The sequence below is a fragment of the Delphinus delphis genome, chromosome 2 (assembly GCF_949987515.2).
Source record: "Delphinus delphis chromosome 2, mDelDel1.2, whole genome shotgun sequence".
Lineage (NCBI taxonomy): Eukaryota > Metazoa > Chordata > Mammalia > Artiodactyla > Delphinidae > Delphinus > Delphinus delphis.
Window position 1 is genome coordinate 99,655,467 of NC_082684.1, and position 288,358 is coordinate 99,943,824.

The 288,358-nt window shown below is 40.8% G+C and overlaps 1 protein-coding gene, 1 non-coding gene and 1 pseudogene across 5 annotated transcripts; 1 reads left to right on the forward strand and 2 right to left on the reverse strand.

Annotated features, from left to right (window-relative positions):
• Positions 1–98,333: 98,333 nt before the first annotated feature.
• TJP1 (tight junction protein 1) lies at positions 98,334–214,829 on the forward strand. Of its 4 annotated transcripts, none has more exons than XM_060005291.1 (28): positions 98,334–98,788; positions 123,965–124,021; positions 149,360–149,484; positions 150,169–150,271; positions 160,137–160,413; positions 164,722–164,825; positions 165,407–165,575; positions 165,880–166,027; positions 177,396–177,535; positions 178,456–178,561; positions 181,710–181,860; positions 184,156–184,264; positions 185,236–185,455; positions 185,737–185,921; positions 186,019–186,114; positions 189,406–189,488; positions 190,086–190,296; positions 190,597–190,697; positions 193,927–194,277; positions 194,603–194,842; positions 195,686–196,549; positions 196,698–196,795; positions 198,056–198,283; positions 203,993–204,168; positions 207,203–207,683; positions 209,178–209,395; positions 210,530–210,673; positions 213,280–214,829. In XM_060005291.1, the coding sequence occupies exons 1-28, from the start codon at positions 98,762–98,764 to the stop codon at positions 213,372–213,374; spliced, it is 5,307 nt and encodes a 1,768-aa protein (XP_059861274.1). In that variant the 5' UTR covers positions 98,334–98,761; the 3' UTR covers positions 213,375–214,829. The 4 variants fall into 4 exon arrangements, with proteins under 4 accessions (XP_059861274.1, XP_059861275.1, XP_059861276.1 ...); XM_060005292.1 differs by having other exon boundaries at positions 210,530–210,634; XM_060005293.1 differs by having other exon boundaries at positions 210,530–210,613.
• Positions 148,192–148,762, reverse strand: LOC132420654 (large ribosomal subunit protein uL23 pseudogene; annotated as a pseudogene).
• Positions 189,013–189,085, reverse strand: TRNAK-CUU (transfer RNA lysine (anticodon CUU)). The gene has a single exon. It is a non-coding gene; the product is annotated as a tRNA-Lys (tRNA).
• Positions 214,830–288,358: the final 73,529 nt, after the last annotated feature.

The window sequence follows — 288,358 nt, forward strand, 5'->3', positions numbered from 1 at the left end:
AATAACTCATTCCTTATACAGTAAATAATTCTTTACTATTTGATGGGTCCCTATGGTCATTTGTGAGATTTTAATTATTTGTAGGAATAAGGGCAAAGATTATGCAAAAAGCTCTTTTTAAAAAACTCAGCTTTTGCTTATAAACTCTCAACTTGCTCTCTATACTTTAAAAGTATACAAAAGTGTTTATTTCTTTCACTTGCTTTTTATCCTTGTTTTTCTGGTGTTCAATAAGATCATGTATTCTGAGCCTAGAGTTTGTTCCCTCGTGGGGAGTGTTGGGGTCACGGCATAGTGAGCCAAGCCTGCTGCCCTGGCTTAGGGCTCCCTCCCAGGCTTGTGGCCCCCAAGGGGCTGAAGATGGCAAGGGGTTAGATGGAGCACCCAGGAAAACAGAGCAGAGGGGAAGACGAAGATGCCGGCTGAGAACACACTTTTATTATCTTGCACTCTATGCTGGTCAGGATCTGCCTGTAAATAATAAAAACCACTGAACTTTACCCTTTCGATGGGTGAATTTTATGATATGTGAGATATACCTCAATCAAGCTGTAAAAGAGGAAGATCTGCCGGTCAGAGAGATAAAGGAGAATGCATCAGAAACTGCTGACTCACCTGCTCGTGAATTCCAGAAGCCCAGACTCAGCGTGACAGTTATTTCCAAGTACAATACGTACAAGCAGGAAGAGGGGTGTGTGTGTGTGTGTGTGTGTGTGTGTGTGTGTGTGTGTGTGTGTGTGTGTGTGTGTGTGTGTGTGTGTGTGTGTGTGTGTGTGTATAGGAATGACTTCCTGGGCTGTTGGTGAATGCCATGGTTTACAGGTTGTAATTATTATGTCCACAGCAGCAAGTGGGTATCTCTGTTTTTAAATGTTGTATTTTTTAATAGAAAAGGAGGTAGCACAGAAGAGGGACGAGCAGTACTGTTTGATGAGAGCCTTCGGTGAGGCACACGTTGTGTCCCCGTGTTGCGTCTCTGGAGGTGCTGAGTGACTGGCTTTAATGACCAGGACAGGAGAGGACACAGCCTGGTTTCAGGGACTGGACGGCCTCCCTCTCTCCATCCCCACGTGCCAGCGGCAGGTCTGCTCTGTTCTCAAAGATCCAGTGCTCTTGGAGAAGGGTGCTTAGCTGGGGAGGCTGAGAAGATTCCCCTTCACAGTTCATGGCACTTCTCGCTGTTTCTGCTGTGCTGCTTCTCTTCCCAGCACAGGAGGAAGCTGAAGGGAGACACCTGCAGCCCGGGATGTCCAGGGCCTGAGGGTCCGACCACAACCCTGGGCGAGAGTGCACAATCCGCTCAGCCCACAGGACGTGTGGCTGAACCCACGGCCCACGCTTTAGACCAGTGGATAGAAAGCTTCGCTGGCCTGGACTCTAGTTGTTGGTGTAGCAGAATTGGCTGTTGGATTATTTTCTATGGTTGGAGCAGGTTAAACGAGAGGATGCTGCAGGGAGCTGCTGGCACAGGTGGATTCTAGCCAGCAATGCTCCCAGGGGGTGAGCTTTGCTGTTTCCAACCAGCCGTCTAGTGCTGGGAGACTCCTGGCCCTGCCTTCCAGTGAACGCTGAGAACACAACATTCAAGTGTAGCAAGTGTCAGGGCAGAGGCGGAGACCCTGGCAGCATTCCTCAGATAATTGCAGGCCCAGCCAACGGGTCAGGCCTCTGCAGTTCAGGGGAGCAGCCGGGTTGAATCTCATGGTCTCAGTTGCACATTTCCGGGGAAGGGCGCCTGACTGCCCATCCCGCCTCCAGATCAGCCCCTGTCCCTGTGGCAAGGCAGTGTGGTCACACTACACAAGCACGGTGGTGCTAGGGCTGGGGGGCTGGTGTCCAGAGACGGCATGGACGTCCCCCACATCCGTGTCGCAGGCACGTGTAATGTACGTAACAGGGAGCACACTGTCTATACTCTTTGTGTTCCACTTTTTTTAATATTCGATATTCTTTGAAGACATTTTAATGACTTTTTGCTATTCCTTATATGTGCGTATTACAGTTTATTGATTCCTCGATTGTTAAACATTTAGATTGCTTGCATTTTTTTCCCAAATTAAAAAATTACTTCTTTGAATATAAGTCTCTAAATTTATATTTCCTTAAGATAGATTTCTAAAAGAATATTTGAATCAATGGATTAGAAGTGTTATTTTACCTCTTGGGATGTCTTGTCAGATGGCTTTCTAGAAAGGTGGAGTAACAGATGAGCATAGAGCTGGCTTGTTGCATACAGATATACTAGAATATATATATTATATATTTATATATATATATATATATATATATATAAAACTCACAGATATACTAGAATAAACAAATAAGGCATATTCAGCTGTAAGGATAAGAGTACTGAGGTGGGGGCTTCCCTGGTGGCGCAGTGGTTGACAGTCTGCCTGCCGATGCAGGGGGCACGGGTTCGTGCCCCGGTCCGGGAAGATCCCACATGCTGCGGAGCAGCTGGGCCTGTGGGCCATGGCCGCTGAGCCTGCGCGTCCGGAGCCTGTGCTCCGCAACGGGAGAGGCCACAACAGTGAGAGGCCTGCGTACCACAAACAAAAAACAAACAAAAAAAGAGTGCTGAGGTGGTAACGGGGCATTGCAAAGATATTCAGCATATGGGAGAACTTGTTTTTTTTTAATACATTTATTGCGATATAATACATGTCACACAAGTCACCCATTTAAAATGTATGATTCAGCAGCTTGTAGTATATTTGTAAAGTTGTGCATCCATCATCACAATCAACTTTAGAATATTTTCATTCCCCCCCCCAGTCCCCACTCCCTTTAGCCATCACTCCCCTATTCCCCCATTCCAAACCCTCCGCCCCAGCCCTGGACATTTCATACACTATGTGGCCCTTTGTGTCTGGCTTTTTTCACTTAGCGTGATGTTTTCAATGGTTTTCCACGTTGTAGTATGTGTTAGTACTTTATTCCTTTCTATTGCTGATAGGAGATCTTTGGTCAGCTCAGGAGAAGGACCTGTAAGTCTGTGTGGTCAGAGGGAGTGTGTAGGGGCCCCATTTGGGAGGAATGGTCATGAATTTATGGCACTAAGTTTCTTTGTTAACGTGACTTTCTCCGACATCTGTATGTTTTTATGGCTGTAGCAGTAGTCCTTTTCATGGATGTACCATAGTTTACTTACCCTATCCACTGTTTGTGGATATTTGAGTATTTCCTAGTTTTCACTCTTTTGAACACTGCTTCATATATATCTTTGAATATTTATGTGATTGTCTTCTATGGGTAAATTTCTAGAAGTAGATTTGGTGGTTGAAAGGATATGGCCAATTTACATTTTGACCATTTATGCTTTTTTATTTCAAATATATAAGGTTGGAAGTTTATAAGTAAAAGTTTAGAATTTTTATATAGTCAAGTATTTCAGTATTTCCTTCCACTGCTTTATGTTTAATTGAAATTGTAGTGATATCTTTTTATTACTGTTAATTATCATTTTTCTAATGTTAACCTGCTTATTATTCCATTATCCTTTTCTTTGACTGTTCTATTACCATTTCCTTTCCACTACTTTTCCTGTGGCTTTTAATAAGCATTTAATGTCTTTTAAAATGCCACCTTCAGTGTTACTCTTCAAAATATTTATTCTTCTCAAGATACAAGAAACCTACAACCCTCAATTAGACATTTTCCCACACGGCTAACCCTGTATTTTCACACTAATTAATTCTTTTTACTTTAATTTTAGAAGACTCTAAACTGGTAACTGAAGATTTTCTTAGAAACTTAAAAGCATGGCCCTTTACAAATACACTGTGTATGTATAGCCTCAGGGTTAATCTCTTAGTTTACAAACCAAAATTACTAAATATCAACTTAATAGACTGTAACTTTTGCTGACTTCTGCATTAATTTCCCATATTTCTGAATGGCTTCTTTTTTTAGTTTCTCTACTACTCTCTTCATTTTTCTGAATTTCCCTCTTTCCCCTCTTTGGAATGAGGGAAAAGTTGCATTCTTTTTATGCTCGCTAGAAAATCTTCCTTTCTTAATGAGGTTTTTTTTTTTTTTTTTAATTTATTTTTTGGCTGTGTTGGGCCTTCATTGCTGTGTGCAGGCTTTCTCTAGTTATGGCGAGCGGGGGCTGCTCTTGGTTGTGGTGCGTGGGCTTCTCATTGCAGTGGCTTCTGTTGTTGCGGAGCACGGGCTCTAGGCGTGTGGGCTTCAGTAGTTGTGGCTCGCGGTCTCTAGAGCACAGGCTCAGTAGTTGTGGCGCATGGGCTTAGTTGCTCTGCGGCCTGTGGGATCTTCCCAGAACAGGGCTTGAACCTGTGTCCCCTGCATTGGCAGGCAGATTTTCAACCACTGCGCCACCAGGAAAGTCCGAAAATCTTCCTTTTTATTTCACGCGTTACTTTATCATGAGTAGTCATGGTGAAAATAGCCTATCTCCATCTCTGAATGATAATTCTGGAATTTTCCAGTTGTGAAGCCAATAGGTAATAGCTGAATAAAGAGATGACTAAGACTATTACATAGAGGTTTAGTATAAAGAAGCTAGTAGAACACAAATACAAAACTTTCTAAGTACCAAAAGAAATACTAGAAAAGGAAAAACAGAGCAAAGAAAACAGACCTCACAATATATATTGAGTATTATTACGGAAATCTGTCATAATGATAAATGTATATAGACCTAAGTTGCTATTAAAAGTTAAAGAGTCTCCGATTGGTAAAGTAAAATCTAACTCTTTGCTGTGTACAGAGACACACTTAAAGCGATTGAGAAATGTTAGAAATATAGGATTGGGAAAGATGTTCCAGGAAAATATATGTAAAAAGAAAGTCTTGATATCAGACAAAGTAGAATTTAGGCCAAAAAAGATCACATGAGACAGAGATACTGTATAATGCAAAAAGCTATGATTTCCAATGAAAAAAATGACAGTTTTTAATATCTATTCTTTTAATAGCACAGAAACAATGTTCCTAAAGCAGGAGCTCTTGCTGCAAGGAGGAATAGCACATGCTGATAAGTGGGGGCGTTTAACGTGCTCTCTGATTACACAGATCAAGTGCAAAAGCGTGTGAGGGTGTAGATGCCTAAGTAGGTGATCAGCTAGGAGACCTGTAGACACATGCTGAACTATGTACCCCAGGGATGGGGACTGTACCTTGATTTCACGTGCACGTGGATCATTGATACCAGTTGACCTTATATTAGTTGATTTTAAAAAACTTCATATAATTTTGAAAAAAAGAAATAACTCAACATATTCTGAATAAAATTAGAAATTAATAGAAAAAGAAGACTAGTTTCACAGTGTGAATGTACTTGACACTACTGAATTATACCTTAAAAATGGTATAGTAAATTTCATGTTATGTGTATTTTACCACAATTTTTTTTAAAGCCTGTCTTCAAAGAAGATACTAACATGATTGTCAAGAGGGAAATGCAAAAAGTGGTCACAAGACTCTCCAAATTCCTCTGCTTTAAAGTTCAAGAACAGGTGAGGAGTAGCATATTACTTGAGTGCCAATTTATTCCAAATAGAAAATGGAAGTAATTATCACTCCCAGTGAAGCTATAGAACTTAGACCTAGAATAAACCTTGGAGTCGATGCCCTACTTAAACAGAGGATGATATTGAAGCCCAGAGAGGTTAGTTGTAGACTAACAAGTCTTACAGCTGGTTTAGTGATGGAGCCATGGTTTGACTTTGTTTTGTGTCAGGAGTATACATCAGAAGCATCACATCTTTGGAGTAAAACTAATAGGACCAGAAGAAGAGGGATAACCACACACAAAGAAAAAGATAAAGCAAGTAAAAATAAAAGCAAAACTTCCTTTACGTGGAAATTTTTAGATTGGAGTAAGAATGTCCATTTGCTCCAAGGTGCAGTCTTAAATAACAGACATTTATTTATTGAAAAAAGAAGACTCTTCAATCTGGAACATTTAAAACTTTATTAAATAATTCTTGGATCAAAAGGGAAACATGAACAGAATTCTGAGAAAATAGCAATATTAAAAGCATGCTGTATCAGAGTCAATGTGGATGAAACAATGTTTAGGAAGATTCATAGCATAAATAGCCACATAAACAAAAATCAAAACAAAAAATGAACAAAATGAACTCAGCAAAACTCTGGTATAATAAACAACAAAGTAAAAAAAAAAACCAGAAAGAAGGCATTAGTAAATATAAAAACTGAAATTAACTGATTAGTAAACAGAAAAACAGAAGAATGACTAAATCAAGAATCTGGTTCTCAAGGTGAAGCTCAAGAAAAGATAAAAACTGGGACTTCCCTTGTGGTCCAGTGGTTAAGAATCCGCCTTCCAATGCAGGTGATGCAGGTTCGATTCCTGGTCGGGGAACTCAGATTCCCACATGCCGTGGGGCAACTAAGCCCGAGTGCCACAGCTGCTGAGCCAGTTTGCTCTAGAGCCTGAGTGCCACAACTAGAGAGCCCACGCACTGCAACTACTGAGCCCACATGCTGCAACTAAGACCCGACACAGCCAAATAAATAAATAAATACTTAACAAAAATGATAAAAACTACTAGCCCCCCTAACCTAAAAAAAGTGGGGGTAGAAAACAATGTGTATCCAAATAAGATATGACAAGGTAGAAATAACCATCAAAACAGAAGAAATTTAAAACAGGAGATTACTTTGCACAGTTCCATTCAAATATATTTGAAAACCTAGATGAAATGGACAATGTTTCATGAAGATATAATTTACTAGAACTTATCCCAGTAGAAACAGAGAATCTAAAGAGCCCAGCAATACATGAAGTAGGAAAAACTGTAGAAGAACTTAAGTACCATGCCCAGATGGTCTCACAGGGGAATTCTTTCAAAGCTTCAAAGCCCAGATAATCTCAATACTACTTAAACTGTTCCAGAGCACAGAAAAAGAAGGAAAATTTCCAAATTCTTTTTTTTTTTAATAACGATAGCATTTTATTGTGCCCTGAAAAGCGCTTTATGCAGACTCATGTAACAACCCACTGAGGTCTATACTACTAGCCCCATTTTACAAAGAAGGAAACAGGTGCTCAGAGAGGATAAATTACCTGCCCAAGGACACACAGCTAGCTGATAATTGGCCAGGTCAGGGCTAGAGTTGTTCAGCCTCCCAGAGCCATTACCCTCTATGTTTCTCATCAACAAGAAAATCACTTTCCCCCAGGGTTTTTCCCACCCCTAGCTGAAACAAAGCCTTTCTCAGCCACAGCCTCTCACTCAAGGGGAGGGGCTCCCGAGTAGCAGGGGGCACTCACATCCAGGCCTGTCTCTCCCCAGCCCCCAGGATTTTGTCCACGCAGCCTCCTGGGGACTACGAGCAGCTGCTGACCACCGGCTTCGTCGCACATGCTGGCCACCGACCTGCTGGTGCAGATCCTCACGGGCCAGGCAGGCCCGGCCCGGCCCCCGAGCGCCGCTGGGCCCATGGCATGGGCCGCGCAGGAGTCTTGAACCTGGAGAGAGGGTGGGAGCTGGAGCTTGACAGTTCCAAACTCCAGGAGAGGAAGTAGTGGAGGGGCTCACTCGTTCTCCTAGTGCAGCTTCGCCTCGCCTTCCAAGGGGCCAGGTGAGCTAGCCCGTCTGCACTGGGTCCGCCTGGCCGCGGGGCCCTGTGGGTGGACACACCGGTTTTATGTTAAATAAAAGAAAGAAAGAGGTCACAGGCTCAGCGTCCTCTCAGATCACCGCTCCCCTCTCCTTTCCAAATTCTTTTAATGAAGTGAATATAACATTAATACTAAAGTCTGATGGAGACTTTAAAAATGTTAAGTAAAATGCTAACAAATATAATCTGATGGTACATAAAAAAGATAGCTCATGATCAAGTACAGTTTATTCCAGGAATTCAAATGTGATTTATTAATCCATTCATGTAGTTTATCAGATTAGATTAGTAGATTTAAGGAAAAAAATTAATTACGTGATCATCTTCATAGATGCCAAAAAAGCATTTAACAACATTCAACACTCATCCCTTTAAAAATGCTCAGTTTTAAAATAGGACTCAGTGCGTAGTAGCCTGGCATGATTAAACGTTCTCACGTGCATGCATACACACACACCCCAAAGTCAGCACCTTACTTAGTGGGGAAAAACTAGAGGCCTTCCTTTTAAAGTCAGGAATGTGAGAAGCCTACAACTTGGAAAGAAAGAGTTAAAAATCTTCTGTTTTGGCAGATCTTAAATAAAACCCCTGTGATGTGAAATCTCAATTGGAAATATCAGTGTGAACTGATTTTTTTTTTTTTTTTTTTTTTGTGGTATGCGGGCCTCTCACTGTTGTGGCCTCTCCCGTTGCGGAGCACAGGCTCCAGACGCGCAGGCTCAGCGGCCATGGCTCACGGGCCCAGCCGCTCCGCGGCATGTGGGATCTTCCCGGACCGGGGCACGAACCCGTGTCCCCTGCATCGGCAGGCGGACTTTCAACCACTGCGCCACCAGGGAAGCCCGGAACTGATTTTTTAAAATTAAAATTATTTCTCCTACCTCTCTTTACACAACAGTCCTAGAAGCGGTGATAACTGTAGCAGTGAACACATCCATCACCCAGACTGTAGCATCTAGCCAGGGCTCCTTGGAGGAGTGGCCAGTTCTGATTTGGGCAGGAAATATTCAGGATGAGCCTGGAACATTTTATTGTGCCAGAAAGCCAAGAAGTTACTAAAGACTAATGGGGTCATGTCAAGAGACATAGGCCCCAACATGAAGGAGCTCTCATCAGACAAAGATGGGGCTGTTTGGGACTCACACACATAAAAATGCAATTAATTAAAACAAAGAATATGTAAAATCCTGTGAGTTTATAAGAATACTTTAAAAAAGAGAGAAAGTCAAACAACTCATTGGGCCCTATTGGATTATTTCAGAATTAGGGTCGTAGTCTTACTCTGAAAGTTAGTAAGTAAAAGGAAAGAATTGTGCCCTTGTCCTGCCTTTTGTGTTATGAACTGTAATACAGGTAAATAACTGTAACTCACAAGGGAAAGTTGTTCTTTGTAGAAGAATTCCAGCTCTGAGCTGTGGAAAGGATGGTAGACTTAGAAAATCGTCACTGTACGACCCTTGGTGAGGTAACAGATGGAGGTAGTGAAAGCACTGGGTGAAAGGTTGAGGGGGCTTCACGGTGCAGAGTCCAGGCCATCACCAGCTCAGTCCACTGCTGGATCCTAGGATAGGTGCCTGCAACACTGCAGGCCTTCCGATCAGATGCAGGAGGAAGCACAGTGCGCTGCCCGAGAATCATACATGCCAAACACTGTACCCTGAGTTTAATCGTGCTGCTGGAGCTAAATTCTATTTGCAGAAGACATGGAGAGAAAGGAATAAATTAAACAAATGACACGGTGAGGAAACAAGCAGAGAAGTCCAGGTCAGCTGGAACAAATGCAATGAATTAATGGTATTAAATGAACAAAGAGGGTGGGGGGCGGGGGTGACTCCTGGGTTACAGAGGCCCTAAGAGACCTAAGAGACCTGCAGCTACAGGGAACAAATACGGGGACCCTGCTTGGATCCTGCTTAAAACCTGTTTGGGTAAAAAGACATTTTTCAGACAATCAGGATATTTTTATTGTGGACTAAGTATTATATGCTAGCAAGAAGTTATGTTTAATTTTGTTATATGTGATAGTGACATTGTGGTATGTTTTTCAAATTCCACATTTTTAGAGGCATATCGAAAAGCTGAGAGGTCCTTTAAAGTACTTCAGCAAAGAATGAAAAGAAAAAGAAAAATGAGATAGTGAAGCAAATATGTCAAAATCTTTTTTTTTTTAATTTATTTCTGGCTGCATTGGGTCTTCGTTGCTGTGCGTGGGCTTTCCCTAGTTGTGGCGAGCGGGAACTACTCTTCATTGTGGTGTGCGGGCTTCTCACTGCGGTGGCTTTGCTTGTTGCAGAGCACGGGCTCTAGGCGCACGGGCTTCAGCAGTTGTGCCAAGTGGGCTCAGTAGTTGTGGCTTGCGGGCTCTAGAGCACAGGCTCAGTAGTTGTGGCACACGGGCTTAGTTGCTCTGTGGCATGTGGGATCTTCCCAGACCAGGGCTTGAACCCATGTCCCCTGCATTGGCAGGTGGATTCTTAACCGCTGCAGCACCAGGGAAGTCCCTGTCAAAATCTTGATGTTGCTGAGTTTGAGGGATGCATTTAATCATACATTTCTTTCTACTTTTGAGTATATTTTAAATATTTCATAATAAAAAGTGTTGAAGCAGTTGAGAGGCATGCTCTATCAAAATGAGAGTAAAGTAAGCTCTCCTGGAAGATATGGACCATGGAAAAGAGGAGGTCCACCACAGGAGAGGCAAGTGTGCCCCGGGGCCTGCCGGGGGCCAAGGGTGAGGGTGGGAGCTGGGTCCCCCCCCCCCAGCCCTGTCCCTGCTTGAACAGCTTGCTGGACGTCTGGCTGCTCAGCTCCAGAGAAGCTCCCCAGAGGCAGAGCTGTTTAGGTTTTTTCCTGCCTCTGCATCCCTAGTACCTAACAGTGCCTGGCCCTGCTTGTTTTCAGGGAAGTTGCTGAGGGAGCTGATAAGAGTGTGCGTGGCTGGTTAATGATCCACGGGGTCTCTGCTGGGCATGGAAGAAAGAGAAATCGTGGAGAAAGGCGGGGTTGGGGCCCTCAGCCTCTTCCTGAGGCGGAAGCGCGGGTGAGGACAGTGAGCTGGAATGAGAGGAATTTGGTCTGAAGAAGCAGCATCGTCTTTACAGGCAGCGCTGCTCTGCGTGAGGTTAAGGTCTGTGAGCTGAGGTAGCCCCCCAGGTATTGAGGGCCACAAAGCTGGACGCCAGGTTGTTGAGTTAATCATTCACATGGATGTTGAAATTATTCAGGGCGAGCCACCCCCAAGATTTTATCATGAAAAATCTCAAAAATACACTGAAGATGAAAGCATGTTACAGTGAATACTCATACGTCCGATACCTGGTTTCTACCATGATCATTTTACTTGTTTTGTTACATATCCATCCCTCCATCCATCCATCCATCCATCCATTCACCCATCCATCCATCCATTTTACTTTTTTGACTTATTTCAGATAAATTGCAGACACCATTGTGCTTCTCTCAGGCAGGAGTTTTGAGGATTAAATGTGAAAGTACTGTTTAACTGTGAGATGCTGTAGAAATACAGGATGTTTTAAACCTGGCTAAGAAGTTGCCTGACTTCAGGTTGCAAATGACGACTCAGTTCTTGAGTCAGCTCCGGGAGCTGTGCCAGACCCAGGTGGAGACAGGCCACCCCGCTTTCCTTGCTCAGCAGGGCCAGCTGCTGACTCCACGTGTGGGCCTGGGCGGCCCCTCCCATCCTGCACCCTCGGATGCTCTCAGGATCCAGGCAGCCCGCAGGCAGGGAGAGAAGGGGAGCGGGGAGTTTGGAAGGCCAGGGTGCTGGGCTCCAGGAGGGACTTGGGTGATGCTGGTGATCCAAACGTTGACACATCTTTCTTCTTCCAGGTTGTCCTTTTTCCATCCTGTAGCATTTTTTTTTTCTTTCCTGAATCGTAGTTATTTCTTATCTGAGGTGGAGTTAAGTCTAGCCTAGTTCTGGTACCTGTCTCTTACCATGGGTAGCGAGAAAACGACAAGTCAAGGAGAAGTTCCCGGAGGAGCAGAGTTACAGCTTATTAAACGCTGAACTGGGAGCTCTTTTGTTCTCGTGAGCCACTTACAGCTTCAGCTTCATTTTTACCTGGGTGGAGAAAATGAAGAGTAACGGGAAGACGGTGTGGACTGGTCTCTGATGCAGGTTTATGTTGTCGTCTGGGCTCTGTAGCCGTGTTCTGTGAGCTGGGGCGAGTTCCTTGCCTGGCAGGGCCTCAGTCTCTGGTCTGTAGAGGAAGATGGTGGTACCTGCTCTGCCCTCCCTGGCTTGTGGAAACACACATAAAGGGCTACGGAAGTAGAGGGTGGCAGGTTGCCTAGACCCGTTTGGGCCTGGACTTACCGCTTTAGACTTAACTGCTCGTGTCCTTCTGTCCGGGGTTCCATCTCCCTTGCAAGGTCCCCACAGCATGGGGAGGGAACAGAGGATCAGCCTGGCAGGGCCCAGATGTGTGGTGACTAGGGTCACTTAGCCTGGTCCCTGGGCTCCAGGCAGAGCTTCCCAGAGAATCGGGAAGAGCTGAGATGGCTGGGGACAAGTGGGAAACCTTGTCCTTGGTGGGAGCAGGTGGTCCTGGCATCCCCCTAACTGACTGCTCATCGACCCCCAGAGCTCTGTCCACTGGGTCACACTCTGTCCCCCATCCTGCTCGTTTACCTCAGCTCTTTACCTAACGGGGTATGTTTGTTTGTTAGTTGCCTCTTCCCCCTTGGAATGAAAGTTCCGGGAGAAGGAGAGCTCTTTCTGTCCCCCGACAGACAGCCCTGGCAGAGGAGACCCTCAGGAACGTGACCGAGGGACGTGGGAGGCCTCCACACCCTGCTCTGACGGCTGTGCTCTGGGGTTGCCAGCTCCTCTGCCTCTCTGATGTGAACCAGGCCCTTCGTGCCTCTTTCCTGGTTGGTGGTTTGCTTAGTTATGGAATTCTAGCTTGAAAAGTGTTTTCCTCTGAACCTGAAAATCATTGTTCTACTCTGGTCTGGCTTGAGTGGTGGTGTTGAGACCTCTGATTCTGTTCCATTTCCTAAGCCTTGATGTGACATGCTATTTTCCGTGAAAGCTTTTAGCATCTTCTCTTTATTCTTGCTGCATTTCATTGTGATGTGCCTCAAACGGTGTATTTTCATCTTGGCCGGCCTCTTAGAAAGCCCTTTGGCATTTTCTAATTTTGAGAAAGGTCTTCTTTTTTTTCTTGATAAACACCTTTCTTCTCTATTAATTTGACGTTGGAAAATATTGATTCCTCTCTTTTGTCTGCAGCGTTTGATCTTTTTATACAACCATGCTAAAAATTATTTATTTGTACTATTTTAAATGTTCAAGACTCTTTTCTCATTTCTTTTGGTTTCTGGCTTTAATGTTGGAAAGTTTTACTGAAACTTGTCTAATCCTTAGTTATAAGTGTATATGAAGGAGTGAGTCACTAACAAGCAGATTGAAGCCGTTGAGCAGCCCGGGCGGGGGCGGGGGGACCTGGGGATCCAAGTCCTCACATCTTGGCCTTCATGGACTCCCTGGTCTTCAGCCTGTCCCCCTGCCCTGCGGTTGGTCCGGGTGCCCGGACCCCGGAGCCTTTCCTGGGTCTCAAGGCAAACTGGAGGCCCAGGGCTGATGACTCTGCTTTTTCTTGTTCTTCCACAATGTGTGGCTGTCTCCCACTCATTTGGATCTGTTTTCCTTGTGGCTTTATCTCTTCTTGCGGCGGGGTGGGGGGTTTGGGGGGGCGGGGGGGCGGGGAGCAGTGATTCAGGAGAGAGAAGAGATAACATACATGGACTATCTACCTTTTAAATTAGAAGTCGGCATAGCTATTTTTTAATAGCTGTAATGATATAATTATGGATATACCACTTTAATCTCTTTAATCTACTCACATACAAATGAAAATTCAAAGTGCTTATTTCAGCCAGCTCTTCAGTTGATATTATTGTCCACCTCAGCACAGCCATCCCCTGGGAGCCTGCTAAACCCAGGCTCTGCTGAGTGACAGGCCCCGCAAGGCAGCGTCTGTTCATCACAGCTGAGTGACAGCTCTGTGTCCTGATAAGCATGGGACGTTCTTAAAGGAGACAGAAAACAGCAGTAACAACAATGATACCTTTATAGAGCTGAGTCCTAAATGTCTTTTTGTTAATTATCTAAAGAGTGTTGAAAAATACTTCCAAGGTTATCAGAAGAAATTAACATTAATTTGGCTAAATTTATTTGCTGTACAGAAGAAATTAACACAACATTGTAAATCAACTACACTTCAATAAAAAATTTTTAAAAATCTGGCTAAATTTAAGCCATAAATATATCCATGAAAGATTGGTGTGTGTTGCCATGAAAAATTGGTGGTGGTGGGGGGATCTGTGTGATGTGTATGTCTTTGTGTGCTGTGTGTGTGTGTGTGTAGTAGCTGTTGGAAAGGTGGACTAAGGGCTTAAAAGGAACATGTGCATGACATCATCACTCACTGTTTGTTGTTGGTTTCAAAATGCTTTATACCAGCGGTCCCCAACCTTTTTGGCACCAGGGACCAGTTTGATGGAAGACAATTTTTCCACAGATGGGGGGGATGATGATTCAGGCAGTAATGCAAGTGATGGGGAGCGGCAGATGAAGCTTTGCTTGCTGGCCTGCCCGCTGTTTACCTCCTGCTGTGTGGCCCGGTTCCTAACAGGCCACGGACTGGTACCGGTCCGTGGCCTGGGGGTTGGAGACCCCTGCTTTATACCAGTTGCTTAATAGATGCTGTAGACTGATACACTAAAATTAAGTAGTGAGGTCGTTTCAAAACTAACTTATGATGGCCGTATATTAACATTTTTTAGGTACATCTGCCCTTTTAATTGTGATCCTTAAAAAGGAATCTCATCTTTGAATTGACAACAGCCATTGTAAAGCAGACCCCTCAGGTCTGCAGGAGCTTACGTGTAAAAAACTTGGGCAGCACTTTGAAGACCGGAGAAAAATGAGTTTGTGTAACAGCATTTATGTATGGTTTAAAATTCACAGGACTCTGTAGTTTCCATTTGGGCTGCCTATCACTTGAAGTAAATGTTTTTTTAATAATACCACTCTTTTCTTTTTTAATTAAGGATGACGTTCGTTGGCCTCCAGTGGATTAAATTTAAGAGATCCCATTAACCAGTCAGGAAATCCAGTTCTAGCTTCTCAAGTCGCTCTGTTACATTGAATCCTGTGTGTTAAGACAGTCCAGAGCATTCCATAGTGCTCTTGAGATCTTACAAATATGCTAGAAGTGTACTGAATAATTAAATTGGTGTTTAAACACATTATGAAGAGCTACTGAATAGCTGCTATTCCCTAGTAATCTTTTTATAACATGGATTTTTTTTTTTTTTCGGTATAGTTGTTTTACAATGTTGTGTTAGTTTCTACTGCACAGCGAAGTGGAGTTCCCTGTGCTATACATCAGGTTCTTATCAGTTATCTATTTTATACATATTAGTGTATATATGTCAGTCCCAACCTCCCAATTCATCCCACCACCGCACCCCCACTTTTCTCCCTTGGTGTTCATGTTTGTTCTCTACATCTGTGTCTCTGTTTCTGCCTTGCAAACTCGTTCATCTGTACCATTTTTCTAGATTCCACATATATGCATTAATATACGATATTTGAATAACATGGATTTTAAAGCATCAGTTTTTAAAGGAAGACAGCTTCTCCAACTAAATGTTTCAAAAAACATGAGCAAGGCAATTGTTCAATAAAATGACAGGTTGCTTATCAGATTTCATTTCCGTAGTTGCAACTTGAATGTTTTTGTTACTGTATAGTATCTCAGATTGAAATATATCAAAACAAAGTAAGTAATCAAAATTTTTGCATTGACAAATTAATTTTAAAAGGTTTTTTAAAGATAATCTTCAATATTTAAAATTCTGTAACTGGAATACAAATAATAATAAGCAGTAAGAAACTGCTTTGATAGACTTCTTCATATATTTATTCAGTTTATCAATCCTGTTCTAAGTTTTATGAAATCTTATTAGATAAGGTTAAGGAAGGTTTGGCAGTGGTTAAGGTTTAAGTTTTAATATAAAATCCTTTTTTTTTTTTTCTTTTTTTCTTTTTTTTTTGCGGTACGCGGACCTCTCACTGCTGTGGCCTCTCCCGCTGCGGAGCACAGGCTCCGGACGCGCAGGCTCAGCGGCCATGGCCCACGGGCCCAGCCGCTCCGCGGCACGTGGGATCCTCCCGGACCGGGGCACGAACCCGTGTCCCCCGCATCGGCAGGCGGACTCTCAACCACTGCACCACCAGGGAAGCCCTAAAATCCTTTTTATCAAGTAAAGCTAAACGCAGAGCACAGTAAATGAGATTGCATGGTTTGCAAATCATCTTTGGTACAGTCTGGTAACAGGGCCAAGGATTTTCCAGTTGAAAGGGAGAGCAGCTGGTCATGTGGGGTGGGGTGAATCCCTGCAGAAGAGGAATTGGAGGGACCTCCCTGGTGGTCCAGTGGCTGACTCCATGCTCGCAATGCAGGGGGCCCGAGTTTGATCCTGGTCAGGGAACTAGATCCTGCATGCTGCAACTAAGACCAGATGCAGCCTAATTAATTAATTAATTAATTAATTAATAAAAGGAAGAGGAATTGGAGAATTGCTAGGTTTTTGGTTAATTCCTATGGTAGTTGGCCAGCAAATTGCAAAAAATGTTGAGCAGAAAATCATAAAAAAATGTTCCATATGCTCCTTAAACATTTTATATTAATTAAGTACCTATAAATGCACATTTATTTACCAGTTTTTGGATGTAGCTCCCAGGCCTTTTGTTTGAATATAGATTTGCTTAGTTCTGCCTCTTTGTTTTTCCGTGAAGCACAGCCATAGTGCAGGTGGGTTTTCTTTAAAGTGGAAAGACCTTGATAGGCTTCATGACTTTTAATAATTTCCCTTCCTCCTTTTTACAGTTAATCTCTTCCACGCTAAATTTGACAGCATTTTTTCTTTTTTTTAGTAATTTGCCTTCATCAGGTGCTTCCAAAGCATTCATTGAACAATTCTTTTTGCACCCGTTCATCAGTTACAGTAATAAGTACAAATGGAACAGTGAAGTCGGCTAAGGTTGTATTCATAGAGCTCGGCTGCTAAGAGTGGAAGTGTGTGTGCCTGCGTGTGTCTGTGTGTGTGTGTGCAGGCATGCTTGGTGTGCATGTGTGTTGCAGGCGGCGGGGGAGGGCGCTGTGGGCCACGGTCCTGGGCGGGTGTGATTCCTCACCGAGGAGGTGAGGGCGGTGGTGGATCTGCTGAGCTGCTGCGTGGAGTCTGGGTAGGAGGGCCCTGCTGTCTAGTGTGGATGTGAGCGTTTGGGAGCCGCACTCGCTCCCCGAGGTCTCCTTTCTTGGCCCCTCTCAGCTCCACGTGGCAGCTGGCTCCTTCCAGGAGCAGCCTTCCCTGGCCTCCCAACCAGGCAGGCTCTTCCTCCGGGGCCTGCCCTGCGTGGCTGAGCCTGAATCCACAAGCAGAGAGCCACTGGCACCGTTGTGCGTTCTGACACTGTCAGGGTGTCTGCCCGTCAGTGCCTGTCTGTTTAACACAGACTCGCTGGCCTTCGCCTTTTAGCTTTCTCCAGGCTTCCCGAGGCTGCGCTTTCTGGACCCTCGGTCCTGGGAGGTGGGTCAGACAGAGCAAACAGAGTCGTTTGGGCAGTTCTCTATAAAGCAGCCTCTTCCAGGCTACGGGCACAGGAGCCTCTGAGGACAGGGGAGGCTCTTAAATGTAGGGATGGCCAGAATGCTAAATCAGGGCCTCGGAGGGGCCTGCAGCCTTGGGTACCTGAAAGGCCTCCTTCTTCTGGCTGGGGATGGTCTGATTTGCCCAGAACGGGAGCAGACTGGGTGGCACATGGGCCAGATGGTGGGCTCTGTCACTCGCATTTGCCCTGTTCTGAGGAAGCTTGGCTCAGAGCAGAAGATCACAAACTTTTCTGGGGGCACAGACCATGAGGAAACTATGGACTCTTTGCAGGAAAAAAATACACATAGACCTGCAGCCTTTTCACGCAGTTTCAGGCCCTTCCAGGACTCCAGGGTAAGGGAAGGCACCCCTTCCCAAAGCCGTTCTCTGTCCCTTTCTCATCCCTCCGCGGCCCACCCCGCTTTGCCCTGCTCCCTCTCCCTCCTCCTCTTCTGCTGGAACCTTGTGTCCGGACACGGCTGCCTGACCCTTGCTTACTCCTTTAGCACTCAGGGCTAAAGTGTTTTTTTGGCTCTAGATCTACATTTTCCCTGGCATGTGCCAAAAAACTGCCTGATAAACAAGCTGTTCGGTGGTAAAGAGGAGGCGTCAGCAGAGGTGACAGTGAAGCCCAGCGGTTCTCAGAGGGCCAGCCCTGAACCAGCAGCAGCAGCACCGGGAGCTGGTTAGCAATGCAGGATCTCGGATGTGCCCATACCTGCTGTATCGGAAACCCACCCCTCCAGGTGACGTTGACTCCGGCTGAAGTTTGAGAACCGCTCATAGAGTGAACGCGGGCTCCACTCCCCCAGTTTTAATGAGTGTTTCCCAGGCCATGTGAAGCTCTCTGTAAACTTGGCTTCAAACTCCTTTGCAGCCAGACTGTGTGGCCCCTGAGGGCCTCCTTGAGAGAAAGTGGGGGCCTGGGTCAGCGGGTGCAGTGGCAGGAGGTGCGCTTCAGTGCTGGCCCTGAGCGCGGCGTTGTGACAGCGGGAGACCCGCTGGCGAGGTCTCCATGGTGGGCGGTGGGGTGGGGGGGAGTGAGGGTGAGGGAAACAGTGTGCTTACTCCTGCCTCTTCTGCTGCGTCTTCTCTTACAGCCCTTGACTTACAGGTTTTCAAACAGCAGAGCCAGTTCAGAGGTAGTGGAATCAGAAAAAGTCACAGAAGAATCATTTCTTTAAGAACAGTCAGGAAGGAAATCTGTGGGACCAGTTTCCTTGACTGTCCCGGAGATCAAAGTTTGTGGTGCTTTAACCCCACCACCTCCTGCCAGACCCACAGGCGGATTTTCTCTGTTGTCTTTCTAGATGTACTGGTTTTTTCTGCTAGTCCTCACCCCGCTCTTTCTCTCCCTACCACCTATTTCTTAGACCAGTGGCTTTCAGACTCCTGCGAGCAAGAAACATGTGGGGGTGACTGTACCATTTGGACTCCCCACCCCACTGCAGGGATTCTGACTTATGAGTCTAGGTGGGGGCCCAGGAATCTGCATTTTAAACAAGCACACCTGGACCTTTTGGCTCCATGGTCCTTGGACCACTTTGCTGGCTCCTGTAATGGAACACATATTAGGCCAGTATGGGGTTATTTTACAGTTGGAATTCTTCCATGTCTTACTTATGTAACAAAAGCAGGTAGCTTTGAAATTGGTTTCTAAATCCATAGAAATTTTTGTTTTACTTAGAAATTGAAAAGCTAGAGGTGAGAAATTACATTGTTCTGGACCCAACTTTGAGCACCTGCTGTGTGTCAGTGACTATTTTAACTTTGGAGGTTGGGATACAGAGAAGGGGACACTGAAAAGGGCCTTAAGGGTATGCTTAACAAAGGTTTACTAAAGACGTGAATTTGTTTCATCATACATGGTATGTGTATAAAAACAAGGGTGAACCTATACTCATTCAAGGGGTAATCCACACTGGAGAGTCAAATCCCTAATTTGTGAAAACCTCAAGTAATACAAAAAGTTTTTACATTTGAAAAAAAAGTAACTCTTTGGACTGCTGTCTTTAGCTTACTTTACTTATGTATGCTAAATTCGTTGCCATCTCCCTGAGGTTTCCTGATGCCATGAGAATACGGAAAGAGAAACCACTCTGGAAAAGACTTTGAAGATTGTTTTCTCATCTGCTTTTTATTTTTATATGCAAACAGAGTCTTCTGCAGTTCATCTTATCTCTGTCTTTAGCCAGAAATGCTTTGGACCATAAAAATGGGCCAAAACCTCCAGCTAAGTGAAAATATTAAGTATTTGATTCTTTGAAGTGGAATTGTTATTATTTTTGTTCTTAGTGTAAGGACACCCCCTCTGTTCCTCTCCTCCTCACACTTTCCGAATCACTGAGCTAGAATCTTTAGGATCTTTACTGTCATCATTAAATTCTCCTCTCACTCTCACCCACTAGCTGATTGCAGGTCCAGAAATGCAGTCTTTACAAAGACTCTCATGAATTTACTCTGTTCTCTCCACACATACTGCTCCTTCTCCATCACTGTGCACATGAGTGTTAACTCTAGTTCTTCACCTTTTTTGAGATTGTGACCCCTTAAGTATCTGATGAAAGCATAGACCCTCTTCCTGAGAAAGCGCGTATACTCACGCGTGTACACACATACAAACACACTCACACACACACAATTTTTCAGTCATCTCGAGAGATTCGCAGACCCTGGTTGAGAAAACCTCGTCAGGGCCATTTTCCTGTCTCTGATAGCTCCTGCAACACATAAATCCTCCATATTTTCACCAAGGCTATCTTTCCAAAGTAGATGTAATAATGTCCCTCCCCTGCTTAAAAACTTGACTGTCTTTGTAGAATAAATTCTAGTCTCTTCCTCATGGTCTGTAGGGAACTCCATCACCTAATTCTGTCCCATTTTTTTGGCTTCCCCGCTTTCACGAACTTTCTCCTGCCTGACATACTGTGAGTTTGCATAGCTTTTTGCCAACTCATTGAAGTTCCTGTACCTAGAATGCTTATCTACTTACCCTCCCCTTCTCCGTCTGTTTAAAGCATCTACTTTTTCAAAGCTCTGATGACATGATTGTCACTCACAAGATCGTCTTTTTTTTTTTTTTAATGAGTTCTTTTTAAAAATTAATTAATTAATTAATTTGGCTGTGTTGGGTCTTCGTTGCTGTGTGTGCGCTTTCTCTAGTTGCAGCGAGCGGGGGCTACTCTTCATTGGGGTGCGTGGGCTTCTCATTGCGGTGGCTTCTCTTATTGCAGAGCACGGGCTCTAGGTGCGCAGGCTTCAGTAGTTCTGGCATACAGCGTCAGTAGTTGTGGCTCATGGGCTCTAGAGCTCAGGCTCAGTAGTTGTGGTGCACAGGCCTAATTGCTACGCGGCATGTGGGATCTTCCCGGACCAGGGCTTGAACCCATGTCCCCTGCATTGGCAGGCGGATTCTTAACTACTGCAGGAGACACCTCCGCAGGGGAAGGAATTAGAGAGAGAGTGTCCCCTCATCTTCACTCTGTCTGCCTCCGTGCTCCTTGAGATCCTCATGGCCTGGCTTACTTGCCCCATGTGCTCTGAGAGCAGCAGAGCCACCTGGGGCTGCAGGTGGCAGCCAGCGACCAGTCCTGGGCACCCCTGCTCTCAGGTGTCCCTTCCACCGATCCGGGCTCAGGGCATGTCTTGCTCTCCTTTCATGCAACCTGTTACACATCACTGAGGATGTGGTGTCTGTGTCTCCTGCTTATGTTTGCAGGAGAGGAGCTGATGAGTCTCATGTCTTCAGAGCCGTTGGGATGGGGGTTGATGTTGGTCATTATACATATCAGGACTTCTAAAAACAGACTCATAAGTCCATTTGTGTCACTAGCATTACTAGCAGGGTTGTTAGAGCTGTATACTACGATGTATGTCTTTTCGACTTTAATAAAATATTATAGAACATCTACATGCAGGTAGTAAGCATGAGCTCCATTGCTTGATTTAATTAAAATGCTTTCTTTCATACGAACAGTGGTTAAAATATAAAAGTAAACAAAATATCAGAAAATATTTTTAAAGTGGAAAGGTTAAGGGAGTGGTAAAAGTGTTCAAAAACAGGGCTGCATGTAGGGTTTCCAAGCGATAGGCCGGGCGCTTTGGCACACATTCAGGTAACTGTAGCAATGAACCTGGGTGGAGTGAACATAGTAAGGTCAGTCTTTCCACTGCAGTATTTAGCAATGTAAGCAGGCTTTGATGTTAAAGAGAAAGTGAGTGGACAGAAAATAAGTCCCATTATCTATATCGTGTCAGGTTTCTATGACATTATAACATTTCTTACTATGAAAGGCTCTGTCCCCACTGCCTGCTATTGTTTTGCGAGGAAAGTGGGTATTAGATATCAATTTAGATTTGGGGAGGTGAGTAAAAGTTCAGATTGTGTTTCCAGATAAGGCGTTTTCTCCATTGGTTTCTAGTAGTACAAACAAACAAATATCACGTTGCTCTTAGAGCATTTTCCGATTTCAGTGCAGATATCTCAGCCCTTTGTGGAGCATGAATCTGGATCCTTCTAGAAACTCTGCTTTGACAGACATAAACGATGAAGACTTAAAGAACTCTTAAAGAGCTTACTTAATTTCCCACCTCTGCCTGCTACACCGTAACCCATGGATGGGTTCCCTGTGAAGCCCAGGCCTCCCCGGGCCCTGACAGCCGTGGCTAGCCCTGGAAGGGTTCAGCCACTGCACCCCTTGGGGTTCTAATCTGCAGACTCGAGCTTGGCGCCAGTGCACAGAGACATTATGCTTGGTGGGAAGGGGCGCCCAGCTCCCCTCAGAATGTTATGTGTGCGTGGTGTGCAAGTGGGAGTTGCCCGGGCCCAGTGTCCTGGGAGCAGCAGCAGCCCGTGTACGGCGGAGGCCAGTCTTACACCCAGAGCTGCTGAGATTCTCGGCACCAGGAAGGATGATTTTGGTTTTGACTCCTAACCAGTTTGTCCCTAAATTGGTTTGAAGAGCATCAGAATCTCTTCTCTCTGAAATATCACCTTTTTTTTTTAATAAGTTTTTGTTTATTTATTTATTTTTGGCTGTGTTGGGTCTTTGTTGCTGTGCACGGGCTTTCTCTAGTTGCAGCAAATGGGGGCTGCTCTTCATTGCGGTGCGAGGGCTTCTCATTGTGGTGGCTTCTCTTGTTGCGGAGCATGGGCTCTACAGCGGAGGCTCAGTAGTTGTGGTGCACGGGCTTAGTTGCTCCGCGGCATGTGGGATCTTCCTGGACCAGGGCTCGAACCTGTGTCCCCTGCATTGGCAAGTGGATTCTTAACCACTGCGCCACCAGGGAAGCTCTGAAATATCTCTTTTAAATTATCTAGTCTTTTCTTTTAAAAAGTTAACACCTATATAAAGCAGTCACTTGTTTTTATTTGTGAATGAATAAATGAGTTTCCCACTACCAGATAGCCAAATCCAGGTCTTTGAGGTTTAAAGGGGAGGAGGATGGCAGGGGAAGGGAGACTTTGGAGGAGAAGGAGAGTGGCCTGGAGGGGCCCAGCTCAGCGGGCTTGGCTCAGATGGATGCTGAGGTTCCCCAAAGGCAGAGGAAGGAAGGCCTGGAGAACAGAGGATCCCAAGGACAAGCTGCTTTTTGTTTGTTTGTTTTGTTTTTTTGTGGTTTTTTTTTTTGTTTTATTGCAGTACACGGGCCTGTCACTGTTGTGGCCTCTCCCGTTGCAGAGCACAGACTCCGGACGCACAGGCTCAGTGGCCATGGCTCACAGGCCCAGCTGCTCCGCGGCATGTGGGATCCTCCCGGATCGGGGCACGAACCCGCGTCCCCTGCATCGGCAGGCGGACTCTCAACCACTGCGCCACCAGGGAAGCCCCAAGCTGCTTTTTTTACTTTACCTTTGGCCAACTGCAGCCACAAGGGGACTACTGGACATTTGTTTTGAAGAATGTGGAATTAAATGAAAAGTCTCAAGAAGGCTCCTTTTCTGCATCCTTGTTCAGAAGCGAGGCCTGCATTCCCTGCCCCACCCACCCCAGGCATGCTCCCTGCCGTGAGTGCTCACTGGCCATCAGCAGTGTTGCCACAGCTGTGGTCCTCCACCCTTGGGTGGGCCTTCATACACATGCCACAGAACCCTCCAGTGATTAGGCTGATGAGGTTTACTCTTTTTTCCTTTAAAAAATTAATTTAGCAAAGTAACTATTCTGTACCAGGCCTAACTGGGTCTCCTGCCATTCCATTCAGGAATTAACCACCCAGAACTAGCACAGACCCCACAAGTTACAGGGCCTGGTAGCCAAAAAGATTTCCAATACTTCAGATGCCACCTGCACTTCTGACCAAGTGGCTATAAGTGAGGGGGTTCCCATGATCCCTTCAGGCTAGATAACTTACCAGAACAATGCTTAAAACTCAGGAAAGCACTGTAGTTATGATTGCAGTCTTATTAAAAAGAGGACCAGCCCAATGAAGAGATGCATAGGCTGACGTCTGGGAAGGAATGCAGAACTTCTGCGCCGTTCCTCATGGAGTCAGCGAGCATCACACTCCCGGCACATCTGTGTGTTCACCAACCAGGAAGCTCTGCTGAGTTTTATGGTCCAGATATTTTACTGGGGTTTCATTACAGAAGCGCAATTGACTGAATCATGGGCCACGTGATTGAAATCAGCCTTCAGCCCTCTCCTCCTTCCGTGGAGGTCAGGCAGCAGAAAGTCCCGCCAGCCCTCTCATCACAGAGTTGGTCTTCCTGGTGCCCAGCCCTCAGCCGGAAGCCATCCCCATCCAGGGAGTTACCACGTGAGCGTAACAGAGACACTCCTGTCATTCAGGAGATGCTAAGGGTTGTGCACGCTCCATGCCAGAAACCCGGGACGAAGACCAGACAGGTTCTTTATTACACTACGGTAATATAGTCATATGGTTTAATACGTTACAGAGCACTACAGGATTAAATATCTTCAACTTTCAGAAACATTCAAAGATTAAATACCTTTAACTTTTCTGTGGAACTTACCTCCACGTTTTAGGTAACGTGCTTGTTGCCACGTCTCTTGTGTGACTACGTTAGACATTCTCTGCTGCCATTCTCTTGTGGAAGATGAGGGGGAAGCCCCCTCCCTGTGCTCCCCTCCCTCTTCTAACTTCCCTCTCAGAATTCTGACACTATATAGTGTGACTATATAAATATTACTCACTGCTGACCAAGTAGAGTATTATGACCATTTTCTCCTTTCTTGTGCAAATTTTTGTTTTCCTTGGACTTAAAAATTCCCTCATCTTTTTATTTGCTTTATTTCCTATGCAGCTATTATTATGTCTTTTTAAACTGGTAAGCAAATTACGGAGTCCTCCTTAATGTTATTTTTCATGTGGTCACAAACTGCACATCTGTGGGTTTTCCCTGGGGACCCTGCTTGGAGCCCGTCCTCTGGCTCCAGTCACATGTATTATCCCTAGGCCTTTGCACGGCTGTTTTCCTTGGGCGTCATTTCACTGTCATTCCAGGGGTTTCCCTCACCTCTCCTGTTCCTGGCTCCAGTGAGGCTACCACCATTGGCGTTCTGGGGACAGAATGGGGACATCTCAGTTTATGATGCTTTCAGCTACAGGTAGGAGCCAACTGCAAGTGACTAAACAGGAAGGACATTTACTATATCAGATAAGTCAGGAGCTAGGCTGGTGCAGGGTCAGCTTAGTGATATCTTCAAACATAGATTCTTTCAAACGTTCAACTCTTTGGGCTTCTGTGTGAGGATTTGGGCTCATGGACCAGCTCCGAGGTGCCTGCCATGTTTCAAGTGTCATATGTAGACAATATCCAGAAGCGAAAAATGAACCATTTTCTCTGCTGAGCCTCTTTTTAAAGGCCAGAAAATCCTTTTCTCAAAACCTCTTCGCCAACTTTAGTTCACATCTCAGGCCATAGCACAGGGAATGGAATCGCCATAACTGGTTTCTAGGAAGGATTCGCCTTCCTGGGGCCGATGCCCCCCTTCCTGCAAAACGGACGACCACTTAATAGAGGAATAAAGTCAGGGTTTGTTAGCAAGAACAGAGGAGGATGGTTGTTGAGTAGGCCGTCAGCTGCTGTCGTGTCAAAGGATTTGGTAAACTGAATGTTCGAGAACGTCCCTGTCACCCACCCACTGGATGGTTGCTGGGGGTACCATTCCAGGGCAGAGGTCACTTCCCCCTCATTCTGCAGCCTTCCAGTTTCCAGTCTTGTCCCTAAATGGAGTTTTCATCTTCAACCCTTTGGGTGTTCCTGTTCCTCCCTCTTTTGTGGAAATTTTTAGGAAATTCTCTTTATCCCCAGTATTCTGATGTGCTGTGAAGTAGGTCTTTTTTTTATTCATTGTGATGGGCACTTGAAACTTCCAAGTAGAAACTTGAAACCAGAAAATATCTTCCAGACTTTGGGAAGTTGTTTAGTGGTGTTTTCTTCCTCTCTTGTTGGGACTGTTGGACTATCTTTTAATTTCTCTCTCTTTTTATCTCTATTTCCCACCTCCCTTATCGTTTTATTTTTTCTGCTTTCTGAGATAATTTCACAACTTTATCTTCCAAATTTCCATTGATTCCTTTTCCCCTTCTCCCATATTTTTAGTTTTCAAGAGCACTTTTGTTCTCAGTTCTATTTTTAAAGAGCAGTAAGTGACAGAGGAATGGAAGATAGAGCGGGTGAATATTCCAGGAAACTTCGTTGTGCAAGCGAGGGAATCAGAGGTTGTTCATACTCCATGGATTTCAGCATCCCTGAAGAGGTAGGCAGGCTGCTTAGTAGAAGAAAAGGAGTTTAAAGGACGTTTGTTTTTTCTCAGATTAATGTTCTTAGGTTTCTTAGACCCCTGCATTGGTTATTACTTGTAAATGACATTAACTCTACATTCCTGACTACGAAAGTAATACATGTTTATTGTAGAAATTTTGGAGAATACAAGAAATCACAAAGAAAAACATAAAAATCGTGTGAATCCCACCACTCAGAGATAACCATTATTAATATTTGAGTGTTCTCTGTGTTATCTCTAATAGTACATGAATATATATATTCCTTCTAAAAACAAAATTAGAATCTGACTGTAGGTCGTTTCTATATTCTTTTTCCAGTTAACAATGCATCACATATTTTGAATATTCTTCGCTTTAAATATTTTTTCAAGATCATTTTTTTCTTTCAAATTAAAAAAAAATTAATAGACTTTATTTTTTAGAGCAGCTTTACGTTCACAGCAAAACTGAGCAGAAAGTGCAGAGTTTTCCCATATGCTCCCTGTCCCCACGTGTGTTCACGCCCCCACTATCAACAGCCACACCAGGGTACTACATTTCTTAAAATCGGTGAACTGACATTGATAACTCATTATCACCCCAGATCCATAGTTTACATTAGTATTTACTTTGGGGTTTTTTAAAAAATTATTTATTTATTTATTTTTGGCGGCATTGGGTCTTCGTTGCTGTGTGCAGATTTTCTCTAGTTGCAGCGAGTGGGGGCTACTCTTCGCGGCGGTGCACGGGCTTCTCATTGTGGTGGCTTCTCTTGTTGCGGAGCCCGGGCTCTAGGCACGCGGGCTTCAGTAGCTGTGGCGCGCGGGCTCTAGAGTGTAGGCTCAGTAGTTGTGGTGCACAGGCTTAGTTGCTCCATGGCATGTGGGATCTTCCGGGACCAGGGCTCAAACCTGTGTGCCCTGCATTGGCAGGCGGATTCTTAACCACTGCGCCACCAGGGAAGTTCCAGGATTCACTCTTTGTGTTGTTCATTCTGTAGGTTTGGGCAAGGTGTAATGACATGTACCCACCATTACAGTATCATACAGAATAGTTCCCCACTCTAAAAATGTCCTGTGCTCCACTCCACCTTTTAATCTCTCTCCCCAACCCCCTAACCCCTGGTAACCACTGATCTTTTTGCTATCTCTGAAATTTTGCCTTTTCTAGAATGTCATATAGTTGGAATCATATACTATGTAGCCTTTTTTGGACTGGCTTCTTTCACTTAGTAATATGCATTTAAGCTTCCTTCATGTCTTTCTGTGGCTTGATAGTGCATTTCTTTTTCTTTTTCTTTCTTTTTTTTTTTTTTTTGCTGAATAATATTCCATTGTCTGGATGTACCAAAGCTTATCCGTTCACCTGCTGAAGGACGTCTTGGTTGCTTCCAAGTTTTGGCAATTATGAATAAAGCTGCTGTAAACATCCATGTGCAGGTTTTTGTGTGGACCTAAGTTTTCGGCTCATTTGGGTAAATTCTAATGAGTGTGATTGCTGGATTGTATGGTAAGAATATGTTTAGTTTTGTAAGAAACTACCAAACTGTCCTCCAATCAAGATCCGTTTCAATAGCAATGTGATACTTCATTGTAAGTTTACACCATAGTTTACTTGACTAATTCCAAATTTTTGAACATTTATATTCTTTCCAACTGTAACCCTGGGATGAACATTCTTCTTTTTAAATCTTTGCACACATTGCTAATTATTTGCTGAATATAAATCTCTCAAATTGGATTCCTGGTCCAAGAGATCTGATCATTTAGAACTGTGTAAGCACTGTGACATGGTCTTTCCCAAAGGTTGTACCCCGGACTTAGGCTCTGCCAATGGGGAACGAGACTTGACTGCCTCCCACACTCTCGGTAACATCATATATTACGGTACTGGTTTCCCAGGGCTGCAGTAGCACAATTTTGGGGGCTTTAAACAACAGAAATTTATTCTCTCACAGTTCTGGAGACTAGAAGTCAGAATAAGGTGTCAGCAGGCCTGTGCTCCTTCTGAAGGCTCTGGGGAAGGATTCTCCCTTGCTGCTTCTTACTTCTGATGCTCTGACAGTCCTGGTTAGTCATTGGCTTACAGCTGCATCACTCTAGTCTAGCCTCCATTGTCACATGGCCTCTCCCATGCTTTTGTATCTCTGTGTGTCCTCTCCTCTTCCTAGAAGGACCCCAGCCATTGAGTTTAGGGCCCACCTAATCTACTATGATCTCATCTTAAGTCATTACATATGCAAAGACCCTGTTCCAAATAAGGTCACTCTCTGAGGTTCCTGGTGGACATGAATTTGGGGAATACTATCCATACCACTACGATTATCTTTAAATTTCTTTTCTAATCAGAGCAGGGGGGAAAGCATCCTTTTTTTTTTTTTTTTTCTAATTTGTATTTATATAGTGCAATTCGTATTACTAGTGATGTTGAAATCTTTTGGTATGGTTATTTGCATGTATTTCTTGTTTTGTAAATTGTTTGTAGCCCTTACCTAGTTTTCAATTCAATGGTTTACCTTAACTCATCGAAAAATCTGGAATTTATTTTTATTTATGAAAAGAGGTAGAGATGTACCTTTGTCTTCCTCTTACATCTTGCATCTTCCCCTCTAATTATATCCTGGATCTGATCACTTCTCACCCCTCCTCTACTGCCTGCGAGGTCCACGCCATCCTTTTGTTTCTCCACCCAGTTTGATCTCAACCAGCAGCCAGAACAGTCCTTTTCAAATGTAAATCAGACCCTGTTGCTCTTCTGCTCAAAGCCCTTCAATGGATCTGCTCACATTTGGAACAAAAGCCTGAGGCCCGCTTGTGGTCCTGGGGTCTGAACCTCCTCCCCCTCCTCTCCTGCCCCTCTGCCCCAGCCCTCCCTCCTGTTTGCAGATACAGGCCTTCAGGCAACTCTGCTGAAATCTGCTCTGCGTATTTTAGGCCTCAGACCCAGCTCGGAGAGGTCAAAGAATTGATAACAAATGGAGCTGCTCCCGAGCAGGCCTGTTCCCCAGCTCTGCAGCTCATTTTGTTTGAGCGTGGTATTTTGCCTTCAGGTTGCCTACTGCAAATACATGTCTTCATTTGGAGTTTTAAAAGTTAAATTCCCATAAAGGAATTTCCCATTGCTATGATCTGCTTAGACTGCTGCTTTTCACAAAAGTTCTACTCCGATTCCTGAGAAAGAAAGGACAAATATCTCCAAGACTGCAAAGGGAAATTTTCTGATTTTTTAGTATTTTGAAACTTGGTAAGATTAAACATGTCAGAGTGAACACTTAATAATTTCTCAATGAGTAAGGCTTTAATCTTTATCTACTGTTTTACCAAATGCTAAGGAGATCCTTCTAGGTAAATATTACACAATATTATAAGTACATTTGATCCTGGAAGGAAACTAAATATTAAATTTGTGGTATGCGTGTTGTGCCTTTGTAAAGTATTCATCTCGAGCTTCATATAGAGCTTGGGGAAGATGACACATAGATGAGTTGGAAAGTTTTGCTTCGTTCAGGCTCACCCTCCTCTGAGTGTATGAAGATGGGAGATGGGTGTGAGAGCGGTGGAGGGGACCGGGCAGGTGTGTTTGTGAGAAGCCTGGCCTTGTTCACTGAGGCTTGGCTTGCCTGTAAATCACTCAGGTCAAGACCTGGCCTGTGAGATAGAAAACGTACTTTTCTTAAATAGGGTTGGCAGTTGTGTTGTTTTTTTCCTTGGAAGTGAATGGCATGTAACTGTTGTTAACTTGCTGAACTGTTGGTTTCCACATTCTCTAGCTCTTATCAGTTTCTTTTGGATCAAACTAATTCCTTTAGGGCAGGGCAAATGGTACTTTAGAGCAATTTATTGAGTAGAGAAGTTCTGTCTTAACAGAACTGCTTCATGGTCAAAAAGGAGCATTAATGAAGAAGATTCCCATATTCCTGGTCATTTTTAAAAGGTGTTTATATATGGGACTAGGAATCTACCCCCGTAAACCTACATGAGTATTGTGACTGGATAAAAGTTTCTTTTTCTTTACTTTATTTTTAAATTTATTTTTTATTAAAAACTTTTTTTTAAATTGAGGTAACATTGATTTTTAACATTCTGGAAAGGTTTTTTTTTTAATATATATATATTTTTTTAAATTAATTAATTAATTAATTTATTTTTGGCAGTGTTGGGTCTTCATTTCTGTGCGAGGGCTTTCTCCAGTTGGGACGAGCAGGGGCCGCTCTTCATCGCAGTGCACGGGCCTCTCACTGTCGCGGCCTCTCGTTGCGGAGCACAGGCTCCAGACACGCAGGCTCAGTAGTTTTGGCTCACGGGCCCAGTTGCTCCGCGGCATGTGGAATCCTCCTAGACCAGGGCTCGAACCCGTGTCCCCCGCATCGGCAGGCAGACTCTCAACCACTGCGCCACCAGGGAAGCCCTGGAAAGGTTCTTTTTAAAATTAAGCCTGACCCTTGATTGTAACTGTTTTGTTTGTTTGTTTGTTTGTTTTTAGCTGTTTTTAACTGTAATTAACTGAGTTTGTTTTACCCTCACTTTACTAATGATTTCTTCTACTGTTTGTACTGTTAGAACAAAATACAAACTAATGACACTGAAGTATTAACTTAATTTCTCAAGCAGTTGAACCTGTAACTTTCAAATAACCAGCAAGGGAAAAAATATAATGTTGCATTTCTTTCAGTGAAAAGGTTTTTAAAATTGCATCTCTTTATGGCCTGTTTTTGTTTGTTTCCCATTTTACGATTTTCTCACAAAATAAAATTTCAAAGCTCTCCATGGTTTAATTAAAGAACCAAATGTGACATTTTAAAATTTTCATTTACTATCTGGATTTTTTTTTCCTATTTATCTTCCAACCCTTGGAAATAGAGTTGTTTTGGGGGTGGGTGGCATGAACTAGAGGGTTAATACAGAAATTCATGGTTTATTTTTCCATATTATTTAAAATGTTTGTAGTCCTTTTGTGTTACTAAGAAAAATCAGATTAAGTACAGAAGTATAGGCTGGTACTTAATATGTGAACAGTACAAAAAGATCTGACTATTTACAATAGCCAAGAAGACATGGCAGCAACCTAAATGTCCATCAACAGATGAATGGATAAAGAAGATGTGGTAGATATATACAATGGAATATTACTCAGCCATAAAAAAGAATGAAGTAATGCCATTTGCAGCAACATGGATGGGCCTAGAGATTATCCTACTAAGTGAAGTAAGTCAGGCAGAGAAAGACAATATCATTAGATATCACTTATATGTGGAATCTAAAAAAATGATACAAATGAACTTAGTTATAAAACAGAAACAGACTCACAGACATAGCAAGGAAATTTATGGTTACCAAAGGGGAGGAAAAGGAGAAGGAGAGGGATAAATTAGGACTATGGGATTAACAGATACAAACTATATTATATATAAAATAGATAAACAACAAGGCCCTACTGTATAGCACAGGAAACTATATTCAATATCCTGTAACAAACCATAATGGAAAAGAATATGAATGTATATATGTATAACTGGAAAAAAAATCTGAATTATGATTGACCATGAAGCAAACATATCACCAATTGAGAAATGTTATTAAAAGTGACACTAGGACTTCCCTGGTGGCACAGTGGTTGAGTCCACCTGCTGATCCAGGGGACATGGGTTCGTGCCCCAGTCCGGGAAGATCCCACACGCCGCGGAGTGGCTGGGCCCGCGAGCCATGGTTGCTGAGCCTGCGCGTCCGGAGCCTGTGCTCCGCAACGGGAGAGGCCACAACAGTGAGAGGCCCGCGTACCGCAAAAAAAAAAAAAAAAAAAAAAAAAAAAAAGTGACACTAGTTCATGGCTGAGGATCAGAGTGCGCAAGGGGCTTCTGTGGTTGTTGGAAGCTATGGGAAGAGGAAGCCCAAGTGGTGTGGATCAGGGACCTCCTCCTCAGACAGCTGTAGTTCTGCAGTTTTGCTCTGGAGGTCTGAAATGCAGAGTTATGCTGCCGGCTAGCATTGGCTGAACCCAGCTATGATTATGAAAGCAGGAGTGGTCAAACCAAACAGCAGCTATGTGCCGGTCAGGGATCGTTCAGAGGGACCTGTGTCTGTGTTGTGATCTCCAGGACGGGTGACCGGCACTGTTGCGCTGTGACACATAAAGGGGAGATGGCCTGTCCTCAGTGGTAGATGCTCAGCGTCCTGTCCCTCTCTACAGCCTTTCCCCAGGTGTGCCAGTTCTCATCCCTTCTCCTCTGTGAAGGCCGCTCACTGCTCTGCTGACACCTCTTCTCGGAAGCCCTCCTAGACATCCTCGCCTTCCCAGCCTGACTTTGGTATCTTATGCGCATTCCTGTGACAGATGTTGACCCTTGTGCTACTGAGGAAGGTTTCTTTCTTTCACTAGATTGTGAACTTCTGGAGGGTGGATTCCACATCTTCTCCGTTTGTATCTCTGGACCAGCAGACTCAGCACCAGGCACAGAGCAGACATTCAGTAGGTTTCGTTGATTTGAACCCAAATCTAACTTGAGGGCCCACTGTGCCCGGCATCAGGCTGTGTGCTGACCTGTGCTCATTACTCATCTAATCCTCAGAGTCAGAAATTACATCACAGGTACAGGCTGTGCAGCTTGGAAGCAGAGCCTGCATCCTGACTCTGCTAGCATTACACCTACTAAAGAGTGGGGATGGTAAGATGATAATGCACTTGAAAACTCGCAGGGTTCAGGTCATGTCAACGTCTAACAGCGCAAAGAGCAATTTTATTTAAGCAGAAAAGATTTATTTGGGAATAGCAGAGGAATTGCCATTCGGGACAAGCAAACTGGTGGCCCCTAGGCTAGTCCAGTGAACAGAGGAGAACGTTCTTTGTGGAGGAAAGGAGGAGGCTGACAGAAGATGTTTGGAATAAAAGTCACTGGAGGAAAACGAAAGCACAGAATGGTGGCGGCTTCCCCGTGGCTGCAGGCAAGGACCCTGCAGCTTGTGGTGTCGTCGGGAGACCCTCCTCCTTCTTGCTGGGCCCTGCGGGCTGGGCCGGCACCCTCCTTCCCAGCTTCCCGCCTCCAGTTCTGAGTCAGGTTTCCTTCACACATGTTCACAGTCAAGATAGTACATCCTTGACTTTATCGTCGCAAAGCGATTTGGCCAAAATCTGACGGATTTTGCACAATAACCTCTAAGGTCCGACTGTAGCACCTGCCTGAGTCAGTATCTCTTTTGTCTTCTGGACGGGGCAGTTGTGTATATAGTTACAGTTTCTCCAAATTACCTGTGGTTACTCACAGCCTGGAATATAGACATTTAAAATAGATTATATTAGTAGAAAGGGAGTTTGTTTAATACAGTCCCTTTATTCCTCCTCTATGCATTAAACATAGCTAATCACAGTATGAATATGGATCAAAGTGAACATGTTTCTAATATATTTTGTGATGAGTGTACTGTGCAGACTCACTTTGTTGTTCTAGATCATGGGTCAGCAAACCTTTGTAATGACCAGACAGCAAATATTTTAGGCTTTGTGGACCAAATATGGTGTCTGTTGGATATTCTTTTTTTGTTTGTGTGTTAACCCTTTAAAATAATAAAAACCATTCTTAGCTCTGTTTGGCTCTCAGGTTGTAGTTTGCTGACCCCTGTTCTAGATTAAATGAGCACTTTAATTAAGCTATCATCTCTTAAAGGTTATGGGAAAAAAAGCCAGAAAAATGGATCATAGAAAAGTTAACAAATAATGAAAATTATTCAGAGTTTTAAAAATCGGGATTATTTAACATAGAGTCGGTTAGAGATTTGATTACTGTTTTTTATGTAGCAGCTTTATTGAGATATTCACATAAAATACAATTCATCCATTTAAAGTATACATTTCAGTGGTTTTTAATATATTAACAGTTATGCAGCTGTCACCACAATCTAATTTTAAAACTTTTTCATCACCACAAAGAAATCCTGGGCTTAGTCACTGCCCGTTCCCTCCCTCATCCCCTCCACCAGCCCTAGAGAACCACTAATCTATTTTCTGTCTCTACTGTAGATTTGCCAGTTCTGGGCATTTCATATTAATGGAATAATATATTCTTCTTTCACTTAGTGTGATGTTTTCAAGGTTCGTTCATATTGTAGCATGTATCAGTACTTCATTCCTTTTTGTTGCCTAATAATATTTTATCATATGGATGTGCCACATTTTATTTATTCATATATCAATTGATCGACATTTGGGCTGTTTCTATTTTTGTGGCTATTTTGAGTAATGTTGTTGTGAACATTTGTGTACGGATGTATGTTTTGTGGCTGTGTAGGCATATGTTTTCATTTCTCTTGGATATAAACCTAGGAGGAGAATTGCTAAGTCATCTGACAGTTCTGTGCCTTGCTGAATGGCGGCTGTACTGTTTCCATTTTTACCAGCCATGTCTGAGGGCTCAGGTCCTCCACGCCCTCACCAGCGCTCCTTACTGTTCATCTTTTGATTATAGCCAGTCTGGTGGCTGAGAATTAGAATTCCCTTGTGGTTTTGACTTGTATCTCCCCAATGGTTAATCTTGTTGAGCATCTTTTTGTGAGATTTTGGGCCATTTGTATGTCTTCTTTGGATAAATGTTTATTCACATCTTTTGCCAATTTTTCAGTTGGCTTATTTATTTTTTTATTATGGAGTTATAGGCATTTTTTATATACTTTGGATAGAAGTCGCTTATCAGATATATTATTTGCAAATATTTCTCTCCCACTGCATCGGTTGTCTTTTCACTTGATTGATGCTGTCCTTTGAAACACAAAACTTTAAAAATCCTTTTGAGGTCTAATTTATTTGCTTTTTCTTTTGTTGATTGTTCTTTTGGTGTCATATCTGAGAAACCATTGCTAAATCTGAGGTCACAAAGATTCACTCCTCTGTTTTCTACCAAGAGTTTTCTAGTTTTAGCTCTTACATTTAAAGTTGGTGACTCACTTTGAGTTAATTTGTAGATGGTGTGAGGTAGGAGTCCAGATTCATACTTTTGCATGTTATTATCCAGCTGTTCTGCATCAGTTGTTGAAATTGTTGAATTGTTCTGGCACCTTTGTTGAAAATCCATTGACAATAAATACATTTTTGTTTGTACAGCTTGTTTTTGGACTCTAGCTTCTATTCCATTCATCTGTGTGTCCCTCTTTAGGCCAGAGCCACTCTGTGCAGTAAGTTTTGAAATTGGGAAATGTCAATCCTCCCACTTTTTTTTTCTTTTTCAAGATTGTTTTAGCTATTCTGGGTCCACTGTATGTTCATATGGGTTTTAGGATGAGCTTGTCAATTTCTTTTTTTTAAAAAGGCAGTTGGGACTTTTTTTTTTTTTGGCCATGCCACACAGCATGTGGGAACTTAGTTCCCTGACCAAGGATGGAACCCATACACTCAGCAGTGGAAGTGCAGAGTCTTAACCACTGGACTGCCAGGGAAGTCGACAGCTGGGAGTTGGATGGAGCTGCGCTAAGTCTGTAGAGCGATTGGTACGATGCTGCCAACTCCACAGTATTAAGGCCTCCAGTTCTTGAACATTGGATGTCTTTCCTTTTAGTTCAGTCTTTTAAAATTTCTTTCAAGGATGTTTTGTAATTTTTAGTATACAAATCTTGTGCTTGTTTTGTTAAATTTATTCCTAAGTATCGTATTCCTTTTGGGTTTTTTTTGTTTTTGTTTTTTTTGCGGTACGTGGGCCTCTCACTGTTGTGGCCTCTCCCGTTGTGGAGCACAGGCTCCGGATGCGCAGGCTCAGCGGCCATGGCTCACGGGCCCAGCCACTCCGTGGCATGTGGGATCTTCCCGGACTGGGGCATGAACCCGTGTCCCCTGCATCGGCAGGCGGACTCTCAACCACTGTGCCACCAGGGAAACCCCTCCTTTTGATGCTATTGTAAATGGAATTATTTTCTTACTGACTACTATTTAAAAAAAAAAAAATTCATTCATTTATTTATTTTTGGCTGTGTCGGGTCTTAGCTGCGGCACGTGGGATCTTTTGTGTGGCTCACAGGCTCTCGAGTTGTGGGGCGTGGGCTCCAGAGCATGTGGGCTCTATAGTCGCAGCATGCGGGATCTCTAGTTGTGGCATGCAGGCTTAGTTGCCCCATGGCATGTGGGATCTTAGTTCCCTGACCAGGGATCAAACCCGTGTCCCTTGCACTGGAAGGCGGATTCCTAACCATTGGACCACCAGGGAAGTCCCTTGACTACTTACTGTTTTTAAGAATATAAAACGCTAACAGATTTTTGTCCATGTTAGAGAGATACAGAATATTTTTTCCCAGTTTATAGAGGACCAAATACAAGGAAATGGTGTTAAAAACTAAAACAGGAGATGTTTAATTGGAAACAAGGAAGTCTTGTGTGAGAATTAAGAGCAAAGGAGGCTTTGGAGTTCTGAGGCTCCACAGTTCGGACAGGAGTCAGCACTGGAGCCTAGAAGAGTCGGCTGTGTCCCAGTCTCTTTCCTATCCACTTGAATCAGGCGCTTGTCTCCACTGCTCCCCTGAAACCGCTCTCCTGGGAAGTCACCAGTGGCTTATTGGCAGACCTTCGTGCTGCCAAGGTCACAGTCGTGTTGGTCAGCCAGCCTCCACCTCCTGGACTGTCCTCGGCACAAATGAAACCCTCTCTGCCTGGGAGCATGTCCCCAGGACCACACGCCTCTGGTTCTCCTTTTGCCCCACATCTCAGTGTTGGCCCCGGGCCTGGTTCCTGGGCTTCCCCTTCGCTCTGGACTCGTTCCCCTGCTGGCCTTAGCCGGCCTCATGGCTTACCTAGTACATCCAAATGCTAATAGGGACCTCTTTCCTGGACTCCAGAATCACACAGGCCCTCGCTTCAAACTGAGTCCAAAACCAAGATCTGACTTCTCCCCTACCTGCTATCTCAGTTAGTGGTGACCTCGTCCTTGCTCTTGCTCAGGCCAGAGACGCTGGGCTCATCCTTGCCCCCTTTCTCTCGTGCTCGGCTGTGTTCAGTCCATCAGCAGGGCTCTCCTGGCCACACCTCAGAGTTGATGCCCCTGTGACTGCCTCTCCCCGCCTGCATTTGCCACCCGCGCCTGAGCTGGCACTACCTTTCACCTGGGTTGGTGCAGTGGCTCATTGGCAACTTCCGGTTCTCATGCTGCCCTCCTGCAGTCAGTTTTCCTAGCACACTCTTCAGAGGACCTCAGGATCCTGTGAAAAGGGAAGCTGTGGATGTCACTCCTCCGCACAGAGCTCCGCCAGGGCTCCCGTCTCACGCTGGGTAAAGCCCGTGGCTGTCCCTTCTTGTCTGCCCACCTTCCCTTGCCCTGGTGTCTGCTGCGGCTGCCCCGGCCGTCTGGACATGCACCACTGTGCCAGGCCCTTGCAGCCGCTCGGCCTGTCTGCATAGCTGCATGACCGGGATGCTCAGTGCTTCAGTCTTGCTTTAGTGTCACCTGTGCCAGAACCCCCGTTACAGTCACACTTCCCGTCCCCTCTCACTTTCCCCCGCCTTATTTTTTTTCCTCAAAGCCCCCAGCACCGTTTAGTATACTGTATGTTTTACATATTTTTTTATTGGAATATAGTTGATTTACAGTGTTGTGTTAGCTTCTGCTGTACAGCAAAGTGATTCAGTTATACATAGACATATATCCACTCTTTTTTAGTTTCTTTTCCCGTATAGGTCATTAAAGAATGTTGACTAGAGTTCCCTGTGCTTACATATTTATTTTGTCAGTTGTGTTTTCCCTACTGGGATATAAACTGCAGGAGAGCTGGGCTTTGTGCCTGTTCCCTGCTGTATCCTCAGTACCTGTGACAGCATCTGGCACAGAACAAATATTTAAGGCATATTTGGTGAAGAAATGAATTCGCTGGTCCAGTTCCCTGCTATTAGATGATTATTTGGTGGGTTTCTTTGAGGATGGGATCCTCTTGGCTGTATGATTTTCATCCAGGACTGTACCTTGATCAGGAGGAAAAGAGAAACCCCACCTTTTCAACGAATTTATTATGATAATTGAACTGCTTATGTGCCTTCCAGTGGCTTTAAACCTCCCCGGCAGACCTGTGCTGCTGCAGACGTGGCAGTGGCCATCGTACCCGGAGGCTTAGCCGGTTTCCGGAACCACATGTCTGGCCGGACAGGCCTGGGCTCCCCATCGGACAAGGCCTCCTATACCCTGCGAGAATTCGTGGTGGGAATAATTCTTCCAGTTTAAGAATTATTATATTAGCATTATGTAACAAACGTGCTGTATTTCTTTTATTGGATAGATTTTATTTGAAACATTCTGAAATATATTCATTAAATAGAACTATTGATTGAAACGAAAGAACTTTTGCTTTCAGAACATACCTGAAGAGATTCTGTATAGCTGTGTCCTGTGTTCAGATTCCTTTATGTACAGACTTTTATGCACTTGGAGTCTCTTCTAACCACCACCTGTCAGTTGTGTGGACACAGCACATCCTTCAATATTTGTCCCTCAGGTGACGTCATTGTTGTCCACCTGGCCCCAGACACATCGTTAATGAGACCATCCGTGGAAAACTTGCTTCTCAAGACATGGTCACATAGGAATCCTCCCCCCGACCTCCCCCTTTTTTTTTTTTTTTACAAAAATCTACTTATTGCATAAATGTGGCTTCATAGAATCTGATTAAAACAGAGAGGAAATGGGCAGGGACGGTGCAGAGGATGACTTTATGACTGTTTTCACAGAGAACAAGTATAATAAACCAGTTATTTCAGAAGCTTTTGTTTTTATAGTTGGCTTTATGAAATGGGAAGAATAGAAAATCAAATTTGTGTTCAGAGAATCCTCTTTTTTCCAGTTGTTCACATTTTAAATTTTAACTGTAATGAAAAGATTATAGTCCAAAAGGATCTGAGTCAAGAGTTTCTGATTCCAAACTCTGGTCACAGGATCTCAGATTTAGAGTTCTAGACCACAGAGGTATGGTCTAAGACCCTCGGGGTTTTCTCAGGGTGGCGCCTGGCACTCTGTCCAGTTCACCTCATACCTGTTGGCATTGGGTCCTCACCATCAACCTGCAAGGCTTACTCTCACCCTTAATAGGAGGACGGAAGCCAGGGAGGGTTTCAAGTTGAGGAGTGAACGCCAGGCTTCGGACTCTAGATGTGCATCCGGCCACAGAAAGCATTCTTTCCCAGGATGCTGCCCCAGCACGATGTTGGTCCTGCACCGAGGCAGGCAGTGTAGAGGGGAGGGGGTGAACTTGGGCTGGGAGCCGCGCCCTTGCAGCCCCCAGGCAGGGCTCACGTGCATGGAGGCCTGGATTGCAGGCTTGAGAGGGAGGGCTGCAGTGGAACAGGCAGACGTTTCCCCTGGCAGTGTCTCTCCTCGTTCATGGCCTTTGCACTCTTCTGTGGTATCAGTTTTCTAGGGATTCTGCTTTTTTGACAGTAGATGAGGGAATAGTAGAGGAGGATTCTCTTTCCTCCTTTAGCAGTTGTGTAGAGATTTACTATCACATCAAGTTCTCTGTGAAGGGCTGTGGGGGGGGGTGTCTAATAATTTTTTAATGCATTTTGTATTGAACATAACTGTATATACTATTCCTTTCACAGCAGAACATTGGTTTGTCTGTTCTAGAATTTTGTTAGAGATCAATGTCATATTTACCAGTTTGCAATTTCCGTATTTTTACTCTTTGCTCTTTTCTGAAAACTGGGAAAATATTCCTCTGGTTTCCATTTCTTGACAGCTGTCCATTTTTTCCATTAGGAAACCACACCAACAGTGGCTCTGTTGGTGTAACATATGTAATTGCTTTTCATTGCAGTGGGAGTGATTCACCTGGGCTTTGAGCTTGTTTAGAATGCCCATACCTATTTCTAGCTTTTCTAGTCTTTTTAAAATTTTTATTGAAGTATAGTTCATTTATTGTGTTTCAGATGTACAGTAAAGTAATTCATTTTTACATATATATATCTATTCTTTTTCAGATTATTTTTCATTATAGATTATTACAAGGTATTGAATATAGTTCCCTGTGCTATACAGTAGGTCCTTGTTGTTTATCTGTTTTATACATAGTAGTGTGTATCTGTTAATCCCAAACTCCTAATTTATCTCCCCCACCCCGCTATCCCCTTTGGTAACCAAAATTTGGTTTTCTAAGTCTGTAAGTCTGTTTCTGTTTTGTAACTAAGTTCATTTGTATCACTTTTTTAGATTCCACGAAAGAGTGATATATATTTGTCTTTCTCTGTCTGACTTACTTCTCTTAGTATGATAATCTCTAGGCCCATCCATATTGCTGCAAATGGCAATATTTCATTCTTTTTTATAGCTGAGTAATATTCCATTGTATATATGTACCACATCTTCTTTATCCATTCATCTGTTGATGGACATTTATGTTGTTTCCATATCTTGGGTATTGTGAATAGTGCTGTGGTGAACACTGGGGTACATGTATCTTTTCAAATTAGAGTTTAGTCTTTTCTGAATATATGCCCAGGAGTGGGATTACAGGATCATATGGTAGTTCTTCATTTATTTTTTTTAAGGAACTCCATACTGTTCTCCATAATGGTTGTACCAATTTCCATTCCCATCAACAGTGTACAAGAGTTCCCTTTTCTCCACACCCTCTCCAGCATTATTTTCCATTATAGGTTATTACAAGTCTACAGATTGTAGACTTTTTGATGATGGCCTTTCTGACCAGTGTGAGGTGGTACCTCACTGTAGTTTTGATTTGCATTTCTCTCATGAATAGCCAAGTTGAACATCTTTTCATGTGCCTGTTGGCCATCTGTATGTCTTCTTTGGAGAAATGTCTATTGAGGTCTTCTGCCCATTTTTTGATTGGATTGTTGGGGGGTTTTTTTGATATTGAGCTGTATAAGATGTTGGTATATTTTGGAAATTAAGCCCTTGTTGGTTGCCTCATTTGCAAATATTTTCTCCCAGTTCGTAGGTTGTCTTTTCATTTTGTTCATAGTTTCTTTTGTAAGTTTAATTAGATTCCACTTGTTTATTTTTACTTTTCTTGCCATTACTCTAGGAGACGGATCAAAAAAAAAATATTGTTGTGATTTATGTCAAAGAGTGTTCTGCCTGTGTTTTCCTCTAGGAGTTTTATAGTATCCGGTCTTACATTTAGGACTTTAATCCATTTTGAGTTTATTTTTGTATATGGTGTTAGAGAATCTTCTAATTTCATTCTTTTACATGTAGCTATCCAGTTTTCCCAGCACCACTTATTGAAGGGACCGTCTTTTCTCCATTGTATATTCTTGCCTCCTTTGTCTTAGATTAATTGACTGTAGGTGCATGGGTTTATTTCTGGGCTTTCTGTCCTGTTCCATTGATCTATATGTCTGTTTTCGTGCCAGTACCAAACTGTTTTGATGACTGTAGCTTTGTAGTATATTCTGAAGTCAGGGAGCCTGGTTTCTGCAGCTCCATTCTTCTTTCTTAAGACTGTTTTGGCTATTTGGGGGTTTTTGTGTTTCCATGCAAATTAAAAAAAATTTTGTCCTAGTTCTGTGAGAAATGCCATTAGTAATTTGACAGGGATTGCATTGAATCTGTAGATTGCCTTGGGTAGCATAAAGATCTAACTGATGGCGTTGCAAAATAGTGGAGTGGCTGTATTTCTATTCCCTTATGATGGCCTGTATCCCCTTAACTCTCGTTTTGTTTCAACTGGCTTATCATAGTGATTTTATTTTAAATGATATAAGAAAAATCTCATTTCCTTGGCAGTGGGATCCTATCTTACCCAGTTTTGTTGGGCTTTTACACTGGAGTGGTGGACTCAGGGTGGGTGGGGGAGCAGGGCCACTGTCTGGCCACCGTGGAACTTTTGTTCTCCTGAGTGGGGCATGCAGGTGAGGGTCAGAACTGTATCTGAAGAGAGGTGTGGGAGAGGCCAAAAGAGTTAATGAAACTGGTAGGAAAGAGAATTTTTGAGCAGAAGAAAGGAGATATCTAATGGAAGAAATTAAAATTAAAAATTTTTTGGTATGTGGAAAAAGTATTAATTTTGCTGACCTTTTCCCCGTGAAATCTTTAGTAAAATGACTATGACTTGATCATGCCTTTTGGCATTGGGTCTCCCTGGAGGGTGAGATGAATGACTTAGTGTGACCTCAGAGTGGGAGAAGGCTGCGGAGGGGCTGGGGCCTGGCTAGCCTTCACAGGAAGTCTCCCGTGGCTGCAGGAGAGGCTGGGGAGGAGTAAGTGATAGGTCACAATGTCCAGAGGGACTGCTGTCCTTACAAAGGACATTTGTAGTTACTTGTTTTTAAAAATGGTGTTCAGTTTGTGGAGGTTTTACTTTTAAAAAGCTAATTTTCCTTTTCAGTTTACAAATCTTATTTTCTATTAATGAATCTAATTATTTTGCATAAAATTAGACTAATTGTTGATTAATTTTAGTTAATTGGATTTTCCTCCAACATTTTAAACTACATTTATGGGTTTAGTATATTCTATTTTTAAGCCTTTAAAATGTGTGAGAGGCAAATTTACAATCGCAATAGAAAAAAAAAGTCTCAAACAAACAAAATATAGTAAACTATTAGTACAATAATCAAGTTATCTCAAACATAACAGTATTATTTATAAACAATACACTTCTGGTACATCTTTCAGCTTACAGATGACAAGACCATTCTGACAGGTCTTCTAAAATATTAAACACTTTAAATGACAGTCACTCAGAGATTATCTTGCACTTAACACTGAAACCATATACATGGATCTGTTCTACGAGTCTGATTTACTTTGAGGCCTCTCGTCTCATTTCCTTCCCGGGATTGGTTACCCAGCCAGGGGAGTGGATTTGCCACCTCTTGGTCCCGCGGAGCAGGAGTCCTTGGGTTCCGTGGAGCACATTTTCTGGGCATTTGTCAGCTCGAGCGTTTGGTGAGATCCAGTCTGTCTGCTGCCTCCCTGGGTTCCTCCTTCTCCTATTTTCTTGCCAGGCTTTCAGCCCCATGTTTAGTCCTTTTAATAGCATCCCACTGCATTCGGCATTCTTCTTGTGCTTCTGTTGGGGTGTCACTGTAGTGACAGGAGTGAAAATGAGTGGAGATGCCCTTGTAGTTCTGGGCACACTGGGCCAGAGCCATTCCTTACGGAATGTAGTTTTAGGATGTACGCTAGTGGAGGCAGAAACAAAAAAGAACTTTTATGAGAATGTTTGTGTGTTATTCACCCATTTCAGGAGACTAATGAATTGTATTTAAGGTTTAAATGATTTGTTGTTTTAAATATAAGTACTATTTAATAATACATTTAATTCATAATGAGGTATTTTTTTAATGACTTTATTTTGGTGAAAAATTTGGGACTTAAGGATGCTCTGGGATTAATTATAATATTACCCTTCAAAATGAATGGTAATACAGATCTTCCTCGACTTAAGGCGGGGCTTACATCCTGATAAACTCATCTTAAGTTGAAAATATTCTAAGTTGAAAATGCATTTAATACACACTAACCTACCAGACATCGTAGCTCAGCCCAGCCTGCCTTGAACGTGTTCAGAACACTCACATTAGCCTGTAGTTGGGCAAAATCATCCAACTCAGAGCCCATTTATTTTATACTAAAGTGTTGAATAGCTTATGTTTTGAATAGTTTGTTTAATACTGTACTGAAAGTGAAAAACAGAATGGTTCTGTGAGTCCAGGATGGTTCTAAGTATATCAGCTGTTTACCCCCATGATCGCATGGCTGACTGGGGGCTGCTGCCCAGTTTCGCAGGAGAGGATCACACTGCACACCCCTGGCCTGGGAAAAGACCAAAATTCAAATTCCAAGTACAGTTCAGCTGAATGCGTGTTGCTTTTGCCCCGTCGTAAAGGTGAAAAATCGTTAAGTTGAACCCTGGTAAGTCAGGGTACTACATTAATGTACTTTTGGCCTTATGCTTTGTTTTTTTAACAAATTAAAGGCATTAAACAGGTGATGGGTGTGTGTATTATATATAATGTTTATATAAAATATATGTAAATGTATATATAGTACATTATATATGTACACATATATAATGAGTATATATAGTGTTTGAATAAATATTTTAATGAAATAGTTTAGTATTTTATACCTAAATCTAGGTTTAAAAAAATAAAGTTATGTTCCTCATTGAATATGCAATTAGTACCTAGGCTTTTTCTTTAACATTATAAAACTTAAATATTATTGCACATTGTTCCTAAGCATCGTTTTTAAAGGCTGCACAGTTAATTGTTCTTTAATGCTTTTTTAGATTGTCTCTAGTTCTTTTCCATGTGATGAGCATCTTTGTGCACAGAGAGTATTTATTATCTGTGATTGTTTCCTTAGGCTTGATTCCCAGAAGTGGAATTACTGGATCATGGATACGAATATATTTAAGATTCCAATTACATGTGTTGCCAAATTACCTTCCCAAAAGTTTATACTAGTTTACCATGGTACTAGCAAATCTAATACAAATGTTATAACTCTATTTATTGCAGAGCTATTAGTCTTGATAATCATTTCTAACTGCAAATATTTTTTGCAGTTTGGTGTTTCTTTTCCAGAAGTTTTAGATATCCAATATATTTTTCTACCTTAAAGCTTTTTCTTATTAAACTCTTTAATTCATGTGGAATTTATTTCAGTATATGGAATTGGATGAGGGGCCTTTTTTTCTTTTTGAATTGCTACCAAGTTGGCTCAATCTTTCCCCCATTTTATTTGATTGATTTGTGATATCTTTTTTTTTTTTTTTTTTGCGGTACGCGGGCCTCTCACTGTTGTGGCCTCTCCCGTTGCGGAGCACAGGCTCCGGACGAGCAGGCTCAGCGGCCATGGCTCACGGGCCCAGCCGCTCCGCGGCATGTGGGATCCTCCCGGACCGGGGCATGAACCCGCGTCCCCTGCATCGGCAGGCGGACTCTCAACCACTGCGCCACCAGGGAAGCCATGTGATATATTTTTAATATGAGTAGGTTTTATTTCTTCGTTGTCTCTAGTTCTGCTTATCTGTGTTTCTGCCAGTGCCACCCTGTTTAAATAATTTAGTATCTGATAGGGCTAACCCCCTTCAGGATTCTTCTGCAAATTTTCTTTGTGATTCTTTCCTGTTTGTTTTTTCAGAGGAACTTTGGAATACTTATGTTGAATTTACAAATTATTTTGAGAAAACTGGCCACTTAAAAATGTTTAGTCTTCTTAATCAAGCACATGGCATGGACTGTGCATTTAACTCAAATCATATTTTTTGTATTTCCCACCAAAATTTCCAATTTTCTTTAAATAGGTCCTTTCATTTCTCATTATGTTTATTATTATTTATTTTAGATTGTGTTTCAATCTCATTTCATCATATTTTCAGACCGATACTTGGTATTTTAATTTTGTGTATCTTGTATTCACTCACTTTTAAATTAAATCTAATAGTTTCCCATTTGATTCCTAGAAACACATGCAAAAATTATCTTCTTTCTTAATATTTAAGTTTTTGTTTCTTTCTCATGTCTTACTATTGAACTGATTTCCTGAAAAAAAATTTTAAAATAGGAACTTTTTAAAAAGCCAAATAGTAAAATTTTATTATTTTTATTGTATAGTTGATTTACAATATTATTAGTTTCAGGTGTATAGCATAGTGATTCAATATTTTTATAGCTTATATTTCATTTAAAATTATTTAAAAACGTTGGCTACATTCCCTGTGCTATATAGTAGATCCTTATAGCTTATTTATTTTATACATAGTAGTTTGTACCTCTTAATCTCCTACCCCTATCTTGCGCCTCCTCCCTTCCCTCTCCGTACTGGTAGCCACTTGTTTGTTCTCTGTATCTGTAAGTTTGTTTCTGTTTTTATTTTTATTTGTTTGTTTTTTTAGATTCCACATATAAGTGATATGATAGTGTGTGTCTTTCTCTGTCTCGCTTATTTCACTTAGTATGGTAATCTCTAGGTCCATCCATGTTGTTGCAAGCGGCGAAATTTTATTATTTTTATGGTTGAGTAATATTATATATATAGTCCACATCTTCCTTATCCATTCATCTGTTGATGGACACTTAGGTTGCTTTCATGTCTTGGCACTTGTAAATAATGCTGCTATGAACATTGGGGTGCATGTATCTTTTTGAATTATAGTTTTGTCCTGATATATGCCCAAGAGTGGGATTGCAGGATCATATGGTAGCTCTATTTTTAGTTTTTTGAGGAACCTCCACACTGTTCTTCACAGTAGCTGCACCTATTTACAGTCCCACCAACAGTGTACAAGAGTTCCCTTTTCTCTGCATCCTTGCCAACATTTGTGTCTTGTGGAGACACTCCATAAGAACTTTATTAAACAGTATGTTTTGACATAAACTGGTTTTCCTACACTGCTGATGTTTAAATTTATTTGCACACTATATTTTAAAATCAGCCTCTCGTCCAGCTTGGTTCTCTTGGCTCAGGGAACAGTTTTGTAGCCTGGATTACAGTTGATGAGGGGTTTTCAGATCTGAACTTGTGCTTGTTGTCCTGAGAAGCTCTGATGCTTCTGCTCTTTTCCCTGCTCTTCATGAGCCCCCTTCTGCGCCCTCTTTGAATCTCTGAGCTGTGGTTTACATTTCTCAGCCTGAACTCATTTCTAAGTACTACAGATGGGGCCACCTGGACCAGCCACTAGTCCAAGGCTAAATAAATAAAATAAAATACGTAAAACATATTTTTCATAATCTGAATTTATTCTACTTAAAGAATTGCTCTCTATTAAAATAGTGACTTTCCTATTTGTATAAAATAGGAAATATTTCCCCAAATATTCTTAGATGGCAAAATAAAAGGTTGACAATTCTAGGTCAGCTTTCTGTTTTCCTCCCCTCACTTTTTTTTTTTTAATTTTATTTATTTTTGGCTGCTTTGGGTCTTTGTTGCTGTGTGCGGGCTTTCTCTAATTGTGGCGAGCAGGGACTCCTCTTCGTTGCGGTGCATGGGCTTCTCATTGCGGTGGCTTCTCTTGTTGGGGAGCACGGTCTCTAGGTGCACGGGCTCAGTAGTTGTGACTCGCGGGCTCTAGAGTGCAGGCTCAGTAGTTGTGGCGCACGGGCTTAGTTGCTCCGTGGCACGTGGGATGTTCCTGGACCAGGGCTTAAACCTGTGTCTCCTGCATTGGCAGCTGGATTCTTTTTTTTTTTTAAGTGAGTGAGGTTTTTCTTTTTTTTTTCAATTTATTTATTTATTCATTTTTGGCTGTGCTAGGTCTTCGTTTCTGTGCGAGGGCCTTCTCCAGTTGCGGCGAGTCAGGACCAGTCCTCATCGCGACGCGCGGGCCTCTCACTGTCGCAGCCTCTCTTGTTGTGGAGCACAGGCTCCAGACGCACGCACAGGCTCAGCTGTTGTGGCTCACAGGCCCAGTTGCTCCGCATGTGGGATCCTCCCAGACCAGGGCTCAAACCCGTGTCCCCTGCATTGGCAGGCAGACTCTCAAGCACTGCGCCACCAGGGAAGCCCCGGCAGGTGGATTCTTAACCACTGCCCACCAGGGAAGTCCCCTGCTCACTTCTTTTTTTAATTTACTGGCCCAAAGCAGGAAAGAAATCTGATTGTTTATCAGTTTTTGTTGTTATTGTTCTAAAGCTGAAAAACACAAGGGCAGTCCTCTGCTGCCTGTGCTCAGTAAATGCCTGGGGGCGTTTACTGATCAAGGAGAAGGAAGATGAAACAAAGCCTCAAGGCCTGAAGCCCATCCCCACGGCCTTCAGAAGTGCTGCTTGGGTTTCCCTTTCCCCTCAGGAATGCTGTCTAAGGGAGCCCCTTACAGCCAGATCTTAAAGAGAACTGGGAGGTTGGGGGAGCACAACTTGAGAGGTAGGACATCTAAACCCAAGCCTGCAGGCCGCTCCTGCAGGGAGCGGGGCCCCAGGGAAGGGGCCAGTCCCCTCTGAGCCTGGATTCACATCATAAAAGAATGTAAGACACTGGTGAATATGGGGGTTCCCTACAGAACTGGGGATGTGGGGAGGGCAGGGTCCAGATCTTCCTCAGAGTCTGAGAAGAGGACAGTCTGAGGAGTCAGGGAGAGCAGTCCCGCGGGGCAGCCTGGCAGCCTGGGGGAGACGCCACCCCCGTGTACAGGGACGGTCTTGTTCCCCACCCCATCCTATTCCGTTCAGTTGGAGCACTTCTGTATAAAGGCTGCAGCCGCCCACGATGTCCACACTGGGCAGCGCATGAGACGGTAAGCTGAGTTCTCCCTGCCCCTCCTGTCCTTGCTTGCCTATCCTTCCTGCCCGTCTGGCCTTTACCCAGCCCCAGCAGTGAGAGCACGGAGTCCTAACCACTGGACTGCCAGGGAATTCCCTGAAGTCTTTCTTGATCACCTGAACCAGGAGGAGGGCTAGTTACTTAGAAGCCTTGGATCCCTTTAGTTAGCCTACTCCTGTTGTGTTTGTTGCAGGCTACCTTGAATCCTACCTCTTTGTGTAAATGTCTTATCTCTGCTCAACTGTAAGCTCCCTGAGGGCACTTCTATAGCCCCTACTGCTGTGACAGTGATGCCTGTGTAGTGTGGGCATTCAGTAAAGTTTGTGGAATAGAAGAATGAATGAGAAAAACCCACGATGTCACTGTGAGACAGTTGGTTCTACCTTCTTGGACAACCCGGATTAGAGTTTCTGTGTTTGAAAAGGGACTAGGAAAACAGGTACTGTAGAGAAGAATGAAATAAGGTGCTTATTAAAATTGTAGGTGTCTGGGCTCTACCTTCCAAGATTTGTCAGGCCTAGCTGCAGGGCTGAGCCGTGTGAGTACGGCAGCCCCGCTCCCCTCCGTGGTCCATGCAGCATCTGTGGAGAACCACTGAACAGGGTGATCTCTGTGGTTTCTCCAGCTCTGTTTTAAAAGAACACTTAGACATGATGGACATCTCTTTGTAAAGTTACTTTCTTTCAGAAGATGTTTAGTTTCCTTTCCCTATTGTGAGTTCAGTGCAGCCACAAGTACAGATAAGGAGCAGGTGCCTCATCATTTAGTAGAAAAAGGTGTGTCTTCAGATTCTCTACAAGGACGGCATGGTCAGTAGGATGGCCTTGTTTTAGCAGGGATACCCTGTATAGCTTTCGGCCTAAAGACTTTTTCTGAAGAATTTTTACCTTTCAGGAGTTTCCATATTTATCATTTGTTCACTTTATTAATACATTATAGTAGTGGCCCATGGTTGTGATAATTTCACCACCAAGCACATGAGGCTGTCAAGCTCCGTGTATAGCTTGTCTATTCCTTCATTTCATTGAGTTGTAAATATTTTATGAGTAGAATATATCCACAGATTATAAAAGATTTATTAAAAGTTAGCATTCATTAAAATGCTGTTCTTTTATCACTAGAATTTTTTTCTCTGAAAAAAAAAAGAAAAATCCCTATCCTTATAATTAAAGCCAGAAATGAAACCCTTTCTCAAAATACCTCTTTTTCTCCTTTATCATTTGGTCATTTTATTAAATGGCATTGATAGAATAAATGATGTCAGGATTAAAAGGGAAATAAAAACATCATTTCACCACTAAAAAGTTGTGGGCAGGGGTTGGGGGGTGGCGCAGTAAGGAGATGGTTGCTACATTGAGTGTGTGAGATGATTGTATCATTTTACGCCTCAGTCACATACACAAGTCATCTTGAATTGAGGAGTAAATATAGGTTATTTAGCAAGTATAAACAATTCAGAGTGAGAGAGAACACAGAACATTCTGCATTCTCTGCATTCTCTGGGCATTGTGCACAGAAGCCCCGAGCCTTGCCCTAAAGGCCTCCCTCGCAGGCTTTCCAAGGCTGCAGGAAGTGGACCCAGTGTTAACTCTAAGCCCCAAGGCAAGCCTACAACTTGAAAGAAATGTTTTCTTTTATTAGATTCCAAGTTAAATTTCTTTGACTGTAGTCACAGGAAGCGAATAGATTGCCAGTGGGCTGCAAACTGTATACAGCCAAACAGGGGTCTCTGCATTTTAGCACAGAAAGATTTACTAGACTTTCTTTTCCAGCAGAAGTAATAGTCCTGGAACTCAAATTGAGGCATATTTTTTTTTCATTAATTATATTAGTTCTTTCAAACAACCATTTTAAAATAATTTTAAGTGCTTTAGCCATGTTTGTAGTCCTCCCATGTAGAAGTCCGGGGAGTGGCAGAATCGGAAGGGGCAGTAGGAAGGCCACAGACAAAAGTGAGACGGCATTCCACAGTGATGAAGTCACCACCAAGACCAAGTGAGCAAGCAGCCCATTAGTCAGATCTTGGGTCTGTTTCGCTTTTTCTAGTGACTCTCAAAATCACCCTCCACCACATTGATCTAAAGGTGGTGGTGGTGTTGCTTTTGTTGTTTTAACGATTATTGATCACACTGGATTGGACCCATGACTGTGAATTTGGGGAAGGCTGTTAGGGAGGGACTTTGTTACTCATGCAGGGACGGTTGCTCTTCATTTGTAATCCGACCACCTAAGTCTCTTAGGGATTTTGTACTTAAACCTAGTTACAGATTTAACTGTGGTCCCTGTTCCCTCTTCTCTGCGTGATATCATGTGCCTCCTGGTCATTTTGTGGCCCATTTTCTGCAGTCTGTTGAATGAGTTGTTTGTCTAACGATTTAGAATGAAAGTCACAAAGTCATTTTAGAAAGGTCTCTCAGATCTCCAAGTGTTATCAGGAAGTCTTTTATCGTTGATACTGGTGATGGGGGCATGAGAGTCATTTTCATATTTAAGGTCTGCTCCGTGGTATAGCTTTGAGCTCGCTGACCCCTCTTTTCCCCTTCCCCAAACTGAGACACAGACAAGTAAAACATATGGTAAGAATTCTGCCTGATGCTTGGTGATGGGGAAACTGTGCTAATGAGGGGCTCGCTAGGTCTCCCTGGTCAGTGCACTGGGGCAGTTTAAGGCCGGATTGGGATGAGGCAAGGACATCAGACTTTATTGTCCGGAAACACTTTTTAAAATTTCATTGACTTGAGTATCTGGGAATTACTACTAAATATCCACAAAGCTTCCTGAGTAGGGGTGAAAAGTATCCCAATTGTGGGTCAAATTTGAATCTACTGTCACAACAGGAGATGAACATTAATTGGATAAAGTCTTTGTAGATGCAATCCTGTGTCTCTCAGTTAATGTTACCCCAGATTAGGGGAGAAGGAAACCAGGCAGAAAGAGTCAGTTACTTGCCCTCTGCTAAACAGTGATACTGGAAGGATTTGCACTCAGGTAATGAAGCTATAAGCTTTACCTCCTTACCCGCTTCACTGGACTACCTGCCTGCAAAGGATGCAACAGACCACAAGGGCATTAATGTTTTATTATTACTATTATTATTATTGCTTTGTTTTTAGAGACAAAACAAATAACAAAGAAACAAAAATCCCTCCAAGTACCTAACACAGAGATAAATGGTTGAATCAATTGTCGCAATAAATTGCACCAAGAAAGAAATTAGTGAGGATATGGTGAAGACGAAAGCAATAAATGAAGTAAAAGCTTGTGTAACTTTGAAATTAACTCTATATTAATGAGAAGCAATTGTTTTCTTAAAATAATACTCAACATATTTCAAAGTAGCTAGCAAGATGAAGATATATATATATATATATATATTTTTTTTTTTTTTTAATTTATTTATTTATTTTTGGCTGTGTTGGCTCTCCGTTTCTGTGCGAGGGCTTTCTCCAGTTGCGGAGAGCGTGGGCCGCTCTTCATCGCAGTGCGCGGGCCTCTCACTGTCACGGCCTCTCCCATTGCGGAGCACAGGCTCCAGACGCGCAGGCTCAGTAGTTGTGGCTCACGGGCTTAGTTGCTCCGTGGCATGTGGGATCTTCCCAGACCAGGGCTCGAACCCGTGTCCCCTGCATTGGCAGGCGGATTCTCAACCACTGCGCCACCAGGGAAGCCCTGAAGATATTTTTTAATACATGAGTTAACACTGTCACTTGGTCCAAACCACGTGTGGAAGAGTGCGCGTCTGACATCAGGGTCCTGTTACTAACATACCAGAGGTCAGAGGACTGGAGTTGATGCTGATGACAAGATGGCGTTTCCTAGAAACTGAGACTTAGCTTTAAACCACTAAAACTGACCCGATGAAATCATAAATGTAGCATTAGAAATACACACCTAAGGAAATATTCAAGGGAGGAAAAAAGGCAGTGGGGAATCTGGCCTGATGCATGGGCCCTGGGGAGGCAGTGAGTCGTGGAGACGCCTGGGGGGAGGGGCAGGCGGAGAGCAGGAGGGGACAGCAAACCGACCTCGAGGTTTAGCCTCCCGCCTTTCTGAGAGTTGCTGCCCCACTAACGCTGTCTTTGCTGTTCTCTTTATCCTGCTTTAACCCCTTGTGTAGGAATGTGGGGGGGGGGGGCTGGGGGAGGGGACATTAATTAACTTGCAGGTCACCTTTTCTCCTGAGCACGTGTCCCAGGCCAGCCCTGCCTCCCACACCAGCTTCCCTGCTGGTCCAGGCAGAATGGGAATGTTGTACAAGCAAATGTGGAAACGGGCACATACAAAAGGGAAATTGTTTTTCATTTCAGCTGCTTACATGCGTGATTAGAAACTATACAAAGCTGTGGGGCTCTAGAATTGTGGGGACACCTTTCAAAGGATGCTTCTAGAGACTTCCTTTTATTGCTCATTTGTATTCTAAGGACAGATGGCGGCTGTAGACTGAACTATGGCCTGTTTCCTAAAATGAGAGTATGTCAGAATGATCCGACATAAAATGAAGTACTTTTTGGAGCATATATCGACTCCTTGAAGGAATTCATGGTTCTGGGGAAGTCCAGAGGCTGCCCATGGAGACCAAGTCAGTGCACATTGCACTTGATTAACCAGCTCTTAAAAAACTATACTTTACTTTTAGAGAAAACAGGCAAATTTTAATTTAAAAAGTCAAAGTATTTGTTTTTAAAAGAAATAATCTTCCATTTTTATGTCCTAGAGTCAAATGTTAAGTCAGATCTTCTAAAATCTTTTACATCTATTATTGCTTTACAAGAAATTATAAAAACAGTGAGCCTCAATTAATGTAACGTCCTGAATTAGTTAAGGTTAGGTGTAGAGGGTGCCACACTAAAGCAGGAAAGGAAACTGATGTGCTGTACAGAAAATTGACAGAAGTGAGGAAAAACCAAATTAACCTTAACTTTGAATGAACTGAAACTCTTCCATTTTGTGGGCATGCTCGCTCCTTAGGCCTCACTGTGTTCTCATGAATGTGTGGGGTGAGTGCTTCAGGGGTGGTAGTGACCCCTCAGGAGCAGGTGTGGGAGGACTTCCGACTTCTGAGCAGAGTGTGCTGGTCCCTCAGGTTTGTATCCACAGGGCTGCTGGGGGTCATGGTGCCCCCAAATTCTCTGGAGGCCGTGGGTATGTCTAGTTGTGTGTGTGCTGGTGGACAGTGTCGTGTATTAATTAGCCAGAAGTCCACAGCCATCTCCCGGCACGAGGACCAGTGCTGCCCAGGAGGCTTTCTGGCACTCTCCGTGTGGCCGTGCTGGTGAACATGACTGTGGGTCACTTGAAATCTGGCTTTAGTGTGTAGGAGGAACATAATTTCTAGTTTTATGTACTTTGAATGACTTTAAATAGCCACATGTGGCTGGAGGTCACCACGTTAGACAGCAAAGGTGTCAAGTTTTGGCTGAAGTAACAACTACATTTGGTCACTGAAGATGTGGCCTGTAGGGAAGAAGGTGACACTTTCCTCCTGCGGGGAGACCCAAACCCACAACCTGTGCTTGGGGGTTATTCATAGACTTGAACACTGCATCTCCAGGAGAAGTTAGTCCTCAGATAACTTGCACAAATGATTTGTTTTAGGAATTTATATAGAATTTATTTATATAGGTGGAAAATTTATATAGGTGGAAAAGAGGACTCGAAGCTGACGATAATAAAGTCAGCTGTAGTTTTCAACTGCAACAAGGTACTTGAGTAGAATAAAATCAAACCAATGAAAACGAGGTGGAAATCACTCTTTAAAAAGCCTCTCGGGGGCTTCCCTGGTGGCGCAGTGGTTGAGAGTCCACCTGCCGATGCGGGGGACACGGGTTCGTGCCCCGGTCTGGGAGGATCCCACATGCCACGGAGCGGCTGGGCCCGTGAGCCACGGCCGCTGAGCCTGTGCGTCCGGAGCCTGTGCTCCGCAGCGGGAGAGGCCACAACAGTGAGAGGCCCGCGTACCGCAAAAAAAAAAGCCTCTCGGGTATTGATTGAGAAGTTCATACTAGAGGCTTGCCTCACGCTTGGTCTGCAGATGGTCATGGTACCCCTGTGGCTGCACACTTACTGGGACAGAGTGGAAGGTTGCCTTCAAGTCTGCAGTGGCTGCCAGACTTAGATTTGGGGAGGGGCCTCCATTTAAAGTAGGAGTTCCTTATGTAATGGATTTCATCCTTCAGCCAAGTCAGGTGTTTGCTGCTACAGCCTCAGTAACATGTAGATAGCAGTAAATGCTACTTTCTACTGAGGAAGAGAGTGAAAATCTAACACCCTTTAAAAGTCGTTTTTGTTTTTCTTGTTTTGTGTGTGTGTGTTTTTTGCGGTACGCAGGCCTCTCACTGCTGTGACCTATCCCGTTGCGGAGCACAGGCTCTGGACGCGCAGGCTCAGCGCCCATGGCTCACGGGCCCAGCTGCTCTGCGGCATGTGGGATCTTCCCAGACCAGGGCACGAACCCGTGTCCCCTGCATCGGCAGGCGGACTCTCAACCCCTGCGCCACCAGGGAAGCCCTAAAAGTCGTTTTCATGGGTGTTATTTGCTTCTTGTAATCATGAACTCGATCTTTATCCAAATGGTCCTATTTTGTACATATGCATGTCAAAATCAATTAGGTGTCACTATTTACATGATATCTGTGTGTGTGTATATATGCATAGGCATCATTAGAAGCAGCACGTATATTAGTAGTTGTAATATTGATACAGCAACGCATTAAGTTGTATTTAAAAGCTACTCCTTGTTAAATAAGGAGCTGAATTAGACTTTTCATCTCAAAAGCTTATGACCGTGTTTGCAAACAAATAAGAATTTTTAATTCTAAATTTGTTTAAAAGGATGATTTTGCTAGTTTTTACTTGTTTTAGGAAATTTCATTAACGTGGATTTTGAGGGACTAGCCACCCCTGGCTCATTGTAAAGCCGTTTTATCAGCTCAGAAAGAGCATAGACAACGATTTGCTGAGGTTTCTCCTCTTTCATAATAGGGTGCATTCCTGCTTTACCCGGGGCATTGTCTCTGGCTGCATCACTGCAGGCTGGTTTCAGGGCTGCCAACGCCAGTCCCGATTGTGCCCCGTGACTGAGATGTGTGGGTGAGGTTGCCCTCCCTACCCTGCACCCCGCCACCCACTGCTCTGCAACCAACTTCTAACAAGCTGAGCGCCTGATTGGTTCTGACAGTGCACAGTGGGGACTTCGCAGGGCTCTGCAGCCCCGTCGGTGACACGTGCCCCACCGTCCCCCTGAGGGCCGTTCTCACCCTGTCACCTTCCTTCTCAGAGAGAGAGGAACCAGGACACGGGCCCCGCCGCGTGGCCTCAGAACAGGCCCTTCTTGTTTTACTCATGTGGCCGCACCCTGTCATTGTTGCTGCTGTGATGGTGGTGACGGCTGTAAACCGGGACCCGAGGAGAGCGTGGCATGTCATCTCTGTGCACTAAAGTGTGTGACCAGGAAACCCCCCAAGGGTGGGTGGTGCATTTGCGGGGAGAGGAGGAGGTAGAAGAGGGGGAGGTGGGCGACAGAAAACTGCTTTCTTTTCTGTTCCTTGTTTTGTTTTAATGTGGACTTCGAGCCTCTGGGGTGGGAGCTTGTCTAATGCTGTGCTCTGTGCAGTATCGAATGCACTTTTGTCCTCAGCAAAATGTGGACTAATGAACAGCAGTTGCATTTACACCGTAAGATTTCTAGGTTTATCTGGAGCAGCATACCTGTGTGGTCCGTCCCCTAGGAAATCACCAGGCCACAAAGCCCAGGGCCTCACTGGGCAGGTGGAGCTGCCTTCACACCCCCGCTGAGCCGTGCTTGACAGCTACTCAATGAGAACATGAAAACATGACACTGAAAAATAGTATCAAGCGTAGCCAAAAATTGCCTCGATCATACGTGAATAGACCTCTATCTTTTCTTTACGTTTCTGATTTGATTCAGAAAGGGACCAGCTCATCCCGAGGAGCAGTTTGCTCTTACACGGGAGGGGTGGCAGCCCCTGGGCCCTGGGAGCGGGTCCGCCTGGTCACTTCTCTTCCCCCAGGTGTTTCCCGCATCTGGATTAGGTTTTAACGGCAAGGGATGTCACCTTTGAATTTGGGAACAACTAATATCCAGAATGAATTTTTTAAACCTGAAAGATCCGGAAAATGTCTCAGAAGTGTTTAGTATATTTGGCAAAACACGGTGAGTTGGTCTGTTTAAAAAGAAATTCTTTTGCCAAACAGACATCAAAAGAAACGCTCAGAACTGCTTGAAGTTCCTGAGCTCAGAGCTTTGCCCGTCACCACCTGAGGCCCCTGGTGTGTGTGCCTTTCACATGAACACCTGCTCTTGCACAGCTTTCTTCCAAATCCCACTCGTCCCGTGAGGCCCGTTTCAGTGCCGCTCTGAGACGCAGAAATGACTTGGCCGAAGTGACTGGTGGACACATCTGGTTGTTAAGGATGAGGTACCCCTGGAACTTGACCTCCTATCGCAAAGTACCAGCTTTCTCCAGGATCTGAAACATGTTTTGGTTATACTATCCTTGAATTGTGTTTTGTTTGCTTTTTTATTTTCTGTTCTAGTCTGTGCTTTCATCTTTGTTTTATATTTTAAACTTGAACGTGAGTTCAAGGCACTTCATAATCATCTTTGAAGTACAATAAGATTTAAGTCTAAAACAAGAGATATAAATCTGGAGAAAGTACAGAATAAAGATTTTGCCACACAATTTGACAGTACGAGCACATTTATGCTCACAGTATAAATACCTCTGCAACCCTAGACCATTCTAGAGTTTGTAAGAGAAATAACCGGCAGGGCTGAATTTGTTTCCGATTGAAAGTCAAGTATTGTCCTGAGTCCTTCAGCTGCCAGCCTCCTGCCTGTGCCCCTGTGGTCACCATCCTTCTCTCCCTACCCCACAGTACGTCCTGTCAGCTCCTGGCCGTCTTTCCCCTGCTGGCGCTGCTGTGTGTTCACACCTGCGCCCCTTCAAAAGACCCCAAAATAGAGAAGCATTTCTAAGGCCTTCCATTCAAAGAAGCAGCATAAGAGCGCAGTCATCGTTTATTAACCTTTTTGGTTTACATTTCTCACGTCTTACAGCATGAAATCTACTTCAGTACTTTCCACACTGTGGTTAGCTAATGTTTTATTATCTGTTGTTGAATAGGAAACCACCCCAGAACTCGGTGGCTTGTCTCTTGTTCTCTGTCTCGGTTCTCACCAGGGTCTGTCCTGGGCTGGCGCTCTGATGGGGTGGGGACTGGGCTCCTGTGATGTGGGCTGGGCGTCCAGGGCGGCCTCTTGGGTGCCTGCTGGGGGCTGAGGGCCTCCCTCTCCGGGCTGTGCCCCCTCGTGAGCAGCGCGCTTCGCCCCACAGCAGGCCTCCCCAGAGATGGAAGCTGTGAGATGTCTTAGGAATCCAGTCTCAGAAGGCACACAGCTCCGCCTCGCTGCCTTCAGGGACAGGGGGCCACATGGAGGTGAATACAGGGGGTTCTCCCTGTGGCCATGGTGGGGGTTGGGACTGGGTGTCATCCTTGGAGATTGGCTACAATAGCCAGAAAACCAACAATAGACATTTCCACATTTTACAGTGCTTCCTACGACATTAAAGTCTTCTCATTTTATTGTCACTCTCACAAGATTTGAAGTATCTCTCTTTGACTCCATTTCCTGCTTTGCGTACTTTTTTAGAACTGTCTGGGAAGTAACCCCAAAGTTGGTTAAAGTGAGCCTTGAGTTGCAGCCAGAGACGTCAGTTACCAGCTCTGAGTGAGTGGTCAGTGTCTTGTTTGGAGGAGCCTCTTTGCTTTGCTTTGTCAAGTGAAAACACTGCGAGGTATTCAGAGGTACCTCGTGGACATGCCCCCTCCCTGCCGCTGAGCCTGCCTTCGAGGTGGCCGGAGAAGGCCTGGCTGGGGGGAGGACCGGCCCTGCTGCCCCTGAGGTCCCTTATGACCTGGGGCAGGTGGTCACACACTCATGGCCCTGGTTTCCTCTCTTTGTCTGAATACATCAGTCAGTAAACTTGTTCATTGTGTTAATTTCCTCATCCTTCCTTATCCTTCTCTTTTTGCCCTCAATTTAAAGTTGTTCTTGCCGGTCCGCAAGCGGGTGTACACAGCTTCTGGTGGGTGGCAGGCTCTTGGGAGCACAGGCTGTTGCTGAGGCTGGAGGGTTCGCCTTCCTCATGTCCCTGCGAGGGACAGTCCCGGGTGGGAGTTGATAAGGGCACACGTTATGTAAAATCTGGAGGGCAAGCCTTTCCCTTTTAGGTCAACATTCCGCCGCCAGCTAGGAGGGCTAATCAACAGCAGCATTTTCTGTTCTCATTCCAGAGAGTTTCCCGGGGGCACGATAAATCTAGCTGCCTGTTTACAGGAGCTTGGTTATTTAACAAGCTCGTCTCCAAAGCTTGAGGGTCTTTGGTTTCATCCCATCTAACCCAACCTGCTTGCTCCATTTGTAAGATCATTACTGTCTACTCATGTTGCTCTGTTATTGTAAGGTAATTTTGCATACTCAATATAAAAGTCGTTTTTACACACAAGACTCAGGTTAAATTCATTAGAGAACTATTCTAAAATTTTCTCTCTCTTTTTAACCTTTCACCTGTGTTTCAGTCCTGTCTCTAATCTGCCCACTGGTATTTCTCATTAGCTAACTTTCCTCATTGACACGTTCACTCATTCATTTGTTCATTCATTCAACAAATGTTATTTTGCACACCTACTATGGGCTATATAATATTAGGTATACTAATATTGGAGCCTGGTGAGATGTATGCCCAGGGCATCCTGGGACCATCGGGGAGGGTACCGAGCCGTGTCTGAGGGACGTGGGGCTGAACCTGAGCGCAGTTCCTCACCTGGAGACAGCACTGCTGCTTCTGCAACCTTGACCTTAGAACGGACCTTGGATCAGGGGAGTATATTTGTCGGGTAAATTCTTCGTGGTCCAGGGATTGCTGAGATACATGTTTTCTAAATTTGGATAAACATTGCCACATTCCCCAGAAACATTACATTTAATATATACTCCCCTCAGGGGTGTCTCAGTGCGTTATTCCAGGCTCTCCCCACCATTTTGCAGTGTGATGGGTAAAATAAACAGTATCTCATTATTTATTTGATCTTACCTCTTTAAGTATGTGTGAAGTTTAGCATCTTCTTACGATTTTTGTTTTGTTTTTGAGATGTGTGTTTCTCTTCCTGTGAATTTTCTGATGTCTTCCCCATTATTCCGTTGGTTTATTTATCTATTGTTTGTATGATCACTTTCTTTTTTTTTAAATTTTATTTATTTTGTTTATTTTTTTTGGCTGCGTCGGGTCTTAGTTGCGGCATGTGGGAACTTTGTTGAGGCACGTGGGATCTTTCGTTGAGGTGCGAGAACTCAGTAGTTGTGGCCTGCAGGCTTAGTTGCCGCACGGCATGTGGGATCTTAGTTCCCCGACCAGGGATGGAACCTGCGTCCCCTGCATTGGAAGGTGGGTCCTTTACCACTGGACCACCAGGGAAGACCCCATATGAGCACTTTCTAGATTAAGGAAATTACCCTTTGTATCTGTGTTGCAAATGTTTTCCCTATTTGTTTGATTCTGAGGTTATGTCCTGCATGGAAAGAGACCATCCTTCCCATCTTGAGATGATGCACATATTCACTGTTCTCCCTGGCTTTCTCTTATGGCTTCATGTTTGCATCAGAAACTTTGATTCATCTGAAATTAATTTTGATATAAAGCATGAGAGGAATCTGGCTTTACTTTTTCCAGATAGCTACCTGGTTACATTTAAACACATTGATTAAGTGATTTCTTTTCTTGAAATGCTGTGTTATGGTAATATAATATACCTTTGTAGTAAATTAAATTCTCTTATATATTTTAATCTTTTTAGTGATCCAGTCATCTGTCTTGTTTATTTCTTCTTTTTTATTTCTTCTAAACTGTATTGATATTGAAGCTTCATAATATGTTTTATTATCAGCTAGGGCTAGCTTCTACTCATTCCTTTTTTTTTTTTTCTTCAGATTTTCTTTCCATGGTGAAAACTTTTCTTTTTGCAAAGGTTGTTAGCAGTAGCAAAATCTTTCGCTTAGGTCCTCAGAACCAGTCTATAAAGGAAGTTTGAAAAAAACTTAAATTTGGGCTATTTTCCTTAGGGGGTTCATTTTCTCAACAAATATTGGGAAGCTAGTGTCTGCCAATGCCAGACACAGTTTCATTCTCTTGATTTGTTTTTCCTGCCTTCTCTCCCTCGGCATTTATTGCGTGTTGCTCTGTGTGGACACTGAACTTGGCCGGGGACGGAGAGGAGGACCAGCCTCGGATTCACGGAGAGCACCTCGAGCTTGGCCTCGTCCTTGGGCCTGGGCCACACACAGGGCCTGGTCTCAGAGCTCATTTAGAGTCCGGATCACCAGAAAAGGCAAAAAAGGGAACGAAGCCTCCTCAGCAACTGTTCCTGCATCTTATCCTAAGCCTTTGTACAACCACAGGCAGGACTAGCAACCTTATAACTGACCAGTGATTTTTAATGCCTGGAAAATTACAGAGAAGGAATTAGGAGCTGTTGCTCTAATCCTCAGCTAATTCTACTTAGAAATGTTTTCAAAATATAATTTTTACTCACTGAGACAGTTTACAAGGGAATACACACACCCTGTCTTTCTCCTGGAAAGAGTGGAGAGCTGCATTCGGAGCCCCCGTGTCGTGGAAGGGAAGGAAATGCTTTTCTCCTTCCCTGAGCAAGTGGGCTGAGTCGGGTGTGAGGCAGCAAGGTGGGTCCCCTTTCTACAGGGATGCCTGCTTGGACTCTCCAACAAACAGGGTTACAGTTTTGCCGTCACCTCTTGTGATGGCCATCACGTAGGTCATTCATCTTTTTTAGTTGATTTCTTGTTTATCCATTGCCCGTGGCTTTTACAGTTAAAGACCAAGTTCTAATATTGGCCACGTACAGACGGTGTATCTGATCCGGGCGTTGGTCAGCTTGGATGGGGTGGAGTTTCTTGTGTCCAGGGCAGCTCTGGTGCTGGCCAGAAATTGCTCTTTGCACTTCTTACAGTCTATATAGTACATGATTGATCTTATTTGTTCTGAATAAATGTCTTGAGTCCAGTTCGCTTGGTCTTGCAGGAAGACCTAGGGAGCACAGAAGCAACGAGAAGCACAGGCAGCTCTGGGCCCCTACACGGACAGGACAGGACCTGAGTGACCATGCGTCTGGGCTCAGTTTGAGCATTCCTCCCCTCCCCCTCCCCTTCCCCCTCGAGAGGCTGGGGGCTCCTGATGCCAGCTCCCTGCGGTCTCTGGGCCCCTGGCCCTCCGCCCCCCAGGCCAGCTGGGGTGAGGGTGGCTGCTGAAGGAGGCCCACGGGAGGCCTCACCTCCTTTCTCAGCCTCCTGACAGCTCACTCCCAACCAGAAGACGTCTTTATTTTTATTAAACATGCCTTTCCCCTTCAGTTAATTTGTTGTTGTGAAGAGCACGTTATATTTTTCAATGGATCCAAAGCATTAGAATGCTTTCCAAGCATTCCAGACTACTATTTTCTGATGTGACATTTGACTTCTATAAAAGCAGCCTTTTTTTTTCTTGTCCTGCAGAAAACATACACTAAGGACAGCTTTTGTAATACTATAGTAAATAAGATCCCACACAAATTCCACATGGCCTGCTCTGTGGGGAGTTCACATAATAAGATGAAGAATGCTGCCTGTTTGTTTTCTGACCAGGGTGGAGATTTCATCCCACCGGACATTTGTCAAAGCTGTGTTCCAATACAGAGTGATGTATTTAAAAGTACTGATTGAAAATGGACACTTTTTCTTCATAAACAAACAGAACCATTATCGCAGCTAGCCTTTATGTCTCAGTAAGGGTGAAGGCAAGCTCTAAATATAGTTAATGATTTAAGCTAATGCTACATTTGTGAGGGAAAATGTGTTGAAATTTAGGTGGATGTTACCAGAAGGAACAGGAATGTGGGGGGCAGGACTAGGTGACATGGGGATAAAGTCATGCCTGACAGAAACGTAGATTTCAAAGAGAAGATTTAACAGAGAATTAATATGCTGCTAGTTTTGAAAAGGAGAAGGTGTCAGATCACCAAAAGAAAAAGAAAAAATGCTTAAAGCTGTGTTTACATTGAAATTTATGTCAGCTCTCTGTGTTTCCTTTCTTCCAAGGGCCTGTGATGGAAGTATGCTTTTGCAGTTGTTATCTGCAAATTTTTTTCTGTCTCATTACTGGTCAAGGGCAGAAGACTTCTCTCAGTAGAGACATTGTGTCCCCTAGTTCCTAGGCAGAACCTGGAGATGAGAATTCATCCTGGACGAGACTGGATCCCTGTTTCTCTTCAACACTCCACTTCTGCCTTTTTAGCTTTCTGTTTGTCTCTCTAATTCACTCCCTCACTTCTTTTCTACATTCTCCAACAGCTATTAAGGCTCTGGAGGGCCAGATCCATTCCCCGCTTGGCATTGGTGATGATGTCTGGCTCAGACCTCACGAGAGATCTTGCCAGGTGTGTGAACATCTTCACCAGCCCTCTTTGCTGACAAGGCCCTGTGTATCTGGATCAGTCTTCCTCTGGGTGTGTGCCAGTGGCTTCCAGATGTTTCACCACTTTATGCACCTTCATTCATTCATGTATTTGCCAAATATCTATTAAGATAATTTTTACAAATAAAAAAATGCACTTCTGAAGATGATCATATTATGAAAATCCCCCAAGTTCTTATGTATATCACAGATTTCTTTCCACATAAAAATCACTCTGAAGTTGAAGGAAGTTGCAGCCCCATTCTTTGTGGAAAACTGTATTTTGAGTTTGCACCAGACCTGGCAGAGTAAAATTTTCAACAAGACGGAGTGGAATGAACTACAGAGCTTACGTTAACATTTGTAAGAATCGTCTGCTTCATTCCACGTGCACTGAGGATGCTCTTTGTTAACATCTTACCGTTTGCTGCTGTCAGTAACTGCTAAAAGAGGAATTCTTATCCTGTCAGAGGGATTGGTGTTGACTTGTGCAGCTAAAACCAAGAACAGCCATCTAATCTTGCCCTTGAATAGTTTCCTGGTCTTGTTACATATTGCTTATCCTGTTAAAATTCACTTGTAGATTCCCATTCCAACTATGAAGATCTTGGCTCACATGAGCTTTCATGGTTTCCTGAATCTTCAAATTACAGAGTTGGAAGAGCCCTCTTATGTCGCTCCTGGAGAAGGAGATAAAAAGGTTATTTTAAGCCTTCTAAATTTAGCGTAATGTTTGCTTTCTAGCATATAACTTTTGTTTTGATTTTAGAAAAGAGATTTACAAACAAAATACAGGTGTTTGTAAAGCAAAAAGTTAAAAGGATTAATAAATAGTCTACAAATGTTTACCACTCAGTACCCAGTAAGACAGAGACAGAGGGGCCAGGTGTAAAGGGTCTGTTGGAGAGAAAGTGCCCACAGAGGCAACTGATGAGAAAGGTGGGGATGGTGATAAGGCAGCAGGACTCAGAGACACAGTCCCACAGAAAAGAGCTGGAGACCCTCAGGGTCAGATGCCAGGTTCCTTCCTCCACAGCCTTTATTCCCCTCATTCGGATGAGAGCCCTGTGGACTTGAACCTGGCCCAGAGGCCTGCAGGCGAATGGAGCCAAAAAGAGCTTGCAGATAACTGTCCTGACAGTAGGAGTCTTGTACAGTTCTCAACAGTAACCACCGCTTGTGCTCTGGGACCTCATTAAGCTCCCAGGTTACTGAACTGAATGAGGTGCACGGTCCCTCCCCTTAAGGAACTTACGCTCTAAAAGAAGGACATGCATGAGCAGACTTCAGAAGAGAACAGACCGTTCTGTCGAAACTAGGATACACCCTTTCATCTTGAGAGAGAGAACTCTTTTGAGAGATATCAATTGAAGACAGATGAAAGTAAAGTAAATACCCTATCACTGGCCAGCACCAGCATTTCCGGACAGCCTTGGAAATTTGAAATCTGTAGTCCCCAGGGAACTGGAAGGTGGGAACTTTCCACAGCTTTCCGTCATAAAACTTCAGCAGGAAAAAACCCCACAGTTGACAAGCCATTTTGAAAGACTTCATGTATTCTTATTCTTGACACGGGAGGCCAGGAGCCAGCAGTGCAAACGATTTAGAGTGGTGAGTTCAGCAGAGGCTTTGTCATCCTCCCGGGAGCAGGGTGGGTGGGTGCGTGAGGCGCACCCAAGTCCAGAGGTCAGCCTCACCCTGCGGTCCTTCACCCGCACAGGGCGGCAGCCGCTTTCTCGCTATCCTGGGACTCTGCCGTAGCTTCTTGCTCTCGCGTCATCGCCACCTTAGTCTAGGCCCAGGTTGTGAACTGAAAGGCCTACAGGGCTGGGCTGGCTGCATCCCTGGTTGCTCCTGCTGGGCAGGCCTGAGGAGGGAGTGCTGGGTTCCAGCACCCCAGGGAGATCTTGCACCCCCTCCTCCCCAGCAGGCATTTGAGTTCAAGATGTTTTAAAGATGCTGTTCTAGCCAAACAAGGCTTATCTGCCGGCCGTATCAGAAAACTGGTTGTGGGCTGAGGACTGTGCTTCGGGCCCTCGTCAGGAGCTGTTACAGGATCTTCTGAAGCCTTCCTCCCGGCCCTGCTGCCCGGGACCCGCCATCCCTGTCGCCAGCCGCTGATTCCTGAAGCATATGTCTAGTGGAGTGCTCCCTGCTGCCGGGGCTTCAGCCGGAGCACAGAGCCTCGTCTGCTATCACTCCCTGTCCTGTTGGCCCTGGTTTAAGACCCCACTGCTCCGGTGACTGTGTGTGCTTCCCGCAGCACTTCAGCCTAAAGGTTTCATAAGTGAGCTTTCTTCTGCTGGAGTGACCCTCACCAGTGAATCTTAGCTGAAATCACCAGACAGTTACTTAATCAGCCCCTTCCCTGCGATCTCATGCCACTTTGTATATTTCTGTGCTTATTCCTGAATTATGATGTTTATATTCCGACATTGTGATGTTTGCCTTCCTCACCAGACTTTGAAATTCTAAAATGTGGGAACCAACTTCTCTTTTTTTCTGTAACTTCCTTTATTCCAAATACAGAGCAGTTTTACCTCAATCTCTCTGAGCCTAAAATTTCTTATCTATGAAATGAAGATACTGGAAGTGTTGGGCTAGAATTTGGTGGTTCTTAACTGCAGGTGCACATCATAGTCACCTGGAGTCCAACCCGTGGTGCTAGACAACACGATGGACATCCCATGCAGAGTCATGAAGTTGGGGCCCTGTTTCACTCCAAACACTGAAATTGACTCAAAGTGGATTATAGACCTGAATATAAGAACTAAACTATAAAACTCATAAGAAGAGAACCCAGGAGTAAACCTTCACGACATTGGAATAAGCAATGGTTCTTTGGTCACTTGTGACCAAAGGAAAAATAGATACCTTAGACCTCATCGATATTATAAACTTCTGTGCTTCAAAGGACACCATTAGTAAAGTGAAAAGACAACTCAAAAAATGGGATAAAATACTTGCAAATCATACATCTCATAAGGGTCTAGTATCCAGAATATATAAAGAACTCTTACAAGTCACCTATTAAAAGGCAACTCAATTTTTTAAATGGCAAAGGACTTGAATAGACAGTTCTCCAAAGAAAATATTCAAATGGCCAATAAGCATGTGAAAAGATGCTCAGCATCATTGGTTGTCAGGGAAACACAAATCAAAATCACATTGAGATACCACTTCATACCCACTAGATTGGCTATAATTAAGATGAACAGTAACAAGTGTTAACTAGAAAGTGGAGAAATTGGAGCCCTCATGGATGCTGGTGTGAATGGAAAATGGTGCCACTGCGGAGGAAAAAAGTTTGCATTTCCTAAAAATGTTAAACATATAATTAGCATATATGCAATTCCATTCCTAGGGGTATATACATAAAAGAACTGAAAACATTTGTCCACACAAAAACTCATATATAAACATTCGTAGCAGCATTATTTCATAATAACCGCAATGTCCATCAGCTGATAAATGGATAAACAAGTTGTGGTATATCCATATGATAGAATCTTGTTCAGCCATAAAAATAAAAGAAGTACTGACACATGCTACAACATCGGTGAACCTTGAAAACATTGTGCCAAGTGAAAGAAGGCAGTCACAAAGGGCCACATATTATATCATTCCATTTATATGAAATGTTCAGAGTAAGCAAGTTCATAGAGACAGAAAATAGGTTAATAGTTGCCAGGGACTAGGAGGTTGGGGAGGGGAGCACATTGGGGAGTGACTGCTACTTGGAATGAGGTTCTTAATGGGGTCCTGAAAATGTTCTGGATTTAGATACTGGTGATAGTTGTACAGCTTTGTGAATTTGTACACTTTCAAAACGTGACTGAATTTGTACATTTTAAGAAGTTGACTTTTTGGTATTTGAATTATATCTCAAGAAAGCTGTTATTATTTTTTTTTAATCCCTTTGAGAGCTTTCCTAAAGTATACACGTACCATCTTCTGTCCTGTTGTCTTGGTTCAGATTCAGTAGGACTGGAACACGTCTAGGGCTCCATCTGCAATACTCATGATGATGTTATAAACCAGGAGTTCTGACTAGCAATGCACAGACTTGGGTTACCTTAGAGCAAGCATGAAGTGTTTTCTAGGTATGTAAGTATAACTGTGCAAATCTGAGGGTGCCCTGGATGACTTGAGGAGGGAGTGGAAAGCAGAGCTGTCCTGTGATTCTATTCTGCTGTCTGGAACCAGGCAGCAGGAGGGAGGGAGGGAGGCAGAATGGTACACAGGACTCCCAGGAAGAGTGAGGGCAAGGAGCCCGCCCTCCTGAGGCCAGAGCGTGGGATGTAGTCCCCAGGGCAAGGATGTGGTGTGGACAGCAGGTCTAAGATCGTCATCCCCTTGACAGTGATGTGGAGGCAGCGCTCTGTGGGGAGCAGAGCAGGGGAGACAGGGCCTGCCTGCGGGACATGTGTGCCTGTGGCTTCACTTGGTTGGTGGACAGTGTATCTTTGAAGATGTCCTGCAATCAATTTTTCTCCGTAAGATATTTTCTTGGCAAGTTATAAGATCATTATAGCACAGGGAACTATACTCAGTATTTTGTGAAAACCTATAAGGGAAAAGAATCTTTAAAAGAATAAATATATATATGTATATTACATATGTGTGTGTATGTATATATACATACACACACACATAACTGAATCACTTTGGATTTTTAAAAAATTAATTTATGTATTTATTTATTTTTGGCTGCTTTGGGTCTTCGTTGCTGCGTGCGGGCTTTCTCTAGTTGCAGCGAGCAGGGGCTGCTCTTGGTTGCAGTGCACGGGCTTCTCATTGCGGTGGCTTCTCTTGTTGCGGAGCACGGGCTCTAGGCGCACAGGCTTCAGTAGTTGCAGTACATGGGCTCAGTAGTTGTGGCACGTGGGCTCTAGAGTGCAGGCTCAGTAGTTGTGGCGCACAGGCTCAGTTGCTCCACAGCACGTGAGATCTTCCCAGACCAGGGCTCACATCTGTGTCCCCTGCATTGGCAGGTGGATTCTTAACCACTGTGCCACCAGGGAAGTCCCACATAACTAAATCACTTTGCTATACGGTGGAAACTAACAAAACGTAAATCAACTATACTTCATTTAAAAAGTCATAAAATCATTGAGCATAAATGTAAAAATAAAAACCAACCAAAAAATTCATTTAATTTCCAACATAGGGAGAAATGTATGGCACAAAACAGTTTGCTCTCTAAATTAGATGGTCCTATAAACAAGATAGACCCATGAACAAGACCATCCAATAGCAATTTGACATCCTTTCAGATGTGACGTTAGAGCTGATCTTACTGGTTGGGCTTTAAGAAAATGACACCGTTTCTCATTCTTATCTTAAAAATCAAACAGTCCACCTCACAGCCACTCAGGCTGTACCTCACTTGTTTTTCCTTCCAGATTTTAGGGATACTGTGATGTTTTAGGGATCCTAAAACTTAAGCATGAAAATTGAAAAATCTTGTTGGCTCTGAAACTGTTTTAATTTTTATTGGCCACCATGGTTTGTCATTGCAGAAACAATGCCAGAGCGTCTCGGCCTTGAGTGTATTTCCTGTCCTTTAAAGCTGTTTTTCACACTCTCAGAATCTTTCAAACAGCTCTTATGGAAACTAAGTGGACTTATTATAATCTGTGTATATTTGTTTCCACCTGAAATGTTAAAATTTGAATGTTAATACAGAAACACTGGGCAAAAAAACAAAGGCGTAAACACTATTCACTTGAAGATTTTATAAAAATAAAGCCATCGTTGTTAACAGAACACTTTCTAGTAATAATAATCTTGGAAACAAAGCAACATTTGTTAAGAGCCACTGACTGGAAATACAGGCTCGTTTGAGAGTACCTAGTGTCTCCCAGCTCCTGAAGGCAGGATGCATGTTGGCTGGGGAACGGCTGGAGCAGGAACTTGAACGCCATCAGCATTCAGTTCCCCATAGTTGGTGTCTTTCCTCCCACACGAATCTTTTCTTCTTCTTGTTTGTCTGCAGAAAGGCCTCCTCTGCTTTTCTTGTCCTTGTGGCAGAAAAACATGACCAAGGCCCAAGGTGGATCCATGTGATATAAGAGGCAGACCAGCAGGTGTTGACTATACTGACCTTTTAAAAAATGTAAATAGAAACCACCTTTTTTTATAATCCAACAGTATCCATTCAGGAAGTCTCTTTTGTTGTAAAAGTTTGTGAATTTTATAAACTTAAGTCTATCCATCCTTTATAATTTCTTGAATCCATGCTGTGCTTAGAGTGACCCATCCCAATTAAAGATTATTGAAATATTCTTCTTATATTATTATATATTTTTTAAAATTATTATTATTTTTTGTGTGGTACGCGGGCCTCTCACTGTTTTGGCCTCTCCTGTTGCGGAGCACAGGCTCCGGACTTGCAGGCTCAGCGGCCATGGCTCACGGGCCTAGCCGCTCCGTGGCATGTGGGGTCTTCCCAGACCGGGGCACGAACCCGTGTACCCTGCATCAGCAGGTGGACTCTCAACCACTGCGCCACCAGGGAAGACCTATTTTTTATTTTTAAGTCTTTATTCTAACTGAAATTTATTTCATGACGTGGTACAAGGTAAAAATAAAACTTTATAATGCCAGAACATTTTCATCATCCCCAAAAGAACCTCATACTAATTAGCAGTCACCCCCCAGTTCCCCTCCTACAAGTCTCTGGCAACCACCAATCTACTTTCTGTCTCTGTGGATTTGCCTATTCTGAACATTTCATATAAATAGAATATTGCAATATATGGCCTTTTGTGTCTGGCTTCTTTCACTTAACATGATGTTTTCACGGTTTACTCATATTGTAGCAATAGTTCATTCCTTTTTATGGCTGAACAATATTCTGTTGCATGAATAGACCACATTTTGTTCATTCATCAGTTGATGGACATTTGGGCTGTTTCTACTCTTTGGCTGTTGTGACATAATGCTGCTATGAATGTTTGTTTACAAATTTTTATAGGGATATATGTTTTCAATTCTCTTGGGTGTGGAATTGCTGGTAACTCTGTATTTAACATTTTGAGGAACTGCCAGACTGTTCTCTAAAGCAGCTGAACCATTTTACATCTTCACTAGTGATATATGGAAGTTCAATTCCTCTGCATCCTCTTGTACTTGTTTTTGTCCGTCTTTTTGATTATAGCCATCCTAGTGGTTGTGAAGGGTTGTCTCATTATGGTTTTCATTTGCATTTCCCTAATGACTACTAATGTTGAACATCTTCTTATGGGCTTATTGGCCATTTGTATATCTTCTTGGGAGAAACGTCTATTCACATCCTTTGCCCATTTTAAAATTGGGTTGTCTTTTTATTTGGATTGTAGGATTTCTTCATGCTCTTTTTTTATATGTTTATTAATATTTTTCTTCCATTTTCTCTTTTTTTCTCATGTACTTTTTACTCTGAGTGAACTTATTACATATTGAGGATATTAATCCTTTTTCTGACTTATTTATTGCAAATATTTGCTCCAGCTTGTCTTTTTTTTTCAGTCTAAAAAGTTTGGCTTTGTAAGAGTTATCCATCTTTTTCCTCTTGGCTTATCCCACTGCATTTAAAAGTCCTTCCCTTTTCATCTCTTAACCCCCCCACCCCCACCCCATTGCCTCCAGATCTGGTCCATTTTCCCTTCGTTCTGGCTTGTTGTTTAATTTTTAGCATTTAAGTCTTCAGTTCATTTGTAGTTTATTGTCATATACAGTATGATACAAGGATATGAATCCTTCCCTACCCCCACTCCACCCAGCTGCTAGCCCAGTGTCCTTATAAAGCTTATTGATTTGATATTTTCTTTCCTGTTGCTGGTTTTACCATAGATTAATTCTCTTACATAACAAGATTTATTTCTCTGTTATCTGTTCTGCTTCATTTAGCTTCATCCTTATGTTTTGTTAGTTATACCTTTATATTATGTCTAATATCTAGCAGATCTTGTTATCATCATATCTGTTAGTTTACCTTATAGATCTTTCCTTTATCACTAGATTTTTGCACCCTTTGCATTTTGGAGTCATTTAAATTCCTTTGAAAAATATATTTGGGACTTTTTTTGCATTGTGTCAAACAAACTTGAGACTAACTTGCATCTTACAGTGTTTAGTCCTCCACTCAGCAGCTGGGTGTGTCCCACTTCTTGACTTGAAGAAATAAACAAGTATAAATAATAATTAATAAAATAATAATGAACTTTTTTGTTTCTTTGTTTTCATATAGGTCCATGCAAAGTTGGTTGAAGTTATTCCTTGATACTCTGTTTCATATTTTCACACTTTTGTGAGCTAGAGTCCTAAGGTATTCCTGAGACCTGTTTTATCCTGAATTTGAAAGATAGTGATTTTCATGTTTTGCTTTGATTGGCAGGTGTGTGGATTGTATTCCCTGGTAAAGGGAGTGTATTAGTTTCCTGTGGCTGCTGTAACAAATCACCACACAGTTTTGGAGGCTAGAAGTCCAAAATCTGGCAGGGCTGTACTCCCTCCAGGAGACCAGGAGAGAATCTGACCCTTGTCTCTTCCAGTTTGGGTGGCTGCCCAGCATCCCTGGGTGTTCCTGGGCTAGCGACCCCTGCTCTCCAGTCTCTGCCTTGTCTTCACATCCCTTCTCCCCTGTTTCTGTCAGATCTCCCTCTGCCTCCCTCTTGTAAGGACACTTATTGGATTTATGGCCCAATAATAATCTAGATGGTCTCCTGTCTCAGAATCCTTAATTTACATCTGTAAAGACCCTTTTTCTAAATAAGGTCACATTTTACAGATTCTGGGGACTAGGGTATGGACCTATCTGGTTGGGGCCACCATCTACCCTACTACAGGAGCCATTCTGCAGTTGCCAGTACATAGACTGTCTCTGTTGTTTATAGTTTTTTGGTACTTCTCTATCTTTTTTGTATTTCTATATTTTCTATATAAAATATTACTTTTTTTTTTTTTTTTTTTTGCGGTACGCGGGCCCCTCACTGCTGTAGCCTCTCCCGTTGCGGAGCACAGGCTCCGGACGTGCAGGCTCAGCAGCCATGGCTCACGGGCCCAGCCGCTCCGCGGCATGTGGGATCCTCCCGGACCGGATCACGAACCCGTGTCCCCTGCATTGGCAGGCGGACTCTCAACCACTGTGCCACCAGGGAAGCCCAGGAAATATTTTTATTTCAAAAAGTTAGTGTACTGAAGGCATCCTAAAACCTTAAACAGGATCCTGGACATGGAAGCCTACCAAACAGACAAATAAATATGCAAATCTGCCCCATGCTCTGGGGCTGGCACTGGATGCCGGACACTGGAGGGAGAGTGTCCTAGTCCAGAAGAGTCTCTGAGGTCATATAAAAAAAGAATACCGTATAGCAGTAGGTCAGTATTAAATACAGGTCACTGAACTTTCATAACTTGTCTCATAGGCTGAAAAAGTTGTGTACATCTGACTTGTGGAGATAGTCCCACCCACCGCCCCAGCTATCCCAGCCCATCAGTGCACAGACATGTGTGAGTGATGGGAACCCATGCCCACAAGGAGCAGGGAGGGCAGGGAAGAGAGGAGACGTTTCTCAAGGGTTATCCCCAATCCTGAACCCCCAGTAGGAGCCTGCTGTTGCCCAGGCTGCTGCGTCCCCTCCCCATCTTTGGTCTTTTAAACCAAAGACAGCGTCTGGGGGGTGGGGACCTGGGTAGTTCTAGAGAGTAATCATCACTGGCCCCCCCACCCCCCTAAATCATCATCTGAGCAGCCGCCAGAGAGTAGGATCGTCGGTCACACAGTGACCTACTTAGAATGGCTAATTAAATAGGGGACTACAGTCAAGATACCGAATATTTCCAGCACCACCAGAATCTCTCATGTTGCCTTTTTATAATCACACGCAACTTTCTCTCTTCCCCTGGCACGTCCCTAACCCCTGACAACAACTAATTATTCTCTGTCTCTAAAATTTTATCATTTCAAAATGTTATATAAATGGAATCAAGCATTCAGTACAGACTGAACCTTTTGGGATTGGCTTATTTCACTGACATGATTTCCTGGCGATTCATCCAAGTTGTTGCATATGTAAATTGTTTTTTCCTTTTTATTACGAAATAATATTCCGTGGTATAGCTAGACCACAACTTGTTTAACTCACCCGCTGAAGAACATCTGGACTGATTCTAGTTTGGGGCTATTATAAGTAAAGCTGCTATGAACATTCATGTACAAGCTTTTGTGTGAGAATAAATTTTCATTTTGCTGAGATAAATGCCCAAGAGTGCAATTTCTCGGTATACTAGTTGCATGTTTACTTTTATAAGAAACTGCCAAACTGTTTTTTAGAGAGGCTTGACCATACCGCGTTCCCACCAGCGATGTATGAGTGACTTTCGAGTGGCTTGACCATACCGCGTTCCCACCAGCGGTGTATGAGTGACTTTCGAGTGGCTTGACCATACCGCGTTCCCACCAGCGGTGTATGAGTGACTTTCGAGTGGCTTGACCATACCGCGTTCCCACCAGCGGTGTATGAGTGACTTTCGAGTGGCTTGACCATACCGCGTTCCCACCAGCGGTGTATGAGTGACCCAGCTTTTCCACGTCCTCTCTGGCATTCGGTGTTGTCTCCAAATAGGTTTGTAACTGATAGATGGGCAGTGATACCTCATTGCATAATTTCCCTGAGGGATAAGGACATTGAACATCTTTTCATGCTAATAACCATCTGAATATCCCCTTCAATGAAATGTCTTTTCCTTATATATTTTAGTCTTTCTGTCAGATACGTGGTTTGCAAATATTTTCTTCCAGTCTGTGGCTTGTCTTTTCATCCCCTTAACGGGGTCTTTGGCAGAGGAAAAGTTTTTAAGTTTGACGGTGTGCAATTCTTCAGTATTTCCTTTTGTGGATTGTCCTTTTGGTGCTGTGTCTAGGAAATCTTTGCCTACTCCTAGATCCTGAAGATTTTCTCTTTTTTTTCCCTAAAGATTTTACAGTTTTACATTTAAGTATCTGATTGATTTTGAATTAGTTTTTGTGTAAGATGTGAGATTCAGGTCTGGGTTCATTTTTTGCTCATGAATGTCTGATTGCTGCAGCACTGTTTGTTCAAAAGGCTATCCTTCCATTGAATTGCCTTTTGCACCTTTGTTAAAAATGAGTCAGACATATTTGTGTGGATTGCACTGATCTTTGTCCATATCACACAGTCTTGATTACTATAGATGTATAATAAGTCTTGAAATCTCACAGACTTGATTCCTCCCATTTTATTTATTTATTGTTTCAAAATGAATTTAGCTATTCTCATTTCTTTGCCTTTCCATATATACTATTTTTTTAACCACTCTTTAAAAAAATTTTATTTTATATTGGAGCATAGTTGATTAACAATGTTGTGTTACTTTCAGGTGTACAGCAAAGTGATTCAGTTATACATATACCTGTATCTATTCTTTTTCAAATTCTTTTCCCATTTAGGAATGTAACCACTTATGGGTTTGTTGAGGACTGGCTTACAGTGGAACAACTCTTTCTAAAATGCACAGTGAAACAATGGAAGATGTCTAATTTCTTGCACACTAGGATTCTCACATCACAAACGGTTTTAAGAAATAGGCAAATGATTATACACAAACCCTAACATGCTGTACAAGGAAAAAGCACTTTGGAGTCAGAGACATCTGAATTCATATCCATATATACTTTGGAATAATCTTGCCTATATCTATAAATATCTTGCAGGGATTTTGATGGGTGTTAATTCTTACTTAAATGTTTGGTAGAAATCCCTAGTGAATCCTTCTGGCCCTGGAAATTTATCTTTTGGAAGCTTTAAAGTTAGATATTCAGTTTTTTAAAAAAGTGATAAGACTATTCAGATTGACTATTTCCTCTTGGTTGAGTTTTGGTAGTTTGTGGGTTTTGAGGTATTGGTCCATTTCCTCTGAGTTTTCAAATTTCTGAGTATAAAGTTGTTCATAGCATTCCCTTGTAATCTTATCGCTGACTGTGGGATCTGTAGTGATGTCCCATATTTCATTCCTGATAATGTTTTTTTTGTGTTTTCTCTCTTTTTGTTTTTGTCAGTCTCACTAGAGGTTTATCAATTTTATATTGATCCCCCTCCCCCAAGAACCAGCCTTTTGTTTTTTGCTTTTCTCTTTTTAATTTTACTAGTTTTTGCTCTTTATTACTTCCTTTTGTTCACTTTGGGCTGATTTTGCTCTCTTCTTCCCACCCCCCACCCCACCCCTAGTTTCTTGAGGTAGGAAGTTAGGTTATTAATTTGAGACCTTTCTGCATTTTTTTTTTTTTTGCGGCACAGGCTCTGGATGCGCAGGCTCAGCGGCCATGGCTCATAGGCCCAGCCGCTCTGCGGCATGTGGGATCTTCCCGGACCGGGGCACAAACCTGTGTCCCCTGCATAGGCAGGCAGACTCTCAACCACTGCGCCAGCAGGGAAGCCCTGCATTTTTCATTTAAGTATTTAGTGCTATAAGTTTTCCTCTTGGTTACTGCTATTGCTGCACCCCATATATTTGATACAATGTGTTTTCATTTTCATTTAGTTCTATGTATTTTTAAAATTTCTTTGTGACTTCCTCTTTGACAGATTGATTATTTATAAGTGTTGTTTTATTTCCACATGATTAGATATTTTCTTGTCTATTATCATTTTCTAGTCTGATTTCATTATGGCAGATAGCACATTTGCATGATTGCAATTATTTTAAATTTTGGGGGGCATGGATTATGGCCCAACATATGGTCCGTCAGTGAATGTTCCTAGAATGCTTGAAAATAATTTGTATTCTGCTGAGTTTGGGTTAGTGTTCTACATATGTCAGTAAGATCCTGTGAGATTGTGTGGATCTTCTCTGTTCTTACTGATTTTCTGTCTAGTAGTTCTCAGTTGCTGAGGGGAGCCTGCAGTTCCTAACTACAAATGTGGACTTATCCATTTCTCTTTTCAGCTTTATCAGTTTCTGCTTCAGGCGTTTTGAGGCTCTGTTGTTTGGTGTACAGATTGTTTGTTGGAATGTTTGGAATAGATTCCAGGGTCTGTTTAAAGTTTTAGGGGAGAGGGCAAGGAAGGAGACACTTCCTGACCTATGTTGTCTCTTTGTCCTTATGTGTTTATAACTTACTGTCATTTTAGTGAGATTTAGTAAAGAGATAAATTCATATGTAAATCTTGTGTTTAATTGTAAGACCTTATTAAAACATTACAAACTGGTTTAACTTACCTTTTTATGAGGATTTGGGGTATCCCTTTGCTCAGTTCTCTGCTCTTAGCCTGGTGACAGCATTTGACATGGTTCACAGTTGATCAGCCCCTCCTCCTTCAAACATCATCTTCACTTGGCTTCTAAGACACTGTCCTCTGTCTTGTTGGTTTCTCATTCTTAGTAACCTGGGCTGCTTCTCCCTGACCTCTGGCCCTGGCATGCTTGGTCTTGGGTCCTGGGTCTCTTTTCTGCATGTACACCCACTCCTCTATGAGCTCACCCACCTGTGGCTTCAGGGGCCATCTCACATTGATGATCACTGCATCCAGCTGGACATCAAGTCCAGTCACGTTTCCCGCTGCCTACCCAACATTTCTCCTTGGATGTCCACACAAGTCTCATGTTCAACACGTCCAAAACTAGCGCCTGATGTCAGCCTCCAAAACCTGCTTTTTTCCACACAGTTTATGATCTTATTTTATGGTAGTTGCACACTTTCAGTAGCTCAGATCAAAAATCTTAGACTCCTCTCTTCCGGTGTACCCTGCATCTCCTCTCTCAGCACACCCTATGGGCTCTACCATCAGACCCCACATGGGATTCACGGACAGCACCGCCACTGATGTGGGTCCAGGCCCCTGTGGGTGCCCCTGGCTGGCTTCCCTGCCTCCCCTGTTGCTCTCTCCCTTCGTTCTCTGCACAGCAGCAGAGCATTTCTGTCAAACAGTGGCTCTGTTGTCACCCCATCAGATTCCTGAGCAGGCCTGCATCCAACACAGGGAAAGCCTGCTGGCCAGCATGCCCCACCCTTCACTTCCCTGTCGGCTCCGTCTCCTCTCCTCTGCTCCAGCCACTGGCCTCCTGCTGCTTCTGACACACTGACTCCCCTCCCGTCCTTCTGCAGAGACCTTGCAGTGCCACCCCTTCCACCTGGAGGGTCTTCCACAGCGTGTGCAGGGCTCACTCCCCGTGCTCAGGTGTCGCCTTCTTCATGAGACCTTCCTGAATCCACAGATCCAGCTGTCCCCTGCCTTCCTCATGGATTCCCCAGTCTTCTTCACTTGCATTTACTATGTCTAACATTTTGCATATTTTTCTTATTTATCTGTTTCTGTTTCTCCACTGCAGTAGAAGCTATGTGGGGGAAGGACTTCTTGTCTGCTGTCCATGGCTGAGTCCTCAGCATGTAGAGCATAACAGATGGTTGATCACTGAACTGGGTCTAGAAAATAACTCGTGTCATCCTTAGAATGGTTGCTTGACTCTTCTGACTTTACACTGATACAAAAATGAAAAATAAGAACATCAGTAAATAGCAAGTAGCATGTCAAAATTAAGAACAAAGCAAAGAATAATTCTTAAAGAAATGAGCAGATGTTTATTGAGTGCCGGTGGACTCTCTCATACATGAGCTCATTTAATCCTTCCTCATGGCATCAGCTTATAAAAAGCAGTGACTATTACCACCTTTATTGAGAAGAACAGTGTGGCTTAGAGAAGTTGGGCAATTTGTCCACACATACACAGCATGTGTCTGGCAAAGCCAGGACCGTTATGCAACTTTGCTCGCTGGAAACCACACATTAATTTAGCATTTCAGAAGTGAAATTTTCTTCTCACACATGGCAGAGAAATGTGTGACTTAAGAAAACTGATTATTCTTTTTGCTGTGGGCAGCAGGTGTTAAGGGAACAGCAGAGTGGTTCTTCCTAACTTCCTTGTCAGAGATTTGCACTTGTGATCATGCATTCAGTCTCCCTTCTATACTTATGTTGGGAAGCTACAACTTGCTAAAATTTTCATCCCTCTCTCAATAAAATAACCTAAAGTTGGGCTTCCCAGTTAAAAGTTTACCAGAAGATCAGAAAACCTTGCTTTATACCCTCCACCTCTAGAAATGTCCTTATTTATGGGAACTCTAAATGGGTCTCTGGGCTTTGGAAGCCCCAGATGAACCCAACTTTATTATGTACAGTGCATTCTGGACATTATAAGACAGAGACCACAAACTCAAATTTGATTCTCAGTCATAGCTAAGTTGAGGTCAAGAAGAATATAGATTGTATTTTTGATGATAAATAATTATTTTCCCAAGAGCTTACAGTCATTTAAAATTAGTAAAGAAAATTTGACCTTTTTAAAAAATCTGAAGAATTTACTAATCCTGCTACTTCTGGCTGGAAAGTTGAAAGACAAGTCAGGACTTTACAGCTTATACATGACAAAACATCACTAAGTCAGACTAATTGAGCACAGAGAAAGTTGGAATTAGTCAAGAAAGTAAAATTATAACATATAAAGAAATGCAGCCTTTTTCTATTTTGCTGATACTGTAACTCCAATTTAATGGTAACTAAGTGTTGCAAAGTATAGGTCCTGAAGGGTGGACCTCCTTTTGATGAGCAGTTAAGGATCAATTTTAATCAGCAGGTTGTTTGTACACAGATATAAATTATTTTCAGTGAGTTAAATAGTTTTGCTGAAATATTTTCCCTCTGCCCTTCTGCTTGGTAAGCTTTTTGTCATGGACTCGCCAGACTCAACTTCAGCCCAGACTGGGGCTCAGCCCCTGACCATCACGGTGGAAACACAGCCTTCCAGGCTGGTGGGGTCGGTGCCAGGCTTGCTTCCCCTTCTTGTCAATCATAGGCAGTCACATCTACCCTTGGTGGGTTCTTCTTGCTGCTCACGGGAAATGCCAGTGTCCTGTTTTTGGAAGAGCAGCCCTCAAACCGGTGGTACCCTTTGAAGGGTACTTCAGGGACTTTGAAATGCAGGAACTCTTATTCTTGGGTCCATGGTTTTCTGTTTCACATGTTTACCCTCCCCCTCAAGCCATCTCCTAGGGACTCCTTCCCCGAAGCCTCCACCCAAGCAAACCTCCCTTCTCTTCTCTGCTTCCCTTGCCCCGACCTGCTCTTAGCCCTCGCTCTCTAGTTCTTATCTCTTATAGTGTCTCCTTCTCTAGACTGTAGATTCTTTCTTGTATCCCAAACATGTAGAGTAGTGAATGGCACCTAATAAGGAAACATTAGTGGATGATGGAGAAGGCTGCTTTGTATTCACGATGGGGCTACTGCGTGCGACTTTCCTCTGTGCATTGAGTAGAAATGTCTGGAGGAGTCTGCACACTGCGCCTTCCAAGTTTATAGTTTGCCCCTCTGATCTCTGCCTCTTCCTTTCTGGGACCAGTTTTAACTTCTGGACTAAGAATGAAGTGGGGATGTGGCTGAGAAGGAGGAAGAGAAGGAGACATGCCCATTTATCTGCTCTCTGAAACCTCTCCCCCGGTCCTCTACGATGAGCACAGGAAAGGTCTGACTGGAGCCAGTGAGCGGGGCCGTCCTGGTCTAGGGCCCTCTAGAAGGCTCTTCTACAGTATCGGTGGGGGGACTAACTGACTTCCTTAGCGAGGAGTGTCCTAATTCTAGCACTGAAGATCCTGTGTCCCACGAAACGACTCCCTGGGACACGAAACACCCCAGCTTCTGGTGATGGGTACTGAAGGTTGGGGAAAACTACAAAGCCCATAAGGTGGCGCCCCAAATATGGGCTGGAAACAATGCCATTTTAGTGTCTCTTGGGTCCTGCGTGGATTATTTGCCTTCTGCGGTTGTTGTCACTCTTTTTACCCTGACCTCTGATGGCATCCATGATTTGCAGGTCACAGTAAAGCATCACCCATTGTTTCCTCAGCGAGCAAGGAGACTTAAGTGTGTAATTAAGGCCATTGCAACCACGAGCGTTAAAGAATCCGGCTTTGACTCAGACTGTTGTCTGACTGTTGTGCTTTGTGTCAAGATAGGGATGGTTAAAATGTTAACATTGTGAACATTCTGATCATGTTTTCTAAGGAGTCAGATAATTAAGATGAATACGATTACAATAGCAGAGACAGTTTGGCCCAGACCTCACTGAAAAAGAAGGCTGAATGACTGTGATGTTTTAACGACAGATGGAGGGATGCATCAGGATCAGGAGGACTGGATCAGGGAGCGGGATGATCAAACAGAGGTAACGTGCAATACACAGAGCAGAATTGGAATAGGGCATCAGGAGGGGCAGGGTGAGAACACAGGGACACCGGATCTCATGAACTTGGGCTGAGATAGGCAAGTATATACATATATATATTTCTGAATCAATCAAAAGTTTTTTCATCTCCCCCAAAGACACCAATACTCAAATGAAAATAACTGGCATGGAATAATCTTGGGCATACCATAGGAATGCATCACGGCTTTATTCCCCTGTTACTCTGTGGAACTGAGTAAAGTTATATTTCCTGATTCAGAGGTTGCAATAAAGTGCCATGTGGGCCAAAAAAAAGAGAGGAAATCTTGATTCCAGATGTGTTGGGCCCTTATGGCGTAGAGCTGATTCTGTCAGGGCTCATCCACCATCCTGCGTCTACAGTATGTCAAGTGATGCATCAGATCAGGGCAGCAAAAATGTTCTGCCCAGCTATTAGGTGTTTTGATTGGAAAATTGAAGTTTCAGATCATCTTCATTTCTATGAAGGCTTTAATGAGATCTCAGTAAACAGACTGTACAAGATTGTTGATATCTTGTCCTACTTTGCTTATCCATCGGCCTATTCAGCAGGCAGTGCAAATGTAAATTTTGCAAATCCCAGTTAGTCTATAAACTTATTACCAAAGAAACTGAAATGATCTTACCTAGTAAATGCCTGCACGCCTCATACACAGCACTCTGAGGAAGCTGAAGAGCGACCAAACACTTGTATTATGAGAGTATCGCAGGTAAATCTTTTTAAGAGTGTTGTGTATGAGGTAAAAAAGATTTACCTGCGATACTTTCATAATACAAGTGTTTGGTCGCTCTTCAGCTTCCTCAAAATGTTTAGAAGCACCTAATGAGATGTTTGAATTTATAGAAATGGAAGGAGATAGCCTCCTTAGCACATGTGCCTACAAAATGGCTATCGTAGTTCTCAGCCATCAAATGATGTTAAAATATTGCCCTGTCATAAAATCATATTTTCAAAGTGCAGGACAGAAAGAATGTCCTTCTCTAATTTGGAAATACATTGAAGATGAGAATGGAGAAAAGGGGTACAGTAAAACAGACATTTGTATGCTCTTTCTTTAGAACTGCTTAATGGTCTTTGATGATGTATAAGAAGCCTAGAAAAGGATGGAGCGACTGTACCTGAGTTGTTTGCTGTTATGTTTAGTTGAGGTAAAAACTCGTATGGTGAGAAAATGACTCGTTTTTTGAAATGATTGCTTAAAATTTTTTTATAAGTCATCAGAAAAGGGCAACTTTCTCAACTAAACTAAAACTTCGATCTCACAAGTTCAAATTACATCTTTGCTTTAAAACTATTTTCTCTGAGAGAGAGGTGTAACTTGTCCATTCAGATGGTTTAAAAATGATAGACAAGCTTAAATGTAAAACGTAAAACTATAGAATTTCTAGAAAACAACATAAAAGAAAATCTTCAGGACTTAGAACAGGGCTGAGGACACCAAAAGTGTGATCCATAAGGCTGAAAAGACAAGCTATTTACTGGGAAAAAATATTTGCAAACCATGCATCCAACAAACTGCTTGTATTTAGACTGTATGAGGAACTCTCAAAACAACAGTAAAAAAACAATTTGATGAGAAAATGGGTGAATTTCCTGGAGGTCCAGTGGTTAGGACTCCCTGCTTTCACTTCCGAGGGCCCGGTTCAACTCCTGGTCAGGAACTAAGATCCCACAAGCTGCATGGTGCGACCAAAAAAGGAAAAGGCACGTGAGGGACTTCCCTGGTGGCCCAGTGGTTAAGAATCTTCCTTCCAATGCAAGGGATGCAGCTTCGATTCCTGGTCAGGGAACTAAGATCCCACATGCTGCTGGGCAACTAAGCCTGCGCGCTCTAGAGCCTGCGCGCCCCAACTACTGAGCCTGTGCGCTCTGGAGCCCGTGTGCCGCAATGAAAGATCCTGTATGCCACAATGAAGGATCCCACATGCCGCAAGGAAGATCCTGCAGCTAAGACCGAATGCAGCCAAATAAGTAAATAAAAATAAAAATTTAAATTTAAAAAAGCACATGAAAAGCCGTTCAGCATCATTAGCCATTAGGGAAACGCAAATTAAAACCACATGAGATATCATCACATACCTATCAGAATGGCTAAAATGAAACATAGTGATAACATCAAGGATGAAGAGACACTGGAGCCCTCATTCATTGCTGGGAGGAATGTAACATGGTACAGCTTCTCTGGAAAATAGTTGGGCAGTTCCTTTCAAAACTAAAAGTGGATTCACCATAGAGACTCAGCATTTGAATTCTTGGGCATTTATCCCAGAGAAATGAAGAGTTATTTTCATGCAGGGATTGGTACACAGATACTCATAGCAGTTTTATCCATGACAGCCAAGAATTGGAAATTCCTCAGATGTCCTTCAGTGGGTGATGGTTGAACAGACTGTGATCCATCCATACAGTGGGACACTGCTCAGCACTAAGGAGGGAGGAGCCCTTGGTACATGCAACAGCTTGTAGAAACCTCAGGGAAATCGTGCCGAGTGAAAAAAGCCAATTCCAAAAGGTTACATACTATGTTATTCCGTTTATCTAATATTCATGAAGTAATGTAATTATAGAGATGGAGAACAGATTAGTAGTTGCCAGGTTAGGGGATGGGGGGACCGGACGGGTGTGGCTATAAAGGGCTGACAGGAGGGAGCCCTGTGGGGAAGACAGAGTGTGTGAGTGGGGGCTGCTGTGTGTGGTTATACAAGTGGTGTAGGCGTGCAGGCACGCGTGCACGAGCGTACGTACAGCTCGTGAAATCTAAATACAGTCTTTGGATTGTCCCAGTGTGCATTTTTGGTATCAGAGTGATACTGAGTTGTATTCATTGCTGACCTCAGGGAAGGCTGGGTGAAGGGAACACGGGGCTTCCCTGTACATTTCTTTGCAGCTTCTTTTGAATCTGTAATTATTTCAAAATGAAGAGTTTTATAAAACAGTGGATCTTTTAGACGTAGCTTATTTGATGAAGTTATAGGTGCAGACGACCTGATTAACAAACCAGCCTGTAGATACAAAGTGGATGGATGGTTTTGGAAGGGTTGAAATGAATTCCCACAAGTCTAAAAACCTGCTCTTGCTAGTAAATAAAATTGTAACTACTCCGCGCTGAAATGTTTTTGTTGAGAGGATGTTTAGCTTGATATCATCGCACTGGACTGACACCAGGCATCATTGTCCTGTGGGCCTGACAAAGGCAGAGCGGCAAGTCAGAGTGAATTTTTCATGTGACTGTGTTCATTGTTGCCACCACAGGAAGAGAAGAGGGGTATCTCAGCAGCTGCAGGCAGTTCAGACAGGTATTATGGGGAAAGGAAACAGAAAGAGTAAAAATACCCTACTGTATCATGGAGCAGAAAGGAACAGGATATTTCTGTGTGTGGTGGTGGTGGTTAAATATAAGTAATATCTGTTTAGCCTTGTATTTATATTTTCCTTTTAAGAAGTCTTACATTCGTATATCTTAAAAGTACACAGTATAAAGCCTACAAAATTTAAATATCTAATAAATAATTTAAAAAGAGTTACAGTGCTGTATCAGAGGACAGAAACATTAAAAAATATTGTTATATTTTCTCACACATTATTTAATTAGTCCTATTAATTACTACTGATTAACACTATTAACTAGTTCTAGTGTTGTTTTATTTAAATAATAACATTTATGTAATAGAAAGGGAAATAATGCAGAATAATACAATTTCCATCAGCACCTAATTTTTTATGTTAAAGCAGTAACATGTGTATAGTTACTTATTATATATTATATTATTATGTCTTTTGTCTGTATTGCTGTGTCCTGGGTTGACTCTCTAAAAGTTGGTCGTCCCAAGAATAACTTCTCTTAACAATAGTGGAAGAAGCATAAGTAAGTCCAGCCAGGACTGTAGTTCCCTTGAGGGGGGATAGTAGAGTGTACCAAACTACTCAAGAATCCTCCTGATACCGCAGCATGAGGGGCTGACCCAGGGGTGTGTGTTTTTCCCTCAGTAAGAGAGCATTGTGATTTTAGTACCACATTTTAAACGTCTTCTTTTTTAAAAAAATATTATTTGTTTGTACAGCAATCAACACAACATTGTAAATCAACCGTACTTCAATTGTAAATGTATTCTTTTTTTAAAATATTTATTTATTTGTATATTTATTTATTTATTTATTGACTGAGTTGGGTCTTGGGTGCGGCATGCAGATCTTTCTTTGCGATGCATGGGCTTCTCTCTAGTTGTGGCTCGTGGGCTGTAGAGCATGCAGGCTCAGTAGTTGCAGTGCATGGACTTTCTAGTTGTGGCGTGTGGGCTTATTTACCCCTCGGCATCTTAGTTCCCTGACCAGGGATCGAACCTGCGTCCCCTGCGTTGGAAGGTGGATTCTTAACCAGTGGACCACCAGGGAAGTCCCATTAAATGTATTCTTGAGTAATCTGAATATGGCATCATACCTAACAAAAGCAGAAGTGAGAGTAAAGGAGTATGAAAAAGAAAAATTGGGAAAAACATTAGAAGACATTGTTTCTGGCATATACTAAGAGATGTATAAATGTTTGTAAAAAATAAAGAGATGTATAAATATTTGTTGAATAGATGTGAGTTAATGAATGAATGAGTGAATGAGTGAAAAGCATGCAAAGTGTTGCTAAATTTTCCAATCCGGTTTATTGTGTAGACCAGAGGTCCCCAACCTTTTTGGCACCAGGGACCAGTTTCGTGGAAGGTAATTTTTCCATGGAAGGGGTGTGGGGGGATGGTTCAGGGGTAATGCGACTGATGGGGAGCGGCAGATGAAGCTTCCCTTGCTTGCCTGCCGCCTACCTCCTGCTGTGCAGCCGGGTTCCTAACAGGCCAAGGACCCATACCTGTCTGCAGCTCAGGGGTTGGGGACCCCTGGTGTAGACTATCTCTGAAAAGGAATTAGGAGAATACAGATTAGAAATCTTTTTAAAATCACAGTTCTCAGTTGACTTAAATTGATTATGTGTATAGGAATATGGTCTTTTGTGCTATTTTAGGTGCCAGTTCCGTTGCTGCCTTCAGGATATCAGAGAAGTGAATTTGGCTTTGTCAGAATGTTTCCAAACAATCCAGTCAGGAAGCCACACCCTTTCAAAACATACACACTCTCCCACACAGATTTAAGTTAAGCTGGATTTTTACATGTTTTTTAATTTGCCCAGCTTTTATAAAACTTTTCATTTTCATAAAGGTACTCTCATGGAAATATTAATCACATTTAAAATTAAACTTGTTTAAAGTTAGCTTTTCATAGAAACAAATTATATGGTTTTATAATATGTATCTTTCCAAAACTTGTAAGACCTACGAATAACCACATCCCACAGTGGACTCATAGCTTCAGGGATGAAAAAGATCTTCAGCTTTTGACTCTTCAGATCACTGAAAGTTATGGCTGGAAAGGGTCTGAGAATTAACCCAGCCCATCCCCACCCACACATCAATCCCTCCGGGTTACCCCACCCCTAACGGCCCTCCCCCACTATTGTGTAGATGAGGAAACTTTAGTCCCAGAAGACCTTTCCCAGATATTTCCATCGTGTTCTTTCTGATGCCTTCACCATGTGTGTCCACACTTTGTTAACCAAAGAGAACATTTATTTTGGTTTTCAGTAGAAAGATAATGAATCTAACGGCTTTTCCTAGCTCTGTGTGTGGTCCTTTCAAAAAGAGAAGGTAGAACTGCCAGGAGCAGGAGCTCAGAAGCGCTCCCTCAAGTGAGGGATCAGCCTGCTGCCCTTAGTTTCTGTTGTACCTTCAGCTCAGCCTCAAGTTTTCATTTGTCCCCTTTAAGTTTAGTTCCACAAATAATGAAGCTGCCACCAATTTATTTACTTATTTATTTTTTAGTTTTTAAAGTCCATTCTTCCCCAATACCATCTTTTTGTATCATTAAACCTTGTTGAATAATGTTAATTCCAAGCCCATAGTCCAAAAAGGCTTTTGCAACATTTACTAAATAATAGTTTGCTAATTCAGAATAGTATAAAATATGGTCATTTACTTATAAGATTCCTGTGCTTTAAAAAATGTACTTACGAAAAATTATACTGCACCTTGAAAAATATAAATGAAGAGACTGGATAAATTAGCATGTAAATGTGGGTGGCATTTGTGTGAAAAGTAATTCTAATGTACTGAAAGTAGCCATATTCATCAAAAGTTAAAGTATCAAAAAAAAAAAAAAAAGTTAAAGTATCAAATTAACTTTCAAATATTTCCAAATAAATAGCTAGTATTATGGAGAAATATTTAACTATGTTGAATTTTTCTTTTACAAGTACAGTATTTTGCTAATGATATTAAGATGAGCTACAGAATCCTTACAAAGATTATTTTAAAGCTATGTGATTCAGCTAAATTGATCAGTCAATTTAAAATCCTTTAATATTTTGTTTTAGTGAAAAAATACCTTAGCTAAAACATCACTATGCACCTCAGTGACTTTGGTTTAGTTTGTCTGTGGCACCCTAAACACTCTCTAATTAATCCTTATGTCTGAATCCAGCATCTGCTGGCGAACATCTGTCGTAAAGAGGAAACATGATTTGTTTAGGGTCCTTAGGGTCATGTTTGTCCTTAGGGTCCACAGGGTGAAATATGCCCTGTTGGAAAGTGTCCCAGATGTGTTCCTGGGTGCTGGGTAGCCCCAGCGCGGCCCTTAGGGGAGAGCGGGTCAGCCAGACTCTGACAGGAGAGTGTATGCTCTCTCTATGTACTGGCTACTTGGGTTGCAGAATTGTGTCAGAGGAGACAGGCGGGGCCGTCTGCCAGCAATCCCAAAGGCTATTGTGTAGTGTCTGATCATAGGTGACCAGGGGGCAGAGCCAGACCTTTTTAGTCCTTAGAAGAAAAAAGAAAGTTCTACGTTTATCGGTCACACCTGCCTTTATCAGTGGAGAGACTACTTGGTTTTATAGCCCTTATTATACATACAAAGGGAGGCAGTCTACCTAAGCCTTCTTGCCTTTAGAGCAGTTTCTATATATATCATTTTCTAGCGATGTGGAATTCCCATTCAGATACACTTACAGAGCACATGCCACGTACCCCACAGTACTAAGAAGCTAATCTTTTTCATGTGTTTGTGTAGTACTCCTATAGGTTTAGCCTTACATATCAGTTTGTCCTTGCAGTGTAACAAACCACCCCAATACTAAGCATCTTTAAAAATAATCATGGTTCTAGGGCTTCCCTGCTGGCACAGTGGTTGAGAGTCCGCCTGCCGATGCAGGGGACACAGGTTCGTGCCCCGGTCCGGGAGGATCCCACATGCCACGGAGCGGCTGGGCCCGTGAGCTGTGGCCGCTGAGCCTGCGCGTCCGGAGCCTGTGCTCCGCAACGGGAGAGGCCACAACAGTGAGAGGGTCCGCGTACCGCAAAAAAAAAAAAAAAAAAAAAATCATCATGGTTCTATGGGCTGGCAGTTTGGGCTCGGGTCAGCTAAGTGGTTCTTTTGCTAGACTTGCCTGGGCTCACTTAGGTTGGTGCCGTCAGTTTGTGGCTTGGCTGGGACTGGATGGTCTAGAATTCCCTTGCTCATGTCTCTGGAGGTTGGCAGACTTTCAGCCAGAGCATCTTGTTTCCTTTCCATGTGACCTCTCCAGCAGGCTAACCTGGGCTTCTTCCCCTGGAGGTTGCAGGGTCCTCAGCAGCAAGAGACAGCAAGCCCTGATGCCCAAGTGCTTTTCAGGCTTCTGCTTGTGTCATGTTTGCCCTTTAAAACAAGCCATGCTGCTACCCAGATTCAGGAGGTTGAAAAGAAAGACTCTACTTCTTGTTGAGAAGAGCTGCTCTGTCACATTGCAATGGGGCATCCAAACAGGGATGGCAAGAATTTCTGACAATTATTTGTCATCTCCCTACCTTTGCTGATGGGAATATTTCTGTTTTTATTGATTTCCATGATAACAAATTTCAAATGTACACCAACATTCAAACATACCCTAAAGTAAAAAGAATGATACATTAAACCTCTTATATGCCCATCACCTGGATTCAACAATTTTCAATATTTTGCTGCTTTTTTTTTTGCCTGTATTTTTAAATTTTTCTCTTTGCTGAAGTATTTTAAAGCAAGTCCCAAACATGGTGCTGTTTCAGCTCTGCATGTTTCAATATGCATCTCCTCAAAAAGGATACCTTACTTATGTGGCCACATGCCATGATCATATCTTGGTATCATCTAGCACTTAGTCCATAATTAAATTTCCCCAATTGTCTCAAAAATGTCTTTTTACAATAGGTAGATTTGAAAAGGATTCCATCCACATAAGGTCCATAGCAGTCCCAACTTGCTTTTCTTTTCTTTTTTCCTATTAATTTGTTTTGAAAACTGGCTGAGTTTTCCTATATACTATAGGAATAGTATAGTATAGTTCTATATAGTGTATAGAACCTCCCACATTCTGCGTTTGTCTGTCTGCTTCCTCGTGGAGTCATTTAAGGTGCATCTCCAGCTCTTGTATTTCTGTTTGTGGAAGTCTCCCTATAGGTGAATTTCATTCAGGTGCCACTCTTGGGGCAGGTGTCCTTTGTAGAGAGGGTTGTGTGCTTCCAGTCGCATCACACAGAGGCATCAGTGTTGGCTTGTCTTGCTTTCAATAATGCTATAACAGTGATGGGTGGGTTGATCCTTTGATGATCAGTACCCGAATCTGTTATTTCAGTGTTACAAGACGATGATTTCCTAATTCCGTCATTCCTTCCAGATTTATTAGGTGGAGTTTCTTTCATAAGGAACTTTCCCTCACCAGTTAGAGTCATTTGGTTATCTGCAATAATATCCAGACAGAATATATATTCTTTCCTTTTAATTGACAGCTTAGAGCATAAGGAGTTGGTACCTGAGTTATAGCTAGAGCTACTCAATACGTAGTTGTTTGGGGGCCTCTCTTGCTTATTTACTCTCTTTTTTGATATTACAGCTAGACCTCAGAGATATGGCAGGTTCTAATCCAGACCACTGCAATAAAGCAAGTATCACACTAGAGCAAGTCAAATGAATTTTTTTGATTTCCCAATGCATATAAAAATTATGTTTGCACTATACTGTAGTCTGTTAATGTGCAATAATAACATTATGTCTGAAAAAAGAATGTGCATACCTTAATTAAAAAATGCTTGATTGATAAAAAATGCTAACCATCTGACAATGGAGGGTTGCCACAGACCTTCAATGCAGGGTTGCCACAGACCTTCAATTTATAAAAAAATGTAATACCTGCAAAGTATAATAACACGAGGTATGCTTGTATTATGAATTCATGGGTTTTCAATATTCAGTGTGTTTCAATCGCATTTTTTTTTTTTTTTGAGGCTCAAATTGTTTCATCTTTGGCCAGTGGAAGCTACTTGGTCGCTTCTCTCACCTTTTGATCCATTATTCTTTGAGAATTTCCTTGCTTTCTGGCACAGTATATCCCAGGATTATCTTGTATGTTTCTTGCTCCAGACCTGTAATCAGCCATTCCTGGCTGGAGATTACAGTATGGGCACTGGTTGGGCTCAATGCTATTGAGTTTTTATTATTTCTAGTCCTTTCGATGGCAAGAGCTGGGAAACATATATATATGTGTGTGTATATATATATATATATATATATATATATATATATATATATAGTCAGCCCTCTGTATCTGTGGACTCTGCATCTATGGATTCAACAAACTGCAGATTGAAAATATTTGGAAAAAAAATTCCAGAAATTTCCAAAAAGCAAAATTTGAATTTGCTGCACACTGGCAACTATTTACATAGCAGTTACATTGTATTAGGTATTATAAGTAATCTAGAGATGGTTTCAAGTGTATGGGAAGATGTGCATAGGTTATATGCAAATACTACATAAGGGACTTGAGCATCCTCGAATTTTGGTATCTCCAAGGGTCCTGGAACATATAGATACATATATATGTTTCTTTTTCTCTTAAGTATATTTTTAAAGTTGTTATACTGATTTTTTAACTTAAATTAGAATTGCAAAATTTTTATTTAACTTCTTCAATTTTATGCTTTTTTCTCTTTTCAGTGGAAAATTTTGGTTCCTAACTGTGTTAACATACACTAATATATATTGATATATTAACTAATATATAACTAGTGTGAAAACATATATTATAATTTAGCATTACTAGCATATACTAATGCTAATAATATTAACATTATTACTTTGAAACTGTTGTATATTTACATTTAACTTTGAAACTGTTATACACATAATGTGATAATGCTAATATTGTAAATTATTGTATGTTAATAATACTAATAAATATTAAATATACTAATATTTATTAAATATTATTTATTATATTTATTAAATATTATTTATATTAAATATTAAATATATATTATTATATTATAAATATTAAATATATATTAAATATTATTTATTAAATAATATTACTAATATTTATTAAATATTAAATATTAAATATACTAATGTATACTAATGTATTAATACATATATAAAACATACATAATACATATATAAAACATATATAAAACATACATATATAAAATATACTAATGTATTAATACATATATAAAACTTCTTATAATTACTATATATTAGTTAATACACTAATGAGTATGTCAGTTTTATATTAATGTGCACACACACGTAGATAAAAGTTTCAAAATAATAATATTGATATTATTACTAACAGACTACTGGATGAAATTTAAGATTTCTCTGCAGTGCCCTTTTCCTTAGAAGATATTCCACTGAGAATACAGTCAAAGCACTTTGGACAAGTCATTGGGAACAGTTCTTTTCTTTGTATGGTTAGGGCACGAAAGTAGTGTTTATTTTCTCACCCCGGTATTTACAGATGCCTTTTTTCTTCTTGATTTCATTTTTTTAAAAATATGCAAAACATTTTTGTTTCCAAAGTCAAAACTATAATATCGAGTCTGTCTAGAAAAGTCTCAGATTATTGATGTCTCTCCCTCCTCTAAAGGCAATTCCTTTTATTTGTTTATTTTGCAAATATATGTATATATTTTACTCCCTTTTAAAATTATGTTAAATATAAAAATATATTTACCTCTTTTTCAGTGGAGTTCCACTAACTTTTCTACATTTTATGTTTATTATTTGTTTTAAAAGACTACTATTATAAAGGTTTTACACATGCATAAACTGTAAACAAAATCCAAACATTGTACTTTGGGAGACCAGACTGTTTAGCTTCTGTTAAGGAATATATCTGGTTGTTTTTTTTTAATCCAATGAGTTTGGTACTCCCTGCCATCTGGGAAAGACAGATGCCAAACTAAAGTGGGATAGAAAGATTTCTTCTGATCTCCATTTATTGTTTGAGGCTGAGAAAATATCTCACAGAAGTTCTTTTACAATGATGAGTCTGAGAAAATAAGTTCCTTGAGTATAATAAGAACCATGAAACTCCAGGTGTGCCCTGAGTGTTGTCCTTTGTGATTTTTTTTTTTTTTTTTTTTTTTGCGGTACGCAGGCCTCTCACTGTTGTGGCCTCTCCCGTTGCGGAGCACAGGCTCCGGACGCACAGGCCCAGCCGCTCCGTGGCATGTGGGATCTTCCCGGACCAGGGCACGAACCCGTGTCCCTTGCATTGGCAAGCAGACTCTCAACCACTGCGCCACCAGGGAAGCCCCTCTGTGACTTTTTAATTTACCCTCTGCCTCATTCATAGTCATGTTCACAGACTTGAACTTAAATTCTAGAGGCTCAAAATGGACATGGCCAAAATAGTTTTCATAAGATTTGGAAAGGAGGAGGCTTGGCAAAATTGGAAGAATATCAGAGAAATTAAAGAGAGAAAACGGGCAGAACTTGATGTACTTCTGTTAATAATGTTGTCACATTGTTAATTTTTTTGGTTTTTAACAAATCTACCATAGTTATATAAAATGTTGACATTAGGGGAACCTGGGTGAAAAGTATAAAGGAAGTCTTTGTACTATCTTTTCAACTCTTCTGTAAAGCTAAAATTATTCCAAAAGAAATTTTATTTCGTATACACATACACACTCACACACACAGGCAGCAGACTAAAAAGTCTTAGAATGCACTAAATACAAAGGGATCCTTAGAGAACTTCAACAAAGCAGTAAGATAAATAACCTAACAGAAAAAAGGGGGTAAATGAATAAATGTCAAGTAATATACTGTTTTTGTCTGCCAGACAGGCAAAAATGTATAAGATTAATATCAAGCGTTCATATGGGTGGGGGAAACAGGATAGGTTGATCTAATATTCTTGGTTGGCAAGTCAACAGTATCAGTTTAGCATTTTTATTTTAAATAAGCATATACTTCAATCAAAAAAAGCCATTTGGGGCTTTCCTGGTGGCGCAGTGGTTGAGAGTCCGCTTGCCGATGCAGGGGACACGGGTTCGGCCCCGGTCCGGGAAGATCCCAGATGCCGCGGAGCGGCTGGGCCCGTGAGCCATGGCCGCTGAGCCTGCGCGTCCGGAGCCTGTGCTCCGCAATGGGAGAGGCCACAACAGTGAGAGGCCCGCGTACTGAAAAAAAAAAAAGGCCATTTGGATATCACTCTCTAGTTAGATTTAAATACCAGTATTCCTGGGTAGTGGAAATGGGGGATGTAGGCCAGTTGGACTTTTAAAAAATACCTATTGCTTGAGTCTTTTACAGAAGGAATGTACCCCTGTATTAGTTGTGAAATTAAGGGGGAAAAGAAAGAATGCCAAGAGCCCAGGGCAGGCATTGACAACAGAGAGACCCAGAGGTGAGAGAACTCTCGGGAAGCTCATCATGAACCGGTAGAACACTGTCTAGAGGGGCTGGACTCGAAGCTGCCTGTGCCACTTGTGGGATCCAGTGCAGAATGAAAATGTGGAACCCTTTGCTCAAAAAGCAGAAAAAAGTGTCATTAACAGTACATATAATTTTTCCATTTATTTTTATATCAGGCTAGTTTTTTTTTTTTTTTTTTTGCGGTACGCGGGCCTCTCACTGCTGTGGCCTCTACCATTGCGGAGCACAGGCTCCGGACGCGCAGGCTCAGCGGCCATGGCTCACGGGCCCAGCCGCTCCACGGCATGTGTGATCCTCCTGGACTGGGGCACGAACCCACGTCCCCTGCATCCGCAGGCGGACTCTCAACCACTGCGCCACCAGGAAAGCCCTCAGGCTAGTTTCAAATGCAAAGATCAGAACATTTAACTCGTATGAGGAATTAGTTGAATTATACAATTGATATTTCATGGCTTTTCCCTGGAGTTGTCCCTCAAGCCAGCCAGAAGAGACAAGCACAAGCAAACTCAGAAAGGTTGGGAGGAGAGAGGACCCCACTCCCAAGCAGAGACCCACAGGCAGGGGGAGCACCCCTGGGCCTGGGATAATCACAACCAGAAGACCCTCCAAGGCCCTGGGGGTCCCACTTGCCTGCTGGGCCTAGCAGAACCCCCTTCTCACAAGCTGCCTGACCAAGATGCCCTAGCTGGGCACAGGGTCTGGAGGGATTGAGCTCCTGGCCTGCTGCTGCAGCCCACAGCAGACGGCAACCACCAGGGATCCTTAAACCTCCAGGCCGCGAAGGCTTGGTACCCGAGTGGGAGCTGAGAGAGAGGCTCCCCCTACCAAGGTGGGAAACAGCACTGCCTGTCTGGACTCTTGCCTCACCCAGGATGCTGTGGTACCCAGCCCTCGCCCATCCCTGTCAGGGAGGGAGGAACAGGCCAGTCTTCAGGAGTCCTGGGAGCAGGCAGCCTGGAGCCCCGCCCCAGAGGCCACAGGAGCCAGGACCAGTGTGAGCTGAGACCACAGGACCCCAGCGTGCGCTCTGTCCACCTTCACTTACAAAATACAAATCCAAAGCGAAAATCATTCAGATTCAGAGCATTAAACCCCAAGTGCAGGGGCTTCTGAGCGCCGGGTTGTACAGCTGCACTGCTGGCACACCTTTGAAGGTAGCCTGGGTGGAGTCAGGGGCTTTTGTTTTTGTTTTTTCCCTCCGTTTTTAAGATGGGAGAAACTAGGAGAAGCTTGAATTCTGAGAGGTAGAATCCTTTAGCTGAGAGAGGACAAAGATGATGGCCAGAGAACTTGGCTGATAGGGCCAGGCCCCCAGATGGGATTCCCTGCCCAGGGGGGAGGGAAAGAGAAGAAAAGCCAATGTTAGGATAGGTGTGTCATATTTGGCAGGAAGGGAAGGGAGTTTCCATTCCTCAATTTCTGTTTTCTCTATGGATTATCTGCTTGGGCTGGGGAGGAGGTCTTTGAGGGGTCATTAGGAGAGTGTAGAAGTGGGAAACAGGAGCTGTGAAGGAGGGGCAGACTGCTCCCTCCAGTCCAGCTGGAGTCATGGATTCCACGGAATTATGAACTTTCTAGTCAGCCTGGTTGTGTGACATTCACGACCCTAAAAAGAGAAAGCTCTACCTTGCCATGGTCAGAGGAAGGATGGCGCCACTCTTCCTTAGGAGGAACTCTTCTTAGGAAGGACTGTTCTTTATTTTGAACTGAATAAAAAATGACTTGTTTTTAGTGTTTCTACGTTCTTTAAAAAAACGAAATGATGTTGGTGATAAGTAGCATTCTTTTGGTATTTTTTTTTATTCTGGCAAAAATCTATATAAAATGTACCATTTTAAACATCTTTAAGTGTGTACAGTTCATAATGTTTGTTTTTAAATGTTCTTTACTTTGCAAAATAAAATAAGATTAAAAGTTGGTCATTCTGTATTGTACCCCTAAAGTGGGTTTTTTTGTTTCTTTTGTTTTTGTGAAATTTTACTGGTCTTTGAAATCTAGAAACTTTATGAGCCTTAAAAAACTTTTTCCTATTTAACAGTGTTATATGACTCTTATCGGCAGAGGAAAATTTGGAAGCAGTTTATAGAATGTTTAGAAATATGGCATAAGAGTGAGATTAGGATTACTTATTTTATTTTGTTTTTACAGTGCTCTGATAAAGTTCTCCTAATTCCAGTATTTTGTATATATGTCTCTTTTGTGACATTATCAAGACTGTCTCACTTTCTGCCACAGTGCCATACTTCCCCTTTATAGTTCATGTGTAAATTCACAGCTCATACTAAAAATAGCTATGTTTTTCTAAGGATTTTTTTGGTAACAGAAAGATAAATATACATATGTAAAATGTGGGTGTGGTTATAGTTGTTCATTTGGTCAAAGCTGTTTTAATAAATGGTTCTAAGATTTATAAAGATTTCGCATACATGCTGTTTTTTCATTCTGAGCCACAGACACCAAAAGTCCCACAGGAAGTTGTCTTTGAAAGTGTTGTGGTTTTTTAGTTTCCTGTTCAGTTTGCATTAGATGATCAGAAATAGTCTGTGCTATCGAAAGAGATTCTTGGTTAAACTTTATTGTAATTCTAAATGAGAATCTCAAATTTGCTTGTATTTCTTCCCATATAATTGATCTAGAGGAGCTATAATCACATCCATATGTAGGCATTAAAGTTGTGGTATAATGTGAACCTTTTTTTGATGTTGAAAGGATAAACTCTTCATTGTTAAAGGGGCAACTATCTGAGATTATGCTTTATGCTTTCCACTTCTTATCAAACCATCTCCCCGGAAATAAACTGTAGGAATGGATATGTGCTTTTAATTCTTGACAACTAACTTTTACCTTTATTTTTACAAATGACAAAAACTTTCTCTTGATTCTTTAGAGAAAAGGAGATACATTAAAAAAATTGTACAGCTTAATTAATTTTTTAACATCTTTATAGGAGTATAATTGCTTTACAATGGTGTGTTAGTTTCTGCTTTATAACAGAGTGAGTCAGCTATACATACACATGTATCCCCATTATCTCCTTCCTCTTGCATCTCCCTGCCATCCTCCCTATCCCACCCCTCTAGGTGGTCACAAAGCACCGAACTGATCTCTCTGTACTTTGTGGCTGCTTCCCACTAGCTAGATATTCCACATTTGGTAGTGTATATATGTCCATGCCACTCTCTCACTTCGTCCCAGCTTACCCTTCCCCCTTCCCGTGTTCCCAAGGCCATTCTCTACATCTGCGTCTTTATTCCTGTCCTACCCCTAGGTTCTTCAGAACCGTTTTTTTTTTTTTTTTTTTAAGATTCCATATATATGTGTTAGCATCTGGTATTTGTTTTTCTCTTTCTGACTTACTTCACTCTGTATGACAGACTCTAGGTCCATCCACCTCACTACAAATAACTCAATTTTGTTTCTTTTTATGGCTGAGTAATATTCCATTGTATATATGTGCCACATCTTATTTATCCCTTCATCTGTCGATGGACACTTAGGTTGCTTCCATGTCCTGGCTATTGTAAATAGAGCTGCAATGAACATTGCGGTACATGACTCTTTGAATTATGGTTTTCTCAGGGTATATGCCCAGTAGTGGGATTGCTGGGTCGTATGGTAGTTTTATTTTTAGTTTTTTAAAGAACCTCCGTACTGTTCTCCATAGTGGCTGTATTAATTTACATTCCCACCAACAGTGCAAGAGGGTTCCTTTTTCTCCACACTCTCTCCAGCATTTATTGTTTGCAGATTTTTTGATGATGGCCATTCTGACTGGTGTGAGGTGGTACCTCATTGTAGTTTGGATTTGCATTTCTCTGATGATTAGTGATGTTGAGCATCCTTTCATGTGTTTGTTGGCAGTCTGTATATCTTCTTTGGAGAAATGTCTATTTAGGTCTGCTGCCCATTTTTGGATTGGGTTGTTTGTTTTTTTGTTATTGAGCTGCATGAGCTGCTTGTAAATTTTGGAGATTGATCCTTTGTCAGTTGCTTCATTTGCAGATATTTTCTCCCATTCGTACAGCTTAATTTAGATATTATAACTACCATTGAAAAAAATTTAAAGTATACTATTATTCTTTGAAATATTTTTATCAATGTAATTTTTAAAGCATAGTATTCTCAAGGTTAAATTTCTTGCTTGATTTCATTATTTTTAAAACCATGCCAAAAGGAAAATAAACTAAAATTGCCATCAGATGTATTAGATCTTTGACAGATCATTATGTAATCTAGCATGTAACTTACATACGGTAGGCTTGATGAAGAGTGACAAATGAGGAAAGAGGAAAGGTCTCAGTGCATTTGTAGATAACATTTCTAGGTTTAGGTCTGTTAAAGGTACGATGTCTAGTTCTAGGCAGGTCATGCTGATTGCACATCTTATTAAATGGGAAGACTAATAAAGATAATGTGGAAGGTCTTCCACAGCCACCTTTTCAAATAAAAAAATATCACCACAATTTAAAAAAAATAGCATTTGTTCATAAGGAAATTTTAATTACAGTTCCTAAAAGAATAAATAATACTTTGTCCAAAAACAAAAGTTACATCCAACATGACTTTAAAACAAAAGAGACTGTAACCATTTCTGTGCATGGGGAAAAAAAAGGAAGGAATAAGGGTTTGATTTGCATAATGTTTTTTTCTAGTTCCATAGCTTCAGGTTGCAAAATGTATGGTATTTTACTTTGAAATTTTAATTGATATTTATGTATGATATACAGATATTTCTTGGTTACGGTAAATTAGGTCTTTTCATACAGTTTGAATTCTAGAGAAAATCATCGTTTAAAACCTGATGTTTCTGCTTTTTTCTGTTTCTCGTGTACCTTTTATGGCACTATACTAGGTACTTTTAAGGAGCTTACCATTTAATGTTACTAAGAATTCCTGACATTTGTGAAGAGCTTTACATTTTACAGAGTGTAGAATAATGAAGGCGGGAAAGGTTTCTGAAATACTTGGTGTCTAGCTAGGGCGTTTGCACTGCGGGCTGATCAGCCGGACAGCAGCCTTTTCTGCTGGGCGCCTCCCCTTCTCTCGCCACTAAGAATTTCAACATTTTTTATGCCAAAAATATGCTTTTGGGATCCCTGTCTGTACTGGCTGGAGAAGGGGGTGTTAGGTCTATATCGAGGCCTCGTGTGCGTGAGCCCCCTGGTGCCCGTGACCAGTGTCCGCGGGGCAGTCGATCCGTCCACAACGACAGCCAGGACGCACTTCACAGCGAGGCCTAGGCAGGCGAGCGGCGGGGGCCGCGGCCAGGTGTGTCTCTGTTCAAGTCGCAAAGGCTGGATACACGGAGGCTCGCTCCTGGGGGCCGCTTTCCGCCGGACCCGTGATGCGAACAAACAGGAAACTCCGTCTCCAAGCTACTTCGGAAACTGGGCTTTTCCTTCCGCAACAGGGGTCGCGTCCGGACAGGAAGCTGACCAGCCGCTCGCCCCTCGCCCTCGTGGCCCCGCCCCCGCCTCGGCCCCGCCTCCCGCGCTTGGCCCTGCCCTGGCCCTGGCCCCGCCCCCCGGCCGGGCATGCTCAGTGGGCCGGGTCGGGTTGGCAGGTTTGCGTGGCCGTCCGTGGTTGCCGGCGCCGGCTCAGCCCGCCGACGCCACGTCCCGTCGTTGCGGCTCGTTCCTGGGAAGTTACATGCGGAAGCGGCTCGCAGGGAGACGGCGGGCGGGCCGCGGAGGGCTCGGTGCTGCCGCGCGTTGAGCGGGCGGGCCCGTGCCGGTGGCGGGGCTGCGGCCGCCGCGCTCGGAGGGAGGTGCCGGCCGGGCGCGCCCCGCGGGGAGCCCCGGGCGGGGCTGGCGCGGCGCGGACTTTTGTCCTAGTTGAGTCCCCTCCCCGTGGGCCGGGCCTCTCCGGCGCCCCCGCCCCGCTCGCTCCCGGGAGATGTTTATCTGGGCAGCTGCGTGAGGAGCCGGTGGCTGGCGGCGAGGAGTCTCGGGTCCGAGGAGCGTCTTGTGGCACCGGAGAGACAAGATGTCCGCCAGGGCCGCGGCCGCCAAGGTGAGCGCTTCGGGGGCCCGTCCCGCCGGGGGCCCGTCTCCCTCCTCCCGCGGGCTGGCTGCCGGGCCGGGGCCCGAGGAGCGGGCGGCTGGCCGGGGGTGAGGACGGCTGGGGCCCAGGCAGGTGCATCGCGGCGGCGTCGCTGGCAGTCCCCGGCTCATGCCTGCTCGGGGAGGGAGCAGGGCGGGCGGGAACGCGCAACAGGTCCCGCCGGGAAGCCGGGCGCGGGGAGCGGAGGTCGGGCCGGAGCCACCCCGGTGGGCGGCGGCTGCTGTCTTTGCGGGAGTGGTTGGTCCCTGGCGAAACCGTGTGGTTTCGATCTGATGTCACTGTCGCTGGTATGCGCGCGCCCGCGACAAGACATTGGGACGGCAAACACTCAGCCCGTGTGGAGTAGGCTGGATTTTTGTTGTTTTAACTCTTTTATTTACTTACGGAAACATTGAAAAAACTAATCTCTTAACAGTTTTTAATAGTTTAGTTTGAATTAAACTTTCAGAAGTACCACAAAATAACCTTAAAAATGGACAATTAGATGAACTCTAAACAATAAAAATTGGCAAAGACGTGTGGTTTCCTCAAAAAAGTAACACTTTTTCCTATCAATTTTTCCATGTGCTTTGAAGTATTATGCCATTTTCTCAGTGCTTTCAAACCAATTCGTATATGACATCAAAAAGCTGAAGTTCTTTTTTTTAAAATACATTTATTTATTTTTTAAAATTTTTGACTGCATTGGGTCTTTGTTGCGGTGCGCGGGCTTCTCATTGCGGTGGATTCTCTGGTTAGGGAGCACAGGCTCTAGGCACGTGGGCTCAGTAGTTGTGGCTTGCAGGCTCTAGAGCGCAGGCTCAGTAGTTGTGACCCACGGGCTTAGTTGCTCCGCGGCATGTGGGATCTTCCCGGACCAGGGCTCAAACCCGTGTCCCCTGCATTGGTAGGCAGATTCTTAACCACTGAACCACCAAGGAAGTTCCCTGAAGTTCTTAAAAATCAGTTAATATTCTCCTCTCCTTTTGTACATTTTAACCTTTTTCACCATAAAATAGTACCTGCTCTTTTAAACGATTGCGGGAATACAGAAATGTGAAGAGTAAAAATCTTCTCCCTTAAAAATCAATTCATTACTTCAAACAGTATCAAAGTGCTTACGCAGGTACTGGTTTGATTTTTTTTGTTTGTTTTTCTGTTTGAAATGTTTATTCATAGTATCTCGGACCAGGTATAATAAGGCCCTGGAGTTTCTGATCTCAAGACCTTGTTTTCTGGCTGGCAGAAGTTAGCGGATACATTTAGTAGTGAATAAATTCTTCTAAGGAATTTAGTGTTTTCTCTTTAAGAAAACTTGTATGTGTACAAGAAAACTTTCATGTGTACCTTTTTGACCGTACACTGATTAAGCACAATCTAAAGATTTAGAATAAAAGGCAGAATTTTGCATGATTTTAAAATAAGCTTTCATTATTTACTTTTCTTGGGAGGAAAGGCTTTGTTGCCGTATTACAGAGAATGTCACTGTGTTCCTGCACTGTGATCTCTGGCACTTAATATACAAGACCACACACTCTAAAAAGGTTATTTCATGTATGGAGAGAAGTAAGTTTTCAATAGATTGCCATGGTAAAATGATGATTTAGAAGGAGTCATACATTTTCTCCTGAATCATGGTGTTGAGATTTTATGGCATATTGAAAAATATCCCTAGTTAAACACTACATTTTAGGGACGTTTGCATTCTTAAATATTTATGAGTAGAATGTCAGTTGAAAGCTTACTTTTCTGAAATGCTGTGTTATGGGGCCACCATTAAATCTTATGTAGAGCAAGGCAGGCTGTAAAAGATAGATGAAATGAAATAGTATTCAACCAACCAAGTCACGTTTAATTTTGTAAGGTGATTAAAATGCTTAATAAGAACCAGGCTGTGTACTCAATACTGTATGTATATTTTTGTTTCCTCCACTTCCCAGTTAAAAAGTGAAGACATTAATTTTGCAGCTTGCTTTTATTGCTTTTAGCATAATAGTTTGTAGAACTCTTCTCGAAACCAGTACCTTTGATTCTATATTCTTTGTAATGGTTGAATATTCTTCCATCCCATGAATATGCTGCAGGTCATTATTGCCTTACTGATAGACATTTAATTTGTTTCCAGGATTTTATTGTAATAAGTAGCCTTATATTTTTATATCTGCATTTATATAGTATTACTGTATGTCATATTCTTAAAAGTGGAATTTCTGGGTCAAAGGGTATGTGCATTTAAAATTCTGATATACGCCACTAAATCTTTCTCCAAAACGGTTGTACCTAGGAATAAATATAACAATTGTTGGTAACTTACCTAATTTTAAAGGACATAAAACCTCAGTAAATGAGATGAGAAAATATACTCTCTGACTGGGGGAGAGTGACTCTTGTAGAATATACCAAATTTCCTAGAGTTGGTGTATAAATGTTAACACAATTCCAAATAGAATTCCAGTGCAGTATTGTAGAAAACTTGACATACTGATGAGAAAGTTTATCTGATAAAATAAATGGATGATAGCCATGAAATTTTTGGAAAAAGAATACTTTATTAGAAAACCTAATGTGTTATAAATTCAAAGTAATTTGAGGCAGTCTTTTAGCTCAGGAATAGACATTGGAATCACAGAGTCCAGAAACATCTGTGTGTTTATGAGGTTTTAGTGATTATGATCGTCAGCATTTAATGTGTGTCAGCTATTGTTCTAAGTGCTTAACATGAATTAACTGATGTAGTTCTCAGTATCGATATGAAGTGAGTACTACTGTTATTCCCCAGTTTATGGATGAGGAGATTGAAACACAGAGAGATAAAGTAACTTGCCTAAATTCACCTAGCCAGCAAGAGGGAGAATTGAGACTGCATGATAAAAATAACATGGAAGATTACTGGAGAAAGGATGGATTATTCAATAAATAGTGCTGGGACTGTTGGTTATCCTCTCTAAAAAAAAAAAAGAAATTTTTAGGGCCCCCCCCAAAAAAGTCCAAATGAAATGTTTGAAAAAGTGCAAAGAAGATAAATCATAAAATACTAGAAGAAAGTATAGGATGCTTTTAAAAAATAAATACTTAAATTGGAAAGGGCTTCTCAGTGCATGATATTAACTTAAGTAATAAAGGAAAAGTTCAGATATACATCTGAATTTGCAAACAGAATTAACTAGTGTACCTGATATGAAATGATTCAAAAGTTGAAAACAGCAATTTGAGGGCGGTTCTCTGTCTCACCAAGGAATTGTTTAGTTATGTAAGAAAATGATATGAATAATTGGGAACATTTCCATTTGTTGAATCACAGAAAGTGGCTGAAGCAAGTACAGTGGCTTCTGGATTTTTAAGCTGTTTCACTTCAGAGGAAGCAATAAAATGTAACATTGTACTGTATACTTATTTGATTTTGCTGCTTAAAAGTTACCATTTTGTCTCAGGAACAGAATTTTTTTCGCCTGGTTGATTATTTTTAAAATTATAATGTAGTTTAGTATGGAAATTATTTACAGCACTTCTTAGGAATTGATTTATAGTTATCAAATAAGGCACAATGAACTTTCCTTAACAGCTTAACATTTGAAAGTTAAAAACTGTAGAATAAAGCTAAATGAACAAAACTAATTACAAAATTAGTCCTTATAGATAGGAATTGTGTCCTCAGTGGCTGTTATGACGTAGTTTTAATTTTGGTACTTAGTGATTGGTATTCGCTTCATACTGCTTTAAAGGTAAATTAAAAACTCACTGTGCTTTATGAGAATTCACTAATTGTGTGTGCCAACGTTTATTGGGCTTCACTGTAGTAATATTTTTCTTTACCTGCCAAATTTGTACAATGTTTTTCACTAGAACTATTTTTATAGTATTTAAGGTAAAGACTTAATTTTTTATGTTAGTGTGTTTGACATGGTAGATGCTTGTGGTTAAACCTGTCATTTATGTGCTTGGTTGATAATCCTGACTGCATTTATAACTCTTAAGTTCATTTTAGGACAGCTCCATTAGGCAGGTACTTTTCAAACCTACAGTGCTTACCCACTAGTGAGTGATAGTGGAGGTCAGCCATCCACACCAACAAATAATGAGGTTAAAACCAATCTGTGGCTTTGAGAGCTGTAATGTAGTATATATAGTACTGTTTCCTGTTTGGTTTGAAGGAGAAAGATTACAGTAGTTTCACTGCTTTTTTTTTTTTTTTCCAATCCTGGTAACAATGTACTGGCTTTGACTTTTACTTGATCTTTAATCTTTTCTCTATTTAGAGACCAAATGTAAACTCAGTACAGTTCTAAGAATAAAACTGAGTATAAACAAGACATTACCAAGCTGCTAAGGAAAGTGTCATTAAAAATAATAATTTTGGTGACAAAATTGGAAGTGTAATTCTGTTTATTGACATAGTTCTGACATGATAAAAATTCAATCTAATGAAAGACCACGAGTCCGGCTGTAAATCCACGTGTGGTGCCACTGGTCCCTGGCCACCCAGCCACAGCTCACTGCAGGCTCCGTGCCAATCACGCACTCAGGATCGAGCACTGATGGAGCGTGGTAGGGCTGGAGACCAGCCATGGGACAAGCAGAGTTATTTTTTATTTGTAGAGTTTTTGATCAAATGTTAAATAAGATTAAAAGATAGTTTATGACTAGTACGATATTTCTGAAATATTTGACTAGAACTTGCTTTGTATCTCTGAATTTTGAAAGACAATCTTGAAAAACCTCCTTAGCTTAACTTTTAATCTTGTAGAAAGAGACACGTTAGAACAGTTTACCAAGTTTTGAATTTAATCTAAAATTGGTCTGTTTCAGTATAGTATTTCTAATATAAGCCAGCAATAAAAATAGGCCTTTTGCTACTGCTGACCTAGAGTGCTTCCTAATTTATTTATTGCAGAGAAGAGTGGCTTCAGGTTGCTTCTTTATGGGTTAGCCAGGTGCTTGATTTCCGTGCCTTCCTAAACAGATACATTCTTAACAATGAGAAGTGTGCGATGAGTTCATGGGTAGGGAATTTCATGTTATATCCTAAAAATGTGTGAAAATAATGGACTCTGAATGATCGACTATCCCACAGAGTACTGTTTTAATATGAGGAAACCAGTGTTTCCAAAATTCATACCACAAAATACCCTGTTACATATGTAGTGTTGATACTGAATCACAGAAAGCCCTTAACTTTGGGATAGATGAAAAGGTATGTTTTAATTTGTGTTGTAGGTGCATTTCAGTATATATTAGAACAGTCTTAACTCTTTCATGCTGGTAGAATGCTGGGAAGTGAGTTGATTGGTGAGTGACCTCATTCTAGTTTATCATGCCCAGAAGAGGGGTGAAAACTGGAATGAATATTACTTTGCAGGGATGCTAATTAGGAACATAAGATTAGCATATTCCTGGCTTGATTAAAAAATTTTTTTTGATTTGCTGAAGTATTTTTTTTGTTTTTTTTTAAATAGTGTACATTCCCAAAGAGTGAAAGTTCATTTTTTTCTTGGTTATTTTAGGAATTTTCACTCTTTCGAATTGTTGCTAGTAATCTTTTGGGTTTGTACACAGTTTTTGATAACTGAATTAAACTTAATTTATGATCTCTTAATTCAGTACATAATGCTAAAATTCAGGAGGTTATCAGTAATGAGATTCTTTTTGTTAGTTCAGCAAGTATTTATTGAGCACACTTTGATTTGGATCCCTGTCCTCTAAAGGCTTATAGGTTTTAGCTGCCCTGTATTGTAATAATCTGTTGTGAAATGTGTAATTCATTTTTAAGATCCAAAGGATTTGAGTTTTTATTCTTAAGTATGAGCACACTTCAGGTCATCTTATAAAAGCATAGCACTCTGCTGTGCTTTTTTGGTTGGGGAAGGTGGTAGAATCCCATCTAGAGCCTGGGCTTACTGTAACACATGAGTTTCTGCATTTTCCCTTGTTAATTAAAAAAAAAAGTTTCAGTTGAATCTGGATACATTCACGCATTTGGTAAACGTCTAAATAGAGAAGAAGGTTAAGAATTATAAAGTAATTAGAATTTATTTACATACTTATAACTCCTTGAATATACTGACATGGAAAATGGACAGTAAGCTGGCTGTTACTATTATACTTAGGGTCTAGCCAGTTGTTAAATATGTAACAATTTGGAGTTTTGAAGCTGTATTCTATATTTAACAGATACTCACTGCTGGCCTAGTATGAACCAGGCACTGTTCTAGGTGCTAGAAATAGAGCAGTGAACATATCACTATGCTGTACTTGTGGACCATTTTAATGGTGTGGGCAGAAAGCAACAAATAAAATACTGTAAATAAAATGATGATGAGCACTTAGAATCCCTAACAGGCCATTTCTGGATCATAACTTGCTTTCCCCAAAGATTATAAGTATCTTGTCTTCTATATTACTTATTTTCTAGTTTTTCTGTGTAATTTTACCACTTACGCATTCCGTAAACACTGGTTTTGCCTGTGAACTTTACACAAACAGGATCTTCTGGTGTGGACTCTTGTATATGGCTTCTCTTGCTCAGTGTTGTGTCTGTGAGACGATGGACATCGTGGGTGACTAGTTCATTAGCTGTCATTATATTCGTGGGTGAAATTCGTAGTCTTCCATTTTAGGAGGGCTTACTGTCAGATTGGCTTCTGGAAAAAGTAGTTTGAATTAGACTTTTGTGGGTTTTGGGGGAAAAATGTTGTATACTTGTCTGAGGGGCAAGAATTAGATAAGTGTATTGGCTAGGCGTTGGAACACTAACAGCTATGTGAAAAATAGGGAGCTGCTTTTGGTGTTCATATGATGTTTACCTTGAAAAGCCAGTTTTAATTTTGAGGGCTTTTTATGACTGAGATCTTAAAATCCATTATCTTAAAGTGTATTTTCATAGGTATCTATTTACCTGACGCTGATCAGACCAGTGAAAGCCCTGATAGGGAGAAATTTGTGGTTCGGCAAAAACAAGTAAACACAAGTGTACTTTTCAAAGTATAATTGTAAGAAATCTTTCCCAGTGGTGTCATGTAAAGGAACTTTGGAAGATTTATTTACTGTTTTTCTTTTAAAATAAACTTATTTATTTATTTTTGGCTGTGTTGGGTCTTTGTTGCTGCGCGAGTTGTAGCGAGCGGGGACTACTCTTCATTATGGTGCGGGCTTCTCATTGCGGTGGCTTCTCTTGTTGCGGAGCACGGGCTCTAGGTGCATGGGCTTCAGTAGTTGTGGCTCGTGGGCTCTAGAGCGCAGGCTTAGTAGTTGTGCATGGGCTTAGTTGCTCTGAGACATGTGGGATCTTCCCAGACCAGGGCTCGAACCCATGTTCCCTGCATTGGCAGGCAGATTCTTAACCACTGCACCACCAGCAAGTCCCTATTGTTTTTCTTTTTTAAACAGTGATACATGTTGGACTATTTAATTAAATGTATACCAACCCATATTTTGATGCTGTATTTCCTGTAAAGTCAGAAGACTCTGGCCATGGCAAGCAGATTTATATCCTAGTTGTAAATATGAGAAATGTGTATTAATAATAAACAATAGCCTCCTAATACTGAGTGCTGATTCTGTGACGATACTAAGCTAGCTGTTTCATGTGCATTGTCTCATCTGGTCTTAACAATTGTGGTAGGTACTCTTGTGACCTCTGTTTCATAGGTGAGGAATCTGAGGTTAAATTTACTGCTCTGGCTAATGACACACTTGCTTCTAGGCTTTATAATTCACACATGCGCATGCTTTTACGTTCATGTGCTGTAAGGAGTGTCAAGGAGACGAGTATGGAATGGTGTTAGGTGTTAGGCGAGTCGTGACTCCTGAGAGCAGGAAGAGAGGGTGCTGTGGGGTCAGAGAGCACGAGCTCCTCTGAAGGAGGCCAAGATTGCCCCGCCCCAGCTGATTGTTGCTGGTGGTGAAGACAGCAGGCTGGATCTTCCCGTTTTTTTCCAGAACTGGTTGTAAATCCAGATTTTATGTAAATTACCTTGATTTACTTGTTGGGAGCTGACTTCTTTTTTTATACCTTTTTATTGTGAAACGTAACACCTATGTAAAAGAGCAGAAAGCACATGTACATTAATGAATTATCACAAAGTGAACACCCATGTAAACACCACCCAGGTCAAGGAGTAGAGTATTGGCAGCTCTTCAGCTTCCTTCATTGCCCTCTACCTGATAACCTTATCCTGCCAGTGAGCCACTGTCCCGACAGTAAGGCCCCTGCGTTAGGATCTTCCTGCCAGCACCATTCTTTCCCCAAGACAGCCACTATTCTGACTTTATGTTTTTATAATTCGTGTGTTTTTGCATCATGAATTCATTCATCTTCATTGCTGTTTAGTATTTTATTGTGTGAATGTACTACAGTTTATTTATTCTACCATTGATGGGCATTTGGGTTGTTTACTACTTTGGGCTATTAATAATGCTTCCACTATTAAGATGAACACTTGTTCATCTCGGTGAACATGTGCACGTTTTTCTCTAAGATGTATTTGGGGACGGAATTGCTGCTGGATTGTTTAGTGTGTCTTCACTTTCAGTAGACGATGTCTTCTGCAAAGAGATGATACCAAGTTACACTTGTCATCATCAGTGAATGAGGGTTTCTGTTGCTCTGCATTTTGACCAATACTTGGTATTAGCAGATACTTTTAGCCCTTTCTGGTTGGTCTTTAGTGAATCTCATTGGAGATTTTAATTTGCATTTTTTGACTAGATGAAGTTGAGCAACTTTGCATGTTTATGCCCTGTTTGAGTCTATTGTCTGTTTTTCTTTGGGATTATCTTATTGATTTGCTTTGTATTTTTTTTTTTTTTGGATAAAAGCTAGTTGATTATATATATTGTAGGTATATTTTCCAATGTGGTAGTTCTCTTAATGGTCTTTTGATGAATACAAGCTCTTCATTTGAATGTGGTCTGAGTGTAGTGACACAAGAGAAAGGCCAGCAAGGAAATAGAGAGTTTCCAGAGAGGGACCTGCCTGTTGGTAGGCCAGACCCTGCACAGAGAGAGGTCAAGCAATATAAGAACTGAAAAGTTTTATCATTGAATAACCCTAAGTCTTTGTTACTTTATTACGTGAGTTTAGGCTCTGGAATCTGCATCTTGAGTCTACCAGTTAATACTGTGTTGTCATCTGTACAGCTCAGATGATCACAGTACACTCAGGGACCCGTCTCAGGGTGGTTGTACACTCAGCACAGTGCCCAGAACAGGGTGAGCTGTTATGTTGGCTGTATCTTTTAATAAAAACATTTTAAGTGAAGCCCACCTTAATATCAGGGAAGAGGTGTATAGGAATTATGGTATTTCTGTGAATGTGCACTCTTAAAACATTTACTTACTTTACATATTTAGGTATGTATGTATGTATTTGGTACTGGACAAAGGGTTAGTTGAGTCCCAGACCAGCAAGATGTGTTGTGGTGTCAGAGAAAGTCCTTGAGCTCCCGAGATACTTTTGAAAATTTTATTACGGTAGTATTAAGTAAGAGAGGCACTCTTTTGTTTGACGAATTAGGGAATAGAGACTAAAGACTACTCCTACTCCAGTGTACCTGGTTCAGTTGGGCTACATATCTGGTAGGGTGAATGACCTGACGGATTAGCAGATTCTGTTCAGTTCTTAACTCCTGAGCACCTCATATCTTTCCACTCGTTCCATGGGTACTTTCTACCATTTACATCCCCCCTCCCTCCAAAACAGATATATACACACATACACACATTCTGTTCTTCTCTTTGTACTCCTGTAATAGCCTCCTAAGTAGTATCATACCCCTTCTTGTCCCTTACAGTCTGTCTTTTTGAAACGATCGTCTCAAAATTCAAGTTTGATTAGTACCCCCTCTTTCCCTGTGCCCCAGTACACATGCTCATTCTAAAACTCCTAGGCTTCTTAATTGACTTCAGAAGTAAAAGACCAAAATCCATAATATGATCAGTAAACTGCTACAGGATTATTTGACCCCTACCTACTGCTCTAGCCTCACCTTGCATCTTTTCCCCCCTCTTGGTCTCTGTTCTCAACCTGTGCTGTCCTCATTTTAGTTCCTAGCGGGTACTGAACTTCCTGCCAGGTTTGTCTTTGAGTTCCTCTCACGGCACTCATTCTTTTCTTTGTAGTATTTATTTAAGCCTGTGGTAATATATTCAGTTGTGACATTTTTTGATCATCCATTTCTGTCATTAGACTGTAAGCTCCATGAGAACAAAGGTCATCTTGGTGTGTCCTGTCATCGCAGAGCTTAACAGAGTGTCTAGCTTATAATAAACTCAAGTATTGTTTGAATTAACGTGGAAAGTGCTTTCCTACGCCAGGGCTCTTGCACATGCTGTTTTCTCTACCTGGAAAGCTTCCCCACTTCTGTCCCTCATTCACCCAGCATCTGTGCCAATTTTTTTTTTTTTTTTGACAAGTGCTTATCAACTTATTAAAAGTTGATTTCAGCATTTGCAGTGGTGACTTCAGCCCTGACTCCTGGCTCAGTGTTGATGGAGGTAATCTGCTTAACCATCTCAGGACTGTGCAAGTCAGTGAGTCGCTGTGGAGCCTCTTCTGAAAACCATCCCAAGTCTTAGAACCTTCACCACCAGGAATTTTCCTTGTAGCTATTCTCAGAGTCTTGGTATATACATCTGAACTGGTCCTTTCACTTTGAGATGCTTTTCCTTTGTGCCTCTGGTCAAGTCAGTGTTGAGGCTGGTGAAGATGATTGTAATTCCCTGAACTGCCAAGTCTGGTCCCACAGGTCCTTCCCGCATTTTGCTGCGGCTGCAACCGGGCTTCCTGCCCGCCTTGTTCCCCAGCCAGAGCAGGCAGAGCTCTGAGGACCTGTCTTCCTCAGATAGCCATGTCCCAATACTAAACCTCGAGAACCTTGTCCTGAGCCCAGAAGACAGTTCAGAACTCTGCTTTAAGCTCCCTGTGCTTTACCTGTATTTCACTGTACAACAACTTGTACTTATTTGTCCGCTGCTTATTTGATTAAAATCTGACATCCCTCCTGGACCAGAGGCACTGTTTTCACTCTGTTGCTCACTTACTGGTAATAGACCAGGTTACATTCAGCCAAGAAACTCCCAGAAGGTCCTAGTGCATCTCCAGGACCTGCTGCACTTATCTTTCCTGGAAGGGGAGGCAGCTGCTGAGGAGCCAGCCCATGGAAACTTTGCATAATGGCCTGGCATCTTGGTCGTAGGATTCTTAGTTTGGGTCTTTTCTAGATTCAATAATTAACTTGTAGTCCCCTCAATTGCCTTCCTTTTTTTTAAGTGGAAAAAGTTCGAGCCCATACAGAAGTATACGAGGCGTGTAATGAATCCCCATGCTAGCCTCACAGCTCCAGTTGTCAGTTTACGGCCAGTCTTGTTCCATCTATACTTCTACCCATTGTATTCTTTCTCCCCCGTTATTCTGAAGCAAACACCAGACATGTCTTTTCATCTAATATTTGAGTATATATCTATAAAAGATAAGAACTCTTTTAAAAAAAATAACTATATTACTATTATCACACTTTAAAAACAAATTGTAAATTAAAAAATCCACCATTTAGTCAATGGAGTTTCTAATTATCTTAAGTATCACCTTCTGTTTTCAATATATTTAAGAAAAAACAGGATCCAAATAAAGTCCTCCCATTGTGATTGGTGTGTCTCCTAAGTCTTTTTTTTTTTTAAGATTTTTTTTTTTTTTTTTTTTTGCGCTACGCGGGCCTCTCACTGTTGTGGCCTCTCCCGTTGTGGAGCACAGGCTCTGGACGCGCAGGCTCAGCGGCCATGGCTCACGGGCCCAGCCGCTCCGCGGCACGTGGGATCCTCCCGGACCGGGGCACGAACCCGTGTCCCCTGCATCAGCAGGCGGACTCTCAACCACTGCACCACCAGGGAAGCCCATCCTAAGTCTTTTAGACTGTAGGATTCTCCCATCTGGCTCTGGCCCTGGCCCTGGCCTCCCCACCCACGGTGCAGTTTTATTGGTGAAGAACAGAATTGTTTGTCCTATGCAATTTCTTGGTCTGGATTTTCCCTGTCATAGTTACAATGTTTCTTGCTCTCTGTACTTCCTGAAAATTGGTGATTAGAGCCAGTGCAGTTCTGTCTAATAGAAATATCATATGAGCCACATACATGATTTAAATTTTGTTAACCACATCAAAAAGTTTAACAGGTGAAAATAATTTTAATATTTTATTTGTGCATATATCCAATATATTATCATTTTAACTCTGACAGCCCTTCCGGGTTTCTCAGTCTTCTCCTGTCTTTTATGACTTGGACACTTTCAGTGAACGCCAGTCAGTTATTTTTTAGAATGTTTCCATTTGGGTTTGTCTGATGTTGTCTCATGATTGGATTGAGGTTATGCATCAGATTAGGAAAGGGTATGTGATATTTATGTTTTATTACTGGTGTGATAACCTTGAACATTTGGTGAGGTACTTACTGTTTTTCCCTTTGTAATTGATAAATATCTTGGGCAAGATACTTTGAGATTGTTTCTCTTCAAACTTTTGCCCACTGGTTATGCTCTTTGATCTTGCCTGCAGCAGTTATTACGATGTTTTTTCCCTAAAATAGTGATCTTGTATTTCTCTCATTTCTTCCACATTCCTTTGTAAGGAAGAGCTGCCTCTTCTTCCTCATGTATCTAGTTATCTGTATGTGTATGTTTTAAACCATGGGTTTATATGGACGCCATGATTCCTATCCAGCACTCTTCATTCTAGCCTTCACTCTTTCTTGTAACTTCTTTCTCTGACAGTGAGAAATCAGCTCATTGTCTACAGTATATTCAGTTATTTGTTTAATCCTCATGTACCTGTCCAGTAGTTAGCAGATTGTTAACCCATCCTATCCTTCTGAGAAACAGATTGACTTAACTCGAGTACAGTGTTTGTGTACAGTTCTTTGTGTCTTTAACATTACAGTATCCAGTCAGAATAGTGTTTTCCACAGTTACTTAGCTGAGTGTTTTTCTACCCATCCTCTTCGCTTGTGGTATTCATTTGTAATAGATAGGTTTATCTGCTACTGTTTGTATTCCATTTTGGTTCCCACCACCTCATCCTGGTTAATTTTAATTATTTATTTGTTATTTTGGGGTATGTGATACGTTACTGTAGTTCGGTGTTGCAAAGAAATATCATTCCTTCCTCAGTCCTACCACCCTCTCCCTTCCACCCCTTTCCTACTTAATCTGTAAGCAATTTCTTTAGTTTCTGGTTTATCATTTCTATATTTCTTTTGCACAAATGAGCAGATACATGTATATAATCTTATATTCCCTTCTTTCCTTCATGAAGGATGGAATACTATTGATATGTGTGCACTTTGCTTTATTCTTTTAAAGGTCTGTCTTTGAAATTGCTCCATGTCGGTTCATAGAGATCTTCCATTTTTCATGACTGCATAGTACTCCGCTCTGTGATGTGCTGTAATTTATTCATCCATTCTCCCAAGTTTGGTCATACAGGTTGTTCCCAGTATTGTAGTTACAACATTGCTACCATGAATACCTGGTACATATGTATAGTCGCATTTTTGGAGGTTTATCTTCAGGACAGATTTCCTAAGAGTGGGATCTCTGGGTCAGAAGGTTAGGTACACATTCAGTTTTGTTAGGTATTGCCAGATTTACTTTTTTTTTGCGGTACACGGGCCTCTCACTGTTGTGGCCTCTCCCGTTGCGGAGCACAGGCTCCGGACGTGCAGGCTCAGCAGCCATGGCTCATGGGCCCAGCCACTCCGCGGCATGTGGGATCTTCCTGGACTGGGGCACGAACCTGTGTCCCCTGCATTGGCAGGCGGACTCTCAACCACTGCACCACCAGGGAAGCCCCAGTATTGCCAGATATACCTCCAGAAAGGCAGGATGAATTTGCATTTCCCCTGGAAATATTTGTGAGTGAATATAGCCTCACAGTCTTGCCCTCAGACTGCTTTGGCAGGTGAGAAATGGCATCTTGGTGTTATATTAATTTGCATTTCTCTAATTATGACTGAGTTTGAACATTTTTTCAAATCTTAATATCCTTTTTGTGATGTATTTTTTTCCCCATTTTTCTGCTGAATTTTTTCTGCAGTTTTTGATTTCTTTATGTTTTAGAGATACTGGCTCTCATGGTGTATCTTGCACTTTTCTTAAGACTTTGTTTATGGTGTTTTGTATTTGTGTTTCTTTTTTTGGTCAAGCAGACATTTAAAATTTTTTACATACTTTGTTTTATTTCCATTAGATTTTGAGTTTGCTTAGAAAGTCTTTCCCTACACCAGCATTAAAGAGGAATTCACCCAGGTTTTCTCTAGTACTCGTATGGTTTTGTTTTTTACCTTTAGATTCCTAAGTTCATTCGAGTTTATTCTTGTGTGTGGTGAGATATAGATCTAATATATGTTTTTTCCAAATGACAGCCCAGATGTTCTAGCCGCATTTATTAAAAAGTGCATCTTTACCTTAGTAATTTGAGATGTTACCTTTCTCATACACTGATTTTTCCAGTGATTTGAAGGTCTGTTTATGAATTTTCCCATTTTATTCCACTGGTCTATTTGCTCGTGCCCCAGTATCACATTTTTAATTGTAGATGCCTTATAGTATGTCTTAATTAAGAGGCCATACTTGATAGGGCTAGTTCCCCCCTAGTAGTTTTTCTTTTGCAGTGTTTTTTTCAGTTTTACCTGTTATTAAACTTAAAGGGAAACATATTCTTATGTCTGGCTTTTTTTGTTCAACACTGATCAGTGTTCATCCATATTGATTTGTGTAGTTAGAGTTTATTCATTTCATGGCTCTGTAATTTTCCATTGAGTGAATGTTGCATTGTTTTCACTTTTATGATTGGTGGACATCTAGATTGTTTTTGGTTTTTGGCTGTTAAGAATAGTGCTTTTGGGCTTCCCTGGTGGCGCAGTGGTTGAGAGTCCGTCTGCCGATGCAGGGAACACGGGTTCATGCCCCAGTCCGGGAAGATCCCACATGCCGCGGAGCGGCTGGGCCCGTGAGCCATGGCTGCTGAGCCTGTGCGTCCAGAGCCTGTGCTCCGCAACAGGAGAGGCCACAACAGTGAGAGGCCCGCGTACCGCAAAAAAAAAAAAAAAAAAAAAAAGAATAGTGCTTTTGTGAACATTCTTGTAAATATATGTTACATTTCTGTTGATTGATCATACAGTATGCTTATTTTACCCAGCTTTCCAAAGCAGTGATACCAATTTACACTCCTACTAGTGGTGAGGTTTTTTTTCTTTTTATAAATTTATTTATTTATTTATGGCCCTGTCGGATCTTCGTTGCTACGTGTGGGCTTTCTCTAGTTGCAGCGAGCGGGGGCTACTCTTTGTTTCGGTGCATGGGCTTCTCATTGAGGTGGCTTCTCATTGAGGTGGCTTCTCTTTGTTGCGGAGCACGGGCTATGGGTGTGCAGGCTTCAGTAGTTGTGGCACTTGGGCTCAGTAGTTGTGGCGCACGGGCTTAGTTGCTCCGTGGCATCTTCCCGAACCAGGGCTCCAACCCGTGTCCCCTACATTGGCAGGTGGATTCTTAACCACTGCGCCACCAGGGAAGTCCACTAGTGGTGCATTTTGATTAGAGTGTTCATTATTATTTTCTTTTAGCTTATTGTATGGTTGTGTAGTAGCCTTTACTTGTGTTTTTAATTTGTATTGCCCTGTTGAATAAGGAAGTTGTGCACTTTCCCACGTGTTTACTGTCCTCTTGCGTGAAGCGCTTCCTCAAGCCCTCAGCCCATCTTTTCTGTTAGGTGCTTTGTCTTTATTGATTTTCTGGCTGTGAATACTAGATTCGTTAGATAGATATTAGCAGGTTAACTTTAAAAGCCCAGATTTACATGAAAATAAGTGATACTGCTTCTTTGTTTGTATGGAAGAAGTTCTAAGTTTTAATAACCAAACAGCTTGCATTCAGACTGGTATATTTACTTCTTACCGAACCTTGATCTATCGCAACTTCCACCGTAATAGTGAAGTTTTCAGCCTCAAGGTGCCTGGTCTGGGAACCAGGGAGCTGCCTGGTGGAGTGTGCCCAAGTGGGGCTTAGCAGTTGAAACACAGCTTGTTACTTTACCTTAGACATTTTGTGATTTGTTTAAAATAGTTTTAGGGTTGAGGTGAAGTAAGGAGGCTGGTTTTAAAGAAATGTGGCCTGTCGAGTGTACAAATTTGCTGTTTTCCATTGAGTGCTTTGTTAGAGAAGTATCATGGTTTTTCATATATTTTATTATTTAGAAATTGAAAAGACTTCCTAAAACTTTTTAGTTTTTTTTCTTTTTTTTTGAAAATCAGATAGTGATTTAGTAAGGAGGAGGAATAACCAAAGAAACTCCAAAACCAGACGTGTTAACTACCCATTCAGGTTCCTTTAATAGGTTAATTATATTCTTCATTTTAGCAGCTAAAGAAAGAATGTTCTTGATTTTGATAAGAATTTGATGAATTTGCTCATATATGATAGTTCAGAATATGACTTAGATGTTCTACTGCCCAAGGCAAATGTGGTCAAGATGGCATTCTTTTGTACCTAGCAATTTTCAGCTCCTTATTAATCTTGTCATTACCATTCCTTTTTTGTTTTGCTCTGTGAATATTTATTTATTTTTATTTTAACTGTAGTGATTTACAAGGTCATGTTCCAAGTGTACAGCTTCAGATTCTTTTCCATTATAGGTTATTATAAGCTATTGAATATATAGTTCCCTGTACTATACAATAAATCCTTGTTGTTTATCTATTTTATATATAGTGGTATATATCTGTTAATCCCTGGATGTATACCCAGGAATGGGATTGCAGGATCATATGGTAGCTCTATTTTTAGTTTTTTAAAGAACCTCCATACTGTTTTCCATAGTGGCTGCACCAATTTTCATTCCCACCAACAACGTACAGGAGTTCCTTTTCTCCACTCCCTCTCCAGCATTTATTATTTGTAGAATTTCTGATGATAGCCATTCGACAGGTTCGTGAGGTGATACCTCATTGTAGTTTCGATTTGCATTTCTCTAATAATTAGTGATGTTGAGCATCCTTTCGTGTGCCTCTTGGCTATCTGTATGTCCTCCTTGGAGAGAGATCTATTTAGGTCTTCTGCCCATTTTTTGATTGGGTTGTTTTTTTGATACTGAGGTTTATGAGCTGTCTGTGTATTTTAGAAATTAAGCCCTTATCGGTTACATCATTTGCAAATACTTTCTCTTAGTCTGTAAGTTGTCTTTTTGTTTTGTGTTTGGAAAAACTTTAAAATTTTGAGTTAATGTTAGAGAAAAGTTGCAAAAATATTAGAGTTCTCTTATATCTTTCATTCCACTCCCCTTACGTTTTAGATAACTGCAACTGTAGAACAGTTATCAAGGATAAGAAATGAACAATGATCCAATAATAAGTAAATTACCCACCACATTTGAATTTTGCTAGTTCTTCCTTTTTCTCTTCCAGGATTCCACTTTGCATTTAGTTGTTACTTCTTTTTGGTGTCTGACTCTGTAACAGATCCTCAGTTTTCCCATTGTCTTTTATAACTTTTTGAAGAGGATTGGTTATTTTTTAGAATGCCCTTCAACTTGGTTTGTCTGATGTTTTTTCATCATTGGAATGAGGTCGTGCATTTTTGGCAAGAATACTACAAAAACCATGTTGTTCATCATCTCAAGGGGTTCATGATATTGATCTGTCTTATTATTGGTAATGTTTACCTTGGTTAAGATGGTATTTCTCCACTGTAAAGTTACTGTGTTTCTGTAATTTATAAATATTTTGGAGGAGATAATTTGGGGCTGTGCTTAATTTAACTGTTAGTCCTCAAACATTCACCCACTAGTTTTATCATCTGTGGGTGGATCTTTATCTGGAACAGTTTCTGGAGTTTGGCTGATGGTAATTCTGTTTTCCCATTTCCTTTCACATTTAATTGAAATTCCACTCTAATGAAGAGCTGTCCCTTTCCCATTTATTTGTTTGATTACATCAGTATGGACTCAAGGGTTATTATTCTGTGGGTTAAAGTCTAATATTATTTTGTTGCTCACATTATTCCAGCTTTGGCCTTTAGAAGCTCTTTCAAGCTGGTGTTCTCTTGACAAACCCCCATAATTTTTTGAGCAGTACCTTCATTTCTAGTGCCACATGATATTCCAGGTTCATGCTGCATTTTCCTGACCCAGCCCTGCAACCAACCCCTTCTCTGAGAAATTCTGGTTTGTTTTATTAAAGACTCGTATTTAGAAATTAAGATCTCCAAGCTAGCTGTGCTCATTGCAGTCTTTCTTTCTTCTAGGCTCTCAGCAGACAGAGCTAGGAATCCTGTAGGCATATGCATATCTACAAGACTCTTATTTCTGTATCTATCTGCATGTGTATTGAAAACCATGGGTTTATACTGACCTCAGATTCCGATCTCACATCATAGAGTTCAGTTTAGCCTCCCTCCTTTTCTTATTTATAGTTTTTTTCTCCAGCAATAGAAACCCAGCTCTCATTATCTATTATTTCTTCACTTCTAGTATACGCATAAAACAGTTTAAATTTTTTACCCATTTCTCCCCTCACCCCTGGAGAAAGACTTTTGTATATATGGAGGATAATATATCATGGAACAATACTGCTACACAAAAAGATACACTCAGAAATATCACTTCCTCATCTATGCTACCCCATTTCCTTTCCCCTTTCTACCTGGAAAAAATTTGAAAGGTCTTTTATCCACTTTCAGCCATTAGAAAATGTCAACCTAAAAAGTTTTATTTTTGATAACTGGAAAGCACTAAGTTTTCGAGGGTATCTGTAACTGTCCCTGATGAGAATTTCTCAAGGTTTAATGGTAACTTATTTAAGCTGATATTCTTTTGTAACAGGGAAGAGCTAAATCGGACTCCACGTAGGATCTGTTTCTTGGACTTCAACCTTTGCTTTTTGTTGCCTTTGTTATTATAATCACACATAATGGCCTGCCTCAGGGAACTCTGCCCACCTGTCAGTTGGCTGCAAGAAAAAAGAAACTAACACATCCCCTCAATGGGGCTGGTCATTCCAGGAGATGTTTTGCAAGACTGATGGCCCTTTTGCTTTACTTCCTCACTGCTTCTCCTTCTCTGATTCTATAAAAGAAACTGGCATCCAGACCCCGATAAGATGGTTTTTCAGAGACACTAGTCTGCCATCTTCTCGGTCTGCCGGCTTTCCGAATATTCCTTTGCCTCAATACCTCGTCTCCGATTCATTGGCCTGTCATGTGGCGAGCGGAGCGAGCTTGGACTTGGTAACACTTTCACTTTGATCTTAGGACATTGGCAAATATAGCAATTTATCTGTGAAGTTACTTAAGCAAATCTCTAGCTTTGATCAACCAAAAAAATTCTAGGCCCACCTGTGTCCTTCTTCCAGCTCTTAATATTTTCTAATCCTATCCATCTCATCATCTGTCTCCTGACTTGTCAGCCAAGTAGTGAATACACAGTAAAGTATTTGAAAATTTAACTGGTGATGAGAATAGTGGGATGTCAGATGCTCGATTTACTTACTTTCTGTTGAGGCTGTCATCCCACAATTGCTGCAGTGTTACTTTGATCATTATTTTTAGTTCTTATGCTTAGTGAGTTCTTATCCTGTTTGTGAGATTTGTTGAATTCCCTGAGTGTCTCCAAGACCACTCTTCATTTGACTTCAGATTTATCTTTTTTATTCTGTCTTGGACAGGACATCTCCATTTTGAGAGTTTACTTGACAGCCCTTCAGATCAATCCAAATGTATATTTTCCCCACCTTTTAGCACATACACTAGTCTCTTTCTTTGTACTTTATTTGCATAGCAGTGATCACATTTGAAATTAAATGCTTAACTGAAAGGTCAAAGAGGGGCAGGGGTCATTTGTTTTATTCACTAAAACTTAGGTTGTACTTCTTAAGTTCCTGGCTCAACCTTATCTCAGTAGGTAATCTTGCTTTCTATTTTGGATGGAAAGCAAAAAAACAAAAAACAAAACACTTTGGAGGGCAGGAGAATTCAGAAACAATTCAGCATAACAACTTTGCATAGAGAAGAAAAACTCAGAGCCACCAGTGTTACCTCTGTGTTTGCTAGTTGATATTCCTAGTGGAGGACCACAAGGCATCAGGAAGGAGCTCAGTGTGCTTTATTTAAGAGATAGTACTGAATAAACTATTTAAAGTATATATTTGATATGTAAGGGTCCAACAATTTAAGAAACATGAAAATTTTATTCTTTTATGGTATCTTCCATTTTTATATTTTGTTTTGGTGTATTCTCTGGACAATAAATGACATTTTTATATTAGTTGCTCACTGGCTGTGCCTTTTCAGGTTCCTTAGGTTCTTCCTTTTTTCCCCTCAGAATATTTGTGGTGCACAGGGTCATCTTAGTCCTTTGGTAATTGGATCTTTTCTCTTGGATTCAATACTACTTTGTTGATTACTCCTAGATCCTTATCTGTGCCAGATCTCCTATATCCACCTGCCTACTGCCTATATCTCTGCTTCAGTATTTCCACAGGCACCTTAAATTAAAGGTGACTAAAACTGAATTTGTAATCTCTTTTTCTGCTGGCTTTTTCACGCAGATGGTCAATTCAGAACCTGTAACAGCCATCGTTAGCTCCTCCCCCTCTTTATTTCCACTTTCTAACTGGTCTCCCTGCCGCAACTCCCTCTTCCACATCACAGCCATCAGAATGAGTCCTGACTATGGAATATGACAGCCTAAAGTTCCTTAGTGTCTTCCCATTGAGTTTACAGTCCTTAGCGTTAGATTTGTTACAAGGCCTGTTGGGATGTACTTCTGCAGCTTCTCTTTTTATTTTACCCTTTCCCTATTCCACAAATGGTACTGTTCAGCCACATCAAAGCCAGCTTTATGTGCAGCATCAACAGCCTTGCTGATACCCTGTTTCTTCTCTGGAAACATATTTCCCCATTTTCTTTCCTGGTCATCCTTCAAGCTTGAACTCAGATGTTTCTTTCTCGGGGACTCAGTCTCCCATCTTGTCAGCAAGCAGCGTCTTCTCTATCCCCCGTGGCACCTTGTATACACATTTATCTAGTGTTATAAGCCTCTCCTTGAGTCCTTAAGGAGGAAGAAGGACCTATTTTTGACCTTTACAGCACTTAGCATAAATGTCTGGATTGAATAAATGAATGGATTGTTTTTAAAATTACAGCCATAAGGATGGTAAATTTTAACTGGCTATATACTCAGTGAATATTGAGGAGTTAAGATTTTCCTTCATTTGGAGAACACTGGCTTTATTCCGTCTTGGATTTGGTCTTCTCCCAGTTACAGGTTCATCCCTTCTTGTCCGTTCTTGTGTTCTCCTGTCTTTTCCCCACTTGATGTGTAATCAGCCCTAAAGGACAGTGAAACTGCCTAGAATTAGGATCTTAAGTTTTGGCAGGAAGCCCTTCAGAGTTGGTGATCTGAGTAGTGTCTTTGCCAGCTGGAGCTTAGAACAAAGAAACCAAACAAACTCTTGGCACTCTCTGAAATGCAGCTTTTTGCTTTTTCAGAAATTGTGATTCTGGTCAGTTGACACTGACTTAGAAGTGTATGTAGAACTCAGAGTCCAGTGGCCACGATTACAGTTCCTCTGGATGCCTACAGTGCTTCACTAATTATTGAATTTGCAGCCTGTTTGGAATTGAAATTACAGTCTAATAGAATTCTGGAGCTGGACAGGACTTTTTACTTGAGATAATGTCATACCATTCCCTAAATGAGGAACACTAAGTTTACTTACCTAGTTAATGGCAGATTTGGGCTGTGATCTTGATATTTCTGGCTTAGTTCATTTTCTGTTTAACAGCATCTTTCATAGTTATAGGGAATGATAGTGCTGTAATCATTCTTAGAGGAGTGACACTTTTTTACTTGCGGTCTCCCCACAAGCCTAAATGTTTTGGGAATGAGACTATTCATTTACCAGAAAATCCTTCTGCCAGTTACACATTCTGCTTTTTTTTACCAGTAAGAAAAATGACAAGTAAGCAATTTTACAATAAGGATGATGTTTCAAAAATTATTTGAGTAAGTAGTAGATGAACATAATAGAACATTACAAAAGGGCTCACAGTGAAAATGTAAGATTCCCTACCTCCCTGCCCCAATTTCTCTTTCTCCACCCGAGGCCGCTTGTTTTTTTAGGTATTCTATCAAAGGAAATCCCCTTTCTCCTTTTTCTAAAGTATCAAAATTTTAGCATTAAAATCTAAAGTATCAAATTTCGAAAGTATCACATTTAGTAGTACTAAAAGTTTTTTATATCCATTTTAGCCTTCAGTTTCTGAGTGATTTAATAAGAATCTCCTCTCACCACCTCCCAACATTTTATGTTCACTTTCAAACATAGCAAAGTTGAAAGAATTACAGTGGGTACTTGAATCCCGTCAAGTAAGATTCTACTATTATATTTTACTGTATTTGTATTCTCAGTTCCTTCAGAACTCCTCATAAAGTCTGCCTAGTTATATAAACAGCCATGGATAGAATTTTGCTGCTTTTGCCACTGAAGGAAACCAAAGGCCTGAGAGTGGAGAGAGATGGAATGGTCCATGGTTTAAACTAGTAACACTTTTTTCTCTGTGTGTGTGTTTTAAGTGATTAGGATCATCAAGGCATAACAACTTATTTATATTATGGATTCAATTGCTTTAGAGCACAGGTTAAGAGCCTAACTGACCACCCTTTTTGATGTTTCGTTCTCTCGGCTTCTTTCTTGCACATTGGTCTCCCTTCTGATAAATCAAGCTAATAAGGCTGTGTTTGGCTTTAATAGAGAAGGGAGCTATTGTATTACCCATTTGGGGGAAGCCATTGAGTTGGTTGAGTTGTGTACTTTTCTGAAGAAACATTAATTTTGATTGGAATGCTGAGAACAATTGTTTTAGTATTTTTATTTTTCCCCTTATATAAACAAAATAATCTAAATTTCTCTTATTGTACTCCTAGAAGCTTGTACATTAAGACCTTATTCTATAAATCCCTTACTAACAGGATACTTTTTTATAATTAACAATAAAACATAAAAGAATCTTAAATATTACTTGATTTTTCCTAAAAGCAAAGTTAAAAATAGATATTTGAAGTTTCAAGTGGGATTTGATGAATGTGGCTTAAAATATTTTGGCAGTTTATTCTGACTGGGAATGGAGAAAGGAAAGCAAAAAAAAAAAAACCTAATGAAAAAATATTACCCATAATCCCTTCACTTTGAGGATGATTTGTGTTAACATTTTGTATATCCTTTTAGCCTTTCTTTTCATATTCACGTTTAAACAAAGGATAACAATATACAAGCCATTTCATAATCTGCTTTTCCTCCCTTCGCATTAAATGAATTTTCTCATTTTGATTCATATTCTTTTACTAAATGGTAAATTGTGTGGCCATTAAAACCATATGGAGGATGATAAATTTTCGTTCCAAAGAATATGTTATGGAGGTCCTCTCTGTTTATCAGATCACTTTCAGTTTGCACTGATAGGAAAGGAATTAAAAGGGTAGTGAAGCAGTGCTGCTGGTTTAAGAAGTAGATCAAGGCAAGACAAGCTTAAAGCCATGCAAGCAGTTCTCATTTTTAATAAGTCAGCTAAGATTGGACAAACTGGCAATTGCAGATATTTTTATCCTGTATATTTTAGTAGGACTCTTGATGTTTAGCAGAATTACTCATATCATCACTGTGTCACATTGATGGAGGTATATTTTAAAATACATAAATGCTGGTCAATTTTTTTAAAAAACAAAACAGCTTTGTTTCCAGCAGAGGTCTCATTAAAAGGAGGTTTTGCTGCACTTGACTGAAAGATTGAAACAAAACGCTGGTTGACAGTTCTTATCTATGGGAGTGAACAGAGGGATCCTTTCTCTCCCTCTCTTATTCATCTGGCAGGAAAGTTAATCTAGTTGCTTTGTATTTAGGGAAGCAGGCTTTCTTTATAGGGATTCCTTTTCTAAAGTGGCATTAATGTTCGATTAAAGTTGCTGTGGGAAAGGAGAAATGGGTCCAGGGCCCCTTGGTGGACATGTTCTCATGATGGTAGTGACAGCAGTGCAGTAGAAAACAAACCTTATTTGTGGAATAGACATTGATAAGACTGGGTGACAAGTGATGTCCTGGAAGCATCGTGCTCAGCATTCTCACTTCTACCTTACCTTGTGATACCTCTGAAAAAGACTTTAAACAAATTGTAGATATATATGTTCAGGAACCCCAATTACAGAAAATGGTAACATTAAAAGAGATTGAATTACTTTAAGCCTCCAAGAGCAATTAACCCAATTTATAAGAAATTCACTTTGAATTCTTTAGTGTCTATCTGTTAGATAGTGATTTATTTCTCTCTTCAGTAAAAAGTTCTTGACAGGAGAAGAACCTGAACTACACTGACATTTGAGCACCTCTATTGGAGCTTGCATCACTTTTATTTTAAGGCAGTTCTTTGGGGCAGGGAGTTTGGAATTGTTATTTGTTTTTCCTTTTTGTTTCTTTTGTGTGTGGCATGGGCATGTGTGCATGATATGTATGTTAGAAAAGCCTTTTTTTTTCCTTCAGGGTTTATAAACAAAGCTTGAAGATAATTCTGTAGTAAAATTGAAACTAGGTAGAGCAGTAATGTTTTAACTGATACTGAAGCAGCCATTGACCAAACCTATCAAATGGTCTTATCTGTTTTCCTGTGATACGTGTATTTATAATTACTGAGTTCAGAGGTATTTGACGTTTCCTTCCTTTGCACAACATTAAGGAATACTTTTAAATGTTTTATGTGTTGTTCGTTAGATATTTTAAAATACTATTCCAACTTCTGTTCATTTCTATCTGATGTTAAGTATAAAGTTGCAGAATTAGCTTGAACACTGATTTCAGCTGGCATGAAATGAATATAGAGTGGCATCTGTCCAAATTAAGTTAAAAACAAAGGAAGTTCCTGTGTGTAATTTCCTGTCTCTTACAACAAAAACAAAAGCAAGCAAAAAACCTTCAATAATTATTAAGCTCTTTTTAGAGTATCTAATATTGAAAGTATGAATTTTGTTTTTTTACTGTGCTAAATTGTTTGCTGGCTGTTCTCATTCACTTTATTAGACATTTTCTTAAAAGATAATTATTGTTTTTCTTTTTCTTTATCAGAACACAGCAATGGAGGAAACAGCTATATGGGAACAACACACGGTGACACTTCACAGGGTGAGTTCTGTTGAAGTAAATAATCTGTGTGTAGGTCAGGATACTGGCAGCTTTTGAAAACAATAGAGGAAAGCCAGATGTCAGGAAGCCAGAAGAAAGGGGAAGAACTTTTCTATATTCCTTTGTTTAAAATTAGAGTTGCAATAAATTCTTTATTAAGGTCAAAAGTGAACATGATTACTTTTTCATATATCCTTTTGGTTGTTATTTGTATATTGCTGTTTTTAATCATGACTTAAGAAATTAAGTGGTTTATTTTTAAAAATTTGATCAGATAAAAGTCACCGTATTTTCGTGTAAATTGTAAACTGTTTCAGCTTTTCTGAGTAATATGTATGTATTGTAGGCTTGGGGTTTAAAATTGAACAGGGTCATGCGAGTAATAAAATCTTAAAAGATACTCCTTGATTTGAAACATGCAGAGCCAAGCTCTTGCTTAAGCAATTGCAGATGGGCAGAGAGCAAATCGCAGTGAGCTGGGTAAGAGTAAGAGCTTTTTTGGACTTCCCTGGCGATCCAGTGGTTAAGACTCCGCGCTTCCAATGCAGGGGGGAGTGGGTTTGATCCCTGGTTGGGAAACTAAGATCCCGCATGCCACATGGCACTAGAAATAGATGGAAAATTCTGGAATAAGAATTAAATAAATAATAGCTTTAAAAAAAAAAAAAGAGCTTTGTCTGAAATGAGACTGCCCTGAATTTGAATCCTACTACTGCCTGCTTCCTTTTAGAAATGAGCAAGTGACCAAACGGCCTTTAAAGCATTGGTTTTAAGTGTTAAAAATGGGGCTTATGCCACCTCATGCTTGACATAAAGTAGTGCCTCCCATAAATCTCTCCTATCCTCCCTTTGAAGAGAGCTGAATCTACTGATTACCCTTCTCCTTAGAGAATGTACGGAAAGAGATTAGAGAATATTTAAATATTTTACACTTACTATTTCTACCAGCTATATCCATTACTAGGAAAATGGAAAGGGGGAAAATCATGTTCCTGAACCACCCTGCACCTGACTGTCTCGTGAATCTTTGAATCTACACATAATAGACAGTGGGTAAATTAATTATTAAAAAACAGTGATTTCAGATAAGACTTTTTTGTGTCTCCCTAAATGGTGAAAGAAATCATTAATAATACTAACCTTAACTTTTAATTTATAAAGCTAAGGTATGGCTTGAATTTATTTGAAATGTGCTGATAGCATATTTAAATCAGATTAAACATATGCCATCGTACCTTATAAATGTTTAATTGGCTGGTTTTTATAGAATAATTTGGTGTTTTACCACATTACATTTATTTTCTTAATACCTTTATTATTTTTATTGGTATAATTTACACACAGTAAGATTCATCCTTAGTGTACAGTTCTGAGTTTGACAAACGCATTTAGTCATGTAAGTCATATAACCACCACTACAGACAATATAGAACAATTCCATCGCCCTGAAATTTTCCCTTCTGCCATTTGTAGTCAACCCCGTCCGCTTACCCTGAGCACTGAGTAACCACTGATGTGTTTTCTGTTCCTATATGCCTGCTTTTTCTCTCATGTAGGTGAACTCATACAATACATAGCCTTTTGAGACTGGTTTCTTACACTTAGCCTAATGCACTTGAGATTTCTCCGTGATGTACTTATATCAGCAGTTCTTATGGCTGAATAGTATTCCGTTGTATGAATGTAGAATAATTTGCTTATTCATTCTCCAGTCTTGGTACCCTGGGGTGGTTTCCAGTTTTTGGTGATTGTGAATAAATCTCTAGTGTACAGGTTTTTGAATGAACATAGCTTTTCATTTCTCTTGGGTAAATTCCTAGGAATGGAATTGTTCTTAGTTTGTAGTTCTCTAAAGACTAATGATTTTGAATATCTGTTTATGCGCTTATTTGTCATCCATTATTTTCTTTGGTAAAATGTGTCCAAATCTTTTACCCATTTTTAATTAGGTTTTTTGTTTTCTTATATTGACCTTAAAAATGGGTTTACTTGGGATCAACAAAGAATTGCAATTCAGAGTCTGCAGCTACTGCAAGACACAGTGCAAGACCCCAGCAAAAATAGAACTCTTTTATAGAGGGGAAAAGGAAGTTGGGAGGGCTGTAGTAAACAGAGTCCATTGGAGGAATTGAGAGTCCAGAGTGTAGTGGTTTTTCATTGGCTGAATTGTGACAGTCTGTCATTGGCTGAGTTCTTGGCAGGCAAGAAGAGGAAGTCTTTCTTCTTGCTAGGCTCTGCTAACAGCACAGTGCATGAGTGCTCCCTCTTCTGGCCTCCCAACTCTATTTTTTTTTTTCTTCACTTTTCTTTTTTTTTTGCAGTTCGCGGGCCTCACTTTTCTTTTTTTTGCGGTTGCGGAGCACAGGCTCCGGACGCGCAGGCTCAGGGGCCGTGGCTCACGGGCCCAGCCGCTCCACGGCATGTGGGATCCTCCCGGACTGGGACACGAACCTGCGTCCCCCACATCGGCAGGCGGACTCAACCACTGCGCCACCAGGGAAGCCCCCAACTCTATTTTAATTGAGGTTTCTGTTTATTAATTTTTATACTTACTGTTTTTTTAAACTGTGGTAAAATACACATAACAAAATTTGCCATCTGTCCAGTTCCTTTGTCCATTTTTAAATTGGGTTTTATCTGTTGAATTGTAGGAGTTTTTATATATTTTGGTCATTAACCCCTTATCAGGTAATATGACTCATAAATGTTTTTTTTCCCATTCCATGGATTACCTTTGTACTCTGTTAATTGTGTCCCTTGTTGCACAGAAGTTGTTACTGAGTTTTGAGAGTCTTGAATATCTTCTGGATACAGGTTCTTTAATAGGTATTGTTTTGCAAATATTTTTCCCAGTCTGTGGCTTGCCTTTTTCCTTCTCTTAACAGTGTCTTTTGCAGAGTATAAGTTTCAAATTTTGATAAAGTCGTTTTTGCTTTTATTGATTTTGCTTTTGGTTTTGTATCTGAGAAGTCTGCCAAACCTAAGGTCCCAAATATCTTTCCTGTTGTTTTCTTCTGGAAGGTTTTGTTTTGTGTTTGTTTTGTTTTAATTAAAATTTGTATGTATTAAGATTTCTTTTTAGGGGATTTTTTTTAATACGGATGTCCAATTTTTTGAACAACCATTTATGAAAAGGTTATCCTTTCTTCATTTAATTGCTTTCTCCCTTTGTCAAAAATCAGTGACCATATGTGTGTCGGCCTTTCCCTAGTCTCTTCTATTGATCGGTGTGTCTGTCCTTTGCCAGTTACTTCTGCCTTGATTATTGTAGCTTTATATTAAGTTGGAAATCAGGTAGTGTGAATCCTCCAAACTTACTATTATTATTTTTAATTATTTTGACTAGTTCCTTTGTCTCTGTATATAAACTTTAGAATAAGTTTGTCAAATTAAAAAAAATCTGCCAGGATTTTTCATTGGGTTTGCATTGAATCTACAGATTAATTTGGGGAGAATTGACACTTTAACGGTATTGAGTATTCCAAACTGAATGTGATGTATCTCTTCATTACGGTTTTGTAGTTTTCGGCATACAGATTCTACACATGTTTTGTTAGATTTCTACTCAAGTATATTTTTTATGTTTCCTCATGCCATTGTAAACGGTATTTTTTTAAATTTCAGTTTTTGATTGTCTATTAATATGTAGAAATACAATTGATTTTTGTTTTTTTTTAAATAGTGAACTTTAAGTTTTCTAGGAACTCCTTTGGTAGATTCTTTGGCCTTTTTCTATGCAGTCATCTCATCTGTGAAGAGAGGCAGTTTTATTTCTTCGTTTTTGATCTATATGCTGTTCATTTCTTTTTTTTGCCTTATTGTACTTGCTAGGACTTCCAGGATATTGTTGAATAGGGACAGTAAGCAGGCATCCTTGCCTTATTCCAAATTTTAAATGAAAGCATTCTTTGACTATTATGTATGATGTTAGCAGTAAGGTTTTTGTAGATGCCCTTTATGAGGTTAAGGAAGTTCCCTTGTATTTCTGTTTTGCTATTTACTAGGTTGAGGAAGTTCCCTTTTATACTTAACTTTGCTAAGAGGCTTTTTTTTTTTTTTTAAAATCATGAATAGATGTTGGATTTTGCCAGTGCTTTTTTGGTAAGTATTGATTGAGGTTATCATACGAGTTTTCTTTTTAGTCTGTTGGTGTGGTCAGTTTCTTGCTTTTTGGATGTTGAAGAGCCTTTCATTCCCAAGATAAATTCTACCTAGTTGTGATGTATTATTCATTTTATATATTGCCGGATTGATTTGCTAATGTATTATGAAGATATTTGTTTCTGTGTTCATGAGGAATATTGGTTAGTACTTTTTCCTTGTGTTTTTATTGGTTTTGGAGTAAGGAAAGCTACCAGTCTCAAAACAAGCAGCTGGGAAGTATTCTTCCCTATTGTGTTCTGTGGTAGAGTTTGTGTACAACTGAAGGTATTTCTCCCTTAAATGTTTGGTAGAATTCACCAGTGTAGCCATCTGGTTCTGGAGTTTTCTTTGTGAGAAAGCTTTTAACTATAAATTTATTTTCTTTAATTTTATATAGGACTATTCAGGTTATGTATTTTTTCTTTGTTAGCTTTTGGAGATTTATTTCGTAACTTTGGTAGTTTGTATCTTTCAAAGTATTAGTTCCTTTTATCTAAGTTGTCAAATTTATAGACATAAAATTGTTCATGTCATTCTCTTATCTTAATATTTTAGGATCTGTAATGGTGGCCCATTTTCATTTATAATATTGGTAATTTGTGTCTTCTCTTATTTCTTGGTCAACCTGGCTAGAGGTTTAACAATTTTTTTCTTTTTTGCGGTACGTGGGCCTCTCAGTGTTGTGGCCTCTCCTGTTGCGGAGCACAGGCTCCGGACGCGCAGGCTCAGCGGCCATGGCTCACGGGCCTAGTCGCTCCGCGGCATGTGGGATCTTCCCGGACTGGCGCACGAACCCGTGTCCTCTGCATCGGCAGGCGGACTCTCAATCACTGTGCCACCAGGGAAGCCCGAGGTTTAACAATTTTATTGACCTTTTCAAAATACCAGCTTTTCTTTTCATTGATATTTTTTATTTTCTGCTTTGTATTTCACTGATTTCTGCTCTTATTTTAATGTTTCTTCTGCTTACATTGGGTTTAAGTTGCTCTTCTTTTTATGATTTCTTAAGGTAGAAGCTAGATCATTTGGGACCATAGGTGTAATTTGACCGTATCACATTACATTTGTTTTTTCCTAATACCTTCTTAGTTTTTAAATAAGGAAAATAAAATAAGACACTTAAATTAGCTAAAGTACGTTTCTCCTTTCTACAGTTTTACCTGGTTTTGTCAGTTGTGGGGAAATGTTAGGTTATTTACTACAGAACTTAGGCAAAGTAGGAAAAGATTCTGAATGTTGAGAAAACAGAATCTGATTTTTTGAATGTGTTAAAAGTGTCACACCAACTCATCATGGTAGTTGTAATACTCAGGCAAGTCTGGAACTCCTGTCTAGAAAGAAGGTCAGTGTAAACTCCACTCTGTAGCTGGGCTCTTCTTGTGCTTCGGTTTTCTTTTGCCCTGAGGGAGGGGGGTACTAGCCCAGAAAAATGTCATCAAAAGATACATGGAGAAAAGATGAGTATATAGTTCATAATTCTTTGGTTTTCAAACATGTTAACTATTGTGCTGGAAACACAGAGCTGTGTTGCCTCTGGGCCTCATCAGAGAGGGACTATGACAGAATGGAAGTCCTCAACAACCATCCCTCCAGGAATCGTTTTTGAAGGTTTTTAAAAATAGACCTGTCATTGTAAGCCCAGAAACTTATGCCAAAGCATAATTCAGTTGACTTCATTTTCCGAGGCTGCAGAACTATACTTTCAGGTATCTTTCCTTTGGTATTCTGAGTTGTTACAGAATAAAATTTAGACTGTCTAGAGCACTGTCAGCAAACTTTTGCTGTAAAGAACCAGATGATAAATAAATACTTCAGGCCTTGCGGGCCATAAATCTCTGTCACAACTTCTCAACTCTGTAGCTGTATTGCAGAAGCAGCTGTAGAGAGTAGGTTAACAAATGGGTGTGGCTATATTCCAGTAAAACTTTATTTACAACAATGGGCAGCTAGCTGGATTTAGCCTTCAGGCCATAGTTTGCTGACGGCTGATCTAGAGTAGTAGCTCTCAAGGTTTATTGTAAAGAGGAATCAACTGGATCATGCCCAACTACCAGAGATTCTGATTCATTTGGTCTGGGATGGGACCCGTAATATGTATGTTTAAAAATGCATGTTTGAAATGGAGGGCCATGTCCTCTGGCATCACATTTTTAAGAAACGCTGACAAAGGAATGAGAGAAAGTTATTCTCCTTGAGGTGAGCCAAATGAGCTTTTGGAATAGTATTAAGTGACCGAGATAATTTGAGACTATATGCTTTTGGCAATAACCTGGAGTTACAGATATTGTGTCTTGCCAGATAAGGGCTTAGTGTACTTAGTTATGCCCAGTAAAACTTATTTTCACAGGAGGCCAATCTATTCAACAAAGTCTTAGGAGATCAAATAGCAGCATTGTCTAGTAGCAATATAATGCAAACCACAATGTAATTAAAATTTTCCTAGTCTTCACATTGAAAAACGTAAAATATGGGTGAATTTTATGATAGATCTCATTTAACTCAGTATATCCAAAATGTTGTCATTTTCAACATGTAATATTTAAAAATTGGTATACCATACTTTGCTTTTTTTCCCCATACTGAGTCTTAAAAAACTGATGTACATCTTGTAATTTCAGCACCTTTCAGGTAAGACTAGCCACATTTTAAGTGCTCAGTAGTTGTGTGTATAGTGGCTGTAGTATTGGCAAGTGCAGGTCTGCAGCTTGAGATGGTAGTTGCATCCAGAGGGTCTTGTGTTCCACCCCTCCCACCCATTACATACCCACAACTTTCTTTAGTTTCAGATGTTCTCCCTTAGAAAATGCACATATTTTTATAATTCTTTGAGGAATGAATACTCAGGAATGAGTTGGTCATCTCTATTTTTCTATTTTCTGAAAAAAATTACATGAAAGATTAAGTGAATATTTCTGTATTAAAGAATTAAAGGGTTGAGAGAAGTTAGAGGCTTGGCCAAGATGGCAGAGTAGGAAGACCCTGAGCTCACCTCTTTTCACGGGTACACCAAAATTAACAACTGTTTACGGAGCAATTATTGATGAGCAAGACTGGAGGCATAAAGATCTACAGCTAAAGATAGTAAGAAGGAACCACAGTGAGATGGGTAGGACGGGTGGAGTCATGGTCAAGACCCATACCCCCAGGTAGGTGACCCACAAATGGGAGGATAATTACAATTGCAGAGGTTCTCCCCAAGGAGTGAGGGGTCTGAGCCCCACATCAGGCTCCCCAGCCCAGGGGTCCTGCACCGGGAAGACGTGTCCCCAGAATGTTTGGCTTTGAAGGCCAGCAGGGCTCACTTTCTGAAGACCCAGAGGACTATGAGAAATAGACACTCCACTCTTAAAGGGTGCACATAAAATTTCACATCCTCTGGGACCCAAGGCAGAAGCAGTAATTTGAAAGGAACCTGTATCAGACCCATCATCTGATCTTGGAGAGCCTCCTAGAGAGGCAGGAGACAACTGGAGTGCACCCGAGGAACGTAGACATTGGCAGCAGACATTAGGGGAGCTCATTCTACCACATGGACACTGGTGCTGGCAAGAGTCATTGTGGAACCCTCCCTCTAGCTCATCAGCACCAGGACCCACAGGGCCCTGCAGTCAGACACCCTAGGACCTGGCTTCACCCACTTGTGAGTTGGCACTAGCCCTGGGGCCAGCTTCACACACCAGTGGGCATGCACCAGTCCCAGCACCCCCTGGGCCTCAGCCCCATTCACCAGTGGTTCCACACCAGCTCTGGGACTCCTGGGCTCTGCAGCCAGAGACCCCAGGACCTGCCTTTGCCCACCAGTTGGCCAATACTAGCCCTAGAACCTGGCTTCACTCACTGGTGGGTGGGCATCAGCCCCGGGATCCCCTGGGACCCATCCCCACCCACCGTGTGACACCAGCCCCAGGACTCCTTGGACCCCTCAGAATGGCTATCATCAAAAAGTCTACAAATAACAAGTGTTGGTGAGGATGTGGAGAAATTTGGGAACCCTAGTACACTGGTGAGAATGTAAATTAGGGCAGGCACTATGGAAAAGAGTATGGAGGTTCCTCAAAAAACTAAAAATAGAACTGCCATATGATCAAGCAGTTCCACTTCTGGGTATATATTCGAAGAAAACAAAAACACTAATTTGTAAAGATACATGCACCCCAGTGTTCATAGCAGCATTATTTACAATAACCAAGATATGAAAGCAACCTAAGTGTTGATCAACAGATGAATGGATGAAGAAGATGTGGTAAATGTCATGAAGAACCTAGGGGTAAGGCAGGAATAAAGACGCAGACCTCCTAGAGAACGGACTTGAGGTTATGGGGAGGGGGAGGGGTGAGCTGTGACGGGGCGAGAGAGAGTCATGGACATATACACACTAACAAACGTAGTAAGGTAGATAGCTAGTGGGAAGCAGCCGCATGGCACAGGGATATTGGCTCGGTGCTTTGTGACAGCCTGGAGGGGTGGGATAGGGAGGGTGGGAGGGAGGGAGACGCAAGAGGGAAGAGATATGGGAACATATGTATATGTATAACTGATTCATTTTGTTATAAAGCAGAGACTAACACACCATTGTAAAGCAATTATACCCCAATAAAGATGTTAAAAAAAAAAAAAGAAGATGTGGTACATATATATATAATGGAATATTACTCAGCCATATAGAAGAATAAAATAAGGTCATTTGCAGCAACATGGGTGGACCTAGAGGGTATTATGCTTATTAGACAGAAAAAGACAATGTATGTTATCATGGATATGCAGAATCTAAAAAAATAAACTAGTGAATATAACAAAAAAGAAACAGACTCACAGATATAGAGAACAAACTAGTAGTTACCAGTGGGGAGAGGGAAGGGGGGAGGTTCAGGATAGGGGTAGGGGGTTAAGAGATACAAACTACTATTTATAAAATAAATAAGCTACAGGGATATATTATATAGGACAGGGGAATATAACCAATATTTTATAGTAACTATAAAAGGAGTATAATGTATAAAAACTTGTATCACTATGTTGTATACCTGAAACTAATATTGTATTATAAATCAACTATACTAAACAATATGTTGTACACCTAAAACTAAAAAAAAAAAAAATCAAATGGTGAAAGTATGTTGAAAGCAAGGAATCTAGTTAAGAGATCATCTAAGGGCAAGCAGCTAAGTGTTTCAAATAGGGAGGGGATTCAATAGGAAGTAAACTTGGAACAAGGGTGCCAAGACAATGCAGTGAGGGAAATAGTAGTCTTAACCGATGGTACTGGGACAACTGGTCAACAGCGTGGAAAGTAATGAATTTTGACTCCTACTTCACACCAAGAACAAAAATTAACCTAAGATGGATCATAGACCTAAATGTAAGTGCTAAAACTGTAAAACTGTTAGAAGAAAACACAGGAATAAATCTTTATGACCTTGGGTTGGGCAATGGTTTCTTAGATACAATCTTGAAAATAAAAGCAACAGAAGAGAAAACAGGTAAAATTGGACCACATCAAAATTTAAAACTTTTGTGTTTCAAAGGAAACCAAGAAACTCTCAACAAGAAAGTGAAAGGATAACCCACAGAATGAGAAAGTATTTGCAAGTTACATATCTGATAAGGGACTTGTATCCAGAATATAGAAATTTAGTAGTAAAAAAGCAAATAATTCAGTTTTTTAAATGGACTGAAGATTTGAAAAACATTTCTCCAAAGATGATACAGAACTGTTTAATAAACGTATGAAAAGATGCTCAACAGTACTGACCATCAGGGAAATATATGTCAAAAACGACAGTGAGATACCCTGTCACGCCCTCTAGAATGGCTGTAATCACAAAAGCAGGCAATAATAGGTGTTGATGAGGATGTGGATGTTGGCTGGTGGAGCCAACTGTGGTAAACTAAGTAAGGTATTTCTCAAAAGGTAAACATATGTAGAATTACTACATGGCCCAGCAGTTCCACTCGTAGGCATATACCCAAGAGAAGTGGAGACAAATACCGACATAATAACTTATTAAACATGGTTGTTCATAGCAGCATGACTCATGATAGCCTGAAAGTGTAAAGAACCCACATGCCCATTAACTGATGAATGATGAATAAGCAAAATGTGGTATATCCATATAATGGAATATTGTTCAACAGTGAAAAGAAATGAAGTACTGATACATGCCGTGACATGGATGAACCTTGAAAACGTTACCCTAACTCGAAGAAGGCAGTCACAAAGGACCATTATTGTATAATTCCATTTATATGAAATGGTCAGAACTGGTGAATAGACAGAAAGATTAGTGGTTTTTAGGATGCGGGAATTCAGGGATGATGGCTAAAGGGTAGGGAATTTCATTTCAGGGTGATGAAAATTTTATGCAGTTGATTGTGATGATGGTTGCACAACTCTGACTACACAAAAAACATAGAATTGTACATTTTGAAGAGTGAATTTACGATAGGTAATTTACATGTCAATAAAGCTATTCTAAGAAAAGGGGCCAGGGAAGGGGAATCCTACATATCTGTTTTGTAGCTCCAGGCAAGTGTATGGTGGGTAGAAGGTAAGCGTGTAAGCTAAGCTAGGCTTGTTTTATCTGGTTGAAGGCCATTGTGTACATTTATAGAGTGTATTATGAATGTTTCAAATCCTTTATTTTATTTAATTCTCTGTGAAATAGGGGTTAATAACCACATGGAATAAACTGAGTCTCAGAAAGGTCTAGTGAAATGTCCCAAAGAGGTACATCTTGAACGCAGGTCTCTGGACTCATCATATAATGCTCTTTTCACTTACATGTAAAATTTAATTTTAAATATTAGAAATACTTATGGAATATAATATCTGAAATTCAGAACTCGTAATTCTACCACATAAACTACATATATATGTAATAAAATTAATAAAAAGTGACCTTGTTAAGGAAGGAGCCAGAATTTTGGCTTTTTGTCTGTTTTTTTTTCTGTTTGTTTTTTTTAAGTTTAGAACATTGGTGGTGAGGTCAGTTTTTTGGCGAAAATGACAGTTTGGAGAAGGGCAATTGGAGGTGTCCTTTAAGAAGCTGGGAATAGGAAAGTGGAATAAGAATTAGAAATGAAAGCTATAATTTTGGAAACAGAGCCACAAGAGCGAGTAACCAACGGGCTGATGAAGGACGCAGAGGTAAAAAAGAACCAGTCTAACAGTCGTAGACATTTAAACAACATTTTGAGAACTACCAAGGTACAGTGGAAAAACTGTAGGGGTCTTGTGACTTCTGAACTAGTTTGGGCTTACCACTAACTGATTTTGAACAGGCCTTTCAGATCTCTTGGGACCTCATAGAATTAAAATGTTACCAGAGGTGATAAAATCCTAATCTCTCTGACCAAGTCCACAGAGAAGTCCTACATAAGGTCTAGTTGGCAGGTAGTGGAGTGGCACATAGGATTCCAGGCCTTCTGAGTTCATTTGTAGAAAGGAAGTTGAACAAATGATTGCCGAGGAACCATTTGAAAAAATTGGATCCATTCATTTAAAAAAATTTTGATCGCCGTGTTCACTGTGAAAACACATGACTAGAACAGTTTCCATAGAATGTTGAGGGTAGATTGGGAGAAGAAGGGGAGAGGAGTCAAACTACAAAAACTATAGGAGTAAAACTGTATAAGGTGAGAAAAGTTAGAATTAAGTTAGTTGGTTGTAGAAATTTGGCATGAAAAACAGGAGAAAAAAAGGCAGCGGGGAGAATCTTTAACTAGAGAATTGGGCATATTTGAAGGAAACAGAAAAATCTTTGGAGGAGAGGTTATTCATATTATGCAGTTATATTTCTGCAAATGAATCAACAGTCAACCTTCAGGAATTTTTTTCCTTTTGTAAAAAATCTTTTAAGGAATCAAGAAATACTATAACAGATAAGTGGGCAAACCTTGTCTGTAAAAGGTCAGATAGTAAATAGTTTCAGCTTTGTTAACCATATGTTCCCTGTTGCAAGTACTCAGTGCAAAAGCAGTTACAATGAAATGTAAAGGAATGGGCATGGCTAGTGTCCAGTGAAACTGGGCAAATAACTGAACAGATTCCAGGCCTCTTGTTTATCATAAACTCAGTTTCACTACCAGGCACAGGTAGAAATACATATTATTGTTGCTTATGGCTGCCTGTGATGTCGAAAGGACAAAATATGATGAAAGTAAAATTCTTTGAGGCATTTAATTCCATCCAAAAGCTATAATCATGTGTGTGTGTGCACATACAGGTCAATGAGATCATATTATACCGCTTTAAACTACTTCTCCCATCACCATAATAAAAACCATTATCTTGAACATTTTCTCATGTAAACATATAAAAATCAACTATATTTTGACACACCTACAATTTTCTTATGGTAAAGATATATGAGAAAAATGGATTATTTTCCATTTCTTTTGAAAATCCCTCTGAAAAGCACCATGTTAGTCTTTTGTAAATCCAGTACAGAGCATACGATTACCTCAATAATAATAATTCTACTACTGTCAATTTTGATTACTGGAAACAGTGTTAAAATTTTTTAACTATTCCTCTATTCTATCCTGTTCCTCTCCCCATTTAAAGAAATGGTTTTACTCTGTGTAGACCATATAGCTATTATATAATTTAACCTTTCTCCCTTTAATCCACATTTAATCCTGTAAGTAGGTGTATATTTAATGCTGTAAGTAGGTGTATATTTAATGCTTATCACCAGTCCTTTCCATGTGCCTCTTGTCATTTTGATTGTCAGAAAGTTATTTTCTATTAGGAAAGGATCATGAAAAACAGTGTTCCCTGTGTTTTTCTTATATGTTTATTAGCTTTTCTGTGCCCTTTTATACTTGAAGATTAGCTTTACTGGATATAAAATCCATGGCTCATTGTTTCCCTTAAGTATCTTAACGATGTTATTTTTGGCATAATGTGTTGCTACCCAAGTGTGATGATAATCTAATTTATATTTCTTTTAAAATTATAGCTCTTTTTGCCTAGATGCCAAAGAATCTTCTGCCTTAAAATCTACTCATTTTATTTGAATATATTTTGGCATTTCCTCTGAATTGATATTCTCAGGTATCTACAGTGATTTGTGTCCTTTGAGTATACAGTTTCAATTATATATATAAATATATGGAAGGATATATAAAATACATATATCAGGAAAGTTCTTTATTTAATTTTAGTTTTACTATTTTTTTTCTCCTACTTCAATTTAGTCTTCAGGTATTCCTACTATCCGTATGTTGTATCTCTTGCCTGTCTTCATTATTTGTAATTTTCTCTCAAATCCTTTTTAAAAAATCTCCTGAAACATTTCTTTTTTGTTTTATAAAAGATTTATCTTTTTTACTTTCTGTTTCTTTCATGGTATTATGTTTATTTGTGTTCCTGTCTAAAATGGCTTTTTAAAATTTCTAATTAACTCTTGAATTCTGTCAGCCTCATTTCTGAATTCTTAAAATTCTTTTTTTTCATTTTTTGAGTTTTTGAGTTTTATTTTTTATACATCAGGTTATTAGTTATCTGTTTATACATATTAGTGTATACATGTCAATCCCAATCTCCCAATTCATCCCACCACCACCACCACCACTTTCCCCCCTTGCTGTCCATATGTTTGTTCTCTACATCTGTGTCTCTATTTCTGCCCTGCAAACCAGTTTATCTGTACCATTTTATTAGATTCCACATATATGCGTTAATATACGATATTTGTTTTTCTCTTTCTGACTTACTTCACTCTGTATGACAGTCTCTAGATCCATCCACGTCTCTACAAATGACCCAATTTCATTCCTTTTTATGGCTGAGTAATATTCCATTGTCTATATGTACCACATCTTCTTTATCCATTCGTCTGTTAATGGGCATTTAGGTTGTTTCCATGACCTGGCTATTGTAAATAGTGCTGCAGTGAACATTGGGGTGCATGTGTCTTTTTGAATTTTGGTTTTCTCTGGGTATATGCCCAGTAGTGGGATGGCTGGGTCATACGGTAATTCTATTTTAGCTTTTTAAGGAATGTCCATACTGTTCTCCATAGTGGCTGTATCAATTTACATTCCCACCAACAGTTCAAGAGGGTTCCCTGTTCTCCACACCCTCTCCAGCATTTGTTGTTTGTAGATTTTCTTATGATGCCCGTTCTAACTGGTGTGAGGTGATACCTCATTGTAGTTTAGACTTGCATTTCTTAATAATTAGTGATGTTGAGCAGCTTTTCACATGCTTCTTGGCCATCTGTATGTCTTCTTTGGAGAAATGTCTATTTAGGTCTTCTCCCCATTTCTTGATTGGGTTGTTTGTTTTTTTAATATTGAGCTTCATTAGCTGTTTATATATTTTGGAGATTAATCCTTTGTCCGTTGATTCGTTTGCAAATATTTTCTCCCATTCTGAGGGTTGTCTTTTCATCTTGTTTGTAGTTTCCTTTGCTTTGCAAAAGCTTTGAAGTTTCATTAGGTCCCATTTGTTTATTTTTGTTTTTATTTCTGTTACTCTAGGAGGTGGATCAAAAAAGATCTTGCTGTGATTTATGTCAAAGAGAGTTCTTTCTATGTTTTCCTCTAAGAGTTTTATAGTGTCCAGTCTTACATTTAGGTCTCTAATCCATTTTTAGTTTATTTTTGTATATGGTGTTAGGGAGTGTCCTAATTTCATTCTTTTACATGTAACTGTCCAGTTTTCCCAGCACCACTTATTGAAGAGGCTGTCTTTTCTCCATTGTATATCCTTGCCTCCTTTGTCATAGATTAGTTGACCATAGGTGCATGGGTTTATCTCTGGGCTTTTATCCTGTTCCACTGATCTATATTTCTGTTTTTTTGCCAGTACCATATTGTATTTTTTTTAAATTTTTATTTAATTTATTTATTTATGGCTGCGTTGGGTCTTCATTGCTGCGTGAGGGCTTTCTCTAGTTGTGGCGAGTGGGGGCCACTCTTCGTTGCAGTGCATGGGCTTCTCGTTGCGGTGGCTTCTCTTGTTGTGGAGCATGGGCTCGAGGTGTGCGGGCTCAGTAGCTGTGGCTCGCGGGCTCTAGAGCGCAGGCTCTGTAGTTGTGGCGCGCATCGGCTTAGTTGCTCCTTAGCATGTGGGATCTTCCTGGACCAGGGCTCGAACCCGTGTCCCCTGCAATGGCAGGTGGATTCTTAACCACTGTGCCACCAGGGAAGCCCCCATATTGTCTTGATTACTGTAGCTTTGTAGTATAGTCTGAAGTCAGGGAGTCTGATTCCTCCAGCTCTGATTTTTTTCCTCAAGACTGCTTTGGCTCTTTGGGGTCTTTTGTGTCTACATACAAATTTTAAGATTTTTTGTTCTAGTTCTGTAAAAAATGCCACTGGTAATTTGATAGGGATTGCATTGAATCTGTGGATTGCTTTGGGTAGTAGAGTCATTTTCACAATATTGATTCTTCCAGTCCAAGAACATGGTATATCTCTCCATCTGTTTGTGTCATCTTTGATTTCTTTCATCAGTGTGTTACAGTTTTCTGAGTACAGGTATTTTACCTCCTTAGGTAGGTTTATTCCTAGGTATTTTATTCTTTTTGTTGCAATGGTGAATGGGATTGTTTCCTTAATTTCTCTTTCTAATCTTTTGTTGTTAGTGTATAGAAATGCAAGAGATTTCTGTACATTAATTTTGTATCCTGCAACTTTACCAAATTCATTGATTAGCTCTAATAGTTTTCTGGTGGCATCTTTAGGATTCTCTATGTATAGTATCATGTCATCTGCAAACAGTGACAGTTTTACTTCTTCTTTTCCAATTTGTATTGCTTTTCTTTCTTTTTCTTCTCTGATTGCCATGGGTAAGACTTCCAAAACTGTTGAATAATAGTGGCGAGAGTGGACATCCTTGTCTTGTTCCTGATCTAGAGGAAATGATTTCAGTTTTTCACCATTGAGAATGATGTTTGCTGTGAGTTTGTCGTATATGGCCTTTATTATGTTGAGGTAGGTTCCCTCTATACCCACTTTTTGGAGTGTTTTTATCATAAATGGGTGTTGAATTTTGTCAGAAGCTTTCTCTGCATCTATTGAGATGATCATATGGTTTTTATTCTTCAGTTTGTTCATATGGTGTATCACATTGATTGATTTGCATATATTGAAGAATCCTTGCATCCCTGGGATAAATCCACCTTGATCATGGTATATGATCCTGTTTGCTAGTATTTTGTTGAGAAGTTTTGCGTCTATATTCATCAGTGATATTTGTCTATAATTTTCTTTTTTTGTGGTATCTTTGTCTGGTTTTGGTATAAGGGTGGTGGTGGCCTCATAGAATGAGTTTGGGAGTGTTCCTTCCTCTGCAATATTTTGGAAGAGTTTGAGAAGAATGGGTGTTAGCTCTTCTCTAAATGTTTGATAGAATTCATCTGTGAAGACGTCTGGTCCTGGACTTTTGTTTGTTGGAAGATTTTTAATCACGGTTTCAATTTCATTACTTGTGATTGGTCTGTTCATATTTTCTATTTCGTCCTGGTTCAGTCTTGGAAGGTTATACCTTTCTAAGAATTTGTCTGTTTCTTCCAGGTTGTCCATTTTATTGGCATAGAGTTGCTTGTAGTACTCTCTTGGGATGCTTTGTATTTCTGCAGAATCTGTTGTAACTTTTCCTTTTTCATTTCTAATTTTATTGATTTGAGTCCTCTCCCTCTTTTTCTTGATGAGTCTGGCTAAAGGTTTATCAATTTTGTTTATCTTCTCAAAGAACCAGCTTTTAGTTTTATTGATCTTTGCTCTTGTTTTCTTTGTTTCTATTTCATTTATTTCTGATCTGATCTTTATGATTTCTTTCCTTCTGGTAACTTTTGGTTTTGTTTGTTTTTCTTTCTCTAGTTCCTTTAAGTGTAGGGTTAGGTTGTTTATTTGAGATGTTTCTTGTTTCTTGAGGTAGGCTTGTATAGCTATAAACTTCCCTCTTAGAACTGCTTTTGCTGCATCCCATAGGTTGTGGATTGTCGTGTTTTCATTGTCATTTGTCTCGAGGTATTTTTTGATTTTCTCTTTGATTTCTTCAGTGATCTCTTTGTTATTTAATAACGTATTGTTTAGCCTCCATGTGTTTGTGTTTTTTATGTTTTTTTTCCCTTGTAATTCTTTTCTAATCTCATAGTGTTGTGGTCAGAAAAGATGCTTGATATGATTTCAGTTTTCTTAAATTTACTGAGACTTGATTTTTGATCCAAGATGTGATCTATCCTGGAGAATGTTCCGTGCGCACTTGAGAAGAAAGTGTAATCTGCTGTTTTTGGATGGAATATCCTATAAATATCAATTAAATCTATTTGGTCTACTGTGTCATTTAAAGCTTCTGTTTCCTTATTTATTTTCATTTTGGATGATCTGTCCATTGGTGTGAGGTCTTAAAGTCCCCCACTATTATTGTGTTACTGTCGATTTCCTCTTTTATAGCTGTTAGCAGTTGCCTTATGTATTGAGGTGCTCCTATGTTGGGTGCATATATATTTTTAATTGTTATATCTTCTTGGATTGATCCCTTGATCATTATGTAGTGTCTCTTCTTGTTTCTTGTAACATTCTTTATTTTAAAGTCTGTTTTATCTGATATGAGTATTGCTACTCCAGCTTTCTTTTTTTTTCACTTCAGTTATTGTATTGTTCATCTCTGTTCTTTAATTCTTCCAGGTATTTGTTCTTTAATTCTTCTAGGTCTTTGTCAGACATTTCTTGCATCTTCTCGATCTTTGCCACCAGTCTTTTTCTGAGGTTCTGGATCATCTTCACTGTCATTATTCTGAATTCTTTTTCTGGAAGGTTGCCTATCTCCACTTCATTTAGTTGTTTTTATGGTGTTTTATCTTGTTCCTTCATCTGGTACAAAGTCCTCTGCCTTTTCATTTTGTCTATCTTTCTGTGATTGTCTAAAATTCTTATTTATATTCTTTCATGTCCTGTGTATTTTTGTAATGCCTTTTCACTTGTTTTATAATAGTAACAGTTTTGATCCTTTATTTTTCTTTTTTTGAGTACTCTTTTTGGCATGCTTTCATTTTCCGTAGGGATATTCTGCTACTCATTGTGTTCTATAGTAATTTTCTAAGGGATTTGATCATAATCCCTTTTTTGCTCAATTTTATGGGAAATTACCTTTCTTGAGCTTCTAGAAATTGGCTTAGTTTTCTTGTATGTGTGCATGCACTAAAGAAACATAACTGCTGCTTTCTGACATTTCCTAGGCTCATGCCTTTTGTACCCTTTCATCTTTTGCTGTTCTGTCCCTCTCTAGTCTGAATCCACTGGCAGGTCTGTGTTGAGAATTCCTAGGGGTTACACTGCTGTAGCCCATTCACGCCCTACTGCAGGCTCCTTGCTCTCACTGACAACTGGAGAGGCAAAATCCCTCCCAGTTTCAGCTGTTGTTCTAAAATTGCCTTGCCGTTCTTCCCAGTAAATACCTGTTAGTTATTTGGGAGGTTCTTCAGGTCTAAGGTGTGTCAGATGCCTTGTGGCTTTCTTTCCAAGTAGGTTTTGGGAACACACAAGTCTCATAGGTGTTGCTCATCCCTATCTGCTTCCTCAGGAGGGTACATTGGTTGCCTGTGGGTTTTTTTTTTTTTTTGCTGTATATACGGTTTTTGGTTTGCTGTATAGTTGCCCTGCTTGTTTTTATTTGGAAATTCAAGAAATTCCAAATCCACGGTACTACTCTGGCTGCTAATGAGGTTTTAGTGCTCAAATTAGTGTGAGTTTTAAAACACAACTCTATAAAGGGAAATTGAGTTAAAATTAAATTGAATAATTAGCTAGATACTTGTTTTAGTGCCCTAACATTGATGAGCCACTTTGTGTTAGGCCCTTGCAGGGTTGTACTCAGGTGGGATATGTAGAAGAATATGTAAACCCCTCCCAAACGAACCTCTGATACCCAGGCTATTTACAGTGCTGTGTGTTAAGTAGCAGAAGTGTGTCTATGTGGCCGGAGAGCCTACAGGATGGGCCACTGGTGCCTGTGAAAAGCTAGGTTGGTTTTATGAAGGAGGTGTCGTTGAACCTGGATGTTGAAGGGTGTGATGTTAAAGGAGTCCTAGGCAGAGAAGAAATGTGAAAGCTTGGAACTTGATGATGCATGGCATGGTTAAGCAGGGGTCAGTAGTTAAGTGTGTTTAGGGTAAAGACTGGGGTGCTGGGAAGCAAGTTGGCGTTGCATTTCAGGATATTGCATGTTAAGGAACTTGGACCTCTGGGCAATGGAATGACAGAATTGGGTTTGTTTTAGAATAATAATCCTTTGAACACGATGGAGGGTAAATTGTAGTGCAGTGGAGGTAAGAAATCTGTTGAAAAGGCCAAAAATAGGACCGTGTGGAGATCTAAGCCTAAAAAGGTTTTGGAGAGAAACCTTCCCTAAGAGGGAAGGGAAAGTGTGAGATAGTCGAACCTTTTATAGTTTTTGATGATCACCCTGGTCTTAAATTCACAAAGCTTTTAAGGCTAGGGTTCTCAGCCCTGGCTGCCCATTAGAATCACTTAGGAGATTTTTTTTTTTTTAAACGCCTGCCATCTGCCCTCCTCCAGTTTTATTTAATGGTTGTGGGGTGGGGGGTTTGGAAATCATCAAGCAGTTTTGAGACTGATCCCAAATGATTTTCATCTGTAGACAGGGTTGGGAATCACAGACTTCCTGGGTAGTCATTAAATGAACTGCAGCCAGTGCTGATCCAGCAGGATGACATGCCCCACAGAGTGCTGGCACTGCATGGAAGCAGTATGTTCTGCCTGGGTTTGATGCCTGGCTCATGCAGCCAAGACTGTACTTACTTGTTCACAAGCAAATCTTAGGAAGTATCTACTCACCTCCGCCTTCCTTATTGAAAGGTCCTTATGTTTTTGGCATTTCTTTAATATTTTTTTTTTTTTTTTTGCGGTACGCGGGCCTCTCACTGTTGTGGCCTCTCCCGCCGTGGAGCCCAGGCTCCGGACGCGCAGGCTCAGCGGCCATGGCTCACGGGCCCAGCCGCTCCACGGCACGTGGGATCCTCCCGGACCGGGGCACGAACCCGTGTCCCCTGCATCGGCAGGCAGACTCCCAACCACTGCGCCACCAGGGAAGCCCTCTTTAATATTTTTGTATTATGTTTTTAATTTTTAAATAAAAGAATTATCAAGCAAGATATAAATGCACAGTTTAAAAGTATACAGAATAAAAGATTAGTGCTAGCCTCCTCCAAGGATGGAAAAAGAGCCAGAGAATAACACACCCCTCCCCAAACTGCCTTGGAGGTAACCCTTGGGTGTTTTAGGTTTTTTCCAGTATTTGCAGTTACAATCTGCAGTGAATAACTATGTACATATGTATTTTCTTATTTTTGGAGCTGTATATGTAATCTTCAGTGTACATTGCTAGAAACTGGTTCACTCTGTTGAAAGATAAAGTGCTTTTGAGGACTTCCCTGGTGGCCCATTGGTTAAGTAGCCACCTTCCAACGCACGGGACATGGGTTGGGTTTGATCCCTAGTCGGGGAACTAAGATCCCACAGGCTGTGCCGCAACTGCTTGAGCCCCTGTGCCACAACTAGAGAGCCCGTGTGCCACAACAACAGAGCCCACGCTCTGGAGCCCGCGTGCCACAACTAAGACGCAGCCAAAAATACAAATAAGTAAATGCATACATACATACATACATAAATGCTTTTGTAATTTTGTTAGGATTGCCAAATTCCTCTCCTAAAGAATTGTAGCAGTTTGCATGCCCATTAGCAGTGGTGCCTATTTTTCTACAGCCGCCTCAACAAAATGTGTTGTTGTGTGGTTTTAATTTGCGTTTCTTATGAGTTTTAACATTTCATATCTTTTGTAAATTGCTTCGTTGGGTTTTTTGTTTGTTTTGGGTTTTTTTTTGTTTTGTTCTTTTTTCAGTGGTTTTTAATATCAATGTATGGGCTGAGGACCCCAAAAGACCTCTGAAGTCTTTTTATGCTTAGGACGAACTATTTTCATAACAGCACAGAAATGTTATTTGTCTTTTTCACTGTGTTGATAGTTGTAGTGAAGGTACAAAAGCAGTGGTATGAGGTAAAACTGGCCTCATAGCCCCAAACCATCCTAATAATAGTTCCTGGACTTACTCAGAGTTTATAAGAACAATCCCAGTTTTGCTGCAGAATAACTCAAAGCAGTAAAAATTACTAATTTTACCACATGTCAGCTTTTGAATAGACATTTAACAAATAATCTGTATATTGAAATGGGAAATATGCATAAGGTATTTCTGCTTTATACTGAAGTACTTGCATGATTGTTTGAATTGGAAGCTCAACCAGCTGTGTATTTGTGTGTGTAACACCACTTTCACTTGAAGGAATGGTTATCCAGACTGGAATATTTGACAAACATTTTTCTCAAGTGATGAGTACCTGTTGCTTCAAGGAAAACAACTCTGATAATAGTTGTTGCCAATGAAGAAAATTGAATTTTAAAACAGAAATTAAAATTTGGAAAACATTTATCTGCCACCATGAGATGAGCTCAGTACGTTTCACTACTTAAAGTATGATTTTTAAAAAATATTGTATAGAATGAAAAAAAAAAAAGAAAAAAAAATATTGTATAGTGAAATGTGTCATCATTTGAAAGATTTACCTAAATATTTTCCAAATGACCAAGAAATGTATTATAAAATCACATTGGATAAAATAATCCATTCAAAGTGCAAAATAGGCCCGTGGATGGGTATTCATGTAACAGAGTAAGTACAAAAAGTCCACTGATACGGTTTTAGGTTGCACATTGTAGCCACCCATTAAGAAACTATCACCTACCGGTATAAAATCAAACAGGAGTATCCATAATCATCTAAAAGGTTTACTAAAATCACTCTTCTCCTTTTCAACTATGTGTGTGGGTAAGGTTCTTCATGTACTTTAACATAAAATGAAATATTAAAACAGATTGAAAGTATTTTCTTGAATTTTTCTTTCCCTTGGTCGTGAATGTTGGATTTTGTCAAAGGCCTTTCCAGGGTCTATGGATATAGTCTCTGAATTTTTTTCTCTACGTTTATTAATAGGGTCTCCGATATAGTGGCTTTCCTAATACAACAGTCTTGGAAATAAATCACCTTGTCATGGAATATTTGTATGGTGTTGGCCTTTATAAATGATGTTAGGCTTTAGTATTTGGAGGGGGGCTCTGTCTTTTTAAAATTAATTAATTTGTTTTTTTAAATTTTTGGCTGTGATGGGTCTTTGTTGCTGCTTGTGGGCTTTCTCTAGTTGCAGTAAGCAGGGGCTACTCTTGTTGCGGTGCTTGGGCTTCTCATTGTGGTGGCTTCTCTTGTTGCGGAGCATGGGCTCTAGGCGTGCGGTCTTCAGTAGTTATGGTGTGTGGGCTCTAGAGCACAGGCTCAGTAGTTGTGGTGCACGGGCTTAGTTGCTCCGTGGCATGTGAGATCTTCCCAGACCAGGGCTCGAACCCGTGTCCCCTGCATTGGCAGGTGGGTTCTTAACCACTGTGCCACCAGGGAAGCCCTGTCTTTATCATGGATAGTCATGATCAGATTTAGATATCAATATTATAATTGCTTCTTGAAAAGAGTTAGAAGCTTTCCTTCATTTTAGGATGCTCTGGAACAATTTATGGAGCATTGAGGCTATCTGGATATTGATGTTTTGGTAGAATTCCCTGTGAAATCATCTGTGCCTGGTGTTTTTTGTGGGATAATTCCCTCATAACTATCTCTGTTTCCTCTTCAGCGATGGGGTTGCTTAAGTCTTTATTTCTAATAGAGTCAATTTCAATAATCTGTATTTCCCTATAAAATTATCTGTTTTATCTAAGTTTTCAAATTTATTTGAACTTGTTCTGTAGTCTCTTAAGTTTTCTAATTGTGTGCTAATAGTTTTCTTTCTAATCATTTCTTTATTTTTGAAATTTTAGGCCTACTTCTAGCTATTTTGAGATTTGCATATTCTCTGGTTTTGAGCTATATTAAGGCTATGGTTTTGTGTAGTGATCTGTTTTGTATTATTTTGGAGACACAGATTCAGGCAGTTGCCATTATCTTCTGCCACCCAGATGTTTTCCTGTTTATTTGTTTTTTCACATTAACCTTTTCTGGGGGGTATTAGCTTTATTGCAGTATAATTCACATACCATACAATTCACCATTTAAATGTACAATTTAGTGATTTTTAGTATATTCACAGATCTGTAAGACCATCACCAGAGTCACTTTTTAAGCATTCCGTCACCCTAAAAAAAATAATGTTAGTCATAAACCATCCCTCCCCAATGTCTCCATCCCTTTCCACACCCTGGCCGTCGACAATCACCAGTCTATTTTCTGTTTCATACAGATTGGTCTTTTCTGAACGTTTCATCTAAGAGGAATGGTATGATATGTGTGGTCTTTTATGGTTGGCTTCTTTTAGATAGCATCATGTTTTCTGTGTTCCCCATTTTGTAGCATGTATCAGTACTTCACTCCTTTCTATTGCAGATAATTCATTTAATGGATATACCATATTTTATTTATCCATTCATCAGTGGATAGACATTTGGGTTGTTTGCAGTTTTTGGCTATTAATAAATGCTGCTGTGTGTGGGTATAAATCTCTGCACACGTTTTCATTTCTTTTTGGTATATACCTAGGCGTGGAATTGCTGGTGTTTATTCTTTTTTAATAAGAGTTTTTCTCTTTTCTTCTTCTTTGGCTATTTCAGTAGACTTTGGGGTAGAAGGGGAGGTCATGATGTATCCCCTGTCCATGGTGAGCGTGGTCTTTGTGGATGGGACAGTAGTGGAAGGAAGTTGTTACCTTTGTCCTCAGGTGGTTTGGATTGTAGAGCATAGTGTAGTACAACGTTATATGAAAACATAGCCTCTGATTTTTTGATTCTGGAGCCCTAGGAGAATATTGGCTGTTTCTTTCAGACTACTCTGAATACTTCATTTCCTTTCTAGGGAATGGTGTGGATTTCTTTGAGATTAGGTAATTTTTATTTTTATTTATTTTTATTTAATTATTTTTTTAGAGTGAAAACTTCTATATTTAGAATTAGCCAGCTGGACTCAGTTTAGGTGATCCCAATTTTGTTGGCAACATCCAAAGCATCATAGTCAGGAGCCAGTCGAACATATGCCTTCTTCTCTCCATCAGGCCTGATCAGGGTGTTGACCTTAGCCACGTCAGTGTCATAGAGCTTCTTCACGGCCTGTTTAATTTGATGCTTGTTGGCCTTGACATCCACAGTGAACACCAGTGTGGTGTTGTCTTCTATTTTCTTCATGGCTGACTCGGTGGTGAGGGGGAACTTGATGATGGCATAGTGGTCAAGCTTGTTTCTCCTAGGGGCGTTCTTCCGAGGATATGTGGGCTGCCTCCTGAGCCGCAGTGTTTTGGGCCGTCGGAAGGTGGGTGACGTCCAGATCTTCTTTTTTGTGGCTGTGTACACCTTTCAGCACTGCTTTCTTGGCCTTCAAAGCCTTTGCTTTGGCTTCGGCTTTGGGAGGGGCAGGGGCTTCCTTCTTCACCTTTGGCGCCATCTTCGTGAAAAAAGCGAGATTAGGTAATTTTTAAATAACTTGGTTGTATTTTGATTGTTTCTGTGCTGGGCTGTCCTTAGTCACCATGGTAAAGATTCTCAGCTCATTTAGAAGTATATAATTAATTACGATTTTGTTTAATTAACAATATAAGTAATTAAAAAATGCTTGATATGATTAATGTATACTTTCTATTGTATGCAGTGTGTATAAGACATTATAGTGTATTACTTCAGTAGAGATTTTTAGGGTAAGTGAAGGAAGTTGATTTTCACAGCTGTTGATATTCTATTATATAAAATGGCACCCGGTTTATATGCTCATTAAATCTGTCATTCTGCAAATCAGTTGCCAGTGTTTGTGATGATCACGGCTGGGGGGCTGGGGGGCACTGCCAATTCCCTCAGGAACCCTTCTGATAAGCAAAAATGAATTCAGGATTTCAGTGTTCAGAATTTTTAAATGTGTTTTAGTTCTTAAAGAACATTCATGTAATTGACAGTTTTCGATATTCTGTTATGCCCAGCATTAAATTTATTAAAGCCTGCATTCCCATACCAGGATAGGTCATTCTGATGTGTTTCCATACAAGTGAGTGAGCATTTTGTAATAGGATTGTAATTTTTATATTTGAACTTTTTTAGATTGTAGAGTATGACATCATAACATTTTACTATAATTGTTACTTTAGGCTCCTGGATTTGGATTTGGAATTGCAATATCTGGTGGAAGAGATAATCCTCATTTCCAGAGTGGGGAAACCTCGATTGTGATTTCAGATGTGCTTAAAGGAGGACCCGCAGAAGGGCAGCTGCAGTAAGCATGTTTCCTACCCTCAGCCATTGGCATGCCATGCTAGTGATTTTTCTAAATTAATATACGTCTATGCTTATCTCTGTCATATATGGAAAGCTAGTATCACTAAACTTAAATAGAAGGTCACTGTAAAAAATTAAGATAGTGAAAAGAAAACTTGTTACTAAGTTTGGGGTAGAATCTAGCCTTCAGGAGCCTCTCACCCTGAGTCTTAGTGTTTTTGTTCAACAAGAAGATTAGCAAGATAAAAGAGAGGCAAAAGGTACATTAGCAAAAAAATGAGAGTATGAGTAGAGGACTGAAAGAAAATTGGAAGGAGAAAGACTTTATCTTTAAAGAAGGAATAACTTTTTCCAGCCTTATGACTTAGTATCATTGAATGCCTGTAACTGTACCACCAGAAGTCATTATGTGTATTGTGGTACCTGTTCAGTCCTTTTGGGAAACATTGTGTTAATAGTTAAAAAATTAATGACCTGTGGTTAGTTACAAGTGCTAAACATTTTTTGTGGGGGATTTGAAAATTAAATAGCTGGACATTATTTTATCATTGATCTGAAGACAGGTTAATTAGCCCATAATTAGAATATCTTTTTTAAAGATCCTATCTTAAAAATATCTTTATAAACTTATTTGTATGGTTTCGTCTAACTTGTTATTATTTTGGTCACTTTTTTTCCTTAGGGAAAATGACCGAGTCGCGATGGTTAATGGCGTTTCAATGGATAATGTTGAACATGCTTTTGCTGTTCAGCAACTAAGGAAAAGTGGAAAAAATGCAAAAATTGTAAGTGTTTTTTACCTTTAATTTTATAAAGATACCAACTTTACTGTTGGTATGTTTTTGGTGTTTGAATTCATTCTTCCCATTTAAGAAAATAAAATCTGGAACAGTAGTTCTAAAGTTAGTTGTTTACAAGTAAGAATGTTTCTTTCTTCTAATACCGGTGGTATGTTTTGTCACTGGTGTGTATTTTCTCAAAGCTCAGATACCAGGATTTTTTTTTGATTGAAAAAGAAAGGAAGGAGCTCCTGGTTGAATGGTTACCTCTTTATGGCTTAATGCTTCCTCTTTAAAAAAATACTTACATTAGACTGAATCTTGGCGTATAATCAGTTTAAAGTATTTTCTGTTATAGGTTTTGTTCAGTGGACAAATTTTATGTTGTCCCTTGAACACGTATATTGTTGCTACTTTGTTACTGTGATATAGTTTGAGGAAAGAGAGAGTGGTAAGGGTTTATTTTTTTGGTTGTTCTGTGTGTTTTGTTTTTTTTCTGTTTTTTGTTTTATAGAGTTGTTCAGGGTTCATATGTTTTTTAGTGTATTGCTAGACTCTTCTGTTTCATTTAAAACTAGGCACATGTAGCAGAGAATGGATTTAACATTAAAATCCTACGTAAAATTTTATCTACATAGGGACTTCCCTGGCGGTCCAGCGATTAGTACTCTGTGCTTCCACTGCAGGAATCACAGGTTTGATCCCTGGTTGGGGAACTAGGATCCCACATGCCATGAGGCCAAAAAAAAAAAAAAATATATATATATGTATATCTATCAATGCATAGAGGAGCACGTTAACCACTTTGCTGCCCCTGTTTCTGCCTTATCTAGACTCTGAAAGGCCTAATTAAGGTACTGCTTGAGGCGTTAGCTCAGGTGTATAGAGTAGGAGGAAGAGGCTGGCGGCTACATGGTTTGTCCTGCGTTGTCCACTGAGAACCTTTCTACTTTGCAGCAGACAGTCAGAGCCACAGTGGACCCAACAGAAAGGAGAGGGCTGGAGTGAGGAGGCCCGCATGGTGTTTTGACCTCTGGGAGCTATGGTGAGAGCCAGAAGGGCTATTTCCTGAGACTGTATACCCACAGTTGGAGGCCCTCTCACCTTGTGTAGGCTGCTGTGCCGTATGGCTCATCTCCGCACCAGTGTCCTTGCTGGTTAAGTGAGTTTTCTCATGTGGCAGTAGACCCAGAGTTTAGTTACTGCATTCCAGATGACAGGCATCTTCTACTGTGCATGTGTTTTCACAGCTTTTTGTTGTAACTGTATTTTTACATTTGGAACTCTAGTGTTGTTTTAAATTGCAGTTCGTGTACAGACTGGCTAGTTGATGGTACAATTTTTAAACAGTTTTTATATCATGAGATTGTAGCATTTACAGAAGCAAATTGCTAATTTTTATATTTGTTGGTTTTTATAAATTGAATAAGTGTTCTTCAGATGAGTCACTGCATATTCCAAGGTGAGCACCATAGGTAAATTGGATTTTTCTCCCTGTGTCTGAGGTTGTGAGCTTCACCCATAGCTCCAGCTTCATTCTTTGGAATATTGAACTGTTGTGTTTTTCCATGCAAAATGTTTAGTACACATGCCCCACATCAATAATACAACCAAGAAAGTTGTACTCCTACACTTCAGACTTTTCTAACCATAGAAATGATTTTGTAAGAAACAGTCCAAAACCTGTTATGTATTTGAAATAGCACATGTAAGAAGGATGAGTTTTCCTCTCACTGTGCTTCGCTACATCATTTGGAAAGGTGGAACTCAGGAAGGTTGGGCAAGTAGTTTGCTCTTCAGGGAGAAGCTGTAGGAGGGTTGGGTGGAAGCATGTTCAGTCAGCAGAGGGTAGCTGTTCATTCCTGCGTCTGAAGAGAGTGGGTTACGTCATCAACATACGCTAAGGTTTCATCATTGAGAATAAAACCGTAGTGTTTTAAAATGTGGCCTTTCATTGTAGGATGTCTTCCTTAACTCATCTCCTGCCATAACCAGAACCTCAGGTCACTATATATGTTTTTTTTCCCCCCAGTTCTGAGTAGCTAGCTCCTTCCCTCCCCGGCCCTGGGCTCTTATATTTTGATGGTTCTTAGTTTATATCTTCCCATAAACTAAGATCCCTTGGGCATTAGGCTCAATAAATTTCTTTTCCGTTGAATTAAAATGTTAGAACTCCTTTGATAATATAACTACCATAAATGTGCTTAATTTTGTTTAACAGTAGGTGAAGAGAAGATAGTAAAAGATTGTTTATAACATAGTGAACATTGTAGTTTTTACTAAAATTCTGAACATACTAAAAAAGCATTATGAAGCGAATGGGCGAAAACACCTTCCTAGAGATAAACTCTGAACACTTTAGTATTTACCCACATGGCTGCATAGCATTTCAGTGTGTGTGCACACTTCCTCAATGCATTCACTGATGGGCATTTCAATGTCCAGTTTCCACAAGTATTTTTTTAAAAATTAAGATTATTTTAAAATAATCTTATTAAAATTATTTTTAATAAGATTATTTTTTAAATAATCTTTATTATTTTAAAAATAATAAAGATCATCGTATTTCTATCTACTTGTTCAGTTACTTTTTAAGAATAACTTCTTAGGAGTAGCTTTTTAGAGTCAGATGGCATGAACGACTTTTGATACATGGATTGCCAATTTGCCCATTAGAAAACCAATAAGCTACTGAGAGAGTACAATTTTATCAACGCTTACATCTCTGCCAAACTGATGGACTAAACATAGTATTTCAAATTACAAGTGGGTTTGATCTTCACCTGGTATGTATACTTCCCGTTATGTTTCTTTGCCTGTTCCTATTCTTATGTTGATGACTGTCACACTAGTGTTGTGTGTATTAAGATGATTAGCCTTTTGTGGTATACACTGCATATATTGTTTTTCCATTTTCTTTGTGAGTGTGTGTACGTTGTTTACAGTGTTTTTTTGGTTTGCTTTTATATCATTTTATTTCATCATCATGGGAATGTTTTCATTTTTATCCTGTCATATCTGTCAGACTTTCACTTGATTGGCTCTGCCTTTGGTGTCATGCTTACAAAAGTCTTTACCTTACCAGAGTTATAAAAACATATATCTTATATTTTATTCTAGTACTTACATAATTTCATTGTTTTGTTTTATATTTGAATGTTTAATTCAGCTGACCTGTTTTGAAGTAGGCATTTTTTCCCAAAATTTTTGTTTCACAATTTTCAGTGTTAAAATCAAGTATGATTACCAAGCCTGAGTGGGTTTATAGTACTTAACTCATAATATAAATGGGGAATCATAGCAGGATTGGATATTTTTCAATGAGTTAAACACTTACTACGTGCAAATACTTCATTACAGGTACAGTTAAAATGACCTGGCCAGGACCTTCTCCTCAGGGAACTTGAATTTCAGTAGGCTTGATGGGTACACACAGTCACAGCCATCATGCAAATCATCTGAGATGGAGGGTGCGTCAGGTGCAGATTTCAGACAGGTGGTGCTCACTCTCTTAGGGGAGTGACGGGGAAAGCTTTGAGGACTCAACTGGTTATTTTGTTTATACCTTACTAGGGAGCGATTGAAGATCGAAGTGCTAAAACAAAGAATTGCTTCTAATACAACATGTTGGAGATGGAAATAGAGGTGAGAGTAAGACTCAGGGAGGCAGTGAGGGGTGCTTTACAGTAAATGTTGCCCGAGAAGGGCCTCAGCCATGAGGCACCAAGAGTAGCAAGGCAGGCAGCCTTTTCTTCATTCATAACAGGGCCTTGGCTGCCTGTCCTTTCCACATGCTGGCCTCTTGCTGCTTGTTGACCTTTAGCTTCGATGTGTCCTCAGGGAGGCCTTCTCTGATCACTCTTGGTGGTAAGAAGCTGCGGTATTAAGTGTGGAGCAGCCCTTTGAAGAAAGTGAGTCACAAAAGGAAGAGAAAAGATGATAGCTTGGAAATGAGTAGCGAGATGGGAATCGAAGATGAGTTTGCAGATTAGTAGGCAGAGGACAGACTGGAGGTAAATAGGGAGAGATTATAGTTGTTGGTACCTGGCTTGCGGGGGGGTGGTAATTGATGAGGAAAGGTCTTGGAGGTGGGGAGGGATGAGAATAAGCCCCTCTGAAAGGGTGTTGTTCATGCAGGAAGAGGATCGAATTGTCTGAGACCAGGAAGGAAGACCAAATAAATGAGACACTGAAAGCATGTGGGAGTGGGGAGGTGAAGTGGCACTGATCTCTATAAATCAGGCCTAGTGACTGGCATCTCAGAGAACGGTTTCGGGATACCTGTGTTAGCACATTCCATGGAATTTGAGGCAACAAGAGGTAGATGAAAGGATTGCTGAATAAATGAAAGAATTCTTTCAAGTAAAATGAATTTATAGAGGAGAACCTAACCAGCCGGTGTGGGGATGCAGCCATCTGAAGGGGAAGATAATACAGGACAGGGTTTGACCTGGCACAGGACCAACGGGTCAAGAGAACGTAACTTCCCCCCAGCTTTACTGAGATACAGTTGACATACGGCACTGTGTAAGTTTAAGGTGTGCAGCATGATGATTTGACTTCATGAAATTATGACATCCATCATCTCATACAGATACAAAGTTAAAGAAATAGAAAAAAACATTTTTTCCTTGTGATGAGAACACTTAGGATTTACTCTCTTAGCAACTTTAATTATATTTACCATGTTGTACATTATGTCCTCAGTACTTATTTATCTTATGAAGGGAAGTCTGCACTTTAAAAAAAATAATAATAATTTTATTTTTGACTGCATTGGGTCTTTGTTGCTGTGCGTGGTCTTTCTCTGGTTGCGGGGGCTACTCTTCATTGTGGTGCGCAGGCTTCTCATTGCGGTGGCATCACTCGTTGTGGAGCACAGGCTCTAGGCACGCCGGCTTCAGTAGTTGTGGCTTGCGGGCTCTAGAGCGCAGGCTCAGTAGTTGTGGCACACGGGCTTAGTTGTTGCGGCATGTGGGATCTTCCCGGACTAGGGATCGAACCTGTGTCCCCTGCCTTGGCAGGCGGATTCTCAACCACTGTGCCACCAGGGAAGCCTCAATTTGCACTTTTGATTGCCCTCATCCAATCCCCCCAGCCCCCGTCACCTCTGTAGCTACAAATCTGACCTCTTTTTCTATAAATTTGTTTGTTTTTGAAGTATAATTGACCTACAACACTGTTAGTTCCTGTTATACAACATGGTGATTCTATATTTCTCTACATTTCAAAATGGTCACCAGGATAAATCTAGTTACGATATGTCACCATACAAAGATACTAGGTAGTTACTGTGTTTCCTACACCGTACATTTCATACCCATGACTCATTTATTTTGCAACTGGAAGTTTGTTTGATCTGTCTCACCTGTTCCTTTCCCTCTGGCAGCCGCCTGTTCTCTGTATCTGTAACTCCATTTCTGTTTTGTTATGTTCGTTCATTTGTTGTTTAGATTTCACATATAAGTGAAATCATACAGTAGTTGTCTTTCTCTGTCTGACTTATTTCACTTAGTGTAATACCCTCCAGGTCCATCTGTGTTGTTGCAGATGGCAAGATGTTACTCTTTCTCATGGCTGAGTAGTATTCGTGTGTGTGTGTGTGTGTGTATCAAATCTTCTTTATCCGTTCATCTGTTGATGGGCACTTGCTTTGCTTCCATATCTTGGTTATCATAAATAATGCTGCAATGAACAGAGACATGCAAATGTCTTTTCCTTTTCCTTTCTTCCCTCCCCTCCTTTTTTTTTTTTTTTTTTTTGGCCTCGTGGCATGCAGGATCTTAGTTCCCCGACCAGGGATTGCACCCATGCCCCTTGCAGTGGAAGTGCAGAGTCCTAACCACTGGACCACCAGGGCATTCCCATAAATGTCTTTTCTAATTAGTGTTTTTATTTTCTCTGGGTGAATAGGAGTAGAATTTGCTGGATCATATGGTAGTTCTATTTTTAATTTTTTGAGGAGTTTCCATACTGTTTTGCGTAGTGGCTGGACTAATTTACATTCCCACCAACAGAGCATGAGTGTTCCCTTTTCTCCACATCCTTGTCAGTGCTTGTTATTTGTTTTCTTTTTCATAATTGCCATTCTGACAGGTGGGAGGTGATATCTCATTGTGGTTTTGATTTGCATTTCACTGATGATTAGTGATATTGAGCATCTTGTCATGTGCCCGTTGGCCATCTGTATGTCTTCTTTGGAAAAATGTCTATTCAGATCCTCTGCCCAGTTTTTAATTGAGTTGTTTGTTTATTTTTTGACGTTGAGTTGTGTAAGTTCTTTGTATATTTTGGATATTAATCCCTTGTGGGTCATATTGTTTGCAAATATCTTCTCCCATTGCGTCTGCGGCCTTTTTGTTTTGTTGATAGTTAACTTCACTGTGTAAAAGCTTTTTTAGTTGAATGTAGTCCTGTTTGTGCTTTTGTTTCCCTTGCCTGAGGAGGCATATCCAAAAAATATTTTTAAGACTGATGTCAAATAGTGTACTGCCTATGTTTTCTTCTAGGAGTTTTATGGTTTCAGGGCTTATATTTAAATCTTGTATCCATTTTGAATTTATTTTTGTGCATGATATGAGAGAGTAGTCCAGTATGATTCTTCTGTATGTAATTGTCCTGTTTTCCCAGCACAATTTATTGAAGAGGCTGTTTTTTCCCCATTGTACATTCTTGCCTCCTTTGTCATAGATTAATTGCCCATGTAAGTGTGGATTCATCTTCTGGGCCTTCTGTTCCGTTCCATTGATTTATGTGTCTGGTTTTGTGCTAGTACCATGCTGTTTTGATGACTGTAACCATATAGTATAGTTTGAAATCTGGGTGCATGATGCCTCCAGCTTTGTTCTTCATTCTCAAGATTGTTTTTGTTTGTTCGTTTTTTGCTATTTGGGGTCTTTTGTGTTTCCATATAAATTTTAGAATTACTTGTTCTAGTTCTGTGAAAAATGCCATTGGCATTTTGATAGGGATTGCATTGGATATTTAGACGGCTTTGGATAGTATGGTCATTTTAGCAATATTAAGTTTTCCAGTCCATGAACTTGGTATATCTTTACATCTGTTCCCGTTGTCTTCAGTTTCTTGCATTGGTGTCATTATATTTCCGAGTATAGGTGTTTTACCTCCTTAGTTAGATTTATTCCCAGGGATTTTAATTAATTAATTAATTTATTTATTTTTTGCGATATGTGGGCCTCTCACTGTTGTGGCCTCTCCTGTTGCGGAGCACAGGCTCCGGACGTGCAGGCTCAGCAGCCATGGCTCATGGGCCCATCCGCTCCGCGGCATGTGGGATCTTCCCGGACCGGAGCGCAAACCTGTGTGCCCTGCATCAGCAGGCGGGCTCTCAATCACTGCGCCACCAGGGAAGCCCCCAGGGATTTTATTTTTTGATGCGATTTGTAAATGGGATTGTTTTCTTAATTTCTCTTTCTGATAGTTCGTTGTTAGTGTATAGAAATACAACAGATTTCTTTGTATTAATTTTGTATCCTGCAACTTTGCCGAATTTATTGATGAGCTCTTAGCAGTTTATTCATGATGCCTTTAGGATTTTCTATAGAGTATCATGTCATCCTCAAACAGTAACAGTTGTACTTCTTCCTTTCCAATTTGGATTCCTTTTCTTTTTCTTGTCTGATTGCTGGGGCTAGGACTTCCAACACTAAGTTCAATAAAAGAGCGACAGTGGGCATCCTTGTCTTGTTCCTGATCTTAGAGAAAATGCTCTCAGCTTTATACCATTGAGCCCACCATGTTAGCTGTGGGCTTATATATGACCTTTTTTATGTTGAGGTATGTTCCCTCTATATGCACTTTGTTGAGTTTTTTTAATCATACGTAGATGTTGAATTTTATTAAAAGCTTTTTCAACATTTATTGAGACGATCATAAAATTTTTCTTCCTCAGTTTGTTAATGTGGTATATATCACATCGATTTGTGGATATTGAACCATCCTTACATCCATGGGGTAAATCCCACTTGATCATGGTGTATGATCCTTTAAATGTATTGTTGAATTCAGTTTGCTAATATTTTGTTGAGTAATTTTGCATCTATGTTTATCATTGATATTGGCCTGTAATTTTCTTTTCTCTTCTCTTTGTCTGGTTTTGCTCTCAGGGTGATGCTGGCCTCATAGAATGAGTTCAGAAGCACTCCTTCCTCTGCAATGTTTTGGAAGAGTTTCAGAAGGATACATGTTAACTCTTCTGTAAATGTTTGGTAGAATTCACTTGTGAAGCCATATGGTCTTGGACTTCTGTTTGTTGGGAGTTTTTAAATTATTGATTCAGTTTCATTACTGATAATTGGTCTGTTCATATTTTCTATTTCTTCCTGGTTCAGTCTTGGGAGGTTGTACATTTCTAGGAATTTGTCCATTTCTTCTAGGTTGTCCATTTTATTTGCGTATAATTGTTCACAGTAATCTCTTGTGATCTTTTGTATTTCGGTGCTGTCAGTTGTAACTTCTGCTTTTTCATTTCTGATATTATTGATTTGGGCCCACTCTCTCTAGTGCTGGCCCACTGGTGGGTAGAGCTGGGTGGCTGGTTGTGCGGCCAGGGGTCCTAGTGTAGGCTTGCTGGTGAGCAGGCTGGTTTCAGACATCACTGGCTGCAGGGTTCGGGGTGTTCCAAAGCTTTGTAAGCCTACTGGTGAGTGGGGCTGGATCCCAGAGTGGCTGGCTGATGGGTCCAAGGTGTTTCAGAGCTAGTATCGGCCTACTGGTGGACAGGGTCAGGGTCCTATGTGTCCCAGGGCTAGTGCCCAGCGTAGGCAGGCTGGTCATGGAGTCTCTGGCTGCAGGGCCCTGGGGGTCCAGGGGCTGGTGCCAGCCTACTGGGGTGGGCTGGGTCCTGACTCAGCAGGTACAGGGCTGTGGTATCCCGGGGCTAGAGAAAATCATTTAAATATCGAAGCATGACAACTCATCAAACTTGGGAGGAAGACAGTTGAAACCAGGAGGGAATTGATGGACTAGGAGAATAGGAGGGCATGGAGGAGTCAGACATAAGATGGACATGGAGAAGTTTCAGTAGATCAGGGTGTCAGAAGTAGAAGACAAGGAGTGTTACTCAAGAAGATCTTGCAGATCTCTGATGAGATCAAATGCATACTGGTGTGAGAAGACAGAGTGCAGTCCAGGGATTAAGAGGCCACTCAGTCAGAAGGCAACGCAAATAGATCTTGATCTTACAGAAAGTAAAGGAAATAAGTGGACAGGGAAAATTGAACCAGTATCAGAGTCAATTGAGTAAAGAAAGCCAGAAGAAGGAATTTATGCATAGACCATAAATTACAAATTTTGGAGAGAGAGAAACAAAGTTTGTATTGGTGGAGTATCATGGAGTTATTAGCTCCAACACAACACTAAGTTCAGTGTTAGTGTGGAAGTACAATAAATTTCTCTCTTAGAGTTCCAGTAGGACAGTTGTGGGCCTTGATACTCATGGATTCTGAAATTTTTAAGGAATCAAGTTGGGCCTGCAAGTTTGCTCTGGTTTGGTAACAACTACAGTATATTTGATTGTATTAGAGTACAGTGCTCCCTCCTTTATTCAAACCACCAGTAATTATTAGTTTTCCTGTAAGCTTGTAATTATTACACATAGAAGATCTTCTGAATTAATTAAGAACTTTATTAGGCCCTCTATTCCAAATTTGCTTCTTAACCAGATCTGTTTACCAGGAGAGCAGAAAAGATAACCAATATAGAAAAGTATTCCTTATTAATTTGTTATATTTGTGTATTATATCTCTTATTTATAATGAGTATGAGACCAGAAAAATGTGATCTTCCTCTCTTAAGAACTGAAAGTACATATATGAAAATCAGCTCATATTCTAATCCTTCTTATTTGTAGACCATTCGAAGGAAAAAGAAAGTTCAGATACCAGTAAGTCGTCCTGATCCTGAACCAGTATCTGAGAATGAAGAAGATAGTTATGATGAGGAAGTACACGACCCGAGAAGTGGCCGTGGGGGCATGGTTAACAGGAGGAGTGAGAAGAGCTGGGCCAGGGATAGAAGTGCAAGTCGAGAGAGGAGTCTGTCTCCGCGATCTGATAGGCGATCTGTGGCTTCCAGTCAACCTGCCAGACCCACCAAAGTCACACTGGTGAAATCCCGGAAAAACGAAGGTATTTTCTACCAACTCGTTTATCATTTTCACATGAAAATTTTAAGACTAATTTTAATGAGAAGTAAGTTTGCCATCACTTTATATCTTTGCTTTGTTGTCTTCTGTTATCTTCGTTTTTGTGTCCTGTTGCTTTAAATCAAATCTTGTGATGTCAGGCTTCAGGGGTCATCTGTTTCCTCTTCTTGAATCATTTTGTTGTAGCAGATAGTACTTCACATAAATTGTCCAGTAGTTGGATTTTGGATTACTTCTTGTGAGTAGAATAGGCTAATACAAGAAATGTCACGCCATCACCAAGTTGCAATTCAGTGTTTTACTTAGCTGTCAGGATCAGTAGTACCTACATCTGGGTAGAAATCATTGGATTCGGAGGGAGGGCAGGCTGCCTTTTCTAAATGGAGAGTCGGAGGGAGAGGACCCGCCACAGGATATTGCTCTAAAAGCAAAGGACTTGTTTGTCAAAAAATTTTGAAACTGAAGCCTAGCTGCCTCCCCTCAGGTAATCACATTTGATACAAATGAGTCTGATTGTGGCTTCTTGCTGCCGTGGGCATGTCTCTCCCATGCAGGAAAGCGTTGATGACTGATCATTTTGATAAAAAGGTGTAAGAGTATTTGAAGGCTGGCTCTGATCCGCTTTACTGAAACCTGACATGTCTCCTGGTTATTGCTCCCCTCTGCCCTCATCCATACCAACTTCTCAGTCAGACTGTCTGTGTTCAGAGCTGTTTCTCCTTGTTCACCACTCACTCTTCAGCCCTCTCTCTCTGGTATCTGCTCCTAGAACTGGTCATACTAAATCCGGTAGAAATTTCTAGTCTTTATCTTACTTGCCTTTTCAGTACCATTTCACATAGTTAACCACTCCCTGTTTTTTTTGAATTTTATTTATTTTTTATACAGCAGGTTCTTATTAGTTATCTGTTTTATACATATTAGTGTATATATGTCAATCCCAGTCTCCCCGTTCATCCCATCCCACCCCCACCACCCCCAGTTTCCCCCCTTGGTGTCCATACGTTTGTTCTCTACATCTGTGTCTCTATTTCTGCCCTGCAAACCGGTTCATCTATACTATTTTTCTAGGTTTCACATATATATGTTAATATACCATATTTGTTTTTCTCTTTCTGACTTACTTCACTCTGTATGACAGTCTCTAGGTCCATCCACGTCTCTACAAATGACTCAGTTTCATTTCTTTTTATGGCTAAGTAATATTCCATTGTATATATGTACCACATCTTTATCCATTCATCTGTTGATGGGCATTTAGGTTGCTTCCATGACCTGGCTATTGTAAATAGTGCTGCAGTGAACATTGGGGTGCATGTGTCTTTTTGAATTATGGTTTTCTCTGGGTATATGCCCAGTAGTGGGATTGCTGGGTCATACTGTAATTCTATTTTAGTTTTTTAAGGAACGTCCCTACTGTTCTCCATAGTGGCTGTATCAATTTACATTCCCACCAACAGTTCAAGAGGGTTCCCTTTTCTCCACACCCTCTCCAGCATTTGTTGCTTGTAGATTTTCTGATGATGCCCGTTCTAACTGGTGTGAGGTGATACCTCATTGTAGTTTTGATTTGCATTTCTCTAATAATTAACCACTCCCTGTTTTTTGAAATAATGTTTTCTCTTGGCTCCTGTAATGCTGTGGGTTTCAGGGGTTCCTCCCTCTTTCTTTTCTGTATCCTTGGCAATCTCTTTGTCCTCATTCTACCTTTCAGTGTTCTGTGGATTTCTGTTCTAGAATCTCTTTTCTACTTCATATAACATCTTTAGGAAATCTCATGTCTCTCAGTGTCGTGGGCTGCTCATGATGGCACAGCTCCTTCCCTAGGTCCAGTGTGTGTACCCTGGTGCCCCAGCTGACTCATAGGCATGTACATTTAGGTGTTCGTCTGCATCCCTCAGATACAGCACATCTCCCTCGTGGAATGTTTTTTATGAAATATCCCATTGCATATATTCCTGTCTACCCGGTCTCTCAAGCCAGCCGGGGGCAGCATGGTATAGTTTTCCGTGACATCTTTTTTCCCCTGCTTTCCTATGCCCGGTTAACACCTTCTAACTTCCTAAACACCACACTTGACTGTCCTACTCCTCCTTTCTCCACCACCACCACCCTCATCCAAGCTACCAGCATCTTTTTTTTTCTTCCATCTTTATTGAGGTGTAATTGACATTGTATATTAATATGTAAAGTTGTTATGTATTTAAAGTGTGTACAGTGTGATGGTTTGAGGTATGTATACACTAGGAAACGATCACCACAATCAAGTTAATCAACACATCGTTACTTTTTCCTTTTTTGTGTTGTGGGGCACGGCGGGTGAGGAGCATCACACCACTGTCTATTAAGTGACTCACCCAGCCTCATGATGCAGTCTCTGGATCTCCCTGGTCCATTCTGTGGACTGCTCCACATGGTTACAGGGTCCTCTGGGCTGCTTCTTCTCTGTCTGACTCTTGCCCTACACTTATGACTTCATCAAACCTGTCTTGTCTTTCCTTCATACCTTCTGGTGCACTTGTTTTTAACCATTCTGTCTCGACCAGTGTGCACACGCACGCACACACCCACACCCACGCGCATGCGCGCGCACACACACACACACACACACACACACCACCACCCCCACCCAACCTCATTTCTCAGGTTTATATTCTTTTTTTTTTTTTAAACCCACATTTGTTTATTTATTTATTTTTGCTGTGTTGGGTCTTCGTTTCTGTGCGAGGGCTTTCTCTAGTTGTGGCAAGCAGGGGCCACTCTTCATCGCGGTGCGCGGGCCTCTCATTATCACAGCCTCTCTTGTTGCGGAGCATAGGCTCCAGACGCGCAGGCTCAGTAGTTGTGGCTCACGTGCCTAGTTGCTCCGCGGCATGTGGGATCTTCCCAGACCAGGTCTCGAACCTGTGTCCCCTGCATTGGCAGGTGGATTCTCAACCACTGCGCCACCAGGGAAGTCCATTTCTCAGGTTTAGTGTTAGTATTTCCTAGGTAGAGTTTCAGCTTTAGCATTTGCTTCTCAGGGAGGCCTTCTCTGACCCCCACTAGGCACAGAATCATGTATTGCTCCATCCGAACTCTTCATCACACAGGTAATTGTGGTAACGTCTTTTTCCCTACTGACTAGGGAAGCTGCCAGAGTGCAGGGACTGTCTCAATTGCTGGTTTTTATCTCTAGTGCCTACCACCTAGTTAATATTTACTAAGGAAATACTTAGAATAAACGAATACATTAATATACAAGGAATATTTTAGAGTCATCTCTGTATTTTGGTCATTTATAATTTTTAAGTCTTAAATAAGGACAGTCTTTTAATCAATACTTTCTTTCTGTGAGATATAGTCACCATTTCTAAAGCACACATAGTTGACTGCCTAGATCCCCTAGAAGGTCATTTTCTTTTTTTTAACCCTGATTCTATTCCTGCTTGTGAACACTCTTTGTATATTTGCCTTAAGTTGAACTGTAACTGATGTAACTTTTAAAAGCTTGAGTAGCAGGTCTGCTAACTTATCCCATCTTAAAAACAGTTTTGTTTCCCTTCTGGTTTTTGTTTTGTTTTTCTTTCCCAGTAAGACTCAGTCCTACTCTTTATCCTAACGCAACCGGGGCAGTCCTGTTCTATTGACATTATACTGTTAGTTGTAGTCATTGTACAGCTTTGCAGGCCCCCTGGACAGTTTTCTGGACTCTCCTGGTAACTTCTTTAACTCTGACCACTCCCTCACCCACAGGTGCAATTAATGTTGCCACGCTCCTGGGCACTTTGGGCACTTTGTCGGTTGTTGGAAGGACTGGCATCTTTAACTCCTCCCCACATCTGCTTGGCTTGTTTGAAGCCCTCGTTTGAGTGGTGCACACTGATGCTCTGTGTATGTCTCTCAGAGAGGTGTTAAAGTCATCAACAAAATCGTAAAGGATTCCAGAGTTTTTCTTTTCAGAATTTTATTCTTTAAACCTTCTGAGAAGCTAGTGCATCAGCATGACACCATCAGAGAGAAATGGTTATCTCTTCGGATTTTTCTCTCTTTCAGTACAGTGAGAGCACGATGTGTCAATCTTTTGTTTGAACCACGCACTTTCCCTTTGCTTTCACACTGACAGTGAAAACTTTCTGATGATTAGAGGAAATGTCGTCTTTGCAGGGAGGCCAAGAATAATTTCTTATTACTGATTGTACTTAAAAACTCTATGCGGTGATTATTAGTTTCATACTTTTAAACTCTTTAAGAGTCTTGGGATTTTACTCTTGGGATTTTACACTAAAGACATTTAAATATATTATTTCAGAATATGGTCTTCGATTGGCCAGCCATATATTTGTAAAGGAAATTTCACAAGATAGTTTGGCAGCAAGAGATGGCAATATTCAAGAAGGCGATGTTGTATTGAAGGTATAGTCATATTCTTACATTTTGATGAACTGCAGTAGAAAACAAGTTCTAGTGTGACCACATAGCTCCTGTTCATGCTTGAAGCGATTTTGCCAAAAAGAATTAAAAATCAGTATTTGGGGACTAGATAGTTTGCCACTGGCTATTATTACATGTCAACACTGACGCTTTTCTTTGGGCATAGAGTCATCCTAGAGAATTAATAGCGCCAAATGTGTATTTTTCACTAATAGGAGTTACTTTTGTAGATAGATTTGTTTGTTGTTCCACATTAAGTGGTTTTGATAACTCCTCCGGATATTATTGATGTGTTTTGTTAGTTTGCCCATGAGTAATAGAAAGTGATGGGGAGGAGGTAGAAGATGCTAATTTGGGCTTTTCTGGCAGAGCAGCAGTGTAGTACAGATTTTATTATTTCAGTAAGGAGGAGTACTTTGATAGTTTAGGAAAAGTGTAAAGGGAATATTTTGGTTCTCAGAGCAAGCCCAGGAGTAGTCTAGATATTCCTGTTCATGTCAGACTAAGTTAACGTTTGTATTTTTGTCATTTACCTTCAACCTATAGTTTCTTTTCTGTTGCAGATAAATGGTACCGTGACGGAAAATATGTCATTGACAGATGCAAAGACATTGATAGAGAGGTCTAAAGGCAAGTTAAAGATGGTAGTTCAGAGAGATGAGCGGGCTACCCTGCTGAATGTCCCTGATCTTTCTGACAGTATCCACTCTGCTAATGCCTCTGAGAGAGATGGTGAGTGTGGCTCTGTTTGCAGAGACCCTTTAAGTGACCTGTTTCTTAAAGTGGGAAGATTTGACATTTTAGAATGAAATGATAATTTTCTATAAGCCAGACACCTTCAAAATATAAGAATTCAAAAAAAATTTTTTCTGTTGACAGCTCACCAATATCAAATAGTAGCTGATTAAGTTAATGCTTAAATCAACCATTTTATATGAAGTTATATTTAGTAACTTATTTCCATTATTATTGGAGTACCTTATATTTTACTGTAGTCATTTCATGGGAAAATAAACAGCACTCTTTTGTTTAACAGACATTTCAGAAATTCAGTCACTGGCATCAGATCATTCTGGTCGATCACACGACCGGCCTCCCCGTCACAGCCGATCACGATCTCCTGACCAGCGGTCAGAGCCTTCTGACCATTCTAGACAGTCTCCACAGCAGCCCAGCAATGGCAGGTAATCATGCTCTGTTGTTTAAAATAAAACAGGTGTGTGTGCTTGGTACATGTTTCTGGTTTTGCTTAGAAATAAAATTAGAAGATAGGTTGTCTTTGGATTACTTAAATTAGGTTCGTGTTTCTTTATCAATTTAGGTATTTCTTATCTAGAATAACAGAGGTCAAACTGTTTCATAAAAGGCCAAAGAGTAAGTATTTTAGGCATGTGAGCCAAGTCTTGTTACTACTCAGCTCTGTCTTTGTGGCACAAAACTAACTGTAGACAGTATGTAAATAAATGGGCATGGCTGTTTTCCAATAAAACTTTATTTTTAAAAAGTTGGCTCTCAGCTGCAATTTGCTGACCCACTGCATTAGAAGATGCCAGCAAGCTTTAGGACAAGTTAACTGTATACAGTAGAAGTCCTTTAGTGGAGAGATTAACCTGGACTTTATTTTCTGCTTTAAAGTACACTGTCTGGTATTTATGCCAAAGGGTCTGCTATGCTAGTAGTATATGACTTACCTGAGTTTATAGTCTCTGGGGTCACATATACATTTGAGAATATGAGGAAAATTATGACTCTTCTTTCCAGAAAAATGCACATGTACACATACGTGTAGCACTTTACATAAGAATTCTGGACATTCCCCAGGGCTCTGTAGGCCACCTAGGGGTGGACCTAGGGTTTAACAGCAATCCGTATGGAGATCTTCTGTAGACACTTGAAATTTCAGGTCCAGAGCTGACCAGTTTAAGATTCAAGGTGGTGATTTGGGACTTACTGCATGAGGGTGTTAGCTGAAGCCATAAAAGTCACTAAAAGTGCCAAGAGAAACAATATAGATAGAACGCCCAGAGGTGGACCACAGGGAGTGTTCCCTGAGGAGGCAAGGGAGAAGTCCCTCCCTGGGAGAGAGCTGTCCTCAAGATTGTCAGAAATCATACAGATAACAGTTGTTATGCACCCCTGAGTTTAGATATTTGTGAGGTTGATTCTCTCTGAATTTCAGATTTTAGACATATAAATTGTATTAACCCTGATCTTTGTAATTAATGTTATAATTTTTTTAAGGAATATTATAGTATGTCACATGCAAAATGGACTTATAGTCGATTATTAGTTTTAACTGCTGCAGGTTAACATATTAATTCTAAAAATCTCCCTGACACAGTACAGACCTTATCTGGAAAAGGACAGCTGCTGCAACATGTACACAGTGACAGAGCTAACATCCCTGATGAGTCACGGGGAGTGGCTGTAATTGTAACACAGTTCTCTCACCTAGAAGCTAGGCTGGCATCAAGCAATTTGGACATGATTTTCCTTTAAAAAGAAAGAAAGAAATGCTCATCAAAACTTTGGCCATTTGTATTTATTGTAATCAAATTCTAAACCTTAGAAAGTTCTTTCTGATACTTACTTTTTTCCATTTAGATTTCCTAAACACTTGACATCTGTAACTTTAAAAGTTGAAGAGGATTTAAAAATTTTTTTAACTATCTTCATATTATATTGGGTTGTTTTACTCTCTTGGGAACCTCAAGTATTCTTTATGGGTAACACCAGTTATATGAGATCTTTTAAAAATACAGAATCCTGGGCCTGCTTCTCAGTTCATCTGAGGTGGAGGCAGGGAATACTTTTTTAAAGTTCCTGATAGCATTCTCTTCTATACATTACCAGATTTGGGAACTTCTGGTTAGAACATGTAGCATATACTAAGGAAAAGATAGTATTTTGAGTACAGAAGACAAAAAGTCTTCAGATTCTTTTCCAAATGTTTGTACTGAGAATATAATTCCTGAAAATTAAGTGACCTGTCAAAAGACAGGATGTAAAGTAGTACCAGTTGCTTAAAGGTTTCATTTTCATTTCCCCCCTAAAGTTAATATTAAAATCCAGATAACTGTGGGAGTTTTAATATAGAGGGTGCCTTGCATTTTGAGAAACAACTTAGATATAGTAAGAGAGTAAAATCCTAGTATTAAAAAACACATGGGACATTTTCTTTTTGTTATTTAATTTTGTACAGATGTCTTTGTTTTACAAATGTTCTTTAAATGCTCTTGTTTAAAAAGTGAAACAAAAAAGACTGGTGAGAAAAGTTTCAGTTTAGTGTGTAAAACACTAGCCCCACCTTTTTCTCTTCCTAGATTTCTGAGTATTTTCGTATGTTTGTAAGACTGCAGTTATCTGTTGAGAATAGTAACTTTCATTTTGTCAGAGGCAATAGAATATAGTGATTTCTTTGGGCTTTGAAGCAAGTTTTCCTGGGTTTAAGTCCCACCCTGCCATTGGTTACTTGCGCAACCTTGAAACCTCTCTGCACTTTAGTTTTCTCATTTGCTGTAAAAAAAGGCATCATACATTACAAAGTTGTGAAAGTTAAATTAGTTATTAGAACACCTGGCGCAAATATTGGCTGCTCTCATTAGTATGGTGATTAGTAGTAGTAGTAATAGTATCATCAGTTAGAGTTTCCAAAAGTGCTTTCACATCTGCTCATATTAAACCATTTCTAAGAAGATTTGCTCGTTTTGTAGGCAAGTCAGCTTAAGCTGAGTGGTTGTGATAAAGTCCAGGGTTATGTAGTTGACAAGAGATTAGAGCCAGGATTAAAGCTCTTGGCCTTTTGACTTAAGTGTTTGACCTTATGGGTGTAGAGAAAGAAAAAAGTGGAAGGTTACTTAAGGGAGCAGAAATCTATAAAGCATTCCATTGTGTTCCATTGTTGTCATGACCTACTTATGTTCCTCTGTGTGATGTTCTTTTCTTGGAGAACAAATGTTATATGGTCTGAGTTCTGAGAAAAACACATGAGCGTGTTTCTTCATAATAATTGGATGAGCAGTGTACCCTTACTGTTGTCTTGAACATGGGCTGGCAAACTACAGCCTGTGGGCCAAATCCAGACTGCTGCCTGGTTTTGCAAATAAAGTTTTACTGGAACTCATCCTAATTAAGTTGTGGCAGAGACTGCATGGCCCACAGAGCCATTTACAGAAAAAGTCTGCCAGTCCTTCCCTGGTCTAGGATGTTAAAATAGTTTTGTTTTTAAATTGAAAAATAATATATGTATAGAGAATTATTACGGTGATTTTGTTATAGCTTGATGCTGTTGCTAAGTTTGTTTTGTATATTTTATTCGGTGTTTTTTCACTGCCCACTCTGGGCCGAGACTCCCTCTCTAGGAGGGAGCTGGGCATACTGAGAGTCCTTGGCTGGTGGCACTGCCTCATGGCGATTGTCAGGGGCTGTCAATGAGAAGACTCTTTCACTGATTTCACTGCAGTCCCTGCATGACTAGAGAGTATTGGATTTGCAGAGTGTGTTCTAAGCCTCTGTTTGGTTATATTGTACTCTCCCTAGTATTTACAGTTAATTTAACAGATCCATTTTATGCATTTTCTCCCTAGAGGAGCAACATATGTTTACGTTTTTGGTTCTGTTCTATAAACTATTTTAATAAAAGTGACTCTCATGCTACTGATTAATCATAAGCCGTCGCATTGTTGAAAAAATTCTATTACAGTAAAAGCTCAGACCAGTTAGGATAAGGTTCAACTGTAGAAAATTTGCATTGTAAAGGTTTGTATTTTGTATTTCTTATACTCAGTCATTCCATAAACTGACAAGGTGCATCTGAGAATAAGCTGTTTAAGGTTTTTAGGGAATTGTATATTTTAACAAACAGGAAAAAGTCTGATTTATATTTAGCATATCTATTTCATAAAAATGATTGCTTCTGAAGTACTTGAAAGCAGTCTAGAGATTAAAACTGTAGAAGTTTAAAATACTTGTTTCATTGTTTGTTTCTCTTGAGAGAAATGTCTCCACTGAATTCTGAAGTTAGTGGTGTCAGTATTGATACTGCTTATGGTGTAACAAATATATGATGATTAAATTTGTTCTTATGAATGCGAATTTCTAGCCTAAATCCGAGCATTGAGCCAAGTTAAATAATCAAGTTAAATAATGGGATCAAAAATCCTTTAACTATACAGTCCACCTATATCATCAGGGTTGAATGCAGGTTCATGCCTTTGTTCTCTCAGAGTGCCAGGTGAGTCCTCATACACATGCATGTAGGGCATATGGTGTTTCCGCTTAAATACCTTAGAGAAGCCTTGGCTTTTAAATTAAAGATCTAGTTTTTTTATTTACACACCTTATATGTCACCTTCCATGGTTGTTTTCTTTGAGTTTAGAGAGCTGTAAATATTCTTTTGCCCTAGTATATATCGTTTCTGTTAGATATTGTGTAGTTCTGTTTGGAACATACATAGAACTTTGCCAATAGGCTAAAAATTATTGTGGAAACATCCATATACATAAGCTGAACATTTCTTTTTACTGTTTCAAAATGTAGAGAAGTATAACCTTCTTCTGACTGGTGAATTTCAGGGTTTTTTCCCCTGATCCTTGGTTTTAGTCCTTTGTCTTAGGTAGAAAAGATTTTATTACCTCCAATTTGAAAGATGCTTGATTCAAAACAAGATTTATATGTGATACTGTTGGTAATTAATTTGGTGCAGGTACTATTACATTTTCTTTTTCAGACATGCTGTGGAGTCCTGCATCCTTTTTTCCCTCCCGCTTTCACCTCAGAGATAGTCAGGTAGAGAGATTCAGCTTATTAAATCTTAGTGAATTTAATCAACAATTGATGCCTCCTTTTCTATGCCTCCTGTGCCGTGCACAGTTGATGGTGAGTGATCAGCAGTCAGCACAGTGAGTGTTCTTCAGTGAAGGTTGAAAGATTTTTTCCTTCACCAGTAATTTTGACATTACCCCGCTCATTTTTCCTTTATGAAGTTTTGTTTTGTTTTTTTCGGTACGTGGGTCTCTCACTGTTGTGGCCTCTCCCGTTGTGGAGTACAGGCTCCGGATGCGCAGGCTCAGCGGCCATGGCTCACGGGCCCAGCCGCTCCGCGGCATGTGGGATCCTCCCGGACTGGGGCACGAACCCGTGTCCCCTGCATCAGCAGGTGGACTCTCAACCACTGCACCACCAGGGAAACCCCTATGAAGTATGTTTTGATAATGCACATGTTGTCAGTGTATGATTATAAATTATGCCCTCAACAATCTAGGCAAGATCCCTTGTACCACAGAGCTTATATCCAAGTGAATAAAACTGATAAATGCGTTTGAAATATGAAACAGTAATTTGCATTAGCGGTAAAGAAAATCAGGGTGATGTGACAGTGCAGGAAGAGGGGGCAGTATTAGAGACATGCTTGGGCAGAAAGAAGGCTTCTCTACGGTCAACTTATCTTGATATGAGTGAGTGAGAAGGAGCCAGCCAAAGGAAGATCATTCCAGAATAAGACAGAGATGGAGATACATTCAGCTTGTTGGAAGAACAGCAAGGTGACTGGTGTGGCTGGACCACAAGGGCAACATAGCCAGGGATTTGGAGTTCCTAAACGTTTTTTTTTTTCCTGTTTTGGAAAATTGGTTAGGGAGAATGTGAAACTTCAAAGTTTATCACTTGAATTGTTACTAAATCTTTTTAAAATAAGATTCTTTGTCTAACCTTTCAAAGTGAGTGGAATATTAAAGACCCATCCTGAACTTCTGTTATTCAGATAAGAGCCAGCTGTTACTTTCAATCCTTGGGAATTTTCGGTTACAGGATTAAAACTCCAAACTGAGGTTTTGTTTTCATATGCTTTGTAAGGGGAAGGGCTGAGGGAGGACCATAGCTGATACATTTCTCTAGTTAATATAGACCAAGGTCTAGTAGTGTTGTGCTCAGTGATTGGTGATGGATTTTAACCCCTAAGAGGAGTTCATGGACCTAATGACAGCAAGGCAAGCTTAAATATTATACTTTATAGTCACTATTTTTAAAGTAAAAGTGTACATTTTATTTACTCCATCAGCTGAGAACTATTTTCTTGTACAATATAAAACATAAAATATTATAAAAACAGACTTCCACTCACGTGTAAAAGTAGTAAGTATATGAAAAATCTTATTTCTAGTTTAAATAACGTAGGACAATTCTTTATTGCCTTTGAGAGAATGTTAATAAAAAATGAAGAGTATGGTAACACTGGTCTCTTGTTATAAAATCAGCCAAACATACTGCACAATCAAGGCTTGGTTTACTCTAAATATTAATCTAAGTATGTCATAATCATACCACCAGTGAAGCCCTGATGATGCTGTTGTCCCTTAAGTGAAAGAAGGCTCCTTCTTAGTCTTTCCCCAGTTGTTCCTTACTAAAAATAGATCATTTTTTCAATTACACTTGTTGAACAACAGATCTGTTTTCTAATTCAGATGGACTAGGTTAGTCATTATCATCATAAAGGAACATGCAAGATGAGAATCTCTGTACAAGCTGATAGGCTTCATATAAATATGTAGCTAGGTTATTGCCAGAAAGCCATTTGTCAAAGTGAGCAATACAGACACTCATATTTTTTCAAAAACGTACACCACACATATATATATTTTTGAAAATAGATTACAATGTATAAAGAACAAATTTAAATTGTGAGAACTTTGCTTGCAAATGTAGCCAAGTAGATATAAGGTAATTATTCCCCCTGCTTTCTCAGCATACTCCCTGGGCAGCTCTTCACTTCTCTGCCCAAGTACCAGCCCAGAATCTCCACATCTCTCTGCCTTTTTCATCCCTATAATCGTCTGTGTGCCATGCTGTAATTTTTGAATTGCTGTCGAGGAGGAACCGCAGTATGTAAATATCTGTTTCCATATGAAATTTAGAAGATTAGCAATGGCTGCAATATTCTGAGAAGTCAGACTTGAGTGTGCCTTAGTTTTTCTTTCTCATATGTATTAGGAGCCCTCCATGCCGAACTGTCCCTGCCAGTGGAGAAGAACTTTGGAGTCTGGTTAAGTTACTTTCTAAGTTTCTATCTTTATTGATAATTGGGGCTGAGATAGTCCAGTGGCCTTTAAACGGTACCTAGTTGCTGTGTTCATCCTAAGCTGTGTAGATCTTGCCTACCTTTATGCAATAAATGAGTTTCTGAAAAGAAATTATAAATTGGCTTATGTAGGATGAGTCATTTATTATATAAGAGGAAATTAGCTTTATAAAAGGATTTTTTATTACAGTGAACATTCAGCCTCAGTTTATTTCCTGTATTAAGATTAGTTTTAAATAAGATGTAACCAGTCAGATGGGGAGGTGTTTGAGAACTAGAAATCAGAAATAAAACTCCTTGAAGAATTGGCAGTCTGACATATTTCATCAGCGTCTAAAAGACAGAAAGCACAGTTTCTTGTGAACAGAGCGAATTTAATACAAAGAGATTAAATATAACGAGAGTGGAGTGACAAGGGATTCGCCAGTAATAAACAAAGAGAACTGAAAAATATAAGAATCAGATGTAAGGAGCAGGTCCTTCCCCTGGTGCTGAGATGGATTTGCCAAAGGAAGAAGCTTCCCCACCTGTCCTCACAACACCTGAGGCCCACTGCATGGCAGAGAATTCACTGTGGTGTCACTGGATGAACTTGCAGGAAATCTGCCCTCCAAGGGGCTTGGGAAAGCCAATCTTGAGGAGGTGTCTTGTCAGAGACCGCGCACTGTAAAACCAACCTAGGAAGTGTCTGGGGAAAGCTGCTGGCCACTGAGTGCTTCTGGCCCCTGTGTCCTGCAGGGGCTGCCGAGGGGACTGAGGAGAGCCCCTTCCTCCTGCAGTGTCTCTCCAGGTCCCTCTCCTGACCTCGCTGCCTGCCCTCTGCCTGCACTAAGTGGTCCCAAACAGCTGTGACTTTACACCTGAAGTTTTGCATTTAATCTGTTACCCTTTGCTGATCTGGTTGAATGTGTGTTAATCTGCTACTGTACTTACAGAGTTGACTGGATACAATTTAAGGCTCTGTTTACAATGAGCCCATTTATGTGACTGTAAAAACTCTCTTTCAGAGACTTTGTCTTAACAGCTGTTCCGCAGAGCTTTTAACCAGCCCAAAGTCTCTAGATTAATGGATCATTACCGTTAGATTAATATGTACAAGTGAAAAATCTGAAAAACAAAACCTATCTGCTTACCCTCCAGGGGAAAAACAAAAACACCCTTCAGAGGGTCTCAAGGTCCCCTAGAATGCCTGGAGTTTCTTTCTAGGCTACTAGGAGCCAGAGTGTGGTAGATAAACATGAGTCCAACTCAGGACAAAGATGGTTTTTGTATAAAGCTGGCTTGACTCATAATAGCAAAAGTTGTTTTTTACTAAAGCTTAAATATTACATGGGAGCCATTAGGGTAGAACTATGTAAGGAAGGTTTGGGGAAAATATATTTTCCTTTTTTATGGCTTCACTTTCAATAACTGCCCCTGATTGTAGGCTGATTCTGTGTGTCTAAATTCTATTCTTTGTCTTATAATAGACTTAATGGTCATACATGCTCATAGTAGAACATTTTAAATGTTTGGAAAAGTTGATTATTTTGTTCTATACTGTTACTCTAGATCTTCATTGCCCAACACCATTGCCACTAGCCACATGTGGCTGTGGAGCCTTTGAAATGTGGCCAGTTTAAATAGAGACGTAAGTGTGAACCTACACACTGGAGTTTGATGACTGAGTACACAAAAAAGAATGTGTAAAATACCTCATTAATCATTTATATTGATTACTTAAATAATATTGTGGGTATACTGAGTTAAATAAAATGTATTAATTGATTTCACCTCATTTTTTTAATATGGATTCTAGAAAATTTTAAATTACATAAATGACTTGCTTCACAATTCCATTAACAGCACGGCTCCAAATCTGCATGTATTGAATAATGCTTCCATCTTTTGGTAGATAATGGAAATACACTAAAAATGAACAATGATTTTTCCAAATATTAATTGTATGAAAAATTTAATAGAATGATGTGCGTTCCACCCATCTGCAATGTTAAGTCATAATAATTATATTAAAGAAAGGTGGTATAGAGTATGAAAATTAGCCAACTCTACTAGCGGGAGTTCCGTGTGATGTACGGAGCAAGAGCCCTATTGCACGACAGTCCTGGTTATCACTGGGGAGGACATTCAGATTAAAATATTATCATTGATTCTTAGTTATCATTAATGTCACTTGGTCACATTCTAAGTTTAGAATTTTTAAGTTACAAGAAAATCAATTGGAAACGTTTGTTTTTTGATCTTTTTTTAAGCAAATAGTCTTTAGTCTGTTGCAGAGCAACAAAATCTGTAGAACTACTAAAATTATGTAGTTCTTTAATCGCATTCTCTTCAATGAGATTTGCATCTCATTGCATCTATAAAGATGCAATGAGAATGCATCATTTGCATTTTTCAGTGCAAAGAATGCAAGGAGAATTTATTATTTTGTATTTCCCTTTATATTCTGAGGTGCCTAGAGCAGTTTGGGGATAGAGTTTAACTGTATTTATTTATACTTAGACTAATTGTATGTAAGATTTTATTACATAAGCAGTGGCTAAAAATTTTAACCTTTTATGATTTAGAAAGTTCATTCTGGTTTGAGCTAGAAGATATCTTGGCTTTACTTTCTGAAAGACTGTTCTACTTACATGCAGCTCATTTAATACATATAATTTAAAACTGGAATACACCCCCACTGAGTAGTTAGATGAACATGAAAATAGAAACTCTGAAAAGTGCTTATGTTTTATTTTTTCAAGAGGATAACGGGAAGAAATTTTTTCCTGGTACGAGACTGCTAATAATATGCAGTAATAGAATCAAATTCATTGTTTTAAATAATGAACATTATTTTAAAATATTTAAAAACATTTCAGTCTTTACTTCATAAGTACTATGTAAATATTTTCTTAGGAAAACTGAAATAGTGGAGATAAATCTCAGATTTCCCTGGGCTGCTGTTTTGTCTGCTCCCCACTCCGAGAACCTCTGTCGCCTCTGTCCGTCTGGGTCTTTCTGCATGTGGCGTCGACATGTGTTTGTGTAGCTGTGGAGAGTTTTCTTTAATACCTTAGTGATGTCACACCACGTATATTCTGCAGTTTGTTCTTCACATTTTATTTTGGGGCTATTTTCACGTCTCCAGATATAACTCTATTTCATTGTAACTTTAATATTTTAATTTTTAATCTTCAATTATGAAAGCATTGTATGCTCGTTAGAACGTTCTAGGTGAAATAGGCCAAATCTGCCAACTCCACCTCATCCCAGATCTCCTTCTTGAATTAAGCTTTCCTCCGTACTCGTGCAAACATTTTAGCATCATAGAGTTTCTGTGTGTTTTAAAAATAATTTGAAAAGATCAGGCTCTGCACATATTCCTCAGATAGTAGTTTGTTTCATTTAACACAGGTGAGCATCCTTCCAGCTTATTCCTTTGATGAGAAATTTTCCATATTATGGGAAGTCTGTTTCTAGGTTTTTTTCATTTTTTTTTTTTTTAGATGTTGGGGGTAGGAGTTTATTAATTAATTAATTTATTTTTGCTGTGTTGGGTCTTCGTTTCTGTGCGAGGGCTTTCTCTAGTTGTGGCGAGCGGGGGCCACTCTTCAACGCGGTGCGCGGGCCTCTCACTATCGCGGCCTCTCTTGTTGTGGAGCACAGGCTCCAGACGCGCAGGCTCAGTAGTTGTGGCTCATGGGCCTAGTTGCTCCGCGGCATGTGGGATCCTCCCAGACCAGGGCTCGAACCCATGTCCCCTGCATTAGCAGGCAGATTCTCAACCACTGTGCCACCAGGGAAGCCCAAGGTCTTTTTCATTTTTGTCCATGAGTTCACATATTGGCTCTTTTTATTCTAAAATAATTAAAAAGTGTGTTTGTGTATGTTCTAAATATCAAATTCTTATTATATGTATTGTTAGATCAATATATAGTCTTAAAATTGAACTCCTGTTACATTTGTTTGGTCAAATTGCTAATGTTCAGTTGTTTGAACTTAAAAAAAATTCATTTGGTTCAACCTAAGACATATTTTTTCAAATTATTTTCACACCTTTTTAAACTTTTTATGTATTCACTTCATTTTGTGCACTGAATCTTACTTTAAGAGTCCTCTATTTTTGATAAGATTTTTAAAATATATTTTATGTTTAAGACTTTATCTGAAATTTATACTTATGTCATTGATATGCATAGAGATCTAATTTTTCTAAATTTGTGGACAGTTGTTCTAAACACTGTTTATTAAACAGTGTGTTCTCTTCCAGCAGTTTTGGGCTGCTGCTTCCGTAATAAACTTTGGTACTGTGGATATATTTCTCCATTTTCTGTTTTGTTACATGGATCTATTTATCTGTTTCTGTGGCAGTAGCACTCTAGTTTTAATTACTAAGTTTTTACAATATTTTGTTATCTTTTAGAGCAAGTCCCTTGTCACCCTTTTTTGACATTGTCTTGGCATGCTCATAAGTTTTTATTTTACTGATGTATAGTCTCCGGAGCAGAGAGGAAGAGAGAATTCCTAAACCCGGGGCTGTCTCAACTCCTGTAAAGCATGCAGATGATCACACACCTAAAACAGTGGAAGAAGTTACAGTTGTAAGAAATGAGAAACAAACACCCAATCTTCCAGGTAAGCCTAGCCTAGAGTGCAGGAAGCATTTGCATTCAGACTAAATTGTTTCACAATTTACAGAATTATATTTACAGAAAATATAAAGATGCAATTATTATTACTACTACTATTGCTGCTACCTACTACCCATGTGTGAATTTTTCTGTACTTCCAGCATTTTCTTTGTAAGTGGGAGGTTGCCGTATATCAGTAAACGTTCGTGAATGTTTTTCAGATTTTCCAGATAGAAGTTATTTGTGGTTCACAGCTGTTCACACTGAGTGAGGTTGTTTTCCAGTACTGCTCATTAAGGGAAACATTAGATTGGCTTTAGACACTGTTTAAAGTTCTCTTGTCTATTGAAAGTGTTTTCAGAAACACTTTATGAAGTATACCTTGCTGACCTGTATATAAGACCACACATAAGAATCTGCAAGGTTCTGAGATCCAGTTGCTTGACAGGCCTGGAGGTCCTGGTTCTACTGTCTCTCAGGTACTTCTCTCAAAACCTGTTTCTGCTCTGATTATTTAGTGGCAGGAATGTGCAAATTTAAAAATAAACTGTATCAGAGTGAAGAAAGAAGGCTACTTTGACAGTCTTAACAGAGAAATGTAGGGATTCTCTCTTCTTATATTCTTCTTCCTCTGTTATTCTTCCCTAAAAAGTATATTTTTCAGACTGTAACAGCTGGAGCTATAGAAAGCATAGGTGACCATGTAACGTGCATACATGCTATAAAGATCCCAGAATTTATAACTGTAAAATGTACCCTGATATATGCATATGTAGTATATATGTTCCTGATCAGGTTCTCTGAACTTACATTTTTGCTGTATTTTGCAGACTTTTTATTGTTTGGTTATTTCAGTGGTTGCTTGCTTTGTTATTCCATTTTGTAAAGTGATTCCTGCATAATTTAAATTTTCTTTTCTTTTAGAACCAAAGCCTGTGTATGCTCAGGTTGGACAGCCAGACGTGGATTTACCTGTCAGTCCATCTGATGGGATCCTGCCTAATGCAACTCATGAAGATGGGATTCTTCGGTAATGTGGTTTTAAACTTGTGTTGTCTCCTCTGCCCGTTACTAAGGATTATTTAAATTGAGAATTCAATTGCGAACCATATTATATATGCTTTTAAAGACAGTGTATACTGTTAAATGCTATGGTTAGTGTTTGTTTTGGTTTTTAAAATTATTTATATGATAGAATAGTTAGAGATTAGAGAACAACAAAGAAACATTTAAGATGTTTACTTCTTTCTCACCACTGTTTTTTTCTCTACCTAGTTTTTAGATTAGGAATTACAAAACTAGAAAATTGCTTTCTATTTAAACATCAGAATTTTCACAGGCATTCTAAAGCCCTAGCATTTTAAAAACAAATCAGTGTTCCTCCATCTCAGCGCTGTTGACATTTGGGGCCAGATAATTGTTTATTGTGGTGGACTGTCCTTTACATGGTGGATGCTTAGTAGCGTCCCTGGCCACTGGCTGCTAGTAGCACACACGTACACACCCAGTTGTGACAACTAAAAATATCTCTAGGCTCTGACAGATGTTCCCTGCAGGCGAAATCACCTCCGGTTGAGAAACCTGTTCTAGATTAGTTAGCAACTCAAAAGTAAGTTTTTGATATTCACAACGTTTATTACTTTATATTTTATACATTGAGATTGAGATGTAGATTTTATATCCAGATTTCAAACTATCATGATCATCAGATTAGTTTTTGTTGCCTCTCTGGTAAAAGAGACATGACATGAATAATGGAAAATTACCAGATTTCCTAAAGTAGATTAGATGTAGACCTCTGCTCTCATCTGTTTTCTCTGCTAAAGAAAATTGGGTTATTACCATAAGACCTAGCTTGGTAGAGAGAAATGGCTCCTGAAATAGGTGAAAGTATCACAAGTTTAAAATTATACATTTTGAGGACTTCCCTGGTGGAGCAGTGGTTAAGAATCCACCTGCCGGGCTTCCCTGGTGGCGCAGTGGTTGAGAGTCCGCCTGCCGTTGCAGGGGACACGGGTTCGTGCCCCAGTCCGGGAAGATCCCACATGCCGCGGAGCGGCTGTGCCCGTGAGCCATGGCCGCTGAGCCTGCGCGTCCGGAGCCTGTTGCTCCGCAACGGGAGAGGCCACAACAGTGAGAGGCCCACGTTCCGCAGAAACAAAACAAAACAAAACAAAAAAACAAAAAGAATCCACCTGCCAATGCAGGGGACACGGGTTTGAGCCCTGGTCCGGGAAGATCCCACATGCCGTGGAGGAACTAAGCCCGTGCGCCACAACTACTGAGCCCGCGTGCCTAGAGCCCATGCTCCGCAACAAGAGAAGCCACCGCAATGAGAGGCCTGCCCACCACAACTAGAGAAAAAGCCCGTGGGCAGTAGCATACACCCAGTGCAGCCAAAAAAAAAAAAAAGAGAATGGCCTGAGAGCTTTCCTAACTCTGTAAGTTTTACGAAAACTTTAATAACTAGATTCCAGAGACCTGTTTCCCTGAGGGAGCACTGAAGGACAGATACCAAAGAGAACTGAGAATGTAGGCAGGATTTGTAGCTTAGCCAGGAAAGGTTTAGTTATTCATTCAGATTCAGTGACTGGATTCGAGGCAGAAGGATTTTTGCTATTGCATGTGGTTGACATAACACAGGGCAGAGTATAAAATATTAGGCATGTAGGGCACATGACCCTAAGATGGGGCGTAGAGCTGTCCTTGAACAGTGGTTTTATCAATAAAAAGCCAGGTTTTACTAAAGGATGCAGACTACAATCAGCTATTTTACTTTTTGAGGTGCACTAGATGGGTCAGTGTTAGGAGAGGACTTGAGGGACCTGGCGCCTTAAGGTCTTTAAGGAAATGTTTAAAAGAGCTGTCTGTACAGTTGGTTTGGGAGAGGAGTCTGTCAGAAGGCTCTTGATGCAGTTGGAAAAGTAGGATCCATCACAGCTGAGGGACTCACACCCTCCATGGTAAAGCCAGAAAATGGATTTGGGGCACTGAGGGTACCACCAGCCCTGGCAGTAAGTGACCTCATCTGACCTACAGACTCTCAGGTTTCCATCTAGCTAATGTTAGTTCTACATGAAGAAACAAGGTCAAATGTGACTACCTTGTACGTTCTGAAAGCTAAGGTGGTCTTTAGTTGGTTTTAAAGAATGAGGCATCTCTCTTCCCTCAACTCATTCATTCGTTTGATTTGTGTTTTTTTCGTTACTACTAGTTTCTAATTATTTGCTCATTGTTACTTAGTGAATTAAGAGGAAAAGGACTTTTTCCCACACATCGTGTCAGAATAGGTAGAATTGTGTGTCTTCTTGGCTTGGAATGTGGGATGGTTATAGAAACCTAGAAGGGAAATTTGTAATTATGTATGTAATTTGTAATTAATTACCCAAAAGGGTAACGCTTAGTTACGATGTGTTTCTGTCTAGCCCTTCTTCTAAGGCATTCTTTGGTGTTTTAGGAGTGTCACAGAGCTTTGACACTACACTGATAGTAGAGGAATGTGCCTGCATTAATTCCTTTCCATTCTCTCTAGCAAGAAGGGGGCAGCGCTTAAATATGGGGCTAATCCCAAAAGGCTGAATGATGATAAGCTTTTTGTTTAAAATTCAAAGGGGCTGCAGAGTAAGTGATCTGTGTGAACTACTGAAGGAGTCCCCTAACTGCAAAGTTTCAAAACCGCTGTCTGTTGGGTATAGAGATTACAGTGCTTAGAGCCTGTTTTTGACTCTCTGGCATTAGGGAAATTTGTCAGTTTATGCTCAGTTTCTACCTTCGTACAATAGTGCTTCTTAGTTATTCAGTAGAGATGATATGGTATGAATTGGGGTGGGAGAAATGGAAGATTTTTTAGCCATTGTTAATGTACCACATAAATCCAAGACTCAGAGTTGGGAAAGCATTGTTATGAAGTAATTTTATAATTATTATGTAAAACAGTACTTACATATTGAATTTGGATATTTCGAAACTTATTTTGTTAATCAAAAATTAAAAGAAAGTGCTATTAAATCTGGTTTGGTATTCTAATGATAAATTTTATTCAGTAAATTAGAGGTGTAGGGCAAATTTTAGAGATGATGGTCCTTTGTTTTATTCTAAATATGGTTTTTATTGTAGTAGTTTGCTATAACTCTTCAAGCTTCTCTTAACTGTTTCAAATGAAATATTTGTCTTAACAGGCCCAGCATGAAATTAGTAAAATTCAGGAAAGGAGATAGTGTGGGTTTGCGGCTGGCTGGTGGAAATGATGTTGGAATATTTGTAGCTGGCGTTCTTGAAGATAGCCCTGCTGCCAAAGAAGGCTTGGAAGAGGGTGATCAGATTCTCAGGGTATGTCAGTGGTCAACTTATGTGGTTTCAAAGTACTTAGATCTTTAGAAAAAGGCATCAGACACAGGAGACTCACTATCGCAGTTAGCTTGTAATCTGTTGTAGCGTCTAGAACCAATTTAGCATGCAGATTGAGAATCCATCAGGTCTCTCATTCCTGCCTTTGCTCTTATTCACTGCTGTGTTGTTACTACACAGTGTGGTGCTTTGGTCTCGTGTTAATCACTCATGTTCATAGAACCTAAAAAAAGTAAGTCTTAGAGCCCCATAATATCCACCAGTTATTTTAAGTTCAATTAAACATTCAGGCTGGCTAGACTCTGCCGTGGGCCACAACTTGCCACTAGGGCAGCGGCGGGTGTTCCTCTCCAGTGGGAGTAGTCTTTGCAGCAGCCCACAGAGCCCTGTAGGACCTTCTTCACCACAGGTGATGGCTCAGGTGTGCAGACATGGGGTTTCCATCAGGCACATGTGTAAGCTGCCTGGGCTCTGAAGCTTCATACCCCACAAGAGGGGAGAGTCCAGGAAAGCCTAGTTTAGATGCAGGGTGCCAATCGGGTCTTTTTCTTTTGTTTTTTGTTTGTGTATGTTTTTGTTTCTTTTCCATAAGCAATGCCGCCTAGTAACGTAGTACCATCTTTATTTCTCTCCTCTTTTTAAAATATCCAAACTTTCTGCCAGATGCACTATGTGCTGTTTTAATCGGAAGATCAGATCTCTCAAGTGGGAGTTCCTACATCTGCTCTACTCCTCTTGCCAGAGGAGATTGCCTCAGATTGTCGTTGCCACCTCTGTTCTGGTCTCTTCCTGCATTCAGGCTGCCTCCTGCCCGTGTCCTGCATTCGTTCTCCTCCTGCCCCAGAATATGGCTGCTTTGTTCATGTTTTCCTCTTTCCCTATCCTTTGGTTCTTCATCAGCCTTCCATTGTCTGTCTTTTCTCCTTTGGCTGTTGAACTTGTTGAAGGTTTGGTTGAGTCCCTTCCCTGCTTGCTTTTCAGTCCTTGTGTCATAAAGTTGTGTAGTCTGCCTTCCACCTTAACCACGACTGAATGTGAATTTTCATGAGGCATTGCCAACCTAATGTCATCTTCAGCCCTCATTTTCCTGTATTTCTTGCTAGTGTTTTGACCTTCTTAACAAGTCCTTTTTGAAGTGCTTTCTTCCTTGGATTCCATAACACTGCTTTTCTGGTGCTCCTCTAATCATTTCAGTTCTTTTCCTACCTTCTTTAATCATTCTTCCTAAAACTTGGGATGTGTCAGCGGCCCCCTGCTTCTATCTTGCTTTCGTATCTCTATCTTGGGTTTGGTCGCTTTTGGCAGCAGCCCGCGGTCAGAAGCTGCCCTCTGAGCCCTCTGCAAGCCCCTTCAGACTGTGCTGGCTGCCTATGGCCACTCCCGTCCTCCTCCTCCCGCTTCAGACTTACATGTCAGAAAGTCAGGGCATTGTCTCCTGACTCACTGGTTTCCACCTGACTTTGTGTTACGATTCCTCCAGATGATGTCTACATTTTCTCAAATACAACATGGATAATTAAACAGACCTGTTATTCTCTTACCTACCCCATATCCTGTTTGAAGTAATCATACATCATTCAAAAAATATTTCTTAATAGTTTTTTTGTTGTTTCATATCATAAAGGTAGTACATGTATAAAAAAAAAATTTTTTTAATGCGGAAAATTTCCAGAAGATGAGTAGAAGAAAATCTACCTGTAATCCTGCACATAGTCACTGGGGACATTTTGATAAGTTACATTTTGGTCCTTAGGAGCGTCTAATATTAAACATTGATTTGGCAGACACTGAGCTTACACCCTACAGATGCTCTTACAGAGATGGCACAATGCATGCACTCTTTCTTTTTAATCTTGTTTCCTTTTGATTTCTTTTTCAGAGCCTAGTAAAAAGTAGAGCTCTATTATACATTCATAGAACTTATAATTTAAAATTTTAAATCCCGAGATTTTGCAATAATAATAAACAGTTGGAATTAGAAGTTGTCTTTTTTGGTCTGAATTGGTTGGATTTTGCAGTGTATGATCTCTAATGTCGGGATGCATTGTGACTACTCTTTAAGTGACTTTACACCTTCACTCACTTTATTTACTTGGTTCCTGCTTGTTTTAAATTAGGGTATATTCTTTTCTCCAAAGTAAAATGAAAATTTTCACTTTTGAAGATGTGATATTTTCAAATTAGATAAACTCTGGATATATTTGTTTCCTGCATAGATAAATGTTTTTATAATCTTAAAATATGACCAGTAGTAATTTGTGAAATGTATTTTAACAGGTAAACAATGTAGACTTCACAAATATCATAAGAGAAGAAGCTGTCCTTTTTCTACTTGACCTCCCAAAAGGAGAAGAAGTGACCATATTGGCTCAGAAGAAGAAGGATGGTGAGATACTGTCAGAATATTGAGAAAATAAACCTGGAGAAGTTTGAGGACTTAAATAGGAATTTTAATTGTAATGTTTTTAATAAATCAAAGTTAAGTGATAAATGAATTTGTTAATCTCACAGATTTTGTTTATTTTGTCATTTAGGGGCACACAGTCTTACACTGTGCTTGTTAACACAGCACAGTAATAGGACCAGCCAACCTTTCTGGCGTTCTATTGAAGTAGAGTGCCATCTGCATGGAAAAATCCTATAGTATTCCACACAAAAGTGCATATGGGTAGCTTCTGAATTTTGTATTCATGTTTTCTAAGCAATATACTCTGATGTTTGTTAGCATTAATGCAAGGGAATGCCTGATTTTCTCTGTGATTAAGCAGATACATTTTCATTTAGAACAGGGTTTCTCAAGCTTGTCACTCTTGATGTTTTGAACCAAATAATTCTTTGTTGTAAAGGCTATCCCGTGTGTTTTAGGCTGTTTAAAAGCATCCTTCCCTCTGCTCACTAAGTGTCCGTAGCACACACACCTCCTTTCAACACACAATTGCAACTATCAAAAATGTCTCCATGTATGCCAGCTCTTCCCTGGGGGGAACAGAATTGCCCTCATTTGAGAACCACTCATTTAGAAAATGGGACACAGATGAGGTTTGCAGGGGCTGCAGCGAAATTAAGTTAGATGATTTAAATAGAAAGCATGTGTGGCTTTGGACAAGTTGCTTGATCTGTATCTGCAGTAGTTTCCTCATTTGTGAAATGGAAGTGCTAAGAGTTCCCATTTCGTGAGATAATGATGATGTCCACAAGACAGAATACTTAGTAATTAGTAAGGAGCCACCGTTTGTTGGAAACTGTTGTTTTTGTTATTGTTGATATTATCAATAGAATCTTCACGTAATGTATTCTCTTCAGATTAATATCTTTTCCCACTAGTTACTGATAATTTTTTGTTTTGATTCCTTTTAGTTTATCGTCGCATCGTAGAATCAGATGTAGGAGATTCTTTCTATATTAGAACTCATTTTGAATACGAAAAGGAATCTCCCTATGGACTTAGTTTTAACAAAGGAGAGGTGTTCCGTGTTGTGGATACTTTGTACAACGGAAAACTGGGCTCTTGGCTTGCTATTCGAATTGGCAAAAATCATAAGGAGGTAGAACGAGGCATCATCCCTAATAAGAACAGGTATGAATGTTTGGATACTTCTTACAGAACAAATTAAGGAAATGATGACAATATTTCAGTCCCACTGGGAAATTTTGGTAACGTAAAGAATTAATTTTCACTGTATTTACCATATCTAAAACTGACTTAGTTGTATAAACTCCTTTATTTTAGTTTAACCATTAAGATTTAAACTGCATGTGAAGTTCTATCCAGTGTTTTGACATTTTGTTTCACTATAAGTCTTTCTCCATTTTGTTTTTAAAATACCCTTATTTTTATTTTTGTCTTTTCTTGTCCAGAGCTGAGCAGTTAGCCAGTGTACAGTACACACTTCCAAAGACGGCAGGAGGAGACCGCGCCGACTTCTGGAGATTCCGAGGTCTGCGTAGCTCCAAGAGAAATCTGCGCAAGAGCAGAGAAGATTTGTCAGCCCAGCCGGTTCAGACAAAGTTCCCAGCATATGAGAGAGTTGTTCTTCGAGAAGGTAGTCTGTTTTCTACAGATGAACCTAATACCTTTTAATGTCAGTTTGCCTAAGAAAGAAGTATAAACTGTGCTATTTTTCATTTGAATCTCCCCAGCTGGATTTCTGAGGCCTGTAACCATCTTTGGACCAATAGCTGATGTTGCCAGAGAAAAGCTGGCCAGAGAAGAACCAGATATTTATCAGATTGCAAGTAAGTAGTCTCCATACGGACTTCAGATGAGATTGAGCGTGTTTCTTTACTAATTACTTCTCTAAAGGGTGGGTCTGATCCATTCACTTAATAGAAATAACACTTTTTGTAAGTGAACATTTGCAATTGACCCCATGAGGGAAACCTGAGTGACTGTGTCTGTGCTCTGCCAGTTCCCTTTCATAAGAAAAAGAATCACCATTTATGAGAATCTCTTAGCACACAGTCTTGTTTAATCCTGACAGTATCCCATGGGGCGGGTGTCAGAATGTCCAGCTGAAGCTGGGCGAGTTGAGCTGTAGGGTGGTTGTGACGGAGACCACCGCCCCGCCTCTTTAGTTGGGGTGTCATGATGACACCCAGCTAATGAGTCACACACTTGGCTCTGAACCCAGCTCTTTCTGGCTCCAGCCCAGTGCTTTCAGTCATTAAGCAAACAAATACTCAGATATGTCAGAAGAGTAATAAAAGCATGATTCATGCTATTGCTTATTGCAGACAGATATAGTAGGTTAGTATTAAATATAAATATCGAGGAAGTAGTGCTTTAAATGCTTACAGATTTTGCTTGCAGATTCTTTCATTGTTTCATTATTTTAGCTATTATGGTAGTTTAAATACACAGACTTAGTTATCACTTAGGCTTGCTTTAAGTTATTTGTATCGTCCGTTTCAAATTTATATTTTACTAATACAAAGGGTGCAGAAATCTGTCCATATTTTGTTTGCTTTGTCTGTCCATATTATGCTTTGCTTTTGTTCTGCAAAGGATTTAAATACTCAAGAATATAGCTTTTTCCATATATATGCTGAATTTCTTAGACAGAATTACCAAAGATAGGAAGGAATGACCCAAGACACGAGCACTCCTGGCTGCTGCTGTGTAACTTTGGCTGCTTCCAGAGGGTTGTGCAGCTGTTGTTCCTGCTGGCACTATAAACTCCCAAGTGCTGATTTAATATTATATATATTGCTTTTCATTTGGTTGCTGGTGAAGTTGAATGAGGATATTTTCTGAAACTCAGAAGATTTGCAGACAAATGATAGTAAAATTTGGGCAATTTAGAAAATGTTCATTTCTGATTCATCACTCAGTTTGTTAGTCTTTTCAGAAGAGATCTTTTTTTGGTCATTGCTTATAGATAACATTTTGCCTGAAGAAGTTGATACGTATAGATACCACCTGTAACCAAACTTAGGGCTTTTAAATTTAGGAAAAGCAAGTGTGAAGACTTAGAAAGCTCTGTCTTAAGGACTAATTGGTTGATTAATTGGGTTTACTCTACAACCAGACTCTTACGAAAGGGATTCAGATCGCTTAGTTATGTATCCTATTTGAATCTAACGAGAGTATTTTGAGTTTAGAGACTAGTAGCATTTTCTCCACCCAGAACCTCCCAGTTGATCTCCCTCCGTCGTTCTCCCATGTCCACCAGATTGGAGATTGGCCCTGCTGTCTCGCGATGGCCTTGTTCTCCCAGATCATCCCCTTGTCCCTCAGCCTGACCTCTGAACTTCCATGTCTCTGTCTTTGTCTGATCTGAACAACCAGAGCTCTAACTTCTGAGCTTTCCTGTGACCAGAGCCTCAGACATCGCTGTGCCTTTTCGGTGAAAGCCTTCATGTCAGTGGACCTCTGAGACGCGTGGTTAGAAATCAGCCCAAGCTGCCTTGGCGTGTTCTGCGCCAGGAGGGAGGCACAGGTTGCCAGTGTGAAAGCACAGGCTGTGTCATAGTCACAAGTTACAGCCTTCTCTGCTCCCAAGTCCCCTTCTGCTGATGTGAAAAGAGGTCCCTAACCCAGGACTCCCCAGCCAGTCTGCTGTAGTTGTTGCTGCTGAGTGTGGGCCTGCCCGGGTATTGAGCAGCCGTCTGCGGCCGGGCGGGCCCTGCTGTGGGGAGGCCTCCTCAGGGTATCTGTGTGCCATACAGACAGAACCATTGCCACTCACATGCCACAATGTGAAAAAGGTTTGCAGACAGTGCCATGCCAGGCCACGCTGGAGCAAAAGAAAAAGGGAAATCCCTATATACATGTTTTTATATATATATTATATATATTTTTTTAATGGCTGTTTTTTCCAGAACATGAAAATAGTTGGAAAATTTTTGAAGACATGAGTATTAAAACTGACATCATTTTAAATTTAAATATTTTATTTAGACCAAACACATAACTTATAATTTTACCTTTCTGGTTTTAATGGAAGCAAATTTATCAATATTATTTTGTAAATCTACATTTTTTTTAAGCTTATTTTCAATTGAGAGAATTGCCATATTTGGCTGTTTCTCTTGACCAAGTGACAGTCCTAAATAATTTTTGCTCACGTTCCACTTACTGATTCTTTTCTTTTAAATAATTAATTAATTAATTAGTCAGGCTGCATCAGGTTTTAGTTGCATCACACGAGCTTTTCGTTGTGGCATGCCGGCTTCTCTCTAGTTGGGGCATGCAGGCTCTAGAGCACGCAGGCTTAGTTGCCCCGTGGCATGTGGGATCTTAGTTCCCCAACCAGGGATTGAACCCACGTCCCCTACATTGCAGGGCGGATTCTTAACCACTGGACCATCAGGGAAGTCCCTCCACTTACTGATTCTATTTAAAATGTTCATTTTGAAGTATTTATTTTGCTTTTGTGAACATACTGCATCCAAATATTATTGGACTTCTGAGGTTTGGGGGCACTCCCTTGAATTTTGCACCAGGGTGAGTGGCCCACTTGCTTTAAAAAAAAAAAAACAAAAAACTATTTATTTACTTACTTACCTACCTACCTACTTATTCATTTAGCTGTGCTGGGTCTTAGTTGTGGCATGCAGAATCTTCATTGTGACATGTAGGATCTTTAGTTGGGGCATGTGGGCTCTTAGTTGCGTCATGCATGTGGGATCTAGTTCCCTGACCAGGGATTGAACCTGGGCCCCCTGCATCAAGAGCACAGAGTCTTAGCCACTGGACCACCAGGGAAGTTCTCCCCCTTGCCGTCTGATCCCAGCAGTGTTGGAAGCATTGATGTAACCCGGGGTTCTCAGCCAGGGTGGGTCTGTCCCAGAGACGACATTTGGCCGCAGTTCTGTTTGTCACCGTGGGAGCAAAAGGGAGGTGGGGGGCTGCTACTGACATCCAGTGGGTGGAGGCCAGAAATGCTGCTCAATAGGCCGTGGTGCACGGGAAGCCCCCACAACTACACGTCATGGAGCCCAGCGTGTCATTATGCCCAGCAGTTGAGAAACTGACCTAACCAGTGGAAATTTGGTGTTTTGTTTTTGTCCTGACTGCACGACTAGAAAGTGAACCTCGAGATGCTGGAACTGACCAACGGAGCTCTGGTATTATTCGCCTTCATACAATAAAGCAAATAATAGATCAAGTAAGTTATTAGAAATTGACCCGTTTCCTTGTAAGCTGTGAATTTTGTGTTTCTCAGTGGGATGGGTTTGGTTAAACTGAAAGTAGAAGGTAGTTTTTCTAAAGTTATTACTGGTATACCGTAAGTAAATTACTGAGACATTAAAATAATCACTTTCAGTGGAACGGTAGTACGTGCCTGAAAAGATGAGCTTTCATTACCACAAAAGAGTATACAGTGTTCACATATGTCGATAGACTTGATACCGCATCAGGACAATTCAGGTTGCACTTTGATATTTATATGTTAGGAATGTGTTGCTACTCACAAGGCCATATCAGGAACATTAAATTGTTACACTTATTTTCACTCTCTGCTTGCAAGTATTTGGGCTATCTTAAAAGTGAGCTAGTTAAAACTTTTTTTTAAATTGGACTAGAAATTATATTGCATTAACTTCTGAGTACACCTTTTTCTAATGTGTGCTCCTGAGACATTTTGGAGCACAGTTAAACGTCCATTCCCATTGGAATGTAGTCTCAGCTGTGACTTTCTGAAGGTGATGCTTCTTAGTTACCGTGTCTTGCGTCCTTGTTTATTTTTTTCTTGTGTCTTCAGGATAAACATGCTTTATTGGATGTAACACCAAATGCAGTTGATCGTCTGAATTATGCCCAGTGGTATCCAATTGTAGTGTTCCTTAACCCTGATTCTAAGCAAGGTGTGAAAACAATGAGGATGAGGTTATGTCCAGAATCTAGGAAAAGCGCCAGGAAATTATATGAGCGGTCTCATAAACTTCGTAAAAATAATCACCATCTTTTTACAAGTGAGTATATTAAGGGCCTTCTTTCAGCTTACAGTGTCTATGCAACAATATGTGGGCAAAAATGTCGTGTTGTTCAAATATTAAAACTCATATAACCTTTGCCTGTTATGCTTGTTGTTGTGTTAATGGCTGCTGTTGATTGAAAGAAATGGTTCAGTGCCAAAATAGACATTTCCAGAGGTGTGTCCTCAATACTATCTGTCAGATAACTCAGTAGTGGTGACTGAACTCTAAGCAATGGTTGAGTGAATTCTGACTTTTGCCGTGTTGTAATCATAGAACAATGTTATCTATTTGCAGCTACAATTAATTTAAATTCAATGAATGACGGTTGGTATGGTGCATTGAAAGAAGCAATTCAGCAACAACAGAACCAGTTGGTGTGGGTTTCTGAGGGAAAGGTAAGAAATTTCCTGTTTTTAACCCATTTGATAAATTATATAACTAATCAGAGAAGCCTTTGAGTCACCATTGTTTTCTAATTGGATCAACTTATTAAAGTAATTTGGGGCATTAGCTTTTAGGTTTTTATAATTTGTAAGGGTTATGAAAGTTGTTTTTGATAGTAGAAGATTCTGAAGTTTCTCTCCCCACTGAATTACCATTCAGTGGTATTCTCAGAGAATTCTCAGAGGGTAACTTAAAAGAGCAGGGTTGAGTTCTGACTCTGCCCCTGTCTGACTGAGGAATGACTTTGAACCTGGCTTCTGTTTCTTCCTCTGGAAACAAGGGGAATGGGTGGGCTAGATGAGTGGTCCCCAAAGTGCTGTGCTCAGCATGTGAGATCCAGGACTCGCCCTGAAGAAGAGGCACTCTGAAGGCAAGGAATGGTTGGGGACCACCGTGCTGCAAACCAAGCGCCCTGGAGCAGCACAGTACCCACCAGCGTGGTGATGGCTCTGAGAGGTCTGAAGTAAAGGACTTACTTTGCTACTTTAAGCATTTCCCTAAATCCTTACCTAAGGAATTTTTTTTTCACTCAGCACCTGTTAACATTCTTAAAACGTACTGAAAATGTTAGACAAAGCAATACATCCTTTTGGCTTTGAATTTTGATTTTATAAAGATTAAAATAACTACTTTCTGTTGTTAAGTCTTTCTGGTCTTTTAGCAGTTCTTGATGGGAAAGTCCTGTTTATTTTGTTGGGAGAGATAATAATTTTCTCAAAGTATACAGTTAAAAGAATCTTTTGTTTTAAATGTCTTTTACCTTCAGATCAACACAATATTAATATATTTTAGTTGCTAGGGAAGATTGAGAATATCTGTTCTCTTATTTTGTTTTTTGTATTTCCTTGTCGGCTTGGTTTTTGTTGTATTTTGCCCCTGCATGGCCCCTCCTTTCCTCTGCCTGGCTATGGCCCCAGGTGCTGTGGCCGTGCATGCTGCATGCTTAGAACCCCCGTGCCCCTCACCCAGAAAACACAACCTCTGCCAAGAAGAGATGTTGAAATGCTGACATCTAGAGGTAGTGTCTGCTGCTCCCACCTGTGGTCCTGTGTCAGAACCATGCCTTTTCTCCTCAGTACCACTCTGGGCGGTGGACCGTACACATGAGAACCTGAGACCACTTTGAGTAACTGACATATCAGCCGGGACGCTTTATAGACAGAGGCAGGTAGAATAAACTCACTACACCACTTTATACGACACACTGTTACTAATTCTTAACTCTTGTGGCATTTGATTAAAAGGATTACCGTCCTCTCCATACTAATCTTCTATGACAACACAGTTCTGCCAGCAGCCTTGGTCAGGTAGAATGTTAATAGCTTTCACTGGTGATTTTTCTTTTCTTTTTTTTTTGCGGTATCACTGGTGATTTTTGAAATAATATTAGTTTATAAATGCACAAGGTATACATGTCTACCTATCTGAGAGGTTTTTTAAATCCACAAATCTTAATTTTCTGTGATTTCTTTGATACTATTGTGTGCTTCCTTTCTTTGCTTGGATTTTAAAATGAAGGTCTAGCTCTCCCAGCTTTTTGTGTGAGGAAAATAGGTCATCTCAATTAATTTTATTAACTTTATTAATAGGTCTAATAGGTCATTTACTATTAGAATAGATTGATGCATTTTGTAAATCAGAAAAAGTGTTACAATTTAAATCAAGTTTGATTTATGCCCCCCTTCCATTCAAGTATATTTTCTCCAAATAGATTCTTAAACTAAAACCACTTCATTTCACATCGACTCTCCTGAGCTAACTACTTTGATCTGATTGCTAGGAAGAGTTCCTTTTTGCAATTTCTGTGACAGGCTTGTATGTTCCCTATTAAACCAAGAAAAATCATCCGGAGGCTTTCTTAACATGTAAGCATATGTCATTTCTGGTTCAGAGCACTCCTGGTTCTTGCTCACTTCTGCATTTCATACCACTGCAAAAGCTGCATTTCATACCACTGCAAAAGCTGAGCAGGTTAGTGAGTTGAGTTGTTCTTCCCCAGGGCCTTAAATACTTCCCTGGCTGGCTCCTGGGTTATAGTCTTCCAGACCCCGCGAGTCAGAGATCAAAGTAGATAGCAAGAAGGTTTCAAGCCATTGAGATTTCAGTGGGAGAGACTCTGCTGGAACATAGAGCATAGCCCTAGTGCGCTCACTCTCCAAACCAGGCAGGTGATCTGTTGAAAGCCAGAGTCACGGAAGGCTGGTCTTTCCCATTAAGGGAGGGCTCAGGGTCAGGCTGTTGCAGAGCCAGGATTGGGACTGTGGGGGAAGCACCATTCAGGCGGCTCGAGCCTTGTTTATCCTTCAGTCCATGCCGTCAGAATTCTGGGTTCTGGATCCTCCAGCTCTCGTGCCTCTCTGGGCGCAGGGTCCAGGCATGGTCTTCCAGGACTGTTGTGTGTAATACGGGTACTAGCTTCAAATTAGTATCCATGACAGCCTGTTGACTGCAGCACTGTACTTCCCTTTCCCTCAAATACTTCCGTTCTTTCTGGTCTGCTCAGAAGATAATCAGTGCAGACTGAAGGCTAACTCAGCTCTTAATTGTCTGTAAAAGAGAGTCATAACTGCACTTCCCTCTCTGCATCCATCTGTGAAGAATAATTTTTAAAAGTTCTTAGTTTAATTAGGCAGCCAGCACTTAGATGATGCTTTTCTGTTGTGTTTTATAAAGCTCTAGGGCCAAATACCAAGTTTTTTAAGAAGCTGTTTTCTTTAATATATAGATTTTATATATACATAAACTCTTGTTCAGCTTGAACCGTGGCGTTTATTTTCCTGGTTATTCTCACGTGCGCTGTTCTGTCAGTCACTGTGTCTTTGTTTCTGTGAGCTTGGTCTGGCAGCACTCTCCCTCTTCACCCTCCTCTGGGCTGACAAGCTAGTGACTGACTAGGTTTCAAAATCAGAGTGGGGCCAGGGCTCCTTCGCTGTCTTCTGGGGCTTTGTCACGGCCGGCCAGCCGACGTTCCACTCATCCAAGCCCTTCAGATCTCAAAGGATGCTCTGTGTGTCTGCATGTGTGCTTGTACTATCTTCTTGACCTTTCCTCACCAGAAGTTTCAAGAAACAGATGTGATTTCTGCAAAGAAAAGTATCCTTTTCAGTCTCCCTTGTAAAATAAAGGCCATCTCTTAAAGAACTACTGAATAAATTTTTAATTTACTTCTATTTGACCCAGGCGGATGGTGCTACAAGTGATGACCTTGATTTGCATGATGATCGTCTGTCCTACCTGTCAGCCCCAGGTAGTGAATACTCAATGTATAGCACGGACAGTAGACATACTTCTGACTATGAAGATACAGATACAGAAGGCGGGGCCTACACTGATCAAGAACTAGATGAGACTCTTAATGATGAGGTGGGGACTCCCCCGGAGTCTGCCATTACACGGTCCTCTGAGCCTGTCAGAGAGGATTCCTCTGGAATGCATCATGACCACCAGACATATCCTACTTACTCACCACAAGCGCAGCCACAGCCAGTTCATAGAATAGACTCCCCTGGACTTAAGACAGCCTCTCAACAGGTAAGCAGCAAGCATTCAACGTTTTGCAGTTAGAGGTGCATTGTTAAAGTCTAGGATATGGTGATTGAATTAAAAATATATTGTCCTTTCTCCAGATTAAGAATTAATCTTTAATTTCAACTTGAGAATACCAAGGACTTAATTCTAAACTTTGTGTGTTTATCTTAGACAGCAGTATATTGAAATTTAAAAAATTCAGGACATGAGGTCATAGTTTTGTTATTCAGCACACTTAAAATGTATGTCTATCAACCACTATAAATGGAAGTGGGAAGTTAGCAGTAAACAGAAACACTATATTTAAAATATTTTAAACACTTCACAGAAAGCAGAAGCCTCATCTCCAGGCCCTTACCTTTCGCCTGAAACAAACCCAGCATCATCAACCTCTGCTGTTAATCCTAATGTAAACTTAACTAATGTCAGACTGGAGGAGCCCACCCCAGCTCCTTTCACCTCTGACTCACCACAAGCTGATTCTTTAAGAGCACCACGCACTGAGGCAGCTCACATAATGCTAAGAGGTCAAGAGCCATCATTGTCGTCGCATGTAGATCCAGCAAAGGTACCTGTGCTGCAGTGTTGCGCTAATCTGTTGCTCTCCATCAGTCTAGCACATGATTGTGTTTGCTTTGCCCTTTACGTGTTCCTTTTGCTTTTTACTGTGGGCTTATGCACCATACTGTTCTCAAATCAGTACAAATCATTTCGGTTCTATAATTTGCATGGCTTCCAGTGATATACTGATTATTTTAAAATAGGCCTTTTAATTGGGATTGGTACTTAATATTTTTATTATTTTTTAATGTTTGGCTTTCAGAATCTTCCAGAATTTCTTTCTTTCTTTTTTCTTTTTATTTTTTTAAACATCTTTATTGGAGTATAATTGCTTTACAATGTTGTATTAGTTTCTGCTGTATAACAAAGTGAATCAGCTATATGGATATATATATATATCCCCATATCCCCTCCCTCTTGCGTCTCCCTCCCACCCTCCCTATCCCACCCCTTTAGGTTGTCAGAATTTCTTAATCTATAGTTCAGACCCATTTTAAACTTCTTTATGTTTTATAAATTATGGTGTCCATAAATTTTCTTTTTGATTTTATTTTCAGTGTCCAAATCAAGTGGAATCAACAGTTCAGTGCATTAATTTTCTACTAAACTTAATAATTAAAAAGTTAAAGTATCTTTAACTCACTTTTCATTTAGTATGCTGAAAAGTAAAAGCCCCTACTTGCATTGTAAAGTTTGAGCTTCACTTAAACTGGCTTTCTCCACTAATCTGTTTCTGTCCTGGTAATAAATGGTAGAACATGCCATTTTTACATATTAAATCATAGTTTGTCTTAAAATAGACTAGAATTTGAAACAAGCCTGTGTCCTTACGCGTGGATTTTTTATACAGGTATATAGGAAGGATCCCTATCCTGAGGAAGTGATGAGACAGAACCATGTTTTGAAGCAGCCAGCTGTTGCTCACCCAGGGCAGAGGCTAGACAAGGAGCCCAGTCTGAGCTATGAGCCGCAGCCCCCATACGCAGAGAGACAGGCCAGCAGGGACCTGGAGCAGCCTGCCTACAGATATGACTCCTCAAACTACACGGACCAGTTTCCTCGAAACTACGACCATCGTCTGCGCTATGACGACCGCATCCCTGCGTATGAGGAGCAGTGGTCCTATTATGATGACAAACAGCCGTACCAGCCCCGGCCTTCTTTTGATAATCAGCACCCGCGAGACCTGGACTCCAGACAGCATCCCGAGGAGTCCTCAGAACGAGGGTATTTCCCACGTTTCGAGGAGCCAACCCCTCTGTCCTATGAAAGCCGACCGCGCTACGACCCGCCACTCAGGACCTCCACCCTGCGGCACGAAGAGCAGCCCGCTCCTGGGTTTGACGTGCATGGGAGGTACAGGCCAGACGCGCAGCCCTACTCCTCCACAGGCCCCAAGGCGTCCGAGCCTAAGCAGTATTTTGACCAGTACTCACGGAGTTATGAGCAGGTCCCGCCCCAAGGCTTCACCTCCAAAGCAGGCCCGGGCCACTACGAGCCTCTCCACGGTGCTGCCCTTGTCCCGCCTCAGCACAAGCCGGAAGTGCCGCCCGCAAGTACCAAACCACTGCCTCCACCCCCAGCTCTGGTGGAGGAAGAGGAAGACCCAGCGATGAAGCCACAGTCAGTGCTCACCAGAGTGAAAATGTTTGAAAACAAAAGGTCTGCATCAGTGGAGAGCAAGAAGGATGAAAACCATAACTCTGGTTTCAAGGTAAATACGTGATTGTGTCTCCTGCCTCACGTTCAGAGCACATTCAGTGACTGTTGTGCGTAACGCTTCATAATGTTCCCTCCCCCTTAAACGAAGCCTGTTTTCTCATGATCTCTCCCTGAGGCTCGTGTGTCTTATTTTTCTGCAGCCTCCAGAGGTCACGTCTAAACCTGCAGGTGCTCCCTTCCTAGGTCCTAAAGCCCCTGCTCAGAATCAGCTCATTGAACACGACAGAACACTGCACAGGTGGGTGCTTTGCAGGCTTGTGGCCTACAACTGACTGAGAGTGTGGCCCTCTTACTAGAGAGGAGGCAGGGAAGGCAGAGGTCTCCCTTGTCCTTAGGTGAACTCCTCCAGCTTTTGCAGTTAAAACAGTGGTCCTAGAAGGAAAAGTAAACAGCTTTATGTATTATACCTTCTGTAACACATCTTTATTATTCTTTCAGTTAACAAATCTTTCGAACACATATTTCTCTAGCAAATGGCTAAAGTACAGTTTTTAAAGCCCTAATTACTTTTGGACTGTGTTTTTTAGTTTAATAGTGCTTTTGGACATGCAAACTGTTAGTTTTTAGGGGTGAGGAAACAGACTCAGATAGCTATGAGATAACTAAACTTAATCCTTTAGAAAGCTCCAGGAGGGATGAAGCTGAGGCTGACAGGAGTTGCTGGGAGAGGAACCCGCCAGCTGTGCTCTTAGCTGTGGCCTGATTTGGCTGCTGCTAAGTTGATGGGCTGCATTTGAATACAGTTCTTTGGCCTAATATGTTTCATTCGCTTATATTTGTGCTTGTAATAAAGAGGAACTACTGTCTAACATGTACATTTTCCTCTGATTTTAATGTCTGTTGCTCTTCATGAAAATGTAAACTACTGTGATGTCTCCTTTAGCTGGGATCACTAGCAAATAAGCTCTTCTACACAGAGTAAACATGTACTAACTGAAAGCTTAGCCCCCCCTTCTTGGTGTGAAACGTATTTAAGTTTATCCATTTTTGATGCGGAGTTTCTGAAATTTGCTAACTAGGGCCTATGTAACAGTGCCTTAATTTGCTGATAATGTACTTTCTTTGCCACGTGCTTCCTGTGTCCTCTGGAACTTTGGACATGTCGAGCTCTTTCCTTATATGAGGATCATTTATTGATCCTGCTGTAAAGTTCTTCAGCTCTTGGTTTTTATTGTTGCTGACGATGATGGTGCATGTACTTGAGGAAGCCCTCCACTGTCTGGCTTACTTTTCTTTTTCTGATGAGCTGCTTCTAATGAGGTCACTATCAAGCTCAATAGATAGGTTGTGTTTAGGACTCACGGGCCAGGAGAGTGTTGCCATCGAGTATAATGTATGAGGACACGGGACTGGGAATGTCCACCTTGACTGCTGCACTGCTCAGCCAGATCCTGAGTAACCACGGCAGTCAGTGGAAGGTCAAGGTGAAACTTACGTATTCCATTTTATTTGTCAAATTAACTTCTCAAAAGTTATTTCATTTATCATTCATTATCAGGATCCCCGAACCGCAAAAACCTCAAATGAAGCCGCCTGAAGACATTGTTCGGTCAAATCATTATGATCCTGAGGAAGATGAAGAATACTATCGAAAACAGCTCTCCTACTTTGATCGAAGAAGTTTTGAGAGCAAGCCTTCTGCACATGTCCCTGCCAGCCACCTCTCAGAGCCCGCCAAGCCGGTTCATTCTCAGAGTCAGCCACAGTTTTCTAGTTACTCTTCCAAGTGAGTTATTTTGTTTAAGACTTACCTTTTAAAAATAAGATGAAACATAAAGTGCAGTTAATCACACAAAGTTCAGTGTGTGTGTGCGCGCGCGCGCGCGCGTGTGTGTATTGTTTTGTTTTTTGGCCTTGCTGCTTGGCATGCGAGATTTTAGTTCCCTGACCAGGGATCAAACCCTTGCCCCTGCAGTGGAAGTGCAGAGTCCTAACCACTGGACTGCCAGGGAAGTCCTAAGTTCAGTATATTTTGAAGGAAAATAGTTAGCTATGTAATACATGACTTCTGTAGGCTCTTAGCATTTCAGCAGTGTGTGTTCTATCTAGCTCTGGGATGTGTGTTTTTTGTTCTTAAACTCTAGCGTCAGCTATGTAAATTTTTTGCATTAAAAATATGTTAAAATCAAAGGATTTTGAAATCAAAGCGTTTTGAGGTAAGAGAGGATAAACGGTTAAGACCCTGATTTTTAAGAGTCTCTCCCTTCTGTGCAGCACACGTTCTCATCCTTCTCTTCTGTTTGTTTTTTAAAAATAAAAGTAGGGTTAGGGCTTCCGTGGTGGCGCAGTGGTTGAGAGTCCACCTGCCGATGCAGGGGACACGGGTTCGTGCCCCGGTCTGGGAGGATCCCACATGCCACGGAGCGGCTGGGCCCTTGAGCCATGGCCGCTGAGCCTGTGTGTCCGGAGCCTGTGCTCCACAATGGGAGAGGCCACAACAGTGAGAGGCCTGCGTACCGGAAAAAAAAAAAAAAAAAAAAAAAGTAGGGTTGTGTTGGGGAGTGACATTGAGGGACGATACTAAAGAGTTTTTAAAATTTTTTTTCCAAGTCAAGAGAAAACTTGTCGTTTATTATTGTTTGAGCTTGAGGAGACTTTAGAGATTTCTGGTCTAGCTGTAAACATGAGGAACCCAAGCTCCAGCGAGGGGCTGTGACAGGGGCAGAGCTAGGAGTGAGCCCCAGGTTCCTGCTGTCTTTTTCCTGTCTGTGCTGCTCCCTTCTGTTTGCTTGTCTACTGGGTTTTTTGGTTTTCTTTCTTGTGTGTTTTGTTGGGGTACAAACTACAAACCCACATGTGCCCGTGTGAGTTTGTATCCCGTTCTGGTTCTGCCACTGGTTGAGCCCTGACTAATGGTGAATTTGGTTCTGAGAGTGAAATATAAACACACACAGGCACAGGTGGGTTCATACTTGAGCAGAACAGGCCCACAGAATGGAAGTAGATGTGGATTTATTACAAGGGATTCGTTTACACAGTTGTGGGGCCAGGCTGAGCAAGTCCTAAGTCTGCAGGGCAGGAAGGGAAATGCCTAGTGGTCTCGGAGCTCAGGGAAGCTGTTAACTCCTCTTGAGAAGGGCCCATCTAGATAATCTCCCTAGGGATACCCGTATTAGTGTTTGAGTGAATAACTGGGACTGTAGTTCTGCGTGGCCAAGATGAGACATTAAAAAGCAACCACAGGGCTTCCCTGGTGGCGCAGTGGTAGAGAGTCCGCCTGCCAATGCAGGGGACACGGGTTCGTGCCCCGGTCCGGGAAGATCCCACATGCCGCAGAGCGGCTGGGCCCGTGAGCCACGGCTGCTGAGCCTGCGCGTCCGGAGCCTGTGTGCTCCGCAACGGGAGAGGCCACAACAGTGAGAGGCCCGCGTGCTGCAAAAAAAAAAAAGCAACCACAAATCACTTTTGTGCCTAAGTTTAAAATCATGAAGATTTTTACTGAATTAGATGCTTCGGACTGTCTGAACATATCATTTGTCACTTGCTGATCAGTGAAAATTCTTTTAGAATATACTTTAAAACCTCTAATATTAAAAGCCTACTTAAAAAAAATTATTTATTTATGGCTGTATTGGGTCATCGTTGCTGCGCGCGAGCTCTCTCTAGTTGCGGCGAGCGGGGGCTACTCTTTATTGCAGTGAGTCGACTTCTCATTGCGGTGGCTTCTCTTGTTGCGGAGCACAGGCTCTAGGGTGCGCGGGCTCAGTAGTTGTGGATTGCAGGGTCTAGAGCACAGACTCAGTAGTTGTGGTGCACGGGCTTAGTTGCTCCGTGGCATGTGGGCTCTTCCCGGACCAGGGCTCGGACCCGTGTCCCCTGCATTTGCAGGCGGATTCTTAACCACTGCACCACCAGGGAAGTCCCTAAAAACCTACTTTCAATTACCACTTGCTTTCTAAGACATCATTTAAAGTGAAGATTTAAAACCTTTTCCACTGTTATCCATTTAAATCTTTGTCTACGGAAGAAAGCAGTTTATGAGAAACACAGCTGCGAACTGTGAGTGGTGCAGTTCGGGCTCTGTTTGAAGCAGACAGTCTTGCACGAGTGTTGTGAGCCTCCCCTAACACAAGCCTAGAGAGGTGCCCAGTGCATCTGGAGAGAGTCCAGACCAGGATGAGCTAGGCGTGGAGCCTGAGAAGCTCACCTTCCATGAGATGGAAGGGCGTCACCACTTTTACTGAAGCTGTTTAAACATATTCATTCCTCTCAGAAGGGAGTCCAGTTTAAAGAGAGATTTTATTTATCCTTTTACATACTTGGTAAATAGAATACAGCCTTAACAGGATACATTTAGGTCTAAAAAGTAAATTAAAAGTTTTGCTAGGGAATCAGATGACAAGGTATTTTTTGGTTTTGTGTGAATCTTGTTCTCTGGAGAGAAGACTCAGTAATATATCTATGACGTATAGCTTTCAGACATGGTCTAGAACACTGCCGAGCACTTGGCGGTGGAGGGGCTCAGTCATTCCATGTGGAGTGACCAAGGCTCAGCACAAGCCCCGGCGCACTCCTCCTCACGTCCACAGCCCTGGGAGGAACCAGTGTTTGCTGGGCAGAGGTCCCATGAGAAAGAGATCATGTCTGTCCCTGTAGATTCACTGCGGACTCGGTTTGATATTACTGTTTACTGTTGGTAGTGTTATGGGGTGAGAAAGTCTAACTTGAGATGGATACTAGGATGCCTTTCCTTCCTTTGTATATGAAAGTAATGCTGCATTTTCCCATATAATAAGGTTTTTTAAAAAAAATAATTTTTGGCTGCGTTGGGTCTTCCTTGCTGCATGCGGGCTTTCTCTATTTGCGGCGAGTGGGGGCTACTCTTTGTTACGGTGCGTGGGCTTCTCATTGCCGTCTTGTTGCAGAGCATGGGCTCCAGGTGCGTGGGCTTCAGTGGTTCTGGCTCGCGGGCTCTAGAGCACAGGCTCAGTCATTGTGGCTCACAGGCTTAGTTGCTCCACGGCATGTGGGATCTTCCCGGGCCAGGGCTCGAACCCATGTCCCCTGCATTGGCAGGCGGATTCTTAACCACTGAACCACCAGGGAAGCCCTCCCATATAGGTTTTTAATGGCTAGAGAGTTGGAAAGGAGACTCGAGTGTCCTAGAAGATAACTCAGCAGGAAGTTGTTTCTATGCCTTCCCTTTCTAATGCTGTTTTACTCTTTTGCCCAATTAATACAACTTTAATAATTGGAAAATAGTTTAAAATATGGGGCCCTCTTTGTCTTACATTTCAAAACTATTTACTGTTTGTCACCAATAGATTGCCTACAGGCCTTATTCTCTAAAGTAAAACATAGAAATAACAAAGTCACCGTCTTCCAGATAATGCGTGCTTTTGTTCCACTTAAAAGCACACCTTAAAAATGGAGGGAATTAGAGCAGGGAGAAGTCTTTGATAGCACAGGATAAGTGCCCCAGAAGCAGGTAGCTGTCACCCAGTCTCACAGTCTGTTGAGCCACATTGATGCTGGAGAGGTGAGGAGACAGCAGCCCTGACATCACCTCCAAAGCAAGTTAGGAGTTGCCAGGATTCCAGGCCAGGGCTAGAAGAGCAGGCTCCATCTGGGTCTGTGCACGTGCTGCAGCTCAGAGATTGAGTTGTCTCCTTCAGGGCATCTAATGTGATTTCTGTCACTGGAATATCTACCTCTGAAGACGCAGCCTACCGTGAGACTTCCAGGTCTCAAGATAAATGTTGGTGGTTTTCAGCTTACAAGAATTAAGCATAAGATTGGCGTTAGGTGGTTTTGTGTGCACGTAGCATTATTAGATGAGAGAGGTGGAGACCAAGGGAGTCAGCGTGGCAGCTCTGCCCACCTCGGGGCTCAGCGTCAGGCTCGGAAGGAGCACGTGTTGATCGTGTATCCGTACCGTGCTAGGTGTGGTGCTGCATCACTTCTGTGTTTTCACTCTGGACTTCTGTGCCTAGCCCCCTTTCTTTCAACAGAGCACTCACCCCCACTTCTTCAGAACCCGCTGCTTTATTTCATTTCTTTGTTCAGCACCAGGAGTGGGCAGCGGGCCAAGGAGTGAAGCTTAGCCACACTGCTGCCCACCAGAGCCCCATGTGTGTGGAGGGTGGGCGGGCGGGGCCTAGCTGCGTTCCACGTCTCCACCGGCTGCTGGTGTCCCGAGCTAAATGAGAGCCAGTGGTGGTTTCCTTTATAGACTGAAGTATGCTGAAATGGTGGATGTGTGTTTTTTGGTTGATGCTTTAAAATGACATTTGAGTTCTGTTTGCTGCAAACTTAGATTGATCGTTTTCTTTAATTTTTCTGTTGCGCTTGCTTTGCCATCACCTAGATTTCTTGGCTCTTATACTAGCTCTGACTACTTGGAAAGGAGCTTCATGTGGTAAGACGGGGCGCTGGTGTGAGGCTGTGGCGTGAGGGTCCCTCGCTGTGGCACTGGCATTACGTGCACTTGCAGGTGTCAACGTCGTCTTCAGTGCTTAGTCCAGACACCCAAAATGAGATAATGGCGCGGCTTTAAAGCTGATCATGACTAGACTCCGCGACAGTAGTCTTCTGTGAAAGTACATTCCAGGCGTCTGTGTGACTGCGTGTGCACGGAAAGCCAGTGTACAGCTTTGGCTCTGCAGAGCTCAGAGGGCAGTGTTGCAATTATGGGTCCTGTTTTAAAGATTTCTTTTGTGTGAATTTTACGTGTTCTATATTAACAATTGGGAATCTGAAAAAATAAGCATACATTCACAATTTGATTTAAATGAGCCTTAAAAATCAAGCAGTATTTGCTGCTCTAGCAATTGCTAAACAAAAAATGGATCTGGTAAATCCAGGATAAATTTTGAAGTAAAAAAAAGGTGCAGTGTTACTGGAACACAGCAGTACCCTTTGATTTACAAGCTGTTTTTGGCTGCTTTGGGGCAGAGTTTGAATAGCTGTGACAGAGGCCGTATGGCCAAGAAGCTGATAGCATTTCTTGTCAGCCCTTGACTAAGGGCTTGCCAGCCCCTGGCCCGTGACGTCACCTTCTGTGGTGCCTAGCCTGCACCAGAAGCTGGTGCTTCATGCCTTCTTAGGCACTACACCAGAAGGGAATCTAATGAGGATTTGGGCCAATAAATATTTTTCAGAATATTTGGACGACTTCATTAAACCTACCAGCCATTACTATTTTTTGTAGACCACAGTGTTGAATAGTACAAGTATACCCCGAATTCCATCTGCCTTTTGGTTGCCGTCTTTTGGATGCTTTACTAATATTCTTAAAATACCTGTGCTGCCTTTACACCTCTTGTGCTGGTGACTGGTTGGACTTGTTTGTGTGTTTTGGTAGAGTACCCACACTCATAAGGGTAAACTGTGAAATTCTCAAAAAAAACCCCTCAGGGATACTTAGAAGAAGGGGAACTTGCTTTGTGAATGTGGATCCGTCTGTAGGTGTTGGCATTTCCTCATTTTTCCACAGGGGGAAGTCTGCTGAGGCTGAAGCTGTGGACAGGCCGTTTGGGGAGAAGCGCTATGACCCACTGCAGGCCACACCACCCCCTCCGCCGCCGCCCGCCCAGTACAGCCAGGCCACCCAGCCCGGCCCCAGCACCACCCTCAGCCTCCACTCACACACCAAGGGGACACTCGGCGAAGGTAGGCGGCTCAGGAGTTGGCAGGACCACTGTAATAGACTCACACTTACAAGATGAAAAGTACGTGCTAGAAATCTCTGGGCTGAGAACAGCGAAAAATAAGGGGCTTTGTTAAAAGTACCTCTTCTTTTTTATGATAATGACAGTTATATCGGACAAGCCTTTTAGCTAAATAGATTTTAACCTGCCTCCTTAACATAGCTTAATTTCTGAAAGTAGTTTTTGTTTACCAGTATGCCCAAAACTAAATGTTTGAATGGTGGTTCGTAAAAATTATGGTGATGTCCGTCTTCGCATGTGGATATAGGGCGGCCGTAGAGTTTCACATAATACGTGTCCCTGAGCACCTCATCTTTGCATTTGTGTTCTGTGGCGGAGGCTCATCAAGATAGATCCCATCAGCTCCAGAGCGCTCACCTCAGGGTGGCGTCCCTGCGTGTGCACCCACGTCTTCTCCTTCACATCTCTGAGCAGTAACTGCCTCTTTTCCCGGGCCACTGGCCCAGCTCCTCTCCCCGCTCTCCTCCTTCCTTCATCTTCCTCTCCCCTTCCCCATAATCCTTCCCTTTGCCTTCCAGTAAGTGCCACTGCCTCATGCCACCTTCCCAGCTCCACAGCCATTAGACGTCCTGGAAGGGACTGTTGCCTCCACCCTCCCAACCAACATCTCTCTTCTCATTTGGTGCTTTCAAAGGGTACACCACAGTTCACCCATCTCCTGGTGATGTTTTGCTCCTAGAGACAGTGCTCCTCTGTATTTATGTAGGAGTCCAATCCCAGGGGTATAATTTGATATTACTTTATGTTAGGATTTTCTTTACACACTATCATGTCTGCCGATAAAGTTTAAATTTTTACTCTCCAAACCTTATGCCATTTTTGCACTGGCTGAGACATCATAGTAAAATGTTGAGTTGAAATGATGGTGGCAGACATCTTTTGCTAGTTCCCCATTGTGGGGAGAAACGATTGAATGTTTCACCGTTACAATGTTAGCTGTAGGGGTTTTTGTAGGTGCCTTTTATTATGTTTAGAATGTTCCCTTCTAGTCCTAGTTTGCTGAAAGCATTTTGTCAACTGTTTTTTTCTTGTATGTACATTGTCCCTCAGTATCCGCAGGGGACTGATCCCAGGACCCCCACCACCACCACCACTTCACCCCCATCCCACCACGCACACTGAAATCTGCGGATACACACGTCCCCTGTGTAACTGGTGTAGTACAGTCGACCCTCTGTGTCCATGGGCTCTGCATCCGCAGATACAGAGGGCCAAACGCACGAAGACGATCCTAAGATTTGTCTCCTTCATTTTGTTTCTGTAATAAGTTATCTTACTATGTTCACAAGGAGCTTTGGTTTATAATTTCCTTATAATGTCCTTGTCTGGTTTTGGTATCAAAGTTGTGCTAGCGTCATGAAAGAGAGCTGGGACGTGTTCCCTCTTTCTCTCATTTCTGGAAGAGTTTGTATAGCACTGATATGATTTTTTTCCTTAATTATTTCATAGAATTCAGTTGGTGCTATTTTGCACTGCCACCAGCGGTACAGAGGGTCTCTGACTTATGACGGTTTGACTTTACATGGTGCAGAAGCGATGCACATTCACTAGAAACTACTTCGAATTTCGATCTTTTCTCAGGTTAGCAATAAGCAATACAATCTCTCGTGAAGCTGGGCAGCGGCTGTGAGAAGAGCCCCCAGTCAGACGCTGCATCACGGGGGTGAATAACTGACACACTTTGAACTGTCCTGGACCCAGAGAGCCAGTCTTGTTTTTTACTTACAGGACAGTATTCAATAGATCACATGAGATATTTAACACTTTATTATAATATTTTGTGTTAGATGATCTTGCCCAACTGTAGGCTAGTGAGAGTATTCTGAGCACGTTCAGGGAGACTGGGCTGAGCTACGATTCTGGTAGGTCCCGTGTATTAAGCACATTTTTTACTTTGAACCTCCCCTGGGAAGTCGAGGAAGATCTGTACATGGAAATTTCTGTTATTCCACATCTTTGCCAATGCTTGGCATTACCAGACTTGTAAGTTTTGCCCATTTGATGGATGTGAAATGATGTTTTTTATTTTTGTTTTGCATTTTCCTAATTAATAGTGATGTTGAGTATCTTATTGTATGATTACTGGTTAGTCTAGTCTTCACTTGCGTTTTTGCTTGTTCAGGTCTTTGCCTATTTTCCTATTGGTTGGTTCTTTCTTATGGATGTATAGGTATTCTTCATAGGTTTTGGATCCTAATTTTTTTTAAAATCAGTTATATGTGTTGTACATAGCTTCTGCCAATCTGTGACTTTTCTTTTTTAACTTTAATTATGGTAAGTTTTGTAGTACTGATTTTTTTTTTTTTTTTAACATGGCCAGTTTTGTCATTCTGTTTCTAATTTATTGTGGACACTGGAGCGGGGTCACTCCAATGCCAGTCTCTGGAGGCCAGGACTCCCAGCCACATGACCCTGACTCCAGGCAGCAGGTACATGAACACTGTCCCAGGTGTCCCTGCTACCTCCTGGCCCCTCAGCATCACACACAGCCACCAGGGGTCAAGAGTGTCCTCAGACTGCTGACCCAGACCCAGTCAGTCATTGACTCTGACACCAGGACAGGTTAAGATGAGAGGGACATCAGATGACTGTTAGAACTTGTGTCAGGAAGGGCGTTTTGGTTTTTGTTTTCTGTATGGATGAAAAGTTGTTTCAAGGTTTATTCCTAAAAACTTAGTTTAACATGGTCACCACGGTCTCCCACAGAATCACTTGTTGATAACTTTCATGAATGAATTACTCATCTGGATAGATTTTATTCTTGACCCATTATAACATCTTTTCCATCTCACAAACCATTACAGTCAGTTAGAGATGGGTTTGTAATGCTTTTTTTGTTCAAGCCACCGAATGTACTTTATTGTTTTTCTTATTGAAGTATAGTTGACTTATAATATTAGTTTTGATGTACAACATAGTATTCAGTAGCTGTTTTCAGGAAGTTTTTGAAATACTTATATGTGTGTGTTTTACAGGTAATTCCATGTCATTGGATTTTCAGAGCTCTTTAGTGTCCAAACCAGACCCACCTCCATCTCAGAATAAGCCAGCAGCTTACAGACCAGCCAACCGAGAAGACGCTGCCCAGTCTGCTTTCTATCCCCAGAAAAGTTTCCCAGATAAAGCCCCAGCTAACGGGGCCGAACAGACTCAGAAAACGATCACTCCAGCATACAATCGATTCACACCAAAACCATATACAAGTTCTGCGCGGCCATTTGAACGCAAGTTTGAAAGTCCTAAATTCAGTCACAATCTCCTGACGAGCGAAACTGCACATAAACCTGACTTGTCTTCCAAAGCCCCCACTTCTCCGAAAACTCTGGTGAAAGCACACAGTTCCACGCAGCCTCCGGAGTTTGACAGTGGAGTTGAGACGTTCTCTGTCCACACAGATAATAAGCCTAAATATCAAGTAAACAGTATCAGCACAGGGCCTAAAGCTGTGCCCGTGAGGTAAGACTTTTTCTTGGCCTGGTGATGTCTCTCATATGAGTTGGGTGTAGTTTTGGGAACCTGACTGATGATTTCAACTCAAACTTTAAGCTGAATGGTGCTGTCCAAAATGTTGGAATGACTAAAGGTTCTGCAAGAGGCACTAAAGCTGGTGCTCATTATCTCCATTGTGTAAGAACCCAGGCTGAGAGGCACTGTATTTCACTCAGGGTCACACAGCCATGCTCAGGGAGCCTAGGCCCAGCCACTGGTCTGACTTCTGACCTCAGAGCCAGACTCCTAACCAGCCCTGGCTTCCCATGACCTCTGACCTCCAGCTGGGGCGGCACGTTTGGAGAATATCTCAAAAATAATAGAGTATCTGTATTCCTCATCCACTGTTTATTCAGCAGTGAGTTTGAAAAGAAGATGTAATAACCTCAAAATGGTTGTTTAAAAAAGAGCTTTCTTAATAGTTTTGGTCAGATGGCTGAGCAAATGAGATGAACCCAGCCTGCCTGGAGCCACACTCCCTACACCCCTCCCCTCATCTGCACAGTGACCGACAAGACCCGTGCTGGCCATGCAGAAACCTCCCTAAGCCACTGACGCAGAAAGTACTCGCGGGCCACCGGCAGGCTGCCTCCTGAGCGGAAGGACAGGCCAGCCAGGGGATGTGGAGGAGCGGCCCCCTCACAGGGGCCCCGCGGTACCATTGCCCCGGGGAGCCCATGCCCACCGCTCTGGCCACGGAGGAGTGAAGCCGCAGCTCCCTGCACTCACTTTCATTTTGTTGGCCCATCTTTCTGCTCACCTTTAGTCCTGGCTCAAAATTTTGCTTCAAGAAGTCCTGAGGGGAAAAAAAAAGGAAGTCCTGAGAGCCTGCACTTTTGAAGGAGATTTGGTACCACATCCCCTCTGCCTCAGGCGTCTTTGTGTGAACCGCGTGAATGGACCATCTCCTCTCCATGAGCGATTGCCCACACCGGAGTCTTTATTACCTCATGGAATTGGGCGTCTGTGCTTAGGGAGTGGGGAGGGAAGGCCATAGTAGTATGCACACCAGAAATCCTCAGGAGAGAGCGAGCCTAATTAGTGTATTTTATCAGGTCTAAGATGCCATCAGTTGTGAGATGCACCACTGTCTTACGTATCACTAAGAAGGAAAAAACATGCTACCAATTAAACCATGATGTGCCATCAGTTTTAAAACACCAGTTTCATGGCTGTAAAATATTGGGTGAGCACTGTATCAGGCCTTACATGTTCTGATCGCAAAAAATCAGTAATGAAGGAAACGTGACTATTACCTTTAAAAGTGACATTGACTTCTCGAGGAAGAATATGCTTAGTTATCCCTGTGAGTAAAGTCTGTCAGTCACTGAAAACTTATTAAAGTAAGTAACTGCTTGATTATATGGAGAGAGAAAGAGAATGAAACCACCGACTAGACTAGCAGTGAAAGTGCCTGTATGTGACTAGGAATGTACTCATTGGCCATTTCTGAACTCTCAGTCCCTCAGCTGTAGAAGAGGATGAAGATGAGGATGGTCACACTGTGGTGGCCACCGCCCGCGGCGTATTTAACAGCAACGGCGGGGTGCTGAGCTCCATAGAGACCGGCGTTAGTATCATTATCCCACAAGGAGCCATTCCTGAGGGAGTCGAGCAGGAAATCTATTTCAAGGTCTGCCGAGACAACAGCATCCTCCCGCCTTTGGATAAGGAGAAAGGTGAGTGTGTGATTTCCTGCTTAGTTTCAATAACTCGAGTTGCCCTGTGTGCTTTTCAAAGCTTATTGTGCTCAGTAGACAGGATACCCTAGACCTCTGTTCTCCCCCCACCCTGGCTGCCCTCAAGTTCCTTTTACAAGGGAGGGCCTCTCTAATGAGCACTGTGGAGAGGGGAGCCTGTGCTACCTTTACTGTGACGGTGACAATAGGGGATGGGTCATTGGGCACTCCTGTACCTGCCAGCCAGTCGCCAGTCTTAGCCGACCTCACCAGATTTTTGTCTTTGAGTCGTTCCTTCCTGCCTTGCAGCTCTTAGAGATGAATTAGGTAACACCCACTCCAAAGGCCTTGCTCTGTGCTGCCACCTGCTGGTGGAATGCAAGGCTCTCGGGTCAGATCTTCCTCACTGCGCAGACCTAGCACAAGTAAACACGCTGCAGAGGAGGAAGCATCCCCATCGGCTGTCGCGGTGTGTGTTTCTGAGCTGCTTCAGGAATCTAGGAATGCTCTTATTTTTCACAGTCTTCCAGATCTGTCAGGATGAAATGATAATGAACCATGTTGCAACGTCTTTTAGAATATTTTAGCAGTGCTTTGCTTCCTTAAATACATTATTTTAGCTCATTTTCGTACATTTTGCCAGAATACTAACATGTTGGCCCTCCTGCGTGAATCTCTTAAACCACGTCTGTAGCAAATACAACATTAAAAACACAAGATATAAGTAACATTTGTAAAATGTTTGAGTATGTCTTATACCATAAGAATGCTGTGATTGAATGAAGTAGCCACCAGCAACGTTGTGCTGTTTAGCACTTGAATTGTGGCTGTTTTAATTGAAACGGGCTAGAAGTGTAAAATACACACCAGCTTCAAACATTCAGTATATTGCTCACATGTTTTGGATATATTGGGTTATATAAAATATTAAAATTGACTTCAACTGTTCCTTTTTAATGTGGCTACTGGAAAATATTAAGTTACATCTGTGGCTCCTGTTACATTTTTCTTGGTCAGTGCTACTACAGAGAACTAACCCTCTTTGGCTTTAAAGCATATGGTTAGAAGGAGGGTGAGGAGGGTGTGGGTCTAGAAGGAAGCCAGCCGTCTAAAACCTCTCTCCCCCCGCCCCAGGTGAGACCCTGCTGAGCCCCTTAGTGATGTGCGGGCCCCATGGCCTCAAGTTCCTGAAGCCCGTGGAGCTGCGCTTACCACACTGTGCGTCCATGACTCCTGACGGTTGGTCTTTTGCTCTAAAATCATCCGACTCCTCGTCGGGTATGCTGTCTTCACTCTGTCCTTTGGGGGCTTTGGGTACTGTCGTTGATTGACCCGTGGGCTGACGGAGCTACCCGTGCTGTCTGTGCACAGATCCTCCCTCTGTTCCTGTGGCCTTGTAGGCATCACCAGTGTTGTGGAGTTTATTTGTGGTACATATATTGTAAATGAAAACTGAAAGGTAGAGAAGCTTCTGCCTTGTAAACATTGATGATTTGGCCAAAGGTTGACTGTTTCTTGGTGTTCAACAAAATTATTCTGTCAAAATTTTTAAGATGAGGTGGAAGAATTGATATTGTCCTACATATATATGCATTTTCATCTTTATACTAAAATGATTTGATTCCTTTATGTAATAATTTCTATTTTTGGTTACTATTTCTCAGTCTACAAAGTATATATATATATACTTTGTAGGGGTGTGTGTGTGTGTGTATACACACACACACTAGAGAAACTTGAAAGATAAAAGACCTTACACTGTGATCATACTTGGCCATGGTTTTTCCATGTAAAACTCAAAATAACTTCTGTAATACACTTTTAAAATGGCTTATTGCTGTCACGATCATAATTTCAAAGCTTCCATTGCATTTTCACATTTCTCACTTCCTTGGGTGACTAAGTCAGTTAGACTAAAGTCAGAACTTTCTATATTTATGGCACAGAACACTTTAATTGAACCTGATGTAGAAAAAAAGAATTTAAAGTTCTTCTGAATTTTTGATAAATCAGATGAGCATTATACAGTTTTAGTTTGGTACAGTATGAAATAGAGTTTTATGGTGTAAAGAACATATTTTACTATTACCCAACATAAAATATTACATATATTCATTCACAACTACCCCATTTTCTGGGAAAAGTTCTTCAGGAACTCCACTGAGAAACATTTTATTAGCCTAGTTTGAACTAATGAATTAAAATGAATAAAACTGCATTTAAAACATATATTCCAAAAGTCAGGTTTTAGTGTGGGCTGTGATCGTCCTCTAACCCAAAATAGGTTGAGGGTCCTTAAAGTAACTATGTTGTTACTTGTTTTATAAGCGATTTTTTTTCCAGATACGAAAAAAACCAGTATGCTTCGTATAATTTGTTTTGTGCCACAGAACATGTTATTTTGTTAGATTGAAACAACTTACTTTTTCCTGTGTTAAATTTGAGTATGTACACCTAGAAGAGAAATGTAATTTTATGTAATTCTGTGTGGCTTCGGAATGCTTTTGCTACTATAAATTTGTTTTAAAAAGTCAAGGTAGATTTTGATAGCTACTGACTTAATTCCAAGAAGCATTTATTAGTATATTGGAAAGAATTTTGAACCTAAAGTTTTTCCCAAGAGTTGTCGTAACTATCTCATTGCCTAAACAATTTATCTGCAGTATGGCACAAGCCCACATGTACCTGTGAAGTTAAACCCCTCTGTTTTAAACTGCTGAGCCCACCATGAATCAGATGTTGCTTAGGTAACGGACAGCTTACAGTCTGCAGTGCTTCTCAGCCTTGGCCCTGTGGGGTGTTTAGCAGCCTCCCTGGCCTCCACCCGCTAGATGCCAGTTGTGACAAGCAAAATTGCCTCCAGACGTTGTCCCCTGAGGGGCAGAACTGCTCCTGGTGGAGAACTGTTGCTTTACAGGCAGCAGCTTCGACTGTCACTTACCATGGACACAAGAGGTGTATGGCTGTCCCAGCCTTCTTTACGTTGAGTCCACTGCCAGGGCTCCTTAGCTGTAGCTGCAAATCTCAAATCACCTGGTTAAAAGCTGGTTAAAAACTCCAAAGCCCAGGCCCTGCTTCAGTCTTACTCAGTTCAATGACTTTGGAAGCATCATGAATGGTTTTGTTGTACAGCAGGATCAGGGCTAAGAATCTCTGGCCCAGTCTCAATGATTTTTTTTTTTTTTTTGTAAAGGGGAGGAGGCTCCTTAACCGAACTCTGCAGTGTTGAGGGTTTCATTTGGTCTGTCAAGTGTGAGAAATGTGTTCTCATACTCAGCTCAAATGGGGTAATCATATAATTATTGTCTAAACTTTTGAAAGTGAAAGAAGGGTACTCTTTTTTTCTTTTTTTTTTTGTGGTACGTGGGCCTCTCACTGTTGTGGCCTCTCCCGTTGCGGAGCACAGGCTCCGGACGCGCAGGCTCAGCGGCCATGGCTCACGGGCCCAGCCGCTCCGCGGCATGTGGGATCTTCCCAGACCAGGGCACGAACCCGCGTCCCCTGCATTGGCAGGCAGACTCTCAACCACTGCGCCACCAGGGAAGCCCAAGAAGGGTACTCTTAATAATAATACTCAGGGGCAAACTGGAACTGTCCCAGGCACATGATCACCCTAACTTTTATTCATTTTTTAAAAGGCTCAAACTTGAAAACATAAAAAATAAACGAGAAATCTGCAACAGCTTTTGGATCATTAGATTCCAGTGGGTCTCCAATGAAGTACATATATAGCACTAAGAGTTTTGGTACAAGTGCGGTATGCTGAAGAAATAGAGGAAAATTGTATCTAAATATATATGTTTGTGTTTGTCCCATGATTGCAAAGCATTACAGATAGCAGTTTAACCAACCAGAAATGACATGAACTTTTTTTTCTCTCGTAGGCGATCCTAAAACCTGGCAGAACAAGTGTCTTCCTGGAGATCCAAATTATCTTGTCGGAGCAAACTGTGTTTCTGTCTTGATTGACCACTTTTAATTCTTAAAATATAGGAACTTGATTAAATAATGTGAAACTGGGTTAAACTTACTAAATCTAAATGGAACCACTCCATCAAGTATTACATACTTTTCCTATAATTGACACTGCAGTGTGTTAGTATCACACGCTTTGTTTGAACTGGAGAGGCTGAGTGAACATCCCCTGAACCGTGCTTGGGAAACATGCTGCCTGCTGCATGTTGGGGGTCGGTGTTGGCTACAGGCTCCACGATGTGATGCTTTGTAATGAGTTTTGTACTTTTATATGGTCACTGCTTAACTTCACATATTGATTTCCGTTAAAATACCAGCCAGTAAATGGGGTGCATTTGAGTTTTGTTCTTTCCAAAGTACACTGTTTCAGACTTTATTATGGCCCTGGCCTGGCATACACATTTTTATTATGCATGAGGTAATCACACGTTTTTAAAAAGCACCTCAAATGTATAACCAGTGTAGTGGATTTAACAGAAATGTACAGCAAGAGGAATTTATAGCGTTTTTTTTTTTTTTTTTGGCGGGGCGGGGCAGGGCAAGTGAAGACAATTACTTACTGTATATGAAAACTCATTTTTCTTAGGGAAGGACACCAAAGCATGTGAGACTGGTTCTGTGGCCTCTTTGGATCTATAAGTTAACCACATCACCATAGACATACTAACCAGCAGGAATGCCTTACCCTTGTGTTTTTAATTCTTAGATCGTTCTGTGTGTTACTAAGGTTTTATGGCTTTTGTGCACATCTAGATACTGTATCATGAAAAGATTGAGTGAATTGTGGATTTGGTGGTTTCAGAAATGTGTAATCACCCAGAAGAAAATAATGGTGTGATTTGGGGTGGGGTTTTTTTTGTTTTGTTTGTTTGGCAAGGGGCAGTGGTTGTTTTCTCTCTCTCTCTTTTTTTTTTTTTTTTTAGGCTATGCATTTAAAAACTTTTGATGTTTTAAGGATGCTTGTACATAAGGCGTGCATACCACTTTGTTCTTGGTTTGTAAATTAACTTTTATAAACTTTACCTTTTTTATACATAAACAAAACCAAGTTTCTTAAGGCTACCTTTGTATTCTCTCCTGTACCTCTTGAGCCTTGAACTTTGACCTCTGCAGCAATAAAGCAGCATTTCTATGACACACACAAGGTCAGTTTTTTAAGAAAAAGAATGCACAGAGTTGTTACATTTTTAAATGCTGCATTCAAAAGATACAGTTACTCAGAATTCTCTAGTTTGAATAAATTCTTGCAAAGTATCCCTATTGTAATTTGTGATATGATGCTGTGCCCTAAAGTGTATTTTTTTACTAATAGACAATTTATTGTGGCACATCAGCACAATTTCTGTTTAGATAATACACCGCTACATTCTGTTAATCAGTAGGTGTGACTGAATTTCTTTTGCAGTTATTAAAAAATCTCAAATTTCTAAATCTGCAGAATAAAACTTTTTAAAATAAAGTGCTGGTTTGGTCTGTTTGCCCGCTATTTCTAGTATTGTTTAACTTCATAATCCTAGTTTAAAATCCTGCACACTGATCCTCATCACCCAGTTGCCTGCTGCCGCGTTGGTCCTGGTGGGGGTGGGGGATTTGGAGTGAGCCCCTGTTGCCAGTGCATCCTGGCAGAAGACAGAGCAGGAGGAGGGGGGGAAGGCGGAGTCTTCCCACTGTGCCTGTAAGTGTATGTGGATGTATGTGTTTATTCATGTTCCTTAGGGCCAACTTGTTATATGGTTTTGTCTCCTCCCTTATAGTTTTAGAAAAACATAACATGGGCCGATTATGGGGATTTAATCTGCAGTTTGTGCAGATGCCACCAGAAAATTACCAGAGCTAATCAATGAATTTAGTAAAGTCGCAAGATACAAAATTAACAAACAAATCTCTTGCGTTCCTGTACACTAACAATGAAAGATCAGAAAGAGAAATTAAGGAAACAATCCCATTTACCACTGCAACAGAAAGAATAAAATACCTAGGAATAAACATACCTAAGGAGGCAAAAGACTTGTATGCAGCAAAGTATAAGATACAGATGAAATAAATCAAAGATGACACAAACAGATGGAGAGATATACCATGTTCTTGGACTGGAAGAACCAATGTTGTGAAAGTGACTGTACTACCCAAAGCAATCCACAGATTCAATGCAATCACTATCAAACTACCAGTGGCATTTTTCACAGAATTAGAACAAAGAATTTTACAATTTGTATGGAAACACCTTGAGTAGCCAAAGCAATCTTGGTGGGGCGGGTGGGGGTGGGGGAATGGAGCTGGAGGTATCAGGGTCCCTGAATTCACACTATACTACTACTACAAAGCTACAGTAATCAAGACACTATGGTACTCGTACAAAAACAAATACAGATCAATGGAACAGGATAGAAAGCCCAGAGATAAACCCATACACCTGTGGTCACCAAATCTATAACAGAAGGCAAGGATATACAATGAAGCAAAGACAGCCTCTACAATAAGTGGTGCTAGAAAAACTGAACAGCTACGTGTAAAGAATGAAATTAGAACACTCCCTAACGCCATACACAAAAATAAACTCCAAATGGATTAAAGACCTAAATGTGAGGCCAGACACCGTAAAACTCTTAGAGGAAAACATAGGCAGGGCTTCCCTGGTGGCACAGTGGTTGAGAGTCCGCCTGCCGATGCAGGGGACACGGGTTCGTGCCCCGGTCCAGGAAGATCCCACATGCCACGGAGCGGCTGGGCCCGTGAGCCATGGCCACTGAGCCTGTGTGTCCGGAGCCTGTGCTTTGCAACACGAGAGGCCACAACAGTGAGGCCCGCATACAGGAAAATAAAAAAACATAGGCAAAACACTCTGACATAAATCGCACCAAAATCTTTTTTGACCCACCTCCTAAAGTAATGAGAAAAACAAAAATAAACAAATGAGACCTAATTAAACTGAAAAGCTTTTAGCACAGCAAAGGAAACCGTAAACAAGATGAAAAGAGAGTCTTAGGAATGGGAGAAAATATTTGCAAATGAATCAACGGACAAAGGATTAATCTCCAAAATACACAAACAGCTCATGCAGCTCAATATCAAAAAAACAACCCAATAAAAAAATGGGCAGAAAACCTAAATTGACATTTCTCCAAAGAAGACATATAGGCCAACAAACACATGAAAATATGCTCAAACATCCCTAATTATTAGAAAAATGCAAATCAGTACTCTAATGAGGTATCACCTCACGCTGTTCAGAATGGCCATCATCAAAAAGTCTACAAACAAATGGTGTAGAGGGTGTGGAGTAAAGGAAACCCTCCTACACTGTTGGTGTGAATGTAAACTGGTACAGCCACTATGGAGAATAGTATGGAAGTTCCTTAAAAAACTAAAAATACAGCTACCATATGATCTAGTAATCACACTTGGGCATACATAAGGAGAAAACCATTAATTCCAAAAGATGCATGCACCCTAATGTCCATCGAGCACTATTTAAAATAGCAAACACATGGAAGAAACCTAAGTAGCCATCGACAGATGAATGGATAAAGAAGTGCACATACACAAAGGAATACTATTCAGCCATAACAGAATGAAATAATGCCATTTGCAGCAACATGAATGGACCTAGAGATAAGTATACTAATTGAAGTGAGTTAGAAAATGACAGATATCATATGATACCACTTACATTTGGAATCTAAAAAAGGATACAAATGAACTTATTTACAAAAAAGAAATAGTCACAGACCTCAAAAACAAACTCAGGCATTTGTGTTAGCCATTTGTGGAAATCCACTTACTCTTTTATTAATTTCTAGTTTTTTATCTTCAATAAATATGCCTGAATTAAAAACAGAAAACAAACTTACGGTTTCCAAAGGGGAAAGGGGAGGGGAGGGATGAATTAGGAGGCTGGATTAACATATATTCACTACTGTATATAAAATAATCAACAAGGATCTACTGTATAGTGCAGGGAACTCTACTCAATATTGTGTAGTAACCTATATGGGAAAAGAATCTGAAAATGAATAGATATTTGTATATTTATAACTGAATCACATAACTGGGCACCTGCCAGGCACTGGTGGGGGACAACGAACACCTCAGGGGACGGGATGAACCCCTGAGCGACCAGGTAGGACGTGGGAGGGGGGCGGACAGGGGAGGAGAAGTGGAGGCAGGATGGGACCAGTGCCCTGGAGGGGCGGCTGGGGGACAGGAGGGGTTCCCATGCCCAGAGGGGCCCACCCATGGTGAGGGGAGCAACGGGTATGGGGAGATACCCTAGGGACATGGGAGGATCGGAAGGGAATGCGGCTGGCGTTTCCCCTGCCCACTTGGGCCCTGGGACCCTGCTGCGGTCCCGGGCCTGATCCTCTGTACTCAGAGGGCCCCTCCAGGTGCGCTGAGCCTAAGCCCTGTCCACGTACCCCCACCCAGGGCCTTACTTCTACACTCCACACTCCAACGACCCCTCCAGCCATGCTGCCATTGCCAGTGGCACAAGTCCTTAGCGTAGGTCCCTGCCCCCGCCTAAGCCCCACCCCCACAGTTAAGGCCTTTTCCAGTTTTTGTTTTTGTTTTTTGCTCTTGTGCTTCTGTGTTAACTTGTTGTTACTGTTTCACTTATATTTTTTCTAATATATTTTTTATTTCCCTAATTTAAATTTAATTTTTTATTTTTTGTTATTGTACCCTTTTTTTTTCCTTCTTTTTTCTTTTGCTGCACCATACAGCTTACAGGATCTTGGTTCCCATACAGTGGGTTGGGCTTGAGCTCCTGTGGTGGGAGCACCAAGTCCAAACCACGGGACTAACAGAGAACCTCAGACCCCAGGGAATATTAATCAGAGTGAGGTCTCCTGAAGGTCCTCATCTCAGAAACAAGACACAGCTTTTGTCCAGCTGCCTGCAAACTCCAGCGCTGGACACCTCAGGCTAAACAACGAGCAAAACAGGAATACAGCCCCACCCATCAAAAAAAAATGAAACGACAAGAAAATATGTTACAGACGAAGGAGCAAGGTAAAAACCTACAAGACCAAATAAATGAAGAGGAAATAGGCAACCTACCTGAAAAAGAATTCAGAGTAATGATAGTAAAGATGATCCAAAATCTGGGAAACAGAATAGAGGCACGGATTCAGAAAATACATGAAATGTTTAACAAAGACCTAGAAGAACTAAAGAACAAACACAGTGATGAACAACATAATAAATGAAAAATACACTAGAAGGAATCAATAGCAGAATAACTGAGGCAGAAGAACGAACAAGTGAGCTGGAAGATAGAATGGTGGAAATAACTGCCAAAGAGCAGAATAAAGAAAAAAGGATGAAAAGACTTGAGGACAGTCTCAGAGACTCTGGGACAACAGTAAACGCACCAACATTCGCATTATAGGGGTCCCAGAAGAAGAAGAGAAAGACAAGGGTCTGAGAACATATGAAGAGATTATGGTCAAAAACTTCCCTAACATGGGAAAGGAAATAGTCACCCAAGTCCAGGAAGCACAGAGAGTCCCATACAGGATAAACCCTAGGAGAAACACACCAAGACACATATTAATCAAGCAAAAATTAAATTCAAAGAAAAATTATTAAAAGCAGCAAGGGAAAAGCAACAAATAACATACAAGTGAATCCCCATAAGGTTATCAGCTGATTTTTCAGCAGAAATTCTGCAGGCCAGAAGGGAGTGGAAGGATATATTTAAAGGGAGGAAAGAGGGAAAACCTACAACCAAGATTACTCTACCCAGCAAGGAGCTCATTCATATTTGATGGAGAAATCAAAAGCTTTACAGACAAGCAAACGCTAAGAGAATTCAGCACCACCAAAACCAGCTTTACAACAAATGCTAAAGCAAATTCTCTAGGTGGGAAACACAAGAGAAAAAGACCCACAAAAACAAACCTAAATCAATTAAGAAAATGGTAATAGGAACGTAAATATAAATAATCACCTTGAATGTAAATGGATTAAATGCCCCAACCAAAAGACACGGACTGGCTGAATGGATACAAAAACAAGACCTGTACATATGCTGTCTACAAGAGACCCATTGCAGACCTAGGGACACATACAGACTGAAAGTGAGGGGAAGGAAAAAGATATTCCATGCAAATGGAAATCACAAGAAAGCTGGAGTAGCAATACTCATATCAGACCTTAAAATAAAGACTGTTACAAGAGATAAGGAAGGACACTACATAATGATCAAGGGATCAATCCAAGAAGAAAAGGTAACAATTGTAAATATTTATGCACCCAATATAGGAGCACCTCAATCCATAAGGCAAATGCTAACAGCCATAAAAGGGGAAATTGACAGTAACACAATAATAGTGGGGGACTTTAACACCCCGCTTTCACCAATGGACAGATCACCCAGACAGGAAATAAACACAAGCTTTAAATGGCACACTAGACCAGATACTTTTAATTGATATTTATAGGACATTCTACCTGAAAGTGACAGAATACACTTTCTTCTCAAGGACACACAGAACATTGTCCACGATAGATCACATCTTGGCTCAAACACCAAGCCTTGGAAAATTTAAGAAAATTGAAATCGTACCAAGCATCTTTTCCAACCAACATGCTATGAGACTAGAAATCAATTACAGGGGAAAAAAATTGTAAAAAAACACAAACACATGGAAGCTAAACAGTGCGCTGCTAGAGAACCAAGAGATCACTGAAGTAATCAAAGAGGAAATTTAAAAGTACCTAGAAACAAATGACAACTAAACCATGACGATCGAAAACCTATGGGACGCAGCAAAAGCAGTTCTAAGAGGGAAGTTTATAGCAATTCAAGCTCACCTCAAGAAACAAGAAGAATCTCAAATTAACAACTAACTTTACACCTAAAGCAACTAGAGAAAGAAGAACAAAGAAAACTCAAAGTTAGTAGAAGGAAAGAAATCATAAAGATCAGAACAATGAAATAGAAACGAAGAAAATAATAGCAAAGATCAATAAAACTAAAAGTTGGTTCCTTGAGAAGATAAACAAATTGATAAACCTTTAGCCAGAATCATCACAAAAAAAAGATACAGGGGACTTCCCTGGTAGCTAGGTGGTTAAGAATCTGCCTGCCAATGCAGGGGACATGGGTTCAAGCCCTGGTCTGGGAAGATCCCACATGCTGTGGATCAACTAAGCCTGTGCATCAGAACTACTGAGCCAGCACTCTAGAACCCACGAGGCAGAACTACTCAGCCTGTGTGCTGCAACTACTGAAGGCCGCACGCCTACAGCCCGTTCTCCGCAACAAGAGAAGCCCCCGCAATGAGAAAACTGTGGACTATAATGAAGAGTAGCCCCCACATGTCGCAAGTAGAGAAAGCCACGCACAGCAATGAAGACCCAATGCAGACATAAATAAATAAATAAATAAATTTATATATAAGAAAAGGGGGACTTCCTTGGTAGCACAGTGGTTAGGAATATGCCTACCAGTACAGGGGACACGGGTTCAAGCCCTGGTCTGGGAAGATCCCACATGCCGCAGAGCAACTAAGTCTGTGCATCACAACTACTGAGCCTGTGCTCTAGAGCCCGTGAGCCACAACTACTGAGTGCATATGCCACAACTACTGAAGCCCATGCATTTAGAGCTCGTGCTCCGCAATAAGAGGAGCCACCGCAATGAGAAGCCTATGCACTGCAACAAAGAGTAGCCCCCGCTCTCTGCAACTAGAGAAAGCCTGCCTGCAGCAATGAAGCCAAATGCAGCCAAAAATAAATAAATAAAATTTTAAAAAGGAAGAGGACTCAAACCAATAAAATTAGAAATTAAAAAGGAGAAATTACAAATGACACCACAGAAATACAAAGGATCATAAGAGACCACTACAAGCAACTGTATGCCAATAAAACGGACAACCTGAAAGAAATGGACAAATCCTTAGAAAGGTATAGCTTTCCAAGGCTGAACCAGGACGAATTAGAAAATATAAACAGACCAAACACAAGTAATGAAATTGAAATGGTAATTAAAAACCTTCCAACAAACAGAAGTCCAGGGGCAGATGGCTTTACAGGTGAATTCTATCAAACATTTAGAGAAGAGCTAACACCCATCCTTCTCAAACTCTTTCAGAAAATTGCAGAGGGAGGAACACTCGCAAACTCATTCTATGAGGCCACCATCACCCTCATACCAAAACCAGACAAAGATATCACAAAGAAGAAAATTACACACCAATAACACTGATGAACATAGATACAGTAATCCTCAACAAAATACTACCAAACAGAATCCAACAACACATTGAAAGGCTCATACACCAAGATCAAGTGGAATTTATCCCAGCAATGCAAGAATTCTTCAATATACACAAAATCAATGTGATACACCATATTAACAAATTAAAGAATAAAAATCATATGATTATCTCAATAGAGGCAGAAAAAGCTTTTGACAAAATTCAACACCCATTTATGATAAAAATTCTTCTGGAGTGGGCATAGAGGGAAACTACCTCAACGTAATAAAGGCCATATATGACAAACCCACAGCAAACATCATCGTCAGTGGTGAAATACTAAAAGCACTTCCTCTAAGATGAGGAACAAAACAAGGATGCCCACTCTGGCGACTATTATTCAACAAAATTTTGGAAGTCCTACTAGTGGCCAATCAGAGTAGAAAGAGAAATAAAAGAAGTACATATTGGAAAAGAAGAAGTAAAACTCTGACTGTTTGCAGATAACATGATACTATACATAGAAAATCCTAAAGATGCCACCAGGAAACCACTAAAACTAATCAATGAATTTGGTAAGGTTGCAGGATACAAAATTAATGCACATAAATCTCTGGCATTCCTATAAGCTAACAATGAAGGATTAGAAACAGAAATTAAGGAAACAATCCCATTTACCACTGCAACAAAAAGAATAAAATACCTAGGAATAAAACTACCTAAGGAGGCAAAAGATCTGTACTCAGAAAACTATAAAACACTGATGAAAGAAATCAAAGATGACACAGACAGATGGAGAGATATACCATGTTCTTGAATTGGAAAACTCAATATTGTGAAAATGACTTTACTATCCAAAGCAATCTACAGGTTCAATGCATTGTCTATCAAATTACCCATGGCATTTTTCACAGAATTAGAACAAAAAATTTTACAATTTGTATGGAAACACAAAAGACTCCAAAGAGCCAAAGCAATCTTGAAAAAGAAAAGCGGAGCTGGAGGAATCAGGCTCCCTGACTTCAGACTACACTACAAAGCTTCAGTAATCAAGACAGTATGGTAGTGGCACAAAAACAGAAATACAGATCCGTGGTACAGGACAGAAAGCCGAGAGATAAACCCACGTACCTATGGTCATCTAATCTATGACAAAGGAGGCAAGAATTTACAATGGAGCAAAGATAGCCTGTTCAATAAGTGGTGCTGGGAAAAATGGACAGCTACACGTAGAAGAATGAAATTAGAACACTCCCTAACACCACACACAAAAATAAATGCAAAATGGATTAAAGACCTAAATGTAAGACCAGACACTATAAAACCCTTAAAGGAAAACATAGGAAAAACACTCTTTGACATAAATCACAGAAAGATCTTTTTTGACCCACCACCTAGAGTAATGAAATTTAAAAAAATAAGTGAATGGGACCTAAGTAAAGAGTGCAGAGCAAAGGAAACCATAAACAAGATGAAAAGACAACCCTCAGAATGGGAGAAAATATTTGCAAATGAAGCAACGGACAAAGGATTAGTCTCCAAAACAAATAAACAGCTCATGCAGTTCAATACCAAAAAAAAAACCCAAAGAATGGGCAGAAGATGCAAATAGACACTTCTCCAAAGAAGACATACAGATGGCCAAGAAGCACATGAAAAGATGCTCAACATCACTGATCATTAGAGAAATGCAAATCAAAACTACAATGAGGTATCACCTCACACCGGTCAGAATGGCCATCATCAAAAAATGTACAAACAATAAATGCTGGAGAGGGTGTGGAGAAAAGGGAACCCTCTTGCACTGTTGGTGGGAATGTAAACTGATGCAACCACTGTGGAGAACAGTACGGAGGTTCCTTAAAAAACTAAAAATAGAACTAATATATGACCCAGAAATCCCACTACTGGGCATAAACCCTGAGAAAACCATGATTCAGAAAGTCACATGTACCCCAATGTTCACTGCAGCACTATTTACAGTTGCCAGGACATGGAAACAACCTAAATGTCCAACGACAGAGGAACGGATAAAGAAGATGTGGTACATATATATAATGGAATATTACTCAGCCATAAAAAGGAACAAAATTGGGTCATTTGTAGAGATGTGGATGGACCTAGAGTCTGTCATACAGACTGAACTAAGAAAGAGAAAACAAATATCGTATATTGACACATTATGTGCAATCTAGAAAAATGGTACAGATGAACCTATTTGCAGGGCAGGAATAGATGCAGATGCAGAGAATGGACGTGTGGACACAGTGTGGGAAGGGGAGGGTGGGATGAATTGGGAGATTAGGTTTGACGTAAATACACTACCATGTGTAAAATAGATAGCTAGTGGGAACCTGCTGTAGAGCACAGAGAGCTCAAGTCGGTGCTCTGTGATGACCTAGATGGGTGAGATGGGGGGGAGAGAGGTCCAAGAGGGAGCAGGTATATGTATACATATAGCTATTCACCTCACTGTACAGCAGAAACTAACACAACATTGTAAAGCAATTATAATCCAATTTTAAAAAACCCATGGATTCCAAAGGGGAATGGTTGGGGGGGGCAGTGATAAATTAGGAGGTTGGGATTAACATATACACACTACTATATATAAAATAATCAACAAGGATCTATTGTATAGTACAGGGAACTCTACTCAATATTCTGTAATAACCTATATGGGAAAAGAGTCTGAAAATGAATATATCTTTGTATATTTATAACTGAATCACTTCTGTACACCTGAAAAAATACCACATTGTAAACCAACTATACTCCAATATAAAATAATTTTTTTTTAAAAAGAATAATATTAAAACATATTAGGACCAATTAGAAATTGGTGTGGAATGTCACACCTCTAGTCTATCCCCACAACCTCAGCCCATTTCTTAGGAATATGCCCTCTTCATGTGTGACTATGGCACTCCAGAAAAATTCCTTTTCATCCAGACATAGACCCTGATACTCTCTCTCTCAGAGCAAAGTTTTCAAAATACTCACTTGAGCACCTAAATTCATAATTAAATATTAAGAAATATAAATAGAGAAATGGACTGTATCACAATAATAGTAGGAGATTTAAACACTTCACTTACTTCAAGGGGCAGATCATCCTGGCAAAAATATCAGTAAGAAAACTGTGGAATAGAAGGACACATTAGACCAGGTAGACTTATTAGACACATAGAATATTCCATTTAAACCAGCAGAACACGTATTCTTCAAGTGCACATGGAATATTCTATTATAGATTGCATGCTAGGCCACAAAAGAATGCTCAGTAAATTTTAGAAATATGAAATCATATCAAGCATCTTTTCTCACCAAAAATCCATGAGAGTAAAAATCAACTATAAGAAAAATACTTCAAAAAACACAAACATGTAGAGACTAAATAATATGCTACTAAACGACTAATGATCACTGAAAAAGTCAAAGATGAAACTTAAAAATATTTAGAGACAAAGGAAAACGAAATCACAATGATCCAAAATCTATGGGATACAGCAAAATGAGTTATAAGAGGGAAGTTTATACCATTACCAGTCTACCTCAAGAAATAATAAAAATGTCAAACAACCTAACCTTACACCAAAGTAACGAGGATAACAAAAACAAGCACAAAGTTAGTAGAAGGAAATAAATCATAAAGATCAGATCAGAAGTAAATGAAATAGAGACTAAGAGAATAATAGAAAATATCAATGAAATAAAGATCTGCTTCTTTAAAAGATAAACAAAATTGATAAACCGCTAGCTACACATAAAGGAAAAGAGGGAGACCTTCAAGATGGCGGAGGAGTAAGACGTGGAGATCACCTTCCTCCCCACAAATACATCAGAAATACATCTACATGTGGAACAACTCCAACTGAACGCTGGCAGAAGACCTCAGATTCCCAAAAGGCAAGAAACTCCCCACGTACCTGGGTAGAGCAAAAGAAAAAAGAAAAACCAGAGACAAAAGAATAGGGACGGGACCTGGACCTCTGGGAGTGAGCTGTGAAGGAGGAAACGTTTCCATACACTAGGAAGCCACTTCACTGTCGGAGACAGGGGGTGGGCGGGGGGAAGTTTCTGAGCCACAGAGGAGAATGCAGCAACAGGGGGGCGGAGGGCAAAGGGGAGAGATTCCCGCACAGAGGATCGGTGCCGACCAGCACTCACCAGCCCGAGAGGCTTGTCTGCTCACCTGCGGGGGCAGGAGGGGGCTGGGAGCTGCGGCTCCGGCTTCGGAGGTCAGATCCCAGGGAGCGGACTGGGGTTGGCTGTGTGAACACAGCCTGAAGGGGACTTCTGCGCCACAGCTAACCGGGAGGGAGTCTGGGAAAAAGTCTCGACCAGCCTAAAAGGCAAGAGACCATTGTTTCCGGGTGCGCAAGGAGAGGGGATTCAGAGCACTGCCTAAATGAGCTCCAGAGACGGGCGTGAGACGCTAAGGCTACTGTTGCAGCCACCAAGAAGCCTGTGTGCAAGCACAGGTCACTATCCACACCTCCCCTCCCGGGAGCCTGTGCAGCCCGCCACTGCCAGGGTCCCGTGATCCAGGGACAACTTCCCTGGGAGAACACACGGCACGCCTCACGTTGTGGCAACACCACGCTGGCCTCTGCTGCCACAGGCTTGCCCTGCACTCCATACCCCTCCTTCCCCCCGGCCTGAGTGAGACAGAGCCCCCTAATCAGCTGCTCCTTTAACCTCATCCTGTCTGGGCCAAGAACAGACACCCTCAGGTAACCTATAAGCAGAGGCAGGGCCAATTCAAAGCTGATCCCCAGGAGCTGTGCAAACGAAGAGAAAGGGAAATTTCTCCCAGCAGCCTCAGGAGCAGCGGATTAAATCTCTACAATCAACTTGATGTACCCTGCATCTGTGGAATACCTGAATAGACAACGAATCATCCCAAAATTGAGGCAGTGGACTTTGGGAGCAATGTTAGACTTGGGGTTTGCTGTATGCGACTGACTGGTTTCTAGTTTTATGTTTATCTTAGTTTAGTATTTAGAGTTTACTATCATTGGTAGATTTCTTTATTGATTTGGTTGCTCTCTTCCTTTTTTTTAAAAAAAAATATATATATTTCCTTTTTCTCTTTTTGTGAGTGTGTATGTTTATGCTTCCTTGTGTGATTTTGTCTGTGTAACTTTGCTTTTACCATTTGTCCTAGGTTTCTGTCTGTTTTCTTTTCTATTTTTTTAAATATAGTTTTTAGCACTTGTTATCATTGGTGGATTTGTTTTTTGGTTTGGTTGCTCTTTTCTTTTTTATTATTACATTTTAATTTTTAATAATTTAAAAATTTTTTATTTTAATAACTTTATTACTTTTTATTTTCTTTCTTTCTTTTTTTCTCCCTTTTCTTCTGAGCTGTGTGGCTGACAGGGTCTTGGTGCCCCGGCTGGGTGTCAGGCCTGTGTCTCTGAGGTGAGAGAGCCAAGTCCAGGACATTGGTCCACCAGAGACCTCCAGGCTCCATGTAATATCAAATGGTGAAAGCTCTCCCAGAGATCTCCCATCTCAACGCTAAGACCCAGCTACACTCAACGACCAGCAAGCTACACTGCTAGACACCCTATGCCAAACTAGCAAGACAGGAACACAAACCCACCCATTAGCAGAGAGGCTGCCTAAAATCATAATAAGGTCACAAACGCCCCAAAACACACCACTGGACGCGGTCCTGTCTGCCAGAAAGACAAGATCCAGCCTCATCCACCAGAACACAAGCACCAGTCCCCTCCACCAGGAAGCCCACACAACCTACTGAACCAACCTTAGCCACTGGGGGCAGACACCAAAAACAACAGGAACTATGAACCTGCAGCCTGGAAAAAAGGAGACCCCAAACACAGTAAATTAAGCAAAATGAGAAGACAGACAAACACACGGTAGATGAAGGAGCAAGGTAAAAACCCACCAGACCAAACAAATGAAGAGGAAATAGGCAGTCGACCTGAAAAATAATTCAGAGTAATGATAGTAAAGATGATCCAAAATCTTGGAAATAGAATGGAGAAAACACAAGAAATGTTTAACAAGGACTTGGAAGAACTAAAGAGCAAACGAACAATGATGAACAACTCAATAAATGAAATTAAAAATTCTCTAGAAAGAATCAGTAGCAGAATAACTGCAGCAGAAGAATGGGTAAGTGACCTGGAAGATAATAAGTGGAAATAACTACTGCAGAGCAGAATAAAGAAAGAAGAATGAAAAGAATTGAGGACAGTCTCAGAGACATCTGGGACAACATTAAACGCACCAAAATTCGAATTACAGGGGTTCTAGAAAAAGAGAAAAACGGATTGAGAAAATATTTGAAGAGATTATAGTTGAAAACTTCCCTAATATGGGAAAGGAAATAGTCAATCCAGTCCAGGAAGCGCAGACAGTCCCATACAGGATAAATCTAAGGAGAAACATGCCAAGACGTATTTATCAAACTATCAAAAATTAAATACAGGGCTTCCCTGGTGGAGCAGTGGTTCAGAGTCCGCCTACCGATGCAGGGGACACGGATTCGTGCCCCGGTCCAGGAAGATCCCACATGCCACGGAGCGGCTGGGCCAGTGAGGCATGGCCGCTGAGCCTGCATGTCCGGAGCCTGTGTTCTGCAACGGGAGAGGCCACAACAGTGAGAGGCCTGTGTACCGCTAAATAAATAAATAAACAAATAAATAAATAGAAAAAATATTAAAAGCAGCAAGGGAAAAACAACAAATAACATACAAGGGAATCCCTATAAGATTAACAGCTGATCTTTCAGCAGAAACTCTGCAAGCCAGAAGGGAGTGGCAAGACAGATTTAATGTGATGAAAGGGAGAAACCTACAATCAAGATTACTCTACCCAGCAAGGATCTCATTCAGATTTCATGGAGAAATTAAAACCTTTACAGACAATCAAAAGCTAAGCTAAGCTAAGAGAATTCAGCACCACCAAACCAGCTTTACAACAAATGCTAGGCAGGAAACACAAAAGAAGGAAAAGATGTACAATAACAAACCCAAAACAATCAATAAAATGGTAATAGGACATACATATCGATAATTACCTTAAAAGTAAATGGATTAAATGCTCCAACCAAAAGACATAGACTGGCTGAATGGATAGAAAAAGAAGACCCATATATATGCTGTCTACAAGAGTCCCACTTCAGACGTAGTGACACATACAGACTGAAAGTAAGGGGATGGGAAAAGATATTCCATGCAAATGGAAATCAAAACAAAGTTGGAGTAGCAATTCTCATATCAGACAAAATAGACGTTAATATAAAGACTATTACAAGAGACAAAGAAGGACACTACATAATGATCAAGGGATCAATCCAAGAAGAAGATATAACAATTGTAAATATTTATGCACCCAACACAGGAGCAACTCAATACATAAGGCAAATGCTAACAGCCATAAAAGGGGAAATCGACAGTAACACAATATTAGTAGGGGACATTAACACCCCACTTTCACTAATGGACAGATTATCCAAAATGAAAATAAACAAGGAAACACAAGCTTTAAATGATACATTCTACAACATGGATTTAATCAATATTTATAGGACATTCCATCCAAAAACAACAGAATACACTTTCTTCTCAACTGCTCATGGAACATTCCGAGGATAGATCATATCTTGGATCACAAATCAAGCCTTGGTAAATCTAAGAAAATTGAAATCATATCAACTAACTTTTCTGACCACAATGCTATCAGACTAGATATCAAATACAGGAAAAAATCTGTAAAAAATACAAATACTTGGAGGCTAAACAATACACCACTTAATAACCAACAGATCACTGAAGAAATCAAAGAGGAAATCAAAAAATACCTAGAAACAAATGACAATGAAGACATGACAACCCAAAACCTATGGGATGCAGCAAAAGCAGTGCTAAAGGGAAGTTCATAGCAATACGTTCCTACCTCAAGAAACAAGAAATATCTCAAATGAACAACTTAACCTTACACCTAAAGCAATTAGAGAAAGAAGAACAAATAACCCCCAAAGCAAAAGGAAAGAAATTCTAAAGATCAGATCAGAAATAAATGAAATGAAGAAGACAATAGCAGAGATCAATAAAACTGAAAGCTGGTTCTTTAAGAAGATAAACAAAATTGATAAAACCATTAGCCAGAATCATCAAGAAAAAAAGGGAGAACACTCAAATCAATAGAATTAGAAATGAAAAAGGAGAAGTAACAACTGACACTGCAGAAATACAAAGGAGCATGAGAGATTACTACAAGTAACTATATCCCAATAAAATGGACAACCTGGAAGAAATGGACAAATTCATAGAAAAGCACAACCTTCCAAGACTGAACCAGGAAGAAATAGAGAATATAAACAGACCAATCACAAGCAGTGAAATTGAGACTGTGATTAAAAATCCCCCAACAAACAAAAGCCCAGGACCAGATGGCTTCACAGGTGAATTCTATCAAACATTTAGAGAAGAGCTAATACCTATCCTTCTCAAACTCTTGCAAAAATATAGCAGAGGGAGGAACACTCCCAAACTCATTCTATTAGGCCACTATCACCCTGATACCAAAATGAGACAAAGATGTCACAAAGAAAGAATACTACAGGCCAATATCACTGATGAACATAGATGCAAAAATCCTCAACAAAACACTAGCAAACAGAATCCAACAGCACATTAAAAGGATCATACACCATGATCAAGTGGGGTTTATCCCAGGAATGCAAGGATTCTTCAATATACGCAAATCAATCAATGTGATAAACCATATTAACAAATTGAAGGAGAAAAACCATATGATCATCTCAATAGATGCAGAAAAAGCTTTCGACAAAATTCAACACCCATTTATGATAAAAACCCTGCAGAAAGTAGGCATAGAGGGAACTTTCCTCAACATAATAAAGGCCATATATGACAAACCCACAGCCAACATCATCCTCAATGGTGAAAAACTGAAAGCATTTCCACTAAGATCAGGAACAAGACATGGTTGCCCACTCTCACCACTCTTATTCAACATAGGTTTGGAAGTTTTAGCCACAGCAATCAGAGAAGAAAAGGAAATAAAAGGAATCCAAATCAGAAAAGAAGAAGTAAAGCTGTCACTGTTTGCAGATGACATGATACTATACATAGAGAATGCTAAAGATGCTACCAGAAAACTACTAGAGCTAATCAATGAATTTGGTAAAGTAGCAGGATACAAAATTAATGCACAGAAATCTCTGGCATTCCTATACACTAATGATGAAAAATTTGAAAGGAAAATCAAGGAAACACTCCCATTTACCATTGCAACAAAAAGAATAAAATATCTAGGAATAAACCTACCTAAGGAGACAAAAGACCTGTATGCAGAAAATGATAAGACACTGATGAAAGAAATTAAAGATGATACAAATAGATGGAGAGATATACCATGTTCTTGGATTGGAAGAATCAACACTGTGAAAATGACTACTACCAAAAGCAATCTACAGATTCAATGCAATCCCTATCAAACTACCAATGGCATTTTTCACAGAGCTAGAACAAAAAAGTTCACAATTTGTATGGAAACACAGAAGACCCCAAATAGCCAAAGCAATCTTGAGAACGAAAAATGGAGCTAGAGGAATCAGGTTCCCTGACTTCAGACTATACTACAAAGCTAAAGTAATCAAGACAGTATGGTACTGGCACAAAAACAGGATGATAGATCAATGGAACAGGATAGAAAGCCCAGAGATCAACCCACGCACATATGGTCACCTTATCTTTGATAAAGTAGGCAGGAACGTACAGTGGAGAAAGGACAGCCTCTTCAATAAGTGGTGCTGGGAAAACTGGACAGGTACATGTAAAAGTATGAGATTAGATCACTCCCTAACACCATACACAAAAATAAACTCCAAATGGATGAAAGACCTAAATGTAAGGCCAGAAACTATCAAACTCTTAGAGGAAAACATAGGCAGAACACTCTATGACATAAATCACAGCAAGATCCTTTTTGACCCACCTCCTAGAGAAATGGAAATAAAAACAAAAATAAACAAATGGGACCTAATGAAACTTCAAAGCTTTTGCACAGCAAAGGAAACCATAAACAAGATGAAAAGACAACCCTCAGAATGGGAGAAAATATTTGCAAATGAAGCAACTGACAAAGGATTAATCTCCAAAATTTATAAGCAGCTCATGCAGCTCAGCAACAAAAAAACCAAGAACCCAATCCAGAAATGGGCAGAAGACCTAAACAGACATTTCTCCAAAGATATACAGATTGCCAACAAACATATGAAAGAATGCTCAACATCGTTAATCATTAGAGAAATACAAATCAAAACGACAATGAGATATCATCTCACACCAGTCAGAATGGTCATCATCAAAAAATCTACGAACAATAAATGCTGGAGAGGGTGTGGAGAAAAGGGAACCCTCTTTCACTGTTGGTGGGAATGTAAATTGATACAGCCACTGTGGAGAACAGTATGGAGGTTCCTTAAAAAACTACAAATAGAACTACCATATGACCCAGCAATCCCACTACTGGGTATATACCCTGAGAAAAACATAATTCAAAAACAGTCATGTACCAAAATGTTCATTGCAGCTCTATTTATAATAGCCCGGAGATGGAAACAACCTAAGTGTCCCTCATCGGATGAATGGATAAAGAAGATGTGGCTCATATATACAGTGGAATATTACTCAGCCATAAAAAGAAATGAAACTGAGCTATATGTAATGAGGTGGATAGACCTAGAGTCTGTCATTCAGAGTGAAGTAAGTCAGAAAGAGAAAGACAAATACCGTATGCTAACACATATATATGGAATTTAAGGAAAAAAATGTCATCAAGAACCTAGGGGTAAGACAGGAATAAAGACACAGACTTACTAGAGAATGGACTTGAGGATATGGGGAGGGGGAAGGGTAAGCTGTGACAAAGCAAGAGAGAGGCATGGACATATATACACTAACAAATGTAAGGTAGATAGCTAGTGAGAAGCAGCCGCATGGCACAGGGAGATCAGTCTGGTGCTTTGTGACCACCTGGAGGGGTGGGATAGGGAGGGTGGGAGGGACGGAGATGCAAGAGGGAAGAGATATGGGAACATATGTATATGTATAAATGATTCACTTTGTTATAAAGCAGAAACTAACACACCATTGTAAAGCAATTATACTCCAATAAAGATGTAAAAAAACCATAATGATGAAGCAGAAATCAATAGACTAAAAATCAATAGAAAAGATCAATGAAACTAAGATCTTGTTCTTTGAAAAGATAAACAAAATTGATAAACCTTTAGCTAGATTCATTAAGAAAAAAGAGGGCCCACATCAATAAAATCAGATATGAAAAAGGAGAAGTAACAACTGACACCACAGAAATACCAGTGAGCATAAAGTGGCTACTATGACCAATTATATGCCAATAAAATCGACAACCTAGAAGAAATGGACAAATTTCTAGAAATGCACAATCTCCCAAGACTGAACAAAGAAGAAACAGAAAATATAATCCGATGAATTACCAGTAATGACATTGAATCAGTTACAAAAAAAAAAAACAAACTTCCAGGTTATGCCTGCCCTCTTCCAGCCAGTCCTCTCCATAGGCCTTGAAGCCTGCTCCTCCATCTTCTCCCTTGGTACCCACAACACACTTCCACCTTCAGTGCCAATGCTAGGATCTACAATGGATAGGCTGGAGACAAGATCTGGAGTAGAAGTACTTGAGCTCACCTCTGCTAATGAAAACACCAAAATCACAACTAACTGCTAAACAATCATTGATAAAAAAAGACTATAACCTACCAAAAAAGATATTCTACATCCAAAGACAGAGAAACCACAATGAGATGGTAGGAGGGGTGCATTCATGAGATAATCAAATGCCATACTGGCCAGACGGGCAATCCACAAAATGGAAAATAATAATAGTCACAGAGGTTCTCCCACAGGACTGAGAGTTCTCAGCCCCACACTAGGCTCCCCTGCCTGGGGGTCTGGCCTCGGGAGGAGAAGCCCCCAAAGCATTTGGCTTTGAGGGCCAGCAGGTCATGACTGCAGGAATTCCACAGGCCTGAGGCAAACAGAGACTCCACTCTTGGAGGGCACACACAAGGTCTCATGCACACTGGGACTCAGGGCAAAAGCAGTGACTTCATAGGATCCTGGGCCAGAACTACTTGCTGGTTTTGGAGTGTGGCCTGGGGAGGTGGGGGCTAGCTGTGGCTCACTGTGGTGACAAGGACACTAGTGGTGGAGGTACTAGGGAGTACTCATTGGTGTGAGCTCTCCTGGAGGTCACAGTTTTGACACCAAGACCTGGACCCCCCCAACAGCCTGCAAGCTCCAGTGCTGGGAGGCCTCAGGCCAAAAAACCAACAAGGCAGGGGCATAGCCCCACTCATCAGCAAACAGGCGGCTTAAAGTCATCCTGAGCCTACAGCTGCCTCTAAACACACAACTTGACATGGTCCTGCCCACCAGAGGGACAATATCCAGCTCCACCCACCGGCGGGCAGATACCAGTCCTTCCTACCAGGAAGCCTGCACAAGCCCCTGGACCAACCTCACCCACCAGGGGGCAGACAAAAGAAGCAAAAGGAACTACAATCTGGCAGCCTGTGGAACGGAGACCACAAACACAGTAACTTAGACAAAATGAGACAGAAGAGGAATATGTTCCAGATGAAGGAACAAGATAAAACCCCAGAAAAACTAAGTGAAGTGGAGATAGGTAATCTGTCCAAAAGAATTCGGAGTAATGATAGTAAAGATGATCAAAGATCTTGTAAAAAGAATGGAGGCACAGACCAAGAAAGTAAAAGAAATGTTTAAAAAAGAGCAAGAAGATATTAAGAACAAACAAAGTTGAACCATACATTAACTGAAATGAAAAACACACTGGAAGGAATCAATAGTAGAAAAAATGAGGCAGAAGAATGGATGACTGAGCTGGAAGACAGAATGTTGGAAATCACTGAAGCAGAACAGAATAAAGAAAAAAGAATGAAAAGAAGTGAGGACAGTTTAAGAGACTTTTGGGACAACATTAAATGCACCAACATTTGCATTTTAGGGTCCCAGAAGGAGAAGAGAGAGAACGGGCCTGAGAAAATATTGGAAGAGATAATAGCTGAAAACTTCCCTAACATGGGAAAGGAAACAGTCATACAAGTCCAGGAAGTGCAGAGAGTCCCATACAGGATAAACCCAAGGAGGAACATGCCAAGACATGTATTAATCAAGCTGAAAATAACTGAAGACGAAGAGAAAATATTAAAAGCAACAAGGGAAAAAGCAACAAATAACATACAAAGGAATTCCCATAATTTTATCAGCTGATTATTCAGCAGAAACTACAGGCCAGAAGGGAGTGGCACGATATATTTCAAGTGATTAAAGGGAAAAACCTACAACCAAGAATACTCTACCCATCAAGGCTCTTATTCAGATTTGATGGAGAAATCAAAAGCTTACAGACAAGTAAAAGCTAAGAGAATTTAGCACCACCAAACCAGCTTTACAACAAATGCTAAAGGAACTCCTCTAGGTGGAAAAGGCCACAACTAGAAACTAGAAAACTACAAAATGGGATAGCTCTCTGGTAAAGGCAAACATACAGTAATAGTAGGAAATCATTCACACATAAATATGATATCAAAACCAACAAATGTGACAAGAGGAGAGTACAAACGCAGGATACTGGCAATATGTTTGAAATTAAAAGACCAGAAGCTTAAAACAATCTTGTTCATAGACAGACTGCTATATCAAAACCTCATGGTAACTGCAAACTGAAAATCGACAATAGATACACAAAAAAGAAAAAGGAATCCAAATGCAACACTAAAGTTAGTCATCAGTTCACAAAAGAAGAGAATAAAAGAGGAAGGGAAGAAAAAAAATCAAGAAAAACAAATCCAAAACAATTAACAAAATGACAATAAGAACATACATAGTGATAATTACCTTAAATGTAAATGGATTAAATGCTCCAACCGAAAGGCATAGACTGGCTGAATGGATACAAAAACAAGACCCATATATATGCTGTCTAGAAGAGACCCACTTCAGATCTAGGGCTACATATAGACTGAAAGGGAGGGGATGAAAAAAGGTATTCCAGGCAAATGGAAATCAAAAAAAGCTAGCATAGCAATACTCATTTAAGACAAAATAGAAATTAAAGACTGTTACCAGACACAAAGAAGGACACTACATAATGATCAAGGGATCAATCCAAGAAGAAGATATAACAATTGTAAATATATATGCATCTAACATAGGAGCATCTCAATATATAAGACAAATACTAACAGACATAAAAGGAGAAATCGACAGTAACATGATAATAGTGGGAGATTTTAACACCCCACTTACCCCAATGGACAGATCATCCAGACAGAAAATAAACAAGGAACACAATTAAGACCAGATAGACTTAATTGATATTTATAGGACATTCCACCTGAAAGTAGCAGAATACACTTTCTTTTCAAGTACATGAGGAACATTCTCCAGGGAAGATCACATGTTGGGCCACAAAGCGAGCCTCGATAAATTTTAAAAAATTGAAATCTTATCAAGCATCTTTTCCAACCACAACGTTATGAAATTAGAAATCAGTTACAAAGAAAAAAGACTGCAAAAAACACAAACACATGGAAGCTAAACAATATACTACCAACAAACCAATGGATCACTGAAGAAATCAGAGGGGAAATCAAACAATACCTAGAGACACATGAAAACGAAAACAAAATGATCCAAAGCCTATGGGATGTAACAAAAGCAGTTCTAAGACGGAAGTTTATAGTGATACAATCTTGCCTCAGGAAACAAGAAAAATCTCAAATAAACAACCTAACCTTACACCTAAAGCAACTAGAGAAACAGGAACAAACAAAACCCAAAGCTAGTAGAGGGAAAGAAATGATAAAGATCAGAGCAGAAAGCAGTGAAATAGAGATGAAGAAAACAATAGAAAAGAACAATAAAACTAAAAGCTGATTCTTTGAAAAGAAGACTAATTACAAGTACTGAAATTGAAAGTGTGATTAAAAAAACTCCTAACAACAGAAGTCCAGGATCAGATGGCTTCGTGGGCAAATTCTATCAAACATTTAGAGAAGAGATAACACCTATCCTTCTGAAACTATTTGAAAAAATTGCAGAGGAAGGAAGCCTTCCAAAGTCATTCTACAAGGCCACCATCACCCTGATACTAAAACCAAACAAAGATACCCCAATAAAGGAAATTACAGGCCAATATCACTGACAAACGTAGATGCAAAAATCCTCAACAAAATACTAGCAAACCAAATCCAACAATGCATGAAAAGTATCATATACCATGATCAAGTGGGATTTACCCCAGGGATGCAAAGATTTGTCAATATATCAAATCAATCAGTGTGATACACCACACTAACAAATTGAATAAAAATCATATGATAATCTCAAAAGATGCACATATAGCTTTTTGTTGATAAAATTCAACATCCATTTATGACAAAAACTCTCTAGAGGGTACTTCCCTGGTGGTACAGTGGTTAAGAATCTGCCTGCCAACGCAGGGGACATGGGTTAGAGCTCTGGTCCGGGAAGACCCCACATGCCATGGAGCAACTAAGCCCATGCACCACAACTGCTGAGCCCACGTGCCACAACTATTGAAGCCCACATGCCTAGAGGCCATGCTCCGCAACAAGAGAAGCCACCACAATGAGAAGCCCGCACACCACAATGAAGAGTAGCCCCTGCTCGCTGCAACTAGAGAAAGCCTGCACGCAGCAACGAAGACCCAACACAGCCAAAAATAAATAAAATATAAAAAACTCTAGAAAGTGGGGATAGAGGGAGCATACCTCAACGTTATAAAGGTCTTATATGACAAACCCACAGCTAACATCATACTCAATGGTGAAAAGCTGAAGGCATTTCTTCTAAGATCAGGAACAAGACAAGGATGTCCACTCTTGCCACTTTTATTCAACATAGTTTTGGAATTCCTAGCCACAGCAATCAGAGAAGAAAAAGAAATAAAAGGAATCCCAACTGGAAAAGAAGAAGTAAAACTTTCAGTGTTTGAAGATGACATGAACTATACATAGAAAACCCTAAAGATGCTACCAGAAAACTACTAGAGTTCATTAATGAATTCGGTAAAGTTGGAGAATACAGAATTAATACATAGATATCTGTTGCATTTCTATACACTAACAACAGAAGGTTGGAAAGAGAAATTAAGGAAAAAATCCCTTTTACCATTGCATCAAAAAAAAAATACCTAGGAATAAACTTACCTAAGGAGGCAAAAGACCTGTATCCTGAAAACTATAAGATGCTGAGGAAAGAAATGGAAGATTACACAAACAGATGGAAAGATACCATGTTCTTGGATTGGAAGAATCAATACTGTCAAAATGACTATACTGCCCAAGGCAATCTACAGACTCATTACAAGCCCTATCAAATTACCAATGGCATTTTTTGCAGATCTAGAACAAAAAATCTTAAATTTGTATGGAAATACAAAAGATCCAGAACAGATAAAGCAATCCTGAGAAAGAAAAATGGAGCTGGCGGAATCAGGCTCCCTCACTTCAGAGTATACAATAAAGCTACATTAATCAAAACAATATGGTACGGGCACAAAGACAGACTTATAGATCAATGGAACAAGATAGAAGGCCCAGAAATCAACCCACATACCTATGGTCAATGAATCTATGACAAAGAAGGCAAGAATATACAATGGAGAAAAGACAGTCTCTTCAATAAGTGGGGTTGGGAAAACTGGACAGCTACATGTAAAAGAATGAAATTAGAACAGTTCCTAACACCATACACAAAAATAAACTCAAAATGGATTAAAGACCTAAATGTAAGACGAAATACAATAAAACTCCTAGAAGAAAACATAGGGAGAATATTCTTTGACATAAATTGCAGCAATATCTTTTTCAATTCACCTCCTAAAGAAAATAAAAACAAAAATAAACAAATTTGACCTAATTAAACTTAAAAGCTTCTGCACAGGGCTTCCCTGGTGGCACAGTGGTTGAGAGTCCGCCTGCCGATGCAGGGGACGCGGGTTCGTGCCCCGGTCCGGGAAGATCCCACATGCTGCGGAGCGGCTGGGCCCGTGAGCCATGGCCGCTGAGCCTGCGCGTCCGGAGCCTGTGCTCCGCAACGGGAGAGGCCACAACAGTGAGAGGCCCACATACTGCAAAAAAAAAAAAAAAAAAAAGTAAAAAAAAAAAAGCTTCTGCACAGCAAAGGAAAACATAAATAACACAAAAAGACAACACACAGAATGGGAGAAAATATTTGCAAATGATGCGACTGACAAGGGATTAATCTCCAAAATATACAATCAGCTCATCCACCTCAATATCAAAAAAACAAAAACCCAATCAATAAATGGGCAGGAGATATAAATAGACACTTCTCCAAAGAAGACATACAGATGGCCAAAAAGGTCATGAAAAGATGCTCAACATTGCTAATTAGAGAAATGCAAATCAAAAGTACAATGAGATAGCACCTCACACTGGTCAGAATGGCTATCATCAAAAACTCTACAAACAATAAATGCTAGAGAGTGTGTGGAGAAAAAGGAACCCTCCTACACTGCTGGTGGGAATGTTAGTTGGTGCAGCCACTATGGAGAACAGTATGGAGGTTCCTTAAAAAACTAAAAATAGAGCTACCATATGATCCAGAAATCCCATTCCTGGACATATATCCAGAGAAAAGTGTAATTTGAAAAGACACCTGCACCCCAATGTCCACTGAAGCACTGTTACAACAGTCAAGACATGGAAGCAACCTAAGTGTCCATCGACAGATGAATGAATAAAGAAGATGTGGAATATATATATACAATGGAATATTACTCAGCCATAAAAAAGAATGAAATCATACCATTTGCAGCAACACAGATGGACCTAGAAATTGTCATATTAAGTGAAGTATGTCAGACAGAGAAAGACAAATACCATATGATATCACTTATATGTGGAATCTAATGATATGAATGAACTTATTTACAAAACAGAAACAGATTCACAGACTTCAAAAACAAACTTATGGTTACCAAAGGAGAAAGGTCGGGGAGAGGGATAAAGTAGGAGGTTGGGATTAACATTTACACACTACTATATATAAAATAGCTAATCAACAAAGACCTACTGTATAGCACAGGGAACTCTAGGCAATATTCTGTAATAATCTATATAGGAAAAGAATCTAAAAAAGAATAGATATATGTATATATTAATCTGAAGCACTTTGATGTACACCTGAAACTAACACAACATTGTAAATCAACTATACTCCAATGTAAAATAAAAATTAAAGAATAAAAAACTTCCAACAAACAGAAGTCCAGGAGCAGAGGGCTTCACAAGTGAATTCTACCAAACATTTAGAGAAGAGTTAACACCTATTTCTCTCGAACTATTCCAAAAACTTGCAGAGGAAATTGCAGGGTCAGGAATTATAGCGTTGGAGGAAATGGGTGCAGGATCATGAGGAAACCAAGGACATGTGAATACTGATGCCTGGAACATTTGAGGGCACTGGACATACAGGACATGAGAAATGGGCTGAAGTCATTGGAATGAGGGCAGGATAAAGGGCAAGGGAGAAGGAAGATATGAAGGATAAAAGGTTTGGGAGCAATAGAAGGGGGAGTTGGGTTGGGCTGAGAGCTCTGGAATCCAGGGGATAGAGGTTTCATGGGAATGGAGGTCTAAAGTGCACAGGATGGACATGGGAGAGCAACAAAGATGCCTAGAAGGGGAAGAATTAGTTCTGGAGATAAAGGTCACAGAGGAATAGAGAAAGATGGAGTAGAGGGGTGGAGGTGGGGTGATGGTAGTTGCAGTGGGTAGACTGAAGGTCACTCATTTTTTCTCCTATTCATTAATTCCATGATTTGCATTCAAATCATAACTTAATTGTGAATAGTTTCTAATTTGAGACCTTGAGGTAATAACCTTATTTATATAAAATACTCGTGATGATCCCTTCAACTGAATACACAGTAAAGGATTAGAGAAAAAAAATATTAAACAATGATACAATATTTCTTCTCTCCTTTAGGGACATCAGGTGCAAAGTGTCACCACAGAGGGCTCACAGATTGAAATGGATTCTGTCTAGTACCTGAATGGTCCTGGAAGTGGATTTTACCCTGGAAGTTGCAGATAAGAACCTATGCCTCATGAAACCCTGATTTTTGACCTTGGAAGACCCTAAACAGAAAGCCCAGCAAAAACAACTGGATTTCTAACTTATGAACTGAAGAATGTTTTTTAAACTGCTAAATGTGTGGTCATATGTGATGGCAGTGATAGGAAAGTACTATGCATAGGAATGAATTTAATTATAAAATAATAAACATTATAAAATATTGTAAAATATAAACAAAAGTCAAGTAACAGTGCCCATTAATTAACCATTCCCAAAGGCAATAAAAGTTTTCTCTCCAGATATAACATCATCAGTTCCAAGTATATCCTCCTTGCTATGCATTTCCATGTGTAACTGAAATTATATTTGAATTTGTATAATATGCATCCACACATAGACACTTAATATTATGTACATGGTTGAATATTTACATACATATTGTCAAATCAAACTATCAGATTACGTTCCTTAACCAATGACATATGAAGGTGATATCGTCGCACCAGTAGAAATGGGTTTCCTGCATTCCCAAACACACGACATCATATTCCATGGTAATTATGAATAAAATGAATTTATTGAGACACTCCCTGGTTATGCATTTGCATAGTTGCATGTGTTTTTCTCTTGTGATCACAGAACGTGGATCTTTGATTTGTACACATGTGGCTTATCTTGGGTGGTTCTGGGACATGAAATTTTTGCACCAACGTGACTGTGCATTTCTACACTATGTGGAGCATTGCTAAATTACTGTGCGAATGAGTGAAAAGTATAATGTCCCATTATAACACTGCGTTTCCAGTGTTAAAGTAATTAAACAAGGAGGCCATTAGGTTCAGGTGACTTTCATGCTTTGGTAGCCTATAATAAGCAAACAAAACTTAATCCAGAGTCAAGGCACTTTAATCTGAGAAAATAAATTAAGAACAACCAATCACACACAGCCAACTAGGCTTTCCAAACACAAGGTGACTGGTAAAGATACAGTCAAATATTATCCTTGCTTTGATGTGGTGTCTTCTCTGGAAAAACCTCTCCCCTAGCTTTTGCAGATAAAGTGCTCCTAACCACCTTTGATTTGAGGCTACTGGAACTGAGTAGAAGGATGCTCAAATTAACTCTTGAAACTGTGAATGTGCATCATTTTATCTTTAACACCACATAGAGCCACACCTCCTTTTGCGCTTTTTCCTCACGTAGTCCCTGAACACCTCACCCAGGTGCAGCGTGGCCTGAGGACTCAGTGTGATGTCTTTGCCCACTTCTCCCTGCCCCCACTCTCTCACGCCAGCAACACACCAGCACCGCTATGCCCTCACCTGACCAGACTCCACCCTTGATAATAACACCACAACGCCCGCACTGAGTCTCCCACCTCATGCTGAGCAGTGCACAGAGGACTTGTGGCACACACCAGCCCCGCCCAGGGCCAGAACCTCCACTCGCAGTCTCCTCCCTTCCCCAGGGCGGGGCTCCAGCTCACCAGTCTTGAATCCCATTTCAACGAGCCCCACACCCTAGAGTTCACAGTTCAGGCAAGCTGGAAGCTGGTACCACAATCTGTAGCACAGACCAGTTCTCCCTCTGACCCATGTTGTTACCCCTAGGGTTTTTGACAACCTTTCGCTTTTTTGCCTTTTCTTTAGCCCAAACCTTCACACAGGAGACGGAGATGTACCTCTGTGACAGCAAGAGACATAAACCTGGGCTTCTCAAAATAATTTCCATTGAAGCAGAGCTTCCCAACCCACATTTTAAAGCCTAGCTTCCTCCTTCACCTTTGGACATCATACCTTTGCTATCTGCTTCATTCATTCCCACATACCTGGGTGTATGACTGTTGTCTCCTTTTCTTCACATCCCGGGGTTCTTTTCTCTGTTCAAAAAAGTGGCCAGGTTCCCCTTCGAGACAGCAAGACCTTTTTTATTAAAAAAAAGGAACATGACTCATCCTGGGAATTCTACAATTTTCAATCCAATACTGTGTTCAACAGAGAAGAGAGGACATTGTAAGTCATAGAAAGTTACTTCACCAAATACTACTTCCTGACAGCCCCTTTAAGACACTTAGGAAGTATTTCTAAACTGCAGATGCTCAAATCTACCTCCAAATACTACTCTATTCAAAATAAGGCATATAGGGCTTCCCTGGTGGTGCAGTGGTTGAGAGTCCGCCTGCCGATGCAGGGGACACGGGTTCGTGCCCCGGTCCGGGAAGATCCCACATGCCGCGGAGCGGCTGGGCCCTTGAGCCATGGCCGCTGAGCCTGCGCGTCCGGAGCCTGTGCTCCACAACTGGAGAGGCCGCAACAGTGAGAGGCCCGCGGACCGCAAAAAGAAAAGAAGAAAGGGAATTTACAGAACATTTACTAACAAAAGGCTGAACAAAGGTGAGAACCATTCCAAAGCAATCTACAAGTAAAGGGAAATGAACTAGACAGGGGGAGTTTTCAGATTAAATGCAATGGTTGATGCACATCTCTCAGTAAATCCCTCCAAGACCCTATTAATGATAATTGGAAAATTGTTAGCTTCTCAGTCAAGGAATACGGCAGACAGGCCCTGAGCCAAGTGAACAAAATTAGCATCAACTATAATGGGACAAATTGATAGCAGCTGCCCCATGCACGCAGGACTCATCATTGCTATGATAGTTTTGCAAATAAGCAAACAAACAAACAAAATTAATCTAATTATGAGAACAGGGTGAGCACATTTAAAGCCACATATAACTCTGATATCCTGTATTCTTGTGTATTTTAAATAAGTAAGTCTTTCCTTGAGGCAACTGACAGCTCTGGGTTTTTTTTGTTTTTTTTCATCAGAACTTTGAGTTACCCTGGACCATATATCAATCTGCATTACTGGTGCATTTTCATAATCCTAGTCTACATATACGGATGCTGGATCCAGGCAGGACCTAAATATTACACATTCTCCTTCCTCACTGATATCTCAGGACCCAACCCCATATTCAGTGGGAATCTTGTGTATCAACACATCCCCCAAGCTGATTTGACAAAAAGAGAACATTTTCAACACTTACAAGTCAGCAATTCACGGTAGGCATTCTTTATGCTGTAAAGGGAGTTTGGATGGAGAAAACAGAAAGAAGTCTCTGGGATATAAGAGAGGAATATCCGGAAGACTTACCCATGGCTGTCATTAGGAAAGACAGAAAAGTATCGAAGACAAATTTGTTAGGACTACCAGAGCTACAGAAGTAAATGTTTGCAAGTTCTAAATACTTGGTATTTCAGCAAAAAAAGGTGACACAACCGCTGACCTGGGTCACAATACTTACTTGAGAACCTGCCCTTGCTTCCTCTTCCCCCTCCATTTTGAGGTTTCTTTCTCAGGCGATACTGTGGAGAGAAATCACACCTGTACCTCTTTGAAGGCATCAGCACAGCCCCTTCACATGCTACGCCCCCAGTCAGAGGCGGAAGGACCTTGAAATGCAGAAAAGGTCACGTGACAGATTCAGAAAAAAATGAGCTCCTCCAGGGAAAGCAAAACGTGTTTTCTCCTGCCCTGTTTTCACAGGCCCGCCTGTCCCACAGTCAACAACTAATTCTATAGCAATGGCGCACGTGGGCTGCAAGGACCTGACGTGCCCACACAGATTCTATTACCTTTCCTTGAACCAAAGGCTGGACTCAACTCTCACACCACAAATACACCTGACAGCCACCTTGATTAACCCTGGTTTCACCCTGTAATTGCCTGGAGCAGCTAATCAAAACAAAGTTATTTGTAATCTATATAAATTATGTTCACCTGAAACTATGTTGCACACCTGAATCAAACACAATATTTTATTTTATTTATTTATTTAATTTTTGCAGTACATGGGCCTCTCACTGTCGTGGCCTCTCCTGTTGCGGAGCACAGGCTCCGGACGCGCAGGCTCAGTGGCCATGGCTCACGGGCCCAGCTGCTCCGCGGCATGTGGGATCTTCCCTGACCCGGGCATGAACCCGTGTCCCCTGCATCGGCAGGCGGACTCTCAACCAACTCTACTTCATTTAAAAAACCACCCCCACCCAGAACCTGTGAGGGAGGTCACAGGTGATAGTACTTATTAAAACTCACCATGTCATCTTTATTGTAAGCCTAGAGTGATAAGCACTTATGTAAATCTTGCGTCTCAAACTTTCCTATGATACAAAGCTTTCCAGCACCCATTGAAGAAATTGTGATTCTGCAGGTTTGGAGTGCGGCCCATGGATTGCATCTTTATCAGGTTTCTTCCTTGAGCTGATGCTACTCTCCGAGACCCATTTTTAGTGTCCTTACACTAGAGAAAGCAGGCACACCACACCTCAGCCCCTTGTACCAACCAGCTTATCTCAACACGACTACTGTTGGTTCCACTAACGACCACCATCACCATCTTGAAGGACCACAAGTTTTGCTGGCACTTTAAAGTTTACGCAAGGCCGATAAAGGCTGTAACCTCTGAGTAAGTCTCTATCTGGAAAACGACAACATGTATATAGTCATTAGTGCAACGATTATCGAGCATCTACTATGTGTTTACAAGTAGATTATGGTGCACTGTTTTGGGGACCTCACAGGTATTATTGGAGTTAACCCTCATAATACCCTGGGATTTGGGCACTAGGAGTCTCATAGTAACCATGACGATGCAGATACTGGGATTCACATTTCTGTCTCTTCTTCTGTTTCCCTATCATTGATTTTTTAAAGTATTTGCATACAACAGAAGATCTCTATAGATGGCTGGAGGAATACAGAAAGGAAGGGTATCTTAGAAGTTCAGAGAGTTTTCATTGTGTCCTACTTACTTTTTTTTCTGATAGGGTAGATAAAATTTTACGTATAGTTTTACGTTTATAAGTAAAAGCCAATCAGTTTTCCTAACTGGATGTATTTTTTTATACCCCCATCAGCAATACAGGGTAATTTTAATTAATTCATTTTATTTTTGGCTGTGTTGGGTCTTCGTTTCTGTGCTAGGGCTTTCTCTAGTTGCAGCGAGCAGGGGCCACTCTTCATCGCGGTGCGCGGGCCTCTCACTATCGCGGCCTCTCGTGTTGCGCAGTACAAGCTCCAGACGCGCAGGCTCAGTGGCCGTGGCTCACGGGCCTAGTTGCTCCGCGGCATGTGGGATCTTCCCAGACCAGGGCTCGAACGCGTATACCCTACATTGACATGCGGATTCTCAACCACTGCGCCACCAGGGAAGCCCCTATACAGGGTAATTTTAGTTCCTCTTTGTTCTCACTAAAATTTGATGTAACCAGTTTTTTTTTTTTTTTTTTTGCTGTACGCGGGCCTCTCCCCGCTGTGGCCTCTCCCATTGCGGAGCACGGGCTCCAGACGCGCAGGCTCAGCGGCCATGGCTCATGGGCCCAGCCGCTCCGCGGCATGTGGGATCTTCCCAGACCAGGGCACGAACCCGTGTCCCCCGCATCGGCAGGCGGACCCTCAACCACTGCGCCACCAGGGAAGCCCTGTTTTTGTTTTTTTTTTAATTAATTAATTTTAGGCATCTAGAAATTTGAAGTGGCATCTCACTATTGTTCCCCTGGTGACTAGCATAATTACATAAAGAAAATGTGATATATGGTTCAGCCTTAAAAAAAGAACATCCTTCCATTTGGGACAACATGAATGAACCTGAAGGACATGATGCTAAGTGGAATAAGGCAACACAGAAAGGAAAATACTGTATTACCTCAATTATATGTGGAAACTACTAAAGTGCAACTCATAAAACAGAGCAGAAATTTGATTGTCAGGAACTTGCTGTGGGGAGACAGGGGATGTTGGTCACATGGTATAAAAATTTGCTTAGGCAGGGTGAATGAATTGTAGAGATCTAAGTACGGCCTGGTGAAACAGTTAGTTATGGGGTATATTATACTTTTGCTAAGAGAGTGTATTTGAAGTGTTCTCAGAAAAAAATGCAAATAAGTGAGATGACAGGTTAATTAGCTTGAATGTGGAAATCATTTCACAACATACATGTTTATTTACATTTTTGAACTTGAGCAAATACTGGATCTGCAGGAATGGAAAGCAGGCTCTTGAAATGCAGGATTTAATGAGAAATTAAGACTCCAAAACATACAGGTCTTTGCTCTCACATCCGCTTTTGGGTTTCAGCAAAATGCGAGCATCTGCCACTGAAGTGTGGGAGGAACAGCCAACCAAACTCTGATCTCCTGTAACCTGTGCAGCGAGGGGAGGACCCAGGGTGAGGATAGACCTGGATGCAGCCTCCCGAGGGGGCAGATCTGGGCGGGGCTGAGGAAAAAGCTGGCTCCCTGCACTGCTCTCGCCGGCTCTCCGGGGCATTCCCTCACCGTCCTTCCCTAAGCCTGACCAACAGAAACTTAACCTCCAGAGTCACACTATTTGAACCCATTTAGTCACTTCCCTGCCTATTTTATATAGTGAAATAAAAGCAATTTAACATAAACACAATTTTCTGGGACAATTATACTAGAAACTATTTTATTCTTAAGTTCAAAGACATACAAATCATTGTCATCATCATCAATATCATCATAACCTCTCCTGACAGTTGATGGTCCTTCAAGGGGTGACATCAGAACTCACAACAGAGAAAGGTAATTGGCCCAAATGAAGCCAAAGTCCCCTACACACCACTCCTTTTTGCACTGGCCACACAATCCTGAATTCAAACATTTAACCATCTGTAATATCCTTTGTGTCAGGCTCTGTGAAAGAGTGCAAGTAACATCAGCCATTCACAAATATCTTCTCATGTGTTCCCTGTGCTACAGAACACGTATTTCCTTAGAGTGGTCACTTGATAGAATTCTGAACAATGATACGGGGCGAGAAGGGCAGGGGGGGATGTTGTTCCCCAAATCAAAAAGGAGTGGCTTCAAATCAAAACCCCTATGTCCTATCAGATTCACACAGCTTCCTTCTTGTTGCATGGAACATGGTTTGATGCTTGACAGTGTGGCAACCATACATATTGGGGTTATGAGAGAACAAAAACATGCACAACACTGCATGTAAACCATGTCAGAGAGAAGAAGTGAAGAAAAGGTCCCTTTTGTTTTCGCAGCCATTGAACATCTACCTATTCCCTGTGTACACAGCACCAAATATACATCTTCTTTTCTATACATATGCATTAGTCTGTTCTTGGTATAACTGAAAACAAACTACCAGTTACAGAAAAACACAGATTCTTATATTTCATTTATACCAATGTTAAACATGAGCATAACCTGATACCAACTCCATTGTATCAACTACCACAACTGAAAATATTGTCCTTCCGCTCCAATCAAGATGCGTTAAAAGAAAAAATGGGCTGTGAAAACCTTGAGAACTTCTAGCTTAAAAACTAAATAAACTGTTTGAAAAAGAAATGCTCACTGCCTCTTATGGTGAACTTCTCACCCAACTAAGTGACGCTTGGTACAGAACCCAGAACTCATCATAAGACCATCACTCTGTTGAGAGGAAGTGAGAAGGGTCCCTGACATCTGCAGGTCAGCTTCCCTGGAAGGTCACTCATTTAAAGGAGATATAATTTATGTTGCAGGTATATACCTGGCACCTAGGTTTCTGTAAAACCACAGCACATGCCGTGCTGACCTGCCTATCACAGTGTCCAGAATCCTTCCTCATCTCCACATCTAGTCTGCCACAGGACATTTTAAAGCTATGTTAAGAAAGTTTTTCACTCCACACCCCTCTCCATCCAACTGCCACTGATCTGAGCCTGGGAAAATGTAATAATCTCTACTAACAGCATCCAGTCCTCAGTACTTCCCAGGAAATATTTTAAATAAAGAGGACAGTATCTGATTTCCTGTATTCTCAGGAATCCAGCACATTTGGCAAGTCTCCATCTCTGTCATTTGCACACCACCACCAGTTGCCTAGGACCTTAGAGAATTAAAGAGAGCCCCCTTGTGCTTGCCTCCCTACATTTTGAAAGAACTCCCCATATGTACTTTCAGCAAGTCTTATGTGTCTATTTTTTATTTTCTAATTTTTATTTTATATTGGAGTATAATTGATTAACAATGTGTTAGTTTTGGGTATACAGCAAAGTGATTCAGTTATAACATATACATGTATCTATTCTTTTTCAGATTCTTTTCCCGTTTAGGTTGTTACAGAGTACTGAGCAGAGCTCAGCCTTCACACGTCTCCTAGAGCTAACTTTCTGAGTCCTGGAAGCTTCCAGGTCCAGGTCCAGGACCAGGTCTTCCTGGTCCACTGAAGCTGCTCCACTCTGACCACAATTAAGTGATCGCAACGTTGCACTTGAATCTTATAAGTGACCTCAAATTCATCACTTAAGTTTCTCATTGCTTTAGAAAAAATTGAAAGTATACATCAGAAACTACCAGGCCCTGCATGGATGACTGGGGGTGAGGAAAGCAGTGAGAACTCTGTGTCCATAATGAAGGCAAGGAAGGACAATGACTGGGACTCATGGTTAGCAAGGATGACAATGAGGTTAAATTTTTTAAAAACCTGGAAATAATCAGGAAACGAAACAAGTAGATTTTTCTCCTAAACTCTGAGGGTCAGTTGTGCAACAAGAGAACAGGTCTCCTCTCTCCACATGCAGGATTCACGCAGTTCTTTCTTTTGCACATTTTCTGTCTCACTCAAATTAGAATATTTTTCTAATTTTACAATATCTATTAAACACCCATCACCATCAGGTGTGTTTGTTCACCTCACGCACATGCCTAAACAATCCCATGACTCATGAAGTCTCCAGGTTTTCACCTGATCTAACTGTCACACTAAAATGAATAACTTTGATAATGTTACTTATAAGAAGTGGAAGAAACAATAACAGAAGAAAAGTCATTTTAGTGTTCCTCTCCAGTTAAGAAGTAATAATGTATTAATTAAACAAAATCAACTTCATATGCTCATTGGGGAGTTATTCTCATCTTTAAATTAATTTCTGAACACCATTAAATTTAATGAAAACCATCCTTAAAATGTCTCAGCATATCATGAAAGCAATTGTTTACGAATTTTTGAAAATAAAATCATAAACTAGATTTTTCATGATAAACAGGCAAGTAAACAAGATGGTTTGAGAGCATCTCAATCATGACTTGTGACATATGGAAATAAATGAATTCAATGTAAAGCAGACAAAATAGATTTATATTACATATCTGTGTCGAGTTTGTAATTCATTCACTATTTTGAAATTACCAGTTATGATCCATTATTTCTAAATTCTTTCTAATACTATGTGTACACACACACTCTTCCTTCTTAGTTTTCTTACTCCTAAATATATCTGCATATATTTACATATTGCATTCCCTGTATATCAAAATCATGAAAAAGTTTGTGTTCCATCTGCTGAGCAAAGAAATGTGTGCAAAGAAAAATATAGTGTCAAAATTTAAAATATTGGCTCAAAGTATGGATTTTCATTATACTTGTGACTTTGCTAAATTAACATTAAAAAAAATAAAGCTCTCAGTAATGCGCGGTGAATCCAGGTTTAGTAAAAGACCAGAAGGGAAACTGAAGCAAATGAGTTTATTACTCACAGGTCCTGTAATAATTAATAGCAAACCTTGAAGGCTCACTCATGGAGGCCAAGGCAAGATGCAGGCAGACAGCGTCACAGTAGTTGGGCTCATGCCTTTATTATGACAATGGGTGAAATTCTTACGGTTTCCAGGGTTAAGTGTGTATTGTTGTATTAAAACCAACTGAGCAGGATTTTCATAAGCTCTGAGGGTCTTACTGAAAGGATACTTGAGAGGAGGGACCAGGGTTTCTGGAAGACTGCTGATCACAAGGGCTACTGGGGAAGACACAGCAAGAACTTGCATTTGCGTGTGAGTTTGTATCCTGCTTTCTAGTGCACGTGCTCATACGAATGGCTGGTGTCAGTTCAAGGCACCTGGAGGCTGCCTGGCTACACAAAATTGCTGAGGAAGCAGTATTAGGCAGTAGCTTCGGCAGCTCTCAACAATCCTCCTGTATTATCCTTATTATAACCACCACAATGTGCCAGTAGTTACAAAAAGGAGGAAAAATACAATATAGAAATTATGAAAAATACAATCTCAAATTATTTGAGCTTTAAGGCCAATAGGAAAGGGATTACTACAGATGTCACCCCAGTCTGTTCTCAGATAGTTTTTTATGGTTATTTGTTACCCAAAATAATGCTTAAATAATGTGGGAGAAGTTGATTTTCATTCATTACACATCAAGTTTAACATACTAAAAACCATTCCGTTTTGTTAATTAACATACAAGTTCACATAGAGCCTAAATAAACCTTTAACAATCCACCTATGATTCTCTATCAAAATACAGATTACAGACATTCAGAAGCATTTTTCTTCTCCTGGTAGAATGATCTGAGAATTATGATTTGGATGGTTTACAAAAGGGAGGCTAATTATTTAGTAAACATGGATGTACACGAATTTTATAATCTCTAATACAAGGTTTACCTATGCTTTTCTGGATATGGATGAAGATGTGTTTATTTCAAACATGCCAACTAGGGCTTCCCTGGTGGCACAGGCGTTAAGAGTCCGTCTGCCGATGCAGGGGACACGGGTTCGTGCCCCGGTCCGGGAAAATCCCACACGCCACGGAGCGGCTGGGCCCGTAAACCATGGCCGCTGAGCCTGCGCGTCCGGAGCCTGTGCTCCGCAACAGGAGAGGCCACAACAGTGAGATGCCCGCGTACCGCAAAAAAACCACCCCAAACCCCCCCAAAAAACCATGCCAACTAATATTCATGACTTCTATCTATTGATTCAGTGAATGTTTATCAGGATTTTAATGAACTGCCATCTTTTTATCCCAAAAAGCAATTGGCAAAACTATTTAAAACTTAGAGTGGTCTGTCTTTAATACAAAGAATGATTCCCCGAACACTTAACTAACGGGGATCTACAGGAATGATTTAAATCAATGACAAACATCATGTCCATTTAGATTTTCATTGTACATTTTACATTACAGGGTCTTTAAACACACATGGTAGTAAAAATAAACGATTGCCACCTAATACAGAAGGACTTCTCTTACCTCGGAGGCATCAACAATCAAAAACGTGAGTGTAGAGGGTGGAGTCAAGATGGTGGTGTGGGAAGACACCGAGTTAGCGTCTCCCCACAACTGGGGCGCCTGCCGGCTGCTGGTGGGGGACCCTGACGCCCAAGGAGATGGGAGGAACCCCCAAGTGAACGGGTAGGATGTAGGGGGACAGAGAGGGGAGAAGAAGTGGAGGCCAGACAGGATCAGCGCCCCTGAGGCTGGGAAGATTAAGAGAGGTAGGCAGGAGGGGCCCTCTGGGAGGAGCAGGAGAGGAGAAAAGGGAGATCGCCTGGCCCACTTGGCCTGGGAAGCCTGCTGAGCTCCCAGGCCGGTCCCCTGCTCAGCTCCCAGGCCGGTCCCCTGCTCTCCAAAGACCCTCCAGGCCGTGTGGGTCCTGGGGGCATAGGAGGGAGGCTAGGGAGATCCAGAGAGGCAGGTGGGAGGGGCCCTCCGGGACAGGAGGAGCAGGAGAGGAGAGGAGGGCATTTGCCCGACCTGCTCGAGCCCAGGAAGCCTGCTGGTCTCCCGGTTGAGATCCCCCACCCGTGAGACCAGAGGTGGGGGGCACGCCTGCACCCCTTCTGTTCCTTGAGCCTAAGCCTCACCCCTCACAGCCCCCAAAGCCTTTTCCAGCCCTGTGGGTCCTAAGCATAGGCCTTGCCCACTGCCCAAACGTCGCCCTTGCTTAGGCTCCACCCTCCACAGCCCATTCCCCCCCCCCTTTTTTTTTTTTTTTTTTTTTTTTGCGGTATGCGGGCCTCTCACTACTGTGGCCTCTCCCGTTGCGGAGCACAGGCTCCGGACGCGCAGGCTCAGCGGCCATGGCTCACGGGCCCAGCCGCTCCGCGGCATGTGGGATCTTCCCGGACCAGGGCACGAACCCGTGTCCCCTACATCGGCAGGCGGACTCTCAACCACTGCGCCACCAGGGAAGCCCCCCATTTTTTTTTTCTTTTCCCTCCTCTTTCTTGCTATTGTGGAACTGTTGTACCTTGCGGATGTTGATTCATCTATATTTTAATTTTTATATTTTTTCTAACATATCTGTTAGTTTCCTAGTCTAATTTTATTTTTTATTTTGTTATTGTTCTCTCTCTCTCTTTTTTTTTTTGCCACCCCACGCAGCTTGTGGGATATTGGTTCATGAGCTGGGGGTTGGGCCAAAGCTCCTGTTGTGGGAGCTCAGTGTCGGAACCACTGGACTAACAGAGAACCTCAGACGCCAGGGAATATTCATCAGAGTGAGGTCTCACAGAGGTCCTCATCTCAGGACCAAGGCCCAGCTCTACCCAACAGCCTACAAACTCCAGTGTTGGAAGCCTCAGGCCAAAAAACCAGTAAGACAGGAACACAATGCCACTCATAAAAAAAAAAAAAAAAAAAATCGGATAGCAAAGAAATATGTTCCAGGTGAAGGAGCAAGGTAAAAACCTACAAGACCAAATAAATTAAGAGGAAACAGGCAATCTACCTGAAAAAGAATTCAGAGTAATGATAGAAAAGATGATCCAGAATCTCAGAAATACAATGGAGGCACAGATTGAGAAAACACAAGAATTTTTTAACAAAGATCTAGAACTAAAGAACAAACAAATGGAGATGAACAACACAATAACTGAAATGAAAAATACACTAGAAGGAATCAATAACAGAATAACTGAGCCAGAAGAATGAAAAAGTGAGCTGGGAGACAAAATGGTGGAAATAACTGCTGAGGAGCAGAATAAAGAAAAAAGAATGAAAAGAATTGAAGACAATCTCAGAGACCTCTGGGACAAGACTAAACGCACCAACATTCAAATTATAGGGGTCCCAGAGGAAGAAGAGAAAAAGAAAGGGTCTGAGAAGATATTTGAAGAGATTATACTCGAAAACTTCCCTAACATGGGAAAGGAAATAGTCACCCAAGTCTAGGAAACACAGAGAGTCCCATATAGGATAAACCCGAGGAAAAATACAACAGGACATATATTAATAAAACTAACAAAAATTAAATTCAAAGAAAAAATATTAAAAGCAGCAAGGGAAAAACAAAAAATAACATATAAAGGAACCCCCATAAGGTTATCAGCTGATTTTTCAGCAGTTACTCTGCAGGCCAGAAGGGAGTGGCAGGATATATTAAAAGTGATGAAAGAGGAAAACCTACAAACAAGATTACTCTACCCAGCAAGGATCTCATTCAGATTTGACGGAGAAATCAAAAGCTTTTCAGACAAGCAAAAGCTAAGAAAATTCAGCACCACCAAACCAGCTTTACAACAAATGCTAAAGAAACTTCTCCAGGTGGGAAACACAAGAGAAGAAAAAGACCTACAAAAACAAACCCAAAACAATTAAGAAAATGGTAATAGGAACATACATATCAATAACAACCTTAAATGTAAATGGATTAAATGCACCAAAAGACACAGACTGGCTGAATGGATACAAAAACAAGACCCATATATATGCTTTCTACAAGAGACCCACTTCAGACCTAGGGGCACATACAGACTGAAGGTGAGGGGATGGAAAAAGATATTCCATGCAAATGGAAATCAAAAGAAAGCTGGAGTAGCAATATTCGTATCCAGTAAAACAGACTTTAAAATAAAGATTATTACAAGAGACAAAGGACACTACGTAATGACCAAAGGGTCAATCTAAGAAGAAGATTTAACAATTATAAATGTTTATGCACCCAACATAGGAGCACCTCAATACATTAGGCAAATGCTAACCATGAAAGGAAAAATCGACAGTAACACAACAATAGTAGGGGACTTTAACATGCCACTTACATCAATGGACAGATCATCCAAACAGAAAATAAATAAGGAAACACAAGCTTTAAGTGACACAATAGACCAGATAGATTTAATTGATATTTATAGAATATTCCACCCAAAAGTGGTAGAATACACTTTCTTCTCAAGTGCACACAGAACATTCTCCAGGATAGACCACATCTTGGGTCACAAATCAAGCCGTGGAATACTTAAGAAAATTGAAATCATATCAAGCATCATTTCTGAACACAATGCTATGAGACTGGAAATCAATTACAGGAAAAAAACTGTAAAAAAACACAAATACATGGAGGCTCAACAGTGCACTACTAAATAACGCAGAGATCACTGAGGAAATCAAAGAAGAAATTAAAAAAATACATAGAAACAAATGACAATGAAAACATAACGACCCCAAACCTATGGGACACAGCAAAAGCAGTTGTAAGAGGGAAGTTTATAGCAATTCAATCTCACCTCAAGAAACTAGAAAAATCTCAAATAAACAATCTAACCCTACACTTAAAACAACTAGAGAAAGAAGAACAAAGAAAACCCAAAGAAGTCAGTAAAAGAAAAGAAATCATAAAGAACAGAGCAGAAATAAATGAAATAGAAATGAAGAAAACAATAGTAAAGATCAATAAAACTAAAAGATGGTTCTTTGAGAAGATAAACAAAATTGATAAACCCTTAGCCAGACTCATCAAGAAAAAAAGGGAGAGGACGCAAATCAATAAAATTAGAAATGAAAAAGGAGAAATCATAACTGACACCACAGATATACAAAGGATTATGAGACTACTACAAAAAACCATATCCAGTAAAATGGACAACCACAAGGAAGTGGACAAATTCTTCGAAAGTACAATTTTCCAAGACTGAAACAGGAAGAATTAGGAAATATAAACAGACCTATCACAAGCAATGAAATTGAAACTGTAATTAAAAATCTTCCAGGCTTTCCTGGTGGTGCAGTGGTTAAGAATCTGCCTGCCAATGCAGGGGACATGGGTTCAAGCCCTGGTCTGGGAAGATCCCACATGCCACAGAACAACTAAGCCTGTGCACTGAGCCCACACTCTAGAGCCCGTGAGCCACAAATACCGAGCCTGTGCACCACAACTACTGAAGCCTGCACGCCTAGAGCCCGTGCTTCCCAATAAGAGAAGCCACTGCAATGAGAAGCCCGTGCACTGCAATGAAGAGTAGCCCCCACTCACTGCAAATAGAGAAAGCCTGCACAGAGCAACAAAGACCCAATGCAGCCAAAAATAAAATAAATTTATAAAAAAGACAAAAATCTTCCAACAAACAACAGTCCAGGACCAGAGGGTTTCACAGGAGAATTCCATCAAACATTTAGAGAAGAGCTAACACCTATCCTTCTCAAACTCTTCCAAAAATTGCATAGGGAGAAACACTCCCAAATTCATTCTACGAAGCCACCATCACCCTGATACCAAAACCAGAAAAAGATATCACAAGAAAAGAAAATTATAGACCAATATCACTGATGAACATAGATGCAAAATTCCTGAACAGAATACGAGCAAATAGAATCCAACAACACATTAAAGGATCATAAACCATGATCAAGTGGGATTCATCCCAGGTATGCAAGGATTCTTCAATATATGCAAATCAATCAATGTGATACACCACATTAACAAATTAAGGAATAAAAACCATATGATCCTCTCAATAGATGCAGAAAAAGCTTGTGACAAAATTCAACACCCATTTATGATAAAACCTCTCCAGAAAATGGGCATAGAGGGAAACAACCTCAACATAATAAAGGCCATATACGACAAAAACACAGCAGGTATCATACTCAATGGTGAAAAACTGAAAGCATTTCCACTTAGGTCAGGAATAAGACAAGGATGTCCACTCTCACCACTCTTATTCAACATAGTTTTGGAAGTCCTAGCCACAGCAATCAGAGAAGAAAAAAAAAATAAAGGGAATACAAATTTGAAAAGAAGAAGTAAAACTGTCACTGTTGGCAGATGACATAATACTATACATAGAAAATCCTAAAGATGCCACCTGAAAACTACTGGAACTAATCAATGAATTTGGTAAGGTTTCAGGATACAAAATTAATGCACAGAAATCTCTGGCATTCCTATACATCAATAACAAAAAATCAGAAAGAGAAATTAAGGAAACAATCCCATTTACCATCACAATAAAAAGAATAAAATACCTAGGAATAAACCTGCCTAAGGAGGTGAGAGACCTGTACTCAGAAACCTAGAAAACACTGATGAAAGAAATCAAAGATGACATAAACAGTTGGAGAAATATACCATGTTCTTGGATTGGAAGAATCAATATTGTGAAAATGACTATACTACCCAAAGCAATCTACAGATTCAATGCAATCCCTATCAAACTACCAATGGCATTTTTCACAGAATTAGAACAAAAAAATTTTACAATTCGTATGGAAACATAAAAGACCCCGAATAGGCAAAGCAATCTTGAGAAAGGCAAAAGGAGTTGGAGGAATTAGGCTCCCTGACTACAAACTATACCACAAAGCTACAGTAATCAAGATAATATGGTACTGGTACAAAAACAGAAATATAGATCAATGGTACAGGATAGAATGCCCAGAGATAAACCCACACACATATGGCCACCTAATTTACGACAAGGGAGGCAAGAACATACAATGGAGAAAGGACAGCTTCTTCAATAAGTGGTCCTGGGAAAACGGGACAGCTACATGTAAAAGAATGAAATTAGAACACCACCTAACACCATACACAAAAATAAACTCCAAATGGATTAAAGACCTAAATGTAAGACCAGACACTATAAAACTCTTAGAGGAAAACATAGGAAACACACCGACATAAACCACAGCAAGATCTTTTTTTTGACTCACCTCCTAGAGTAACAGAAATAAAAACAAAAACAAACAAATGGGACTTAATTAAACTTAAAAGCTTTTGCACAGCAAAGGAAACCATAAACAAGACAAAAAGACAACCCTCCGAATGGGAGAAAATATTTGCAAATGAAACAACAGACAAAGGATTAATTTCCAAAATATACAAACAGCTCATGGAGCTCAATATCAAAAAAAAAAAAAAATCCAATTAAAAAATGGGCAGAAGGGCTTCCCTGGTGGCGCAGTGGTTGAGAGTCCGCCTGCTAATGCACGGAACACGGGTTCATGCCCCAGTCCGGGAGGATCCCACGTGCCGCGGAGCGGCTGGGTCCGTGAGCCATGGCCTCTGAGCCTGCGCGTTCGGAGCCTGTGCTCCACAACGGGAGAGGCCACAACAGTGAGTGGCACGCGTACCGCAAAAAAAAAAAAAAAAAAAAAAAAAAAAAAATGGGCAGAAGACCTAAATAGACATTTCACCAAGGAAGACATACAGATGATCAAGAGGCACATGATAAGATGCTCAACATCACTAATTATTAGAGAAATGCAAATCAAAACTACAATGAGGTATCACCTCACACCGGTCCGGATGGCTATTATCAAAAAACCTAGAAACAGAGCTTCCCTGGTGGCGCAGTGGTTGAGAGTCCGCCTGCTAATGCAGGGGACACGGGTTCATGCCCTGGTCCGGGAAGATCCTACATGCCGCAGAGCGGCTCGGCCCGTGAGCCATGGCCACTGAGCCTGCACGTCCGGAGCCTGTGCTCTGCAACGGGAGAGGCCACAACAGTGCGAGGCCCGCGTACTGCAAAAAAAAAAAAAGGTACTGATGAACGTAGTTGCAGGGCAGGAATAGAGATGTAGACATAGAGAATGGACTTGAGGACACGGGGTGAAAGGGGGAAGCTGGGGCGAAGTGAGACTAGCGTCGACATATATACACTACCGAACGTAACAGTTAGCTAGTGGGAAGCAGCAGCATAGCACAGGGAGATCAGCTTGGTGCTTTGTGATGACCTAGAGGGGTGGGATAGGTAGGATGGGAGAGAGGCTCAGGAGGGAGGGGATATGGGGACATATGTCTGTATATGGCTGGTTCACTTTGGTGTAAAACAGAAACTAAAACAGTATTGTGAAGCAACTGTACTCCAATAAAGATCTATTAAAAAAAAATAAGTATATATTCACACTAGAAAGAAAAGCATAACATGTAGTCATTTGAGAGTTGAATTGTATTAACTTTTGTTTTCAAATAATCTCAAGTAGTGCTGATATAAATAAAGGTATTGATAATGATTTACTTGTCCAAACATCCATCCCCTTTATCCCGTAATCAATACCAACAAATAAATTCTATAAGTGTTTTGTCTTTAGATTATTTTCTACGATATTCTGATTTAGAGTAATGCCAGAAAAGCGGTATTGATTGAATGCTTCTACTATGTATTCTGGCATTGGATTAGTATTTATTTTTGATGACTTAATTTTTTTTTGTCATTCAAATTTCTTTCCATTATGAACTCTCAGGTGTTTCCTAAAGTATGTATTTAAGACAAACATCTTTCATCACTTATTACATTTGCAGGGTTTCTCTCCACCATGGACTCTGATGTCGAGCAAGGTGACAACTCTGGTTAAAGGCTTTGTCCCATTCTCCACATTTGTACGATTTTCCCTAGTACCTATTTTCTGATGTCTAGAAAGTTTCGAGAGCCAGTTAAAGGCTTTGTTATATTGGCTACACTTGGGAGGTTTCTCTCCAGTATGAGATCTCTGATGCTGAGTAAGACACGAACGCTGATTAAAGAAAGGTCTGCCACATTTTTTACATTTGTATGGTTTTTCCCCAGTGTGAAATCTGTGATGCTGAGTAAACTGTGCATATGCCTTTTAAAGGCTTTGCTACATTCTGTACATTTGTAAGGCTTTTTTGCTGCATCTGATGCTGCTTAAGATTTGCGCCCTGGGTAAATGCTTTGCCACAATCTTTACAGTCCTGTGGTTTCTCCCCAATATAAGTTCTCTGATGTTCAGAAAGTTTTGAATGCCTTTTAAAAGCCTTGCCACATTCTGTGCATTTGTAAGGTTTCTCTCCAATATAAGAGCTCTGATGCTGCTTAAGATTTGAGCCCTGGGTAAAGGCTTCGCCATGTTCTTTACATTTGTATGGTTTCTCCCCAGGATGAATTATCTGATGTTTAAGGTTTGAACACAATTTACAGTCTTTACCACATTCTTTCCATTTGTAAGATTCCCCTTCAGTATGGATTTTCTTATGTCTTCTTAGATTTAATGACTGCTTAAAGCCCTTCCCACATTTATTGCACTTGTAATGCTCCTCTCTATTCTCTGATGTTGAGTAAGTTTTGAAGACTGGTTAAAAACTTTACCGTATTCACTACATCTGTAAGCCTTGTCTCCAATATGAACACTCTTATACACAGTAAGATTTCAGCTTTGATAAAAGACATTTCTACATTTATTACTTTTAAGATGGTTCTCTGAAAGTTGAATTCTGACGTCTCATAAGATTTGAGTCTTGGTCAAAGTTTTTCCAAGTTTCAATGCATGGATAACTTCTTGCACCATTATAAACACTCCTGTGATTGTTGAAAATAGAACTCTTGCTTAAGGCCTTACTCATTTTACTACCCAAGCAGAGTTGTTACATATTACCTACACTATGATACCTGTTGAACAATGCTGGCTGAATAACGACTCTCCCATTATTATCAACATTACAGGTTTTGGAACATGGAGAAAATATTTCTTGGTTAGGGAATTAAGAACACTTGCAAAAGGATCTCTCAAATTGGTCACATTGGGATGTTTTTCTTCATTTTAAAATCTCTTGTCTTTATTTTTATGTAGGAGTGTGTATCTTTTAATCAAGCGCTGTAAAATATTGGACACTGAATGTAAGTGAAAATGCACTAAATTTGAGGAGATGAGAACAAAACAATAAATTGATTTTTGTCTTGAAAAAAAATTTGCATGGGGCCCAGGGAATAAATGGCAGTAACGTAAAATAAATAAATAAATAAAATAAAATAAAATCCCTTGTCTTCAGACAAGTTTAAATGAATGTTTAATCCAAGCCTATATTCATAATTGCCTGAATGAGTATTTGCAGTATAGACTAGATGACTTTACAGGTTTTCCAAATTTCCATTCAGAGAATGTGTATGGTAAAAAAAATGATGTGGGTCTTTGCTTACAAAAACATAATTTTCTGCCAAAGATATTGACGTAAAGTATAGTTTCTCTCACTTTCATTTATACCCTTGGTTTCCTTTGGCAGTAATGCTTTTATTATGGGAAACTGTCCCAATATGATTATGTCCATAATAACATACTTTCAGCCCTTCACATGACCCCTTACTTTCCCAGTCTTTCATTAAGTTTAAATTTCCAAGGCAATAGCTTTCATATTTTCTGACCAGCATGGTTTGGAATAAATCCTCTATGCCTGGCTTTTTTGGCATCAAACCCTGGATATCATGAGAAGATACAGCTGAAAGATACCAAATAATAAATTATCCCACCTAGTAATCTCGGTGAAGATACATACAATTTTATGTATAACTGATAAGCCCTTAGCTAGATTAAGGATAAAACAGAAAAGACTCAACTAAAATCAGAAGTGAAAGCAGAGATAAAAAAATGATACTATAGAAATAAAAGAAATTAAAGGAGGCTACTATGAATAATTAATTGGACTTCTAGAAAGATACAGCCTACTTAGAATTTAGCAGGAAGGAATTTAAAAAATCACAACAAACCTACAACTATTAAGTAGACAAAATACCAATTTTAAAGAATTCCCAACAAAGAAAATCTATGAACCAGATGAATTAACTGGATAATTCCAGCAACATTTCGAGAAAAATTAGCACCAATTCTCAACAAATATTTCCAAAGTGTGAAGAGGAGAGAAATTATCACACTTTCTATGAGGCCAACATTACCCAATATCAAAGACAAAGATACTACAAATTTAAAAAGAAAAGAAAAAAACTACAAGCCAATAACTGTGCTGAATACTGACACAAAAGTCCTCAATAAAATACTAGAAAAATGAATTCAGAAGCACGTTTAAGGATTGTACACCAATAAAATTCAGAATTATTTGTAGAATTCAAAAGTATTTCAACAAATGGAAATTTAAAAAATATATTAAGAGCACATACAAAGAATTAAGGTCACACTACATATCAAATGATGCAGACAAATAGACAATTCAGGACTTTTTCATGTTAAAAACACTAAAAATAGGAATTAATGAAAACTATCAGAATGTAATAAAAATCATACAAAAAGGCCACAGTTATCAGTATACTCAATAGTAGAAGACAAAGCTTTTTCTCTATATTTCAGAAAATGGTAAGAATTCATACTCTCATCACTTGGATTCAACACCGTACTGGATTGCCTAATCAAAATGATCATGCAAAGAAAAAAAGGAAAGAGTAAAATACTTCTGTTTACAGATGACAAAATCTTACATAGAAAAACTTAAAGCATCTATGTTAAAAAGCAAATAAACATAGACATCATAAACAAATTTAGCAAAATTCAAAATTAAACAAAAATTAGTTGTGTTTCTATACAGTAACAAAAAATAATCCAAGAAAGATATTAAGAGTATATTTTCATTTACACTAGCTTAAAACAGAATAATATATTAGGAGCTAATGTAATGAAGGAAATGGAGACTTGTATGGTGAAAATTATAAATATTTCTGGAAATAACTCGAGAAGATGTAAATAAACAGACACGCATTCCATGCTCTTGGATAGGAATACTTATATCATTAACTGTCAATACTATTCAAGGGATCTATAGAATCAGAACATTCTCTTTCAAAATTCCAATGACAGGGCTTCCCTGGTGGTGCAGTAGTTGAGAGTCTGCCTGAAAATGCAGGGGACATGGGTTCATGGTCCGGGAGGATCCCACATGCCACGGAGTGGCTGGGCCCGTGAGCCATGGCCGCTGAGCCTGCGCGTCCGGAGCCTGTGCTCCACAACGGGACAGGCCACAACAGTCAGAGGCCCGTGTACTGAAAAAAAAAATTCCAATGACAATTTAGGCAAAAATAGAAAAGTTCCTTCTAAAATGTATGTGGAATATCATAAAATACTGAATAACCTGGTAAAGAAATTAGAAAGTTGGAGGCATGACATGTCCTGATTTTAAAACATACTACAAAGCAACAGTTGTCAAAAAAAAGGGTAGTACAAACCCTCAGACAGAAACAAAATAATGGATCAACATAGAGAGCACAGATAGAAGCTCTCATGTTTATGGTCAAATCATCATCAACCAGGGTGCCTATCACAAGCAAATGGAAATGGATAGTCTCATACAGAAATGGAGCTGGAAAAATTGGATGTTTACATGTGACAGACTGATGTTGGACCCTTAACTAATACCACATACAAATGTTAACTCAAAAAGGATTGAAGATTGAAATATGAACATATAACTATAAATCTCCTAGAAGAAAACATAGGGGAAAAGTTTTATGCCATTTGATTTGGCAGTGATTTTTTGGATATGAAATTAAAGCTCAAGCCACAAAAGCAGTGGCATTGAAAAGGATTACATCACATGAAAAACTTGTACACATTAGAGGAAACAATCAATGGGGTGAAAAGGCAACCTGTGGAAGAATAGAAAATTCTGCAAAGCAAATATCTGATAAGGAAGCAGAGTGAAGAATACATAAATAACTCCTAGAACACAACAACTTCAAAAAACAAGTACCATAATGTATGGGCTGAGAATTAAACAGACATTAATTCAAATAAGATATGCAAATAAAAACAGAAACGTGAAAGATGCTCAAAATAAGTTATTATTAGAGAAATAAAAAACCCACAATGAGGTATCACCTCATAGTGATTAGGATGACCACTACACATATATTTTATATATTATATTCTATCTTTATTCTATCTATATTATATTATGCATCTATGTATTATATTATGTATCTATGTATCTATGTATGTATCTATATATGTATCTATGTATCTATGTATATATCTATGATATATTTATATGGCAAATGTTGGCAAGGATATGGAGAAATTAGGATCCTTATTTACTGTTCAAGGAAACATAAAAAAGTATATAACAAGCATAAAAAACAATATGGAGTTTTCTCAAAATATTAAACATAAAATTATGATATGATCCAGTTCTCCCACTTCTGGGTATGTATATAAAGAACTTCAAAGGAGGATCTGTTAGAGACATTTTCACACTCAGCTACACTGGAGCATTACTCACAAAATCAGTAACAGAGGAAACAGCCCCATATTCATGCATAAAAGAATGGTTAAAGAAAAATGTAGCATATACATACAGTGTATTATTATTCAAGTTTGAAAAAGAAACAGATCTTGTCACATGATACAACATGAATAAATCTTGAAGACATTATGTTGTGATATGTAATAGTCACAAAGGGACAGAAAGTATAGTATTTCCCTTATGTGAGCAACTTAATGTAGTTAACCTCATTTTAAAAAGTGGAATGTTAGTTGACAGAGGCTTGGAGTAGAGGCAAATGGGGAAGTGTTTGTTTAACGAGTATTCAGTCAATTTTTCAAGGTGAAACTATCCAGAGATGGATGGCACAATCACGTGAATATAATTAATGCACTGAACTGTACAGTTAAAAATGGTGAAGATGATACATATTGTGATACGTTTCTCATAATTAAAAATTAAATACCCAAAATAGAAGTGTAAAAAACTTAAAAAAAATACTTTTAATTCAAAATTTTCTCATAAAAATAATAAATTCATTAAAAAATAGATGAGAGATTAAGATTATTTCCATAACTACTCACCAAGTCATAATAAAACAAACACTGGTCATTAACCAAGAAGACAAATAATATTGATAAATCAGGTACACAGTAGGGGTAATAATAAACAATCACATATTTTATTGGCAATAGACATGGAAAAGTCAGATTTGAATTCAACACCACATTGTCTTAAGTGTACTGAGTTGAAAATTATCATTTACAGCCATGAAATATAGGTTAAAAAAAAGTGAAATTAACTAATTTGGGGGAAAACATCATAAAAAAGAAAGCATGGAAATAAAAATAAACAAAAGGGACCTAATCTAACTTATAAGCTTTTGCACAGCAAAAGAAACCATAAACAAAACGAAAAGACAACCTAAGGAGTGGGAGAACATATTTGCAAATGATGAGACCGACAAGGGCTTAACTTCCAAAATATATAAACAGCTTATACAACTCAACAACAAAAAAGCAACCCAATCAGAAAATGGGCAGAAGACCTAAATAAACATTTTTCCATAGAAGAAATACAGATGGCCAAAAGGCACATGAAAAGATGCTCCCCATCAGTAATTATTAGAGAAATGCAAATCAAAACTACAGTGAGGTACCACCTCACACTAACGAATCAGAATGGCCATCATTAAAAAGTCTACAAATAACAAATGCTGGAGAGGGTGTGGAAAAGAAGGAACCCTCCTATACTGTTGGTGAGAATGTAAGTTGGTACAGTCACTATGGAGAACAGTATGGAGGTTCCTTAAAAATACTAAAAATAGAGCTACCATATAACCCTGTAATCCCATTCCTGGGCATATATCCAGACAAAACTATAATCCAAAAGACACTGATACATGTACCCCTATGGTCATAACAGCACTATTTACAATAGCCAAGACATGCAAATAACTTAAATGTCCATTGACAGATGAATGGATAAGAGACGTGGTACATATATAGAATGGAATATTACTCAGTCATAAAAATAATGAAATAATGCCCTTTGCAGTAACATGGATGCAACTAGAGATTACATACTAAGTGCAGTAAATCAGAAAGAGAAAGACAAATACCATGATACCACTTATATGTGGAATCTAAAATATGACCCAAATAAACTTATCTATGAAACAGAAACAGACTCACAGACATAGAGAACATACTTGTGGTTGCCAAGGGGGAGGGGCTTGGAGGAGGGGTGGATTAGAAATTTGGGATTAGCAGATGCAAACCGTTATACATGGAATGGATAAACAACAAGGTCCTACTGTATAGGACAGGGAGCTATATTCAATACCCTATGATAAACCATATGGAAAAGAATATTAAAAATAAAAAGAATGTGTATATACATATAGCTGAATCACTTTGCTGTACACCAGAAACTAACACAACATTGTAAATCAACTATACATCAATAAAGTTTTTTTTAAAGGCCAGTTTTATGAAAATTTTAATCCTTATATTCCTTCCATGTTCTGTATTCCAAATAGTGCATTTAAATAGTAAGACAGGGCCTCCCTGGTGGCGCAGTGGTTGAGAGTCTGCCTGCCGATGCAGGGGACGTGGGTTCGTGACCTGGTCTGGGAAGATCCCACATGCCACAGAGCGGCTGGGCCCGTGAGCCATGGACGCTGAGCCTGTGCGTCCGGAGCCTGTGCTCCGCAACGGGAGAGGCCACAACAGTGAGAGGCCCGCGTACCCAAAAAAAAAAAAAAAAAAAAAAAAAGTAAAGCATTCTTATCAATATAGGGAAAAGACTCTGCTACTTTCTTAATTTTTTCCAGAAGTCTGAGAACTTCAAGATCACTAAGGTCATCCTAACTATACATGCATTTTCTTAATCCTATCCAAAAAGCTGACCCTGCATCCGGATGTGAGAGAATAACTACATTTTCTCATTCTACCCTAGGAGCCCAAAACCCAACCACATCCCTATGGGAATCTTGGATGTCAATGAATTTCTGTGTTAATCGCTCACAAAGGGAATATTTTCAATACTTGGATGTCACTAAATCATGGTGAGAATTCTTCAGACTCTATAGGAAACAAGGAGGTCGACTACCAAAATAAGGCTCTGGGAAATAACAGAGAATTATTCTAAAAGGCTGATCCTGAGGGTCATAAGAATAAAAGAAAAAATAAGTACTTGAAAACAACCTCATGAGGCAGAAAGATCAAAAGGAGATAATTAAAATTTTGCAGGTTCTCAATCCAAGACATATCAGGAGGAAAAGCAAACAGAGCCTCTGACCCAGGACAGGACAGTTACCTGAGAAGCCGCCATTTCCTCCTCTTCTTCCTCCTGCTCTGGGTTGTTTTCTCACCAGTATTATGTGGAGGAATCACAACAGCATCTTGAGAATATACTGAATACCTTCAAAGGTGTCAGCACAGCTTCCTCACCTGCTCCCACTGCACCCACAGGGAGAAGGACCTTGAAATGCTGAAAAGGCCAACCTCTCCCACGCTTGGTCTCAGGAGAGATTCAGGAATAATCAGGTCTTACATGGAGACCACACTGAGGTTTCCCTTTGTTGTCTACACACATTCTTTCCTCATAGATGTCCAAAAACTCCACTACAATGAAGTATGTGGGATGCACTGACACTCTTCCAAACTCAGAACAGACACTGTTGCTTCTCCTTGGACTAAAGCTTGGGCTTAACTCTCACAAATATACCAAGAGCTCACGTATTTAACCCTGGCCTCACCTTAGAATCACCTGGAGCACTTAATTAGTACAACACTGATTCTCTCACAGGAGGAATAAACAGACTCTGTGGGCAGGGAACAGGTGATGTTATTTCTTAATACGGCTCATCTGATCCTGATGGGAAACTGGAAGGTAACCACTTACCTAAACATGTTTTTCTGAAGCTTTAAAGTGAATACAAATCCCTTTGTGATCAGCTCCCCATTCTAAGAAGTTATGAATCTGCAGGTGTGTGGTGGGACTCATAAATATCATCTTTAACAATTCCTTCTTAGAGGCAGAAGACAAGATAGTGGAGTAGAAGACCCTGAGCTCCCTTCCTCCCATGTGTGGAGTCTATAACATAAATCACAGGGTGGAACTTATACCATCAGTTCTCCTGGGTCTCCAGCTGGCTGGAGATAGAGACTTCTCAGCCTTCAGAATCATGTGATCTTGTGAGCCAATTTCTTTCCTTCCTATCTGCCTATCCATCTATCTATCTATCTATCTATCTTTATCTACACACACCACACACACACACACACACACACACACACACAAACATATCTATCTATATCTCTCCAATTCGTTCTGTTTCTCTGGAGAACCCTGACTAATATAAATATAAACTCAAGAGGTATTTTATTTATTTACTTTGTTTTTCTAACCCTGTCTGCCAAAACAGCCCAGAAATAATGACCCATTCTATGGCATTGAAATACTACTTCTTAGCAAAAGAAACAAGGGCTTCAAAATAATTGATTTGAGGGCTGGAGCAGGAAACATACAAGATGAGGCTGGAACATCTTGTGACACCAGACGGCAGAGAAGCTGTCGAGGACCAGGAGAGTCAGATCATAGGGACCTAGGCGCCAACTTGAAGAGGCAAAGATTGGCCCAAGATTGAGCCATTTAAGCTTTAAAAAGGATAATCATTGAAACGGATTGAAATCCATCAAATATGTTAAATCCATGAATTAATAGTAATATTAAGACAAAAAGAATTGATCACCTTCAGATGTTAGGGCACCAAGTCTTTTATCTTGAAAACCTGAAAATCAAAGGAAAGAATCCAACATTTTCCTGTCTTTCCTATATGAGCTATACCACTGGATAACCAGGTAGCAGCTTACAGAAAGTGAGTCTATAAAAAAGCCAGGGGACTTCCCTGGCGTTCCAGTGGTTAAGCCTCCACGCTCCCAATGCAGGGGGCCTGGGGTTGATCCCTGGTTGGGGAACTAGATCCCGCTACTGCAACTAAGACTTCACTCACAGCAACTAAGATCCCGCATGCCACAACTAAGATTCTGCATGCCGCAACTAAAGATCCCGTGTGCCGCAACTAAGACCCGGTGCAGCCAAATAAATAAATAATGTTAAAAAACCCCAAAACATTCTCTGCACGTTTCTGGGAGTGGTTGGGGTTCGCCTGCCTTTGAATTTCCCTATAAACACCACGGCGCGTGTCCCCTGTGCAGTGAGCCCAGAGTGCACAGGGCATGGCCACTGCCCGTCTTTCTTACCCACTAGTAGGGACTGTCTCCTTCTCTGCTCCAGGACCCCCTCTACCCCACTCACCACACTCCTTTCTCTCCTCTAATTGGCTTCTTTAGAACGGACTGGATGTAATAGGGGACCAAAGCTTTTTTTTTTTTTCCCCTGAGAAAATAGCTCTCTGTTACGACACCAAAAGCAATAAAAACACTCAGCTTAAATTCCACATTGAATTTCAAAATATTTGAAATGTTCTGAGTAGGTTACTCCTTTTCAATGTTTTTTGTTATTGCTAGATATAATAATTCCCTGGGTGAGAGGCACCATGACCTCAGGAATTTATGACACAATTACTCTGAAAGTAAATTGAGAATTACTTGATATAATATGTTATGAATAAGAAGGTATCTTATTGAAATTAAACTGTGTAATAGCTGATTTCTTTAAAATATATTGTGGCGCATGTCTCGTGGAAATTTTTTTTTTCTGGTTCACAAAGAATGTGCATTTTTAAGTTTTAAAAGATTATCAAATTGACAGAACCAAAAATTGTACCAATTTATATTCTCACCAACAGTGTCAGAATGTGGCCCATTCACCCAGTTTTCTGAAACTCTAATACTGGATGTTATCAGCCCTAAAAAATTATTTTGCCTTCTGACAGGCAAGAAGCCTATCCTGTTGCCATGACTGCATTACTTCGTTACTAACACAACTGCTTACCTCTCCATTCAGAATTAGCCAGTATTTCTTCTTTCTGTGAAATGCCCACTCACATCCTTTATCTAGTTTTCTATTAAGTTTTCTCTGTGAGTTCTTTGCATATTCAGGATAGTGATCATTTCCCCCTATTGTAACTACAAGTATCTTCTCTCCTGTTGCTCATCTTAATTTTTGGTGAGAAATCTTGCCATATAGAAATATTTAATTTTTAGGTTGTCAATTGGGTCCTGTGGAAAAGAAAATCAGAGTTGCACGTTAATCAGAGTTTAAGAAGGGCTTCTGTGGTCTTTTTGCTTTGTGTTTGACAGAGTTGTTTTTGTTTTTGCTTTTTTAAGCCAGCCCTGGGCAGAGAATAGCTACCACCCAGGCTCTCAGCTGGAGCCTCCCTCGTTCAGAAGTTGCCTTTGGAGTTTCTTCTCTCTGTTCTATCACCTATTCCAGTGGATCTCACACTTGACCGAGAGTCAGAATCCCCCAGAGAGCTGTGAAAACCCCAACTGCTGGGCGAACCTCCTGATTCCAGCAGATCATTCAGCTCATGCACTGGCAGCGAAGTGTGCAGTTGTGGTGCCTCCTTGCTTCTCAGTGATCAGCCGGCACTTTATGAAAATGGATAATCAAAAGAAACAATTGGCCAACAAAGATGAAAGCGCAACAAAGAAACACAAAGCGATAAAGATGGAAGTGAAATTTGAGCTGGATGTGAATGGCATTCTAGAACAAATCAGGGACTCACAGAAGACAGAGCTGACCATGGGAATGTGGACACTGCCAACAGTTCCAATTTGGACAAACCCAGAGAAAGAAAGGTGGCAGGAGCATGGAAAGGTATGAGCAGAACAACATAGCAGCCCATGCAATACCATTGCCTTAGGAACAATGTTAACAAGGTGGGTTGCTTGGCTGTGGAATTTGTTCAAGCATCTTGCCTGACGTCAGAGTGTGTTGCCTAAAAAGTGGTGTTCACGCCGAGCATGCTCAGAGCAGAGATGTGGAATAGTGGAGCACAAAATGATTCCGCTCAACCAACTGAACTGCGCCTTCTCTCATTGGAGAGACCACTCTCAGCTTTACTCTGAGCAAGATGTAGGTCCAGTGGCCTCTTAGGTTTTAGGAAGTCTGCCCTAAGTTCTCTCCAAGAATAACAACAACAACAACTTATAATTGTACAGGTGCTCTGGAGGGCTTACGCTCTGTCTAAAGGGCAAGGCTGCTACTCAGCTCTGGGAAATGTAGGCCCAGGAGTTGTGAGGTCCATTAACGATTTTAAAAGAAGCCAGCAATCTCAGCTATACATGAAATTTCCCAATTTGAAGAGGTTGACTCCAGCTTTCAAACAATGTACCACGGAGCAGGGCAAACAAAGCACATCTCTGTGCTCCCTCAGGCTGCGAGACTGTCAGACGATGGTGCTGTTTTTTGTATGTAGTATTCACTGAATCCTGACAAAGCAGAGGTTATAACGCAGTTACTTTCTGATTTTCACACTCAGAAACAGGCTTCTAGAGCGTGAGTGACTTGCCCAAGGAAGCTCTGGTATTAGGTGCTGGGCCCAGTCATCCAGTACCTAATTTCATGATCTTTCCTCCTCTACTTCTGCTTCCTGAAGTTTGCTCTATCAGCTGTAAGAACCAAATGAAAATCTCAACCACCAGGGCTCCAAGCCTGGATGGACCAGGAAAGCTCTGAGGATCTGGGAAGCACGACCTCATGGTCTGTTTTTTAGGGCATTGTCATTGTGACAATCAATTCTAATCTATTTCTGTCCTCATGTGTCTAAATGAGTGGATGGTCAATGTAGCCTTCAAGTAATGCCGCATTACTACTGTTTCTCTTACCTAAGTTTCCTGCGTGTCCAGCAGCAGTGCCTTTGAGGGTGTCCTCCCTGACGAGTCTTGGGAAGCATGTTGCTGATTATGTTCAGGGTTGCATAATTTAATGAGCAGGTGGTTCAAAATCCACTTATGAAAAATGATGGACTTGCTGAAAGGGTTCTGAAAGGAGGAACAGTCGTGTATGGAGATGGGACGGGGAGTAACTTTGCAGAGTTAAGATTTTAGTCACTTCAGCAATGGATGAATAGATCATTGAAGCCTCAAATTTTTACCATACATTCAGTCATTTTGGTTTGAAAATTTTAAAACACATATAATCTTGGTGATAAAAATATCTCTGTAATGCAGTTACAGAACACCAACTTTACTGGTGCATCCATGATGAAAAACAGGATGGACGTTTCTCAAAAAACTAAAACTAGAGCTACCATATGATCCTGCATTCCCACTCCTGGGCATACATACAGACAAAACTGTAATTCAAAAAGATACACGCACCCCTATGTTCATAGCAGTGCTATTCACAATAGCCAAGACATGGAAACAACCTAAATGTCCATGGACTGATGAATGGATAAAGAAATGTGGTATATATATATATACAATGGACTGTTACTCAGCCATTAAAAAGAATGAAATAATGCCATTTGCAGCAACATGGATGTAACTAGAGATTATCCTACTAAGTGAAGTCAGAAAAAGACAAATACCATCTGATATCACTTATATGTGGAATCTAAAATATGACACAAATGAACCTATCTATGAAACAGACTCAGACATAGAGAACATATTTGTGGTTGCCAAGGGGGAGGGGGAGTGAGGGAGGGATGGATTGGGAGTTTGTGATTAGCAGATGCAAACTCTTATATATATAGGATGGATAAACAACAAGGTCCTACTGTATAGCACAGGGAACTATATTCAATATCCTGTGATAAGCCATAATTTATATATATATATATATATATATAAATAAAACTGGATCACTCTGCTGTATAGCAGAAATTAACGCAATATTGTAAATCAACTATCCTTCAATAAAAAAATATAGAATACCAACTTTAAACCATGTAATAAACTGTTGAACAGTCCAAGCAAAAGTAGCTGCAAAACGTTCCCTTCAGTAACTGGCTGAATCAATATTTGAATCAATATGGTTATTAGTTGTAAGTCACTTAAATAATGGGGGGGTATCTGCCCACAGGGATGATTTTAGAATAATTAACCTGTAGCATATCATTTGTTATCAGGGAACTGAAAATCAAAACAACGAGATACCACTACATACAATACCTACTAGAACAGCTAAAATCCAAAGAACTGACCACCAATTCCTAGAGAGGATGTGGAGCAACAAGAACTCTCATTCCATGCTGGGTTGGAATGCAACACTCAAATACAGCCACTTTGGAAGACAGTTTGACAGGTTATTACAAAATGAAACATAGTCTTACCATAGGATCCAGCAATCACACTCCCAGGTATCACCCAACTAATCTGAAAACTTATGTCCACACAAAAACCTGCACGCAAATGTTTAGAGCACCTTTATTCATAATAGCCAATAACTGGAAGCAGCCTAGATGTCCTTCAGTGGGAGAGTGGATGAACAGACTGTAGTACAACCAGACAATGGAGTATCTTCAGCAATTAGAAGGAGTCAAGCCACAAAAAGATATGGATGAACCTTAAATGCATAGTGTTAAGTGAAAGAAGCTACATTCTGTATGATTCCAATTATATGACATTCTGTAAGAAGCAAAACTATACAGTTAGTGGTTGCCAGAAATTTAGGAGTCTGAGGGACGACTGAACAGGTGAGGCACAGGGGATTTTTTTGGAGTGGTGAAACTACTCTGTATAATACTATAATGGTGAAGACAAACATTGGTAAAACCCAAGAACTTTACAGCACAGAGAGTAAACCTTAATTACGCAAATTAAAAAAAAAATTTAGGAGGTTAGGGGTCCTAGGATGAAATGCATAATGTGTCAAAAGAATCTAAATATAAAACAAATGTATGAAACGAGTTCACAGAAGAGGGTAGGGAATAAAGTGCTGACCTAAGTAACTTTGGAAATGAATGGAGTCTCTAAGACTAAAGGCACAAAGAACCATGCACAAGTGCTGTACTCTAGCTAACAGAGTTGTTCCCCGTGTGGGTATGAGTGAACAATTCTGAAACCACTGTACAGGTTTCCTGGAATTAAATGATGAATGAAGTACATGGTAGAAGTTAGGTTTCTCACTGTAGGAGTGAGAGGTTACAGATAAGCAAGGGCAGTAGCTAGAGGGATCCACGTGGTAATGGATTAGAATTGGAGACCTCATGTTTATCTTAATACAGTTAGAGATGGTTACATATAGAAATACTTACAGATATGTGTATGTACACAGGTTAGTATACACACACGCATTTCCTTGCTCTGTGAGCTGAGGGCCTATAAGCAGTGACTCCGCAGCAGCAATGAGCATGCCTACTGTCCGGACCTTGGTTTCTAATACCATTCTTCAATAGAAGGGACCTGGGCTCCCCAGAGAATGGCTAAATCCAGGACTCAGGCTTGAAATATATGAGATGAGCTAGGAGCATCTTGTGGTCCAGAAAGTAAGTGCTCAAAAAACCCAAATACCCACCGTGATGAAGGCCTGTCCTAGGGACACAGGAGCCAACTGAAGAGCTCCCAGTGGCTCAAGTTGGAACAATGTGAGCAAGAAAATTAAGTAGTATACAAACCACAAAATGAATATTCACGAGTCCACATTTATATAAATGATTGAATAAATAAGTAAATAGCAGAGAAGATATAAATCTCCCGGGCAGAATTCCAAGTAATTTATGTAGATACCCAGCCCTTAAGGAGAGGGACATAACTTCTCACTCCTAATTGTGGGCTGTGTGTGGTGGCTTCCTTCCAAAGAGCACAGCATGGGAGAGGGAAACCGTCACTTCACAGGAAAGAAATCTGACAAACTCTCCCTCAGCCAGGTCATCAAGGTCAACATCAACAGTGATGGGTCTTATTGATAGTATGTCCCCTTGGTAAGATGTGCTGAGAATGATGCTTTACCTCTGTGGTCTTTCTCCCCAAAAACATATTGCCCCAGTCTAATCATTAAAGAAATATAAAAAAAAAAATCACTTGAGGGAAACTCATGTAATCACCTCAATCAAGAGACTGTCCCATCACCACAAGGCTTCCTTGTGGTACCTCTTTGTAGCCACACCCACCATCATCCTCTCCCTAACCTGGTGACCATTGTTCTGCTCTCCATCTCTATATACTTTTTTATGATTTACTTTTTAAGAAGCAGATTGACATGCTCAGAGTGACCTGACCAAATATGACATGTTTGCTGCTGTGCAGAGTGGAGGGGCCTGGACAGATGGGAGAGAATCCACAGGAGAAACAGTGGTCCAAGGGTGGTCACGGTTGAGTGATCAAGCTGGAAACTTCAGGGAGGGGATGGGTTTCATGGTCATTATCTTGGAAGAGAGCTGCTTCTGGTGAAGGCAAAATCTGGGTGTGCTTCCAGGAGGGGGGTGGCTGAGATGCAGTGGAGCAGAACACGGAGGTGAGGCTTTGCAGGAGGTGAGAGGTCAAGGCTGCTGGTTGGGCTGTCATGAGGATGTTGAAGTTACTCGAGAGATGGCAGGACTTGGATGAAGAAGGCAGGAAACCCTGGAATGTACCCACCATGCAGAGCAGAGCCTAGCGGGTGGATTTGGGGCTGACACAAACTTGTGAACCAGCACAGGGTGTGCAGGGAGACACAAATGGGGAGCATGTCACAGCCTAGCAGCAGCTGCCTCCCCATTATAAGCATCTGCAAATGGACACAAGGAACAAAGTGAAGCAAAGTTTTGGAGCACCTCTGGTAAGTGACAGGTGTGGATTAGAGAGAGGGCAGGGACCCTTCTCCCACAACCTAGACTTTTAGCACTTCATGACCCTGATTTTCCTAGTTTTGCAACGGGTGAGAGCTGTATCAGAAAGATCAGATGTGGCTGGAGCAGGCCGTCACCGTGCTGGGTGCAAACAGATCCAAGAGGCAGAGGGAACAAGGGTGGCATGTTGGTCTCCTAGGGTCACTGTAACAAAGTACTGCACACCGGGTGGCTGGAAACAACAGACATTTATGCTCTCACAGTTCTGGAGGCAAGAGTCCAAGGTCAAAGTGTTGGCAGGACTCTGCTCCCTATGCAACCTGTAGGGGAAGATCCTTCTTTGCCTCTTCCAGCTGCTGGTGTTTGCCAGCAGTCCTGGGCACCACTTGGCTTGTAGGTGCATCTGTATTTCTTCTCTTGGTCTTATAAGGACACCAGTCACATTGGATCAGGGTCTACCCTAATGACCTCATCTTAACTTGACTACCTCTGCAAAGGCCCTATTTGAAAATAAGGTCACATTCACAGGTACCAGGGTTTAGGACATCAACACACCCTCTTTGGAGACACAATTCAATGCATAGCAGGTGAGATGGGCATCACTGTCCTACAGGTAATGTGGTCCAATCACTAACCAAGTAACTCACTCCTCTCTTATGGGGAGGAGCAAAGAAGTAGACAAACCTGAACTGTGCATGCCATACAGCCCTTTTGGGGGCATGAAGACAGGAAAGAAGTTCTCCTTACAAGAGTCTTCTAAAATTAAGTGAATCTTTTAAAAGAAGACTGAAAAATGAGTTAGGCATTGATTTCAAGAAAATTAATTATTTTCGAAGGAATCGACTTGCAATGGGCATCTTTTAGCAAAGACAGATTTTTCTCAACTCTTTTAGTATGGTACACCTTTTTGGAAAGATTTAAGAAAAAAAGCGATTTTTTTTTTTTGCGGTACGCGGGCCCCTTACTGTTGTGGCCTCTCCCATTGCGGAGCACAGGCTCCAGACACGCAGGCTCAGCGGCCATGGCTCATGGGCCCAGCCGCTTCGCAGCATGTGGGATCTTCCCAGACCGGGGCACGAACCTGTGTCCCCTGCATCAGCAGGCGGACTCTCAACCACTGCGCCACCAGGGAAGCCCAAAAGCGATGTTTTTTAAGAAGAAAGAAATGAGAAGTTGTATTTAATAATGACTGACGGGAGACTGGCAAAAGATAAATGACAGTAACGTTTGAAGGTTTAATTAATGTATAAGATTAATGGAGACAGTATTCATAGCTAATTGACACAGCAGTTTGTTAAAATTCTGAGGAGAATCAAATTATAGGTCCTCTGGGGTGTTATTTGCATATTAACAATAATTTATGTTAGAGCGTTTGTAAAGCACAGTCATCCTATCAGCATGTTTATGAATATTTGGATCCCTTAAAAGTCTTTTGTGTTACATCTTTAAATAACCCATTATATCAGTCATGAAAAATTTCCCTTTCTTCCTTCTTTCCTCCCCCCAAATTAATTTTTCCTGGAAGTTGTGAGGCTGTGGAAGGCTTAGCATCTTGGATCCATTCTGGAGACATTTACACGCACAGTTACTGTGCTTTGAGCTGTCTTCCTTAAAGAACACAGGGGGACCCTCTGACCTCCAAGGACCCTTGGTTTCTCCCTTCTCCATGAATTATAATTAAACTGAGTATTTTTTTTCCGACACGGAAGCTTTCTCCTTTGTACAGGCTCATCTGGAAGGAGCATTAAGGATTTTAGGTCACTTGGATACTATGCTGTACAGTAAATGATTCCACTGCCCTGAAACACTAATTTACCAAAGAGTAGCCTACTTTTACTAAACTACAACCATAATTTACTAAATTTTACTGAGGATGTAATTTCCTAAATGGTACCCTAGTGGCTGGGACATGCTATTACAGTTTCCAGTCCTACCAGTATTTCAAGGACATCGCCTGTTGGAAAAGTGACTTCACAACTTCTATTCACAACTCTATTGATGTGTTTCATCCAAAACTCACCTGTCTGCATGGCCACACATCAGCTGCAGGCTGGATGGAAGGACACCTTGAAAGTGGTCCGAGGAGCAAAGCTTCACAACTCTATTGATGTGTTTCATCCAAAACTCACCTGTCTGCATGGCCACACATCAGCTGCAGGCTGGATGGAAGGACACCTTGAAAGTGGTCCGAGGAGCAAAGCAGGAGGGCTGTGGCACACAGAGCTGGTCACACTGGTGGCCAGGGCTGAGGCCAGTATGCACAGCACCTTGGTGCCAAGCAGAAAATGAGAAAGGGACAAGCGCCAGGCCAGGGTGCCTGGCCTGGTGAGTGGGGGTGAATTAGACCCACTCGGTTCACCGAGCCCCCTTGACGGGGCGTCCTTGGGCAGGGTATCCTTGTGCAGGGAACAGCCACCCCTGGTGGCCCAGCTGCCCATTCAATTTCTTGTCCATGAGGGCAAGACAGAGCCTTGAGGCACCACGGAGAGGGACCTGGTGGGAAGGATGCTGGCCTGGAATCTGGAAGAACTACATTCTGGCCACAGTTGTGCCTGTCACTCATTGGAAGATGCTGGAGAAGTCTCTAAGCTTTCCTAGGTCTTTATACTCATCTGTAAAATGAGAATTAGAATGGCTATGTTTCTGTTCTGTTTTGTGTTCTTTTCAAAACCTGTAGAATGAACCCGTACACAGGGCACCAAGAAATAGATTGGATGACGCAGAACAGCTCCGGAAGAAGTGGGTGGGGTCAGAGGCTGGCTTCCTCTTCCTGGCCCTGAGGCAGCTGTGGCCGCTGGCCATGAACCCCAGGCTCCTCAGGAGGGACCCGCCTGACAATCTGGGCCGGATGGCTCTGAGTCTTCACATCCCAAGGCTCTTCCTCTCGATCCTCGGTTTCCCAGTGGTCTTGCTGCGAGGGCGTCAAGCTCTTTGGGCCATTTTTTTGTGTTTGATGGGCAGAGTTATAATGCGACCCATTGTAGAGTCATAGGTACTGACAGAGAAAGAAATTCATTGAAAGTGTGGAAGAGTGAGGCAGACATTCCACGGCTGAGGTTACAAGTTGCTTTTATGTTCGTCTCTTCACTGAAGCCTCAAACCCAATGAGTCACCCCCACCTTCCAGATGAGGTGATGGAGGCAGGAATGGCACGTGGCCTGGCCCTGGTCATAGGGCAGGGAGGGGTGGCCGGCTGGGCCATGTGTTTGGATTCCAAACTTATTGCTTTTTCCCACTCTGCTTCACAGCTGCCTGTTTTGACAAATCTGCTGCAGATTAAGTCTGGGAGGAATAAAGGGTTGACATCCAGATCACAGATATAGAGAAGAGACTTGTGGTCACCAAGGGGGAGGGAATATGGGGGAGGGATGGAGTGGGAGTTTGGGATTAGCGGATGCAAAATACTATATATAGGATGGATAAACAGCAAGGTCCTACTGTATGGCACAGGGAACTACATTCAATATCCTGTGATAAACCATAATGGAAAAGAATATGAAAAGAATATATATACATGTGTGTATAACTGAGTCACTTTGCTGCACAGCAGAAATTAACACAACATTGTAAATCAACTCACTTCAATAAAATTAAAAAAAAAGAGTCGACATCCAAATAGCTGTAAATCCACGGCACAGCACACAGTGTACGTTAGCATCTACAAGACTGCAGAGGTGGGGCAGGGCGGCGGGGGGCGGGGCTGAAGGAGGTGTTCCCAGCCGTGGCTTCCTTTCGTTCTATGAAGGGTTTGCTTGTCAAGAAGCATCTGGCAGATGACACGCAGCCCCTTTTCCAGGATGAATGAAGACGCACAGAGGCACGTCGCAGGAGAGCAGCACATACATCTTTGTTCAAGGATGTCAGACACAAAATGGAGTTGTTTAAAAATTCACACCCTCTCTCCGATACAGGCACAAAAGTCATGGTACAGGAAGGTCATGACGAACTTGACAAGCCAAGAATGTGAGGTTTTCCATCTCATGTAAATAAACATGCTTTGGGTGGGGGAGGGAAGGGAAGGGAAAACAGATACAGAAATCCACACACATCAAGTGTAGAGCTGGGTAAGTTATTATAAGGTGAGTGGCCTTGTAACCATGCCCCCAGGTGAAGAAATTAACCACAAACGACACCAGAGTTCCCCCCACCTGCCCCATCCTGATGATAACCCCTTCCTCCTCCTCCAAAGTAACCACTTTCTGACTTGCAGTCATCACTTCCTTTCACTTCTTTGTAGTTTTAACATTCAAGCATCTCTCCCTAGACACTACAGGCTAGTCTTGCCCATTAAAAATTTTGTAATGTCTTTCAAGTCTCAATCTCCAGGTTTCCCACCATCCTTCTCTTTTCCCTACAATTTATCTGTGGAGGAACCTGGACTATCTGACAGTCTGGCTTTTGCTGACTGCATTCTCATGGTACAATTCAATATGTTACTCTGCCTTCTGGGTGTCCTGTCAATTGGCAGCTGGATCCAAAGACTGGATTGGAGTCAGGCTCAATCCCTTTCACAAGATACAAATGATGTGTCCTTCCATCAGGAGGACCATCATGTCTGGTTTTCACTCTTTTTTTTTTTTTTTTTTGCGGTACGCGGGCCTCTCACTGTTGTGGCCTCTCCCGTTACAGGCTCCGGACGCGCAGGCTCAGCAGCCATGGCTCACAGGCCCAGCCGCTCTGCGGCATGTGGTATCTTCCCGGACCGGGGCATGAACCCGTGTCCCCTGCATCGGCAGGCGGACTCTCAACCACTGCGCCACCAGGGAAGCCCTCACTCTCTTTTTGATGTCAGCAGCTGTTGGTGCTCAATTCCTGTATCTACTAATTCATTGTGGGATGCAAAGTGGCGATATCTTAATTCAATATTTTTTTCAATGATCACTTGTCAGTAATAATTGATATTATTATACAATGATACTTCCCCTCACCTACTATCTGATTACCCAAGGGTACATTTTATATAAGAAAGACAGGATAAATGCCTGATAATTTTCTTGTTATTTGCCAGTTTTTAAGATTATGAGTTATTTCCCTATCATCCTCTGAGAGCAACCAATGAGTTTTTAAAAAATATCATCATGAACCTACGGATTTAAACATATTTGATAAGTTCCAATGCATTGCAATGAGCATCCTAATTGACACTCAAAATTTCCCATTGTTAGCAAGTAAAAACTTCTGAAGTCAGCTCTGATTCCTTTTGCCATTACTCTAATAATCTCTCATGGCTTTTTGCTATCTGGTATGATCCCAAACCTGGGATCAGCCAATTCTTTTACTGAGAACTGGTATTTTAAGACCATAATCAGTGCACTAGGGATATTCATTGCAACTGGGTTGGTCACTGTTTCTAGGCTTTTTCAGGGGACAGAATGAAGAGAAACACACACACACACAGAGTAAGCTACACAGATAGACAAAATAGTTCATAAATTCATACTGTTATTTCCAATTCAAATTCTGGACTGCAGGAATTTTATCTAACATCTATATTGCATCTCTAACTGCTTTTCTCTACACTGAGAATCCTAGTTCTCAAGGACACAAAAAATGATAGAATTAGAATGTCCCATAATTCCTCATTTGCTTAATCTGGTATTATGTGCAAAGAGTCTCATAATAATAATGCAAATCCTACTGCAACCAATTAATTACTGGACACAGTTAAAGCTTTTGCATTTGCTCTTCCCATTCAACCCCACTTTTAAAAAATAGTCGTATTATAGCTACATTGTCAGAGCATGTCTTAGTCTATTCAGGCTGCTATGACAGAAGACTACAGACTGGGTGGCTTATAAACACAGACACTTATTCCTCACAGTTCCAGAGGCTGGGAATTCCAAGATCAAGGTGCCAGAAGACTCAGTGTCTGGTGAGGGCTTGCTACCTAGTTCATAGATGACCATCTTCCTCCTGTGTCCTCACGTGGCAGAAGAGGCGAGGGAGCTCTCTGGGGTCTCTGTTATTAGGGCACTAATCCCATTCATGAGGACTCCACCCTCATGACTTAATCACCTCCCAAAGGCTCACCTCCAAATATCATCATATTGGGGATTAGGTTTCAGCATATGAATTTTGGAGGTTCACAACATTCAGTTTATAGTGGAGCACATAACCAGTACATACTACACTTTTTCTTTTAACACTCATTTGGTCTTTTGAAATAGAACAGCTTTATTAAAATATAATTCACATAGCACAAAATTCACCCTTTTAAAATGTGCAATTCAGTAGTTTTTAGTGTGTTCACAGCAGAATGCAACCATTACCACGACCTAATTTTAGTATATTTCATCACCTGAAAAAGAAACCTGTCCCCATTAGGAGAAACTCCTATTCCTCCTTCCCCAGGCCCCTGGAAACCACTAATCTATTTTCTGTCTCCATGGATTTGCCTCTTCCGGACATTTCATATCAATGGAATGATACAATTATGTGGTCCTCTGTGATTGGCTTCTTTCATATAATGTTTTCAAAGTTCATCTATCTTATAGCATTTTTCACTACTTCATTCCTCTTTATGGCTGAAAACATTTCATTGTTTGGATGCACCATATTTTGCCTGTTCATCAGTTGGAGATACACAGGCTGTTATCATTTTTGGGTGACTATGAATAATACTGCTATCAACGCTCATGTACAAGTTTTTGTGTGAAAATATGTTCTCAATTCTCTTGGGTATTTACCTATGAGTGGAATCTCTGAGTCCTGTGGTAACTTAAGCTGGGCACGTTGAGAAACTGCCAAATGGTTTTCCAAAGTGGATGCACCATTTATATTCCCACCAGCACATCCAAAGTGTCCATTTTCTCCACATCCCGCCAATACCTGCTCTCGTCATCGTTGTAATAACAGCCCTTTTAGTGGCTGTGAAGTGGTATCTCATTGTGGTTTTGATTTGCATTTCCCTAACAACTGGTGATGTGGAACATCTTTTCACGTGCTTATTGGCCATTTCTATATGTTCTTTGCAGAATTGTCAATTCAGATTCTTTGCCCATTTTTTTTTTTTTTTTTTTTTTTTGCTGTAGGCGGGCCTGTCACTGTGGTGGCCTCTCCCGTTGCAGAGCACAGGCTCCAGACGCGCAGGCTCAGCAGCCATGGCTTACGGGCCCAGCCGCTCCGCGGCATGTGGGATCTTCCTGGACCAGGGCACGAACCCGTGTCCCCTGCATTGGCAGGCGGACTCTCAACCACTGTGCCACCAGGGAAGCCCCCTTTGCCCATTTTTAATAGGGTTATTTGTTTTGTTGAATTGCAAGAGTTTAAAAGAATATGTATTCTGGAATACTAGACTCTTATAAGATATGTGATTTGTAAATATTTTCTACCTTTCCATAGACTGTCTTTTCATTTTCTTGATAATGTCTTTTGAAGACAATTTTTAATTTTGATAAAATCCAGTTTATCTGTTCTTTCTTTGGTGCTCGTGCTTGTCATTGCTAAGAAACCATTGCCTAAATCAAGGTCACGTAGATTTATAGCTATGTTTTCTTCAAAGAGTTTCATAGTTTTAATATTTAGCCCTTTGATGCATTTTTGAGTTAATTTTTATATATGTTATGAGGTAGGGTCCTCATTTAGTCTTAGTTCTAAAAGGAAATTTATATTTATTGCTCTTCAGCCTGTACTTATGTTAAAGTTTCTCTAGTTATTTTGTTTGTTCGAGGTTCATGAACGAATAAGATTCTTCATCAAGGGCTCATGGGACAATATTCCATGAGTTCTTGCACACTGATCATAGTTTATATGTGAGCTTTATACTTGAAGTTCAGTTTCTGGATATAAAATCTTTGGGTGACGTTTTCTTTACTTTTGACTATCTTAGAAATGCTTCTTCATTGATTTTCTGGCATAATGCATTATTGTTAAATATATTATTTCCTTTAAGAGCCACTTGCTCTTTTTGCCTCAATACCCAAAGGATATCTCCTTTTTCTTTAGAGTTCAGTAATTTTACTACAATATGTCTTGGTAATGACCATACTGGTTTGATAGTCTCTTGCACAGAGTGTACTCTTTCCATATGCAATTTCAAGTCTTTTTTTTAGTATTATTTTCTTGAATTATAGTTTTTAATATTTGTGTTGTTCCCTTGCTTTAGTTTCCTTTTTCAGGAGCTCCTTTCAGCCATATGTTCGATCTTCTTTAATACTGTTCAGTATATGCTTTCTCACAAATCTTTTCTTACCTATTTTATTTATGATTTAATTATTATTATTTTCTTGGCCACACCACGTGGCATGTGGGATCTTAGCTCCCCGACCAGGGATCAAACCTGTGCCCCCTGCATTGGAAGCCCAGAATCTTAACCACTGGACTTCCAGGGAAGTCCCAATGATTTAAATTTCATCTTCCTTTTTACCTTTTATTTCTCTCAGGTTATTAGCAATTGTATTTACTCACTCTTGTAACTTTTTCTAGCATAGCCTTTATTTCTGAAATCTTTTTATTCTTTTTCTGTTTTACATTTAATCCCGTGATCCATTTTTAGTTAACTTTTGTATAAAGTGTGAAGTTAAGCTGGAGTTCACTTTTTTTTGTTTGTTTGTTTGTTTGCGGTACGCGGGCCTCTCACTGCTGTGGCCTCTCCCGTCGCGGAGCACAGGCTCCAGACGCGCAGGCCCAGCGGCAATGGCTCACGGGCCCAGCCACTCCGCAGCATGTGGGATCTTCCCGGACCAGGGCACGAACCTGCGTCCCCTGCATCGGCAGGCAGACTCTCAACCACTGCGCCACCAGGGAAGCCCATGGAGTTCACTTTTTTTGCGTATAGATAATTGCTCCAACACCATGTGTTGAAAAGCCTATCCCTCCTTCTTCATTGAATTGCTTGTACATCTATCTTAACAATCAATTGGCATATCGTTTTGGGTCTATTCTGAGTTCTCTATTCAGTTCCACTGTTCAATGTGTTTATCCCTCTGCCCTAACCACAATATCTTGACTATTATATCTCTATAGTAAGTTTCAGTATTGAGTACAGTGATCCTTCCCACTTTACTCTTTTTTTTCAAGATTATTTTAGCTATTCTAGGGCCTGTGCTTTTTCACACAAATCTAAAATTAAGTCTAAAAAAAGCCTTGCTGGGATTTTGACATGAATTTCATTAAACCTATAGGGAAATTCAGAAGGAACTGACATCTTTACTATGTTGCATCTTCCAATCCACGAACACAGTGTGTCTCTCCATTTGTTTAGTTCTTTTTTTTTTCTTTTTGCCATGTGGCATGTGAGATCTTAGTTCCCTGACCAGGGATTAAACCTACACCCCCTACATGGGAAGCACAGAGTCTTAACCACTGGACCACCAGGGAAGTCCCTGTTTAGGTATTTTTTGACTTCATCATTGTGATGGTTAATTTTCTGGTCACCTTGGCTGGGCCATAGTGCCCAGATATGTGATAAAAAATCATTTTGTATGTTTCTTTGAAGGTATTTTTTGAAAGATATTAACATTTAAATCAGTGGACTTTGAGCAAAACAGATTCTCCTCCATAAGGCAGCTGGCCCTCATCCAATCAGTTGAAGGCCTTACTAGAACAAAGAATGACCCCCCCTGCCCCGAACAAGAAGGCATTCTGCAAGAGTAGAAAAGGGACTTCTACCACCTTTCCAGGTTAGGGGGATCATTATAATCAAGTCTGGAACTTCCTAGGAAGAGGTTTTGGTCTGGATCCCACATTTAAATCACTCAATGATTTCTGAAGTTTCATTACTTTGTCCATTTATCCTAAAGTTATCAGAATATTGTATAGTTGGAAGAGTAGAACTAATAAAGGCCTTACAATAATGCCTTTTGAATTCTAGATAGAAATTAATCCATAAGAAATATGAGGGCTTCCCTGGTGGCGCAGTGGTTGAGAGTCCGCCTACTGATGCAGGGGACACGGGTTCGTGCCCCGGTCTGGGAAGATCCCACATGTCGCGGAGCGGCTGGGCCTGTGAGCCATGGCCGCTGAGCCTGCACGTCCGGAGCCTGTGCTCTGCAACGGGAGAGGCCACAACAGTGACAGGCCCACGTACCGCAAAAAAAAATTAAAAAAATAAATATCATGTCTGGCACTGAGTCTTATTGATCTTTACATGTTTAGGACAATGCTTTGCACATATACCACTAATAATATTTTAGAATAGATGGATGACATCAGGAAAAATATAAATTATTTTAAGAAAGCTGTATCAATATCAAACAAAAGATACTTACTATAGCTTTGTTCTAATAAGGCACTATTCTGAGAACTGTGGGAAATCCAAAGAAATACTGTGAATTCTCTCCTTAAAGTTACTATACTGTATTTGAGGAAACAGCTTAGTTTGTTTTTCCCTACAGTGTCCTGGAAGGTGGCTTCCAGATACCAAGTCACCTCTGCTGGACATCTGTACTCTTCTCTGTCTACCAATGGTGTTAAAGCTTACCCTTCCTCCTATTTTGGTTTGGTTTGGCATTTGGGTCCTAACCTAACTTCACCTTCTGGTTTCATATCCTATGCATCTAACTTACGTTTTGGTCTTTTCTGACCTAACTTGTTCTGCTGATTTGGGCCAGGATCAGCTGAACCCAACAGGACTGCTTTCATACAGGATGGTGTCACGATCACAGAAGAATAATGGGCAGTTAGTGTATGCTGTATGGTAGTGCTGTTCTAAGTACTCTAGATGAATTAAATCATGGAATCCTCACAAGAAGCTTATATGGCAGGTACTGTTATTACATTACGTAGGAAGTGATGGAGCTGGGGTTTGGACCAAGGCCGTATGACACCAGCATTTAAGGCACCAATGCCCTAACTACTCTGCTGGCCTGCCTGCCTTTTAGATGTGAGAAAGAATTTAGAGATACAGTTTGCATAGGTGATGAAGTAGGTCATTCTCAGCAGGAATGGCCCACTAATGTCCAGAAGCTAAAAAAGCAGAGGCCAGTGCCTTGCTGGAGCGGAGGGCTGGGGAACATGTCTGGGAGAGCAGAGAGAGAAGTGGGGTTTGCTGGATGGTCTGAGCTGTCACTGAGCATACAGCTTACTTGCATGAGAAAGGCCAACTATCCCCTGAGAATTATATCTGCACTGTGAAAAGTGGGGCCAATGACGTAATTGACACTGAAGATCAGTGAGCCCTGATGTTTATTTTTCCAGGGACTTCCCATTTATCCGTGAGCAAAGTGCTTTACTTTTGCTTCATACTTAAACAATAAAAAAGCTATTCAAGGAGTTCTCGTTGAAGGTGACTCTCATCCTTCAAAACCAAATGACAAATTTCACTCCATTATTTTCTGTTCAGTTGATGGTTGAGAATTACCAAATCTCATGTGGCTTGACTTGTAATTTTGATACATTTTCCCTGAAGGCAAAACATTTCTTTCATGCATAATTTTGTTTGAGTCAGTGTGTGTGAATATGAATAACTGCTTATTCTAACGAAATCATTACAATATATGTTTCTAATAACCTGACTTAATGGTGCTGGTTGAGTTAATTTAAGTGGAACCTACTTCTTAGCCTCATTGCCCTTCCTGAGTAATCCAACATCATTTATTTCTCAGGGGCTTCTCACAAAATTCTAGTCAGTAGCTCAGAAGTCTTAAAGACTTAACTTTGGATTTACTTATTTTATCTTTATATGTTTTTCATTTTTTAATTGAAGTATAGATGATTTACAATGTTGTGTTAATCTCTGCTGTAGGGCAAAGTCAGTTATACATACATACATTTTTATATTCTTTTCCATTATGGTTTATCACAGGATATTGACTATATAGTTCCCTGTGGTATACAGTAGGACCTTGTTTTTTATCCTTTCTATACATAAAAAATTTAACTTTAACATAGAGTTTAGGATAGAGAATTCAATTGAAATAAATAGTAATTAAATACTACAATCTGCTAAGGACTATGCCAGGTACATTAAGGGATTGAAAGCATGAATGAAACTGTGTTCCTGTTTATAAGGAACTCATTACTGATGGAATAACATCACCCAGCATTCACAAAGTGCTTTTATGTTTGCAAAATACTTTTATCTATTTGTGATCTAATTTAAATCTCATCACAGAAACTATGAGGTTTTATGAGTGTTTCAAGGCCTGTCAAAATTAGATTTCTTCCTTCTCTGTACTAAATTGTACTTTAATTATTTTATTTAAGTGTGGAACATTTTAGGTATTAACATGTTAATATTAAGTCTTCCTATCCATGAACACAGTGTCTTTCCAACCATTTATGTTTTCTTTAATTTCTTTCAGCCATGTTTTGTAATTTTCAGTGTATAAATCTTTCACCTCCCTGGTTAAATTTATTCCCAGGTGATAATGAGATAGATATTTTATAACCCAATGAACAGAGACAAGTCAAAGTTTTCATACATGAGTTATTCTCTTATCAAAGCCCAGAGATGCCTGTAATGGTTTCACCCCTCCAGTTACAGTTATCTGAACAAACGTGCTCCAGAGCTGTTGGTGATGAACAGAGGGTACTGGGGAACAAGTTCAAGTCACTGTTTTTCAATTCTACACCAAAAGTGGAATTACTGGGTCATGTGATAAATTTATATTCCCACTAGCAATGAACAAGGGTTCCAAATTCTCCATGTCCTTGCCAACTCTTGTGATTTGCAGGGTTTTTTCATTTTTAATTTTTTATTATAGTCATCCTAGTGGTGTGAAGTGGTATTTCATTGTGTTTTTTCATATTGTGGTATAATATACCTAACACATTCGCATTGCTGTACAACTATCACCGCCATCCATCTGCAGAACTTTTTCACCTTCCCTAATTGAAACCCTGCACCCATTAAATACTAACTCCTCATCTGTCCGCCCCCCACCCCCGGCAACCACCATTCTACTTTCTGTCTCTATAAATTTGACTACACCAGGCACCTCATATAATTGGAGTCATAGAATATTTGTCTCTTTGTTGACTGGCTTATTTTACTCAGCATGATGTCCTCAAGGTTCAGGAGATAGTAGTACAGATATCTCTCTGAGTCCCTGCTTTCAATTCTTTGTGGTATATACTTACAAGTGGGTTTGCTGGGTATAGTAATTTTATGTTTAATTTTCTTGAGGCACTTCCATACTGTTTTCCACAGTGGCTGCACCATTTGACATTCCCATCAGCAGCACACAAGGGTTTCAATTTCTCCATATTCTCAATGACACTTGGCTATTTTCTGTTTGTTTTGTTTTGGTTAATAGCCATCCTAATGGATGCCAAGTGGTATTACACTGTGGTTTTGATTTGCATTTCTCTAATTAGTGGTGTTGAACATCTTTTCATGTGATTATTGGCCACTTACATATTTTCTTTGGAGAAATGTCTATTTCGGATATTTGTCAATTTAAAAATTGGATTGTT

Coding starts and splice junctions, on each gene's coding strand:
- TJP1 (XM_060005291.1), top strand. CDS start 98,762: ATGTCCGCCAGGGCCGCGGCCGCCAAG. Junction 194,278..194,602: donor TTAAGACAGCCTCTCAACAG/GTAAGCAGCAAG, acceptor AACACTTCACAG/AAAGCAGAAGCCTCATCTCC. Junction 196,796..198,055: donor CACGACAGAACACTGCACAG/GTGGGTGCTTTG, acceptor ATTCATTATCAG/GATCCCCGAACCGCAAAAAC.